Consider the following 288,358-nt stretch of genomic DNA (forward strand, 5'->3'; position numbering starts at 1 on the left):
AGCGGCGACAGTGATCCCTCCCGACCGAGACTCCTGGCGCTCAGCTTACATCACCGAGAAGATGGGGGGAGGTGGCGGTTCGGATCCGAAGCTCACACGGTGGAGGGGGGTGTTTGTTCCATTAGGCGGGCGGTCACCCAGTGGCCGGGAATAGGCTGTCCAGGTTCTCAACGCCCCGCCCGTCCGTCGCAGCGCCGCACCGCAAGAGGGGCCTTTCTACGCAGGCGCTGAGGAGACTACCCGGAAGGGTGTTGGCGGGCAGGCGCGAGGATTTAAAAGGCGTTGGGAGGCAGCCACTCCCAACGCCGACTTTGCGTGTGTTTCGCCTGTGTTCACTTGCCGATGATGGGGCTGTTCGAGGGAATAAACATTGAAGCATTTCGAAGCTGCTGGTAGCGTTTTCTTTTCCTTTGACTGCCGACCCGCAGCGGAGGTCTGACAGTATCAAGACAAGAAACAAATCTAACAACGTTGTTTTCCGACAAAGAGCCCAAGAGCCGTTGCTGGTCTTTTAAGCCTTATGGGAGGGGCCAATTATCTCTTGGCCTTACTCCCGAGTTGTCCCCTTTACTTTAGCTGCTCTTGCCTTCTGGCAGCTCTTCTCATGTGTGCACTAGGAACAGGCTCCTCCTTTTCCTCTGCCTCTCTGCTGTCCGACTCTGGAGGCTCCAGAGTCCGCACATCACTCCCCAATGGCCCTGGCCCCATCTCTGCCTCTGATGCAGAGCCCTCGTCTGGGCCTTCCCCAGCCTTCAGGACTGGCCCATGTTCTTCCTCAGCCATATTACTGTCCGACTCCGCTGCCAGCTCCGCAGGCTGCTGACGGACCACAATAATCAGCTCTGTCAGTTTCCTACAACTAGTTGTAAGCAGAGGTGGTATTCAGCCGGTTCGTACCAGTTCAGGTGAACTGGTAGCGGCGACTGTAGGTGGGCCCGCCCCCCCCCGCCCAGGTGTAATGCCATCCTATTTAGCCACATTTTTGAGGCCAGGGGCATGTGCAGAAGGCGCGAGAGAAAACAAAGCACGTGCAAAAGGCGCATGTGTGAAGCGAGCGTGCGTGTGCACGGTGAACCAGTGGTAAGAATATTGGAAACCCACCACTGATGGTAAGGTAGGGCGTTTGTGGCTAAGCAGCCACGATTTGTGGCCTTCAACAGCCTCTGGTCCCAATAAATTAAATAACAATAGTTTTTGAGTCCAGATGAATCCAACTGGAAAAAAAAGATTGCTAAAAGTTTTGAAACGGTTTCTTCAGAATGGAGATTTTTCCAATGTAGCAAAATCAAAAGGGATTATATTATTTATTCAATAGGGTTTAATTGTAACGATCCCATATTGCATGCTTTTCCTGGGAATGGATCAAAATTATATTCATGACTTTTTAAAAAAAACCACTCGCCCCCTATGCAGCTATCAAAACTCCAAATTTGTAGCTAATTCACCGAGCCTAATACTGACTTTTAATTGACTTGAAAAGGTCCAAAGTTACTTTTATACCAATGCTTTAAAAGGGTAAAGGTAAAGGTTCCCCTCGTACATATCTCCATTTCAAAGCCGAAGAGTCAACGCTGTCCGAAGACGTCTCTGTGGCCATGTGGCCGGCATGACTAAACACCAAAGGCGCATGGAACACTTACCTTCCCACCAAAGTGGTCCCTATTTTTCTATTTGCATTTTTTACGTGCTTTCGAACTGTTAGGTTGGCAGAAGCTGGGACAAGTAACGGGAGCTCACCCCATTACGCAGCACTAGGGATTCGAACTGCTGAACTGCCGACCTTTCAATCGACAAGCTCAGTGTCTTAGCCACTGAGCCACCACATCCCTACCAATGCTATAGCTTCCTATAAAAGCAGGGGTATGGATTAAATCATGGGCTATAAGTAGAAAGATCTCAAAATAAAGGACAGAGGCAAGCAAGCTTTAGAAGTGGCAGGGATTCAATAATCGTTTTGTTTTTTAAGAAATCACAAAAATCTCTTTTTTTTTAAGAGACTAGAATAATCTAAATGCGATTGTCCAGAATCTTATCTTGGTAATCCTTCTATTAAACCATTGAGGAAATCCATATAATTAAAGTATAATGGAGATAAGGGTTAGGGACCAAGCTGTGCAAGTTTCAAAAAGACACAATCCTTAAGTCAGAAGTGTTTCAACTGTCTGCCATGCTGCCAGTTTCTTCTTTTACATTAGGGTCCTTCAACCTTCTGGACATTAGTGGACATTCTCATAAAATTGTGCAGTTTTGTAGATCTGTGGAAGACTTCAAAAATTCTTCAGCCAGGAAGATTTGGTCACTGCAGGATTTTGTCTCTGAATGGTACCTGAGGAAACGCAAGGAAAAATTAATTCATTTTCTGTATGTGACATATGATGATGATGATTTTTTTTGAAGGTGTGAAGATTCTGAAAACTTTCAGGGTTTGCTGATTTTCTGCACCAACTTGCTTCCTGAACATAGATGAGCTGCTAGTATTTGTCTTGCAAATCTGCAAAAGGAAATTGTTCTTTCGCTTGTGTTAGTGGTGCCCAGGCTGAATCAAAATGCGGTTAGCAACCAGCTACTCTGGTCTGGCCTGTGTCACCAAAATCTTTTGAACCTCTGCACAATTGACTAGTATCATTCTTGCTTGTATAATACAGGAATAGAATAGAATAACAGAGTTGGAGGTCTACTAGTCCAACCCCCTGCTTAGGCCGGAAACCCTACACCACTTCAAACAAATGGTTATCCAACATCATTTTAAAAACTTCCAGCATTCACAACTTCTGGAGGCAAGTTGTTCCACTGATTAATTGTTCTCACTGTCAGGAAATTTCTCCTTAGTTCTAAGTTGCTTCTCTCCTTGATTAGTTTCCACCCATGGCTCCTTGTCCTACCCTCAGGTGCTTTGGAGAATAGCTTGACTCTCTCTTTTTTGTGGCAGCCCCTGAGATACCCAAGAACTGTTATCATGTCTCCCCTCGTCCTTCTTTTCATTCAATTAGACATAATTCCTGCAACCGTTCTTCATATGTTTTAGCCTCCAGTCCCTTAATCATCTTTGTTGCTCTTCTCTGCCCTCTTTCTAGAGTCTCCACATCTTTTTACATCGTGGTGACCAAAACTGAACGCACTATTCCAAGTGTGGCCTTACCAAGGCATTATAAAGCAGTATTAGCACTTCACGTGATGGGCCTGATATTTCCATCTACATTTTTTCTTGCTGATCTGCCCATTATATTTAGCATCTCTTTCCCAGTCCTTATTCTTCAAAATGAACTTTTCCACCTTCTGACTCCCAAGATTGCACTCATGCAAAGAGATGATAATTCCCCACAGCACTTACAATAAACAGAGCATGCCGGGACTGAGTTTAATTCAGCCGTACACTGAATTCAATCCCTTTAGGACAATCTGTCCCTGAGCTTGAGGGGGGGGGACCACTGCGTCGTGAGCTGGGATATGGCAGCCATCACCGTGATGACCTTGGACATTTGAGTAGAGGCAGCCTCCTGCGGTGAGGAAATGAGAAGTGGCCTTTGTTCTAACATTTCTGGATTCCCGGGATACTGTAGGTTGATTTGTGCGGAAAAAGGGAGGTGGGAGGGGAGGTTTAATAAGACAAATTGGCTAAGCCACCTGAGATTTGCTGGTGGGACCACCACAAAATGGTGGCTTTGCAATCCACCTTTTGCAACCTTGGGGGGGGGGAGGATGGCCAGTCGAGAGAAAAGAAGGACTAGGGGGTGACATGACAGTGGTATTCCAGTATTTGAGGGGCTGCCACAAAGAAGAGGGCGGTCAGCTTATTTTCCAAAGCACCAGAAGGCAAGACAAGCAGCAATGGATGGAAACATAATACAGTTTATAAGATGGGGGTGATTTACAGTATTTAATACAGTATTTATTCAGGTGCAGTAGAGTTTTGCATGTTTTGTGTCGTTTTTCATGTTTTGTGTCATTTTTCATGTTTCATGCATCCAGTTTTGGTCACCACATTACAAATAAAAAGATGTTGAGGCTTTGGGAAAAGTGCAAAGAAGAGCAACGAAGATGATTAAAAGGCTGGAGAAAAACATATGAAGAATGGCTGAATTGGGTATGTTTAGTCTAGAGAAAAGGTTTAGGGGGTGGACATGATAGCAGGATTCCAGTATCTGAGGGGCTGCCACAAAGAAGAGGGGGTCAATTTATTTTCCAAAGCACCAGAGGGCAAGACAAGAAACAATGGATGGAAACTATTCAAGGAGAGAAGCAACCTGGAATTAAGGAGAAACTTTCTAACAGTGAGGACAATTAACAGTGAGGAACAGCTTGTCACCAGAAGTTGTGGGTGCTTCATCACTGGAGGTTTTTAAGAGACTGGACAGCACCTATCCAAAATGGTATAGGGTCTCCTGCTTGAGCAGTGGGTTGGACTAGAAGACCTCCAAGGTCCCTTCCAGCTCTATTCTGATTGATTGGATAGGAAGAAAGAGTTTCTGGGATTTGGTATGTGGGGTTGTTTCCTTGTTTATTTTATTTATTGTTGTTTGATTTTGAGCATGTTGCTGCTCACTCCAGTCCCTCAGGCGAAAGCTGGATCAGGCATTAAGGAAAAGATAAGCAGAACTGCTGGTAGATTATTTTGAATGTATTAGCATGACTTTTGGGCCTTGGTTCAAATTAATCTCTCGTCCCCAAGGTGTTGCCTGCATCGTCTTGCCAACCGTCTTTGCAAGCAACCGTCTCTGCAAGATTTGAATTATATTTTTTTCTTGCTTCTCAGATGACTTTCACACTTAAATCATGTCAGCTTACTGCTCTGTGCCAAAGTATCTCTGGAAGAGGAGCAACGGCTAATCCTTTCTCTAATTCTGCTCATATTTATTTGCATAGCAGTTGCCCTGAAGTTATGTATTATTATTATTATTTTGACGGCGCAAGTAATTTATCATCAAACGAAATGGCACTTTCCCAGAGAATTCTGAGGGGGAAAAAAAGAAGAAGAAATCTCTACTTGACCTTTTCTGTGATGGTCCTACAGCAGACACCAAAATCTGTCCTAAAATGAGGGATTTTTTTGGGCTAGGGCATCAGTTTCTAGTGGCTTTTGTGGGTAGCAAAGTCTAGAGCCGTGATGGTGAACCTATGGCACATGTGCCAGAGGTGGCATGTAGAACCCTCTCTGTGGGCACACAACCGTCGCCAACTGCTCTTCGGGTTTCCGGCGTGCACATAAGCGCCGGCCAGCTGGTCTTCGAAAATGGCCCTAAAAATGGCAAAAAAACCAGGCTGTTTTTCTGGCCATTTTTGGCCCCAAAAACGGCCTCAAAATGGCCCCCAAAACAGCCTGAAAAAGGCCTGTTTTTGGCTGTTTTTCAGGCCGTTCTCAGGCCATTTTTGGGCCGTTTTTCAGGCTGAAAACAGCAAAAAAATGGTCCCAAAAACGGCCTGAAAAAGTCCTGTTTTTGGCCGTTTTTCAGGCCATTCTCAGGCCATTTTTGGGCTATTTTCAGGCCGTTTTTTCAGGCTGAAAACAGCTGAAAACTGGCCCCAAAAACAGCCTGAAAAAGTCCTGTTTTTGGCCATTTTTCAGGCCATTCTCAGGCGATTTTTCGGGCTGAAAACAACTGAAAGCTGGCCCCAAAAACGGCCTGAAAAAGGCCTGTTTTTGGCTGTTTTTCAGGCCATTCTCAAGCCATTTTTTCGGGCCATTTTCAGCTGAAAAATGGCCAAAAAACAGGCATGTGTGCGCCGGCCAGCTGGTCTTCGGGTTTCCGGTGCTCTGGCCCGCGCACATGCATGTGCATGCATGCATGTTCCGGTTTAGACACACGATGCCGAAAAGGTTCCCCATCACTGGTCTAGAGTGAGATATGAAATGATCCATCGGAAGCAATTCTTGCAGTTTTAAAATTGGGATGAGTACTGTAGAAATTTTCTCAGCTGTGGTTAATATCTACAGTCAATATACTGAACTAAATCAGCAAAATCCAAATCTTTGCACACTGTGGTCATTCCTAAAATGGAAGTGGCTTTTTTCTTTCCTTGCAAAGTCATATAATAACACAGATAATATTTTCCAAAACAAATACCAGGCTTTTTAAGTTCTTTAATCAGTTATATAATAAACTTGCATAACATTTATATGTTAGCTGTATAGAACACTGGAGCATTTTTTTATGATTTTATCAAAGGTTTTAAAACAAAAAACAAAAACTACAAACTAATACGGAGTAAGGAAGAACAGGAAATTAAACTAAAGAAAAACAGCAAAATAAAAATACAAGAAAGGAGGAAAAGATGCACTAGAACATTTCAAGGAAAAACCCAGGTGGTTGTTTTTTTTTTTTATATGACCATTTACATAATAATTACATAAGTTATTTATGTAAGAGAAACGAGATCATTTCAAGGTAGAGTATGGAGGAGGGTGAGACAGCTATCTTGAATTTAAAATTAAGAGCTATAGTACCAGGGTTTTCAAACGTTTTCAGACTGGAAACTCTGGCTCAGTTGTTCCCCTTGATAATTTTCTAAGAAAAGAAAAAGAAAAAAAAGAAAAAACTTAGGACAGGTGTCCTAACTTAGGGGCTGTAAATTTATCAGGAAAGATAAAGGATATCACAAAAACATACCTGCCTGCCAATGGAAATCCATGCTACATCAATCGGAATCAGAATAAAGATAGAAGGGACCTTGGAGGGTCCCTTCTAGTCCAGCCCCCTGCTCAAGCAGGAACCCTATACCGTTTCAGACAAGTGGCTGTCCAATCTCTTCTTAAAAACCGCCAGTGATGAAGCACCTACAACTTCTGGTGGCAAGCTGTTCCACTGGTTAATTGTCCTCACTGTTACAAAGTTTCTCCTTAATTCCAGGTTGCTTCTCTCCTTGAATAGTTTCCATCCATTGTTTCTTGTCTTGCCCTCTGGTGCTTTGGAAAATAAATTGACACCCTCTTTTTTGTGGCAGCCCCTCAAATACTGGAATCCTGCTATCATGTCACCCCCTAGTCCTTTTCTCCAGACTTGTTGTTGTTAGTTGCGAAGTCGTATTCGACCCATCACGACCTCATGGACAACGTTCCTCCAGGCCTTCCTTCCTCTACCATCCTCTGGAGTCCATTGAAGCTCACAGCAACTACTTCAGTGACTCCATCCAGCCCCCTCATTCTCTGCAGTCTCCTTCTTCTTTTGCCCTCAATCTTTCCTAGCATTAGGCTCTTCTCCAGTGAGTCCTTCCTTCTCATTAGGTGACCAAAGTATTTGAGCTTCATCTTCAGGATCTGGCCTTCTAAAGAGCAGTGAGAAGTTGATCTCCTCTAGGACTGACCGGTTTGATCGCCTTGCAGTCCAAGGGACTCGCAGGAGTCTTCTCCAGCACCACAGTTCAAAGGCCTCAATTCTTTGACACTTTGCCATGCATTGCAACTGGGAAAACCATAGCCTTGACTCTAGGCACTTTTGTTGGCAGGGTGATGTCTGCTTTTTAGTATGCTGTCTAGATTTGCCATAGCTTTCCTCCCCAGGAGCAAGCGTCTTTTAATTTCTTGGCTGCAGTCCCCATCTGCGGTGATCTTGGGGCCCAGGAAAATAAAAACTGTCACTACCTCCATTTCTTCCCCATCTATTTGCCAGGAATTGAGAGGGCTGGATGCCATGATTCTCTAGACTAAACATACCCAATTCAACCATTCTTCATATGTTTGCCTCCAGCCTTTTAATCATCTGCGTTGCTCTTCTTTGCACTTTTTCCAAAGCCTCAACATTTTTTTTTTTTTTTGGTAAGTTGGTGACCAAAACTGGATGCACGAAACATGGAAAACTATAACAAAACATGAAAAACTGTACTGCACCTGAATATATACTGACACCGAAATACTGTAAATCATCCCCAACTTGCAACGGTATTATAAAAACTCAAGTTTGCTTTCGAGTGAATCCAAGCACACGCAAGTTGTTTGGGCCCAGAAAGGGCTCCCTTCCGCCATCTTTAATTTCAAATTCTCAGTTACAGTTCTGGCATCTCCTGATACAAACCAGGTTCAGACTTTGAAGGTTTGTCCTTGTTTGGAAGAATTTCTGCTTGCGGGGATGTGCACCGGGAGTGGAGGGGTGTTTCTTTTATTTATTTATTTATTATTTTATTTGTCAAACATGTATAAAGTAACAGATATAAGTATAAAAATGATTATGAACACAGAAAATGAATTCAAATAAATGGGGACAGTAGGCATGTTGATGAGCGAATGCACGCACCTTTTACGGACCCCTTAGGAATGGGGTGAGGTCAACAGTAGACAATCTAAGGTTAAAGTTTTGGGGTTTTGGAGATGTAACCACAGAATCGGGTAGTGCATTCCAGGCATTGACCACTCTGTTGCTGAAGTTACATTTTCTGCAACTGAGTTTGGAACGGTTTACCTATTATTTGCTGGTGTATTGTTGTGGTTGAAGCTGAAGTAGTCATTGACAGGTAGGACGTTGTAGCAGATAATTTTGTGTACTGCGCTTAGGTCAGACCGAAGGCGGCGTAGTTCTAAGTTGTCTCAGCCCAAAATTTCAAGCCTGATGGCATAAGGGATTCTGTTGTGAGCAGAGGAGATGGAGGTGACATCTCACTCCCCCCCTTTTTTTTAAATCAGACAAACCTCCATTCCCTGTTAATCACCTCTGTTCAACTTCCAAGTTGAATTTTATGCCCCATTTTCTACATCCATCCTTTCACAGTGTTTTTCCTCCCTTCCTTTTACACCTACCTTCAGTCAGGCTGGAAAAAGCAATAGCCTTCATACTTTTGTATATACCTGCTTAGTAGGGCTTTCGCCCGCCCCCCCAAGCGGTGTTCTTTTTTATACAAAGTCAGCTTATTGCTCCCACAATCCAGGTCCTCATTTTACCTACCTCGGAAGGATGGAAGGCTGAGTCAACCTTGAGCCTGGTGAGATTAGAACTCGCAGTAATTGCAGGCAGCTGGCAGCTAAGTGCTACTTTAACAGCACTTTAGTCCACTGCTCCACCAAGGCTCCTATTACAGGCTGACTCTGCCCACTGCCAGCAGTTCAATCCTGACCGGCTCAAGGTTGATGCAGCCTTCCAAGGTTGGTAAAATGAGGACCCTGATTGTTGGGGGCAATGTGCTGACTCTATAAACCGCTTAGAGAGGGCTGTAAAGCAGTATATAAGTCTTAAGTGCTATTGCTATTGATTCAACCTTCCATTCTTCTGAGGTTGGTAAACTGAGGACCCAGATTGTTGGGGGCAAGAGGCTGACTCTGTAAAGCTCTTAGGGCTGTAAAGCACTGTGAAGCGGTATATAAGTGCTATTGCTATTGCTAGTGAAGGAATAGCTGGCAGGCACTGTGGCCAAAGCACATTCCTCCTTTGACTCCCTGCATGGCCCTAAATCCAGACAGGAGATGAGGAAAAAGACAGAAGGGGCTGTTTCACATCATGTAACTTAAGGGAAGTGGTGTGCATTTCATGGATCTGACTAGAAGTCAGGCAATGTCATTATCAATCTGCATCTATCTGTTAGGTCTTCATATAAGCTTGAAATGCCTTCGGCTTCCACAGATGCAGCTAAAACAGGAAACGGCTTCCAGTCACAGTTGAGGCCATCATGGAAACAGGACAGGGCAGTCTACGTGGCACATGATAGAAGTCATTCAAAGACCATTTGAGGGCAGGGGAAACTGAGAGCAATGAATTCAGGCGTGAATTGTTGTTTCTATGCTCAGCGTTGTCGGGGTTCTATGCCCAACGTAGGCCGCCTTCAGCAGCCTAATGGTGAAGACACTCGCCTCCCACTCGGAAGGTTGAGAGTTTAATCCTAGGTAGCGGGAGAGGTTTTTCTCCTAGGGCACAAAGAAAAAATATCTGCTGTGAACTCCGCGTAGGCATCAGGAAGGGCATCCGGCCAGTAAACTCTCAGCTCCCTCCAGTCATCCTGATTCTACCCTGAATTAAGGGGTCACAGAGTTGTAAAGAGGGTGTAATGTGGGCCCCCTTCAGTCCAGCTAGACTTGCCCCTGAATGATTGCCCCTAATATAGAAGTAAGATCATTGGGTTGGGCGTAATTCAATGCAGCAACATGTAACGAAGTAGCAATTATGGCTGCAAGTGGCATTAATTGGGTAGCAGAAACGTGAGTGAAATCCTGCATAAATAATTGGATTTATTGATATCAAGAATACGAGCAAATGTTGGAAGTGTGAACAGCAGTTAGACAGTAAAAGAAGGTTGCTCTTCATATGAGCGGGGATGGCACCATTTCCAGCAGATGGCAATGCTTTATTCCCATGTTCAGGATGTTGTCTTTTACTGAATATCTAAATATCTCTCCTTTTCCCTTCATTAATACTTAACCAATCTTCTCATAGAGCTGCAGGAGACATTTCCTTCCCTTGCCGGTATTAGTAAATTGTTGCAGTTAAAGGCGAGCAAAAGTTGTGAAGTTTCCACAAGCATGGAAGCCATGAAAACATTGGGGAGTGGGGGAAGAAAGAGACAAGAGACACCGAAATATATCTAAAGCACATAACCCACTTTGGCTGGTCATAAAAAAGAAAAGGATCGTTAGATCTGCCAGAACATAAGTTAGGAAATCTCCAGGAAATCTCAAGAGTTGAGAAAGGGGAGTTAATTTCCTAGGGAGAAAAAAAAAATTCCATACTGTTGCCAAGAAAATGGTATGGACGTGTTCTTAAATCATCAAAAGATAAGCTCAACGGTTCAAATGGATGTTACGAAGTTCCGTCTAGTTCAGGGGTCTCCAACCTTGGCAACTTTAAGCCTGGAGGACTTCAACTCACAGAATTCCCCAGCCAGCAAAGCTTTGGGGTCTAATTAAAATTGTCTAATTAACATTGTCTTCTTATCTGACATTGGATGGTCATCAAAAGCTAAGATGGACTGGACCTGGATAACATTTGAATGGGGGCCTGCCAGAAGACATTCCAGAGACACTGGCTAAATGGGAAGTCTAAAGAAGTCTAGAAATAGGTAGTGGCAAACCATTTCCATACTACATGTATGTTCCTTTTTTCATTTACATTTTAGCATCCTTTAAAAATATAAATAAACGGGATTTCCAGTAGAGGTATATAGCAAACTGTGGGCAGCTCAGTGAAAGTAGAGTTGATGGCAAAGACCAAGGAACTGGTAAATAGCAATAGCCCTTAGACTTATATACCACTTCACAGTGCTTTACAGCCCTCTCTAAGCGGTTTACAGAGTCAGCCTTTTGCCCCCAACAATCTGGGTCCTCATTTTACCGATCTCAAAAGGATGGAAGGCTGAATCAATAGCAATAGTGTTAAGAATTATATACCGCTTCATAGTGCTTTTACAGCCCTCTCTTGTCCCCAACTCTCTTGTCCTCCTCATTTTACCAACCTCGGAAAGATGGAAGGATGAGTCAACCTTGAGCCGGTAAGACTCGAACTGCTGGCAGCTGGCAGAAGTAGCCTGCTGTACCGCATTCTAACCGCACCACCACGGCTCCAGTTTTTTTGGAACTCTCCAGATAAGGAGAGGATGTGAGATTGCCCACATGTGCTCTGGGTGACTGCTCCTCACGAGGAGATCACAGGGCAGCCATCTTCCACAGATTTGAATACTGGGCGACGTCACGATTCGCCTTGTTGCTGACTATCACGGTGGAGGTTTTTAAATCTTTCTAATCATTTTGGATGGCAATATATAAACAGGGTGGGGTTTTTTTTCTTCCTTTGATTCTGTAACATTTAAAAGAAAATATTGCAGGGTCTAATCTGGGTCAGACTGGAGCAAAGGTTTAGCCTTCCGAGTTTTTGGACTCATGCTGGAGCTCATCCTCAGGGAACTTCTCTCTCACCGTTTTGGGGTGTCCAAAAACTCAGAAGACAAAATCTCTGGTCCCGGTGACCGACCCTGATTGGATTCTGCGACATTATCCTGGGACACGTATATTTGTCTTCATTTATGATTTTTTTAAAAAAAATTGTCCAAATTCTTTCCTTCCCCTGGATAACAATTTTCCAGAAGCATTGGGAAATTATCTCCCCTTTGTGCATGATTTTGGATTTTTGGCTCTCTTCTTTTGGAAATTTCGGTTTCTATGCCTCTTGCCACTCACTGTGGCATGGTCAGTGTGAACACTCAGACACCCTACATAAATACCGTGTTTTCCCCAAAATAAGACCCTGTCTATTTTTTGAACCCCAAAATAAGCGCTTGGCTTTATGTTCAGGGAGGTCTTATTATTTTGGGACACGTGGAGCAAGATGGGATTCCTTTTGCCATCTTACTTGATTTTCAGCTCTGCGTTGAAATATTTTCAGGGAGGGCTTATATTCGGGGGGAGGCTTATTTTAGCGCATGCGCTCAAAAGCCCGATTGGGCTTATTATCAGGGGATGTCTTATTTTCAGGGAAACAGGGTAAGTTAAAGCAGGTCATTATGACCAGGTATTTTCAAGCAACTGTCAAGACATGGCCAATCAAATAAATTCCTGTTCTGACTCCGAGTGACAAAAAGTTGATGTTTCTCATTTTCCACCAAGCCTTAAGATATGGTTGTGTTGAAGGCATCTTAAGAACATTTAAATTCATCACCAAGACTCCAGAATAATTATTGTCACGGGTCCAAGATGGTATAGAGCAGTGTTGGCGAACCTTTTCAGCACAGAGTACCGAAATACGTGGTAACACCGGAAACCGGAAGAGCAGCTGCCCGGCGCACATGCTGTTGTTAAGTGAATCACTGAAGTTGTTAAGTTAGTAACACGGTTGTTAAGTGAATCTGGCTTCCCCCATTGACTTTGCTTGTCAGAAGGTCGCAAAAGGAGACCCCAGGACACTGCAACCGTCATAAATATCAGTCAGTTGCCAACTGTCTCAATTTTGATCACGAGGATTGCTGGAACAGTCACAGATGTGAAAAATTGTCACTTTTTTTCAGTGCCACTTTAACTTTGGATGGTCGCTAAATGAAATGTTGTAAGTTGAGTTCTACCTACACTGTACTGTCCTTAACTTATTATATTTTAACGTTTTCTTATATTATTACATTTTATCTTATTGCGTTTATTTTGTCATGCTTCTTTGATTTGGACTAGCGGTATAGTGATTCTGAATTAGTACTTCTATAGGTTACTTAGACTAAGATAATTCCCCCATGATCTATTTATTGCAATTTCTAAAGTCTTCCCACCATCACTGTGCCAAAATATCAGTACAGGTATTTCTTAATTTACAACAGTATATTTAGTAACTGTTCCAAGTTACAAGGGCACTGAAAAAAGTGACTTATGACCATTTTTCATGCTTACAACCTTTGTAGTAGCCTCACAGTCACGTGATTTACATTAGGATGCTTGACCGCTGGCTCATATTTATGACGGCTGCAGTGTCCCAGAGTTACGTGATCCCGTTTTGCAACGTTCTGACAAGCAAAGTCAATAGGGAAGCCAGATTCACACACTGTACTAATTTAAGAACTGCAGCGATTCACCGAACAAAAGGTGGCAAGGAAAGCCGTAAAATGGGCCAAAACGTAACCAATTTCTCACTTAGCAACATCCATCCTGGGCTCAATTGCATTCGTAAGTCAAGGACTACCTATAATAGGTGCTTTGGCTTTGGGCACAACCCCCAAACATCTGGAACATCTCTTGAACACCATCGGGTAGTGACAACTTCTCAAGTCAGTTGCAAAAGGCAGCTTTGCTCAGCGGGCATGGTTTGTGTAAAACAAAGACCAGGGATTGGCTCTTGTGGTTGCAATGACCATCTATCACACCCACAACCTGTGTGAACCATTAAGGTAAAGGTAAATGTTCCCTTCGCACATATGTGCTAGTTGTTCCCGACTCTAGAGGGTGGTGCTCATCTCCGTTTGAAAGCCGAAGAGCCAGTGCTGTCCGAAGACGTCTCCGTGGTCATGTGGCCGGCATGATTAAATGGCAAAGGCGCACAGAATGCTGTTACCTTCCCAGCAAAGGTGGACCCTATTTTTCTACTTGCATTGTTTATGTGCTCTTGAACTGCTAGGTTGGCAGAAGCTGGTTCAAGTAATGGGAGCTCACCCCATTACGTGGCACTAGGGATTCGAACCGCTGAACTACCAACCTTTTGATTGACAAGCTCAGCGCCTTAGCCACTGAGTCCCTGGGTGAACCATTAGCATGATCCTTAATCTGGCTCACTCCTTGTCCAAAGAATAGGTAGGGAGCCCGCAACTCCCTTGATGCAAGGAGGTATCTAGCTAACTCTGTGGGTTGATGAGTTGCCCAAACCCTAGGAAAACTGTTGCTGACTCAACCTCACCTGCAGTTGATGCAACCGAGAAGCCAAGCCAAGTACAAACCCTCAATCTGGGGACTGATTCTTCTGGCCAGATCCAGCAGGGAGGTGGTTCACTCCAGAAAGGCAAGAATCAACGGATGGAAACTAATCAAAGGAGAGAAGCAACCTGGAATTAAGGGGAAATTTCCTAACAGTGAAGACAATTAACCAGTGGAACAACTTGCCTCCAGAAATCATGGGTGCTCCATCACTGGAGGCTTTTAAGAAGAGACTGGACAACACTTGTGTGGAATGATATATAGGGTCTCCTACAAAGTCCTTTCCAGCTTGATCGGTAAGAACAACAGATCAACAAAGTTGGAAGGGACCTTGGAGGTCTTCTAGTCTGACCCCCTGCTCAAGCAGGAGACTCTATTCAATTCCAGACAAGTGGCTGTCCTGTCTGTTCTTGAAAACCTTTACAGTTTAGCAGCCCAGCAGGGTGGGGGAGAGGGAAACTGGCCATCCCCTCGTGTGGCCCGATTCGGAATGGATCATAGCTTGGTAGTGGGCTCTGGGCCCGGGGTTGGGGACCCCTGGTGTAGGGTCTCCTGCTTGAGCAGGGGGTTGGCCTAGAAGACCTCCAAGCTCCCTTCCAACTCTTACTCTTCTGTTTCCCTGATCCCAAGGTGCTTTTTTTTTTTCTTCAAGAGACAACTGGTTTTTCTTTGAAGACGTTTCGCTTCTCAACCAAACAAGCTTCTTTAGCTCTTCAATTCGTGGAGAGCTTTCTGATAGTGAGAACAATCAACCCGTGGAACAGAAGCTGCCTTCGAAAGTTGTGGGAGCTTCATCACTTGAGACTTTCAAGAAGAGATTGGACTGCCATTTGTCAGAAATGGGGTAGAGCCGTGATGGCGAACCTATGGCATGCGCGCCAGAGGTGGCATGGAGCGCCCTCTCTGTGGGCACGCAAGCCGTCGCACCAGCTCAGCCACGCATGTGCGTGCAGCTCCCGCCAGCCATCGTGTCTCTGCCGCGCATGTGGGGCGGGGCGCATGCAGGGGGCGCACACACAAGCATGGTGGCGGGGCACATGTGGGGGCCGTGTGTGTATGCACGAGGGGCAGGCTGCATGCAGTGGGCCGTGTGCACATGTAGGGGGCAAGTGCATGGCAGGGGGGTGGGACCTACACACATATTGTATTTTGGGGGGTTAAGATACACAGACGCATTTTTGTGTGGAGCCGCTTTGGGCACTCCGTCCGGAAAAGGTTAACCATCACTGATGTAGGGTCTTCCTCCTTGACGGGGGGGGGGGGGGTTGGACTAGATGAAGTCCCTTCCAACTCTGTTAATCTATTTAAAGCTCCCCTCCAAGTCCCAACCAGGCCCGACCCTGCTTAGCTTCATAAGAGCCCAGCTTCGGGTCAGAGGAGATGCCGATTCTGCCAAAGCACCAGCGGCCCGGCTGGGAATGGGGAAAAAAAAAGGGCGGGCGCTTGCAACGAAAGTTAATGCAAGGCGAGCCAAGGCTGGGAGCTGCAGCCGCCTTCCCCCTCGCCTCGCCCGGCTGCTCTTCCAAGCGCTAGGCGGGGGCCGAAGAGGGAAGGAGGGAGGGCGGGCAGGCAGGCGAGGCGGGCCGCCCGCCCCGGTCTCCTCTCCGCCGCGCAATCGGGGACGGGGGGGGGGAGGCGGCCCCAGGCAGCCAGGCGGGGATAAGGCAGTTCCTGCAGCCCAAGCGCAACGGCGGCAGCAGCGGCGGCGGCGGCGGCCCCCGCCCGAGCCCCAGTGCAGCAAAGATGGCTGCGTTCGCCAGGCAACGCCGGAGCTGCTGACCCTCAGGCCCGGCCGGGAGGAGCGCCCACCGCCCGCCCAGAAAAAGAGAGAGAGGGAGGGAGAGAGAGAACGAGAGAGACGGAGGGATGCAGCTGGCCGCCTTCGGCCCACCGCGGAGCCCCGCCGGCCGTTGAAAGAAAAAAGAAAGAAAGAAAAAATAAAACCAACGGCGGCGGCGGCGGCAGCAGCTCCCGGGATAGCCGAAGGCTTCCCTCAGCGAAAGGGGGTCGGGGGCCTTCTCGGGAGGCGAATGGAAGCCCCCGCCGGGCTTCTCCCGCTGAGCCGCCCTGCGCGGCCCGGCAGCTAGGCGGCCCCGGGAGCAACAGTTGCCAAGCTCGCGGCGTAACTTTGTAGCGAGTCGGAGGAGGAAATCCGCCCTGAGGAGAAGGCATTGAAAGGAAGGAAGGAAGGAAGGAAGGAGGGAAGGAAGGCCGGCCCCTTGCCTTCCCCTCGCTGCCTTCCCTGCCTTGGCTCTGGCCGGGCGCGGGTGGGCGAGGGCCGCGTGGGAGCCCCGCGCGGCGCCCATTGTCTGAGGGGCGAAAAGTTGCGGAGCTCCCTGGGCGGGTAGGAGGGGCCTCCTCCTCCTTCTCCTCCCTCCATCGGAGGAAGGAAGGCAGGAAAGGAAAGAAGGAAGGAAGGAAAGAAAAAGAAAGAAAGAAAGGACAGAGGAAGGGAGGAAAGAAAGAAAGGAAAGGAAGACCAGAGATAGGGAGGGAAGGAGGAAGGAAAGAAAGGAGGGAGAAAAAAAGGGAAGGAGAGGAGGGAAAGAAAGAAAGGACAGAAGGAGGGAGGGAGGAAAAAAAGAAAAGCAAGGAGGGAAGAAGGAAGGAAAGAAGGAGGACAGAAGGAGGGAGGGAGGGAGGAAACAAGGAAAGAAAGAACGGAAGAAGGAAGGAAGGAAAAAAAGAAAGGACAAGGAGGGAGGGAGGAAGCAAAGTAGGAAGGAAAGAAAGTGAGAGAGGAAGGAAGGAAGGAAAGAAGGAAAAGAAAAGAAACGAAGCGGGGCCGCCGTTCGCCAGAACAGCAGCTGCAGCCGCCCTCCAGCATCTCCTCCTCCTCCTCCTCCTTGCCGCCGCCGCCGCCGCCGCCATCGCGGGCCGGGGAGTCGCGGAGCTTCGGGCCGGGGAGACTCACGCAGGGCCCCGGCGGTTGCGGCGGCGGCGGCTGCCATGGAGCCCAAGCACAAAGAGCTGCTGGCCCAGTGTCAGCAGAGCCTGGCGCAGGCCATGACCGAGGTGGAGCAGGTGATCGAGCTGCTGGAGGCGGCGGCCGTGCTCAGCCCCCGCGACTTGCACCAGCTGCGGGAGGCCGGCCTGAGGCCGGCCGCCGGGGGAGAAGGCGACGAAGGCGGCGGCGGTGGATCTAGCGAGCCGATCCCGGCCAGCGTGGGCAAGGCCGAGCTGCTCCTCCAGCTGCTGCTAGCCAAGGAGCGGGATCACTTCCAGGACTTGCGGGTGGCGCTGGAGAAGACCCAGCCTCACCTGCTCTCCATCCTCTACCTGAACACCCAGGAGGTGCAGCCGGGAGAGTCGGCAGGTGAGTCGGAGGTGACCCCCCTAACCAGGTGTAGGCTTACCTGTTGGGAAGAAGGGGGGGGTGGGGAGAGGGAGATCCGGGCAGCGTTTATTCAAGCAGGAACACTCCCATCCAGGTAGCCTTCAACTTACAACCCCAACATTGCTCTCTCCCAAGGAGACAGTTAAGTGAGTTTTGCCCCGTCTTAACGACCTTTGTTGTTAAGTGAATCGCGGCAGAGGGTTAAGTTAGTTGGCGAAGGGAATCCGGGCTTCCCACCTTGATTTGGCTCGCCGGAAGGTCGCAAAATGGGGATCGCGTGACCTCGGGATGCCGCCGTAAATGGGAGTCAGCGTCTGAATTTTGCTCCCGCGGCCCTGGGGACGCTGCAGCGGTCGTAAGCGTGAAACACAGTTGTAAGTCTGTGCGTTTGGGGATTGTTATGTGTGTTGGACCTGGTTTTTGGGTGTTAAGTGAATTTCATTCTATGGGTATACTGTGTATACACGTACATTGACAATAAAGTTATTATTATTATTAAGTCGACTTATTACAGCACCGTTGTAATTTTTGCAGTCAATACATGGACGGTTGTAAGTGTACCTGTCATCCGGATTGAACACCTTGCTGGGAAAAGTCCCATGCCTGGATGGAGACTGGTTTCCCCGCCCCCTTCCCCTCCCCCCAAAAAGGCCACTGCAGGTGTGCAAATGGCGAACCAATCCAGAAAGAGTCGGGGGGGGAAGCACACGGTACTTCCGTTCCAATGGTAGCGTCCACAAACTGAAGGGTTGGAGGCACCAGAGGTTGCAAGGTTGAGGTTCTTTTGGCAACACTAAATAGGGGTACCGTATGTATTTGTGGCATCTGGATTCGTGGCAGCTCTGGACGGGGAGAAATCCCTGCGGTTGTGGCTGGGTCAGGCTTTTTTTTTTTTTAATGCCTTTGGAGGCCACCAAGTTGCCTTGGTTGATGGTTGGACAGACGTGAAGGCTTCAGCTGGAAGGACTTTGTCTCTAAGTTTGGCAAAAGTGTTTTTTTAAAAAAAAAAAACAAAAAACAAGATGATGGTTGCACTTCCTAACACTTAGAAATTTGCTAACGGAGGAATTTTGGAGTTTGCAAATGGCTTCACCAAAAGTGAAGAGAGAAACTGCTCAAAAGGGGGTGATTCATCTCGGCTCACACCCCTGCCAAGACTGCCAGAAGCTCTCCTTCTGGCCTTAAGCCTTGCTTTCATTGTGACTTCCACCCCCCCACCCTCAAATTTTCAGAGCAGTAATAATACCAATGTGCAGGGCTTAAAAAAACATTTCGCTTCCATTATCTCAGTAACCGTTGCAAAAGTGCCTTGAGGTAGCTTGTATGAAGTCATAATCCTGACTTCCAAGGATCTGTCTCCTTGCCTAGGACCATCCAATGAATCAATGGGGGAAGTATGATTGGCTGTCTAGATTTATCAGTGAGACTCACTTCCCTGAGTAGGTTTTAGAAATACATTTTGCAAAGAAATACATTTTGGGTTAAGCAGAGAATTCCACTGGACGCTTCCTGAAACTGGATTGCTTAATGACCATTTGACGTTAACACAACACTGAAAAAAGTGACTTAAGGATGATTTTTCACATGGATGACAGTTATAGCATTTCCCTCAGTCACGTCATTTACATTTGGATGCTTGACAACCGATTCACATTTATGACGGTTGAAGTGTCACGTGATCCCCTTTTGAATCCTGACAAAGTTGATGATTCACTTAACCGTTTAACTAATTTAACAACTGCAGGGATTCGCTCCAAGAAAACGTGGCAAGAAAAGTTGTAAAACGGGGCAAAACTCACTTAGCAACATACATTTTTGGGTTCAATTGTAGTCGTTAAGTTGAGGGCTGCTTGTATTTGACACCAAGAGAGGCATCGGTTTTGCCTTTGCAGATGCCCTGAAGTCATATTTGCTAAATTTGTTAACTCCATGGATTTCTCATCTCTCCTAAATGTTGATTCATCCCTGGGCCCAAATTAAAAATGGTGTTATTGCCTTGAAAAATGGCACATGACCACATCTAAACACTCAGCTTGTATTGCCAATGGTGGAAGTTCATGTAATAAAGAAGGGTTGGTCACCGTCACTCTCTGCAGTATAGTTGGCTGAAAAAAAACCCTCAAGGCCATTTCAACTCAACCTAACTTTGTAGAGAGTGCAATTTTCGTGACAACAAGGTGGAAGTCTCCCAAGTTTAGTTTTGTTTGACTACCAAAATGTTTCTCAATCTTCCCACTTGAAGTTGTGTTAATGTCAACTCCCATGCTGTCTGGGACATTCTGGAAGTTGAAATCTGCACATCTTGAAGTGGCCAAGTCCAATAAACATTGGACTCTCCCGTCTAGTTCCTGGTAGTCGCTTATCTAAAGATTTAGAATACATAATAAAGAGAATTGGAAGGGAGCTTGGAAGTCTTCTAGTCCAACTCTCTACTCAAGCAGGAGACCGTATGCCATTCTGGACATGTCTGTCCAAATCTCTTCTTAAAAATTTCCAGTGATGGAGCACCCACAACTTCTGCAGGCAACTTCCACTGGTTAATTGTCCTCACTGTTGGGGCATTGTTCTTTCATTCTAGGTTAGATCTTTCTTTGATAGGTTTCCATCTGTTACTTATTGTCCTACCAACAGGTGCTTTGGAGAATAGGGTGACCTCCTCTTCTTTGTGGCAGCCCCTCAAATACTGGTCGTGTTAGCCTTAGTCCTTCTTTTCTCTAGACTGGCCATTCCCAATTCCTGAAACTGTTCTTCGTATGTTTTAACACATCATATGCTAAAAAAAATTGTTGTTCACTGTGTTTATTTGTTTGTTTATTAAATTTATATGCAGCCCCTCTCACTATCCTAAAGATACTTAAGTCATATTCTACCTAGCTTTTTAAGCTCATCCAGGATCCATTAAATACCATCCCTTTCTGAAAAGATGCTTGGAATATGCCTCTACCTGCTCTTGACATTCCTCTAAAAAGTGCTTGCAGGTTTTTGGTTCCTTATGTTTTGTCTGCAGTTTCATTTCTTTTCTTTTCTTTTTTTTCTAGAAGAGGAGTTGCTTTTATGTGATAATTACTTTTTTTGCCTAGTAACAGCAAGGAGGAGGTAATAATAAATCATAACTATGGAAGTTTCTTTTCCGGAGAGCAAAATGTGGAATAGAAAACGTTTCCATCAATAGCTACAGGTGTGTCTTTTTCAAGACAAGCATTGATGATGGATGGTTGGAAGATAGACATTTCCCTCCTCCGTTTTCTTTGTTCTTTGGGGTTTTCTAATGGGGTGGGGGAGATCGAGAAACATCGTATTAGGGAAAAGAAGGTATTATGTGCAAGGCATGTTGCCACTGCTGTAAGATGTAATGGTGATCATTGATTTTCAAAGTTGGCTTGTCCAATTTAAGGAGGATGTGTAGCTGGTTGTTACAGCTTGTAATCTGTCACTATGGGGATCCTAAACCTGGTGACATCCGTAGGAATCTCAATCTCAACCATATAGGTAGTCCTCGACTTAACAACGGTTCATGTAGTGACCGATCGGTACTGAAAAAAGTGGCTTATGACTATTTTTCCCGTGATCAAAATTCAGATGCTTGGCAACTGGCTCATACTTCTGACCGTTGCTGCATCCCAAGGTCACATTGCTGCAAGTTGCTGCATCCCTTTGGTGACTTTCTGACGAGCAAAGTCAGTGGGGAAGCCAGATTCACTTAACAACGGGATTACTAATTTATCAGCTGCAGAGATTCACTTAGCAACTGTGGCAAGAAAGGTTGTAAAGTGGGGCAAAACCCACTTAACAAATGCCTCACTTTACAACAGACGGTTTGGGCTCGATTGTGGTCTTAAGTCAAGGACTACCTGTAGTTGGATCTGTACTTCAGTGTTACAACCAGAAAGCCTTCTATGTAAGGCTTACATGGCAGTGTCAAACCTCGGGGTTTGCCTTACCGGGGGCGGGGAGATCCTGGTGGTGGTGGGAATGTCCGTGATGCCAGGGGCTGCAGCCATGCTCCGGAGAAGCCCCGTTGGAGCGCCAATCAGCTGTGTGCCTGGCAGCGGCCAGCGCAAAAGAACCGGGACACCCAATGCTCAGCTGTGCAACCAGGATGCCCGACAATCAGCTGTGCAGCCATGCGGAGCCGGGCAAGCAATTTCCGGGCATGGTCTATGCTGGCGGAGGGCGTGGCTTGTCTATATAACCATGCTGGGAGGCGGCTTCTCCTAGCACTGAGCTTAATTCCAGATTGCATCTGTTTCATGCTGTGCTTTCTGGAGTTCATTTGCGTGCCTGAATCCGGCTTAATAAACCCAGTTTATTCACTCGCCCACATGCCTGGGCGAGTTCACAACCAGCTCTTGAGAGACCAGATCATACAGTAGAAGCTGATTAGGTGCGCCAATGATTTCTGGCACCTCTTAGCTCAGTAATTTTCTCTCTCTTCTTTTACTCTCCCCATAAAGTTTCAAAAATCCTGCTCCTGGTACCCATCAGCAGGCATTCTGTAGAAAGCCCTCCACTTCGGCCCTCCACATGTCAATTAAGGTGTAACCGCTACTGAGAAAAACGTGCGAAATTGCCAAACTGATAATGCGTTATCATCCCGTCGCAGCTAATAAGCTTTAAAACGGAGCAGAGGAATGACTCCCTTGTGGCTGGGAAGCTTCCCCTTGTAGCAGCCTCTCAAGAGGGGTTCAGCACGGAAAAGCAATGAAGGAAGGGCCTCCGAAGATCTTTCCAGGGTACTGGCAGAGACCATGTGTGGAAAAAATGTTCTGTTTCAGAAGTACATTCTAAAAAATATAGTTCTGTTTCTGCTTCTGCAAAATATATTGGGGAGAGGGGTTGTTTCTTAATTATTATTTTATTTTGTATAGAATGAGTGGGTTTGTACGCTTGCGGTAGCTTGGGGTTAGACAGTGGGTTCTTGCAGCCAGAGAGTGAACTGCTTTTTTGTATTTCTTTGCATTTTGAAGTCTACAGCAGCGGCCCCCAATTTTTGGGGCACCAGGGACAGGTTCTGTGGAGAGAGGTTTTTCTTTTTCTTTTCTTTTCTTTTCTTTTCTTTTCTTTTCTTTTCTTTTCTTTTCTTTTCTTTTCTTTTCTTTTCTTTTCTTTTCTTTTCTTTTCTTTTCTTTTCTTTTCTTTCCTTTTCTTTCCTTTTCTTTTCTTTTCTTTTCTTTTCTTTTTGATTTATATGCCACTCTTCTCCGGAGACTCAGGGTGGCTTACAATACATTAAGCAATAGCCTTCATACTTTTGTATATTTTATACAAAGTCAGTTTATTGCCCCCACAATCTGGGTCCTTATTTTACCTACCTTAGAAAAGATGGAAGGCTGAGTCAACCTTGATCCTGGTGAGATTTGAACTTGCAGTAAATGCAGGCAGCTGGTGTTAATAACAGTGCTTTAGTCTGCTGCGCCACCAGGGCTCTTGGAGTAGGGGGCTGGTTTCATGTGCTACCTGCATCCCATGGATTGGGCTTCGCTTTCTTTGCACAGCCTGGTTGCTAGCATGTCGCGGCGTGGTGCCCAGGGGTGGGTTTCACTTACCTTTACCACCGGTTCGCCCCGCATGCGCTCGCTCGTTTCATGTGCATGCGCGTTGTCCATGCATTCGCCCGGCCTTCCACACATGTGCTTTGCTCACTCGTGTGCCTTCTGCACATGCACCCGGCCTTGAAAACGTGCCTAAATAGCACGACATGGAGCCGGGGTTGGGTGGCGGGCCCACCCACAATTGCCGCTACCAGTTCGCTTGAACCTGTGTGAACCACCTCTGCTGGTGCTGCTCCACAGACTGGGGCTTGGGGATCCCCAGTCTACAGAATTATAAATCAGTCGCCGATCAATTTCAGACTACCTTGTGAGAGATTACAGGATATAAACATAGTTACAGTCTGGAAGTGTGTTTGTTGGTGATGGTTTGTTTGCCGAGCTTACGGTTTAGCTTCCGAACGTTTCATCACCAGGCTAAGGTGACTTCCTCGGCGGGACTTCGGTTGAAGCGTCTTGTTTCAGTTCTTCACCACTTTCATGGATCTCATGGTGTCGGTGGATCATCTGACCGGCTGGTCATTATGTGTGAAGGTCACCAAGTGACAAGGGCGTTGGTGCCATTGTTGGTTGCTTGCTCGATTGATACGGCTCCTTATGGGTTCGTAGGTTGGCTCGAAATCGATATATTTGTTCATAAATCCATTGGTTGAGTACCAGGCTTCAATAAATTTGCATGTGGTGGCATGGCCAATGATTTTTGTTCTGTTCCAGTCAAACTGGCACTGTTCGGTATCAGTGTGAGTCAAGATTGGGTGTGGAAGTGTCCCTAAAATTAACTAGCGATAGTACTTACCTAAACTCCCTAGATCAGGGATGTCAAACTCATGTTGTCACGGTGGCATCATGTGACACCTCGTGACTTTTTTCCCCTTTGCTGAACTGGGCATGGGCATGGCCAGTGCATGACACATCCGGTCCATGGGCCACGAGTTTGACACCACTGCCTTAGACTTATATACTGCTTAATAGTGCTTCACAGCTCTCGCTAAGCGGTTTACAGAGTTAGCCTATTGCCCCACCCCCAACAATCTGGGTCCTCATTTTACTGACCTCGGAAGGATGGAAGGCTGACTCAATAGCAATAGCACTTAGACTTATATACCACTTCACAGTGCTTTACAGCCCTCTCTAAGCGGTTTTACAGAGACAGCATCTTACCCCCAACAATCTGGGTCCTCATTTTACTGATCTCGGAAGGATGGAAGGCTGACTCAATAGCAATAGTGCTTAGACTTATATACTGCTTTACAGTGCTTTACAGCCCTTGCTAAGCGGTTTATAGAGTTAGCCTATTGCCCACCGCAACAATCTGGGTCCTCATTTTACTGACCTCAGAAGGATGAGTCAACCTTGAGCCAATCAGAATCAAACTCCTGGCAGTGGGCAGAGTCAGCCTGCAATTCTGCCTTCTAACCACTGCGCCTCCGAATCAGTGGTAGATTCCCTAAGAGTAGGCAGATTCCTTTTTATCAACGGTGGTTGCAGTAGTGGGTTTCAATTTAGTTTGCTACTGGTTCGCTTGTGCGCACGCGCACAACGCTTCTGCGCATGCGCATAAGCGGGTGGCCGGAGCCTCCTGCCACTGCCGCTACCAGTTCATCTGAACCTGGGCGAACCAGTAGCAACCCACCACTGGGTGGTTGAATGGTTCAAACCCCAAGCAAGAACAAATGTTATGCCTGTGAACGGTCTTTCCTTCTCTAGCAGAGCATCTGTTTTCTGAGTATCTTCAAATGCTAAACAGTTGTTGCATATGCATTGCATTTCTAGACGAAGAGACCGGTGTCAACTCCAGGTTCATCCCCACCTCCTTCCCCGAGAATAGCATCTAAATACGGGCAACCAGATGCCTCTCTTGCAGTTGTTAAGTCTTCTGTGCGAAGTGCTGTTGCGACGCATTAGGTTAAGCAGTTCAAAAACCTCGGGGCGGAATTGTGCAGCTGAAGTTGCTTCTGTTCCAGAGTTGAACTGAGCCGGAATGGCCTGATGGAATATGACAGTTTATTCTGACAGCTGGTCTTTGAGGTGATAAATTTGATCCTGAGAGATTATTCTGTGCAAGCCAGCCTTTCTCTATGCTGCAGATGTTCCTTCTTGAGACAGGAGAGTGATTAAGGGTTACCTTGGATCCAGTTGACGGCGTGTTTAGTATGATGAGACGATGGATGAGCGCACATTGATTAGGTTTCCGCTGTGAAAATAATAACTGGAGAAGACCTTTGTCAAAATGCCTCCTATTCATCTTAGAAAGTCATTGGGTTTTTTTTCAGTCCACTTCTATAGAACGTAGATTCATAGGGCTGGAGGGGGCCTCGGAGATCTTCTATCTAGTCGAACCCAGCGGTGAAATGCACATACCTTCACTAGCGGTTCGGGAGTGTGAGCACAGAGGGTCAAAAACAGGACATAATGATGTCCCGGCAGGTGGAGAGAGCCTCCCACTGCCGCCGCTACCAGTTCGCGCAAGCCGGATAGATCCGGCGAGATTTCATCGCTGGTCCAACCCTCTGCTCAGAGCAGGAGACCTTATACCATGCTTTTCAAAGGTTGACTCTTCTTGAAAACCTCCAGTGATGCAGCACCCACAATCCAGAAGATCCCATTGATTAATTGTCCTATCCAGGATGGATAAAAATCAATGATTTTTTTTTTAATATTACAAAAAAATCAGATTTTTAAAATTTAAATCAGATTTTTTAAAATTTTTATTAAATTTATTTTAATAAAATACTTTTGGAGAAAAAAATCTATAGTTTTCTATTTAAGATACATTCATAATTTAGTTTATTCGGCATGAAATGGAGCTTAGTTATGTAGCATGAGGTTGCATAGTCTGCAATATTGGGACTGTCGGTGAATCAACAGTGGGTCAGAGGAGGAGCCGCTGCAGGACAGAGATGTCAGTTGCTCTTTAAAAATTGTGATTTAAATCAAGTTCATTTAAATCAAGCCTTTTTACTAGTGATTTAAATCAGGATTTAAATCAAATCCACCCTGTTTCATTTAAATCAAATGCATCCTGGCAGCACCCACAATCCAGAAGATCCCATTGATTAATTGTTCTATCAGAAAATTTCTCCTTAGTTCCAGGTTGGATGTCTCTTTAATATTCTTCCACCCATTCCTTCTTGTCTTGCCCTCTGGTGCTTTGGAGAATAAGTCAATACCCTCTTCTCTTCTCTTCTCTTCTCTTCTCTTCTCTTCTCTTCTCTTCTCTTCTCTTCTCTTCTCTTCTCTTCTCTCCTCTCCTCCCCTCCCCTCCCCTCCCCTCCCCTCCCCTCCCCTCCCCTCCCCTCTCCTCTCTACTTCTCAAGTACGGGAAAACAGCTATCATGTCTTCCCAAATCCTTCTCTTCAATCTAGGGTAGATATACCTAGCTCCCTCAACCCTCAACAATTCTGGAAGGTTGGTCCAGTGTTGTATCTGAACATCTTCTCCCTTTCCTTTCTGGAGCTAAGAACGTATTTTTTTTTTAAATTTGATTTATATGCTGCCCTTCTCCGGAGACTCAGGGCGGCTTACAATGCGTTAAGCAATAGCCTTCATACTTTTGTATATTTTATACAAAGTCAGCTTATTGCCCCCACAAACTGGGTCCTCATTTCACCTACCTTAGAAAGGATGGAAGGCTGAGTCAACCTTGAGCCTTGGATAGATTCGAACCAGCAGTAAATTGCAGGCAGCTGTGTTAATAACAGGGTGCGTAGACCACTGTACTATCAAGGCTCTATTTGTTTCTTTAATTATATTTATATGCTGCCCATCTGACCAGTTAAGGTGGCTCTTGGGCAGCTTACAACATCATTCAATACTCCACTTTGGCAAGAAGGTTTCTAGTTTTGGTTGCACACTCTTTTAAGGGTTAAATTGGTACCAACCACGAGAGCTGCGTGAAGCTTTGAAAAAAGGCTGAAGCCAAACATCACTTCGGTGTAGTTGTTCAAACCCACCCAACCCTTTTGTCTGTGAGGGGAAAAAGAAATGACCATGTTAATTCCCTTTGGTCTGTTTCATATCTCGCATATTCCTGCCCAGAAGCCCCTTTTAGCTTTTCCAAATGACAGGCAAACAGGAAGATGAGGTATTCCATTGTGGCAATACAATTTTGCCTCGCTGGCTGGACCAAAAATATTGTATCACCCGCTGAGCCACGAAGCTCACAGCTAATATGTCTGTCCAGATGAAGGCACTGCAAAACACGATGGATTTTATTTTAAGAATTCCTCTGGGAAGGGTAGCTGCTCCTAATGGAAATCTTTATAACCAAGGTTATGTTGGATTGTCCTTTTAGTAAATGAAAGTGCCTAAGTACTGTATTTTTCAGACTATAAAGCGCTCCGGATTATAAAACACACCTAGCTTTTGGGGAGGAAAACAAGAAAAAAAAATCTGCCTCTGCCTCCCAGCATCCATCCGGTATTCATCTGGCCCGTTTGCCGTGGCCCGTTTGCCATGGCCCGTTTGCCGTGGCCCGTTTGCTGCTGCTGCACATTTGCCACCGCCTGTTTGCCACTGCCACCCATTCAGCACCGCCCGTTTGCCACCGCCACGGCCCGTTTGCCGCTGCCACCATGGCCCATTCTAGAACAGCTGGTTGGCGCCGCCCCCTCCCCCCCTCTGCAATATTCGCTGTATAAGATGCACAGATATTTTCACCCACTTTTTTGGAAGGGAAAGTGTCTTATACTCCAAAAAATACGGTACTTTTTTTCAAAAGGATAGTCTCATTTTTCGCTCCCAACTTTATAAATAAATTATTTTGATTTTTTGTTTTTTTTAAAAAATGCTTTTCACTTTAGAAACAAGGTCATTTTATACTTCTCAAATCATTAGACTGTAAACTAACCTCATTTTTTTAATCGCTGACATTTGGGTGAGTCTTTCCTCCTCCTAGAAAACCAGAATTTCATCACAACTAAATATTTTTTTTAATTATGCTTAGGAATTTTTTTAAAAAAATCCTGGTTTCTTTTCCCTTCAACAAAGAAGTGAAAAATAATTCAACTGTTGTTATCTGTATTCCTGAATTCAATCAATCTGTCCATTGCTTTATGTCAGGTCATTGACCCAACTTGCGTGTCAGCGCAACCAAATTAAAATTAAATTAATTAAAATGTTTGAATTTGGAATTGGACTTTTAAACAGCATTTGGGTGGGGGGGGGGTTAAAAAAAATCTCCTTAGTTTCACATTATCTATTCTAGTTGTATTGTGGTCATAAGAAAGGACTACCTATATTCTATAGTCATTATTATCCACTATATTGGTCAGAAGTTGCTTCTCTTTCTTATGGTGAGGATTCGAGGTCTTCCATACCCTCTACTCAAGATTTTTACTCAGCTCACCATAGGAAGATTTTGCCTGACTAAATCCCATTGCACAGAGTTAGATTGGTATGATGGTTAAGGCACCTGGTTAGAATTTGATGAGCTGTGAGTTCTACTCCTGCTTTTGGCACAGAGACAGTTGGGTGAATTTGGGCCAGGCTCTCTCTCTCAGCCCTTGGAAGCAGGCAATGACAAACTACTTCCAAAAAACTTCATCCAAAAAAACCTGCCAGGACTCTTCCAGACGGACTCAAAACTCCTGATATTGTGATGTATTTATTTTATTCCAGGTGGATTTGATTTAAGTCGATTTAAATCACGATTTAAATCACGATTTAAATCGTGATTTAAATCACGATTTTAAATCACAATTTAAATCACTAGTAAAAAGGCTTGATTTAGATCAACTCAATTTAAATCATAATTTTTAAAGAGCAGCTGTCATCTCTGTCCTGCAGCGGCTCCTCCTCTGACCCGCTGTTGAATCACCGACAGTCCCAATATTGCAGAATATACAGCCTCGTGCTAAGCTCCATTCAATGCTGAATAAACTGAATTATGAATGTATCTTAAATAGAAAACTAGATAATTTTTTATTCCAAAAGCATTTTATTAATAAATTTGATAAAAATAAAAAATCCAATTTAAATTAAAAAATGATTTTTTTAAAAAAAATCATTGATTTTTATCCACCCTGTTTGATTCTTGTATTTCCTTCTTGCTTTTCCTCTTAAGAGCTCGAGATGATATATTTTATCCCAGCAAGAATCCAGCAAAATAAGGTTTTTCTCCTTTTAGGATTTCCTGTTCCTCCTCTTTGACTTGCCTCTCAAAGTCTTTATTTAGGTGCTCTGAAATTGATTATAATATAATAAGTCTTTCTCCCATTCCTACCTTACAGTATGAATGGTATATCTTCATGGCAGACAGGGAGTGGTGGTGGTGGGGAGAATTCAGTGCTCTCTTTAGAGCTTGGTGGTTTTCTTGGAGACGTTTCACGACCCATCTGGGTAACATCATCAGTGCTAGGTAGCTAATGCAATGGGTCAAGAAAAACGCCGAGCTCAGGGAAGCAGCAAGGACCCCACAGTTCAACCCTCAGCTACAGATCGTCTCTTCTAGTGAGAAATGTAGTGGCCAACTCTTCTTTGGGGTTGAAGGTGCAACGCCTTCCCTGCAAACTATGCTAATGTGGAATTCAGACAGAGATGGAAGCCAATCTTGCGTTCACAAAAGGGATGCCAGATTGAGTCACTCATGTTGTACATGTGGCTGCACGTACAGCCATCGAGAACATTCCAGCATTGGAACAGATCAACAGGCCGCAAAAGATCTCAACGGGTGTAGTCCTCGACTTACGACTGCGATGGACCCCCAGATTTCAGTTGCATCAGTTGCAATTCAGATTTCTTCAGTCCCATTTTCCGACCTTTCTTGCCACAGTTGTTTAAGTGCATCACTGTTAAGGTAGAGACACGGTGGTGGTGAAGTCAACCTTGGCTTCCCTGTTGACTTTGTATGTCAGAAGGTCGTAAAAGGGGAACCCTTGACCCTGGGATACTGCAACTGTCATAAATACAAGTCAGTTGCCAAGCATCTGAATATTGACCGCACAACCGAGAGGATGCGACAATGGCCTTAAGTGTGGAAAATGGTCATAGGTCACTTTCCTCAGTGTCGTAACTTTGACTGGTCACTAAGTGAGCTGTTGTAAATTGAGGATTACCTGTATATCCAACACACCTTTTGGCCCTTATTTTTTCCCCCAACTACAGACCTGTGAGGTGGGTTGAGCTGAGGGAGACTATCCCAAGATTTTCTTGGCTATGCTCGTTTTCTGGCCTGATGCTTTAACCACTAGGTATCTTCTTACCAAGGGATGCGGTGGCTCAGTGGCTAAGACGCTGAGCTTGTCGATCGAAAGTTCGGCAGTTCAGAGGTTCGAATCCCTAGTGCCGCGTAATGGGGTGAGCTCCCGTTACTTATCCCAGCTTCTGCCAACCTAGCAGTTCAAAAGCACATAAAAAATGCAAGTAGAAAAATAGGGACCACCTTTGGTGGAAAGGTAACAGTGTTCTGTGCACCTTTGGCATTCAGTCATGCCTGCCACATGACCACGGAGATGTCTTCAGACAGCGCTGGCTCTTTGAAACGGAGATGAGTACTGCCCCCTAGAGTCAGGAATGACTATCACATATGTGCAAGGGGAATCTTTACCTTTATCTTCTTACCGGCAGAAAGCAGGTTAACCAGCCATCCAAAGCTGTTTTGTGAACTTACATTAATTGTATCAGCCAAATAAAAACTGAATCACTGCTTTCCTGCAGATAGTCCTTGAGCTACGACCACAATTGAGTCCAAAATTTACGTTGCTAAGCGAGACAGTTGTTAGGTGTCCCTTTATTCCATTTTTAAGTGAATCGCTGAAGCGGTTGAAGTTAGTAACCCGGTTGCTAAGTGAATCTGGTTTCTGACTTTGCTCGTCAGGAGGTCTCAAAAGGGGATCACATGACCCTGGGACTTTGCAACCGTCATAAATATGAGTCAGCTGCCCAGTGCCTGAAGGTTGATCACGTGACTATCGGGATGCTGCAAAGGTCGTCATTGTGAAAAACGGTCTCAAGTCACTTATTTCCATGCCGTTATAACTTCCAGTGGTCATTAAACAAAACTATTGTAAGTTGAGCACTGTTGTGGTCCGTCAGCAACCTGCAGACCTGGCAGTGGAGTCGGACAGTGATGAGGCTGAGGAAGAACATGGGCCAGTCCTGGAGGCTGGGGTAGGCCCAGATGAGGGCTCTGCGTCGGAGGCAGAGATGGGGCCAGGGCCATCTGGGAGTGACGTGCTGACTCCGGAGCCTCCAGAGGCTGACAGCAGAGAGGCAGAGAAACAGGAGGAGCCTGTTCCTCGTGCACGCATGAGAAGAGCTGCCAGAAGGCAAGAGCAGCTAAAGCAGAGAGGACGACTTGGGAGTAAGGCCAAGAGATGATTGGCCCCTCCCATAAGGCTTAAAAGACCCGCAACGGCTCTTGGGCTCTTTGTCGGAAAACAACGTTGTTAGATTTGTTTTTTGTCTTGCTGCATTTATTTCTTGTTGGCGTCTTCTGCTTCTGAACTTTTGCCAAGAAAAGCCTTTGGCAGGTTGCCTAATTAGACCAAGGTTGGTGATAAGGCTGAAGAACTGTGTTATGAAGAATTTGTTTTGAATTAGTTTGGACTACGCTGAGAACGAGTTAATTCTCAGCTGTTCTAATAAAGTCTATTTGTTTCGAACTGATTGCGTCTGATAATACCTACTTGGGCCTGGGTCACAGCAAGCACTACCTCCATGAAAAACTTCATCCACATAAGAGATCTAGGATCCGAAATAAGCTGTTTCGGTCCAGATTTCCAGCAGAAGATGCACGACGCTTGGGAGAGATGCAGGAAAGATTTCATCACCAGAATGTTCCAGCTTAGAAACGGCTATTGGGAATTCTCAGCAGAAACAAAAGAGATAAATCGCAATAGCAACTTAGACTTACATGCTGCTCCACAGTGCTTTACAGCCCTCTCTAAGCGGTTTACAGAGTTGACCTACTGCCCCCAACCATTTGGGTCCTCATTTTACTGATCTCAGAAGGATGGAAGGCTGAGTTGATAGCAATAGCACTTAAGACTTACATTGTCAGGGTTCCAAGTAACACCCCCAACAAAAGAAAACTCCGAGGCTTGTGTTTCCTCAAAGTTCCATTTTATTAGAGGTGTCATATCGGCACATCTGGGAAAACCCGAATCTGAAAGCTTCCAGATTTTCCCCACCCAAAGGAAAGTCCAAGTCCCTGCCCAACATCCTCATGTCCATCACATGGTCCAATCCAGGCACCGTCCCAACTGGAGATGCCTCCCAGTTCCAGCCATCCAGGTGCAGGGCAAGATGTCCTTGACTCTCTGAGAAAGGAATGTTATTATGACTATATATCACCCCATACAATCCCCCCCCCCAATTTCCCACAGTAGTAAATGTGGCAGGCCTGAAGATCCAATGAAAAAGATGGCTTGCAGGCCTGACATATATATCGCTTCATAGTGCTTTACAGCCCTCTCTTAAGTGGTTTACAGAATCAGCCTGTTGCCCCCCAACAATCTGGGTCCTCGTTTTACCAATCTCGGAAGAATGGAAGGTTGAGTCAACCTTGAGCCGGTGGGAATCGAACTGCTGACAGTGCGCAGAGTTAGCCTGCAATACTGCCTTCTAACCACTGTGCCACCAGGGCTTCGAGAATCTTCGTTTTCTTCTGAACGAAGGGGGAAAAAACCTTGCTTCTTTGACTTTTGTTGAATACTCCAAACACGGTTATAAAACGGATGCTTTGTAGTTTGAAATCAAGTTGCTTTTACTGGTAGCCCTCGACTTTCGGCCACAACGGAGCCCCAAATTTCCGTCACTAAGCAAGACATGTGTTACGTATCCATTTACCCCATATTTACGACCTTTCTCGCCAGCGTGGTTAAACGAATCCCTGCAGCCGGTAAGTTAGAAACCCGGCTGTGAAGTGAATCCGGCTTCCCTATGTTGACTTTGTTCGTCGGTCGTTTGCAAATGGGGATCGTGTGACCCCGTCGTAAATATGAACCAGTTGCCAAGGGCCTGAATTTTTGATCACGTGACCCAGGGGATGCGGCAATGAACTGTTGTAACTTGAGGATTACCTGTATTCCTGCAGGTTTTTTTTTTTCTCCAGCCTATCCAGTACAGACTTGCTGTGCCCTCAGTGGTATTGGTTGAAAGGGGTTGGGGTGATGTAGGAGTGAACGTCGAGATGAAATAAGCATTTAAACACATGGCCAGACAGAGGACGGCTGTTTGCAATTGAACAGCCTGTCAGACTGTCTAGCCAGTTACTGGTGTTTGCTTTCCTCTTTTATTTAAAAAAAATAAATAAATAAAAATAAAAATCTTTCCTATTGAGAAAGGAGAGTGGATCTTGAATCCAACGTGCTATTTGTGGTGCTTGGTTTTGCAGCCTGGCCAACGGAAAGCCGTGCTCGTGTCTGCGTTGCTGAACTTTGCACATGGATGGCTGACCTGAGGATATTGTGTGCATGAAAAGGTTACTAAAATAGCAATGTGTTTTGGCTAGGTGAAGCATCGGTGTGCAGACGCATTGTGTCTATGTTTGTTTCCTCTTGAGTTTGATTTTCGGAGTGCAAACATTTTACTTTGGTACATGTCAGGCGGCTCTGTGTATGCGCTGGTGTATTTTTTGCTGCAGGAACATAAATGCTGTTTATGCAACTAACTCACCACCTGCAGCTTTCCACCCATCCTTACCTGCAAACAACAACAATATCAGCGGAGAACAGAGCGGTTGTTTTGGTTAGGCTTCCAGGTTACAAGCAAGGTAAAGGGAAAACAAACAAACAAACAGATCTGTTATTTCGTGACTGATCAGTGCCTACCGAAAAATTGCACCAGAAGATCGTTGCTAAAAAAAAGAAACAAACGCATGAAAACATTAAGAAAACTCCATGGAAGTGACGTGTTAATTGAACAAATCTTTTTTTGGTTAAACACAATCAACTGTTCTTTGTCCTAAAGCTGGCTGACTGAGAAACCCAGAAAAAAGTTTATTTAATGCAACTAAAAATATATCTACCTCCTGGGGCAAGAGGAGTAGGAGAGACAATCTTGTTGATAGGAGCTTTTAATCTAAATTCCTTTTTTTCCTCACCAATGGCAAAAATAGGACCGTGTTCCCTGTTCTATAGGGATCTATTTAAATGTACAGATAGCCCTCGACATACAACCACAATTGAGCCCCAAATTTCTGTTGCTAAACGAGACAGTTGCTAAGTGAGTTCCACCCCATTTCACGACCTTTCTTGCCAGATTTTGTTAAGTGAATCACTGCAGTGGTTAAGTCAGTAACACGGTTGCTAAGTGAATGTGGCTTTTTCAATTGGCTTGGCTTGCAAGAAGGTCACAGAAAGGGATCACATGATCCCAGGATACTGCAACCATCATAAATAAATGCCAAGCACTCACATTTTGATCATGTGACCACGAGGATGCTGCAATGGCCGTAAGAGTGAAAACGGTCGCAAGTCACATTTTTCAGTGCCGCTGTAACTTCGAGCGGTCACTAAATGAATGATTGTAAGTCAAGGACTAGCTGCAACGAGCCAAAACTCCTAACTTCAAACATAAGCTGGTAGGATACCACCTAGTAATGGAATCGTATCGGGGAGATAGGCAAACAGTGTAATAAATGAATAAAAAGTATATTCCCAAACAACCCTGCAGCTATAAATTTTCTATAAGTTGAGTAGAAAGTAGCTCTCGGCATAGTGTTGGTGAACCTTTTTGGCACCGAGTGCCGAAATGCGAGCGCACGGGGGAGTGCCAGAAACTGGAAGAGCAGATCCCAGTGTGTGAGGCAGTGCTGGAAACAGGAAGAACAGTTCCCCGGCACGCACACGGGAATGCCAGAACGAGCGACAGCTGGCATGCCCAGAGAGATGGCTCCGTGTGCCACTTCCGGCACGCATGCCATAGGTTCGCCATCATGGGCATAGATTGCTACCCTACCTGGGGTGAAAATGCAGAATGATTGATGTTTCCAAAATGTCCAAAACTACTTCCTTCAGTTATAATTCTAAAACATTCCATCTTTTTGCTTTGTAAAGGTAAAGGTAAAGGTTCCCCTCGCACATATGTACTAGTCGTTCCCGACCCTAGGGGGCGGTGCTCATCTCCGTTTCAAAGCCGAAGAGCCAGCGCTGTCCAAAGACGTCTCCGTAGTCATGTGGCCGGCATGACTAAATGCCAAAGGCGCACAGAACACTGTTACCTTCCCACCAAAGGTGGTCCCTGTTTTTCTACTTGCATTTTTTACCTGCTTTCGAACTGCTAGGTTGGCAGAAGCTGGGACAAGTAACGGGAGCTCACCCCGTTACGCAGCACTAGGGATTTGAACCGCTGAACTGCTGACCTTTCGATCGACAAGCTCAGTGTCTTAGCCACTGAGCCACTGCTTTTTAGTGATATACAAAACACTCAAAATAGTTCACATTTATTTCTCCGAAGGCGGCTTCGTTCCATGTTCTGTTATCCCCTCCGTTTCCTGCCCCACCGCCTTTGTCAGTTTGCGGTTTATAGGAATGAGCAAAACGGCTTTTTAATTTTCTTTTCTTTTTTTTAAAGGAGCTCCGTACCATAAAAATATAACAACCTATCAGGCCCACGAAGGCCAGTTTGATGTATTTGGACCGACGTGGCTGTGCCTCTGGGTGGGATTATTATGCTGTCTGGAATGACGGTTCGCTTCGTTTGCGTTCTGAGATGAAAACTGGAGTAAATTGAAGGCCACTACTCTCATCGTGTCTTTTAAGTGGGTTTAACTGATATGGCTTTTTTTTTTTTTTTTGTCTAGGAGTTGTAGTTAGATTACGGTAGTGTGAGGGCTGCGTAGGCGGGAGGCCCCTTAGGGTTTCCTGGCAATAAAACCATATTTAAGATTTGAGTTTAGGCCTGTCTGAACCTTGTACTTCATGGGCAACTTAATTTTCCCTGGATGGCTCCGTCTGTGCTCTTTCACTGCAATTCCTGAACGTGCCTTTTTTAGTGCTAAGCACTTCTCTTAAAGGAAATAAATACTTGTACATGTATTCAGCCCATCCCACATTTGGCTTTCTTAGAGCTGGGGTTTTTTTTTTTTTCCCTCTCTGTTTCCCCAGCCGGCTCTGCCTTACTTAGAATATAATTAATGAAGGAATTTAGGGCAAACACAATTAAATTACAGGCTTGTTCGGCGACAGCCAATGATCGGTTTGAATAGGCTAGCTAGCTGGAGTTTCACATGATAAAACAGTTTGCTATGCCTTGAAGATGTCAGCTAGAACTAAAACGGTAAGGTTTTTGGATCTGTTTTATGATCAAAACGGTAGGAAGAAAGTTAGAGGGCTTGGTTGGTTGGTTGTCGGATTGATTAACTTGGCGAAAGGTGAATCAGGAATGATTTAACTTATAAACTGACTTCCAAACGCAATGTGACCTACTCATAAAGATTTTTCTTGTAGACTTTAAGAAACGAGGACCAATTCAGGAAGTTCCTCCTTTCAAACTCATCTTTTGGTTCAAAAAGGGCTTGGTTCCAGCATGTACATGCTACCTTGTGTGTTGTTGTTGTTGTTGTTTTTGGCAAACCAAGAAGCTCATAAGAATGGCAACTGGTTTGCGTTGTTGTGGCTGTATTGCTCATTGCAACCGAGCACCTTCTATTCTTGCTAAAAAGTTGGCAACGGAAAAAGAATATATAAATATATAACTATACAAATATAAATATATAACTAGCAATCAGCATCTCCCATTGCAAATTAGGACTGCAAGTAGTGTTCCACTTAACAACCGTTCATTTAGTGAACGTTTGATGTTACGACGGCCCTGGGAAAAAGTGACTTACGATCGTTTTTCATCCTTACGACCATGGGAATCTCCGTGGTCACATGATCAAAATTCAGACCCTTGGCAACTTGTTCATATTTATGACAGTTGCGGTGTTCTGGGGTTTCTTGCCCCCCCCCCACTTTCCTCTCCTCTCCCCCCCCCATTACTAAGTTTAAGATACTGGGTGTGACAGACTGAGAAACGATTGGCAATAGGCGGAAGGCCAGGCTGTTTACATAGAACGGAAAAAGCAAGTTTTAAAAAATGGTTCAGAAGATCATTAAGCTTAGCTGTTTGTTTTCCTGAGTCATCGCGTCTGCGGTACTTTGGGTCTACAGCATTATCAAATTACAATTCTCCGTGCGGAGCGAAACCCCCAAGTCAGTATTTTGGAATTTCGACACACTATCCACAAACGATACAAATTTAGCAATGCTAATTTAGAAGAACCACGAGCCCAAGCCCGCCTGAGCATCCCAAAGAGTTATCTGGCAATGGCCAAGGAAGAACCTCTGAAGCAGGATTTGAAAACAATGGTCGTCTTTATAAATTGGCATTCGGGGGCATATGGCATCCAATATTACTGGCAATATATTGACCTTTGCCATTATGACTAGGATAACAGAACCTTTTATACAACAGTGGAGAATTGTGGAGTTTAATTGCAGAAGGATATCCTTTTCTCCGTTATAAATGCTCCTCATTCAGGCTCAGTGAGTGATCTGTAGCTCTACAATCGTAGGAGAGAGCTGGTATTTCATTTCTCCTTTCACCAGGCTTAATCTATAATTGCATAACCTCCCTTGGTAAATCCCCCCACTTCATCTCTTCCCCAGCTTGCCTTAAAAGCAAGTTCCTTTTGGGCTCTTCTTTTCCAGGCATTTCTTAGATGTGCAGCTCATGTCGCGATGCTCAGGTTATTTATCTATTTCTTCGTTTATATGAAACGTGGGTGTCTTATTTTTCCATTGGAAAAAAAATCTCGAACCAAATCTTAAAAACTTCTTTTTTTGCCCCCTCTGTTGAGTGCAGTTGTGCCCTGTGAAATGATAACAAGGATTATACACACACAGGCACAACATTATCTAAAGCGGTACCTATTTGTCTACTCGCATTTGCATGCTTTTTGAAGTGCTAGGTGGGCAGGAGTTGGGACAAGGATTGGGAGGCTCATCCTGTCCCATGCTGCTCGGGTCTCAAACCTACTGGTGACTCCAGCTGCCAAATTCAGCATCCTTAACCACTGAACCAGGTGGCGCAATGGCTCAGAACAGGGGGGAAATCCAGCAGGTTCTGACAGGTTCTGGAGAACCGTTAGCGGAAATTTTGAGTAGTTCAGAGAACCGTTAGCGGAAATTTTGATGGTGCAGCAGACTAAAGTGCTGTTAAGTAACACCAGCTGCCTGCAATTACTGCAAGTTCAAATCTCACCAGGCTCAAGGTTGACTCAGCCTTCCATCCTTCCGAGGAAGGTAAAATGAGGACCCGGATTGTGGGGGCAATAAGCTGACTTTGTATAAAAAAGAACACCACTTAGGGGGGCCCAAAAGCCCTACTAAGCAGGTATATACAAAAGTATGAAGGCTATTGCTTAACGCATTGTAAGCCGCCCTGAGTCTCTGGAGAAGGTCGGCATATAAATTGAACCAATAAATAAATAAATAAATAATAAATTTTGAGCAGTTCGGAGAACCAGCAAATGACACCTCTGACTGGCCCCAGAGTGGGATGGGAATGGAGATTTTGCAATATCCTTCCCCGGAGTCGGGTGGGAATGGGGATTTTGCAGTATCCTTCCCCTGCCACGCCCACCAAGCCTCACCATGCCCATCAAGCCACGCCCACAGAACCGGTAGTAAAAAAAATTGGATTTCACCACTGGCTCAGAACCACAGAAAGAGACACGCTCGGCATCACAAGACAAGATAGAAAGACCTGCACATGGATCAGAGAACAAAATATAGGATGCCATCAAGAGAGTAAAAGAATTGAAATGGAAACGGGCTGGTCACCTAGAAAGAAGAACTGATGGCAGGTGGACCAAGGCAGTGGTAGAACGGGTCCCACTTGATCATAAGCACCCATGAAAGAGACCTGAAACAAGATGGATGGACAACATCAGCAAGTATGGCAGGCAAAAAAAAGCTCGGGACCGTATGGGTTGGAAACATGCAGAAGAAGCTTTCATCCTGCAATGGCTAGACAAGGACTAGAAGGATGATGACATATGTGTGTATATGGGTATATGTATGGATATGTGTGGGTGTGTGTATACACACACACAGACACAGGAAAGTACAAGGTGAAAAAATAAAATGAAACAGAAAGATGGAAAAAAAATAACAACCAGTGTGCATTCCTATTGTGAAATAGTAAAAATTCTACGCCAAGAAACCATGAAAATAAATTTTAGATTGATAGGAATATAAAGTGACATACACATATATGAAATATCACACACACACACACACACACATACATACACAGATATAGATAGACACACACACACTATATATGTGTGTATGTATATATGTGTGTGTGTGTATGTGTGTCTGTATATAGAATAGATAGAATTCTTTATTGGCCAAGTGTGATTGGACATACAAGGAATTTGTCTTTGGTGCATATGGTCTCAGTGTACATAAAAGAAAAAATACATTGGTCAAGAATCATAAGGTACAACACTTAATGATAGTCATAGGGAACAAATAAGCATTAGGAAACAATATCAATATAAATCGTAAGCATACAAGCAACAAAGTTACAGTCATACAGTCATAAGTGGGAGGAGATGGGTGAAGGGAACGATGAGAAGATTAATAGTAATGCAGACTTAGTGAATAGTTTGACAGTGTTGAGGGAATTATTTGTTTAGCAGAGTGATGGCGTTCGGGGAAAAAACTGTCCTTGTGTCTGGTTGTTCTGGTGTGCAGTGCCCTATAGCGTCGTTTTGAGGGTAGAAGTTGAAACAGTTTATGTCCAGGATGCGAAGGGTCTGTAAATATTTTCACAGCCCTCTTTTTGACTCGTGCAGTATACAGGTCCTCAGTGGAAGGCAGGTTGGTAGCAATTGCTTTTTCTGCAGTTCTAATTATCCTCTGAAGTCTGTGTCTCTCTTGTTGGGTTGCAGAGGCAAACCAGACAGTTATGGAGGTGCAGATGACAGACTCAATAATTCCTCTGTAGAACTGGATCAGCAGCTCCTTGGGTAGTTTGAGCTTTCTGAGTTGGCGCAGAAAGAACATTCTTTGTTGTGCTTTTTTGATGACGTTTTTGATGTTAGGTGTCCATTTTAGATTTTGCGATATGGTAGAACCTAGAAATTTGAAGGTCTCTACTGTTGATACTGTGTTGTCTAGTATTGTGAGAGGTGGAAGTATGGAAGGGTTTCTTCTAAAGTCTACCACCATTTCTACGGTTTTGAGTGTCCAGATTGTTCCGGTTGCACCATGAGGCTAGTTGTTCAACCTCCCGTCTGTATGCAGACTCATCATTGTCTCGAATGAGACCGATCACTATTGTGTCATCTGCAAACTTCAGTAGTTTAACAGATGGATCATTTGAGATGCAGTCATTAGTATATAGAGAGAAGAGAAGTGGAGAGAGCACACAGCCTTGTGCCCCTGTGCTAATTGTACAGGTATCTGATGTGATTCTGCTTAGCTTCATCTGCTGCTTCCTGTCTGTTAGGAAGCTTATGTCTGTATATGTATATATATATGTGTGCGTGTGTGTGTATATACACACACAGAGATAGTAGATATAGAGATAGATAGATACACACACTATATATATGTGTGTGTGTGTGTGTTTATATATACATGCATGTGTACACACCTACACACATATTGTGTGTATGTGTCATATTTCATATATTTGTATGCCACTTTACATTCCCATCAATCTCAAATTTCTTTTCATGGTTTCTTGGCACAGAATTTTTACTATTTTACAATAGGAATGCACACTGGTTGTTGTTATTTTTTTTATTATCTTTTTGTTTCATTTTATTTTTTCACCTTGTACTTTCCTTAGAATCAAAGGGCTGGAAGAGACCTTGGAGGTCTTCCAATCTTTTCTTGAAGACCTCAAGCAAGGGAGTACTTACAACTTTTGATGGCCAGCTGTTCCACTGATTAATTGTTCTCACTGTCAGCAAATTTCTGCTTAGTTCTAGGTTGGATCTCTCTCTAATGTTCTTCCACTCATTACTTCTTGTCCTGCCCTCAGGTACTTTGGAGAATAAGTCAACCTTCTCTTCTTTGTGACTGCCCTTCAAGTACTAGAAGACAGTTATCATGTCACCCCCAAATCCTTCTTGTCCTGAGGCTACATATATGTAGTTCCCTTAACTGCTCATCATGCAGTTTAGCCTCCAAACCCTTAATCATCTTTGTCGCTCTTCTCTGCGTTCTTTCTAGAGTTTCAGCATCTGTTTTTATGTCATGGTGAGCAGAACTGGATTCAAGATTTCCAACTGATCCTCTTCCCATGATTGTTTTCCTGTTATTCCTACTACTAGTCGGTATCCCATCTGCTTACTGTATGTTTGAAGTTAATTTTGGTCCATGAAACTTTGCGTTATATTTGTCCATTTTGAAACGCACTCATCCAATTTGGAAATATCCTTTCGGGGAATTTGCTATCCTAAACAATTTAAGGCAGGGGTGAAATCCAGCAGGTTCTGACAGGTTCTGGAGAACCGGTAGCGGAAATTTTGAGCAGTTCGGAGAACCGGCAGCGGAAATTTTGAGTAGTTTGGAGAACCGCCAAATACCACCTCTGGCTGGGGGGTGAGAATGGAGATTTTGCAGTATCCTTCCCCCACCACGTCCACCAAGCCACACCACACCCCCAATCCACGCCCACAGAACCGGTAGTAAAAAAAAAATGGATTTCACCCCTGATTTTAAGGTCATCACAAAATGTGGCTTCTTCATGTCTCGGCTTAAATTGCAGATTATTCCTGGTCTCCAAGATGGGACCCAAGAAAATGGTTAACCCAGGTTTTTTTTTCTAGAAGCGGTACCAAACTTTGGTGTTAGGTAAACCAAAATCCTAAAGTCACCTATTTTGTGGCAAAAATATGTCCCTCAACAATGCAGATAGACCCATCGTGGCTTTAAATAATTATCTGCTGAAATAACCTCACTTAAATATGAATATTATGTATCAGGTTTTATCTATTACGTTGGGTTTTGGGTTAAGGACTGTAATAATAATTAGACTTCATCCATAGCCAAAACTCCTCTGTTAATCACTTCCCGGTGAAAGAATTGGCCATTTATCTTCATTTCTTTGTCTCCTGTTGTTTTATTCAGGTTAAAAAAGACTTGTCCCACGATTGCTAACTGTGCTTGATGTAAGGGTTAATTTAGTTCTTGTTTGGAAAAGATTTTGACATTGTTTACCACATCACCTCTACCCACGCATGTATAGGTGCTCCCAAATAATTGGAGAGAAAATGGACTGAAAGCTGTCAAAAACTGTCTTGATCCTTCTTCAGAGGGATTGTCCTTTCGCAGATCCTATATTTGTTTGTATAGGTAGTCCTCATCTCACGACCATAATTGAGCCCAAAATGTTTGTTGCTCAGCGAGATAGTTGTTAAGCAAATTCACCAATAAAGGAGGATATTTGTAGCTCAGGGTTGACATGAGGGGTTCTTGGTGCTCTCTGAGCTTGCTGGTTTTCTTGTAGATATTTCATGACCAAAACTAGATAACACCATCAGCTTAAGTTAATTTTGCTCCATTTTACAACCTTTCTTGCCATAGTCGTAAGTTGTTAAGTTAGCCATACAGTTGTTACGTGAATCTGACTTCCCCCTTGATTTTGCTTGTCAGAAGGTCGCAAAATGGAATCACATGACCCAGGGACACGTCAACCGTCATAAATACGAGTCAGTTGCCAAATTTTGATCACGTGACTATGGGGATGTTGCAAAGGTCGTAAGTTTGAAAAACGGTCATAAGTCCCTTTTTCCAGGGCCGTTGTAACTTCGAACGGTCACTAAATGAACTGTTATAAGTCAAGGACTACCGGTACATGTATTCTATAATGCTTTCATTAATTTACCTACAGTGGGTAGGCCAATAATTTCTTCAATCACTTTTTAAAAACTAGTGTTTTTAAAAGCCAATGGTTGGACTTATGGTAATTTTTTTAAAAAAATGTGTTAGATGTACACTGCGACCCCACATTAATGATGTCACAACCAGAAATTGGAAACAGTAGCAAGGTTGATTATACTATTTTATACTATTTTCCAGACACATGGAAACAATTGGAACAAGATTGTTGTTTGTTGTTGCTTAATGTTATTGTCTGAAAAGATACATCATCATTGCTTCTCCTTCTCAACAGGCTTGTGACTTAGTTAATTAAGAACTTTAATTTCATTTACCCTGGTGTAAAAAACAACAACAACCAGGAAAACAGCGTTACAGCAAGAATAAACAGTCTTGAGGGTACATAAGAACAAAATCGAATTAAAAGATGGAGGATGGAGATACCATTGAGCAAGGAATAACATTAAAGGAAGATATGGCTGACTTCCCTGATACAGGTAGTTCTCAACTTACAATAGTTCATTTAGTGACCATTCAAAGTTGCGACGGCACTGAAAAAAGGGACTTAACGACTGTTTTTCACACTTATGACCGTTGCAACCTCCCCGTGGTCACGTGATCAAAATTCAGACTCTTGACAAGTGGCTCATATTTATGATGGCTGTAATGTCCCGGGGTCCCCTTTTTGCGACCTTCTGATGAGCAAAGTCTATGGGGAAGCCAGATTCACTTAACCACCGCGTTGCTAACTGAACAACAAAGCTCTTCCGGTTTCTGGCATGAGCGCTCACGCTCCCGTTTGGTGCTGAAAAGGTTCGCCAACACTGTTCTAGTCCATGTGAATGTGATTTATATTCGGGTGCTTGACAACTGACTCACATTATGATGGTTGCAGTGTCCCTTGGACATGTGATCCCCTTTTGTGATCTTCTGACAAACAATATCAAAGGGGAAGTCAGATTCACCTAACAACTGTGTTACTAATTTAACGACCATGGCGATTCACTTAATAAATCTCATTCAATGAATTTCTCACTTAGCAACATAAATTTTGGGGATCACTTATGGTCGTAAAATTGAGGCCTAACTGTACCTCCCCAATGTATTAGATTACAATTCTCATCTGTCTCCATTAAGATTCTGGGAGTTGTAATATCACTGGAGGGGATCTGTTTCAGGGTTGCTGGGCTTCATAGGAAGAGCAAAAACCTGATCTGATACCATCAGGTCACCCCTTCTCAAATCTTTTTGGAAAATTAGAGACTCTGCTGATTTATGAAATCCATGGAGCCTACACTACTTGTCAAGCTTGAAGGTTGAAGTGAGATGGTTGGAAACTTGCTTCTCTTTTATGCGTAGTTGTATAAAAAAATATTTATTTTTATTTATCCATTAAGCTTCTATGCTGCCCATTCCGCCTAGTGTCGACTCTAGGCGGCTTATTATTGCTTCAAAGTGACATGGTAAAAACATTTAAAAGAAGAAATAGGAAGGCTAAATCGTCTCACCTTGTGGGACATGATATTCCATAGGAGGGAAGCCCCAGCAGAAAAGGCTCTTCTCCTGAACCCCGTCAGCCAGAATTCTTTGGCTGCCAGGATCTTCACCGTGACTCTCCTGCTGGTGCCAAGTCGGGTTGGCCAGTCCCATTGGGTTCTGGCTCAATGTAGAATTTACCTCTAACCGTGAAGAATGTAGCCTCTAAGCTGTGACTCTCCTTGACGTTTTAGTCCCAAGCAAACCAGCTGAAATGCTGACATACTGTACAGGTGTGCATCAACTCCATCACTGGATGTTTCTAAGAAGAGTCTAGGCAGTTATCTAAAATGGTATAGGTTCTCCTGCTTATAGATAATTATTATAATAATTATTATAATAATAAATAATAATTATAATAATTATTCTATTGTTGCTAATAAAAAAGTTTCAAAACTTTTAAAACTATAAGGTAAAGGTTCCCCTCGCACAAATGTGCGAGTCGTTCCTGACTCTAGGGGGCGGTGCTTATCTCCATTTCAAAGCCGAAGAGCCAGACCTCTCCGTGGTCATGTGGCCGGCATGACTAACTCCAAAGGTACATGGAACGCTGTTACCTTCCCACCAAAGGTGGTCCCTATTTTTCTACTTGCGTTTTTTACGTGCTTTCGAACTGCTAGGTTGGCAGAAGCTGGGACAAGTAATGGGAGCTCACCCCGTTATACGGCGCTAGGGATTCGAACCGCTGAACTGCCGACCTTTTGATTGACAAGCTCAGCATCTTAGCCACTGAGCCACCGTGTCCCTTAGATTTTTTAAAAAGCTATAAGATGCAGCAAAAAAGTAATAATAATGGGCAAAGGGATGATGATGATGATGATGATGATGATGATGATAATAATAATAATAATAATAATAATAATAATAATAATAATAATGCCAACTCACTAATTAGCCAGTTCCGTGGGGTCTCCAGACCTAATATCATAACCCAGTCTTGAAGTTTCTAACATGACAGTTTTCCCTGTTGGTTAAGGGATCTTGGTTTTTTAAAGGCAAGCAGGGCAGAGCTTGGTGAGTGCCATGGGAATTGTGGTTATATTCTCCTTTTTAATTACTTTGGCTGTTTGCCATTTCCTGATTGTAGTTGTGTTATCCACACAAAGAATTGCAGGGCCAAGATTGGCTGTCTTATAAATTATTTAAACCAATGGAAAAAGCGTTATTTACCAACGAGCTCCCAATTTGGTTATTATAAAAGGCTTGGCGATTAATTTGGTAAGATTCAGAATGCTTTAACAGGGCTGTGTGCGCGGCGATACAGATTTAGATGGGCAACCCAACACCGAAGCATTGGACGATTCTGGTACAGGTAGGCCTCCACTTACAGTATGACCACAATTGAGCCCAACTGTTGTTAAGCGAGACATTTGTTAAGTGAGCTTTGCTCCATTTTATGACTTCTTGCCACGGTTGTTAAGTGAATCATTGCATTTGTTAAGCTAGTCACATGGTTGTTAAGTGAATCTGGCTTCCCCCGTTGACTTTGCTTGTCAGAAGGGTCACCAGAGCAGATCACCTGACTCCGAGACACTACGACCCCGTTGTAAATACGAGTCAGTTGCCAAGCATCTGAATTTTGTTCATGTGGGATGCTGCAACGGTCCTTAAGTGTGAAAAATGGTCAGAGGTCACTTTCTTCAGTGCCTTTGTAACTTTGAACGGTCCCTATATGAACTGTTGTAAGTCAAGGACTCGGTGGACAGTAGTATGCCTACAAGGTTCAATTCTACTCTCATTTTGGATCGCTTATGAGTAACTGTACACCAACCTCTTCATTAGTTGCTAAAGTGACAGCAAGTTTTCTTTTCTTTACTTTTCTTTTTTTCAAACTTAGCCTTCCACTCTGCAGCCAACTAGTTCAACTGCTGTTGTCGCTGCTTGCGTGAGACAAAAGATCTTTGTTGTGTACTTGGATGTCCAAAGTACATTGTCAGCAGATTGCTATGTTCAATTAAAAAAAATAATTTTTTTTGAACCCCTCGCAGGATATCCCTCTCTGACTTAGGTTTCAGAATCTTGCATGGTTTACGGTGGGATAATCATTCGGAAGGAAGCGATCCCAAAGTGCCTTTGGGTCTTGTTCTACCAGAAGATGAATCTGAGCAATATTTCTCCCTTTGCACAGAATTCCTCTGGATTACGCTCTACTTTTGTTTCCATTGTTATTGCTGATGTGAATCACCCAAGCTTGTTCTGTTTACTCTTGGGTTGTTCTTCCAAGCACAATGGGATATATTCATCCCTATAAAAGCTGAAGCTTTTCAGCACGGCCCGTGTTCCACTCTATAAAAATCAAATTAAAAATAAATCAATAAAAACTAGCTTCAACATCGGTTTCAAATAAGGGATGGGTATTTTATTTAACACATCTCTGTTCTTTGAAGCCTGTTAGGATACTTTCAGATACCGGGTTTCATCAGCCTCTCTAGCTTTATAAATTCCCAAGAATGATGAGTGTGTAACTCTAGTGTAGACTTAGTGTTACTTACTGCCTTACTTCTGCTTTAGTGCACAATCAGGATAATATCGTTTGTGCCCTTTTGTTCATCTACAGCAGTAGAATAATTGGTGTTTGAGATTAAGGAGTAAAGGGTCAACGTTTATTTAAATATTTATACGTCTCTCTGCACATGGGTTACATGTGAGATTGAAAGGAATCATGGAAGTACAATAGGTAAAGATTTTGATTCAAATATTAACTTAGCATTAATGTGTATACCAGGGGTGTCCAACCTTGGCAACTTTTAAGAGTTGTGGACTTCCAACTCCCAGAATTCTCCAGCCAGTTCATCATGCTGCCCTCCGGTGCATACGATCTCCTGCTTATTACCTCCCTCTACAGCAGAGTTCGCCCAACCTTTCCAGCTTCGTGGCCTGGTGGGGGAGGGGAATGGAGAGGGGATGTCTCCACGCATGTGGCCGGGAAGCGCACGGGCATGTGCACAGCTCCATTTGCACGCATGGTGGCCACGTGCCCCCACCGCTCGTGCACATGGAGTGCTCCCACTCACCCGCTGCTTGTACAAGTGGTGATGGGCACCTGCGCTCACCCGCCACTTCTGCGGCCCAGTTCCAAATGGCCCATGCTTTAGAGACCTTAGGATAGGATAGGGATAGGGATAGGGATAGGGATAGGGATAGGGATAGGGATAGGGATAGGGATAGGATAGGATAGGATAACAGTTGGAAGAGACCTTGGAGGTCTTCTAGTCCAACTCCCTGCTTAGGCAGGAAACCCTATACCATTTCAGACAAATAGTTGTCCTATCTCTTCTTAAAAACTTCCAGCATTGGAGTATTTACAAGTTCTGGAGGCAAGCTGTTCCACTGGTTAATTGTCCTCACTGTTAGGAAGTTTCTCCTTAATTCCAGGTTGCTTCTCTCTTTGATGAGTTTCCACCCATTGCTTCTTCTCTTGCCCTCAGGTGCTTTGGAGAATAGGTTGACCTCCTCTTCTTTGTGACAGCACCTCAAATACTGAAAGGCTGCTATCATATCACCCCTAGTTTTTCTTTTCATCAAACTAGACATACCCAGTTCCAGCAACCATTCTTTATATGTTTTAGCCTCCAGTCTCCTAATCATCTTTGTTGCTCTTCTCTGCACTCTTTCTAGAGTCTCAACATCTTTTTTATATTATGACAACCAAGATTGGATGCAATACTCCCAAGTGTGGTCTTATCAAGGCATTATAAAGTGGTATGAACACTTCACATGATCTTGATTCACATGATTCTATCCCTCTGTTGATGCAGCCTAAAACTGTGTTGCCTTTTTTTGGCAGCTGCAACAAGCTGCTGGCTCATATTTAAGTGGTTGTCCATTAGGACTCCAAGATCCCTCTCAGTTACTACTATTGAGCAAGGTACCACATATACTGTACCTGTGCATTTTGTTTTTCTTGCCTAAATGTAGAACCTTGCTTTTTTTCACCATTGAATTTCATTTTCTGTGATGTTACAGTAGGTAAAGGTATAGGTTTCTCTGTCCAGTCATTTCTGACTCTAGGGCATGGTGCTCATCTCTGTTTCTTAGCCAAGGAAGCCAGTGTTGTCCAAAGACACTTCCGTGGTCATGTGGCCTATATGACTGTAAACCAAGGCACGCAGAACGCAATTACTTTCTCACCGAAGTGGTACCCAATGTTCATAAATCTCTCTCTGCATTGATTTGGAGAAATTAAATTATGTGCGAAAGATCAAAATAACCGACATGATTTAGGAATCTGCCACAAGCCGAGTTTGACTCTCGACTACCTGGACAGATGCGTTGTTTTGAGAACAGTGCTTGAAGCAATTTGCAAGCTGTCTCCTTCACAGCTCAGTCTAGACTACAGACCTGGGATTCCCACAACGTTTTCCATCCATTTCTGTCCCTGCGCATCTTTTCTGAGATCCCCAAAGGCTAACTAGGGTTTCTCCACTTTCTGTGATGCTAATATGATAAGATACGATATGATATCAACTGTGTTGATAATTTTGGACTATGAGAGAGCGTTCTCAAAGGTGTTTTTTTTTCAAAAAGCAACTGGACTGTTTTTTTCCTTGGAGAAGAAGAAAGTGTTTCGCTTCTCATCCAAGAAGCTTCATCAGTTCTGATGGGGGGGGGAATGAAAGGATAAGTTCTGACAGGAGTGGGTGGAGGGTTGGAAGGATCATATTTCTTTGAAGTCATCTGGTTGTTAGCACTCTTTCTGAGAGCCATTGAGGCTACTTTTTTGGGGGGGGGAGTTATCTGTGCCCTCAGGGTCACCTGAACCACAATGCAAATGGTTGTGGAATCCTCTTGGAAGTGCTGAAAGGGCTGAATGATTGACAGGAGGTGTCTTATCCCTCCCTCTCTGTTGAAATAGGGCTGTTCAATTTTAAAGTAGATGGCCTCTTTGACCCCGCTTTCAAACCAGCGGTCCTCTCTATCCAGAATGTGGACTTTGCTGTCTTCCAAAGAATGGCTTTTGTCTTTCAAATGCAGATGGACAGCTGAATCTTGTCCTGATGGGTTTGTTCTCCCATGTTGTGCCATGCGTTTGGGAAGTGGTTGTTTTGTTTCTCCAAGGTACAGATCTACACCTGTCTGCTTGCACTGTATTCAGGGGTGAGTTCTACTTACCTTTACTACCGGTTCGCAATGGGACCACGCACAGTTGCACTTCTGTGCATGCGCAGAAGCTTCCTGATGACGTCAGGGTCGGTGGGTGGAGCCTCCCGCCAGTTTTACTACCAGTTCTTGCGAACTGGTCTGAACCGGGGGCAACCCACCACTGACTGTATTGCATCTATATATCTATATCTATATATCTGTGGATGGATGGATGGATGGATGGATGGATGGATGGATGGATGGATAGATAATCACATTCTCAGTTTGTGTCTGAGTGTTTTATCCTTGGGGTGGACAAATGCAAATGGACAGCTGAATCTTGTCCTGATGGTCTTGTTCTCCCATGTTGGGCCATGCGTTTGGGAAGTGGTTGTTTTGTTTCTCCAAGTTACAGATCTGCACATGTCTATTTGCACTGTATTGCATCTATATCTATGGATGGATGGATGGATGGATGGACAAACACATTCTCAGTTTGTGTCTGAGTGTTTTATCCTTGGGTTGGACAAATGCAAATGGACAGCTGAATCTTGTCCTGATGGGCTTGTTCTCCCATGTTAGGCCATGCGTTTGGGAAGTGGTTGTTTTGTTTCTCCAAGTTACAGATCTGCACATGTCTATTTGCACTGTATTGCATCTATATCTATGGATGGATGGATGGATGGACGGATGGACAAACACATTCTCAGTTTGTGTCTGAGTGTTTTATCCTTGGGTTGGACAAATGCAAATGGACAGCTGAATCTTGTCCTGATGGGTTTGTTCTCCCATGTTGGGCCATGCGTTTGGGAAGTGGTTGTTTTGTTTCTCCAAGTTACAGATCTGCACATGTCTATTTGCACTGTATTGCATCTATATCTCTGGATGGATGGATGGATGGATGGATGGATGGATGGATGGACGGATGGACAAACACATTCTCAGTTTGTGTCTGAGTGTTTTATCCTTGGGGTGGACAAGCTTCTTCCTTAATGTAATCTTCTTCATCAAGGAAAAAACAGCCCGGTTGCCTTTTGAAAAAGCACCTTTGAGACGACTGTGACCTGGGTGACTCTTCACAGACATGAGATAGCCTTGCTTTCTTGGTCTGCTAAAGGCCAAGTCTTTCTTTGTTGGAGTCCTTCCTCTCTTTTGAAACGAAGACACCCGGTGCTGCACTTTGGAGCTAGCTTATTAAACTATTTGGGGTAACCACCAAGCCCCCCCCGCAAATCTACTGATTCAACAAGGCCTTTTCAACCTCATAATGAGGGGGCAGAAAATTTTGCAGATTGTTCTCGCCCTGCTTCCCTTCCGCTCCTTTTTAATTCCTCCTTCCAGCCAGAGGGAGATAAAATAGCACTGGGAGAGCTTTGGAAATGAGGATTCTCCCCCCCCCTATCGCATCCTTTCCTGCTTCCCTACTCCTCCCCCACCCCCAGGAGACAGCTTAGATCTTTCTTTTGATGATTATTTTATTTGAAGATAATGTCAGTGAAAGTGTTAATTGTTACAGGCAGCTAATGAGAAGGGTAGCCAAAGTGACTGACAACACAAAATGCCCTAGCAGTGTATTTGAAGCTAAAACTGCACTGGGAACTGGAGAGGAAAGCTATAAGAGGGAAAAATTAGTAGCTTTTCCAGTACCTGAATTCAAATTTGTTGATTCTCGAGTTCTTTTTCTTACACTTGGGCCAATTGGTTTTAGGTTCCCTTTGCACGCTTGGTAATATTTTTTTAAAAAAAGGTTATCATGCTTTTCCTTTCAGTATAGCTACTGTAACTTAATATAACAACAAAATATTTTTATGTAATCTGACAGTTCCGATCTCTCTTTAAAAAAAATAAAAATAAAATATAATACACTGAGAAAGCTTTGAAAATGATTTGGAAGACGTATTTAACAGAATGGAATAACAGAATGACAAAGAGTTGGAAGGGACCTTGGAGCAGGGGTGAAATCCTCCCGGTTCAGACCGGATCAGACGATCCGGTAGCGATTGTGGCAGGTGGTTTGGAGAATTGGTAGTAATGGTGGCGCGAGGCTCCCCCCACTGCCAAGGTGTTGTTACTTCCTGGTTTTAACCAGGAAGTAATGTGTTTTTTACCCTCTGCGCATGCGCAGAAGATTTTGCGCATGCACAGAGGGTCTGCACACACACGGTGCGTGCACTTCCGAACTGGTAAGGAAGGTAAGTAGATTTCCACCCTGCCTTGGAGGTCTTCTAGTCGAACTTGTTCAAGCAGGAGGCATTTCATGACCAAACTAGGTCACATCATCAGTGCTAGAAGGGATTGACGTGACAACACTCCCATGAACACTGAAAGGCAAGCCACTAGTGACGTGATGGTGAACCAATGGCACGCGTGCCAGAGGTGACACCCAGAGCCCTCTCTGATGGCACGCGAGCCATCGCCCCAGTTCAGCTCCGTCACGCCTCCTGCCTCCGTCACGCCTCCTGCCAGCCAGATGATCTTCGGGTCTCTGCCATACATGCACGGGGGCCGTGCATGAATGTGTGGCAGGCGGGGCACATGTGTGGGGTATGTGCGCATGTGGGGGGGTGGGTGCATGCGGGGGATGCATGTGCATGCACGGGGTGGGGTGCAGGCAGGGGGCCACATGCACAGGGGTTGTGCACGCATTGCATTTTGGGGGTTTGGGCACACATCAGTGGTGGGTTCCTCCCGGTTCGGTCTGGTTTGGCCGAGCCGGTAGCGGTGACGATATGACGTCACCGAACCATTTCTTCCCCCCGCCCTCCCCTCCCCACCCACCCACATTATTCTTACCTTTTATTTGGTCCCACCCCCAATCTATTGCTGCCTCCTGAGTCCCAGCTGATGACTAGAGGGAAAAAAACTGTTTAAACTCTTGCCGCGGGGCTTCAAAGGGCCGTCCTAGAGCTGATCAGTGTTAAAAGCAAACAAATGACTCGGGTCATAAGTGCGAGGACTGGTCGTAAGTGCGAGGACCTTCCAGAAATGACTGACCAGCTAGCCACGCCCACCTAGTCACATGACCTCCAAGCCACACCCACAAAATAAGCCACGCCCACAGAACCAGTAGTAAAAAAATTAGAACCCACCCCTGGTGCACATGCACGCATTTGCGCACAGGCACTTTGGGCACTCAGTCCGGAAAAGGTTAGCCATCACTGCACTAGTGTATAAATATAGAGCAAACTCTACTCCCTTTAGCACTGATGATGTGACCTAGTTTGGTAATGAAACATCTGCAAGAAAGCCACCAAGTTCAGAGAGCACCAGGGACCCCACAATTGAACCCTGAGCTACAGATATTCTCTTCTGTTGATGGGATATTTACTTCTCTGAATTCTTCTTTTATTTTCTTTTAGTGTTCATCTTATTTAGAGTCAATTGTGAAAAAGCTAGTGCTGACAAGTGAGGTTTTCTACTTAACATGTCATAAAAGTAATATGTTTCAGAAGTTTGAAAGATGATGATGTTAACAGGATTACTTAGTGGGTTAGTAGGCTATGTAAATTAATGTACCATCCATGCCAGTAGGCCTCCTACAGGAATATGTAAACGTTGTTTAAAATTTTAAAGAAGGCATTAAAAAATGAATGCTAAAACCTAGAGAACTGTGACACTAAAAAAGACCTGGAAAAATATATAGGCTTTCATGTTCCCCCAAACCTGTCATAATTAATTCCACAATAATTATTTATTACAATTCTCTGCCAATGGAGAGAAGCATAATTTGTTTTGTCTTTTAATTAAACAACAAACAAGCCAGCTATTTTGAGTTTTGCTAAAAGCCGTGCTTAGAGCAGTAAGGATTGAAAAAATTAAGGGTTGTTTAAACGGACCTGTGAGCTTCTATAGTTGTCCACAGAAAAGCCCCCCTTTTAAAAAAAAAAGATGAGAAGATTGTTATTACATTGCCTTAGAAGGTGCATCAGTTCTGTAGAATGCATTTAGTTGCAGAAGTTATAATCCCATCCTTTTCATTTCCATAGATTTTAAGAACATAAAATAATATGGTTGGAAGGGACCTTGGAGGTCTTCTACTCCAACCCCCTGTTCAAGCAGGAGAGAACCTATATCAGTGATGGCGAACCTTTTTGCCATCACGTGCCAAAAGCGGGGGGAGTGTGGGGGGAGTCGAGTGCACGCGTGCCCATACCCATAATTCAATGCGCCCCACCCCTCCGCGCACACACGCACGTTCCCTCCCGTTTTTGGCACGCGACGGCAAAAAGGTTACCGGTGGGCCTGGAAAGCCCATTTTTCGCCCTCTCCAGGCTCCAGACGTTTTCTTGGAGCCTGGGGAGGGCGAAAACAGCCTCCCACACCATCCCTGGAGGCAGGAAACGCGTGCCATAGGTTCGCCATCATGGCCCTATATCATTCTATACAAATGGCTGTCCAGACTCTTCTTGAAAACCTCCAGTGATGAAACCCCTACAACTTCTGCAGGGAAGCTGTTCCACCGGTGAATTGTCCTCACTGTTAGGAAATGTCTCCTTAGTTCTAGGTTCTTCTCTCTTTGATTAATTTCCATCCATTGATTTTTCTCCCTGTGCCCTTCCTTCCTTCCTTCCTTCCTTCCTTCCTTCCTTCCTTCCTTCCTTCCTTCCTTCCTTCCTTCCTTCTTACCTACCTACCTACCTACCTACCTAGAACATAGAATAATAGAGTTCAAAGGGACCTCAGAGATCTTCTAGTCAAACCCCTTACTCAAGCAGGAGACCCTACACCATTCTGGACAAATAGCTGTCCATACTCTTCTTGAAAACCTCCAGTAATGGAGCACCCACAACTTCCTTCCTCTACCTACCTAGCCACCTAGAACATAGAATAATAGAGTTGGAAGGGACATTGGAGGTCTTCTAGTCCACCAACCTGTTCCAGCAGGAGACCGTATACCATTCCAAACAAATGGCTCTCTAGGCTCTTCTTGAAAACCTCCAGTGATGGAGCGCTGAGTTATTATCAAGTAACTAACTAACAATCTGGTCTCTCCACATGTCAACTTTAGTGAAGTGTGCAAACCAGCGTCTGCATTTCCTGCATCGGATGAGGAGAGCACATCTTTCTCCTTCTGTCCTGGCCACTTTTTACAGAGGCACGATGGAGAGCATTTTTTAACAAACTGCATCCCTGTTTGGTTTGGTGGCCACAGTGCCTCAGATAGAAAGTCCCTACAGAGAGTGGTGAGGACAGCCGAGAAGATTATAGGAAGCTCGCTTCCCGTTATTCAGGAGTTTCAAGTTGAGTCTGTAGCCCCAGAGGCTGATAACACCCAACCCAGACCACTTCACAGAACATTTCGAGTTGAGCTGTTTTGTTCCAAGCTCATTAGCCAAACACAATTCCTCTTTTGCTCATTTCCCTTGCATAGCCCGTGAAAGGAGATACAGAGATAGCTGTGTGTGCATATAAACATGGGCACACAGAAACGGACACCGCACCTATATTTTGTCCTGTCAGATGTAAATGCCTTATTCCCTAATGTGTAAATAATGTATATATGGGATATCAGGGGTTAACTTATTCTTTGACTCTTAATGTATTCATAATTCACCACTCCCACTCTTGGCTCCACCCTTTGTATATATAAGGAGCCACCTTCACCATTTTCTTTGCTTCTATCTGTGAATATTCAGTGAATATAGAATGCCTATTATAATTAAAGAGAAATATATTTAAACCTCTAACTCTTATTATTATTATTGAGTCTGATCCTGAAAATATTGCAACAAGCTGGTAGCAGAGGATGGTTAATTGACTCAATAAATACCTAAAAATGTCTAAGAAAGATAGGCCCAACACCAGGGCCTACAGCAAAGAAATAGAAACTGAACAAGAAATAATCAACGAATCCACAAACGCGATTTCGAGAGAATCCGAAGAATACACCACTGAAGAAGAAGAATTAATAAATGAAAATGATGGCCAGGAGGAAATCGAAATAGAAAATAACGAACTCAGGTCAGAGATATTGAAGTTATTAAAAAGCCAGAAGAATGATGAAAGCCTCATCGCGAACCTCCAAGAAATGCTGAAGAACAGCGGAGCAGCGAGAGAGAAAAACATCGCTAAAGAGAAACCCAAAGACCAAAAAACTGTGAGTGATATGACTACAGAGAATGCCTATTATAATTAAAGAGAAATATATTTAAACCTCTAACTCTTATTATTATTATTGAGTCTGATCCTGAAAATATTGCAACATGTCCTTTTAGATGCATACACACAGAGATGTACATAGGTAAGCAGTGCTCTTGTTGGATGTGGAAGGAGAGAAGATTGAAGAAGAAGATTGACAGGAGAAGAGAAAAGAGAGAGACTCAACTGATCTAACGTGAAATAGATATTAGGTGTGACTGAGATATCAGAATACAGAAAAATACAGTTTAACTGAGTTGGAAGGGACCTTGTAGGTCATCTAATCCAACCCCCCGCCCAAGCAGATCCTACTACACCATTTCTGACAGATGGCAATCCAGTCTCTTGTTGAAAGCTTCCAGTGATGAAGCTCCCACAACTTCCGAAGGCAACTTCTGTTCCACTGGTTGACTGTTCTCACTGTCAGAAAAATTCTCCTTATTCCAGATTGAATCTCTCCTTGCTCAGTTTCCATCCATTATTCCTTGTCTGACCTTCAGGTGCTTTGGAAAATAGCTTGACCCCCTCCTCTCTGTGGCAGCCCTTCAAATATTGGAAGACTGTTCTCATATCTCCCCCTGGTCCTTCTCTTCACTAGACTGGCCATGCCCAATTCCTGCAACCATTTTTCATATGTTTAGCCTCCAGTCCCCTAATCATCCTGGTTGCTCTTCTCTGCACTTTTTCTAGAGCCTCAACATCCTTTTTACACTGTGGTGACCAAAACTATTCTCGATTACATTAGAATCTTAAGGCATGTAGTTTCTTAAGGAAGTTTGGTTCTTAATTAATGCATGAGAAAATGTTGTTAAATGTTCTTGTGAACTCCTGATCAGCTGTTTGGCAGGAAACGTAATCTCTGTTATTGTTTTTTCTTCTCAAGGGTTGCCACTTTCAAGTCAGGGACAACGTGTTCTGCAGAGTCCTCCCCAGATTTTGATAGCGATCTTTCTAATGTCAACTCTGCATTCAAAATTGTTGTGTAGCATTTGTCCCATTTGTGTCCTAGTGTGAAGGATCATGGAGCATTGTGAGCAAAAGGTGACCTGAATCAACAAATAATCTACTCTGTTGAGCCTCCCAAAGATGCTTTTTCAAAAGGCAGTTGGACTTTCTTGGTGTTTTTTTTTTCCCTTGAAGGCTTCTCACTTCTCATCCAAGAAGCGTCTTCGGTTCTTTAAGAACTGAAGAAACCTCTTGAATGAGAAGTGAGACGTTTTCAAGGAAAAACAAACTCCAATTGCCTTTTGAAAAAGCACCTTTGGGATAACCATGACCTGGATGACTTGAGATTCCCCAAGGACAAATTTGGTGACAAATTTTAGATCCTTCAGTAGATTTGTCATCAGAAGAGGGGGAGTGGCCTGTTCTCTGTCCTCTCTTTTTAGCTGCTTGGTGATCCGTATAAATCAAGAAAATTTACAAAAATGCAAATTGACTTACTTGCTCATCAGTAATTTGTAAATACTTATTTTTCATAGTTATTATGTCTGTCAAAGATGAAAGCAAAAAACCATCCACCCAAGATATTACCCTGTTTTCCCCAAAATAAGAGATCGCCTGATAATAAGCCCAATCGGGCTTTTGAGCGCAAGGCAGTAAGGCCAAGCATTTATTTCAGGGTTCAAAAAAAGATGGGGTCTTATTTTCGGGGAAACAGGGTACTTCCTTTAATCCTTGGATTTCCTTCTCCAATTTCCCTGGGAAATTCTGAGGCTGTATCGGTTTTCCTTAGGATTGCAAAAATCTGGTTGAAGAATGTTTTTCAGAGGTCAAAACATTGCACCCAGTGTCAGCTTCCATGGTAACCGTAATTGTCTGAATAATATTTAAGTCTTCGCAAGGAATTGGTCATAGTTAAATGTAATTTTGTGAGGCTATTAATGCTGCTGCAAATAAAGTTAGAAATGTGAATCTGGCCTAATAATACATTGGCTGATGGCTTATATCTGTTTTTTTTTAAAAAATGTATAAAGGACTATAATTGCAAAAGGAAAAAGTAATATAAATTTTAAAAAGGAAAGGGGAGGGAAGGAGAAAGGGGAGAGAAAGGAAAGGAATGGAAAGGAAAGGGGAAGGGAAGGGAAGGGAAAGGAAAGGAAAGGAAAGGAGGAAAGATTTCCAACTTTCATCACAAGAAATATAAACAATTTAAGTAACCACCTCTTAATTTATAGCTTCATGGTCTCTCATCTCATGTCCTATCTCTATAAACAAATCCATAAAGCACCATCATTTCAGTCCCAGTGTTGGCAAAAGGGTTGCCACAAATAACCACTTATATATTTTAACCTTGATCAACTCAATCAACTTTATATTCCTTTCTTTTACTTCAAACAATCTTAATCTTTAGTCCATTCCAATAATGTTATAGAATTTGATCTCAGTGAAAGGTGATTCCTTTATTAAAGGTTAGAAAAAGGTATTATTTAGGCTGCTGGTCTTGATACAATGCCTCTCAGGTCTTGTGAAACACAGACTGAATGGAAATTCTAAATGGAGAATGCCATAATGTTGTACTCAGGAGCATCGAGTGTTGTTTACCAAGAAGTTGTGGTCAGACCTGTCAGTAGACTTATTTACCTGGGAAGCAGGTTCAATCTGACTGGAGCTGGCAGGGAGGAAGCCTTGCAAATTTGAGTAACTTGTTGGTGAGGAGGGAAAATGTTCTGCTGTTCAGTATTCTTCAAGGTTAAAATAGATTTGATTTGATTTCTGACATAAGCCATTTTTATGGGGGAATAGAATTCAGTTATGCTCATTTCCTGAAGTTCCAAAGTTGTAAACCTAGAACAAAGGAGAACTAAAGGAGAAATGTCCTGACAGTTAGAACAATTCGCCAGTGGAACAACTTGTCTCCAGAAATTGTAGGTACTCCAACGCTGGAGGTTTCTAAGAAGAGATTGGACAGGAATGGTATGGGGTTTCCTACCTGAGCAGGGGATTAGACTAGAAGACCTCCAAGGTCTCTTCTCTTCTCTTCTCTTCTCTTCTCTTCTCTTCTCTTCTCTTCTCTTCTCTTCTCTTCTCTCCTCTCCTCTCCTCTCCTCTCCTCTCCTCTCCTCTCCTCTCCTCTCCTCTCCATTCCTCTCCCCTCCCCTCCCCTTCCATTTCATTCCGTCTTTCACTGCTGCAAAATGCAATTCTTAGCTGCTGTAATAGTGGTTTGCACATGTTTCATATATTGACATTCGAATAGACCTGTCCTGAACTAATTACAACAACCAGTGCTTTTTGGCTTTTTAAAACTAGGCGACTTGTTTGAGGTTCATGAAAGAAACAGCAGTCTTTCACTTAATTACTTTTGGTTGAATATGTTAATGTCTTCCCTACATTTCTGAGTCTTAATTTCTCTGCCACCTGTTAATCTCCATATGTCATTTTCCCGCCTTTGTCTGCCACCAGCTGCTCATTTACTAAGTTGCTCTGTGGCTGTAAGTAGACATTGTTAAGGAAAAAAGAGACCCTCTTTTCTTAATACTTTGGTATTTTGTGAAGACATCAGTCAAAAACTGTCTTCTCTTTACCAATCAGAGAGGAAGTTCACAGAGTAGAGCTAGACTAGGGGTGTCAAACTCATTGAGGGCTGCATCAGGGTTGTGTTTGACCTTGGGGGGGAAGGGGACATGGCCAGGGGGGGCATGGCCAGCTCAATGTCATTCATGTTGGGGGCACCTGTGGTGGTCCAAGTGCTCTGCCAGCGAAAATGGGTTCCCGAGCTCCATTTTTGGCTGCAACAGCCTCCTGCAACCTTCCGCCAGCAAAAATGGAGCTCGGAAGGGCTGCAGGCTCCATTTTTTGCTGGCAGAGGCACCATGGGCCCTCTCTAAGTGATTTACAGAGTCAGCCTTTTGCCCACAACAATCTGGGTCCTCATTTTACTGATCTTGGAAGGATGGAAAGCTGAGGCAATAGCAATAGCACTTAGACTTATATACCGCTTCAACAAGACTTCACAGCCCTCTCTAAGTGGTTTACAGAGGTTTACATTCAGCCTATTGCCCCCAACAATCTGGGTCCTCATTTTACTGACTTTGGAAGGACGGAAGGCTGAATGAACCTTGAGCCTGGTGAGATTCGAACTGCCAAATTGCAGGCAACCGGCAGTCAGCAGAAGCAGCCTGCAGTTCTGCATTCTAACCACTGCGCCACCACGGCTCAGGGATCAGATCAAAGAGAAGCACCCCAAACTCTATTTAATTGCCCTTAAATCTCCCCCCCTTTTTTTTCCATTCCCAGGATCAACGTATAGCGTTCTTTCTATAATGCCTTCGGATTCTGAAAGCAGTAGTTCTCTCAGCAGTACTGGTAAGTAAAGAGCTGCCTGTGTTGGAATTTAGCTATTTGGTTTGAATTGATCGTCAGTCTTGAATATACTGTGTTTTTCCAAAAATAAGACATCCTGTGATAATAAGCCCAATCGGGCTTTTGAGCGCATGCACTAAATAAGCTCCCCGAAAATAAGCCCTCCCTGAAAATATTTAAATGCATGCAGAATCAGTCCCTGCCATTTCCTCTGGATAGGGTTAGGGAGACAGAACTGGAAATTAGATAAGACGTCAAAAGGAGACCCATCTTGCTCCACACGCCCCAAAATAATAAGACTTCCCCGAAAATAAGGCCAACTGCTTATTTTGGGGTTCAAAAAAATATAAGACAGGGTCTTATTTTTGGGAAAACACGGTATGTATTTTCTTACTGAAAAATCTATGCTTAAGAACTGTGGCCGCTGCTTGAAAGTTCCAGACCATTTCTGTGTTTGAGAAAAGTTGCCTCTGGATGTTTCTGAAAAGGTTGAATTTCCAACAAGTAGTCCTCTAATTTATGAGCCCAAAATTTTGGTTGCTAAGGTTTTTGTGTGTGTCTTGTGTGGATGTATACCGCTTGTCTGTTTTTCAAGCCTCTGTGTCCTTTTTCATTGCTGCAAACTATTCATAGATCAATTGTTCACCTATAACTTTTTTTTTACTATTCTATTTCTTCATTGCTGCAAACTATTCATAAATCAATTGTTCACCTATAACTTTTTTTTTACTATTCTATTTCTTCATTGCTGCAAACTGTTCATACATCAGCCGTTCACCTACCCTGTTTCCCCGAAAATAAGACCCAATCAGAAAAATAAGTCCTAGCATGATTTTTCAGGATGCTCGTAATATAAGCCCTACCCCCAAAATAAGCCCCAGTTAAGATTTTCAGCCAGATGGGTGCATTTAGTACCGTATTTCCCCCAAAATAAGACCTAACCAGAAAATAAGCCCTAATGCATCTTTTGGAACAAAAATTAATATAAGACCTGGTCTTTTTTTCTGGGAAACACGGTATAACTTTTTTTTTATATAACTATTCTAATTCTTCTTCTTTTAGAATTTTGATCCTATCTGACTTTATAACAGGCAGTTCTTTTTAGCCTGTTTAAAATGCAATGCTAACTTTAAGGGTTTGTGTCTTGCTTTTCATCTGGACCAAAATCCTGATGGTAACCTATGAATCTTCCATTTTGGCTGGAAACTCTTAAGCCAGTAATTCCAGTGCCAGAAACCCTGAGTCCAAAAGGAGCTGGCTTTGACCACACATTTCCTGCTAACAAGAGTGCTTAGGTTTCATTTAATACAGAGTACTTCATGAATTATAGAGTTTCCAGCAAGCTTTATGCTACGCAAGCGTTCTAAAGTAGCACATAAAGCTTAGCCTTCCACGATTAAGTAGGTGCCCACTTGGGTTTTATTTTCGGAATCTGATTTTAATTCTAGGGAGGCTTGGAAAAGTTTACGCTTCTGGAGCAAAGTCCGGAAACGGATCTGTCTGATACTCCTGTGGGAGCGATTCTCACGCAGCTGAAATCTTGCGGCCTGATGCTAAATCAGTCCCGTGATCAAAACAGGGAATAATGGAGACTGTCTACACACACACACACACACACACACACACACACACACACACACACGAAAAGCACTTTCCCTTCACGTGTGGTGAATGAGACCACAGCAAGCATTTGCACTCTGTTTGCAAGATAAATAGAAATTGTGTTCAATATGTAGCAGTCCCTGGATGCTGTTTAGCTTTCCTGCAATAAACGAAAAGTTTCTGGAGTCATGCGAGGCTGTTTTCTTTGTTGCAGGTCAGGCTTGTGTTGTGTCTGTAAGAGATAACATGTTTCAGGCAGTTGAAATCAGCTTTCAATAAATAAAAACATTGCTTCAGCCTAAGCTGCTGAAGAGTGTCTGGCATTAGTTTGCACTGCCAGCCCAGATGGTTTAAATCACGTTTCTGCTGGTCTTTTCATCCCAATAAAACAAGCAGTGCCTTAAAAAAAAAAAAAAGACCTTCTGTTGTTTATTTAAAAGTGAACTTGGTGGAGGTTTAACTGTCAGTCCCTCGTCAAAGATCCTTCTCTCCTTTTCCCAATCAAACACACTCTCTCTCTCTCTCTCTCTTTCTTTCTCTCTCTCTCTCTTTCTTTCTTTCCTTCCTTCCTTCCTTCCCCACTCACTCACTCCATGCCCCTCCCCTTCCTCCTTCCTTCCTTCCTTCCTTCCTTCCTTCCTTCCTTCCTTCCTTCCTTCCTTCCTTCCCTTCTTCCCACCTCTCTCCCTCTTCCTTCCCTTCCCTCCCTTCCCTTCCCTTTCCTTCCTCCTTCCTTCCCTTCTTCCCACCTTCCCTCCCTCCATCCCCCTTCCTTCCCTTCCCTTCCTCCTTCCTTTCGTTCTTCCCACCCACCCTCCCTCCCTTCCCTTCCCCCTTCCTTCCTTCACTTCCCTCCCTTCCCTTCCCTTCCTTCTTCCTTCCCTTCTTCCCACCCTCCCTTCCTCCATCTTCCTTCCTTCCCTTCCCCTTCCTTCCTTCCCTTCCCTCCCTTCCCTTCTTCCTCCCTTCCCTTCTTCCCACCCTCCCTCCCTCCCTCCATCCTCCTTCCTTCTCTCCCTCCCTCCCTCCCTCCCTCTGTCTTCCTTCCTTCCTTCCTTCCTTCCTTCCTTCCTTCCTTCCTTCCTTCCTTCCTTCCTTTCACCTTCCTTCCCAAAAAGTGAAGCATTTCTCTTAAATTTCCTCAGACTACACTGTAAAAAAATTGTGGAATTGTCAGGAGCATTTTTGCGCTCTCTCTCTCTCTCTCTCTCTCTCTCTCTCTCTCTCTCTCATTTCTTAAAGAAGAAAGGGTCATTTGGCACATCCCTGAAAAAAATACATCACTATTATCCAAGAAAGTAAACGGTAAATGCAGTCTGATTCTGATTAGTCATAGTATGAGACATAAGCAGGATCAGATCAGCAGAATAAATAAGTAAAAGAATTTCTCAAAGGCTGTGTAAAATATCTGGGATCTACTCCCACTACCAGATTACCGTCTTCCAGGCTTGCTGTGCTGAATTTGTTCTGCATCATTTACTGCAGAAATGTTGTTAGCCTTTTGACATTTTCTGTAACTTACCAGGAAGTTAACGTTGGGTGGTGTTCAGGATAGTCAGATCATCAACCATTTTAAATTTTAGCAATAAGTTTTTGAAGGGGAGTTATGAGGGTTGGTTGAATGGAGGCAGATATCGGAAAGCGTAAAATGATGATAGCTGTGTGATGGCAATGACAATAGCAATAGCACTTAGACTTATATACCGCTTCACAGTGCTTTACAGCCCTCTCTAAGCGGTTTACAGCCTCTTGCCCCCAACAATCTGGGTTCTCATTTTACCCACCTCGGAAGGACGGAAGGCAACCTTGAGCCTGGTGAGATTCGAACTGCCAAATTGCAGTCAGCCGGCAGTCAGCAGAAGTAGCCTGCAATACTGCACTCTAACCACTGTGCCACCGTGGCTCATGATAGTTGCAACTCATGATAGTTGCAAGTTGCATTCCAGGGAATTGTGATAATAAAGGTCCCTATGGAGTTTACTCTGCTAGTCGTTGCTGACTCTAGGGGACGCTGATCATCTCAGTGACAGCATGCTGGCCACTGAGCCAGTGCTATCGGAATACATTTCCGCGGTCAGATGGCCAGCATGACGTCCCTGAGCACTGTTACCTTCCCACCGAAGTGGTACCTATTTATATACTTGCATTTGCATGCTTTCAAACTGCTGCGTTGGCAGGAGATGGAGCAAGGAACGGGAGCTCACCCTGTCGCGTAAGTGGGAAAAATGTTCCTAAGTCGCTTCTGTTGTAACAGTGACTAAACGAATGTTTGTAAGTCAAGGACTGCCCGTGTCTTCAAGATGCTTCTTCTAACCACCACAACTCCACTTCTGTTTTTGTTTGATCCCAGGCACAACGGGAAAAACGTCATCACCCCCACCCCCATCGGCGGATGTGAGGCAGATGAGCGAAAAAGTGGAGACCATTTTGTTTCAGCTTCGCCAAGTGACCCGCGAGAGAGATGAGCTCCGCAAACGTCTCGCCCTGTCCTCACCCGGGTCAACCTTCGATGACTGCAGGTGAGAGGATTCAGAACAGAATGCAGAGATTTATTTCTCTACTGGGTGTAGAATCTACTTGAATGTTCTGACTCAGCTTCCCAAACATTACAAATCCTCTGTAGTTAAATCAATGATTCCTTTATTAGGAGCGCCAGCAGCCCCAGCAAAAAGTCTCTCTTTCTCTCTCTCTCACACACACACACAGCAGGCTAACAAGTCTGTCTGGCAAGGAGATGGATGGATGGATGGATGGATGACAGACAGACAGACAGACAGATAAAAGTAGGGAGGGAGAGAGAGATGATAGACTTTGTTCCAAAAGACGCATTAGGGCTTATTTTCTGGTTAGGTCTTATTTTGGGGAAAATACGGTACTAAATGCACCCATCTGGCTGACAATCTTAACTGGGGCTTATTTTGGGGGTAGGGCATATATTACGAGCATCCTGAAAAATCATGCTAGGACTTATTTCTCTGGTTGGGTCTTATTTTCAGGGAAACAGGGTAGGTGAGCGACTGATCTATGAACAGTTTGCAACAAAGGTAGACAGGCAGACAGACAGACTGCCTTTATTATTCTTATAAATAACTCAAGGTGGCAAACATATCTAACACACCTTCCTCCTCCTATTCTTCCCCACAACAACAATACTGTGAGGTGAGTTGGGCTGAGAGTCACTGGCCTAAGATCCCCCAGCTGGCTTTCATGCCCAAGGTGGAACTAGAACTCGCCATCTCCTGGTGATTGACACAACGTTACCCAGCTGGCTTTCATGGGTAAGACGGGACTAGAACTCAACAGTCTTCCCCTTTCGAGGCTGGTGCCTTCACCGCTGATTGACTAAGCTCACTAGCATGGATGGAAGTTGGGATTTTTGTGATATTTGAAAGACCATCCATGGGTCGTTTTGGGTTTATTAGAATGTGACTTATTGGTTTTTGTGACCGAAGCAAGATGTGATGCCCGCATGTATCGTCTCTTGAGTGTCTTTTGAACCAACCAGTCCTGTTGAATTCCAGTTTAACTTCTGTGATGTTACTGGATGCAGCTTGTATTACCTTTTTAATACGTTCTTTGTTTAGAAGAGAAAAATAGTCTTAACGATTTGTCTGCAAATATGTGTTAAGGGTAGAAAAAAAACAGTCATTGGGCTCTCGAGCTAAAAAGTACTTTGTAAAGAGGATTTAGTGGTACTTCAGTCCACTTACCGTATTTTTTAGAGCATAAGATGCTCCGGACTATAAGACGCACTCACCTTTTTTGGTGAAGAAAACAAGAAAAAGAATTCTGCCTTTGTCTCCCAGCAGTTTTGCCTCATTGCAGCAAACAGCCTGCCTTACTTTCATTTTCGTTTTCAGCATAGGTTGATTAGCACAAGAAAAAAAAAGAAATCTGCTCCCAGCAATTTACCTCCTTGCAGCAAGCAGCAGAGGTCCACTCAAAACAGCTGAGAGTCGAGAGGCCGATCCAATCAACTTGTGCTAATTAGGCTGTGCTGAAGCTGAAACGAGCTGTTTCTTCTTGCTGCTTGCTGCAAGGAGGAAAACTGTTGGAAGGCAGAGGCCAAAGGGTGGGGGCCAATGGGTGGGCGGGGCTACATTCGGTGTATAAGACGCACCTAAATTTTCACCCTCTTTTAGGGGGGGGGGGAAAGGTGTGTCTTATACTCCGAAAAATACGGTCGTTTCATTTCTAAGTTGAAATGTATTCTTTGGTTGTGTAGCCTATTGTGTCTTATTACAATGATTTGATCTTCAATGGTCATGGATCTTGTTGATTTGGGCAACCTTGTCCTATCCCGCTGTTTACAGTTCTCCCTATTGAAATCTTCACTTGATTTTTCAATATCTGCAAATCCTTACGAAATAGATTTAGATGTTTTGAGGCGGCTTTTATGTCCATCAGGAGAACTTCCACAAAATAAAGAGATTGTTCAGAATGCCTTTGGTTTTATTTGCCCAAGCCTGCTTTTCAAATCAGTGTCTAATAATTTGGAAATGTTCTGGCAGGTGAATATTTAAGCTTTTCCAAGCAGTGTGTCAGGTCCATGTGGATTAGACAACAGGGGAGTTTTCTGAACACCTCTGAAAGTTGTCTCATTTTTTTTTCTGATCCCACCCCCCCTGAGGAGAAAAACCTTCCTCCCTACAATATTTAGGGCCAAGCTGCACATGATCCAGATCTGTAAATTTTGTATGGTACAAAATGGAAGGAGACATGATGCTTCTCACTCTAGATACAATTTATAGTGAGAGCAGAATTGGATGACTATCAGGATGGTGGGCTAGTAGCCTGGCACTCTGACAAATCAGCCATCGAGAGATATTAACAACACCTACAGACTATGCAAAATTAACAACATCTACGGACTATCAAAAAGGGACGCCGTGGCTCAGTGGCTAAGACACTGAGCTTGTCGATCAGAAGGTCGGCAGTTCAGCGGTTCAAATCCCTAGTGCCGCGTAACGGGGTGAGTTCCCGTTACTTGTCTCAGCTTCTGCCAACCTAGCAGTTCGAAAGCACGTTAAAAAAAAATGCAAGTAGAAAAATAGGGACCACTTTGGTGGGAAGGTAACAGCGCTTTGTGCGCCTTTGGCATTTAGTCATGCCGGCCACATGACCATGGAGACCTCTTGGGACAGTGTTGGCTCTTCGGCTTAGAAATGGAGATGAGCACCGCCCCCTAGAATCAGGAACGACTTGCACGCATGTGCGGGGGAACCTTTACTTTTACCTACAGACTATCAACCAGCCCAAAAGAGAACAAAAAGACTCCAGCAGCTCTCCACCAGTAATCAGCACTCAGATCAGTATAGATTAACTCCAAGGTTAACATCAGACCAACAATCCAATAAACAATACCCCAAGCCTTGGTAGCGCAGCAGACTAAAGCACTGTTAAGTAACACCAGCTGCCTGCAATTACTGCAAGTTCAAATCTCACCAGGCTCAAGGTTGACTCAGCCTTCCATCCTTCCGAGGTAGGTAAAATGAGGACCTGGATTGTGGGGGAAATAAGCTGACTTTGTATAAAAAAGAACACCGCTTGGGGGGGCCCGAAAGCCCTACTAAGCAGGTATATACAAAAGTATGAAGGCTATTGCTTAACGCATTGTAAGCCACCCTGAGTCTCCGGAGAAGGGCGGCATATAAATCGAACCAACAAATAAATAAATAAATAATAAATCAAGAAACTGCCAAAGAAGTCAGTAGGAAACAGCCCAACCAATGAATCTCTAAGACTGTCCCCACTTACAGAATGGGACTGTCAGATGTAAATGCCTTATTCTCCAATGTGTAAATAATGTATATATGGAACATCAGAGGTTAACTTATTCTTTGGACTTTAATGTATTCATAACTTACCACTCCCATTCCTAGCTCCACCCCTTGTATATATAAGGAGCCACCCTCACCATTCTCGTAGCTTCTACCTTGAATATTCAGTGAATATAGAATGCCTATCATAATTAAAAAGAAATATATTTAAAGCTCTAACTCCTATTATCTTTATTGAGTCTGATCCTGAAAATATTGCAACAAGCTGGTAGCAGAGGATGGTTAATTGACTCAATAAGTAATTAAAAATGTCCAAGAAAGATAGGCCCAACACCAGGGCCTACAGCAAAGAAATAGAAACTGATCAAGAGATGGTCAACGAATCCACCAATGCGATTTCGAGAGAATCCGAAGAATACACCACTGAAGAAGAAGAACTAATGAGTGAAAATAATGACCAGAAAGAAATCGAAATAGAAAATAACGAACTCAGGTCAGAGATATTAAAGATACTAAAAAGCCAAAAGAATGATGAAAGTCTCATCGCGGACCTCCAGGAGATGCTGAAGAACAGCGGAGCAGCGAGAGAGAAAAACGTCATTAAAGAAAAACCCAAAGATCAAAAAACCGTAAGTGAGATGACTACTGAGAAAATAGTTGTTAAAAAGAAAAGATGTGATCCCGCGCGAAATTTTGAATGGCAGCCATCTTGGTTTCAACGAACTTCAAAAGAGAATGAAGCAGAGCCAATCAAAACGCTCAGTTCAAAATTTCTGGCGCGAAAAACACTATCAGACGAAGAAAGTGAGAAAGAAGTCTCAAACTCTTCAGATGATCCAAAATCAGAAAGTGAAGACGATTTAACAAAATCTCAAGTAAAATCAGCAATGAAAACGCTTTTTGCTGCTTTTGGGCCAAGACTGAAAATTACCAAGACATCTACGAAGAAGCAAGAAATCAAACCGGCGACTCAAGACCTGCACGCTCCCATCCTGACTTCGAAAGCGACGACGCCCGAGCCCAGAGAGCCATGCCGATTTCGCCCTACACCACAGACAAAATCGAATACCAACGCACACAAAAAGAAGAAAAGAACCGTCGCCACCACCAGAACCCCAAAAACCGAGCCAGAGACCGACTCATCTGAGGAGGAGCGGATCGAGAGAGCTGAAAGGGAGAGAACCTTCCACGACGCCACCAAAGAAGAAATGAGCAACGCGCATGTGCGAAACTACGTAGACGACCCAGAAGGACTTGAACTGGCCAGAGAACCGCGCAGACTCATTGCAAGCATCCCAATGCCGTTCTGTAATTTCCTGCACTTGAGAGATCACGGACTGCCCCAGGTTGTAAGTAATGGACAGAATAATGTAGGTAACTTACCCAGTGACTTCCCAAAACTTAGAATTGATGGCATTAATTTACAAGAGTGGTACCAACAGCTTCAGGTTATTTTCATGAAAGAAAATTTACTATTCTTTATAACTAGCCCTCCAAGAAGACCTTGGACTTTAAAAATAGATTGTTTACATCATAGAGCATTTTTCATAATAATATCTAGCGTGTCTCCTGCAATGTATCATAGCATCAAACCAAACCTAACTGTATCAGAAATAATTCAATGCATGTTTAATCTATTTCACAGCGATAGCGTAGCTACAACCACAAGAATGTCTAAGGATTTCTTTTCCTCTAGAGTAAAACCAGGGGTTTCTATAAGTGAGCATTTGATAAATCTAAACAAAATAAGAGCTGAGCTACAATTGAGGGGGGAAGTGATTTCAGATCAAACAATGAAAAGTGTTATTATCAATTCACTTGATCCATCATGGGATAGCTTTATGTCACACTTAGATACCATTAATTTGGGATATTTATCCATAGAAAGTCTATCTAACAAATTGATAGCAGAAGACAATTCAAGAAAAAATCGATCCAGTAACCAAACAGACCACAAACCTTTTAGGAAAGTAGTCTTTCAAGATAAACATAATGAGGCCTTTAGATGCTACAATTGTGGATCCAGGGAACATAGTAGAAGAGACTGCCCCAAAGTCTCAAGAGAGAGACATAGACCAGAATATAGGAGCAAATATAATTACAGACAATCTTCCACAGATAGACACAAATATAGAAGCCCACCAAATTACAAAGAAGGTAGAGGGGGTAGAGAAAATTCAAAAGAGAGGAAATCTGGGTCACTGAATGGGCTAAATAAACAAGACAGCACCAGAACACAGCAGGATGAGAATAACAATTGGCTTATTGATTCTGGTGCAACAAATCACACCACCAACAACAAAAGTATATTATCTTCATTTATAGAAGATAAGTTTGTGATAAAGGTAGCTAATCAAGAAAAGGTTCAAGTACTAGGCAAAGGAAATGTGACCTTGCCTGGTCTAGGGAAAATAGAGGGGGTATTATTAATCCCAGAAATACCTCACAACATACTAAGTGCCATAAAATTAAGCAGAGAATCTGATATCAATATAGTTTTCTCAAAGGGGAAAGCAACTATAGAAAAGAACAAAACAAATGTAGGTACTGTAATGATAAAAGGAGGTCTACCCTATCTGATAACTAAAGAAAGATGTTTACATAACATTGATTCAAATATGGAAGATTGTATTGAAGCAGATGATGAAAATGTCAGTAACAGTGACAATGATGAGTGTAGAATAACTCATGATCACAAAAATACATACAAGGAAAAGAAACCAAAAATAGGTAAACCAATTCATGATGAGTGTGCTCACATCTTACACAGGAAGTTAGGACATGCAAGCTTTCCTGTAGTACAAAAAATGACTGAACACGCAGAAGGTGTCAAAATAAAAAATTGTGAAAATTATTTGGAATGCTCAGTATGTAAGTCCACCAAACTAAAAACCAGTCCCAGACCAAAAAAATCTAACAGATCAACTAACAATATTTTTGATTTGGTACATATGGACTTAGTTGGTCCATTAAGTCCCTCAATTACCTATAGAAAACGTTACTTCCTAACAATAGTGGATGACTACAGCCGATATGGTTTTGTTTACACATTAAAGCACAAGGATGAAACATTTCAGAAATTTAAGGAATTCTACAAACGTATAGAAACACAACATAATATCAGAATAAAGCAAATTATGACAGATAGGGGATGTGAGTTCATGTCTAAAGAATTCTCCCAATGGTTAAAGGATAGAGGAATGTTACATTTCACGTCCAATCCTTTTTCTGCATTTCAAAATGGAGTTGCAGAGAGGAAAAATTCCACACTACAAACCATGATTAGGTGCACATTAGAGGATGCTGGTTTAGGCAAACAATTTTGGTCAGAGGCATTACATTATTCGAATTACACTCAAAATAGAACCTGGTCCAGTATTGTGAATAAGACACCATATGAGGTGATGTACAATAGAAAACCCAAATTATCACACATGCACATATTTGGAGTCACTGCAGACGTACACATACCTAAACAATTGAGGAGAAAGGGAGAAAACGTATCCAGGAGATTAAGATTCATGGGATACGAAACTGGAACCAAAGGGTACAGATTTATTGATAGTAATAACAAATTTATAGTATCCAGAACAGCTGTGTTCCATGAACAGGCCAATTGGTCAAAATTGCACCTTAATGAAATATTTCCTAATAAATGTAAAGATACGATATCTTGCGAGGAAGGAACAACAGAAAATCAAAATATTAACAAAAGTAAGAACAAAACCAAAACTTGGACTAATAGTCAGCATAAAATAAAGACAGACACATTAACAAAAAAGGAAGCTAGATATTTGCATGATAACCATAGCAAGCCTGAAAGAACTATTAGAAACAATAGAAACCAAATACCAAATAAATACAAAGATTACATAATGCATATGAATGGAGAACAAATAACACCTAATACATATGAAGAAGTATTGAAACTTCCACATGAAGAAAGAGAAAAATGGGAACTAGCTATGGAAAAAGAGATGGAAAGTTTACAAGGATTAAATGTATTCACACCTGCGATCGCACCTAAGGATAAAACAATTATAGGTACCAGGTGGATTTATAAAATTAAGAACTTAGAAGGAGGCAATACCTTATACAAGGCTAGACTAGTTGCACAAGGCTATGCACAAAAATATCCAGAAGACTATACTGATACATATTCACCCACAGTGAGAACAGAGAGTGTCAAAACAGCCCTTGTAGTAGCATCTGCACTCAATCTGGACGTATTCCAATATGACATACAGACCGCATACTTACATGCAAAATTAGATAAGGAAATATATGTAAGAGCACCACACAGTCAATACACTAATAAGAACGAAATTTGGTTATTAAATAAGAGTCTGTACGGATTAAAGCAATCCGGCAAAAGATGGTACGATTGCTTGGTAAAAGTACTTAAGACCATGGATTTCAACGCCACCACTGCTGATAACTGTTTCTTTGTAAAAAAGAGTAATGATCATATTGAATTTGTATTAATTTACGTGGACGATATTTTATACATTGGAAAGCATAAAGAGAGCAGGGAAATCTTTGTAAATAAGTTAAATGAACACTTCTCACTGAAATCTCTGGGTAAAGTGAATAAATACCTTGGTGTGCAAATTAACAAAACTAAAAGGGGATTCAAACTTACACAGAAAGATAAAATCATCGAACTCCTAAACAAATGTAACTTAAATAATGCTAAAACCTGTGACACCCCTATGCAAACTGATTTTCTTAGAAACACTGATGAATCTTCCCCTGAGTTTAAAGACAACACATTTTACAGATCAGTTATAGGTTCACTCCTTTATATATCTAATTGGACTAGGCCAGATATTGCTTTACCTCTCAATCTATTGTCAAGATATGTTAGTAAACCAACCTTGTATCATTGGGAAGCTGTCAAAAGAATTCTAAGATATCTGAAGGGTACATTAGATTTTTGTTTAATGTTGGAACCCAATAATGACAGAGAACCAAAAATTACTTGTTATGCTGATGCAGATTGGGCTGGTGATACATCATGCAGAAAGAGTACTTCTGGTTATGTTTTTCTATTGAATGATTGTCCAGTTTACTGGTATACTGGTAAACAAGAACTAGTAGCCACTTCTACTACAGAAGCGGAATATGTTTGTTTGTCCAAGGCTGCAAATAACCTTGTATGGTTCAATGATCTGATCACTGATGTTTGGAAGAAACCCACCTTACCATTTATTATGCATGAAGACAATAAAGCGGCCATTGAAATATCCAGATCCGATGCAATTGGACAAAGGTCCAGGCATATTGATATAAAGTTTAAGCATGTGAGACAACTGTCTCAAGACGGATTCATTAAAGCAATACATTGCGATACTTCTGAACAATTAGCTGACATATTAACAAAACCCTTACCTTCTAAACAACACAAATATTTAACTTCTAAATTATATGTATTATATTGTCCTGAATCAGAATGTAATTGGTGTTGTGTAACGAACCGGCATTTAGAGGGGGATTTGTCAGATGTAAATGCCTTATTCTCCAATGTGTAAATAATGTATATATGGAACATCAGAGGTTAACTTATTCTTTGGACTTTAATGTATTCATAACTTACCACTCCCATTCCTAGCTCCACCCCTTGTATATATAAGGAGCCACCCTCACCATTCTCGTAGCTTCTACCTTGAATATTCAGTGAATATAGAATGCCTATCATAATTAAAAAGAAATATATTTAAAGCTCTAACTCCTATTATCTTTATTGAGTCTGATCCTGAAAATATTGCAACAGGGACAATTCACCTGAACTAACTTGTTACAAGACAACTTGCCATGGCCAAGTCACCATGGGAGAGAACTCGCTGCGAGACAATTCAACAATTCAATTTAATTATTTAAAATATTTTTTAAAAAATATATATTTTAATGTTGGTCGTTCACATTTTATTTTGTCCCTCCTTTGGCATCCTTTGTTTCCTGATTCTATTGGGTGAGTTGACCATGGCGAATTGGCTGCAGCCCCCCCCCCCTCACCAACATTGACAGGGCAAGTCACTAGAATATAAATGGAGAGCAAACTCCACTCCACTTTTGGCACTGATGGTGTTACCTAGTTGGGTCATGAAACGTTTGCAAGAAAACAAGCAAGCTCAGAGAGCACCAAGGACCCCTCATTTCAACCCTGAGCTACAGAGATTCTACTTTATTGTCTGTGGGCTAGATCTGAAAATTGGGGAGGGGGGGAAGCAGTGATTTATCCCTTCCATACTGTTGACCAAATACTCCTAAGAGACTTTAGTTTACGCATGTGACCATCTCTTTGTGGTAGGCCTAACCCCAAACCAAACCACGATTACGAAAGGTTGAAGATACAGTGCATGAAGGCCATGTCGGATCTACAGTCCCTACAGAACCAGCACACCAAAACGCTAAAGAGATGTGAAGAAGCTGCTAAGGAAGCTGATTTCTATCAGTGAGTAAACATACACATCCGTACCGTTTTTTCTTATTTATTTATTTTTTTTTGCATTGAATAGGTTCTCTTAGAATTGGATATTCAGGGGCTTTTAATGCTAGCTTTCTTATCCTCAATCTGTTTGTCTCTAAAATGTCCTAATTTTAACATCGGCGGAGGGAGAATATACAGAGCATTTAATAGCGGATTAAGGATTAGTTTTTTTTTTTAATCTCCCAGATTGCTTCTCTTGCAAAGGGATGGAGTAAAAAGTCTGTCAAAGTGACTTTCCCAGACTTAAAAATGCATGTTTTGATTGCATGTTTGGGGGACATCATTGTTTTCTGTTTCTGAATCTTTTTTTTTTTTTGCCTTGATCCAGATCGGGGTATATATGTCAAAATGTTTCCCTGGGACAGTTAGATACAGTAGTCCTTGAGTTTCAACCATTCTTCTCCTCCTCTCAAAATTGCATTGATATGTCCATGAACACTCAAAAGGTTGAGCTTGATTTCAAACCTTGTTTGAGTTTTGAAGCTAAGCATGTCTTAGCTTCAAAGCAAACTTCTTAGATTAGTGCTTAGAAAAGGCAGAGAATCTTAGGATCATAATTTAGCCTGGATGATGATGATGATTCCTCTTCTTCCTCCTCCTCCTCCTCCTCCTCCTCCTCCTCCTCCTCCTCCTCCTCCTCCTCCTCCTCCTCCTCCTCCTCTTCTTCTTCTTCTTCTTCTTCCTCCTCCTCCTCCTCCTCCTCCTCCTCCTCCTCCTCCTCCTCCTCCTCCTCCTCCTCCTCCTCCTCTTCTTCTTCTTCTTCTTCTTCTTCTTCTTCTTCTTCTTCTTCTTCTTCTTCTTCTTCTTCTTTTCCTCCTTCTCCTCCTCCTTCCCCTTCCTCTTCCCCTCCCCCCCCCAAATTGCATTGGTATTTATTTATTTATTTATTTTATTGGACTTATATGCCGCCCTTTCTCCACAAGGACTCAGGCCGGCTCACAGCAATAAAGCAACAAGTCCAGATTAAAATTCAAACGATAAAAGAATCTAAAATTCCCATTAAAACCCCTTCAGTCCAGGTCAGCCTGGTGAAACAACCATGTTTTAAGGTCACGGCGGAAGGAGCGAAGGTCGGGGGCCACCCGGAGCACCAAAGGGAGCTGATTCCAGAGGGTAGGTGCGCCTACAGAGAAGGCTCACTCTCTAGGGGCCGTCAGCCGACATTGCTTGGCCGATGGGACCCCAAGTAGGCCCTCTCTGTGTGAGCGCACCGGGCGATGGGGAGCTGTTGCTGGCCGCAGGTGATCTGCTAGATAACCCGGGCCTAAGCCATGTAGGGCTTTATAGGTAATCACCAACACCTTGAACCTCAAGGTATATTGATGAACACTCAAAAATTTGAGCTACGTTTGAAAACGTTACTGTTTTTAATGTCCAAATACCACTTCGTGACCCTCAACGTTTCCTCTGTGTTTTAGTAGAGAAGGCCAACAGTGTGATTGAAACTTTAAACTACCTCCTTTAAAAGTCACTTTTAATTTCCAGGCGCAAGGGCTCATTTCATTTGGCCTTACTTGTGTGCCTTTCTCTTCTGGCCAGTACGTTACACAGCCGCCTGCTGAGCGACCAGTCCCAGCTGAAGGAAGACATGGACACCTTAAAGAGGAAAAACAGCCAGTTCGTACGGGAGCACAATCACCTCCAGCAGTTATGTGAGGAAATGAAGAGACTTCACGAGGAGGATCAGAAGGAAATAACAAACCTACGCAGCCAACAACAGCAGGTATTTCTTTCTCTGGTTTTTTTTTTTTTTAAGTACAGCTACTCCTCGACTTACAACAGTTCATTTAGTGACCGTTTGAAGTTACAACGGTACTGGAAAAAGTGACTTATGACTGTTTTTCACACTTACGACCTTTGCGGCATCCCCGTGGTCACGTGACCAGAAATCAGATGCTTGGCAACTGGTTCATATTTATGACAGTGGCCGTGTCCCCTGGGGGGTCACGTCATCCTCTTTTGCGACCTTCTGACAAGCAAAGTCAGTGGAGAAGCCAGATTCATTAACCACTGTCTCACTTAGCAACAGAATTGTTGGGCTCTTTTGTGGTCGTAAGTCGAGGACTGCTGTACTTTCCATAGGAAATTTTTTTGGTTTGTTTTTTTTTCACAATTAAAATATACATTAATGCATTAGAAGCGCTTTTCATTTAATTAGCATACCGGTTGCATTTATTGCTGATGGCTTTTCGGCTATGATTTTTGCAGAATTTAGGCACCGTGATTGAAATTTTTTTCCTAAGGCAGATCTAAGCAATTTAGTGTTTCTATTTATAAACTTTCTGGTTTTTCAGCTTTGCAATCAGCTTGAAGATAATTTATTCCAAAAGCGGTTTTCTGATGTTAATTAGATCTCACTAGGATGTTCTATAGACCATTCGGTCTTTAATCTGCTTGTTTCTACGTTGAATTTGGGTTGTACACCAATGCATGAACCTCTGTCTTCTCAGTCTGTAAAGGAACTCTTAGGATAGGATAGGATAGGATAGGATAGGATAGGATAGGATAGGATAGAATAGAATAGAATAGAATAGAATAGAATAGAATAGAATAGAATAGAATAGAATAGAATAGAATAGAATAGAATTTTTTTATTGGCCAAGTGTGATTGGACACACAAGGAATTATGTCTTTGGTGCATATGCTCTCAGTGTACATAAAAGATACATTAATCAAGAATCATAAGGTACAACACTTAATGAGAGTCATAGGGTACAAATAAGCAATCAGGAACAATATCAGGATTCAGCTTCTGGAAATCCAGCCTGGATTTCTTTCTGTTCAACCTGATTCTCCTGCGTTACTTAGAGGATAACTGATGAATTTCCAACTCCCTTGAATCCTCTTGGCCAAACCAACAAGAAGTTGCCAAGCGGTTAAAATGAGAGAAAACTAACCAAAGTTGTCCTTATCTAGGTAGAACAGTAATTCAAACCGATGAGCTCTTTTTTCTACATTAATTATAACAGAATAACAGAGTTAGAAGGGGCTGTGGAGGTCTTCTAGTCCAACCCACTGCTCGAACAGAAGACTCTACACCAGGGGTGTCAAACTCAAGGCCCGGGGGCTGGATCCGGCCTGCGGGGTGCTTAGATCTGGCCCGCGGGGCTGCCATTGAAACAGCAAAGGACCGCCCCACGGTTCCTCTGCCAGCAAAAATGGAGCTTGCGAGGACCGTGCGTGGCCCTCCCGAACTCCATTTTCGCTGGCAGAGGGTTGCAGGAGGCCATCCCAGCCAAAAATGGAGCTCGGGAGCCCATTTTCGCTGGCAGAGCGCTCAGACCACCACAGGTGCCCCCTCCAGACATGAGTGATGTCATGCTGAACACGCCCACCCACCCCCGCCCTCCCCAAAGTCAAACACAACCCTGATGCGGCCCTCAATGAAATTGAGTTTGACACTCTTGCTCTACACTATCCCAGTCAAATGGTTGTCCAGTCTATTTTTGAAAACCTCCGGTAAAGTGATAAATCTGTGTAGAGATGGACCCAGAGAGTTAGTCGAAACGAACTTGGTATTTCATGCTACGTTCAGACCATTGTCATTATTTTCAGTACAAAGTAATTTTACAAAGTAAATTTTTCAGTAAAGAAACAAAAACCATAAACCACCCCTCCTTTGTATAGTAAGCGCTCCTGCATTGCAACAACTTAAGCGTGCCATGAAAATCTAAATTTAACACAACTCCACTTTATGAAAGGGATTTGTCATTTTTCCTGTTGAGATTGGCAGATGGTCAGTCATAAGAATTGAGCACATCTTCAGATTAGGATGAGTTGTTTTTTTCCCAAGAAGTCATTGCGTTGGCAGAACATCTGTAATCTCGGAGGCTTGTCCTGATGGATTTAGCTCTTTCTCTGGGGGCTCATCCAGCTGTTGTTTATACCATAATTCTTTTGCAACTTTCAATCCATTCCTAAAGATCTCAGTGTCCCTATTTTTCTATTCTGGCAGCCTGAAGTTTCCTGTCGCTTCTATTTTTAGATTTCTAGGTAGTCCAGTTTTTTCCACGCAGTTCCTTTTATTTGTATTTTTTATGACTTCTTGCTGTTGTCCATTTATCTGCTCCTGTTTCTCATTCCTCATCCCTTCATCCTCTAAAACAGGGGTGTTAAACACAAGGTCTGTGGGCCAGATCTGGCCCACGGGGCCATCCTGGAAAATGTAAGGGGCCGGCCCGTGTCACTTTGGCCCAGTCTTATTGTGGTCCGCCAGCAGCCTGCGGAGCTGGCAGCGGAGTCGGACAGTGAGGAGGCTGGGGAGGACAATGGGCCAGTCCTAGAGTCAGGGGAAGGCCCAGACAAGGGCTCTGCGTCGGAGGCAGAGATGGGGCCAGGGCCATCTGGGAGCAATGCGCAGACTCCGGAGCCCCCAGAGGCGGATAGCAGAGAGGCAGAGGAACAAGAGTAGCCTGTTCCTAGTACATGCATGTGAAGAGCTGCCAGAAGGCAGGAGCAGTGAAAGCAAAAAGGATGACTCGGGAGTAAGGCCAGGAGATGATTGGCCACTCCCAGAATGCTTAAAAGAACAGCAAAGGCTCTTGGGATCTTTGTAGGAAAGCAACTTTGCTACATTTGTTTCTTGTCGGCGTCTCCTGCTTCTGAACTTTTGCCAAGAAAAGCCTTTGGCAGGGTGCCAAAGTAGACAAAGGTTGGTGATAAGGCCGAAGGACTGTTTATGAAGAATTTGTTTTGGACTTAATTTGGACTATGCTGAGATTGAAGTGATTCTCAGCTGTTCTAATAAAACATGTTGGTTTAGGACTGATTGTGTCTGGTAATAACTACTTGGGCCTAGGTCACAACAATGTGAAGAGGAAACAGTTTGGGGAGTGGCGTCAAGATGGCCACGCCCACCGAGTTGGCCACGCCCAGTGAGTAGCATCAAGATGGCCACATCCACCCAATCGGCCACCCTCCCTTTCTCTTGAGGTCGACCAGAGCCCTCAATGAAACCCCTGCTATAAATTAACAGCCCTGCATGTAAATTGCACTAAAAGTCATTGATGTATGTAATCAGTAAATACACATGCCACAGCAATATGGTTTGTGTGTGTAAGAATTAAGAAAAACTTCAAAATTCACTAATAACAACAAATAGTCCTTATGACCACAATTGAGCCCAAAATTTCTGTGGCTAAGTGAGACATTTGTTAAGCGAGTTTTGCCCCGTATTACAACTTTTCTCGCCGCGTTTCTTAAGTGAATCACTAAACTAGTAAGCGAATCTGCTTTCCCCCACTGACTTTGCTTGTCAGAAGGTCACAAAAAAAGATCACATGATCCCGGGACACTGCAACTGTCATAAATACGAGTCAGTTGCCAAGCATCTTTATGTAAATCACGTGATCCTGGGGACGTTACCCTGGGGATCGTAAGTGCGAAAAATGGTCATAAGTCACTTTTTAAAGTTGTACCTTTGAAGGGTCACTAATTGAACTGTTGTAAGTCGAGGACTACCTGTATGGTATGGAAGATTCACCAATTGCCCTCTCGTATTTTCTTTGCCTCCTATAAATATTTAATGTGAATCTTGCCGTATTTATCACTCCATAAGACACACCTTTTTGTCTCTCAAAGGTGGGTGGAAACGTCTGTGCGTCTTACGGAGCGAATATTGCTGAAGCCCCTCCCTGCCCCCTACCCTTTGGCCATTTTTTACCACCGTGGCATCCGCCTGCCCTATTTTTTGCCTCCACACATCCTAATTTCAGCCTCTGAGCACCCCATTTTTAACTTCCACGTACCTCGTTTTTGGCCTCCGCGCGCCACATTTTTGGCCTCTATGCACCACATTTTGGGCCTCCGCATGTCCCCTTTTCAGCCTCCAGGTGTTCCACTTTTGGCCTATGCACACCCCGTTTTCAGCCTCCGCGGGGCACGCACAGGTCAAAAACGAGTTCGTCAGGGTTGGGTTCTACTTACCTTTACCACCCGTTCGCAACGGGATCGCATGCGCAGTTCACTGATGACGACATCTAGGATGGTGGGCGAGTCCCTTCATCCCCATAATAGATCTAAGTCCGGCCCACCTTGAACTCGGTTGAACTCTTATCTACCGCCAATTTGCCTTGAAAGTTAGTAGTTCAGATTCTTATATATATATTTATTTATTTAGCGTAGGGCAAATACATGGACTTATAGTAGTTCAAATGTTAAATGTCCAGTCCACCCAGCCATTCAAGGCAAGGGTGGCCTATGTTGAAAAAAAAAACCAGACATTGGGCCGGTGTAAGCTCTTGATGGACATTCGGACACAATGTAGTGGATATTTTGTTGATGAGCACCACAGTCTCACTGAGGGGTAGTGACAAGACCCCACTTAAGCAATGAGCCCTGGCAGACACCATGTTGGGTACGGATCCTGTTCAGAGTTGACCAAAGCTGGTGAGGAAGGTCAAAACCTGGCAACTTTTGTGTAGGGTCATCTATGTATCTGGGCGTTGTGTAGGGTCATGCCTATAACTTGGCGTTCAGCAGCCCATTTGGCTTTCCACTGTGTCTTTATCCGTTGCCCTGTATTTAGAGAGCCAGGAGTTCTGTATTTAGAGAGCCAGGAGTTCTACAAAGATGCCTGGCTGCCAACTCTCGTTAACTGCCAATTCTTCGATCTAGTCTGGCTGCCGATTGTTGCTAGTCGTTGTGTTCACCCTTCCGTGCTATCCAGGGTGCACCACGAGGAGGCAAACTATCATCACACCCGTCTTATATATAAATATAAGAAAAAGATTTATATTTAAGTCTTTTAAAACCTATTTAAAGATGTATGTTTAATAAAACTATTAAAAATATACAAAATAAAATATTTTTATTTTTTAAAAAATATAAACCGAGCTGTGGTGGCACAGTGGTTAAGAATGCAGTATTGCAGGATAATTCTGCAACTGCCAGCAGTTTGATCCTGACCGGCTCAAAGTTGACTCAGCCTTCCATCTTTTCGAAGTCGGTAAAATGAGGACTCAGATTTTGGGGGGCAACAGGCTGACTCTGTACACCGCTTAGAGAGGGCTGTAAAGCACTGCGAAGCAGTATATAAATCTTAAGTGCTATTGCTAAATGTAAAAAAAAAAAGTGTACAAATGTAATATATTTGTTGATGAGTTTATACACCCAGCCAGTAAAATAGCCGCAAGTCATTCTGACTCAGGCATTATTACCAAGCTATAAATTTCTTACCCAGTTCCAGGTGAATAAGAGAATCAGGGTTTTATTTTTTTATGCACATACAAAAGTTTGAATTCTAACTCGGTTCGAGGAAAGAGGGAACACACCAAAACAAAACCCATTCTTAATGGAAAAAAAGATATCTATATAATTTGGAAGATTATGGAAAGGGACAGACGTTCCTCTTATTCTCCTTCCAAAATGAGATTTGCTAGCGTCACTGTGCATACAAGCTCAGCAATTTTTCAAACAGGAAGACACAGGAAGCAATAAATTGGTATTTTCTCATAGCCTGACCCCTTTAGAAGCTGCAGCTGTTGCAGAATTGTGTGGCTCCGTTTTAGCATGGAGGGCTGCCTTAACTATGTGAGGAGGAGGTGGAGAAACAGGAGTGACATAAATAAATGTAGATATAAGGCAAGCAAACAAGTCAGCTTGTTTGTGCTGCTTAACCATTTGCTTCTATAGCCACTTCAAAGAGAAAGGAGCTCAACCAATGCAGGAAATATATACCACATCTGGAAAACAAGCAAGGCAAGGAAAAAGGATACTGTTTAAAAAAAAAAAACCACACCACTTGCCTGAAACTTACACAAGTTCAGGAATGTCTTTCCCAGCCCTGCCCTCCTTCATTTTTGCTCCGTTCAGTCTCAAAATAACCTGCTCTTTAGCCAAATTCAAGCAAGAATGCTTTCCATATACACAATATATCACACAGCAAAGCAAGCATCAACACAGTATAATTTCTAAGGGGTGGGGTGGGGATAAATGTTTACAAATGCTGCAGATCAATTGGTGTATAAAGAAAGAGGAAGTTAGAAATAAAATACCTTCTCTCTCTCTTTCTCTTTCTCTCTCGCTCTCTCTCTTTCTTTTTCCCTCCCTCCCTCCTTCCTTCCTTCCTTTCTTCTTTCTTTCTTTCCTTCCTTTCCTTTTCCTTTCCTTTTTATAAAAAACATTTATAAACAATTGATGAATTATCAGGTCAGATAAATAGATTCTTCCATGATGATTTATTAACTATAATAATTAACAACACTGTGGAGACCTTAGCAAAATAACTTAATCCTCTGTGCCATTGTCTGCCAATGCGACACTTAGCTTGAATCCTGCCATTCCAGCAACCTAATGTTTTTTTAATTAACCTTTTAGAAATCTGATTTCAACATTGAAACAAACTTATTTCCTTCTTGTCTTTGAAGGTTTCGTGAATATTCTAAACCATCGTAGGATTAACAAGTTCTGGTTTTACATGGCGCCAATTCCATGTACCCAACCAATATAATGTACAGGTAGACCTACGACCATAATTGGGCCCCAAATTTCTGTTGTTAAGTGAGTTTTGTCCCATTTTACGACCTTTCTTGCCACAGTTTTTTTTTTATTTGATTTATATGCCGCCCTTCTCCGAAGACTCAGGGTGGCTTACAATGTGCTCAGCAATAGCCTTCATCCTTTTGTATATTTATACAAAGTCAGCTTATTGCCCCCACAACTGGGTCCTCAATTTACCTACCTTAGAAAGGATGGAAGGCTGAGTCAACCTTGAGCCTTGGCGAGATTTGAACCCTGCAGTAATTGCAGGCAGCTGGTCTTAATAACCAGCTTAATAACAGGGTGCCTTAAACCCCTGTACTACCAAGGCTCTTGTTAAGTGAATCACTGCAGTTGATAAGTTAGTAACCTGGTTCTTAAGTGAATCTGGCTTCCCCGTGGACTTTGCTTGTCAGAAGGTCACAAAAGGGGATTGCGTGATCACCCGGGATGTTGCAACCGTCATAAGTATGAACCAATTGGCAAGCATCTGAATTTTGATCACATGATCCCGGGAAGGCTTCAATGGTTGTAACTGTGGTCCTAAGCCACTTTCTTCAGGGCCGTGGGAACTTTGAATGCTTACTAAATGAACTGTTGTTAAAGTCGGGGCTTACCTGTATTGTTCACCTGTTGTAATGCAATAAAACAATCCGTGGGCGTAATTACTGCGGTGTTAGTTACTATCGGTTTTGTTTCCTTAGGATAGGATGCATCTCTTGGTTGCTTTTCAGGAGAACAAGGGAGCAGGCAGTGAAGTAGATCCTTGGATGCTTGGCAGATGCTCTGAAACTTGTTCCAAGAGGCCTACAACGGGGTCGCTTGGAAGGACGGATCCTTTGGCTCAAATTACTTCCTCCAACAGTCATGCCCATTGATTTTTCTATCCGTCTGCCTTTTTTTTTTTTTTTTTTGTCTATGAGCTTCCTGTTTCCATGAGGGTGGCCTTTGGCCTCGCTGAGATTTATTTGCTCTCGCCTTCTTGTCAGGGGGTTGAATGGGGCAACTCCTTCTCCTCTTTTGCCCCTCCGATTTTTTTTAGACTCCTGTTGACCGTTTCTTCTGTACCCTCCTGCCTTTTGTCTGTCTTATGTTGGAAGAAATAACCTTCTGGGTTCATTTCCAAGTGGGAAGAAAGACACTGGAAACATGGAGACTGCTTGGAATGATGGTTTTTAATGGTGGACAGGACCACGTGGTTTGAGATCCTGGGGGGAAAAAAGGGAAGAGATGCTGAGAGTGTCCCAGTTTTATGCCCTCTGTTGGGCTTTTGAATTTGAGCTTGTATTCTGATTGGTTGTCAGACTCCCATGGGGCCATGCAGGGGCAACTCTTTAGGCTGTCCTGAGTCCCAAGCTTGGTTGACTCTTGCTGGGTGATGATGTAATGAAAGGGCTTTGGGCAATTCCTGCTGGCTCTGCCTGAAGGAGGTAGATCTTTGTTGTATAGAATAGACTGGCCCAGGCCTTAATGGCCCATTGACAAAGGTGGGGGGCTGAGTTTCTGCCTCCCTTTTAGGGGAAATATTCTGCCTTTGTAATATGTCCTAAAATAGCTCATTTTCCTAGGAGAGGGGTGAGTGCTAACTTCCTATACTTAAAAGAGCAAAAGTAGTATGGTCTTCTTCGATCAGGCTTGACTTCCGTAGACGCCCGCTCGATTTCCTGGCAAAGGTACAGGAGCAGATTGCAGGTAGCCCTCGGCTGAACAACCGTTCGTTTAGTGACCGTTCATAGTTACACGGCACTGAAAAGAAAAATGTGATTTAGTTTTGCACAGTTATGACTTTTGCAGGATCCCCCCCATGGCCATGCAATTGAAATTCAGATTCTTGGCAACTGGTTCATATGTCAGGGTTCCAATGGATGCCCTAATTAAATCATGATTTTTCAGACAAGCTTCAGTTATTTATTAGGAGCTTCCTGTCGGCACGTTCCCAGTTGAAACCAGCTCTGACCCTACATAATTTATGCTCCAATTATGACCCTGTTTTCCCCCTCCCTCCAGGGTGTGGCCGAGGTCACTCCCCTCCGGCTGCTGTAGGTAAGCCTGGGATACAGCCTTGAGAGAGATAAGCATGGAATGTGCATCTGTCTTTGGCTGCTGTGCCATTTCACCGGTTTCCTATCCCACCTGGCCTATGGCAACTCGAGAGCAGGCCAGGGATGCTTTGTGAGTTGACATCATACTTATGACCTTTGCTGTGATCCCCTTTTGCAACCTTCTGAGAAGCAAAGTCAACAGGGAAGCCAGATTCACTTAGCAACCAGGTTACTAACTTTTATCAACTGCAGCGACTCACTTAACAAATGTCTCACTTAACATTATCAAAAATTCAGCTCAACTCGAAAGTCAAAGACTAATTGTACTTTTCTAGGATTTCTTTTTTAACTCCCCGATCAAAGCTGCAGCCCTGAGGTTCTCTGATAAGACTCCATTCAAGTCTTAAGCAGACCCTACCTAGCTTATCCAAGGTTGGTTGGTTGGATAATGCATCCTGCTGGAACTTTTAAGAGCCAGTTGTTTACCAGCTAACAATCTGAGAATTAACATTTTCTCCCTTCCGTTAGAGCTTGCTTGTTTTCTTGCAGACATTTCATGACCCAACTAAGTAACATCATCAGTGTTAGTAAGGAGTGGCGTTTGCTGACAGTTTATATTCTGGTGTCTTGCACTGTCAGTGTTGGTGGGTTTGGTTTTAAGAGATTCTTTGGTTGGGCTGTTTACTGTTGGCTCTTTGGCACTTTTTTAATTGAGGTATTATTCACTTGATTGTTGGTCTGATGGTAATCTTGGAGTTAATTTATGCTGCTCTGGGTGCTGATTACTGGTGGAAGTCTTCTCCTCTTTTGGGCTGGTTGATTGTCTCTTTTGCATAGTCTATAGATGTTGTTTATGTCTCTGTGTCTATCGATGGCTGATTTGTCAACGTGCCAGGCTTCTAGAAATTCCCCGGCATTTTTGGACTTGGCCTGGTCTAGGATGGTCATATTTTCCCAATTGAAAATCTGTCTATATGTTGTGAAATTAAAGAATTTCCATCATGAAATCTATTTTAAAAACATAATTTTGCAGCCTGCCTATCAATTGCACATAAGCGAGAGCATGGCTTAAGCTATAATGTAATATTAATCCTTAAATTGTGGTAGCCTATAATTTTTAGGTACCAAAATACAACAGGGTGATAATATCAAAAGATTTGGTACATTAATTGTATAACATGGTTAGAAGAGATTATGTAACATGTTCTGGTGAATCTTTTAGTGTTTCTGTGCAGAATCTACATATGTGTGTGCACACACAATCAAGTTTAGGTAATTACTACCACTTATAGTGACAATGAATGTCACTATAAGAGAAAATGTAGAAGAGAAAAGAATTAGATGGGACACCATCAGGCTTGGTCCAATTTTGCCTCGTGTATAAACTTGTGTTACAACTTGGTCCTTGGTTAGAATGCAGTATTGCAGGCTGACTCTGCCCACTGCCAGGAGTTTGATCCTGACTGGTTCAAGGTTGACTCAGCCTTCCATCCTTATGAGGTCGGTAAAATGAGGATCCAGATTCTTTGGTGACAAAAGGTTGACTCAGTAAACTGCTTAGAGAGAGCAGTAAAAGCACTGTGAAGCAGTATATAAGTCTAAATGCTATTGGTCTGCTGAGGAGAGGGCTACTCATGGCTTCAGCAGAAAGTAGTAGCCTATGAAATTTGAATCTAAACCTAAGCTAAAATTCCCTTTAGTCTGCAAGATGTGATGTCCCCTAAGTGATGAAAAACATGATTATTATTCTTTGGAAGCCCTGAAAATTAACTCCAAGGGTAAGGAATGTAAGTAAGCGAAATACAGGTAGTCCTCGACTTACAACCACAATTGAGCCCGAAATTTCTGTTGCTGAGCGAGACACTTGTTAAGTGAATTTTGACTCATTTCTTGCCACAGTTGTTAAGTGAACCACTGCAGTTGATGAATTAGTAACACAATTGTTAAGTGAATCTGGCTTTCCCATTGATTTTGTTTGTCAGAAGGTCACAAAAGGTGATTGCTTGACCCCGGGACACTGCAACTAGGTAACATCATCAGTGCTCGGTCATAAATGTGAAAGACAGTCATAAGTCACTTTTCTCAGTGCCATTCTAACTTTGGTCACTAAATGAATTGTTGTCAATCAAGGACGTGTGTAAAGAGTTTGCAAATAATCAATGCTCCATACACTAGCCAATATTTCCTTAACTTCTTTGATTTCAATGCATATTTAATAGGCTACAGTGGAGTTAATAACCAATGGGCCAGTGGTGGGTTGCTCCCGGTTCGCACCGGTTCACAAGAACCGGTAGTAAAAATTTGTAGTAGTTCGGAGAACTGGTAATAACATTGGCTGGCCACGTCCCTGAACCAGTCCCCGGCCCGGTCGCCGCTCGTTTACCCCGCCCACCTCATCAGAGGCTTTTTTTTTTACTTCTAAAAGCATTTTTTTCTACAACCTCTTCAACCAAAAAAATGCTTTTAAAAGTAAAAAAAAAAAGCCTCTGACGATCGCGCGGCTCAGCTGGGATCGTCAGAGACTTTTAAAAGCATTTTTTCTACACCCTCTTTGAGGTTGTAGAAAAAAAATGCCTTTAAAAGCCTCTGACGATCCCAGCTGAGTTGCCTGATCGTCAGAGGCTTTTAAAAGCATTTTTTTCTGCAACCTCTTAAGGTTGTAGAAAAAATGCTTTTAAAAGTAAAAAAAAAAAAAGTTGGCCATGCCCACCCAGTCACATTACCCCCCCCCCACCAAGCCATGTCCACAAAATAAGCCATGCCCACAGAACCAATAGTAAAACTTTTAAGAACCCACACCTACGGTAGGCCATTTTATGGTTAGCTGATGTGGGTGTCCGTTGTCCTGTTTTAATACTAGTTTGGCCTGTAGAATTCTACCTTTATGCACAAGGATTTTATTGTTGCTTTGGGATGGAGTACAGTCCTGTGAATCCCTCCTTCCTTCTTGCTTGAAGTTAATGGAGCATTCCAGAAAACCAAGGCAAGATCTTGGACATTTACTGGATTGATTGTCTTTACAAAGGTTGCAGAAATTTGGAGGGTTTTCTGCAGTCTGCAGAGGACAGGAAAAGCAATGAATTAGGTAGAACCTCTACTTCCATCCTGCTTTCCTCCACTGTGTTTTCTAGAAACAGTCACTTGTGCCATTCCCACTTCCCACTCCATTTGAATCTTTGTGGTGCCATGATCATTGATTCAGGTCGGTGCAGGAATTCGAAGCTGCGATTTCTCCCTGAGAAGAATGGCTAATATGAAGACATTTCAGGATTATGGTGAAGAAAGTTCTCTTCTCGGTCATAAATGCCCAATTGGAATGGTAACTTTTGAGGGATTGGTATAGTGCCCTTACACCAGCATCAATTCTTGGTGACCACCTAGGAAGACCTTCTCCTTACCGGTCTTTCATCCATCACTGCTGTAATTGACCATCTATTTCCTGCTGGTCATTCTCCTTTTCTATTTTCTTTTCACCATTCCCTGCATTATGAACGCTTCAAAACAGTTGCTTCTTTACATAATATGTCTAAAATACAATATAAACCTAGCCATTTGTTCCTTGGGTGAGATTTTTCAATTGATTGGTTCTATCATTCCTTGGCTATCCTTGGTGGTCTACGAATCTTCTCCAACACCAAAGTTCAAGCCTATCACAGTGGTGAAATTCAAAATTTTTTACTACCGGTTCTGTGAGCGTGGCTTGGTGGGCGTGGCAAGGGAAGGATACTGCAAAATCCCCATTCCCTCCCCATTCCTGGGAGAAAGATATTGAAAAATCTTCATTCCCACCCCACTTTGGGGCCAGCCAGAGGTGATACTTGCCAGTTCTCTGAACTGCTCAAAATTTCCGCTACCGGTTCTCCAGAACCTGTCAGAACCTGCTGAATTTCACCCCTGGCCTATCAGTATGTTTTCTCTCCTGCTTCAAATTTCTCTTCCACTTACCTTTTTTTCTTGAATGTTACAGCACTTTAGTATTTTAAAATTAATGCCTAAGGCATTATGGAAATGTGTTTTTGAAACAATACCTTAAAAAAAAGAAAGAGAACGCTAAACTTTTCACAATGTAATATACGATTGAACCTACCTTTAAATTGCATTGAGACAAGGTATTAATGGTTGTTCAATTTTTACTTAGTTCTGAGATTCAGCCTATTTTCAGAATGGACCAGTAAATCTTTAAGTAAGGTATTTATTTAAATATATATATCATCTTTTAACGACCCCATAATCCCTTGCGGGGTGGAGTCTGAACAACTGAATGGAGCTAGTAGAGTGTTTTAATGGCTGGATGCCCTTCCTGTTGCCAATGTAGAGTTTTATTCTGCAGATATAATCTCAGTGTGCCCAGAGAGAAAAATATCTGTCTCTATCTAGGATCGAATTCACAGCCTCTTGATTGTGAGGCGAGAGCTCCACCTCTAGGCCAACACACTATTCCTTATTTAAATATATACCGTGTTTTCCCGAAAATAAGACCCTGTCTTATATTTTTCTGAACCCTGAAATAAGCGCTTGACCTTATTGCCATGCGCTCAAAAGCCCGATTGGGCTTATTATCAGGGGATGTCTTATTTTGGGGGAAACAGGGTATATATCTATAAATAAAAGCTCACTGGGCTTTCCTGGGCTTAAAATGAGACCAAGACCTGTCTCACTTTTTCCTCTAAAGTTTTGTTAAAAGTGTCTTTTCCCTCATGTAGGTTATGAAGCAGAATGGGTCATCGGAAATCTTGAACAAACTCTACGATACAGCGATGGATAAGCTTGAAGTCGTGAAGAAGGACTACGATGCACTAAGAAAGCGGTACAATGAAAAAATAGCCAGTCACAACAGTGATCTGAGCCGGTTAGAGCAAACGGAAGAAGAAAACAAACGTCTCCAGAAACAGATGGACATGTTGATGAAGCAAAGGGACACGGCGGTCCATTTTCAGCAGCAATGTTCCACTTCTCTGAGAAGGTGAAAATCAAATGGGGGTTTCCTAACTCAGTGCGTCTTCAGTAGAAGCATCTTCACTCAATTCTCTCTTTGGAACTTCCTTGATGGTGCTCACGGTCTTTCTAAGGGCCAACGGAACCGACCTTGTCAGTTTTCTGCTTGTTTGTCCGTTGACATTTAAAGTGTGAGTCTGTGTGGGTACATGGATACAGGTTTTGAGGTGAAAAGTCCACAAGGGTGGACTTTCCTTACCAGTGGTGGGTTTCAAATTTTTTTACTACCGGTTCTGTGGGCGTGACTTGGTGGATGTGGCAGGGGAAGGATACTGTAAAATCTCCATTCCCCTCTGACTCCAGGGGAAGGATACTGTAAAATCTACATTCCCTCCCCAATCCAGAGGACGGTTACTGCAAAATTCCCATTTCCTCCCGATCAGCTGGGACTCGGGAAACAGAGAATAGATGGGGCTGGGGCCAGTCAGAACTTTTATTACCGGTTCTCCGAACTACTCAAAATTTCCACTACCGGTTCTCCAGAACTGGCCAGAACCTGCTGAAACCCACTTCTGGTCCTTACATCCAGAATCAGAATAGAGTTGGAAGGGACCTTGCAGGTCTTCTAATGCAGCCCCCTGTTCAAGCAGGAGATCCTAGACCAGGGGTCTCCAAACTTTGCAACTTTAAGACTTGTGGACTTCAATTCCCATTCTGGAAGCCCACAAGGCTTAAAGTTACCAAGGTTGGAGACCCTTGCCATAGACCATTCCAGACAAGTGGGTGTCCAGTTTCGTCTTCAAAAACCTCCAGTAATGAAGCACCTACAACTTCTCACTGTTAGGAAGTTCATCCTTAATTCCAAGTTGTTTCTCTCTTTGATTAGTTTCCATCCATTGTTTCTTCTCTTGCCTTCTGATGTTTTAAAAAATAAGTTGACCCTCTCCTCTTTGTGGCAGCCCCTCAAATATTAGAATATTGTTATCATGCCCTCCCTCCCCAGTCCTTATTGCTTCTACACTGGCCATGCCCAATTCCTGCAATGGTGCTTCATATGTTGTAGTCTCCAGACTTTTAATCATGTTAGTTGCTCTTCTCTGCACTTTTTCCAAAGTCTCAACCTCTCTTTTTGTAATGTGGGGACCAAAACTGGATGCAGGTATGTGGCCTTACTAAGGCTTTATAAAGCGATAACTAATACTTCACACGATTTTGATTCTATCCATGTCGTCTCCACTCATTCCCGGTCTGCCTCTGAAGAGGTGGAAGTGAGGCTGATTTTTTTTAAAAAGGCACTTTAAAAGATAAACTAAGACACAGCTCAACTCCTCACATCTGCTCACTTTTTATTGGCGTTAAAGTTTAACTCCGCTTACTAATCATATCTGAGGAAAGCAGAGAGCAGTGGGCCACGTTGCTTCTACTATGATCGTTTTAAACGGTTTGTGTTCTGGCTCCTAAGTGGAAAAAAAGACTTTAAAATCCATTTCCTTTCCTGCAAACGATCCCCCTGGCTATTTTTTTTTCAGATTTGAGACCATACAACAAGAACTGACCAAAGCCACAGCCCAGAACAAGGAGCTGCAGAGAGAGATGGAACGGCTGCAGTCAGAAGCCACGAGGTATAAAACGGTGCAGCTGAAGGCCGCCAAGGATGCCGAGAAGTACAAGGAAGAGCGGGACTCGGTTTTCAGCGAGTATCGCCTCATCATGAGCGAGAGGGATCAAGTGATCAAAGAGGTAGATAAACTTCAAACGGAGCTGGAGCTGGCAGAATCGAAACTGAAAAACACATCATCAGAGAAAAAAGTGGCCAGTGAGGAAATGGAAGCATTAAGACAGGTATGGAATCAGAAGAAAGACAATTTTGCGGGTTGAAAGAAATCAAATCATTCTGTTTTTGTTATTGTTTGGTGCAATCCTGTCCGTGGATTTTGCTTGAGCAAGGAGCCTATTCAATTGTTTGCCCGTCGCTCAATTAATTTGAGCAAGGAATACTTGCGAGGTGACTAGACCAGCTCATTTGAGGGAGCTATTAGGATCTCGTTTCACTAGGTTAGCTAGTTCCTTTTGAGGTTGCTAGTTCCTTTTAGCTAGTCCCTTTTGAGGGGACGCGGTGGCTCAGTGGCTAAGACGCTAAGTTTGTCGATCAGAAAGGTCGGCAGTTCAGCGGTTCGAATCCCTAGTGCCGCGTAACAGGGTGAGCTCCCGTTACTGGTCCCAGCTTCTGCCAACCAGCAGTTCGAAAGCACGTAAATAATGCAAGTAGAAAAATAAGGACCACCTTCGGTGGGAAGGTAACAGTGTTCCGTGCGCCTTTGGCATTTAGTCATGCCGGCCACATGACCACGGAGACGTCTTCGGACAGCGCTGGCTCTTCGGCTTTGAAACGGAGATAAGCACCAGCCCCTAGAGTCGGGAACAACTAGCACATATGTGCGAGGGGAACCTTTACCTTTGAGGAATGTTCAACCCAATGGCCCACCAAACAATTATCTATACATAAAAATGGGCCATAGATAAAGTTCTAATGTAGATACCTGCTTGACATTTCAAGGAGCTGGTTACCATGACTGTGAATTCTAGGGCCACCTAAACCCTGAAAACCACCTGGGTGACTTTGGGCCGATCACCAGGAGACGGTGAATTCTAGTCCCTTTAGCCATGAAAACTGACTGGGTGATTTGGGGCCAGTTTCTCTCTCTCTCTCCCTCTCTCTCTCCCTCCCTCCCTCCCTCCCTGTCTGTCAGCCCAACTTGCCTCATAGGTTTGTTGTTTTGGGGAAAATAGGAGGAAGTTGTGTAAAAAGTGCAGGTATGTTGCATATATTCTCCGCCTTGAGTTATTTGTAAAACTAATAAAGACGAATACAAATAAATAAATTAATGGTTGCGCCAGGATTTATTTTTTTTAATAAGTGCCTAGTCTAGTCTATAGGATCTCACATCAAAGTACCGTACTTATTCGGTGTGATCTTGCTTAACTTTTGAGCTTAGTCATCAAGATCAGCCAGATGCTGCCATCTTCTGGGGTTTAAATATAACATCCCCCCCACAAGTTTAGCTCAGTTCTGTTATATATAATAACAGAACAGAATAACAGGCATTCTGTTTCCATATTAGCCAGCCAGATGTCTTTGAAAAGGCTACAAACACGAGTTAGATTTACATCTCCTGATATTCAAAAGGCTGTTGTCTAATTACCAGTAGAGCTATGAATGGATATCACTGGATTTCCATATACCTTGATACTTATCTTCCCTGTAGCTGTCTGAAAAGAGGGCCTTTTAAAATTTTGCAAATCAATAGTTAATGCTATGACAGTCAAATTCCTATACTAACCAAGTGCTTGAGTTGAAAATAGATTTAAAAGAAACTTTAAGTGTTATGAAGAGATTCCCTACAATAGCAGATTAAAAATTTAAGCCAGATACATTGTTTTCTGTTAGCTTAATCATAGATTTATCTTCAAAAAGCTATCAGATTTCATATTAATTTAAGTAGATTTAGATGTTTAAGAGTAATTGTTTCAGAGGATTGACAACACTTGAAGAAACATAATTATGATCCTCTTTAATATGCGTTAGATTAAAATAGAACTTGTCATAGCAACAGTTTAAGCTCCTATTATTTAGTAAAGCAGCTGCGGTCAAAATTACTTCTTATCATCTACAGTATTTTCACTTCATAGATTACAGGTCCCATTGATAACAAATACATAAGTTTTAATTTATATATAATTATATATTTTTAGAAAGCCTAGGTTTACATAAAAAGCATGGTGTAAGATTTAGCTTAAGAAAAAGATTTAGCATAAGAAATTGGCAATGACATTTGGGTGCTTTTCAGTTAAAAGAATTAATGCAAGTTGTTGGATGTTAAGATAATGTCCAATGGATGCAAATAAACTCTATTATTTAAAATAATACCATTTCCCATTGACATTATGGTCAACATTTATTGTCACAAATATGTACCTAAAACAGAGATATAAAAAAGCTCATTTTATATATATATAACATTATATATATATATATATATATATATATATATATATATATATATATATATATATATATAAATTGCAAGCAGCAGATGTTAATAACAGTGCTTTAGTCCACTGTGCTACCAAGGCTCTTATCATCAGTTAGTTAGTTCCTCCCTCCCTCCCTCCCTCCCTCCCTCCCTCCCTCTTTCTTTCTTTCTTTCTTTCTTTCTTTCTTTCTTTCTTTCTCTCTCTCTCTCTCTCTCTCTCTCTCTCTCTCTCTCCCTCTCCCTCCCTCCCTCCCTCCCTCCCTCCCTCCGTCTTTCTTTCTTTCTTTCTTTCTTTCTTTCTTTCTTTCTTTCTTTCTTTCTTTCTTTCTTTCTTTCTTTCTTTCTTTCCTACCAGGACAAGTTCTCTCACTTTTTTTGGCAAGATTTTTCAAAAAGTGGTTTGCCATTTGTCTCTTTCCTAGGGCTGAGAGAAAGTGACTGGTCCAAGGTCACCCAGTTGGCTTTGTGTCTAAAGCAGGGCTAGAACTCCCGGTCTCTCAGTTTCTATCCTGATACCTTTACTACTACACCAAACCAGGTTTCTTCTTTATGTCCCAATAAATGAAATTAGCCCTTTTAAAAAAAAACATGCAGTGGTGGTATCAATCTTCTCGTTGTGTTCCTCACTGTAACTTTTATGATCTCAGGTGCTTAGCAGGAAGAATAACCAAAGGAATAGAAGAAGATGAGGAAGGATCAATAGTTTCTTTATGTCTCTCTTCCTTCCAGAACATTCTACTTCTTCTGTCACCTTTTTACGGTCCTGAGGCAATATTTCTGATTCAGCCCTCACCACCGAAAAAATACTTACCTTTTAAGTTATTAACAAACTCTAGCAAATGTTGGAATTGTAATAAAAAAATGGGCACATTTTATCATATGTGGTAGACTTGTGTTAAAGCCAAAAAAAATTGGGCAAAAACACACAGATGGATAGAAAAGATAATAGGGAAACATGTAGATGCCGAACCTGAACTGTTTTTATTAGGGATGATATCAGAAAAAATTGATAAGAAAAGTATGTATTTAATATTACATGTCTTAACAGCAGCGAGGATTATTTTCGCTCAATATTGGAAAAATGAAGAAACACCGCAAGATGAAGAGATAATTAAGAAGATATTAGATTGTGCAGAAATAGATAGATTTACATTGAAAATCAAATAGAAAGAAGGCACAGAATATTATCAAACATGGAACTTATTTTATCAGTGGTTGGAAAATAGGGGTGGAGTTAAAGAATGGAAATTGTATGGCTAAGCAAATTAAATACCCAGACAACACGATGTTTATTAAGCACTCAGAAATGTAATAAATATTTTTTTTTAAAAAAAACCCTTTATTACATGCCCAGAGTTTAGAGGTGTGATGGTGAACCTATGGCACGTGTTCCAGAGGTGGTACGCAGAGCCCTCTTTCTGCTGGCATGTGTGCCGTCCCTCCAGGTCAGATCTCCGTGGCGTTTCTTTCGTGACCTTCTGTTTCCCTGCAAATGACGAAACAGAAGCTCACAAAAGAAAAAGATCTTGCCTCTTGCTGCGCTGCCAGTGTTGGGGTGCCCTGCCAGCCACCTGGTCTTCAGCTCTCTGCTGTGCATATGTGCATGTCTATCCATGCACGTGTACATGCATGCACATACATGTCTGTGCATGCATGCATTCTCACTCATGCGCAACTTTCAATTTGGGCATGCGCGCGCGCAGTTTGGGCACTCAGTGTTTAAAAGTTTCGCCATCGCTGTCTTTTGATCAACCCCACGTTCAACGTGCGTTCATCATCACGAGAGAGTTTCCTTCTTACCTGACCAACTTACCTGTCAGGATTCCAAGTAATACCCCCAACGAAAGAAAACTCCGAGGCTTGAGTTTCCTCAAAGTTCCATTTTATTAGAGGTGTCATATCGGCACATCTGGGAAAACCCGAATATGAAAGTTTCCAGGCTTTCCCCACCCAAAGGAAAGTTCAAGCACCCACGTGTCCATCACATGGTCCAATCAAGCACCGTCCCAACTGGAGATACTTCCCAGTTCCAGCCCTCCAGGTGCAGGGCAAGATGTCCTTGACTCTCTGAGAAAGGAATGTTATTATGACTATATATCTTCATTCTGCCATACAATCCCCCCCCCCCACGGTAGGAAATGTGGCAGACCTGAAGGCCCAATGCAAAAGATGGCTTCCAAGCTTGACACTTGGTATTTTTCAATTTCTCTGTGTTTTTTTTTTTAAAGCAACTTCACTGAATAGTTGTACATAATTTAAACAAATGCATAAGCATAATATTGCGGTTTTCAGAGGATCACATTACCACATTTAATCTGTTTGCAGGTCACATTTAATCTGTTTGCAAAATACAGCCTTACTAATTAAGGGGGAGGGGGAATGAAATCCTTGGCAATAATAATAATAATAATAATTGCAAATTGTACAAATGCTCCATACAATCCCCCTTCCCTGTTTCCCACAGTAGTAAACGTGGCAGGCCTGAAGTCCTAATGCAAAAGATGGCTTCCAGCCCTGACACTACCAAGGGTTGCTTCCATTTTAGGAGCTGAATTCCGCTCTGGTGGAACGAGACCGAGCCATCTGTGAAAGGAACGAGCTCTTAGAAAAATACTGCCACGAAGTGAAGGACAAGGCAGAGGCCCAGAAGGAGCTGGACCAGGTGTGTAAGGATATTGAGACAGTGAAGGAAGAGAGGGATGTAGCCAGGAAGGAGAGAACGGAAGCCATCATCCAGAGAGACCATCTATTAAGAGAATACTATCAAGCTCGCCAGGTAACAATGTTAATCTTTTAAAAATTGCAATGTTGGGATTCTCTTCCCTTGGAGGTTCCCTTTTTCTATGGCCATCAGTGGGTAATACGCATTTAATTTATATCGGAATCGTGAACTGGTTTATGACTACGACTGAGCCCAAAATTGCTGACAATTATGAATTGCTCAACCATACTAGACAACCGATTGCTGCAGAAAAACTGCCCCAAAGGCAGAGGTAGTCCTTGACTTATGACCATAATTAAGCTCCAGATTTCCACTACTAAGCAAGACGGCTCTTAAGTGCAATTCCCCCTCCCCCAATTTTAACCACCTTTCTTGCCACAGTCGTGAAGTGAAGTTAGTATAGGTAACCCTCGAGTTACAGTTGAGCCCAAAATTTATGCTGCTAAGTGAAGCATTTGTTAAAGTTGAGTTTTGCCCCGTTTTTACGACTTTTCTGGCTATGGTTGTTAAGTGAGTCACTGCAGTCCTTAAGCTAGTAACATGGTTGTTAAGTGAATCTGGCTTCCCCGTCGCCAAAGGGGATCCCATGACCCTGGGACTCTGCAACCGTCATAAATGTGAGTCAGTTGGCCAAGCATCTGGACTTTGATCACGTGATCCTGGGGATGCTTGCAATGGTCGTAAGTATGAAAAACGGTCATAAGTCAATTTTTTTCAATGCTGTTGCAATTTCGAATGGTGACTAAACGAATGGTTGTAAGTCGAGAACTATCTGTACATTGATCTATTCCCTGGCATCCGTAACAGTTTTGGATAATGTCAAAATGATGACACCAAGCTCAAGATCGCACAATGGCTCAGGTTTTTCATGGCATCATGGTGTCTGGATGGAAATATCTGTGTTATGTCATTTTCCTGATTTTAATCATAGCCCGTGTTATCATTTACCCTCCCTCTCCAGCAGGAGGCGCTGGATTAACTCTAACTTTTAATTCCATTAATTAATTGGCTCCAGCTCAGTATACTCGTATTCCTTTGTTAATCAGAGTTTTATCACTGGCATCCGATCAGGATTCCTCTCTCTTTTGATACTGGCATTTTTCAGAATACATAAGGAATTTTCTGAGCATTATTTGGTGGTTTGGGTTTTTTTTTTTCTTTATTTCTTATAATTTCCAAATGTGTTGAACCTGTTTAATGTCAGGGTTCCAAGTAACACCCCCAATGAAAGAAAACTCCGAGGCTTGAAGTTCCTCAAAGTTCCATTTTATTAGAGATGTCATCATATTGGCACATCTGGGAAAACCCGAATCTGAAAGCTTCCAGGTTTTCCCCACCCAACAGAATGTCCAAGTCCCTGCCCAGCACCCACATGTCCATCACATGGTCCAAAGCATCGTCCCAACTGGAGATGCCTCCCAGTTCCATCCGTCCAGGTGCAGGGCAAGATGTCCTTGACTCTCTGAGAAAAGAATGTTGTTATGACTATATATATCACCCCGGCTCCATACAATCCCCCCTCCCAGTTTCCCACAGCATGTGGCAGACCTAAGGCCCAGTGCAAAAGATGGCTTCCAGGCCTGACACGTGGTATTTTTCAATTTCTCTGGGGTTTTTTTTTAAACTTCACTGAATAGTTGTACATAATTTAAACAAATGCATAAAAATAATATTGAGGTCTTCAGAGGATCAACATTACCAATCGAGATTTAATCTGTTTGCAGAATGCAGCCTTACTAATTAAGGGTGGGTGGGTGGGAATGAAATCCTTGGCCATAATAATTGCAAATTGTACAAATGCCAAGCACAATTATTTATTTATTTATTTAAAAAAACCTAATGTTAAATGCATTTGCAAGCAAAGCAAAGCCAAGGAAGTAACAACAGAATGGATTGTAGGGTATCTTTTGGGGTTCTATTGAAACAAACCCAAAACTTCAAATATTTTTAAACAATGTCGTCAGAATGTTTTTAATGTCTTTCTTTTTTTAAAACAAACAAACAAATAAATAAATTCCAGCTTGAGTCCTCTCGTCCTCTGCTTTGTACGCCATGTTGCTTCTGATTCTGTAAACGGAATCCCTTTTTCTACTTTCTTAGATCCAAGATTCGGCCACTTTGGATATAGAAAGAGCGAACAAAGAAATAGAAATGCTTCGGAAGCAGTACGAGGCCATGTCACAGGAGTTAAAAGAAGCCACACAGGAGGCGGAAGTAGCCAAATGCAGGCGAGACTGGGCATTCCAGGAACGGGATAAAATCGTTTCGGAGCGAGAGAGCATAAGGTACGCCCACCATACGCTTGTCGCAAAAAGGGATTTTAACTATGCAGGAAGACTAGATCTGCACTTTTGAAACCATGGGTGGGAGGAAACAGTTTTCATGATTTATGACCACAATTTATTTATTTATTTATTTTTAGAATAGAATTCTTTATTGGCCAAGTGTGATTGGACACACAAGGAATTTGTCTTTGGTGCATACGCTGTCAGTGTACATAAAGAAAAATAAAATACATTCATCAAGAATCATAAGATACAACACTTAGTAATAGTCATAGGTTACTAATAAGCAATCAAATCATACTAGGAAACAAACAAAACAATATAAATTGTAAAGATACAAGCAACAAGGTTATAGCCATAAGTGGGAAGAGATCGGTACTAGGAAGGAGGAGGAGAAGAATAGTAATACAGTCTTGTAAATAATTTGACAGTGTTGTGGGAATTAGTTGTTTAGCAGAGTGATGGCATGGGGGAAAAAACTGTCCTTGTGTCTAGTTGTCCTGGTGTGCAGTGCTCTATAGCGTCGTTTTGAGGGTAGAAGTTGAAATAGTTTATGTCCAGGATGCGAGGGGTCTGTAAATATTTTCACAGCCCTCTTTTTGACTCGTGCAGTATACAGGTCCTCAATGGAAGGCAGGTTGGTAGCCATTGTTTTTCCTGCAGTTCTAATTATCCTCTGAAGTCTGTGTCTGTCTTGTTGGGTTGCAGAACCAAAGCAGACAGTTACAGAGGTGCAGATGACAGAGTCAATAATTCCTCTGTAGAACTGTATCAGTAGCTCCTTGGGCAGTTTGAGCTTTCTGAGTTGGTGCAGAAAGAACATTCTTTGTTGTGCTTTTCTTGATGACGTTTTTGATGTTAGGGCCAATTGAGCCCAACACTTCTGTTGTTAAGTGAGACATTTGTTAAGGGGGCTTTGTCCCGTTTTTATTACCTTTCTTGTCTCCGTTGTCAAGTGAATCACCAGAGTTGATAAGTTAGTCACACCCTCCTGGTTCACTTTGCTTATTAGAAGATCACGTGACCCCAGGGCACTGCAACCGTCATAAATATGAGTCAGTTGCCAAGTGTCTGAATTCTGATCCGGGGAGGATTCTGCAAAAGTCATAAACTGTGAAAAGCGGCCTAAATTATCACACAAGATTATCTTTTTGCGCATGCCCAAGATGGCGGCGCCCGCTAGGACCGCGATTTGAGGATGGGGCGCCGACCTACCTTTTGGGTCCTTTGGGGTCGTTTGGAGGAGCTATGACCCCCAGGACTGGCCGGGGGAGCTCTCTGCCAGCACGGAGAGGGTTTTTTCTCCTCCGTGGCTGAGCAGAGCAGAGAGGACGGCGCGATGTCGGGAGCCGATGCCGGGCCGATCAGCTGGGCGTCGGCGGCGTTTTCCGAGGCTGGAGGCCGTCCAGGCGCCGGGACGCCGCTGCGCAGTGGGTTTTTAAGCCCAGGGGGGTTGCCCGAAGAGTTACAAGACGTGCCGGGCACCCCCGAAGATCTCTGGGATGCCGCCAGACTTTTTAGTCTGGCGACGATGGCGCAGCGGCGATGGCGGTGGAGGCAGCCGGCAGTCGGAGGGCGTTGGCGCCCCCCCCCTTGGAGCTCCTGGAGCTGGAGTCGGAGTTTAGGAGTTGGGGGGGCAATGAACCAACGAGAATTAAATAAGACCGGGAGACTTGCAACCATGGCTGGGGCGGAAAGGACCTGGTTTGACTTTTTTTTCCCAGGCCTCAGGCGGCCTCAAACTGTGGTTGTGCGAGAGGTTGGGGACTTGAAACAACTGCCCCACTTCCGCCTCATTTGTCTCTCCCCAGCGCTCCCTTTTAAGACCGGGCCCACGGGGACCAACTTTAGCCGGTGGGACTCACTTCCGCTATGTTCTCACTACCAGCTGAACCCCCTGACTGTGGAGAGGGCTATGGAAAATTGGAGGTCGGTCCATAGCTGCATCCCTTCGGCTAAGGGGGCTGGACACCAGTTGGCCACCGTGAGAGGGTGGCCTGGTGTTGGGGCCTCCTGAGGGCTGAATCGGGATGTATTCACACATAAGCACTTTACCAGCGGTGGGGACCCAACCATCGGACCAACTGCCGTGAGAGGGCGGTTTTTTGGACCTGATCCCTGGACACTGGTTGTACTGACTCTATTGCTGCCACTTCACCACAAATGGGGGCGGACCAGCTGATCTAATCACCGTGAGAGGGTGGTTGGATCGATTTTCCCCCTTGGATTGCGGTCGTTGTGGAATGTGACTGTGTCCTCTGTTGTGAGGGGACAGTGGACTTGGTCCTGTGAATTATGTGTGAGATTCCCCATTTCCCTACCTTCTTCCCTGTCCTTTTAGGACCCTTAGGATATGGTCATGGCGAGCCACTATGACCAAACTGTACTCATCAGCGGAGCTTCTTGGTCTGCGAGACTCCCCCCTCTCGCAGGCTTGGCCCTCCACTCTATCGAGGGCCTACCTCGATGACGGGCTTTGGAACCCCGAGAGGTGGCATGTCGCAAAGAGGGGGTTGCGGGGTTTTTTAAAATTGTCTATGTCTAATCTTTTAAGGGGTTTGGGGAGGGGGGAGGGGGGTGGTATTGGAATCAGGGGCGTGGGTTTGGGGGATAACCCACCAAGGGGAGGGTCAGGCCCGGCCACGACACGCGGCGGGGCGGGTGGGGGACCCGGGGGCAATGGAGGGGGTCGAGCTTGTTCGGACTGTGTTTTTACCATCAGTACTGTGAGTGGGAGGGGTAGATATGGCGGGAGCAGGGGGCCATATCATGTTAAGGGAGCACGCACCCGCTGTCTCCAAGCGGTAGGGTGCTCCGGCCCCCAAAGCTCCACCCGTTTGCCAGGTTGCACAGATCCTCACGGCCCGGGCCTTCGTCTGATGTTGTGCAACGCCAGGTCCGTAGTAAATAAAGCCCCCCTCATCTGTGATCTTGTTCAGGAGGGGGGAGCGGACCTGGCGGGTATTACGGAGACCTGGTTGGGCCCGGAGGGAGGGGTCCCTCTGGTAGAAATGTGCCCACCAGGCTTCCGCGCATTCCATCAGCCGAGGTCACAAGGGAGGGGCGGGGGAGTAGCGGTTATTATTAGAGAAGGCCTTAGGCCTAGGGAGACCACTGTACCTCAGACAGCTGGTTGTGAGTCCCTCCTTGTGAAGTGGGGCCATGGGGTTCAGATGGGCTTGCTGATCACGTACCTGGCTCCCTGCCGCGTGGCAGCAACCCTGCCTGAGCTACTCAACGTTATTGCTGCGGTGGCGGTTGATACCCCCAGACTTATGGTCATGGGGGATTTCAACCTGCCGTCCGTGGGCGAGACGTCTGAGGTGGCTCAGGAGTTCATGGCTTCCATGACGGCCATGGATCTGACCCAACTAATTCATGGCCCTACGCACACTGGGGGAAACACACTGGACTTGCTTTTTGTCTCTGGACAGTGGTTGAGTGATCTTGAGATAGGGGATATAGTCATCGAGCCCTTGTCATGGTCGGATCACTCTCTCCTTCGCCTTGACCTTCGTACCGCGGCACCCCGCTGCAGGGAGGCGGAACCGATAAGATGGTACCGCCCCAGGCGCCTGATGGAACCTGATAGGTTCCAGACGGAGCTTGGGCCAATTCCTGAGGTTCTGGCTCACGCCTCGACTGGAGACCTAGTGGCCGCCTGGGATAGGGCGGCCGCTGGGGCCCTGGATCGAGTCGTGCCTTTGCGGCCTCTGACCCGGCGCGGATCTCGCCTTGCTCCTTGGTTTACCGAGGAGCTGAGGGAGATGAAGCGCCGGAAAAGACGCCTAGAGAGTAGTTGGAGAGCTAGTCTTTCTGAATCGGACCGGACACTGGTTAGATCCCATATTAGGACTTACCTAGTGGCGATAAAAGCAGCAAAATGTACGCATTTTGCTGCTCTTATTGCGTCATCAGATAATCGCCCGGCCGCCCTGTTTAGGGTGACCCGCTCCCTGCTCCACCAGGAAGCGTGGGAGGACCCCTTGGAGGGAAGAGCCGAGGACTTTGTTCAGTATCTGTATGACAAAATCACTCAGATTCGGGAAGGTCTGGACTCTGACTGGGTAGATCCAGCGAGAGTGACGGAGGCAGGTCTTGAGACTGTTATCTGGGATGAGTTTGATCCTGTGACCCCAGATGACGTGGACAGGATTCTGGGTAGATTGAACGCGACCACATGTTTGTTGGACCCGTGTCCCTCCTGGTTAGTGCTGGCTTCCCGGGAGGTGATGCGAGGCTGGCTCCAGGGGATTATAAATGCTTCATTGGGTGAGGGTGTCTTCCCCGCCGCCCTTAAGGAGGCGGTGGTGAGGCCCCTCCTCAAGAAGCCTTCCCTGGACCCGGCAATATTGGCTAATTATCGTCCAGTCTCCAACCTTCGTTTTGTGGCGAAGGTTGTTGAGAGTGTGGTTGCGGGACAGCTTCCCCAGTACCTGGATGAAGCGTCGTATCTGGATCCGTTCCAGTCGGGTTTCAGGCCTGGATACAGCACGGAAACGGCATTGGTCGCGTTGGTTGATGATCTCTGGAGGGCTCGGGACAGGGGTTGTTCCTCTGTCCTGGTCCTGTTAGATCTCTCAGCGGCTTTTGATACCATCGACCATGGTATCATGCTGCACCGGTTGGAAGAGTTGGGGGTGGGAGGCACCGTACTAAGGTGGTTCTCCTCCTTTCTCTCCGACCGGTCGCAGTCTGTGTTGACAGGGGGGCAGAGGTCGACCCCGAGGCCCCTCATATGTGGGGTGCCGCAGGGATCGGTCCTCTCGCCCCTTTTGTTCAACATTTATGTAAAGCCGCTGGGCGAGATCATCCGTGGTTTTGGGGTGGAGTACCATCAGTACGCTGACGACACCCAGCTGTACATCTCCACCCCGGATCACCCCAACGATGCCCTTGAAGTGATGTCCCAGTGCCTGGAGGCCGTACGGATCTGGATGGGGAGGAACAGGCTCAGGCTCAACCCATCCAAGACCGAGTGGCTGTGGTTTCCGACGTCCCGATATAGTCAGCTAATGCCATCGCTGACTATTGGGGGCGAATCATTGGCCCCCACGGATAGGGCTCGCAACTTGGGCGTCCTCCTGGATTCACGGCTGTCGTTAGAAGAGCATGTGACGGCCGTGTCCGGGAGGATTTTTCATCAGGTTCGCCTGATCCGCCAGTTGCGTCCCTATCTAGATCGGGACTCCCTACACACAGTCACTCATGCCCTCGTTACTTCTCGTCTGGATTACTGCAATGCTCTCTACATGGGGCTCCCCTTGAGGTGCACTCGGAGGCTCCAACTGGCGCAGAGTGCGGCCGCGCGGGTGGTGATGGGAGTGACATGGAGTTCCCATGTGACACCTCTCCTGCGCGAGCTGCACTGGCTCCCGGTGGTCTTCCGAGTGCGCTTCAAGGTTCTGGTTATCACCTTTAAAGCGCTCCATGGCTTAGGACCTGGTTATTTACGGGACCGCCTGCTACCACCAATAGCCTCCCACCGGCCAGTACGCTCCCATAGAGAGGGGCTCCTCCGGGTGCCGTCGGCCAAACAATGTCGGCTGTCGGCCCCTAGGGGGAGAGCCTTCTCTGTGGGGGCACCTACGATTTGGAACGAGCTCCCCCCGGAGATACGTAGGATCCCGGATCTGCGCACCTTCCGCCGCGCACTTAAGACTTTTCTATTTTATCAAGCTGGCCTGGCCTAAATCTTCCCCCTTTTTAAATGTGGAAATTTTAAATTTTTAAATTTTAAATTCGTCTTTTTATAGGGGTATGGGTAAGGCATTTTAAATTGGGGAGCCATCTTAGATTTAATTCTGTTTTAAACGTATTTTAATTGTTTATATTGTATGTTTTTAACTTTGGCTGTGCACCGCCCCGAGTCCTTCGGGAGAGGGGGCGGTATAAAAATCTAATAAATAATAATAATAAAAATAATAAATTCCTTTTTTCAGTGCAGTTATCACTTTGAGCGGTCACTAAAAGAATGGTTGTAAGTCTGAATTCTATCCTAGGGGGAATGGAGGCTTGTGGGGGCTCCTGTGTAACCCTGCAACCCTGTTTCGATTTCTTTGAAGGACTTTGTGCGATAACCTCAGACGGGAAAGAGACCGAGCCGTGAGTGACTTGGCGGAGGCTCTTCGTAATCTGGATGACATGAGGAAGCAGAAGAACGATGCCGGACGTGAATTGAAGGAACTGAAGTGCGTTATAGAAAAACTCTTTGCATGCTCTTATGTCGGGTCTTTCTTTCCCACAGCAACACTTGGAATAGGACAGGATGTTTAATAGTATGTACCGTAGTTTTTGGACTATAAGACGCACTGGAGTGTAAGACACACCAAGATTTTGAAGAGGAAAATGAAAACAAAAATAGTTTTTGGCCTCCACGCATCCGGTTTTTGCCTTCCCTGGCCCCCAGGAGCACTGTGCAGGCCTCCCAAACCCTCTGGGCATCCCTTTTTTGCAAAAAAAAAAAAAAAAAAAAAGTCCTTTTTTGAGAAAAACGGGCCCGTTTTTGGCCTCCCGAACCCCCCACGGGTCCCATTTTTGCCCTCCCCAGACCTCAGGAGCAATCTGTGGCAGCATTGAAGCTTCCGGCCTAATATGCCGCTGACACTCTGGAGGCTTCCCAAACCCTCTGTGCATCCCATTTTTGCAAAAAAAGGACGCGCGCGCGCAGACGGGAGAGGATGTTCGGGAGGCCAAAAATGGCCATATTCGGTCTATAAGACACATAAACATTTCTACTCTCTATTTTTTTTTTGGGGGGGGAGTGTGTTTTATACTCAGAAAAGTATGGTAAATACAAGTAGCCCTAAACTTACTACCACAATTGAGCCCAACTACTCTGTTACTAAATGAGGCAGTCATTGAATGACCTTTGTCCCATTTTACAACTTTTCTTGCCTCAGTTGTTTCAGTGAATCACTGCAGTTGTTAAGTTAGTCATACGGTTGTTAAATGAATCCGGCTTTCCCACTGACTTGGCTTGTCAGAATCCAGCTGGGATGGTTACAAATAGCACTATCAATAGCCCTTATACTTACATACTGCTTCACAGTGCTTTACAGAGTCAGCCTCTTACCCCCAACAATCTGGGTCCTCATTTTACTGACCTCAGAAGGATGGAAGGTTGAGTCAACCTTGAGCCACTCAGGATCGAACTGCTGAACTGCTAGCAGTGGGCAGAGTTAACCTGCAATGCTGCATTCTAACCACTGTGCCACCATGGCTCCTCCGTGGTTAAGTGAACCTGGGACAATGAAATCAGTATAAATATGAGTCAGTTGCCAAGTGCCCAAATTTTAATCATGTGTCCATGGGGATGCTGCAACAGTCTTAAGTGTGAAAAATGGTCAGAAGTAATTTTTTTTCACTGCCATTGTAACCTTGGTCACTAAACAAATGGTTGTCCCAAAGGTGCTTTTTCAAGTGGCAACTGGACTTTCTGGTTTTTCTTTGAAGCTTCTTTGAGCTGAAGAAGCTTCTTGTATGAGGAGCGAAATGTCTTCAAGGAAAAACCAGAAAGTCCAGCTGCCTCTTGAAAAAAGCACCTTTGGGACTGAATGAACGGAGAATCTCCATCGACATTTAAAAAATGGTTGTAAGTCAAGGACTATCTGTATTGTTTAATTTCAAGTGCAATAATTTCACGCATTGTGAGTGTGTGAATGATAGATGGAGAGAGGGAGGTAAGGGGGGAGAGAGAGAGAGAGAGAGAGAGAGAGAACCACATACTTTTGTAATATGCATATGTAATTTGTTATGGGTAAAAAAAACATGTATTAAAACCCGTAAACCCACAAAATGTGGGAAAGAAGGAAAGAATACCGTATTTTTTCGGAGTATTAAATGCACTTTTTTCCCTCCTAAAAGAGGCTGAAAATTTGGGTGCGTCTTATACTCCGAATGTAGCTTTTTCAAAGCTTTTTTTCAGCCCTAACGAGGCGCTAGCTAGTGAAGTGATCTCCGTTTCCCTGCTTTGCTTGCTCCCTCCAACTCTCAGCTGCGAAGTTTTTTTCCAGCCCTAATGAGGCACTAGTGAGTGAAGCGATCTCTGTGGTTTGCCTGCTTTTCTCATTGCTTCTCTCTCCAAAGATCAGTTGTGCTTTAGAAGCTGTTTTTTTATCCCCAAGCAGGGGATAAAAACCAGCAAATTAATGTGCTGAAGCTGACCATACTAAGGACGCTAGCCAGATGAATACCTGGTAGGCAGTTTTTTCCCCCCTTATTTATTTATTTTATTTATTGGTTTGATTTATATGCTGCCCTTTTCCGGAGACTCAGGGCGGCTTACAATGCGTTAAGCAATAGCCTTCATACTTTTCTATATACCTGCTTAGTAGGGCTTTCGCCACCCCCCCCAAGCGGTGTTCCTTTTTATACAAAGTCAGCTTATTGCTCCCACAAACTGGCTTCTCATTTTACCTACCTCGAAAGAATGGAAGGCTGAGTCAACCTTGAGCCTGTTGAGATTTGAACTTGCAGTAATTGCAGGCAGCTGGTGTTACTTAACAGTGCTTTAGTCTGCTACGCCACCAAGGCTCTTTTCTTCCGAAAAAACTAAGCTGCGTCTTATACTCTGGTGCATCTTATACTCCGGTGCGTCTTATACAGTGGTGGGTTCCTCCCGGTTTGGTCCGGTTTGGCCGAGCCGGTAACGGTGACAATATGACGTCACTGAACCGGTTCCCCCCCTGCCCTCCCACCCCCACCCCCCCACGTTATTCTTACCTTTTATTTGGTCCCACCCCCAATCTATTGCTGCCTCCTGAGTCCCAGCTGATGACTAGAGGGAAAAAAACTGTTTAAACTCTTGCCGCGGGGCTTCAAAGGGCCATCCTACAGCTGATCAGTGTGTACAGCTGATCAGTGTTAAAAGCAAACAAATGAGTCGGGTCGTAAGTGCGAGGACCTTCCAGAAATGACTCTGACCAGCTAGCCACGCCCACCTAGTCACATGACCTCCAAGCCACACCCACAAAATAAGCCACGCCCACATAACCGGTAGTAAAAAAAAATTAGAACCCACCCCTGGTCTTATACTCCGAAAAATACAGTAGATCTGTCTGTAGGACTAACTTTGAATTGGAAGGCAAATAAACCACAACACTCCAATCTAAATGGGCTAGGAAAGATTCCTTCTTTGCCCACTTAACAGATTTCTTTCAGGGTAGCATTTTTGGGGGTGGAGGGGGTGGAAATCACCTGCCTATTAAACAGCGATCGGGATGACATTAAATCAGAACGCAAGGAATCCAGCATTGAAATCGGGACGTTCATCCTGTCATCCAGAACATGTAAGGGTGAGAAAGAATAAGATGTCCCTTCGTCTTGATTGTGATGTTCAACTTTCCGCAGAGAGAAGATGGAGAATCAGTTGGAAAAAGAGGCAAGGTTTCGACAGCTGATGGCGCATAGTTCCCACGATTCCGCTATTGATACAGATTCAATGGAGTGGGAAACAGAAGTAGTAGAGTTTGAGAAAGACAGGGTAAGTTGAAGTCCATGGTCACAGGTTGGCAGTAGAGTTCTGTTCCTTGGAACTTTCCAGCAAACAGAGATAGGACGGAAAGCAGCATCTCACATGTGCTCGGATGTCTTTAGTATAAAATCACTACAGCTGATGTGTGTTGCGTTCGTATCTTTTAGGAGGACATGGATTTGAAGGCCCTTGGTTTTGACGTGGCCGAAGGAGTGAACGAACCTTACCTTCCTGGAGACTGTGGAATTTTTGTTACCAAAGTCGATAAAGGAAGTATTGCAGATGGGCGATTAAGGTATACTGTGGGTAGTTAGTCCAAACCTTTGAGTTGAATTGAATACTTTATTTGAATGGAATACTTTTATTTTGGCCAAGTGTGAGTAGACACACAAAGAATTTGTCTCCGGTGAGGAAGCTCTCGGTGTACATGAAAAGCAAGAGAATAATGATAAATCATAATAATCGCTTGTCGTTATAACTTATCATTATCAATATGTGAATCTCTTCATATGTAAATAAATTCATGAAGAACCGCAAGGGTAGCTGGTGGTTACATTTGCACATAAATATGAAGCCGTACTTATCTTTCAATGTCCAAAAGAAATTGAATAGCTAAAATGTTTTGTTGCGTCTTGATTGCCAAAGATGGCAAAATGAAGGGAGAAATTTTAAGATGTGCCAATGTTGGACGAAGATGATGGGCGGTCTGTTGAATCTTGCAAGGGAGAAATGTTTGTTGAAAGAGAATGACTGTCTATCATGGCATGATTCTGCTCATTTTGTGGTAGGGACAATGATGGGATTCAGCCGGTTCAGGCTGGAAGTTAAATTGCTGGCTGGCCCCGCCCTTCCCATCCCGCCCCTTCCAGGAATCCCCAGGTAAGTGCAGGAAAGCCACCTAGGCCCAAAATGGGGCGCGGGGGTGGTGGTGCGTTCCCCCCCCGGCCCATTTTTGCTCCCAGGTGGGTGCAGGAGGCCGAATCTGCTTGTCACACCCCCTGGCCATGGCCACGCCCATCCAGCCGGTCATTAGGTCAGAGAACCACTTGTTAAATTATTTGAATCCCACCGCTGGGTAGGAACATGAAATTCGGGCTTACTTGGAGAAACACCAGGGTGCAGTTAAAAAGAAGGGCTTAAGAAGCAGATATTCTAAAATGAGAAGGTTAAGAGTGAATGAGCACATGACGATTGTGGATTCTGAACTAAGCTGCGTGACCTTTTAACAAAGGTATTGCTTAGCGCATTGTAAGCCGCCCTGAGTCTCCGGAGAAGGGCGGCATATAAATCAAATTAAAAAAAAAAAGGTATGTTTGAGGTGACTTGGTCATGTCGAAGGTCATGCGTTTTGCTCTAATTAATCAGGGTGAATGATTGGCTCCTGAAGATAAATGACGTGGACCTCACCAACAAAGACAGAAAGCAAGTAATAAAAGCAGTCCTTAATGGCGGAGGAATTATCAATATGCTGGTGCGCCGAAGAAAGTCCTTAGGAGGGAAAGTAGTAACTCCACTGCACATCAACCTTTCAGGCCATAAAGGTGAGGCCCTCGTGCTGCTTCAGAGTCAGTGGTTATTTATAGATGCCGTCAGCTAACAAATATGCAGAGATCCAGTCAATATTTCCACTGCATTCTTCATGGATTTGCTACCAAAGTGAATAAGTACGTTGGTATGCTTTCCTGGTTTCAGACTAAAATGCCTGTTATGGAAGATGTTTTCTACTATGTATTAGTGATCGAAAACATCAGATTTCATTTTTGCAACAGCCGTGGTTGTATCACTATGTGCAGTAGCTCTTTGGATACCGACTTTCCTAAATTAGAAGGTAAAGTCTGCTGTCAGTCAAACTCAATTCTTTAGTTGGATTCATGGATTTCAATGTATACAGTATTTTTTTTGGTAGTAATAGGGTATCATTCTGGATAATTTTTTTTTTTAAAAAACCTTCCCAATTTAGCCTGATCCCTGATGTTTCTTGGAGTTTTTCCATCCAAATCCTGACGAAACCAGGCTTTGCTTAGTTCCCAAAGTCACCCAACTGCTGTCAGATGTTGAGAACTCAAAACAAAATTGTGTGTTTTCAGGAGTTACCATTGTAGCCTTACATCAAAGATTTCACCTTTGGGTAAGATAGAAACAAGGTAGATCAGCTGCTCAAATGAGAGATACATACCAAAGGTACTGTATTGGTTAAATTAGAAGAGAAATAAGCAGTTCATTTCTGTAAAGATCCGAGGTGGCACAGTGGTTAAAATACAGTACTGCAGGCTAACTCACTGCTCACTGCCAGCAGTTCGATCCTGACCAGCTCAGGGTTGACTCAACCTTCCATCCTTCCAAGGTTGGTAAAATGAGGACCCAGATTGTTGGGGGCAAGATGCTGACTTTGTAAACCGCTTACTGAGGACTGTAAAAGAACAATGAAGCAGTATATAAGTCTAAGTGCTATTGCTATTGACTCAGCCTTCCATCCTTCCGAGGTCAGTAAAATGAGGACTCAGATGGTTGGGGTCAAGAGGCCAACTCTGTAAACTGCTTAGAGAGGGCTGTAAAGCACTGTGAAGTTGCATATAAGTCTAAATGCTATTGCTATAAAGAAAACATTTTAAACTTTCAGAATTCTGAAAATGTATGCTGAATGATGAATAGATTTGGGTGACTGAGGCTGGTTCAACCAGTTCAGGCTTGGTTTTGCAAGGAAGCAGGTATGAAACAATCACACACACTCTCATCCTTCAAACATGGCTATAGCAAAGACTGATTGGGCATGCCAGTAAGCTTTGTGTGAGAGGATTGCTGAAAATTCACCTTGGCTTCTCCATTTCAGATAGTGGAATTGGTCTGGAAAATGGAATCTTTGTCGCCACCGTAACGAGTGGCAGTCCAGCTGCCAAGGATGGATCCCTCACTGTGGGAGATAGGATCATTGCTGTAAGTTACTTTTCAATCTTTTCAGAGTAGAAATTCAGATCAGACGAGAGGCGAAGGCTATTTGGCCAGAAGCAGAAATAATTTCTTCTAAAGTTACCTGCTAAGTATTAAGTGGTTGGTAAGCAAACATACTGGTTGTAAATTACTTGGTAAATGCTGCAGTCATAATGGCTTGCTATGGGCACAGTTTTGCCAAAAACTGGAAATAGCTGCTGGTTTTTGGAAAAACAGTCATAAAACATGTGGATGTTGCAAACAGCTATAAATGTGGCCGGGTTTCCAGACACCCAAAGTGGAGTTGCATGAGCATGGAAGGGGCCTAACCATCAGAACTTCTGATCCAGGTGGTAAGTCCTATTTTTTGGGTCAGTTGTCATTTTTAATGTTCGCTAAATGGCTGTTTGTAAATCAAGGGCTCTCTGTAGAAAAACTGCAGCACTAAATAGGTTTAGCGGAAAAAAGGAGAGGAGTGGGAAAAGAACAGTAACAGAGTTGGAAGGGACCTTGGAAGTCGTCTAGTCCAACCTCCTGCTCACGTAAGAGCCCTATACTAGGGATTCGAACTGTCAAACTGCCGACCCTTCTGATCGATCAGCTCAGTGTTTTAGCCACTGAGCCACCTAGCCAGACATCCTGGCCCTTTCCATATACAAGGCATGGTCTGAACCTATTTGCAGGTCTCCTTGCCTGTTTTGTTCCTCTCCTTCCAAAACACGTGTGTGTAGGGGAAAGGAGTGGCAGAACCTGGAGGCGGAGTTAAAAGAGGAATCAGCCTAGAACAGTGATGGCTAACCTCTTTGCTGTCGCGTGCCAAAAGCGGGGGGAGCGGGGTGTGTGTGTGTCACATGTGTGTCCACACCCATAATTCATTGTGCATGTGCACGCACCCCCCCCCACTCCCCACGCTTTTGGCATGCAATGACACGGTAGGCCCATTTTTCGCCCTTCCCAGGCTCCCGAGGCTTTCTTGGAGCCTGGGGAGGGCAAAAACGGCCTTCCCCACCCCGTCGGAGGCCCTCCAGAGGCTGGAAATGGCCTGTTTCCCGACTTCCAGTGAGACCGGAAGGCCCGTTTTTCGCCCTCCCCAGGTTCCAGAGGCTTTCTAGGAGTCGGGAGGGTTAAAATGGCTTTCCCCAACCCCCAGAGGCCGGAAACAGCCCGTTTCCCGACTTCTGGTGGGCCCAGAAGGCTTGGAAATCAGCTGGCCGGCGCGCACATGTGCGCTGGAGTTAAGCTAGGGCAATGCTTGTGTGCTCACATATATGGTTCTGTGTGCCATCACGGGTCCTAGAATCTCTACGTAGCCACAATGTGAATTCCATTGACTCTTTTCTAACTCCAAGCAGGTGCTAACAGCTGAAAAGATTCCTGGGCATAATCTGTTAAGAAATAAATCAGTTTTAAGTGTATCTTCCTGTGTGGACCTGGTCTTTCATGCCCGACATTCTAGCTCAGAAAATTGCTCTCGCTTGCCTTACTATTCTAATACTGAAATTTGATGCAAACCATTGCTGTCGTTGTGTGTAATAGTTCCCTTGGTTGCCCAAAGTAGAATTACCTGTCCAAGCCGCTAATAAAGGAATAGACCAGAAAATCTTCTTTCGAAGAACTGGGTGTGGAAAGTGAACCTGGAAGACCAATATTGAATACAGTGAATATTCTAGTATTTTCTTGACGGTTGCATGCTTGATACTCTTCCTTTTCCTGCAGATAAACGGCATTGCACTAGATAATAAGTCACTGACCGAATGTGAAGCTCTTCTGCGAAACTGCAGGGAGTCCCTTACGCTTTCGTTGATGAAGGTGAGTGGGAATAAAGAGTGCATAGTCTCTTGTCGGTGAATAATATTTATTTAATAGGAGAGGATTCCAATCATTGTATCAACCACTTTTGTAGTGGTCTTCTTATATTCCACCATGCACAATCCCCGTTTCTTCTTCGGAAGACAATAATGACATACCAGACACATAACAGTGTCAAACTAGATTTTATTGAGGGCCGCATCAAGGTTGTGTTTTACCTTGGAGGGCAGGGCAGGGTGGGCATGGGCAGGCATGGCCAGCTCAACATCACTCATGTCAGGGGCGCCTATGATGGCCCAAGAGATCTGCCAGCGAAAACAGGCTCCTGAGCTCTTTTTTCGGTTACGGCAGCCTCCTGCAACCCTCTGTCAGGGAAAATGGAGCTTGGGAGGACCGCATGCAGCCTCCCAAGCTCCATTTTTGCTGGCAGAGGTACCACAGGCCAGTCCTTTGCTGTTTCCAGAGCGGCCCTGCAGGCCAGATCTAAGCACCCCGTGGGCCGGATCCGTCCCCCGGGCCTTGAGTTTGACACCCCTGCTCTAAAGCCATCAAAATTTTGGCCATTCATAGATCTTAGAGTAGTGAATTCCACTTCTCTGTGTTTATTTTAAATGTATATACTCTATGGGATTTTACAAGTTTTAGCCCAACACTTCTAGAAGGCTTAGGGTAAGGAATCTATGTTAGCATTTTTTTCCCCCATCCCATAATTAATAAAAAATAATACAAATGACAGAATAAATTCCAAAAATCAATGTATTTTATATGATTGTCAGAATTCAGCTTTTCTGGTAACAGTATAAAGGTACAAAATATTAATGTATTTTAGTGCAGCATACCCACAGCTTGGTAGATTAATATGTAAGTTTGGTACTGCTTTATCGTACAACCATATCTATAAATTCTGTAGCAGTAGCTTGCTAATTTCCTGCTGATGTTGTTTCATCTCACGATTTAACTTTTTATTAGTTTATCAAAGTATAAAATACAAAGAAAAAAATATGGAAAAGTAAGAAGAAAGGGGGGGGGAAGAAGGGATATACCCATGTTTCCCTCAAAATAAGACCGGGTCTTATATTAATTTTTGCTCCAAAAGACACATTAGGGCTTATTTTCTGGTTAGGTCTTATTTTTGGAAAAATACGGTACTAAATGCATTCATCTGGCTGACAAACTTAACGGGGGCTTATTTTGGGGGTAGGGCTTATATTACGAGCATCCTGAAAAATCATGCTAGGACTTATTTTCCAGCTGGGTCTTATTTTCGGGGAAACAGGGTAGTGTAACGGGAGGAAAAAAAAGAAAAAGGCACCAACTTCTGACTTTCTTTAGCACAGTAGAAGGTAACAACATTACAACCACTACTTTTTGTCTTTACACAACAGTATGTACAAGCCATTTCTATAACAATAAGCCCGTCTAGTTTACAAAAACAGAATCAAAGTTTCATTTTTTCCCCCCCATTGCAAACACCAAAAACTGGAAGCAATTTCAAACTAAAGTCAAAATTAAATATAATGTCTTATTTGGATAAAAGAATCCATTTAGCCATCTCTGCTTCTCTTTGCCATGGGGGATTAATATATCATCCATTCTCATATGTTCAAATTTAGTCCATAATATTTTACAAACTCTGGAATATTATTCAGCATGACTTAAAAGAACCAGCAGACATGCATATACGTATATACTCGTGTTGTTTCTTCTCCACCTAGGTTTATCCTCAGAGCTCAAGTTCCTCTTGGAGTGGGCAGAACATATTTGAAAACCTTAAGGATTCGGAGAAGATCTCCAATGGCCGGGTTCACGCATCCGAAGTACAAGTTCAAAATAAAAGAAACTTAAAGCACAACAGTTCAACCCAAACGGATATTTTCAACCCAAACATAATGGATGTCAAGAAGGACCAGAGCGATCAAGAGAACGGTTTATACTGCAGTCTGAAACCGTTCTCCAGTAGTGTTTTACATAGTGACTCCCATCGGAACACGGCCCATGAGTGCCACAGTAATTCGGAACACAGCCTCGAATCCTTTGGTCCAGACGGGTATGGAGACCCAAGTTATGGGATAGTGAACTTGGACAACCAGAGGCTTTCCTTTGATCCCACAGTTGCGGACTGCATTGTTCTGGAGAGCGCGTTAGACAAAGGACCAGGTGGGAAGCACAGTGGTGGCACGTGGCCCAAAGTCGTGGTCAACATAGCTCCGGCAGAAACGGAAAAATTCTCAGTGTACAAAAAGCCCAAACAAAGAAAATCCATCTTTGACCCGGACACTTTCAAAAGACCTCTGACGCCTCCCAAAATGGATTATCTGTCTCCCAATCCAATGTTGGGATTGTCAGCCCAATCTTCAAAACCAGAAGCCATCTCCACTCCTCCAACGCCTCCGACCAGAAGCGATTCCATTAAATTTAAACACAAACAGCAGGCCAGTTCTGCCTCGGAGTCTACCGTGACGATGGGCTCCCCCCCTCCTAGTCCAGCTGCAGTCCAGCCCCCGCTTTCCATTGAACTGAAGCCAGACTCTTGTCTTCTCAAGGGGCGAGGTAGACCTTCAGGACATTACTACAGGGAAGAGGGGGTAGATCCCGGACATTTGCCCTCGAGAAAATCCTGTGAAGAGGACATTGGCTTTCAAAGAGTGGAAGAGCCTGAAATCAAAAGGCCAAGACCCAAATCTGCTCCCGCCTTCAGGCATAAACTAACCCCCGTGCCCATTCCTAATCCATCTCAGCAGGTAGATATGGGAGCTTGAAAAAGGATCCTGGCCAATCCTTCCCCCAGTGATTTTAGGGTTTAAAATCGGGAGTGTCAAACTCGTGTCGTCACGGCGCTAAACCGGGCATGGCCAGCGTGTGACGCATCCGGCCTGCGGGCCGTGAGTTTGACAACCCTGGTTCAAATGATCTTTTCTGACATCAAAGTGTATTGCATCACACAAAAGTTAACTTCTTGTTCAAGGTGTGCCACAATGCTTTTTGAAGAGGATCTAGGATATGGCTAACCTTTTTGCATGCGTTCCATAGGTTTGCCATCACGGATCTAGGACAACTCGCTGCAGCCAACTCACCGTGGCTAACTTGCCACAGCCAGCTCTCTGCAGGCCAACTCTTCATGGAACAAGAGTTGCACCAATATCAAAGGATTGGTGGAATAGAATCATTAAATAAAAGATGCCAAAGGAGGGGCATAATGAAATGTGAAAGACAAAAATACAGTAGTGGCCAAAATTGTGGAAACCTTTTGGGGAAAGTGTATTTTTGAGGTTTGATGGCTAATAACACGACTTTTTATTTTTTGGAGTTTCAAGGTAATCCTATTCCACTGCTGGAGTGGCCTGGGAATAGCCCAGGCCTTCACCCAATTGAAAATCTATGGAGCCAACTAAAGAAACTTATTAGTCAGAAGCAACCCAGCAATAAAACCCAGTTAATAGAAGCAATCATTCAATCTTGGTTTCACATTAGAACAGCTGCAGAACTCAAAGACTTGGTTCACTCTGTGGGAAGAGGTTGTAAGGCTGTAATTCATGCTAAAGGTTACCCAACTAAAGATTAATTGATGTGGTGATAATTTCTGTATATCTCATTTTTTCTATGGTGATAATTTTTGTTTTTTCTACGTGTTTCACTTTTCTTCTTTATACCGTAACTGCTATTCTAATAGCAAATCCTTCCTAAAAGTTACTGCAGTACATTATTGATTCAATTATCTTTCCATTGATATATAATTTTATGGTACTACTCCAAAAAAAGTAGTGTTATTAGTTAGTTTTAGAAAATACACTTTTCCCCACAAGGTTTCCACAATTTTGGCCACTACTGTAATTAAATTGAATTGTTGAATTGTCTCACAGCGTCCTGCGGTGAGTTGGCCACAGTGAATCGTCCTGTGGCAAGTTGGCTGTGACGAGTTGGCCACAGAGTAGGAGTTCTTTTTTCAGCTCATTTATACTAAGTCTTTCTGCTTTTATTTATTTATTTTTAAATTTGTTTTAAAAAAAATTAAGCATTTAAAAATGCTTAAAATTTTAAAAAATGCTTTGTGAATAGGAGCAAAGGAATCTCTACCATTTGCTGGTCTGTGACCCTAATAAAAATTAATTGATTAAAGGAATCTTTATCTCAGGAAAAAAACCAGTTGAGCTTGACATTATTGTTAAGTGTTTGCTGGTGTTTCTCTGTACAGGTAGTCCTCGACTTACGATCGCCGTTGAGCCCAAAATGTCTGTTTCTAAAAGTGAGACAGTTGTTAAATGAATTTTGCCCCATTTTACAACCTTTCTTAACAAACAACACTTAACAACCAACCGATTGTCAAGTGAATCACTGCATTTGTTAAATTAGTAGAATGGCTTTTAAGTGAATCTGGCTTCCTCATGGACATTACTTGCCAGTAGGTCGCAAAAGGGGATCAAATGACCCCCGGACACTGCCACCGTCATAAATACGAGTCAGTTGCCAAGCATCTGAATTTTGAACACATGACTGTGAGGATGCTGCGACGGTTATAAGTGTGAAAAACAGTCACAAGTCACTTTTTTTTCAGCATCCTCGTAACTTTGCACTGTCACTAAATGAACTATTATAAGTCTAGGACCACCCGTAAATGGCATTTACATCCACATTTAAGGTTGTTTGTGAGATGATAAATCATTCAACTCTGCAGCTTGAAGCTTGAGACCTGAATTAAAGCAAAAACTTAGTTATAACTCAGCTCTGTTTAAATTTCCTGGGACTTGCTCCCAATATACTGTATTTTTCGGAGTATAAGACGCACCTACCTTTTTTGGTGAGGAAAAGAAGAAAAAGGAATCTCCCTCTGCCTCTGAGCAATTTTGCCTCCTTGCAGTAAACAGCAAACAGCCTGTTTAACTTTCATTTTCATTTTCAGAATAGCTTGATTAGCACAAGGAAGAAAAAAAAAATCTGCTCCAGCAATTTACCTCTTTGCAGCAAGCAGCAGAGCCCTGCGCAAAACAGCTGAGAGCAAATCAGCTGAGAGTCGGGAGGCCGATCCAATCAACTTGTGCTAATTAGGCTGTGCTAAAGCTGAAAGGAGCTGTTTTGTTTGCAAGGAGGTAACTGCTGGGAGGCAGAGGCCAAAGAGTGGGGGCCAGTGGGTGGGCGGGGCTACATTTGGTGTATAAGACGCACCTAAATTTTCACCCCCTTTGAGGGGGGGGGGGAAAGATGCATCTTATACTCCGAAAAATACAGTTATTTATTTTGAATTGGGATCTAAATCACATATGCCCCAACCAAAAGGACTTGAATTGTTCCTTTAAGCTACATTGTCCATTTGGATAATAGCATTATTTTCTAGACGTTGAATTATTTTTACTTAGGCATTTCCCTCCCCCTGGAATATGGATCAGCAGATAGGTAGATGGAGCATTTACATGTGCCACTTAGCAGTGTAAACACCTGCATCTGGGTTACAGTTTTGCAGCAAAATCACCCAGAGAAATCTATGTGTGATTGTTTCAGACTATTCTGTAGAAAAATCCCACCAAAACACCTATTACTTGAAAACAATATCCAGTAAACCTGAGCCTTCCCCGAGGCCTTCCCGTAACACGATGTTTTTCAGCTGAAAAAAACATTGTCTCACACTGTATATTTAGAAAGCAGATTAACCTGCTCCCATTCTCTTTGTCTGAATGTAGAATGTTCACAGTGTCCCCAGATATTTTATGACAACTCATTGGTTGCAGACTGTTTTCAGTAATCAATCCCTGGGGATTGAAAAATAGCTTTCGGAGTGGAAAGAAAAAATTAAAATATAGCACACTCAAATGTCTACAGAGATTCTTAATCATCCAGGGCATATCTGTCCCAAAAGGCAACTGGACTTTTTGTTTTTTGGGGGTGTGTGTGTGTGTTGTTTTCCTTGAAACCATTTTGCTTCTCATCCAAGAAGCTTCTTCAGTTCTGAACAGAAGGTGTACCTTTTGGAAAGCACCTTTGGGATAGATACCAGATACCCTACAAAGGTATCCAGCCAATATGGCTGCAGAAGGCTGTTTCTATTGCTCCCATATGTAAATAAAACATTCATTTTGTTTGTTTCTCACTATAATTCCACCAATGTTAAGGATTTGAAAGCAAAGCAAGCCCAATTTTCCTTAAAAAAAATTCTCTGAAGGTGGCCAGGGTCAAATGAGAAGGACTGAATGGAAAGGGATAAAGTATGACGATAACAGAAGTCATGAAAATGTTATAAACAAAACCCTGTTTTGTGTATAACAAAAGAGGCAGAAAATTTGACAATCTTCATGCCAGGTTTGATTATAAACACTTCATATATATATGTATACATCAGAGGTGAAATTCAAATTTTTTTACTACCGGTTCTGTGGGCATGGCATAGTGTGGCTTGGTGGGCGTGGCAGAGGAAGGATACTGCAAAATCCCCATTCCCTCCCCACTCCTGAGGAAGGGTACTGCAAAATCTCCATTCCCAGCACACACTGGGACCAGCCAGAGGTGGTATTTGCTGGTTCTCCGAACTACTCAAAATTTCCACTACCAGTTCTCCAGAACCTGCTGGAGTTCACCCCGGTATACATACTTACTTACATACATACATACGTACATACAGACAGACAGACCTGGCATGAAGATTGACAAATGACCATGCTCCACAGTGATGACCATGGCAGCATTGCCATGATTATATGATGAAAATTCAGATAATTGGCAACTGGATCATTTTTATGACGGTCAAAGTATCCCGGAGTCATGTCATCCCCTTTTGCAACCTTCTGACGAGCAAAGTCAATGGGGGAAACCCGATTCACTTAACAGTGACTCACTTAATAACTGCGTTATTCACTTAATAACTGTAGCAATCCACTTAACAACCCTGGCAAGAAAGGTCATAAAACGGGGCAAAACTTGCTGAACAAATATCTCGCTTACCAACAGAAATTCTGGCCTCAATTGTGGCCGTAAGTTGAGAACTACCTACAGTAGTTGTTTGTGAGTAGAAATTGTACCCATGTGTGTTTAAGTATTAAATCTGACCTGGATCCATTTCGCTTGGGAAAAAAAATACAACAGTATTCATTACATTGATATTAATTCTCTGCTCTTACCATTGTAGTATTGAACATAGTAAACCTATTCATTTTTCCCTCTTAACATATCTTCTAATAAGAATATACCATATTTTTCGTAGTATAAGATGCTCCGGACTATAAGACGCACCTACCTTTTTTGGTGAGGAAAACAAGAAAAACGAATCTGCCTCCCAGCAATTTTGCCTCATTGCAGCAAACAGCCTGCTTTACTTTCGTATTTGTTTTCAGCATAGCTTGATTAGCACAAGAAAAAAAAAACTGCTCCCAGCAATTTACCTCCTTGCAGCAAGCAGCAGAGGCCCACGCAAAACAGCTGAGAGCAAAACAGCTGAGAGTCGGGAGGCTGATCCAATCAACTTGTGCTAATTAGGCTGTGCTGAAGCTGAAAGGAGCTGTTTCTTCTTGCTGCTTGCTGCAAGGAGGTAAACTGCTGGGAGGCAAAGGTCAAAGGGTTTTTTTTTAGGGGGGAAAAGGTGCATCTTATACTCAGAAAAATACGGTAATATTAATATTAAGCATAATAATCCTAATAGTCATAATAATAACAATCATCATATTGTTTACATCTCTATCTTAACATATTTTCTAGTTTTCTCTAATCTTCTTTTATTTCCAACTTCCATTTTTATTCTCTATCGATCGATAAAATAATTCCCATATTATATAATATTCAATTTATTGTGAAACGCAACACCCCTTTATAAATTGAGGACCCAGATTGTGGGCAATAAGCTGACTTTGTATAAATATACAAAAGTATGAAGGCTATTGCTTAACGCATTGTAAGCCGCCCTGAGTCTCCGGAGAAGGGCGGCATATAAATCAAATTAAAAAAAAAAATTGAGATTGTGGCAGTCACTCTCATCATGGGTACAGGCTTCTGTTGAAATATTGCCGATAAATATAGAAAGATGCTTTGGATTTTCCTCCCCAGGTACAGAAATACATTCCAGCGAGTGAAGAGCTCCTGTCACCAGAGGTACAAGAATGGCCGACCTATTCACCCAAACGGGCCAGTCGGCATAGCGACGGTTTTGTGTCGGCCTCTTTATACTCCGGAAGCTTGTCGGGAGGTTAGTATCCGCGATTGGCACGCGACGACTCTGTTCATTTCAGACTTTATTCTGTTGCATGACCCCTGCCCATCTACAGATACACCTTGGCTTACAAACTGTTCATGTAGGGACCGGTTTTGTTTTTTTTAAAAGTGACTCCTTGATTTATACAACCATTTGTTTATCCCAAAAGGTGCTTTCTCTAAAGGAAATTGGACTTTGTTTTTCCTTGAAGACGTTTCGCTTCTCATCCGAGAAGCTTCTTCAGTTCAGCTTCTCAAGAACCGAAGAAGCTTCTTGGATGAGAAGCGAAACCTCTTCAAGGGAAAAACAAAGTCCAGTTGCCTTTTGAATAAGCACCTTTGGGATGCTTGGAGGACTGAGAAGCTCCATAAACAACCATTTGTTTAGTTGGAGTTACAACAGCACTGAAAAAGGGAATTATGACCGTGGTAGTATCCCCATGGTCATGTGATGAAAATTCAGTTGTTACGGTAACTGGCATGCATTTATGATGGTTGCAGAGGGTTAGGGGATCCCCTTTGGCGACCTTCTGATGAGCAGAGTCCACGGGGAAGCTCGATTCAACTACCGTAACAACCGAGTTACTAGCTTAACAGCTGCAGTAATTCTCTTTAACAACTTTGACTAGAAAGTTGGTGAAATGAGGGGAAATTCAATTAACAGCTGTCTTATCAATTGAAATTTGGGACTTTATTTTATTCTATTATTTTATCATTTTTATTTCTTTTATTGTATTTATTACTTTCTTTTATTTCTTTTATTATTATTTTATTTTGTTTTGTTTAAAAAATTATTGGCCGCCATCCCAGGGGTGAAATCCAGCAGGTTCTAACAGGTTCTGGAGAACTGGTAGCGGAAATTTTGAGTAGTTCGGAGAACTGGCAAATACAACCTCTGGTTGGCCCCAGAGTGGGGTGGGAATGGAGATTTTGCAATATCCTTCCCCCAGGAGTGGGGTCTGAATGTAGATTTTGCAGTATCGTTCCCCTGCCACACCCACCAAGCCACGCCCACAGAACCGGTAGGGAAAAATTTTGGATTTCACCCGTGCTGCCATTTTACAGCAGGGTAACTCTGGACAGCTGACTGTTCCATAAAAGCTAAAACATAAAAAGTTAAAATCAGTCATTAAAACCAAAGACACATGGGAAGTGTGTGTGTGTGTGGGGGGGGGAGGTGGGATCTATTGTTACTCAATCAACCCCCTCCATTGTGCTGATTCCCCCCAGAGCCACGTCTTTAGGCCCTTAAGAAAAGATAAGTGGGTTGGGGCCAACCTCACATTGGGGAGAAGAGCCAAAGCAGAGAAGGCCCTTCTGGATCCCGCCAGCTGGAATAATCGGACTGATGTGCCTCCTCTGCCAGCACGAGTGATACGAGCCAGTGGGGTGAGACGGTCCCTCAAGTAACTTGGACTCATGCCATAAAGGGCTTTCAAGGGGATCACCAATACTTTGAATTGCACCTGGAAGTTAGGGGATACCTGTATCTTTGGGACAGCTTTTCTGCAGCCATCCGTTAACTATTACGGCTGAGCTACAATACTGCAGAAGTTACTCTTCTAACTTCTCTTTGCTCTTGTAGGTACTGTCCCGAGAAACATTGCGCCATGCTCTGCTGTGACAGCTGTGATGAGAAATCCTATTTACACAGCCTGGAGTCATAGAATTGCCACCAGCAATTGCTCATCGGCAGCCAATCAATATTGCCACCAACACCTGCATCCCAGGTATTTAGATAAGAAGAATCTTGAACCAAAGCACAATCACCTCAGTCGTAGCATTCTTCTTCCAATTATGGTCAGCTGAAAGGTTCAGAGAAGCCTTCAAGGAGGCATCAAGTGTGCTGTCCCACTCACTCACTCACACACACATGTAATGGTGGATTAATGGGTTTATTAATATTCCCCAGCAGTTCCCTTCACTAAAAACCCAGAACTGTCCCAATTGCGTCCAGCCACAAGCAGACCAATGCTAGGCCCCAGAGCAATGGCCAGTGAGTCCACAACGCAGTTAAAAGTTTCCCAAACAAGATAAACCCACCAGGCAAAATTAAATCCACAGTGCAAGAGGGTTCACAAGGCAAGAAAAGTCCAGAATTCAGAAGACACAATCCAAGTCACGACACAGTGTCGATCCAAAGCAAGGCAAGAATCACAACAACTAGAAAACACAACAGCTAGGAAGTGAACACGTTGTTCCCAGCATTGCCTCCATCTGTCTGCTGTGCTAAATAGCTAGCTTCCGGTGCAGCCCATCAAGAGGGACGAGGATGCCTCCATGCGAGTAGTTAGGCTGACCTTCTCTGCTCCTGCCTTTTCTCTGCCCCGCGTGTTCTTGGATCAGGTGCAGCAGGCAGTTCCTCTTCCTCATCACTGCAGCTGGGTTCTTTCTCCACCTGAAGCCTCAGGGCTGTCCTGCTGCAGCCAAATTTCTGTCAGATGTCAGTTTGGAGCCATTGACCAACTCCCCTCCTGAAGTGCCTGGGACTGGTTGATCCTCCTCCCAGTTGACATCTGGAGAGGTGTCTGGGGAAGCATCTGGAGGAATCATCACAATCAAGCCAACTCATTAGGATCGTCCAGAAATTTAGATCCAGAATGAACGTGAAGGAGGGTGCAGCTTAGGTCAAGAACTTTTTAAAGTAGCTGGATCCTTTCCTCAAGTTACCTACATGCCCTCCACAGCTGACCTACACATATATATTTGATTTAAGGTTTGGCCTGAGACTGTATCCTTATGGACAAGAGGCTATCAAAATGACAGCTCACATCCTAATATATTTGTACCTTCTATAACGGGTATCAAACTCAAAGCTCGGGGGTCAGATCCGGCCCACAGTGTGCTTAGATCGGGCCGCCCTGAAAACAGCGGACCAGCCCACAGTGCCACTACCAGCAAAAATGGAGCCAGGGAGGGCTGCAGAGCCCTCCCAAGCTCTGTTTTCACTGGCAGAGGGTTGCAGGAGGCTGTTGCGGCCAAAAACGGCCCGGGGGGCACATGTGGTCTCCCTGTGCTCCGTTTTTGCTGACAGAGGGCTAGCAAAACAACCAAAAAACAAAACAAAAAAGGAGAAATGTTTCTCCTTTTGCATTTGAGCATCCAAGAAGGGACAGGAAAGGAGAAGGAAAAGAGGAAAGACAAATAAAAAGAAGGGAAGATGGGAAGAGAGCAATGAAGGAAAAAGAAGGAAAGAGGGGAAGGAAGAAGAAAGAATGAATAGGGAAGGGGGAAGGAAGGAAGGAAGGAAGGAAGGAAAGGAAGGAAAGGAAGGAAGGAAGGAAGGAAGGAAGGAAGGAAGGAAGGAAGGAAGGAAGGAATGCCCTCAGGCCACCTGGGTCACCACAGGTGCCCCAACATGAATGATATTGAGCTAGCCACGCCCACCCCAGCCATACTGATCTCGGTTCCCCAAGGTCAAATACAACCCTGATGCGGCCCTCAATGAAATCAAGTTTGACACCCTTGTTCTGTAAGGACTCATGGGTGGCCCATCTCATAACACCTCACCTGATAAAATACCTGGGAAACATTCATCTTTTTTTTAATGTACAATTGTTATTGGCTCAATCAGATGTAGTTTCTTTGAATGTAGCTGAATTTTGTTATGCTGCCTGCAAAACTGGCAGGCTTTGACTGCCCTCTGGCAATCCACCACCAATTGTTAAATATTATATTGTCTTTTTAATTTAATTTTGGTTTGTTTTTTTTTTATCATGATTCTTATTTGTCACACTGGTGTGTCATCGTAATAAAATTACTGCAATTTAAGATTTGGTCCCAGACAAAAGCATTGTCAGGTTTCCAAGTGATGAAACCCATTCAAAAAAAATAAATAGGCAAAGTCCATCTTCCAAAACAAATTTCTCTTATTTAGGTAGGCATCAAATTGGCAAAGACTGTTGTAATTCCGGATCTGACACAAACCGGAATGACACCACCTAATATTGAAAATTAGAAACATCCCACAAAAGTCATGTTCCCTAATAAAAGCAAAATCAACATTGGCCGGTAGTCTTCAAACTCCAGCTTCAGCTCTCAGCAACGACAGCCTCCGTTCCCACGGGAAAGAAGATCACCTAGCCAAAACAATGCTCACTATCTGTTCCCTCCTCCCGTCTTAAGAATGTGGCGAGCCCAAGAAACCCCCCTTACAAAACAGAGAGAAAGAAAAGGAATAAATGAGTATAATACAAAGCTAACTAAAATGGCTACACATGTCAATTTCAGGTTCGACAACCATCACACATTTTGCTATGGTTCTGCCTCTCTGCATAGCTCCCCTCCTTCCTTCCTTCCTTCCTTCCTTCCTTCCTTCCTTCCTTCCTTCCTTCCTTCCTTCCTTCCTTCTCTCTCTCTCTCTCTCTCTCTCCCTCCCTCCCTCTCCCTCTCCCTCCCTCCCTCTCCCTCTCCCTCTCCCTCTCCCTTTCCCTCTCCCTCCCTTCCTACCCAGAAATTGATTACTCAGCGATGGACTGGTGAATCCCCCCATTCTACCATTTTTAAAATATATTTCATATCATATTTATGGGACAGAGATGTGTCTTATTCCATTTATGCCCCGTGATGTTGCTGTGGGGTGCCTGTGAGTGAAAATCCAATTTTCTGTATTTCAGTACTCAACACCAAGGACATCTCAGTTTGGATCTGAGTCACAAGCACACCAGTGAGTGCTCTGAAAATACACGCTCCAGATCATCCCACGGTTCAAATTCACTGCCTTCTAGTGCAAGACTGGGTAAGATGTCTGAAAGAAGAAATGGTCTGCTCTGTTTCTGTAGCCTCAGTGCATCGTGGATATGGGCTTCCCTTGAAAGAGGGACATTGTTGGGGACAGGAGAGCTCTTGAAGTGTTCTAGAGAGGGTCTTTTTGGGGGTGGTGAGGCCACCACTTTTCCACCTTCTATCCTCTCCACCTTTTATCCTCTCACAAACGTCAATAAATCTTTCTTTTTATGATCCTGTAATCCCTTAATTTGGGGTGACCGGATGGAGCTGAGAGTTTACTAACCGGATGCCCTTCCTGGTGCCTATGTGAAGTTCACAGCACTTTTTTTTTTCTTTGCACCATAAGAGAGAAATATCTGCCGCTACCTACGATTAAACTCTCAACCTTCCGAGTGGGAGGCGAGCATCTTCACCACTAGGCCCCCATGCCCCTCTCACACAAACCTCAATATGACCCACAAATGTTACGTATTGATTTGATTGATTGGCATTATATCTGATTTATTTAGATTGATTGGCATTGTCCCTATAGACTGGTTAGCATTATATCTTTTTGATAATACACTGGCATCAATGTATAGTTATTAACCTGTGTGTTTGTGCATAGTTAACATGCAGAACTGGTGTGTCTGTAGCTAAGCATAAAACCTACCCAGGTAGGTTTTCTGCTTTGCTACACACAAAACATATAGGGAACAAAGATTCTATTTTAATTGCAAAACAGGGAGGCTTCTAGATGAGAAACTTTAAAAAGGGATAGAAGAGTTGTATATAAGAGGCTTCCAGCCTACCTTTGAGTCCATCCGTAAGGGCAAAATATAATATTTTGTCCACTTGACCATGCAGCAAAGGTCACTTAAAGTTGATGATGAGATCAGCACTTTTTGGAGAGGGGGGCTTCTAAGAGATGAGGAGAGGCTGCCCTCTACTCCTAAATCGATTATTTATTAATTATTTTAAAAAGATGCCCTCCGATCCTGTATTTGATTGAAGTAACTCTATGTTTAAATCGGTGGAGCTATTTTCATAAACTCAAATTTGGCCCAATCCAAATGAGATTTTTTTACTAAGTAAAACTTGCTTCAAAGAGTCTCATTACCAACCTAGCTGGTTCCTTGAAACTTAAATGAATTTATTTCTTTTTTCCTCCCTCATTTTTCATTTCCAAGTAGGTTCCTCCAGCAATTTACAGTATAGAACAGAACGAATAAAAATACCTTTGACACCAAGGTACCCAAGATCCATCATTGGTTCTGACAGAGGTAAGTAATTTTCCCTACTTTCTTCTTTTCCATCTTTTTTTTTAAATGAAGAATCTTACCGTAAGAACAACAGACACACATTTCTACATCTTACAGTCAATTTTCCTTTCATCCCACATCAAAGCTATTCACTAGGATTGTGTAAAATCCCCATGAAAACCCATTAATTCCATCACACTTTTTTTTGTGTGTGTGCCTTAGTTTCTTTCAGCTATTAAATAATACGGAAACTCATCTGAAAAAATGTTGATGGTAACTGTCCCCTCTTTACATACTGTGTTATGGAAGGACAGTTTCCTTCCACCCATCATATATTATGGTTGCAAGCTCATTTCCTGACATCTTGGCACCATATATCAGGAAGAGTATGGAGTTCAGGAAGGGGGAGGGGGAGGGAGGGAGGGAGGGAGGGAGAGAGAGATTGACAGAGATATGCTTTTGGTGGAAATCCAGTCTAAAATGCTCGGAGGTAACCCCTTAGGAACGTGGGAGCTTCTGTCTTATGTTCATGAAATGTAAGTTTGCACCTAATCAATGTGGATCTTCCGTCTGTCGTTTATGCAGGTTCCTTGTCTCATTCCGAATGTAGCAGTCCCAGCTTGGTAACTCCTCCCCAGTCACCCCTTAACTTGGAGACCTCCTCGTTTGCCAGTAGCCAATCACAAAATTCTCTTTCCACCTTGCCCAGGATTTCGGTGAGCCCGGTCTCAATGGGGCAACGTCGAAAAGACAAGTAAGTCATAGTGGAGTTGATGCCAATGCTTCATCTCAAGAGGGAAAGAACTTCGCCTGGTCAAGTTCCATTCCTGGTGACCTCAAATCCGTGCAGTTTTCTTGATAACAATGAGGAAATGGTCTTCCATTGCCTTCTTTGGGAAAGTTTATTTCAGCTTCCCAGTCTTATTTTACATTGTCCACCTTTCCACCCATTCCTGGGTGGCATCTCATACAATCAATATTAACCCATTCCAATCTGGTTTAACTTTAGAACCCAGCAGGTTCAGCTGGCTGTAGCCACCGTCACATATCTTGTAGTGTGTGTGTTTTCTCTTTACGATCTTTGAAATCCCTTTTATCAGGGTGGATAAATGGAGCTGAGCATTTACTGGCCAATTGCCCTTCCTGACGCCTGTGCAGAGTTCGCAGCAGATATTTTCTCTTTGCGCCCTGATAGAGAAACATCTGTCTCTGCCTAGGATTGAACTCTCAACCTTCCGAGTGGGAGGCGAGCCAGCAGATTTTCCCAGCCTCAATCCCCTAATTGGCAAAAGGGCTTAATTTAATTATATGCCTTTAGAGACAAGGAAACTCCAAGCAGGAGTGAATAAGAAACTTAATCTGTAGAGTTAGGAGTGTTTTTATAAATTGTACGGAACGCTGTGTATTTATTATTTCTCACTTTTGCATCCTACATAAGCCAGAATTCGGGCAGAATATAAAACAAATACAGAAATATCCCTCCTGCCCAAATAGTTTATCAACTAACGAGTTCACCGTTCTTAGAACATACATATTGCTCCTAAAATTTATTCATATAATGAATGAACATTCACATTTCTAAATCAAAATTAAATTAAAAATTAAAAATTAAATTAAATGAAAAATTAAATTAAAACTATATTAAATTTAAAAGTAAATTAAAGGCAAGCCGTGCTTTTCAGCCAAACTCCTACTTTGCCTTGAGGCCATTTCTAGGACAAGAATCTGCATTAGAGGCCAGGACAAGAAACAATGAATGGAGACTAATCGAGGAGAGAACCAATCTAGAATTAAGGAGAAACCTCCTAACAGTGAGAACAATTAATCAGGGGAACAGCTTGCCACCAGAAGTTGTGGGTGCTCCATCACTGAAGGTGTTTAAAAACAGATAGGACAACCATTTGTCCTCAAAAGTCCCTTCCAGCACTATTCTCATCGATTGATTGAATCCTTTATGACTACCTGGGGAACTCAAAGGTTCATGATCTCATTCTTCATTGAGAACTTTTCTGGAAGCCTTCCTTTCCACATCTGAACAAGACAGTCCATACTTCGGTTTGGGACCCATTTTATTTAAATATTTACCCTTATTTTTTGGAGTATAAGACACACTCCCCCCCCCGAAAAGAGGGTGAAAATTTGGGTGCGTCTTATACACCAAATGTAGCCCCGCCCACCTGCCAGCCTCTGCCTCACAGCAATTTACTTCCTTGCAGCAAACAGCCTGTTTCAGCTTCAGCACAGCCTGATTAGCACAAGCAGCTGATTGTCGGTTGGATTGGCCTCCCAACCCCCAGCTGTTTCAGGCTGCAGGGATTGCCATTGCCTATTGCCACGCGCCCCCATTTGCTGCAAGCAGGCAAATTGCTGGGAGGCAGAGGCAGATTTTTTTTTTCTTCTGCTAATCAGGCTGTAATGAAAATGAAACTAAAGCAGGCTGTTTGCTGTTTGCTGCAAGGAGGCAAATTGCTGGGAGGCAGAGGCAGAGGCAGATTTTTTTTTTCTTGTTTTCCTCCCCAAAAAAGGTAGGTGCATCTTATAGTCTGGAGCGTCTTATACTCTGAAAAATACAGTAAATACCGTTTGGCTTTGAACAAGTGATCTTCCGTCCAATTTCATAGAGGAGAAGGTGGAGATTGAGTGAGTGAGATAAGACGGGTGGGAATATGGGAAGCCCCCATTTCTAGAAATACATTTTCTCCCCACTTCCCAGGCGCATTAGAAAAATACCTTCCAAATTTAATACAGGTAGTCCTCGATTTACAACAGTTCATTTAGTGACCATTCAAAGTTAGAGTGGCATTGAAAAATGTGACTCACCTGACCATTTTTCACACTTACGATCTTTGCAGCAGCCCTGTGATCATGTGATGAAATTTCAGATGCTTGGTAACGGGTTCATACTTACGACCCTTGCTGTTTCCCGAGGTCCCTTTTGTGAACTTCTGACAAGCCAAATCAATGGGGAAGCCAGATTCACTTAACAATTGGGTGACTAACTTATCAGCCGCAGTGGTTCGCTTAACAATTGTGGCAAGAAAGGTCATAACATGGGGCAAAACTCGCTTAACAAATGTCTCCTTTAAGCTACAAACATTTGGGGCTCAATTGCGGTCATAAGTCAAGGACTACCTCTTTCCTGCTAGTCCCAAATGCTGTGATATGCATTGCCCACCCATCAGGAAAATCCACCTGATTGGAAAATTCCCGCAACTCCAATTGTAGAGCCTGTAGTATTGAGCCAAGTAAGCGCCCAATTGTCAATGTTGATCAATCTCTAGTGATTCTGGAACCTACCCCATGACCCCAAACATGCTCCCCATGAGACCAGTGGATAGTAACTGGATTTACTCTCAACTCTACTTATCCAATCTGTTGGTTGTTTCTTTCTTCTGCTTCATGCCTTTTCCATAGTCCCGTGGTTGCCTTATTTTATCTGTGTCACATGATCTCCTGTGCCTTAGCCCGCCCTGACTTATCAACGAAAGTATTGCTGTCCTGGTTAGCGTCATAGTTTTGTGGCTTTTCCTGCAATTTGGCCAAGAAACCAAACAAGGAATGAGTAGATGATTGTGAATTTGGCGCCTCCCTTCTTAGCTATGGATTGTTAAGGGGGGCACAGCGGCCTATGGTGCGTTACTTAGCAAGAAAGGCTCTTATAAATAGCAGAGCAGTATGCTGGGGTGGGGGTTCCCAACCCACGGGCTGCAGCCCACTACCGGGCCGTGGCCCATTAGAAACTGGGATGTGCGATCGGCTGGCCGGCTCCCTTCTCCCACCCCTGCCGAGCCACCAAGCCGTAAAGGTAGTGACCGCTGATGCTTGGGTCTTGGCATGGAAGGCATGGAAGGTGGTAGCTCTGTCTAGAATTTTCTATGCTTAGTTAAAGAGTCTACATCACTCTGTACCAATAGAAGAGAATATTTGTAGCTGAAGGTGGGAATGTGGGATCTCTGAGCTTGGCTGTTTCCTTGCAGACGTTTTATGACCCAACTAGGTAACATCATCAGTTGTAGAAGGGGGTGGGAGTTTGCTCTGAGTTTACATACAAGTGGCTCGTCCTGTCAGTTTTGGTGGTTGCTTGCTTACCAGACTAATCAGCACGATTAGCATAATCAATCACGCCTAACAACTAGCCTAATTGGCATGATCAATCATGCCTTACCAGCATGTTCCGTCCAGTGAACAGCCTAATTAAGGAGCCAGCAAGAACGCTTCCATCAACACTGACAGTACAAACCATATGGAGAGAGCAATCCCCTCTCCCTTCTAGCACTGATGACGTTAGCTAGTTGGATAAAGAAACGTCAGCAAGAAAACAGCTCACAGAGCACCAAGGACCCCACAGTAACCCAGGTGACTAAGGCCTATGTTTGACATGTTTCATAATACACGTAGTCCTCGACTTACAACAGTTCGTTTAATGACCGTTGAAAGTAACAACGCCATTGGAAAACGTGATTTATGACCATTTTTCCACACTTATGACCGTTGCAGCAGCCCCATGGTCAAGTGAACCAAATTCAGATGCTTGGCAACTGGCTCATAGTTAACAACGGCCACAACGTCTCGAGATCGTGTGATCTCCTTTTCTGATGAGTAAAGTCAAATGAGGAAGCCAGGTTCACTTAACAACCTTGTTACTAACTCAACAACTGCAGTGATTCACTTAACAACTGTGGCAAGCAAGGTCGTAAAATGGGTCAAAGTTCACTTAACAAAGGTCTCACTTAAGGACAGAAATTTGGGGTTCGATTATGATCATAAGTCGAGGACTACCTGTATAAGCCAGTAAGCAGCCTCTCGTGGATGTAGACCGACACGAAGGGCCTATTTCCACACATCAATGTGTAGCATAGCTTTGGCTACTATCTCTCTTCTCTAAGGCCTTTTTCTTTCTTTTTTTTCTTCCTTCCTTTCTTCATCCCTCTTCACCTTTCAGATATTTGTTCCGTAATAGGTCTTTTCTGAGAATTCCTGTGGCTCCTACGCCAAAGTTCTGTTCCCTCAGGAGTTTGAGGTTGGCTTGACATACAGGTTGTCGTTGAGAAGTTTATTCGTGTGCTATTTACATGTTTGGATAGAAACCCTCCCGTCCCCTTCCCCAAAAGGGGGGGAAAAAAACCCCCCAACCCTGCATGGTAATTGCATCGCTACCATGCAAGGCACCGTCGTGAATTAACTGCCGGAGTTTGCTTTACAGCGGCTTCATTTCCATCGACTAACCCTGCCTTTTACTCGCGTGGAAACAGAAACGATTCGGCGTCGCCTTTTCCCTTTTTCATCGCGTGATTCACCCCCATGAACTATGACGATATTTCTATATTTCTATAGAAATAACACTCTAAAGCAGGGGTCCCCAACTCCAGAGCCACAGCCGGGCCGCACGAGAACCGGGCCGCACGAGAGGAGAGCCGATGCGCAGCGCGAGCCGGCACACACGCGCATGTGCGGTGATTCGTCTTGCAGCCGAGCGATTTGCCTGCATGCCGGCTCGCACCTTTCACGGCCCGGTGGGTCTATGACAATTCGTTGCGGCCAGCTTACCGTGACCAACCCACCACAGCCAACTCACTGCAGGGCCTACTAGGACAGTGTTTCTCAACCTTGGAAGCTTGAAGATGGGTGGACTTCAACTCCCAGAATCCCCCAGCCAGCAGCGCGACAAGAGTTACACTCATACCAAAGAAATGGTGGGATAGAATCATTTAAAAAAAAAAAAAAGGATGCATAAGGAAGGACAAAATAAAATGCAAATGGCAAAAATTAAAATATTTTGTAATTTATTTTAAATAATGAAATTATTGTCCTGCGGTGAGTCGTCTAGCGGCAAGCTGGCCATTCCAGCAAGTTCTTCCGCTACAAGTTGGCTGTGGTGAGTTAGCCCACAGCGAGTTTGCCGTAGTAAATTGGCTGTGGCAAGTCGTCCCATTCCCCGGCCTGGTTCCCCTCTGTCCCCCCACCCACCCAGCTGCACCGTCAAGCCGCAAAGTTTGGGGACCACTGCTCTAAAGGGTCCAAAAATGGCTATACATTGATGTAAGCCTTTCCCGCCCCTCCCCCCAGCCAGAATTCATTCCAAAATGGCATATTATATATGCTTATTGACCTATATATATAATATGGGCCACAACATGTTTTCTTTCTGACGTTTTCCACCCTGATTCCATTTATAATTTTAATTTGCCATTCCATGCCTTTCACATTAGCAGCAACCGCATCGATGCTATTCCGTCGAAGACGGTCTGATCCAGCTTCCGTCCCTTGCATGCGAAAGGAATGTCGCCATTTTGAGCCAACGTTTTAAAAGGGGCCACTCTTCCGCTTTTGAAGGGGACGGTGGGCACGGTGCATGCCCTCCGTGTGATATATATATATATATTTTCCTCTCCTGTCTTCCGATGCTCGCTCAAGAGGTGTCCCTGTGCTCTTTTTCTCCCAAAAGACCCTACATGGAAGAACCGCGTCAAGTCAAAGTGCAGAAGGGGGCCGAACCCCTCGGGATCTCCATTGTGTGCGGGGAAAATGGCGGAATATTCGTCTCGAAAGTAACCGGTGGCAGCATTGCCCATCAGGCCGGCCTTGAATACGGCGATCAGTTGCTGGAGGTAAAGCTACGAGCCGATCATGACGACACTGTTTTCCAGTTGGCTGTGTGGTACAGGGGGTTCTCGACTTACGACAGTTCGTTTAGTAACCGTTCAAAGTTACAACATCACTGAAAAATGTGACTGAGGATCATTTTTCACACTTATGACCATCGCAGCCTCCCCGTGGTCATGTGATCAAAATTCAGATGCTTGGCCACTGGTTCATATTTATGTCCGTGTTCTGGGGTGGGTGGGGGGTCGCGTGATTCCCTTTTGCGACCTCCTGACGAGCATCATCAATGGAGGAGCCAGGTTTGCCTAACTTAACAACCGCAGTTACTCACTTAACAACTGTGGCAAGAAAGGTCGTAAAATTGGGCAAAACTCACTGAACAAATGCCTCTGTTAACAACAGAAATTCTGGGCTTGATTGCGGTCGTAAGTCAAGGACTACTTGCATTTGTGTGGTCTCACTAACATTGGGACAGCTTTTGTTAAAAATATTGCTCCCTCGAGTTCTTAAAATACATTGTGGTCGTAAGTCGAGGAGTACCTGTAGAAAAAGCAAATACCTTCAAATAACCAGATTTATTGGCATTTTAACTAGTTTTTATTGACATTGTTCTGTCACCTACTTTCATCTCTAAGGATGGGTTGTTTTAACATGTTGTTGGTAGACACCGATGGGTCCAAATACACCGCCCTTGTCCTTTAAGTATGTTTCTCTTGTGTGTTCTCACCTGCACTTGTTTTTGCAGTGTGTTACACACACACACACACACACACACACACACACACAATTTATATTTGCTGATAACGAAATAAAGGAAGACTAGTATAGATCTATTTCAACTATTTAGCTCTCATCAGCAAGCCATACCCTTACTCTGATTCGAACTATATACACACGCGCACATACATATACATATAAATATTAAAAAAATAGTAAATATTTCCTATTTATGGGATGCGATGGCTCAGTGGCTAAGATGCTGAGCTTGTCGATCAAAAGGTCAGCAGTTCAGTGGTTCGAATCCCTAGTGCCACATAACGGGGTGAACTCCCATTACTTGTCCCAGCTTCTGCCAACCTAGCAGTTCGAAAGCAGGTAAAAAATGCAAATAGAAAAATAGGGACCACCTTTGGTGGGAAGGTAACAGCGTTCCGTGAGCCTTTGGCGTTTAGTCATGCCGGCTACATGACCATGGAGAACGTCTTCGGACAGCGCTGGCTCTTTGGCTTTGAAACGGAGATGAGCACCGCCCCCTAGAGTCGGGAACGACGAGCACATATGTGCGAGGGGAACCTTTACATTTACCTTTTAGTATTAATGTTATTGTGATGAATACTATTGTCAACACTTTGATTGATTGCCTAAGAACAATTGTACCTAGCAACACACTGTTTGATAGAAATTGAATGAAATTTTTTAAAAAATGATATATATATGAAAAAGGAATATTTATGAATGATTTTTTTTTTGTGGTTCTCTTATCTTCTCCCAGTTTAATGGCATCAACCTGCGGAACGCCACAGAACAACAAGCTCGGCTGATCATTGGGCAGCAGTGCGACACCATAACTATTTTGGCACAGTACAACCCCCACATGTTCCAGCTGGGCAATCATTCACGATCAAGGTAAGCTTCTCCACGATGGTCATGTGAAGCAGTGGTGGTATTCAGCCAGTTCTATCTGATTTGGACAAACCGGTAGCGGTGGCTGCAGGAGGCTCTGCCCATCCGCCCATCCTTTTTTGACCCTCTGCACATGCACGGAAGGCCTTTCTTCTTCCCAGGGATAGATCTGAAGCAGAGACCAAGACACTGTTACCATGAAGCACCAGTTGATTTATTTGATAGATTATAGGAGGGTTCCCCAACCTTTCTGGCTTTATGGCCCGACCTGGAGCGGTGGGGAAGGGGGGATGGTTTTGTGTGAGTGGTGTTGTGGCTCAGTTGCCTGAGCCTGGGCTATCGACAGATGCGGACTCTGAGAGTGAGGGAGAGGAGTTGGCAAGGTCTCCCTCTCCAGGACCGTCCTCTCTGGCAATGCCTCCGGAGGACACCGAAGGCCAAGAGATAGGCCCAGAGCCAAGCACGTCCCCGCAGCCACAGGTGGACAGCGATGAAGGAGATAAGTGCTGGCTGGACCCTCGGCAGTGGCGCAGGGAGAAGCGTGCGCAGCAGAGGGGAAGGTGTGCCAGAGATTAGCTGAGTCACTGGACCACACCCCACAGGGTATAAATGTGGGTATGATGGCCGGTTCAGTTTGTGACGAGCAAAAACTAGAAATAATCCATGATCTCTGCGTCACCGGACTTCTGCCTGCCTTGTCGGACTGCATTTGGACTAATCCTTGTATTGCTGAAACTTTGCCTGCTTTATTGGAATGCTTGCAGTCTAATCTTTGTTTTGTGTGAGTAAAGTCTGAATTGGCAGCTAGCCACTGGGTTGCTGCCAGCTTTATCTTCAAAGATTTTGTCATGTGGCTTATTAACTCGGGGCCGTCTGTGGGGGGGGTGTGGAACGGGGACAGAACAAGTGGTGGGTAAGTGTACGCATGCACACAGCTCCATTTGCTCGAGCGGTGGGCACGTGCACCCACCACTCTCGCAAAAGAAGTATACGTACTCGCTGCTCGTGCAAGTTGTGATGTGTATGTGTGTATGCTCGCCTGCCACTTCCACATCCAGGTTCTGAATGGCTCAAGGCCCAGTTAGTGGGTCACAGCTCTGGGGGTTGGGGATCCCTTGATTATAGTAACCTAGGCAGGATGAGAAAGCCTAAAAGAGAGATGGAGTCATGAGCCCCTCTTGATAGACTTCTGCGAAAGATCCTTTTGATTTTATTGGTTAACAAACTAGATATTCTGACCTAGGCTTCCTTAGAAATTAAACAGCACAAACTTAGTCGCGGCAAACCTCTTTAATTCATATGACTGAAAATTATTTTCATTTACAGTCCGCAAGGCTTGATAAACAGTCTTTCAGAGGAAGGTTATCAAAACCCACCTATCTCACGTGGAACGCTGCCAAAGAGCTAATTTCCAGACGCAGGGCAAGGCCAAACTTGGCACAGAGTCACAAATAGAATTTTCAAATCTTGAATCGGCCAGATGAACTAATTGCTTCCTGCAAAAGCTCACATCCTGTTCGCTTCTCTTTTATGTTTTATGGGAGGTGCCAGTCATCTCCAAGCCTTACTCCCAAGTCGACCCTGTTTTCTTAATTGTTCCTGTCTCCTGGCAACTCTGTGCATGTGCACACTGGGAACAGGCTGTTCTGCCTTGCTGATGTCAGACTCCAGAGACTTCGGAGGCAGCAAAGAACTACCAGATGGCCTTGGCCCCCTCTCTGCCTCCAACTCAGAGCCATCGTCCGAGCCTTCCCCAGACTCCAGGACTGGCCCACGTTCCTCCCCAACCTCCTCACTGTCTGAATCTGCTGCCAGCTCTGCTGTTCGCTGGCGGGCCACAACACTAGATAACAGAGAGCCAAAGAAATATAATCTTCAATGTGAAGGATAACATTAATCTTACAGATCGGATTAATTGATATACATTTTGAATGGGTAATGTCAAGCGCTAAAGACCAGGTCCACACCTAAAAGTCCAATTAACTGATTTATGCAACAGGAATCTTTTCAGCTAAGGGTTAGCACTGCTTGGAGTTAAATAATGGAAATCAAGGGGGTTTGGACTTAGTCTGCTTGTGACTATGTAGGGATTCTAGGCTGATTCCTCTTTTAATTCCACCCACAGCTTCTGCCCTATCTTCTACTACAGGTTATAATGGATGGAGAGGATGAGGTGTATTAATTTATTTCTTGGATTGAACAGAGAGGTCTAATAAATGCATCTGAAATCATTATTTTATTACAATGTCTGTCTAAAGTCCTCGAGTTCTCAAGCCGACTGGTTGGCTTTGTCATTCTTTGCTGGATTTTTATTTCTTGCACTTTCTTTTAACTTACTATGTTCTATGCACCCGATTGCTTTCTAGCTGAACTGAGGACATTGTGTTGGGAAGCGAGATATGGGTAGATCATGGTTTCCTGCTCACTGTTAGGAAGTTTCTCCTTAGTTCCAGGTTGCTTCTTTCCTTGGTTAGTTCCCATCGATTGCTTTCTTCTCCTACCCTCTGGCGCTGAGATCTCAAGGATTATCTAGTTCCCAAAACTTGTACCAGTCCTCGAAAAATGTCGCATTCTAATCCCTTTTAATTCATTTCTTTCCTTTAAGCTCCCGTCTGGAACCGGTGAGTAGTCATTCCACTCCACAAGGCAGTGGAGCTCCAACTCCTGACAGCCATTCCATAATCGATACTGTGAGCGAACAGGATGAAGGGACCATGACTCCTCCGTCCAAGGACACCACTCCAACCACCAGTCCCCGCAATTCAGTTAGGTAAGCTACTTCCCGGCTCAAGAACAGATGGTGCTTATTTCAGCAGGAACTCCTTGGTGAACAGACATCTAGGAGATCCTTCCCCAGTGGTAGATCCATCCTGTGCTTGTGACTAAGTAGCCTCTGAGAGATCCTTGGTGCTCTCTAAGCTTGATTGTTTTCTTGCAGATGTTTCATTACCTAAACTAGGTACTGTCCAGAGGTGGTATTCAAACAGTTCTGACTAGTTCTGGCGAACAGGTAGTGGAAATTTTGAGTAACTGGCAATTACCACTTCTGGCTGGCCCCGCCCCCAATCTATTCGCTGCCTCCCCAGTCCCAGCTGATCAAGTCCCAGTTGATCGGCTGGATCTTCTCTTGTTGCCCTGCACAGGAGAACAGAGCTGGAAAGTAGATTAGTGGGGTGGGGAGGGAATGGGGATTTTACAGTATCCTTCTGCTGGAGTGGGGTGGGAATGGAGATTTTACAGTATCCTTCCCCTGGAGTGGGGTGGAAATGGAGATTTTACAGTATCCTTCCCCTGGAGTGGGGTGGGAATGGAGATTTTGCAGTATCCTTCCCCTGCCACACCCACCAAGCCACGCCCACAGAACCAGTAGTAAAAAAATTTGAATCCCACCACTGGTACCATTGTCAAGCTTTCAAAAAGAAACTGTCAGAAATGGTGTAGGGTTGGACTAGATGACCTACAAGGTCCCTTCCAACTCTGTCAACCTGTTCATCAGTGTGCTGATGATGAAGTTACCTAGTTTGGATCATGAAATGTCTTCAAGAAAACAGCCAAGCTCAGAGAGCACCAAGGACCTCTCGTTTCAACCCTGAGCTACAAATATTTTCTTTAGTTGGTGCTGGTACAGCTAGTCCTCAACTTAAGACCACAACTGAGCCCAAAGTTTATGTTGTTAAGTGAGAAATTGTTGTTAAGTGAGTTTTGGCCCATTTTGCGACTTTTCTTGCCACTATAATAATAATAAGAGGTCTTATTATTTTGGGGCACGTGGAATAAGATGGGGCTCCGCTTGCCATCTTATCTGATTTCCAACTCTGCGTTTAAATATTTTTGGGGAGGGTTTATTTTCAGGGGGAGGCTTATTTTAGTGCATGCACTCAAAAGCCCAATTGGGCTTATTATCAGGAGATGTCTTATTTTCGGGAAAACAGGTCATCTATCTATCTATCTATCTATCTATCTATCTATCTATCTATCTATCATCATCAATCTATCTATCATCAATCTAACTATCATCAATCTAACTATCTAAATCAATCGATCTCTCTCTCTCTCTCCCTCCCTCCCTCCCTCCCTCCCTCCCTCCCTCTCTCTCTCTCTCTCTCCTGTGATAGAAATAGGTGTTGAATTTTTTAAAAATAAAACAACAAAACATTTTTATAAATATTCTGGCCAAGGGATAAGGGCAAGAGAAAGAGTTGAGTTTCCACATGGATCCTGACATCCAAGTGTTGAGTTCATTCCTGTCCTGGGACTCTCAAGCCCAATGCTGGAACGTCCTTTTATCTTTATCCTTCTCCCCCCAGGAAAGATTAGGGGAGCCATGGAGGGTTAGTTTGACTGATAGGCCTTCTCTCTTCTTTGTCTCTTGTTCAAAGGAGTTCTGTTGACACGATTAAAAGGACACCTGAACCTAGAACGGTTAACATCAAGAAATTTCAAGCGGAGCTCGGAATCCAAATTGGTGGTGGGAACATGCATGGAATATTTGTCTCTGACCTAGAAGATGAGAGTCCAGCCAAAGGATCTGAAGGTCTAATGCCAGGAGATCTAATACTGGAGGTAACACTGTCAATATTAAAAGAAGAGGGACCAAGAGAGACAAAAGAAGTTCCATAAAACAAGAGTGATGATGTGAACTACTAGGTCACATAAAACTAATTTTGAGGTTGTTGTATTTTTTAACCACAGTTTTGAACTATTTCTGCGGTATCTTAAAAGGTTGAATTGTGGCAACCGGACCAAAGTTTATTAAAACTGAGGCGTTTCTTTACTCATCCAAGCAACTTCTTCAGTCAGAATGAAAATTTGGGTAGGCAGAGTCAATGTTGGTCCAGTTGCCATTAAACCTTTTGAGATACTTTTGGCCTGGATGATTGAATTTTCATTTACTATTTCTGAACTTGTTTTCTGAGTTTTGAAGGACTTCAGGAACTGCTTTAGAGCACAAGTGATGATGTCCTGTCTCAGAAGCCACAAGATGTCATCACACAGATAACCCAAATTGTCTATATTCCCTCAGTGGTGACAGAACGGTTGCCTGATGACATCATCACTTGTGCAATATCACTCATACCCCATCATCTCCATATGGCCACAGAGAGCCCATCTATATAAATAAAAGCCAAACACCACTCACTCATCACAAAATCTCCAGAATCGTAAAGCCTATAAACTTGAAATTTGGCACGTATGTTCTTCTTAGCTTCTAGGTGCTTGCTAAGAAAGGATTCGTGGAAATGACCATCAGATCATTAGTATTTCATATACAGTATTATATTCACACGCTCTGATGCTAAGGAGTTAGACATTCTACTCCCCCTCCCCACCTGAAAGGAACTCTGTCCCAACTGCCAGTTGTCTTATATTAACATGCTCTGATGCTACCCCTTCGCTAAACAGGGTGTGGGCGTGGCTAGCGCATGACTCATCTGGCCTGCGGACTGGGACATTCTACTCCCTCTCTGTTCCAACTGCCAGTTGCCTTATAGTAACACGCTCTGATGCTATGGAGTTACACATTCCACGTTAAGTTTCAGGTTTTAAGTGTCAATTTATCAAGCCCGAGCACATAGTTTCATAGTGAAGCACGGGCGTCCAGCTAGTATCTGATATAAAATAAAATTTAAAAGTAGGTCATTTTTAGACCGTTGGAAAATCCATGACTGTATGTCTTATTGTCTGTGTGGAAGTTTATGCTTCTATCTGGGATTCATCACAAGTTTATTTCATTAACTTATTTCATCAAACTGCAAGGAAGATCAATTTCAGGTTATAAGGTGTTAGATAATACAGCTTTAGCTAACCTGAAATGGGAACAGAAGCTCTCATTCCCCCTTGTAGATGTAACCAGAGAAATGTAAGAAACACATTGAGATCAAGAGAAGTCAAACTCTTGTAATATAGACAGTCCTCAATTTACAAGAGTTAACTTTGAGAAGAAAAATTGTAAAGAGGGAAAAACTCATTTAACAAATGTCTTGCTTTTGAACTGAAATTTCAGGCTCAACTGTGGTTGTAAGCCAAGGACTACCTGTATTACTTTTGGTTAAGGGTGCATAGTTTATTTATTTATTTAAAATAATGCATTTGGTTTATTTCCTATGAGCTGTAGATCAGTCCATATCTATTTCTCCTCTTTGCTGATTCCAGCAAAGTTTTATTCAGCTGAGTTTTCCAACACTGCTTTGACGGAAGGGAAAAAAAACCAACCCTTTGTAGGAACCTGGATTTTGAATAAAGTAGTAACTCTTTCAGTTCCCTAATTTGCTCATTTAAATAATTCCTTTGTATTGGCTTTCATGGAGGTGGAATCTCTGAATGGAGGATGGAAGTTGAGCGAGCAAATTGGAGTGGACAAAACAGTTGCTCAGTTCTGTCTTATTCCCAAAGCAGTTAGTTCTTCACTCAGGCTTTCTCCATTCTCCTGATGTGTTTTTTTTTTTAAAAAAAGAAATAGCAATTCATCAGAAAAAGAATCTTTTGACTCACCATCTGATCCATAATTGCTCTTCCATAAAATATCAGTGAACATACTTGAGATATATGAAGCTCGGTGAGAAACTATGTGCTTGAGATCAGACTTGGTGACATTTTGGATCACCTAATAAGATTAGTGTTAAATACCAATTTTGGCCGGTGATGAAATTCATCAACAACACTTAAACACATGGTTATTGTTTTATTTTAATTTTTTTTTTTACAGTATGGGTCCGTTGACATGCGAAATAAAACAGCAGAGGAAGCTTACCTTGAAATGCTCAAGCCAGGTGACACCATTAGAATAAAAGCTCAGTACAGAATTGAAGAATTCAACAGGCTGAAAGATTTACCCGGAGATGGTTTCTATGTCAGGTACTTAAAAATCTCATCTGGTATTTTCATCAACTGTTATGGGCTGGTTAGGGACACAAACTTTTCTTCCTGGTTTAGTGCAGGAAACCGAATTGCCAAATTGCTACCACAACTTAATTGGAGTATTTGCACATGTAATGACCTTCGTGCTATAATAGGAAGGTGATACCACTTAGACCACAGCTCAGTGACTGACTCAAATAATATTAAATATTTGAGATGATTAAATCGAACTGCACTGGTGGGAATTTCAGATTTTATTGTCCACTGTTATGTCTGTTTCCTGAATTACCTGCGAAGTGCAGAACTTAGCAATAAAGATTGGACAAGAATTTAATTTAATTAAATTAATTAATTAATTAATTCAATTTATATGCCGCCCCTCTCCGAAGACTCAGGGCGGCTCACAATACATTTTAAAAAATCATTATAAAAACATTTAAAAATTAAAAACATTAAAAACATTAAAAACCCATTTTTAGAAGACCTCCAAGTTCCCTTCCAACTCTGTTATTCTATTCTATTCTATTCTATTCTATTCTATTCTATTCTATTCTATTCTATTCTATTCTATTCTATTCTATTCTATTCTATTCTATTCTACTCTACTCTACTCTACTCTACTCTACTCTACTCTACTCTACTCTACTCTACTCTGCTTTACTATTTCTATTTCATCTGTAAAAATGATCATGTGCCAATTATGAAACGTTGGTAGGAATACTGAATTGAAAAAGTAATTGAAAATGAGCAGGTTAAAATATTGTGGGATTTACAAATACAAACCAATAAAGTCATAACATACCAAATTCAACTATGATATCGTTTCCCCCCTCAAGTGGCCCAAAGTAAATCTTTGTCTAAATCGCACATGTCTGTATGTTGTTTTTTTTTAATTATTTATATTTATCCATTTATATCATCATTATTTCCAATTCTTATTCTCTATCCATTGGTAAAATAAATCCCATATCAAATAGTATTGTCTATCTTCCTGCTCTCTTATTTCAAATGTCAATTTACTCATTTCAGCACATTCCATCATTTTCTTAATAATTTCTTCATCATTAGGTAGCTTTTCTCCTTTCCAGTTTTTAGCAAATACAATTCTAGCTGCTGTCTAGAGATTCACAATTAAATATTGCAGTTCTTTATTATATGTCTCCGGTATAATCCCTAATAAAAATATCTCTGGTTTAAAGTCGATATGTCTCTTTATCATTTTTTCAACCACGTGTGTATTTCAGTCCAATATCTCCTTCTGCGCATGTCCACCACATGTGATAATAGAATCCTGGGGTCTGATGACATTTCCAACATTTCTCCGATTTATTCTGGAACATTCTGGCTATTCTCGACGGGGATAGGTGCCACCTGTAAAACATCTTATACAAATTCTCCTTATATGCTGTAGACATTGTCATTTTATAATTATGTGACCACAATTTTTGCCATTTCTCTAAATCAATACCATAGCCAAAATTCTTCCCTCATGCTATCATTGATTCTTTAACTTGTTCTTCTTCCAATTTAACCTCTAGTAAATAACCATGTAGCTTTTTAATTACATGATCATCAGAACCCATCAAAATCTTGTCTAAATTAGTCAATACATTATAAAAACCTTCTTGTTTAAGATCTTCTCGATATCTAGAGAGTATTTGCCTGTATGAAAACCAATCCATCTTATAACCTTGATCTTCTATATCTTGCTTTGATTTAAGTTCACCCTTTTCATCCAATAATTCCTTATATCTTATAATTTGTTTCCCTTTAAACGCCACTGGCACACGTCTGTATGTTGAAGGACACTTTCGTTTCTCCAAGTTGGCAGAGATGGCTATTGGGATGCCTGCCAAACAGGAGGTCTTCAGTTTTTGTCCTGTAACATCTGGAGCAGTCTAAAAAAAGATAGATGGTCATCTGTTTGTCTCTTTCCTTAACAGGGCACTCTATGACCGCCTAGCAGAAGTTGAGCAGGACTTGAGTTTCAAAAAAGATGACATTTTGTATGTCGATGACACTCTGCCCCAAGGAAACTTTGGCTGTTGGATGGCCTGGCAGCTGGATGAAAATGCTCAGAAGCTGGAAAGAGGACAGATCCCCAGCAAATACATGTAATTCCATCCTAGAGATTTCAATGGGATTTGGGGCATTGCTCGAATCAAGCTACTTGAAAGTCGTAAAAATAAATTTAAGCCTTCTATGCTTTATGACTTGGTTAGGAGAAGCCCATCTCTAGAGAAAGAGGTGGAAAAGAAAGAGGCAAGAAAAGTACTATAATGGGACAAAATTCACATGTCAGGGTCCAAGTAACACCCTGAACGAAAGAAAACTCCGAGGCTTGAGTTTCCCTCAAAGTTCCATTTTATTAGAGATGTCATATTGGCACATCTGGGAAAACCCGAATCTGAAAGTTTCCAGGTTTTCCCCACCCAAAGGAAAGTCCAAGTCCCTGCCCAGCACCCACATGTCCATCACATGGTCCAATCCAAGCACTGTCCCAACTGGAGATGCCTCCCAATCACACCCTCCAGGTGCAGGGCATGATGTCCTTGACTCTCTGAGAAAGGAATGTTATTATGACTATATATATCACCCTGGCTCCATACAATCCCCCGTCCCAGTTGTGGCAAGCCTGAAAATCCAACGAAAAAGATGGCTTCCAGGCCTGACATCACATCTGTTTCACTTAGGGAAATAATGGGACAAAATTCACATCTGTCTCATTTAGGAAAATAAAATTTTGGGCTCAATTGTTGTCGTATGTCGAGGGCTACCCATATTCAGAAGGATGCCTCTTACAAATTCTGTAGAGATACTTGGTCATCCAGGGTTGTCCCAAAGGTGCTTTTAAAAGAGGCAACTCGACTTTCTTGTTTTGTTTTGTTTTTTAATATGTTTCGCTTCTCATCTAAGAAGCTTCTTCAGCTATGACAGGTTAATGGAAAATGGAAGGATTTTTCAAGGAATATAAATCCTTCCATTCCCCACTATCCTGTCACAGCTGAAGAAGCTTCTTGGATGAGAAGCGAAATGTCTTCAAAAGAAAAAACAAAGTCCAGTTGTCTCCTTAAAAAAGCACCGGCTCTGTTTTCTTGAGGATTTCCCCCCCCCCCTGTCCCAATCCTTTCACCTCTTCCTGCCTGACTCTCCCAACCATTCCTTTATAGAATGGAGCAGGAATTCTACAGGAGACACAGCATGTCCGAAGCCAAAGATGACAACAGCTCCTCGAAGGCATCCTCGGCTGCGGCCCGCCGATCCTTCTTCCGAAGGAAACACAAACACAAGCGCAGCGGCTCCAAAGACGGAAAAGATTTGCTGGCCCTTGACACCATTAGCACAGACTCCATTCCTTTCTTGGACGGCAAGTGGCGATCGCACTCGGTTAAAACGGGGCAGAACCAATGGTGGAATTCAAATTTTTTTTTACTACCGGTTCTGTGGGTGTTGCTTGGGCGTGGTGTGGCTTGGTGGGTGTCACGGGAAAGATACTGCAAAATCTCCATTCCCACGGCACTCCTGGAGGAAGGATATTGCAAAATCCCCATTCCCTCCCCACTCTTGGGGGAAGGATATTGCAAAATCCCCATTCCCTCCCCACTCCTGGGGGAAGGATATTGCAAAATCCCCATTCCCTCCCCACTCCTGGGGGAAGGATATTGCAAAATCTCCGATTCTCTGAAGTACTCAAAATTTCCGCTACCAATTCGTCAGAATCTGCTGGATTTCACCCCTGGGCAGAACCCTCTGTGGGACTTTCCTATGCAAGCTTTGTGCGTCGCAAACAGGAGGCTGCGGAAGGGATAAGGCAGAGCTACAGTTCTGGTGGGCTGTGTGTGTGTGTGTGGTGTCTGTCTTTTTAACATGTCCAGTTAGGGTCCGTAACTGAATTTCATTCTTAAAGAGAGTTGTTCCATCCCGTAATGTTTTAAATAAGAGATTTGTGTAGGCCACAAGCCTTTATTCTAGTGACTTTTCTACAAAGTGATCTTTCTTTTTGCATCTGGCCTCTTTCATAACACTTCAGTTCCGTAGTCTCTGCAAAACAGCTTAAATTTGCCTTAGCAAATTTGGTGTCTTAGAAATAACAGGATTCATTTCACTTCCCCAAAGCATTTGCCTGATGGGAGATGCTTTTAATCTCCAGCACTTGCAGGCAGATAGTCCTTGACTTACAGCAGTTCACTTAGTGACCATTCAAAGTTATCACGGCACAAAAAAAAAAGTGACCGATGACTATTTTTCACACTTACGACCATCACGCTTACGACCCTCATGGTCACGTGATTTAAATTTGGGTGCTCGACAGCTGACTCGTGTTTATGGCGGTTTGCAGCGTCCCAGGGGTCACACGATTCCCTTCGGTGACCTTCTGACAAGCCAGCTTCACTTAACAACCGTGTGACTAACTTAACCACAGCAGTGAATCGCTTAACAAATGTGGCAAGAAAAGTCATAAAATGGGACAAAACCCGCTTAACAAATGTCTCGCTTAGCCACATAAATTCTCGGCTCAATTGTGGTCGTAAATTGAGGATTATCCGTATGGCATATGCAGAAGGAAAATAGATAAGGGAAAATCAGGGGAAGTAAGGCGGTTCGGGTCCTTTGTTTCAAAATAAGACTGCGCGAAACTTGTGGAACAGTTTGGAAGAGATGCTTTGCTCTCCTTTCAGACCAAGTAGGGCTGTAGTAGAAAGACGACACCAAATTCTTGTGTTTTTGGGATTCAAAACAGGGCAGTGGCTTGAGTCTCCATGCCAGTCTTAAATTTTCTTGATGTTTTGCAACCAAGTTATTGAAGTCCGACTTCCAATCACTATACAGTAGTCGCCAAAATTGTGGAAACCTTTTGGGAAAAGTGTATTTTCTAAAACTAGCTAATAACAACATATTCTTTTGGAGTAGTACCATAAAATTATATATCAACGGAAAGATAATTGAATCAAGAATGTAATGCAATAACTTTTATGAAGGATTTGCTATTAGAACAGCAGTTACAGTATAAAGAAGAAAAGAAACACATAGAAAAAATGAGATATACAAAAATAATCACCATCTCAGTTAATACTTAGTTGGGTAACCTTTAGCATGAATTACGGCCTTACAACGTCTTCCCACGGAGTGAACCAAGTCTTTGAGTTCTGCAGCTGTTATCGTGTGAAACCAAGATGGAATGATGGCTTCTATTAACTGGGTTTTATTACTAGGTCGCTTCTGACTTACAAGTTTCTTTAGCCGACTCCATAGATTTTCAATTGGGTTAAGGTCTGGGCTATTCCCAGGCCATTCCAGCAGTGGAATAGGATTATCTTGAAACTCCAAAACAAGTGGTGTTATTAGCCATCAAACCTCAAAAATACACTTTTCCCAAAAGGTTTCCACAATTTTGGCCACTACTGTTATTTATAGAAATGCTGCCAGTTAAGACAAATGTTAAGTCTTCACTGTTGGTGGTTCAAAGATGTTCTTCAAGACAGATCAGTAAACATGTAAAAACGTAAACACAACCTCCAGTCTGCTTCCTTTGTGCACCTGGCATATCAGAAGGGTAAAGCACATACCTTGAGAGAGAAGGCCCTTCTTCCCACCATGTTTTGGTAATAGCAACAATATCATAATTGCCCTCATGTTCTAGTACTTCAGCTTTGTTTGTTCCCTAAACTATGAGCATTTGTGTGTAGGCATTTGAGTCCTTTATGGTTGACCCTAGTTGAGTGGTGCAGTGGCCTAGAGGTGGAGCTCTCGCCTCACAATCAGGAGGCTGTGAGTTCGATCCTAGGTAGAGGCAGATAGTTCTCTGAGAATATATCTGCTGAATCTAACCCCGCATTGGCAATAGGAAGGGCATCTGGCCAGTAATCAGTCAACTCCATTCAGTTGCCCAGACTCCACCCCACAAGGGATTATGAGGTCATTAAAAGGAGATGATGGTTGACCCTAGTTATGTCTCCTATGTTACATCTGAGTTTTTCTTCCTTCCTGTTCTGACCTAGCCTTAGCAGAAGCAAGAAACAAATTCTTTGTCATGAAAAACCCTTCTTTATTTATCTCCTGTGAATTAATGGTATTTACGCATCGAAAAGTCCAGGCAATAGTCCTGCAATGAGTTAACTGCAGTAACAGACCTTATCAGTTCCTTGCGATAATTGCCAGGCCATGAACTCCCAGCCAGAAGGCTGCAAATTAAGTTCTGGCAAGCAGTCTTTGTTGCATGAAACACAATGAGCAAAATCTTCAGAAATATGAACTGTTGTCTCCTGCCACAACCACTCCCATTTCCTTCTATTTATTCCCCAGCTAGGGAGAGCCGTTCAGCGTCCATATGTGCTTTTGCTTCCTGAGTCGACTCCTTGTCCTCCGTTGTTCTCCTAACAGCTCTGCATATACGTGCATCTGGAACAGGCCCCAGCTGTTCTTCCTCCTCACTCATAGCATCTTCCAAAGGCAGATGCCTCTCTGGTGGCTAGGGAATGTTGGACGGCCCTGGCTCTATCTCTTTGTCCGATGCTGAGCATCCATCAGAACCTTCCCCAGGCCCCAGAACTGGCCCAAGTTCTTCCCTGACCTCCTCATCGTCCAAGTCTGCCACCAGCTCCGCTGGCGGGCCACAACACTTCCCATCACTTTCTATCTCATTGGTTGTCTTAAGGTTTGTGCTTGGAATTAAGCCCTAAAGATTGCTCACACTTTTCGCGCTTTTTTTTTTTTTTTAGTTTAAAGCTCTTCTGATAAGTTGAGCCAGTCGTTTTCCCGAATACATTCTTCCCGGTTCTTGTGAGGTGTAGCCCATCCTTTGCCATTCATTCCTCACAGCCATTTGTGTTGTGTGTGTTTCTTTTGCTATACGAGCAATTTCCCCCATCAGTATCTGGGGTGTCTCTTCCCGAGTGTGCAGAACAGTGGATGGATCGGCCACCTCAACCAAGCTTGGCACAAAATGGGCTTGTGACCACCTTCTTGGAAGATGACCTCAGACCACATTGTTGTTTCTCCTATGGTGGTGCTTTCTATAGGATTAAAAAGGCTTGCAGGAACCTCTGAAATGCACCACAAATGTGTTTTTCTGGAGAGTCTTTCCTAAAAAAGGAACCACTCATCCCACTTCACAGGTTGGCACCGGCCTCTAAAGCAGTCTTCAGCATCTTTCAGGTGGATGAACTTCAACACCCAGAATTCCCCAGTTGAAATGGCCATTGTTGAGAATTCTGAGCGTTGAAGCATTTGGAAGTGTTGTGGTCCCTCACACGTGGCCTGGAATGAGATATTGGACCTGGGGAGGGCGGGTTTAGATGAATCAAAAGCTGGAAATTAAGATTGCCAGGAGAAATATCAACAACCTCAGATATGCAGATGATACCATTTTAATGGCAGAAAGTGAAAGGAACCTCATCCAGAGCCTCTTGATGTGGGTGAAGGAGGAGAGTGCAAAAGTTGGCTTGAAACTCAACATTAAGAAAAGTAAGATCATGGCATCCATCCCTCTCAATTCCTGGCAAATAGATGGGGAAGAAATGGAGGTAGTGACAAATTTTATTTTCCTGGGCTCCAAGATCACTGCACATGGGGACTACAGCCAAGAAGTTAAAAATTGCTTGCTCCTGGGGAGGAAAGCCATGGCAAAGTTAGACAGCATACTAAAAAGCAGAGAAATCGCCCTGCCAACAAAAGTGTGTATAGTCAAGGCTATGGTTTTCCCAGTTGCAATGTATGGCCGTGAGAGTTGGACCATAAGGAAGGCTGAGTGCCAAAGAATTGAGGCCTTTGAACTATGGTGCTGGAGAAGACTCCTGCGAGTCCCAGGACTCTCCTAGCATGGGGTCAAACACTTATGGTGCCTCTTTATATGGCAGGCTTTGGAGTGGATAATGGTACCGTTCAATGAGAATGCCTTTAGTCACAGAGTCTTCCAATCGCCTCCAAACGTCTCAAGAGAATGGTGCCTGTGTTTGGTTGTCATGGGAAACAACTCTAAAAGAACACGCGGAGACACCTCTCAGAAGATACTGCTTTCATTTCCTTTAGTATCACAAAACCTTTGAGGCTTATTTTTTGTTTTGGAAAAAAGAATATGCTGGAATTTTTTATTTGCTTTACAGTACTTGTAGCCCACCCCAGTCTTGAAGCACTCTGGGTAGCCGTCCTACATCAAAACAAACACACAAATTGATATTACACTTCAGTCACAGTCTTTGTTCCAAGTATGACTCAAAGTGTGAATGAGAATATCTTGCGTGCAGATGGGGAAAAGCTCCTGATGAGTTGGGAAGAACCAATTTGGTCTGGTGGTTAAGTTGCTGGCCTAGACACCAGGAGACTGTGAGTTCTAGATCTGCCTTAAGCATGAAACCAACTGGGTGACTTTGGGCCACAGTCACAGTCACTCTCAGCTCAACCCACCTGAACAGAGTTATTGTTGTGGTGAAAAATAAGCGGATGAAGGAGTATTAGGATTGTGTTCGCCATCTTGAGTTGCAAGGGTGTGATAAAAATCGAGTAAAGGAGTAAGTAAACCGATTGCGCCCAGAGAGTACAATTGGTGGCCTCTTGTGTTTTTATCATACTGAGTGGGAGACAGGCACTCTAACAATGCTTGTTTTGACTCTGTTATAGTAAGTAATGTTTACTATAAGTAAGTAAATGTTTTATAACAAATGGAAGAAACGTAAGGCTGACCCAATATTCAGCAGAAATCAAAAGATCTGGCAGTCAATAAAATCGCCAAAGTCAAATTAATTTCAATGTCATCCTGATAGTAAGAACAATTAATCATTGGAACGGCTCCCCCCACCCACCCAAAAAAGTTGTGGGTGTTCCATGACTGGAGGCTTTTAGGAAGAGATTGAATAGCCATTTATGCAAAATGCATATAAGGTCTCCTGCTTAAGCAGGGGGTTGGACTAGAAGACCTCCAAAGTTCCTTCCATTATTCTATTCTGTCCTATCCTGTCCTACCCTACCCTACCCTATCTATCTTATTTTGCATTCTGTTCTATTCTGTTGTGTTCTACTCTGCTCTGCTCTGCTCTGCTCTGCTCTGCTCTGCTCTGCTCTACTCTACTCTACTCTACTCTACTCTACTCTACTCTACTCTATGTCAGGGTTCCAAGTAACACCCCCAATGAAAGAAAACCCTAAGGTTAGAAATTCCTCAAAGTTCCATTTTATTAGAGATGGCATATTGGCACATCTGGAAAAACCCGAATCTGAAAGCTTCCAGGTTTTCCCCACCCAAAGGAAAGTCCAGGTCCCTTCCCCTGCACCCACATGTCCATCACATGGCCCAATCAATGCACCATCCCAACTGGAGATGCCTCCCAGTCACGCCACTCCAGGTGCACGGCAGAATGTCCTTGACTCTCAGAGAAAAGAATGTTATTATGGCTAGATGTCTTCCCAACTCTATATAATCCCCCTTCCAGTTTCCCACAGAACTAAATGTGGCAGCCCTGAAGATTCAAAGAAAAGATGGCTTCCAGGGCTGACACTCCACTCTACTCCACTCCTTCCTTATTCTATTCCATTTCATTCCATTCTGCCAGACGAGAAGATCGCCAGCTTTTTGATATTCACAATGTTATTTTTTTCTGCAGATAGTTCAACTTCAAGTCTTTTTTTTTTTTTTGCCTTAGCCAAGAAACACAATTGTACAATTAATTGATGAAGATAATATATAGTTCCCTGAACCATTTTGTAATTATCCCTTTTCATGCTTCCTGTTTGGGGGGGGGGCGGAGTTTTCAGTTCAGCTGTTGAATTTTTGCGTGTCTTCTTTCTTTGCAGATGCTGTAAGCTTGGCGTATCAACGAGTCCAAAAGGTAGATTGCACATCTCCTAGACCGGTGCTTATCCTTGGACCATTACCTGATGCTGTGAAAGATATGTTGGTCAAAGAATCACCAGGGAAATTTTGCAGGTGTCCTCTTGGTAAGTCCATTGCATGGAAGGGTTTCCTAAGAAAGATGAGGTAGGAGAAGAGCAGGGAGAGCTAGGGGGCCAGAGTTAAATGTGCCATCAGCTTAGAGTCCTTACATTGCCACAAACAATCCAAGTTCAGCTCCTATTGAATTTTATTGATCCTTACCTGGTGGCAATTTAGTGCCGAACTTTTAGTTGATCAGATTCTAGCTAGGTGACTCAGTGGCTAAGACACTGAGCTTGTCGATCAGAAAGGTCAGCAGTTCAGCAGTTTGAATCCCTAGTACAGGTGGGGGCAGGGGGTTGGACTAGATGACCTCCAAGGTCCCTTCCAACTCTGTTACTGTTATCTGTATGGTCCTGGTTTCCTTCACGCCTACACATAACATCTGTTTATGGAAGCAGCTTCCTAAGAATAGTCGAAAAGCAATTTTCATTAAAGCTATTTATGTGACCAGGGTGCCAGCTGCTTTTATTTATGGTTTGTCCCATTATCCGAACTTGCAAACTAGGAAGCAAAAAACGAGTAGGCAACCATCTTACCAAGTAGTCCTTCTTCAAAAGTTGATCGCTTGATCGTCTCTCAAAGGACTTTCTGGATTATTATTATTATTATTATTTTAAAAAGAAAAGATTCTTCAGCATGAAATGATTTCTCCGTTCGCTTTTGCGTCTCCTCTTTTGCTGCCTTAGGCAACTCTTACATTTCTGTCCATCTGAACTTGTTGATTGACTTCAGCTTTAAAAATAGTTGCAAATTTGGGCAAAGGAAAGGAAAGGAAACCAGGTTGGAAGCCAACCTCCTCCTGTATTCAGGTGTTGGAAACCTAGTCTGTCCATGCAACAAGATTAAATTATTCTTAATTTAAATTTTCAGGGATTTATGGTAAGGGAATATTTTAAAAGGGAGTCTCTTTCCACCTTCATGCCTCAGTGACCTGCCACCATATTCATGATGGGAGAAATAGAGAGAGAGAGAAGGAGAGCCAGTGTAGTGGTTCTATTCAGCCGGTTATATCCGGTTCGAGCAAATCGGTAGTGGCGGCTGTGGGAGGCTCAGCCCACCCTCCCAGACGTCATCATGTCCCGTTTTTGACGCTCTGCACTGCGCGAAGGCTCTGTGTGCACTTACTTTTGCGAACCGATAGCGAAGGTAAGTGAATACCAGCCCTGGTCTAGTGGTTAATACACCAGGCTAGGAACTGGGTGATTGTGAGTTCTAGTCCAGCCTTAGCTATGAAAGCCATCTGGGTGACTTTGGGGCAGTCACACTCTCTCAATCCAACTCTGCTCACATGGTTATTGTTGCGAAGAAATTAGGAAGGTGTCTTGGGTATGTTTGAGCTATTTGTAAAAATGATAAAAAGTGGGATACAAATAAATAACATATTCCCATTTAATTTTGCTGCATGTATCAACCTGATCATGCCAAAATAATAATAATAATAATAATAATAATAATAATAATAATAATAATAGAAAAAGTTACTTTCTTCAGATTCTGCCTTTTGATCTAATCTGTGTTATCAACGCATATTACAGTTTCTTTATGTGTTTAAAAAAAAACAATTACAACTAATTCTCAGCTTAATTGCTTGCGAGAGGTTGCTTTTCCGAAGGTTTAGCACCAGCACTGAAGTGTTTAACCAGATGTATTTTTAAAACATTTCCAGTGTATCATGTGCTTTGCCATCCTTTGGAGTTGTCTGGTTCACTTCTAGAGTGCTCTGTTTGCCGCCCACAATCAACAGATCCAGCATTGAATAGATTAAGATAATAACAGGTCTCTTTCTTTTCTCATTCTTATATACACAATACACACACAGACACACACACACACACACACTTACATACTTTCTCCCTTTACCAATGGAGTATTCCCCCTTCTTTGCCACGTTATATATTTCACTCTGATAACCGTTTTGCGGTGGCCTAGAAGTAGAACTCTCACCTTACGATCAGGAGACTGTGAGTTCGATCCTTGGTAGCGGCAGATTTTTCTCTCTCTGGGCGCAAAGAGAAAATATCTACTGCAAACCCCGCATAGGCATCAGGAAGGGCATCCAGCCAGCAAACGCTCAGTTCCGTTCAGTCCCGGCGACTCCACTCCGATGCAAGGGCTTACAGAAAAACTGTTTTGCTATGAAAAATTTGCATGTATTCCTTGATGATCCCAAATAGCCTTTTCCCAGATCCATGCCACTAATAATTGCACCAGTGAAACCTGGGTCAGGGGAGAAAAAAAAAATACATTTCTGTTAAATCAATGCATTTTGGCTGAAACCGAATAAACCGTTGTTTGTTTTTGTTTTCCAAACAGAGGTGATGAAAGCTTCTCAACAAGCCATTGAACGGGGTGTGAAAGACTGTCTATTCATAGATTACAAACGTAGGAGTGGGCATTTTGACGTGACAACTGTGGCTTCCATTAAGGAAATAACTGAGAAGGTGCTTTTCTTTTCTTTCCCTCAAGTCTTTGCCTCTTGATCAGAGGGGTCAAACTCGATTTCGTTGAGGGCCGCATCAGGGTTGTGTTTGACCGGGGGGGAGGGGGGGCAGAATGGACGTGGCCAGGGTGGGCGTGGCCAGCTCGACGTCACTCGTGTCGGGGGCGCCTGTGATGGCCCAAGCGCTCTGCCAACAAAAATGGGCTTCTGAGCTCTGTTTTCGGCTGTGACGGCCTCCTGCAACCCTCTGCCAGCGAAAACGGAGCTTGGGAGGGCCGCAGAGGCACCGCGGGCCAGTCTTTTGCTGTTTCCAGGGCAGCCCTGTGGGCCAGATCTAGCTCCCCGGGCCTTGAGTTTGACACCCCTGCTCTTGATGGAAAAAGGAACACAATTGTACATTTTCAAGTTTAACCCTGTAGGTTTCCGGAATAAGAAACTGGGAAATTGCCCCAATCATTTTGAAATAGGATAGGGTCGGAAGCTTCTAGAAACCAAACAAAAGCCGTTCCTTCCTTCTCAACTATATCAAAACGCCATTGTTTTAAAAATGGTACAGACACTTCGGGCTAAACCTCTGCTGGTTTTAATCACGGTTTTTTGAACAAGCCAGAATCAACCGGCCTTGCAGGTTGAGCCAAGGAACAATGGTCTATTTGACCGCTTCTTGGCTTGTTCTCCTTCCTTATTTTAGAACTTGTTGACTCCGTCTATAAAAATAGTTACAGACTTGAGAAAGGCACAGCGCAGACGAAGCAGGAAACCACAGCCCATGTATCTTCCTTCTCTAATTGGGCGAACCACAGGAGAATTGTGGCTTCGGATTGTGAAAACAAAACCATTGACTTGGTCACTGACTTTGCTTGCAACAACATGTTCAACTAGAAAGAGCCCTAACCAGATGAGCTCTGTGTCAGAAATTAGCGGACTGATAAGATTCATTTCTATTATTAGAGCAAGCTAGAGGCTCAGAAGACAAGCTAATGAGTTCTACGTGAATCAAAACTCAGCTTTAAAAAAAAAACATTTGTAATAACTAGGCAATGTGTGCAGAACAAAATAAGAGAGGTAAACATCTTCAAGAATTCAACAAAAGGCTGGACAGTCATTTGTCCGGAACGGTGTAGGGTCTCCTGCTTGAGTAGAGGGTTGAACTAGAAGACCTTCAAAGTCCCTTCCATTGTTCTGTTCTGCGTTCTGTTCTGTTCTGTTCTGTTCTACTCTACTCTACTCTACTCTACTCCACTCCACTCCACTCCACTCTCTACTCTACTCTATTCCATTCTCTACTCTGTTCTACTCTATTCCATTCTCTACTCCACTCCACTCCACTCCACTCACTCCATATTCTACTCAATTCCATTCTCTACTTTACTCCACTCCACTCCACTCCACTCCACTCCACTCCACTCCACTCCACTCCACTCCACTCCACTCTTTCAAGAGTTCCAAGGTCCTTCCCAACACTTTCATTCTGTGCTATATGTTCTATCATGATAGAATGGCTACGTCAGTTCAGATGTGGTCCAATCACAACTTAGATTATGGGTGAATCTGTTTCTTTACTTTACGTCATCTTCCCATCAGAATAGAACAGAATAACAGAGTTGGAAGGGACCTTAGAGATCTTCTAGTCCAGCCCCCTGCTCAAGCAGGAGACCCTATTTCATTTCAGACAAGTGACTGTCCAGTCTCTTCTTAAAAACCTCCAGTGACAAAGCACCCACAACTTCTGGAGGCAAGTCATTCCACTGATTGTTTTCACTTATTGGGAAATTTCTCCTTAGTTCTAAGTTACTTCTCTCTTTGTTCTTTTGTCCTTTTATTACCATAGACAGTTTTCAACTGGCTCACTGTTAAAGTGAGCATAGGTTCTGATGTAAAGCCAGATCCATCCCTCTGGTTATGATGTTGATATAAATAGATACCCATTGCTACTGGAAAACAATTCAAACAGTTGACATTGTTTGGCCAACGGCCAAACAATATTGACTGGCGGCCCCCAGGGGGAGAGCCTTCTCTGTGGGGGCACCTACTATCTGGAATGAGCTCCCCCCGGAGATATGGAGGATCCCGGATCTACGCACCTTCTGCCGCGCTCTCAAGACCTTTTGATTCCATCAGGCTGGCCTGCCCTAACTGTTTCCCTTTTTTCCCTTTTTAAAATGTAAATTTTAATTCGTTTTTAATTTATTGGGGTGTTTTAAATCTGTCTTCGGCCAAATTGTTTAATTCGATTTTATTCAGTTTTAAATTTTGTATTTATGTTTTTTATCCTGTGGCTGTTCATCGCCCTGAGTCCTTCGGGAGTAGGGCGGTATACAAATCAAATAAAACTAAAACCACTTTGGTGTAGTAACTAAGGGCCAGGGCTAGGAATAGAAATCTGGGGTTCTCATCCTTCTAAGCATAGAAACTTGTGGGATCTTCACCCTCTCTCAGCTCAATTCACTTCACAGGTTGACTGTTGTGGGGAGAGTAGATCTCAGGAGCATTAGGTTCCTATGGCCCCTTGAGTTGACCAAAAGTGAAGATGGGATGAAAGCAAGGGTGAAATCCAGCTGGTTCTGACAGGTTCTGGAGAACCGGTAGCGGAAATTTTGAGCAGTTTGGAGAACCGGCAGATACTACCTCTGGCTGGCCCCAGAGTGGGGTGGGAATGGAGATTTTGCAATATCCTTCCCCTGCCATGCCCACCAAGCCATGCCCACAGAACTGGTAGTAAAAAAAAATTGGATTTCACCACTGGATAAAAGTCTAATTATACATTTAAAAAATAAATTGAAATATCACTACTTTGTCCCTTCTACTTTATTCCTAAGAAATATGATAGACTAGGACTACAATAATATTAGATCAAAGTTATGAATATCAGGCTGCAGGAACAGGAACAACAACAACAACAATAATAATATTCATATTGGCTGTTATTATTTTAATTATTAATTATATTATTATTCTCTCTCTTATTCATTAAACATGAAACTTGTTCAACTGAACATTTAGATATTTGTGATTCGTTCTTAAATGTTCAGTTGCCTGAGTTTCATGTTTAATGAATAAAAGAATAATAATAATAATATAATTAATAATTAAAATAATAACAGCCAATACGAATATTGGAGTTCCTTTAAATTGATACTAATGGAGTGAAACAAAAAAACCCAACTAATAATGTTACATATATAATTGCAGTAAATGAAGGTGGAGGACGAGGAGGAAATGACCCCCCCAAAATCTGCAAAATTTCCAGACCAGATCCATAAATCATTATACTTAGTAATTGATGTTAGAACCAGAAAATTGATGCTGTCCTTTTTCACACTTGGGATAAAGGCACAAGTTGGTGGATACAGAGAATATTTACTGTCGATGAGCTGGGGCAGAAATGAGTTAGGAACTGCTAGTGAGAGAAAAGAGGAGTCAGTAGTTCTGGGATCCAGGAATAGGCAGGCAAAGAGAAGAGAGGAGAGGGAGGGGGAGGGGAAAGGAGGGGAGAGGAGAGGGAGGGGGAGGGGAAAGGAGAGGAGGGGAAAGAGGAGGGGAGAGAGGAGAGAAGGGGATTGGGAGAAGAGGGGAGGGGAAAGGAGAGGAGAGAAAGGGGAGAGGGAGAAGAAAGGAAGGGAGGGGAAAGGAGAGGAAAGGAAGGGAGAGAGGAGAGGGAGACGGGAGAGGGAGTGGGAGAGGAGAGGAATGGAGGGGAAAGGAGGGGAGAGGAGAGGGAGAAGAGGGGAGGGGAGGAGAGAAAGGGGAGAGGGAGAGGAAAGGAAGGGAGGGGAAAGGAGAGGAAAGGAAGGGAGAGAGGAGAAGGAGATGGGAGAGGGATGGGAGAGGAGAGGAATGGAGGGGAAAGGCGGGGAGAGAGAGGAGAGGGAGATAAGGGGAGGGAGAGGGAGGGGAGGAAAGAAAGGGGAGAGGGAGAGGAAAGGAAGGGAGGGAAAAGGAGAGGAAAGGAAGGGAGAGAGGAGAAGGAGAGGAGGGGAGAGAAGAGAGGAGGGAGGGGAGGAAGAGGAAAGGGAGAGAGGAGAGGGAGCAATAGGTAAGTTGGTTTTGGATTTACCGTAGAGCAATAGGCAACCTTCTGTTGAGCCAACCCTCTGCTCCAATATGGGACTCATTATACAGATCAGCCCTTGCAGAATTCTTCGTTAAGACTGCTGAACGGACATCATCGTAGCGCCTTGAATAACCAACCCGAGGCCTGTCTTGTTCCTTTCTTAGGATTGTCACTGTCTCTTGGACATCGCACCTCACGCCATCGAGCGGCTGCACAGCATTCACATCTACCCAATAGTCATCTTCGTTCGCTACAAAAATGCCAAGCAGATCAAGTAAGTGCAAAGTATGGCGTCGTACAGTTTATCTTTCTCCTTCTCCTCACCAATCCTCAGTTTTTTGTTGTTGTTTTTTAAACCGATTAAGACTCTTGCTTGCATTCCAGTGCAGTGTGTAGGGTTGTTCCTAACAATTCCTTCTGCTAAGCTTCACTTGAAGCCAACTGAATTAAGCTGAGCGTTCGTGTTCATTGTGTATCGCATGTCATAAGAAACATGCCTAATCAATCATAAACCTTTGCCAGAATGAACGAAACTGCAGGTGCCCATTAGGACAGGTAATTCTTGACACGAACCCAGTTAAGATAAAATATTGCTCATCAATGTTGCTTTTAAAAGAAAGAAAAAAGCCTCTGACGATCAGACAACTCAGCTGGGATTGTCAGAGCCTTTTGAAAGCATTTTTTAAAAACAACCTCTTCGGCCGAAGAGGTTGTAGAAAAAATGCTTTTAAAAGTAAAAAAAAAACAAAAACCGCAAACGCACGCAAACACTCACATTTTCGGTTCTGCACTAGGCGAGCCGGTTGTTAAATTATGTGAAACCCACCTCTGGATCGCTCCTCATCAGTGCTTCGTCTTTGGTGTCCATGTCTTGATTCATGTTGCGTATACATCCAAGAGGAGAAAACTGGCTTGAGCCCAGGAAGGGCAAGCCAGGATGAATTAAGTTCCAGCAAACTTGACCTTTTGCACGCTTTGGCTGTGCTGCTAAGGTCCAGAAGCTAGCAAAATCCCGATAGAGCATGCAGATTTGGGGAGCAAAGATTTAAGTGTTTGTTTGTTTGTTTGTTTGTTTGTTTGTTTGTTTGTTTGTTTGTTCGTTCCTTCCTTCCTTCCTTCCTTCATTCATTCATTCATTCATTCATTCGATTTATATGCCGCCTTTCTCCGGAGACTCAGGGCAGCTTACAATGCGTTAAGCAATAGCCTTCATACTTTTGTATATACTTGCTTAGTAGGACTTTTGGCCCCCCATAAGCGGTGTTCTTTTTTTATACAAAGTCAGCTTATTGCCCCCACAATCCGGGTCCTCATTTTACCTACCTCGGAAGGATGGAAGGCTGAGTCAACCTTGAGCCTGGTGAGATTTGAACTTGCAGTAATTGCAGGCAGCTGGCAGCTAAGTGCTACTTAACAGTGCTTTAGTCCATTGCTCCACCAGGCTCTATGTTTTCTAATAACACTTGTTAAAAAAAGAAGAGGGTTTAGCACAGTGGTGAAATGTAAAATTTGTTACTAACGCTTCTGTGGGTGTGACTTGGTGGGGGGGTGTAATATGAGTGGGCATGGCCAACTTTTTTTTGTTTTTTTAAACTTTTAAAACCATTTTCCTCTTCGGCTGAAGAGGTTATAAAAAAATGCTTTTAAAGCCTCTGACAATCCCAGCTGACTTGCCTGATTGGCAGAGGCTTTCTTTCTTTTAAAAAAAGCCTCTGATGATCCCAGCTGAGTCTTGCGATCATCAGGGGCTTTTTTTTTTTACTTCTAAAAGTATTTTTTCGGCCAAAGAGGTGGTAAAAAAAATGCTTTTAAAAATAAAAAAAAAGCCTCTAATGATTGTGCGGCTCAGCTGGGCAATGGGCAGGGATTTTTGCTACTGGTTCTCCGAACCACCCGCCTCCATCGCTACCGGATCGGGCGATCCGGTCCGAACCGGGAGCATTTCACCCCTGGTTTAGCAGTTAGGAACTATAGACATAATATATTGTTTATGAACTAGGGGTGGATAAAGTCAGGATGGGACAAGTCGCCATGGCCAACTTGGCATGGCCAACTCAACTACAGCCAACTTACTGCAGGACAACTCACCATGGGACAACTCAGTCCAACAATGCAATTTAACGATTTCAAATAATTAAACATTATTTTAATTTTTGTCAATCACATTTCATTTTCTCCCTCCTTCGGCTTCCTTTCTTTAATGATTTTATCCCACCGTTTCTTTGATATTAGTGTAACTCTTGTCCTGTGGTGAGTTGTCGTAGACCCGATACAGGTAGTCCTCAGCTTACAACCATTGGTTTAGTGGCCATTCAAAGCTACAACCACACTGAAATAAGTGACTTCTGATCATTTTTCACTCTTACGACCGTTGCAGCATCCCCATGGTCACCTGATAAGAATTCAGACCCTTGGCAACCGGCATGTATTTGTGACGGTTGCAATGCCCCTGTGGTCTCATTTTGTGACCCTCAGACAAGCCAAGTCAATGAGGAAGCCAGATTCGCTTAACGACCATGTTCCTATCTTCACAACTGCAGTGATTCACTTAACGACTGGGGCAAGAAAGGTTGTAAAATGGGGCAAAACTCATCTAGCAACCGTCTTGCTTAGCAACAGAAAGTTTGGGCGCAATTGTGGTCGTAAGTCGAGGCCTACCGGTGCCCTGCCAATGAGAGCAGATTGCTTGGCCGTTGAAAAGTCCTTGTTGTTCCTTCCGTGGGCACTAGAGGGCGCTCTCCTCACATCCTTGCATCAGCTGTTGCTGTAAATCTGTTGGGCTCCCTATGGTCTTTCATGGGTCTGTTCTATCTCATTGAATAGGAGAGCGATGGATATGTCCGTATTTGTGTCTTCCAGAGAGCAAAAAGATCCCGTCTTCTTGAAAGACAAGGTGACGCAGAAACATTCCAAAGAGCAATTTGAGACGGCTCAGAAGATAGAACAGGAATATAGCAAGTATTTCACAGGTTGGTATTTAAGAAAACAAGACGCTGCGGAACGAAGCAGAGTGTTCCGTTGCTCCTCCTCGGCCAAAAAGGGGGTAGGAACCAAGAGGCTTTTCAGGGAGTTGCACTTCACGTCGTCGGTTTCCTTTGAAAAATTACAATGAAATCGGCAGGAAAGACAAACCACTTCTGTCCCATGGAGCAACTTTCTTCTTCTTCTTCTTCTTCTTCTTCTTCTTCTTCTTCTTCTTCTTCTTCTTCTTCTTCTTCTTCTTCTTCTTCTTCTTCTTCTTCTTCTTCTTCTTCTTCTTCTTCTTCTTCTTCTCCTCCTCCTCCTCCTCCTCCTCCTCCTCCTCCTCCTCCTCCTCCTCCTGCTCTTCTTCTCCTCTTCCTCCTCTTCCTTCTCCTTCTTTTCCTCCTTCTTTTTCTCCTCCTCCTCTTCATTTCTTCTCGTCCTTCTTTCTCTTCCTCCTCCTCCTCTTTTTCATCTTCTCCTCCTCCTCTTCTTCCTTCTTCTTCTTCTTCTCCTCTTCCTTCTTCTCCTCTTCATCTTCTTCCCCTCCTCTTCTTCTTCTTCTTCCTCCTCCTCCTCTTCTTCTTTTCTTTTTCTTCTTCTTCTTTTCCTCCTTCTCCTCCTTCTCCTCCTCCTTCTTCCTCAAAAACAGTCCAGTTGCCTTTTTTAAAAAAGTACCTTTGGGTATTCAATTGCCATTGTACCCATCTTTACCCCCTGACCGAGTTGGTTCTACAGTATGTCTCTCTGTGAATGAAGAATTTATTTATTATTTATTTTTTTTATTTTTTCGATTTGTATACCGCCCTACTCCCGAAGGACTCAGGGCGGTGAACAGCCAAACAATAAAATAACATAGACATAAAAAATTTAAAAACCAGATAAAATCAAATTAAATTATTTTGGCCCAGACAGATTAAAACACCCCAATAATTTAAAAACAGATTAAAATTTACATATTTAAAAGGGAAGAGATTAGGCCAAGCCCGCCTGCTGGAATAAAAAGGTCTTCACAGCGCGGCGGAAGGTGCGCAGATCCGGGATCCTCCATATCTCCAGGGGGAGCTCATTCCAGACGGTAGGTGCCCCCACAGAGAAGGCTCTCCCCCTAGGGGTCGCCAGCCGACATTGTTTGGCTGACGGCACCCAGAGGAGTCCCTCTCTATGAGAGCGTACTGGCCGGTGGGAGGCTATTGGTGGTAGTAGGCGGTCCCGTAGATAACCAGGTCCTAAGCCATGGAGCGCTTTAAAGGTGGTAACCAAAACCTTGAAGCGCACCCGGAAGACCACCGGGAGCCAGTGCAGCTCGCGCAGGAGAGGTGTCACATGGGAGCGCCACGTCGCTCCCATTACCACCCGCGCGGCCGCACTCTGCGCCAGTTGGAGCCTCCGGGTGCTCCTCAAGGGGAGCCCCATGTAGAGAGCATTACAATAGTCCAGGCGGGAGGTGACGAGGGCATGAGTGACCGTGCGTAACGAGTCCCGATCCAGAAAGGGACGCAACTGGCGAATCAGGCGAACCTGATGAAAAATCCTCCCGGTCACGGCCGTCAAGTGCTCTTCTAAAGACAGCCGTGAATCCAGGAGGACGCCCAAGTTGCGAGCCCTCTCCGTGGGGGCCAATGATTCGCCCCCAATAGTCAGTGATGGCGTCAACTGCCTATATCGGGACGTCGGAAACCACAGCCACTCGGTCTTGGATGGGTTGAGCCTGAGCCTGTTCCTCCCCATCCAGATCCGTACGGCCTCCAGGCACCGGGACATCACTTCAAGGGCATCGTTGGGGTGATCCGGGGTGGAGATGTACAGCTGGGTGTCGTCAGCGTACTGATGGTACTCCACCCCGAAACCATGGATGATCTCGCCCAGCGGCAACTGAACAGGAGAGGCGAGAGGACCGACCCTTGCGGCACCCCACATATGAGGGGCCTCGGGGTCGACCTCTGTCCCCCTGTCAACACAGACTGCGACCGGTCAGAGAGAAAGGAGGAGAACCACCGCAACACAGTGCCTCCCACCCCCAACTCTTCCAACCGGTGCAGCATGATACCATGGTCGATGGTATCAAAAGCCGCTGAGAGATCTAACAGGACCAGGACAGAGGAGCACCCCCTGTCCCGAGCCCTCCAGAGATCATCAACCAACGCGACCAATGCCGTTTCCGTGCTGTACCCGGGCCTGAAGCCCGACTGGAACGGATCCAGATACGTCGTTTCATCCAGGTGCTGGGGGAGCTGTTGCGCAACCACACTCTCAACAACCTTCGCCACAAAACGAAGGTTGGAGACCGGACGATAATTTACCAACATTGCCGGGTCCAGGGGAGGCTTCTTGAGGAGAGGCCTCACCACCGCCTCTTTCAAGGCGGCAGGAAAGACACCCTCACCCAACGAAGCATTTATAATCCCCTGGAACCAGCCTCGTGTCACCTCCCGAGAAGCCAGCACTAACCAGGAGGGACATGGGTCCAATAAACAGGTGGTCGCGTTCAGTCTACCCAGAATCCTGTCCACGTCCTCAGGGGTCACAGGATCAAACTCATCCCAGATAACATTCTCAAGACCTGCCCCAGTCCCTCCCCCTGAGACTACCCAGTCGGAGTCCAGATCTTCCCGAATCTGAGTGATTTTGTCATACAGATACTGAACAAAATCCTCGGCTCTACCCTCCAAGGGGTCCTCCCACGCTTCCTGGTGGAGCAGGGAGCGGGTCACCCTAAACAGGGCGGCCGGGCGATTATCTGATGACGCAATAAGAGCAGCAAAATAGTTACATTTCGCTGCTTTTATTGCCACTAGGTAATTCCTAATATGAGATCTTACCAGTGTCCGGTCAGATTCAGAAATTTAGCTGCGGGGGGGGGGGGAGACGGACTTGTTATATAAGGGAATGACAAATATTCAGTAATGTTTTTATAGGAGACATTTCAGTTAATGTTTTCTAGTTTGAAATGAAGTTCATAACCTCCAAGAAAATGGTCAGACAGAACTTTTGAGTGGAGGAGATGCTAGGTCTCAGGTGAACAGCGTAACATCGGCAGAAGTCATGTAAATAAATCATGAAGTTTCAATCATCCAGGCCAAAAGTATAAGTTGCTTATGTAACCAATAAGTTAACGTATTGTTTTATTGCTTGTAGAAATACGCTGATATGGGATGGCAAAAAATGTTTTATTAAGAACATTCTGAACTGCGGGTTAAATAGCATTTTACTGTGTGGTCAGATCTTACCATAAATTACATAACTTATCATTCACAAAGGCAATTTAGCCTAAGACTGAAGTGTAAAGCACTATTTCTACTTTGCAATCCCATCTCATTTCTGCAATTTAACTCATTGTTCCTTCCAGGTTTTATATCTGGAATTTGCAGGTCTCTTTTGTTATTTCTTCAGAAGAACAAGCTGCCAAAATATCTTTTTTTTTTTTTAAAGTTAACCCTTAACATTGCAAGTCGTAACAGCAGAGCAGAATGCAAATGAAAGAAAAGCACAGGTAGCGCTCGATTTACAACAGTTCACTTAATGACCATTCAAAGTTACGACGGCACTGAAAAAGTTATGACTTACGACCATTTTTCACACTTACGGCCCTTTGCAGCATCCCCAGGGTCACATGATTTATATACGGATGCTTGATAACTGACTCACATTTATGACGGTTGCAGTGTCCCCGGGGCAGGCGGGGTTTGTCACATGATCCCCTTTTGCGACCTTCCGACAAGCATGGAGGAAATCAGATTCACTTAACAACCAGGTTACTAATTTAAGAACTGCATCAATTCACTTAACAAATGTGGCGAGAAAAGTTTGCAATACGGAGCAAACCTCACTTAATAAACGTTAAACACTTAGCAACATAAATTTTCTTCTCGGTTATGGTTGTAAGTTGAGGACTACCCATAATTAGCTTTCAGGCACACCCTGCATAGTGTACCAACTACCATGTTTTCCCGAAAATAAGACCCTGTATTTTATTTTTTTTGAACCCCGAAATAAGCGCTTGGCCTTATTTTCGGGGAGGTCTTATTATTTTGGGGCGTGTGGAGCAAGATGGGGCTCCTCTTGCCATCTTACCTGATTTCCAGCTCTGCATTTAAATATTTTCAGGGAGGGCTTATTTTCAGTGGGAGCTTATTTTAGCACATGCACTCAAAAGCCCAATTGGGCTTATTATCAGGGGATGTCTTATTTTTGGGGAAACAGGATATGCGTACATATTTTTTTAAATGGACCTTTGGAAATAGCACATCTGAAATGTTTCCTTAACTTTCCTCCCGGTATCTCCTTGTGCAATAAATGACTATTGAAAATGCCATCAGATAAATGTACTTCGTTAAAGAAACTGTTGAAATCTTTTTATGTATTTTATTATATATATACCTTTTATGTTTTTCCTGTATGTCAATTAACAGTATTTTGTTGCTACAGCCATCCTCTCTTGTATATTGCTCCCTTGCCAAAGCGAGAGTTTGCTGTTCTGTAACCGCATCCTTCAAACCCTATTTAAATTTAATGTGCAAATTTTATCACTCGCTGTTGCTAAAAATAGCTCCCAGGAAGCTCAGTGAGAAAAAATAAAAGTGGTCTTAGGGAGTTTTCATTGTGGAACTTGGTTATTATTATTATTTTTGCTTGTGCTTTTTATTTATTTAAATTTGGCTGTATGCATAGCTGTCCACCATTTAACTTTTTTTTTTCCTTTTTATCTGCCTGCCCTTTTTTTTCTTCTTCTTCTTTCTCATGCCATGTTTTGATCTCTGGGGGAGTTAATTAAGCCATTCAGATAACTTTAAAAATAAGGTCGCAGAGGCTTGCTTAAGAAATGTTCTATTAAAAACCCAGGAGTCGGAGTGGCTGATTTAGGAAGGTGCTGATGAGGTGCTTAGAATATGATGCTTATACGCTCAGTTACACGGAATTAAAACGTTGCATAAGACGTTCTTGCTCGATCTGATTTTAGCTGATTCATTTTTTTCAGGGTGTGGACAAGCAAATCTGTGCTTTGAATGCTTCACCGGTTACCACCATAGGAAAACTATAAAACAAAAATAAAATACGATGGAAGATTAAATAGATAAAAAGAAAATACAGTGATAAAATACTTAGAATCACAGAGCTGGAAGGAACCATGGAGGTCTTCTAGTCCAACCCCCTGCCCAGAGAGAGAGGGGGGGAGGGAGGGAGAGGGAGAGGGAGAGAGAGAGAGATTGACAGGGAGCTTGAGAAGGGAGTGAGAGATTGACAGAGAGATTGACAGAGAGAAAGATGGACAGTGTGTGTGTGTGTGAGAGAGAGAGAGAGAGAGAGAGAGAGAGATTGAGAAGTGAGAGAGAGATACTGAGATTGAGAGACAGAGAGATATTGAGAGAGACACAGTGAAAGAGAGATTGAGAGAGAGATTGAGACTGAAAGAGAGACAGATTGAGAAGGGAGTGAGAGATTGACACAGAGAGAGAGAGATTGAGAGAGAGTCAGAGAGAGAAAGTGTGTGTGAGAGAGATTGAGAAGGAAGTGAGAGAGAGAGACTGAAATTGAGAGATTGAGGAGGGGAGATTGAAAGAGAGAGAGAGAATCAGAGAGATTGAGATTGAGAGAGGGAGAGATTGAGAGAGAGATTGAGTCTGAAAGAGATTGAGAAGGGAGTGATATTGAGATTGAGGGGAGAGATTGAGAGAGACAGTGAAAGAAAGAGATTGAGAGAGAGATTGAGACTGAAAGAGAGACAGATTGAGAAGGGAATGAAAGATTGACAGAGAGAGAGATTGAGAGAGAGTGGGGGAGAGATTGAGAGAAAGATGCTTTTGGTGGAAATCAAGTGGAAAATGCTTGGAGGTAACCCCATAGGAATGTGGGAACAACTTGTTACAGAAGAGACATTTTGGACTCCATCGTGAGTCAAGGCCTAGCGCTTGTGCGCTTCTCCTGGTTGGCAAATAAAGACGGATGACTTGTCTTCTTCTCTCCTCAGGCGTCGTCCAAGGAGGACCCCTTTCCGTCATTTGCACTCAAATCATGACCACAGTGGATCAAGAGCAGAACAAAGTCCTGTGGATTCCTGCTGGGCCCCCCTAGATCGATGCCATGAAAAATACTGTTAACTTTTGCAACAGATTGTACCTAAGCAGCTGACAGGGGGATGTCCATTTGTTGTAGTTACCTATGCGGTAGGTTCGAAAGCATCACGAGCAACGTTATCCGCGAGGCGTGTTTGGAAAGGAGTGATGCATTACTGACAGCAGAATTCTTCTCATTTTTGTCTCGGCGTGGACGATCAAATCCAAGAGTCCTTTTTTCAGAAAAGAAAAAAAGAAAAAAAAAAACCCCGAAGACACTGCGAGAAAAATGGAAAGAAATCCTTTAGATTACGTTTACAAAACCTTTTGCCCTTCTCCCCAAGATTTTGGGTTTGTGTTTACTTGAATTTTTTTTAAAAAATAATAATTTCTTTTGAGGTTCTCCGCTGCCCTCCCTTTAACCCACCCTCCCAGGCACCCCCATGACAACGGTGTGAGAAGGACTCTCTTCTTGAAGTGTGGATCCTTCAAGAGCAGCCATTTTATGTCAGGATGACATGCATGGATTTTGAGGGCTTCCCCCCACAGGTACTTGACAGGGGGAAAAAAATTCCTCCATGGGTCAGGCCACTGTGTGTCTCTGTCTGTCTGTCTCTGTGTACGTGTATACGTCCCGTGTTCTTTGTCCAAAGTTACTGGTTTATTTTATGCATGAATTTTGCTATTTAAATATCATGATGTACCCAGTGTGCTCCTTGTCTCTTTTTAAGAATTGAGTTCGTACCTCGCGTTAAAACCATAAATCAAAAGGGGTTATAATTTAGGGCTAGACTGTTTATGTTACTAGGTGTAGATAGTTTACACAACGGGGATGGACACTGACATTGGTGAAAGTTGGAGTAAAATAGCCATAGGGATTTTTTTTTATTTAATTAGAAACACAGTTCAGTTTTAGGGACCTGAAAGCTTCTAGTTTCGTCTATGACTGTTAGTTTTACCACTGTTGGGGGAAAAAAAAAACAGGTGTATGTTTTTTTTTTTAATTCGTTAGAATTCATATTTCCTGCCTGTATCGATCTCTACTGTATATTGCCTTTTCATCTTCCCTTTCTCTTTTTTTAAAAAAAATTAGGACTTTCTTTCCCCACCCCACCCCCAACCGTCATTTTATTATATTTTTTTTCCTTCATGAAATAATTGCATGTCGTGTTTTGTAGGTACTGTACCTTGATTGCTAAAGTTTTCTTTAGAGCTGCATTTGCGGCGAACGTTCCTAACATTTCATTAGATAGGGGAGAAAAAAAAAATTTTTTTTTTTTTTTGTTCTGTGGGCTTGCCTTCCAGTTTTGAGGGGGGTTTCTTTTCCCTTTTTTATTTGCATTAATTTTTTTTAAAAAGGGATTTTTCTTGCACAATGACTCGAAAGCAGCACTTGGTTGGAAATTATACCTTCTGTTTTACAGATACTGTTTTGTAGTTCTGAATACCAGAGAGAAAGGAACAACAAAAAAAAGAAAAATGTAGAAAGGTTATATAATACACGCGGAGTGGAAATATTGTTTATAAGTTGAGGGACAGCAGTTCTATTTTCTTTTTTTTAAAAGGAGAGAGGCTTGAGACGGACTACGGTACGATGAAAGGAACCAATACTGTTCCAGCAGTAACTTTTCTGTACTAAAAATGTCACTTTATATCAAAACAAAAATAAAAGAAACTTAAGTATTGTGTTAAATAAAGGTCAATTTCTATAATTTGAAGGGTACGGGTATTTGTTGCTCCCTTACAGTTGAGTCTCTTTTTTATTTTATTTCAGTGTATTTATTAAATTTATGTGCCCCTCATCTCGCTGTCCCAGCAACTATGGGCAGTTTATGATTTATGTAGCCACATATCTCCGCATAAAGTAACACAATAACAGATGACCAACAAGGTTCTCAGTCAAAACACAATATCAGCAATAAGCAGAAAACCCATTTGTTTCATAAAAGGTAAAGGTTCCCCTCGCACATATGTGCTAGTTGTTCCCGACTCTAGGGAGTGGTGCTCATCTCCGTTTCAAAGCCGAGGAGCCAGCTCTGTCTGAAGACGTTTCCATGGTCATGTGGCCGGCATGACTAACCGCCAAAGGTGCACGGAACACTGTTACCTTCCCACCAAAGTGGTCCCTATTTTTCTACTTGCACTTTTTACATGCTTTCAAAGGTTGGCAGAAGCTGGGACAAGTAACGGGAGCTCACCCTGTTACGCGGCACTAGGGATTCGAACCGCTGAACTGCCGACCTTTCGATTGACAAGCTCAGCATCTTAGCCACTGAGCCACCGTGCCCTTTACATTTGTTTCATAGGAAGCAAAAAAGAAAGTTCTGGAATCAGAACTGGCTCAGGTAAGGAAAATACTTTCCTAAAGTTTGAGGAATCTTAGAACAACAAAACTGAGTTTTGAAAAAAGGACCAGATAAGTTAATGTCGGGTGTGAAGAATCAGGACCACACAGCTTAAGCTCCAGCTAAGCTGATTTATTACTCATGTTTATACACAAGAATCTATTCAACGAACGGTCAGCCCTAATTTGACGCTAGATAAGAGTCAACAGAATTCAAGAGAGGTTGGGCTTGGATCGCTTGTGGGAACACAATAATTCCAGGCTGATTACTCTCTTGACTCCACCCTCAGGTTCTGTCTTTCCTCCTCCTACATTTGGGCTGCAATTCTTTTTCTCTTTATTACAAATGGGTAAGTTTGATGCAAGATGACTCGGTTGTCGGTCTACATTTTTTTTTTCCCGATCCTGTGTGCTACTGCTAAGAACCTGCAAATCGAGTAGGACTGCTAGCCTGTAATTGTTCTTCAGAAGTGTTGTTTGATCTTTGCTGGAGAATCCTAAAGTCTGGTATCGTTTCTGGGTTTTGTTTTGTTTTTAAATGAGGCATCCTGGGCAGGACTGGGAAACAAGGCACGACACTTGCAAGCGATTGTGCTTCGTAGGAAGACGTTAGAGGAATACACACACACACACACACCATCCATCATCCAAATCATTTTGGAAGGTTTTGCCTCTCTAGCAGTGGTGGGTTTTTACTTACCTTTGCTACCGGTTCGCTCGCACATGCGCAGAGCATATTTGATGACTTCCGGGCGCGTGAGCGAAGCCTTCCACCGCCGCTACAACCGGTTCTTCTGAACCGGTGTGAACCGGGAGCAACCCACCACTGCTCTGAAGGCGCATTCCCATGGAGAGTCTGAACAAACTAACAACTAACAAACTAACAAAGAAATAAAGCAGGCATTCCCTGCTCTTCACTTCTAGGAACTTGCAATCCCAGTGCGAGCCTCATTGCTTTGACCCATTAGATGGCAGACTTTTCAATATCTGTACAAGCATATTGTTGCACAGACCGGCTTTTGAACAAAAAGTTTGCTTCCAAAGATTTCTACTTGTGAATCTTTCCCTTTGTCAAGACAATATTTCCATATACATATAATACACACACAAATCTATCTATCTACCGTGTTTCCCCCAAAATAAGACCTTGTCTTATATTTTTTTGTACCCCGAAATAAGCGCTTGGCCTTATTTTTGGGGAGGTCTTATTATTTTGGGGCACGTGGAGCAAGACGGGTCTCCTCATGCCATTTTACCTGATTTCCAGCTCTATCTCCCTAACCCTAACCAGAAGAAATGGTGGGGACCAGCAGCGCATGCACTTAAATATTTTGGGGAGGGCTTATTTTTGGGGGAGGGCTTATTATCCAGGGAGATCCTATTTTCGGGGAAACACGGTATCTATCTATCTATCTATCTATCTATCTATCTATCTATCTATCTATCTCTATCTATCTATCTATCTATCTATCTATCTATCTATCTATCTATCATCTATCTAATTATATCTATAATCTATAATCTATATCATCTATCTAATTATCTCTATCTATCTATCTATCTTGCTGTTTTTCATCTAGTGATCTAAAACAATATACAAACACAACAAAAATCCTAATATGTCTAGGCCCAGTATATTTGGATTCGAAAAATCTAAACTATGATAGATGGTAGCGAAGGGATAGAGAAAACTTTATGGCCATCTACTGGTAGCTTGGCCTTTTCTCTCTCTCTCCCCCTCCCCCTCCCTCCCCGCTCCCCTCTCTCAGAGAGAGAGAGAGAGGAGCAGTTTTTGACTGAACTCAATTGTGAGCTGTCAGAATTGTTCATTGAAGTTGATGGTTGAGTTACCGTGGGAAAGAGATCTTCAAGCAGAAATGAGTTGAAAATTCAGGTTAAGACTTAAGGGACAGAGGGTTTTATGGGATTACCATTAATTCAGCACAGTAGTTTTAATTAGCATGGCAAACTCTCAAGTACACCCACTTTCTCCCTTTTAACTCTTCTGGAGAGGAGGGGAAAAAACGAAGAGGAGGAAGGAGAGGACGTCAAGGTTGGATCCAATGGTGATGGCCAGGGGTGCCTTTTATCAGGTTCGCCTGATCCGCCAGTTGCGTCCCTTTCTGGATCAGGACGCCTTGCGCATGGTCACTCATGCCCTCGTCACCTCCCGTATGGACTACTGTAATGCTCTCTACATGGGGCTCCCCTTGAAAAGCACTCGGAGGCTCCAACTGGTCCAGAACGTAGCCGCGCAGGTGATTATGGGCGCACTCGTTACGCCCATGTAACACCTCTCCTACGCGACCTGCACTGGCTCCCGGTGGTCTTCCCGGTGCGATTCAAGGTGTTAGTTATCACCAGGGCCGGATTTAGATGAAAAGAGGCCCTAGGCTATTCCACTTATGAGGCCCTTTCACCTATAGTGAAAGTGTAATTTTAATTTTGCTAACAATTTGAATGTAGGGAATGTAGGCCCCTCTTGATCTTGAGGCCCTAGGCTGAAGCCTAGTTAGCCTATAGGAAAATCCGGCCCTGGTTATCACCTTTAAAGCGCTCCATGGCTTAGGACCTGGGTACCTACGAGACCGTCTTTTGCCACCAATAGCCTCCCACCGACCAGTTCATTCTCACAGGGAGGGACTACTCAGGGTACCGTCAGTCAAATTATGTCGACTGGCAACTCCCAGGGGGAGGGCCTTCTCTGTGGGGGCTCCAACCCTTTGGAATGAATTGCCCCCGGAGATACGGAATATCCCTGATCTCCGTGCTTTCTGCCGTGCCCTCAAGACCCTGATGTTCCAACAGGCGGGGCTAAACATACGAACATATGAATGATTTTTTAAATGTTATCTAATTCTGGGTTTTATTTAATTGACCAAACTAAGTAATAATTTTAATTAGCAATTTTATGATGTTTGTGTGTCTATATTTTTCTTGACTGTACACCGCCTTGAGTCCTATGGGAGAAAGGCGGTATAGAAATATAATAATAAATAAATAAATAAATAAATAAATTAGGGAATACATGGAGAAAGACAGCTGAGGTGACCATTCATTTGGAGGAAGTCCAAAGTCGAGCAGGAACTGAGCAGATAAAAATCCTGATTTGAATGACTGAAAGGAGAGAAGGCACTGGGGGGGCTTTACAGAGAAAGAAAATTATTGTGGCTGGGTGGATTAAATAAAAGATGATTTAGTCAAGAGGAAGGGATCGTTATGACTATAGGAGCTGTATTTTTCCTTCAAAATATAGAAAACAAGTATATCTGGGGAAAGGCAACACTCGACTGTTTTCTACATCATTTGTTTAAAAAAAATAAAGCAACCTCATTACAGACAGTCCTCGACGTACAACAGTTCATTTAGTGACTGTTCAAAATGATGGTTGCAGTGTCCTCGGGGGGGGGGGGTGTCACGCGATCCCCCTCTTGCGACCTTCTAACAAGCAAAGTCAAGGGGGAAGCCAGATTCGCTTAACAACCGGGTTACTAACTTTTAACAACTGCGGTGATTCACTTAACAACGGTGCCCAGAAAGATCGTGAAACGGGGCAGAATCGGCTTAACAAACGTCACACTTAACAACAGAAATTTTGGGCTCGACTGCAATCGTAAGCCGAGGACTACCTGTATCAGCAGGGTAACAACAGTTGTACAGCAGTAACCCCGTTTGGCCCTCTCAGATTACTCTGAGATTGAAGGGCTCCTAATCTCCTTGCTTCAGGGGACTTCTTGGTGAGAAAAATCAGCAGAAATCTTTCTGCCTCCTCTTCAAGTTTCTTCGTCCAGAAAAAGGTCCATCTGCAACTTCGCTATGCACCACAGACACCAAAAACAAAGGAAATTCTGAGTCTTCTTCTGTTTGTTGGCCTTCATGGACCCAACAAAGTGGGTTCAGTCATGTTGTTCATCTTTAAAAATAAAGTTGTAGACAGTTGGCCAAAGATGTTCTCCTGAGATCCTGGTTAGAATAGGCGATGTTGAATAAACTTGGACTTCTTGATGGGAAAACTCAGCAGAAATCTTTTGGTGTCACCTTCAAGTTTCTTCCTCCAGACAAAGGTCCATCTGCAAGTTTCTTCCATCAGAAAAAAGGTCCATCTGTAACTTTCCTATGCACCAAAACTAACGTTTTTATTTTTATTTTTTAGACAAACAAACATTTAATGCATCAGTTATTCCTTCCCTGTGACATCTCGGTGTTATCTTCCACAGTTGTTCTTCTTCTTCTATGAGTTTCTTCTGTCTTGATCTTTATCCAGTCCATTATACCAATTCATCACTAAAACAATATTCTAATCATCACATTTTTAAACATAGTTATAAAGTTAATCATTTATATGTCTCTTCCAACCAGTGAGAAAAATAGTTCCATATCTTAAAATATTCTGACTCTTCCTTATCCTTAATCATCAAAATTAATCTATTCATTTCTGCACAATTTTAAGATTTTTTTTATTACTTCTTCTTCCGAAGGTATTTTCTCTACTTTCCAATTCTGAGCATAAACAATCCTTGCAGCTGTTATTACATGTATAATCAAATAAATATTTTCCTTACTAATTTCTTCAGGAAGGATACCCAGTAGGAACAAGCACCAAAACTAAAGTTAAAGGAAATTCTGCTGTTGTTTCCTTTTGTGGGCCAAGCACAGTGGGTTCAGTCATGTCTTTTGTCTTTAAAAAAATTGCCAAAGATGTTCTCCTGAGATCCTGATTAGAATAGGTGATGTTGAATAAACGTGGACTTCTTTATGGGAAATCTTTCTGCCTCCTCTTCAAGTTTCTTCCTCCAGAAAAATGTCAATCTGTAACTTTGCTATGCGCCACAGACACCAAAGCATACTAAAAAGTGGTAGGATTCAAATAATTTAACAACCGGTTCTCTGCCCTAATGATTTCTTCCAACAACTAGTTCACCAAACTCCTCAGAATGTTAACAACCGGTTCTCCCGAAGTGGTGCGAACTGGCTGAATCCCACCGCTGAATGTATGGCAGTAAAAGTTGGTCCATAAGGAAGGCTGAGTGCCAAGGAATTGAGGCCTTTGAACTCTGGTGCTGGAGAAGACTCCTGCGAGTCCCTTGGACTGCAAGGCGAAGAAACGGGTCAGTCCTAGAGGAGATCAACCCTGAATGCTCTTTAGGAGGCCAGATCCTGAAGATGAAACTCAAATATTTTGGCCACCTAATGAGAAGGAAGGACTCACTAGAGAAGAACCTAATGCTGGGAACGACTGAGGGCAAAAGAAGAAGGGGATAACAGAGAATGAGGTGGCTGGATGGAGTCACTGAAGCAGTTGGGGTGATCTTAGATGGATGGTAGAGGACAGGAAGGCCTGGAGGAACCTTTTCCATGGGGTCACGATGGGTTGGACTTCGCAACTAAAACAACAACAATAGACACCAAAAACAAAGTTCCTTCGTGGACCAAACCGAGTGGGTTCAGTCATGTCTTTCATTTTTTTAAAAAAAAGTTGTAGACAGGTTGCCAAAGATGTTCTCCCGAGATCCTGGTTAGACTAGGCTTGCCTTGTCTCCAATTTCATCAGATGGTTCAAGAGAGGCTCATCATTAAGAGATAAATCTGTTTTGACTTCGCTTTTGCGATTCAGCGCTGACATTTTTTTTTTCCTCTGAAGCCGTCCTCATTTCAGGCATGACTCTATCCCTAATTATTAAATCTTAAAGCAATTATTAATAGTTCTTGCGTTTTGGCACCCTCCTGTGAATGCCAGCATCTCAGCTTCACGAAAGAGCACAAATATGCTACACGGAGGGTACAAGCTGGTGTCACGTTGCTTGTAGACGTTTATCGTATTTACAAATCTCATTAGACAGCACAGCATTAAAAGGCCCAGGAGGTTTTAACACACAAGTACACACATTCATATCCATTGTCATCTTTAAGGGGGAAAGAGCTAAAAAAACAAATAAACATGAAATGGGAGCTAGGGCTCAGAGGGAGGGGGAAGGGAGAGATGGAAAAAGAAAGAGGGAATGGGAAAACAAAATGAGATGGATAAAGAGGTGATAAGGGAAGGGATTGGGGTATGGCCAGTCTAGTGAAAAGAAAGTCTAGGGGTGACATGACAGCAGTCTTCCAGAATTTGAGGGGCTGCCACAAAGAAGAGGGGGACCAGTCTATTTTCCAAAGTACCAGAAGGCAGGACAAAGGAACAACAGATGGAAGCTACTCAAGGAGAGAAACAACCTGGAATTAAGGAGAAACTTCCTAACAGTGAGGATAATTAAGCTTGCCTCCAGAAGTTGTGGATGCTTAATCACAGGAAGCTTTTAAGCTTTTAAGAAGAGACTGGACAGCTACAGAATGAGGATCAGAGACCAAGAGAAAGTCTCTTTCAGGATAAGCACAACTCTTCTCACCCACATCCAACCTTGATAGCTTTTCAACATTAGCCAAGGTCATAAAATAAACAAAATGGTACAAATCTTTAACGGAACATTTTTGGTCGTAGGGTCCTTACAGTTTTCAGCAGCAATCATGAGACAAACGGAGAAACTAGAGATTTCTTGTATGTCTGAGCTAGGAGGATGTGCACGGGTCTGAATGCATATATGCATCCCTCAAGATTACATATTAATGTGGTACAGTAGATCAGTGGTGGGATTCAAATAATTTAACAACCGGTTCTCTGCCCTAATGACCAGCTGGGTGGGCGTGGCCATGATGGGTGTGGCCATGGGGTGTGACAGGTGGCACTTGGCCTCCTGCACCCCTCTGGAAGCAAAAATGGGCCGTGGGGGGGGACACGCCGCCCCCCCTGTGCCCCATTTTGGGCCTAGTAGGCCTCCCTACAGCCTCCTGGGAGCAAAAATGGGCCACGGGGGGCCGTGCCACATACCCCCTCACCCCATTTTGGGCCTAGTAGGCCTCCCTGCACTTAGCTGGGAGCCAAAATGTGGGGGCATGTGGGGACTCCAGGGAAGGGCGGGGCCAGCCAACAATTTAACTACCGGTTCACCCAATCTGGCCCGAACCATCTGAATCCCACCACTGTGGTAGATCCATTATTTGGATACCTAGCTTCAAATCTGGACTGTCTAAAGCAGGGATGGGGGAACAATGGACCCTTTATGACTTGTGGACTTCAACTCCCAGAATTCCTGAGCCAGCATGGGTTAGGGTAAGGTTAGAGTTAGGGTTAGGGTTGAGCATGGTTGTCTCAGGAATTCTGGGAGTTGAAGTCCACAAATCATCAAAGGGCCATCATTCCCCACCTCTGGTCTAAAGGCTTGTTTCTCGGGTAGTAGACTTTTATTCGCCTTCCCAGGTTCCGAGAATCCCAAATTTCCTTTAGACCGGAGTCCAATGCCTGCCTCAAAATATAAAGATTGGATATGATCGTGCAGACAGCAACAGGGAGGGACAGGACAAAGCAAAATTAACTTCATTAACTCAAACCCAAACAAAAGGAATCACACACAATGGGCACAAATCGACCACATGATGTCTCAGCAGAAGGAATACATGTCATCATAGCCAACGACAATGATAAAGACAACAATTGTACCGCGAAGACTCTACAGAAAAGGGCATTTGAATGGAATGGATTTTCCCAGCATGAATGCCAATGAGACTCAAACAGAGATATTCGCTGGGAGGAGGGAGCACGCTTAAGCCTATCTCGTTTTCTTGCAAATGGAAGAATCCCCCCCCCGGCTTCTAATGCACTGAGTGGCTTAATTGGGTACCCAGGAAGTTTTTTTGAGAAACAAGATTGTGCCAAGGACAGGAAGGAGGGAATCCCAGGGTTTAGCTAGCAGCCTGGAACCGAAAGGAAATTGCAGTGACCAAACGACAGTTGCGTTGTAGAAAGCTTTTCTAATGATAGCAATTAGGTTCCGAGGCTGTGAAGCATCGCTAAATGTGTGCAGGAAGTGCAGCCCTCACATTTGGGTGGAAAATTAATGAGCGAGGGGATGTTGGGGGGGGGGAAGCCGAGATAAAATATAAAGACATGAGCTGCTTTGACTTGAGTTTGGGCTCTGGGCTCACGTCTTTAATTAGAAGCCGGGCAGCTGGATAAGAAATGTAGAGGTGCTTTCTAAGGCCTGGCATGAATAGCTCAAGTGTAGCCAGAAAAATGAAGGTCTCCAAATTACACCCACTTGTGATTTCATAGCCTTTGAGTGATCACGTTAATGTTATGGGTAGCCTTGTTCTGAGGCGGATGTTAAAAATTTGAGGAAATGGCAAGAATTGGGTTCTGAGGCTTGAGAGGGGTATGATGAGGATGAGGATGAGGATGAGGATAGGATAGGATAGGATAGGATAGGATAGGATAGGATAGGATAGAATAGAATAGAATAGAATAGAATAGAATAGAATAGAATAGAATAGAATAGAATAGAATAGAATAGAATAGAATAGAATAGAATAGAATAAGTTGGAAGGGATTTTGGAGGTCTTCTAGTCCAACCCCGTGCTTAGGCAGGAAACCCTACACCACTTCAGACAAATGGTTATCCAACTCTTAAAAACTTCCAGTGTTGGAGCATTCACATCTTCTGGAGGCAAGTTGTTCCACTGACTAATTGTTCTAACTGTCAGGAAATTTCTCCTTCATTCTAGGTTGCTTCTTTCCTTGATTAGTTTCCACCCATTGCTTCTTGTCCTGCCTTCTGGTGCTTTGGAGAATAGCTTGACTCCCTCTTCTTTGTGGCAGCCCCTGAGATATCGGAACACTGTTATCATGATGATGTTATTCATTCAGTCTTGTCCACTCTTTGACGATTCTATGGGCCAGATCTCTCCACATCTTCCAATCTCACACTACTTCTTTGAGTCTTTCTATGCTCTGGCCGGTGTGGATTAGAATCGAGATCATGCGAAGTCTTAATACCAATTTATAATGCCTTGGTAAGGCCACACTTAGAACATTGCATCCAGTTTTGGTTGCCACGATATAACAAAGAAGTTGATACTCTAGAAAGGGTGCAGAGAAGAGCAACAAAGATGATTAGGGGACTGGAGGCTAAAACCAGGGGTGAAATCCAGCAGGTTCTGACAGGTTCTGGAGAACCAGTAGCGGAAATTTTGAGTAGTTTGGAGAACCAGCAAATGCCACCTCTGGTTGGTCCCAGAGCGGGGTGGGAATGGAGATTTTGCAATATCCTTCCCCCTGGAGTGGGGTGAGAATGAAGATTTTGCAGTATCCTTCCCCTGCCATGCCCATCAAGCCACACCCACCAAGCCACACCACGCCCACCAAGCCACACCCACAGAACCAGTAGTAAAATAATTTGAATCCCACCACTGAACCTATGGTACAGATATCTCTAACCCTGCTCCTGACCAGTAGGGCCATTAAGCTGAAATTTGAAAATAAATAAAAATATGGAACTTTATTATATACTGTATGTTGACAGCACCGAGAATGTTCTCTGTGCAAAAAATGAAAAAGACAACACTAATCCTCACAATGGAAAGAATGGCTGGAAAACCTGATGAGGGCCAGCAGAGAGGGCCAAATTAACTGCTTTAATCAAAGACATCATCCATCCAATTTCGTTTCTGCTTGGAAACAAATCTTCTAGATTTTGTGCTTGAGACAGAACAGAACACAATGAAACCCTTGACTTTGGGATTTGCTGATTAGATAGGTTTGTTGGCATTGAAGTGGCCAGTATATACTAAGTATGCAAAAGTAAAAAAAAGTTGAGGCTTTAATATTATTTACTTTATTCTATTGCACTGAAAAGAGTTGGAAGTTAAAGATTTCCCCCCCTTTTTTTCTCCCTTTCCTCCCCCCTTCCTCTCTTCCTCCTTTCCTCTTCCTTCCCTGCTATCTTTATTTTCACTTGTATTTTATAACTTGATAAGTTTAATAAAAAATAATTAAAGATACTAAGGCTCTTGGTATGGGCTAAATGATAACGATGTTCTATCATCATAGATTTTTTTAAAGCTGCCTTCTGCTGCAAGATGGATGGTAGCTAGCAGAAATCTTAGCTCCATCCTGGGGACTCTTAGTCTAGCTGTTTGGCACCTACAAGCTCACTACCATCGAAAACAAAATTTCCTCAAAGAATCCTTTAACAAGATTTCAAATCTTAGTTAAAAATGTCAGTTACTGGATCATTATCAATTTGAAGCTTATCTTCAACTAGTTAAGGCAGAAATCTTTTTCCTTTCCTTTCCTTCCTTTCCCTTTCTCATTCCCTTCCTTTTTTTCCCTTCCCTTCCTCATTTCCTTCCTTTTTCTTCCCCTTTCTTTTCTCATTCTTTTTTCTTCTCCTTTCCTTTCTCATTCCCTTCCTTTTTCTTTCCCTTCCCTTCCTTTTTCTTTCCCTTTCCCTTTCATATCCTTCCTTTCCTTTCCCTTCCTTTTCTCATTCCTTTCCTTTTTCTTCCCCTTTTCTTGCTCATTCCCTTTTTTCTTCCCCTTTTCTTCCTCATTCCCTTTTTTCTTCCCCTTTCCTTTCTCATTCCTTTCCTTTTTCTTCCCCTTTCCTTTACTTTCTCATTCCCTTCCTTTTTCTTCCCCTTTCCTTTCCTTTCCTTCCCTTCCCTTCCCTTTCTCATTCCCTTCCTTTTTCTTCCCCTTTTCTTTCTCATTCCCTTTTTTCTTCCCCTTTTCTTTCTCATTCCCCTTTTTCTTCCCCTTTCCTTTCCTTTCTCATTCCTTTCCCTTTTCTTCCCCTTTCCTTTACTTTCTCATTCCCTTCCTTTTTCTTCCCCTTTCCTTTCCTTCCCTTCCCTTTCTCATTCCCTTCCTTTTTCTTCCCCTTTTCTTTCTCATTCCCTTTTTTCTTCCCCTTTTCTTCCTCATTCCCTTTTTTCTTCCCCTTTCCTTTCCTTTCTCATTCTCTTCCTTTCCTTGTTTTCTTTCTTGGATGAGGAATCAACTGCTGACCAGGATCTTTCTCCTGGGCTTTTAATATGGATTACACGGGGGAAATCATGATGCCAGATCAAAGCCTTTTCATTATTTCATTCATATTAACCATTATCAGTACACTAGGGATGGCTTAATTGGCAGTTTTCTAGAATCTTCTGGGGAATCTAGCAGGCTTTCTAGAGCCTTCATCTTAAGCAGGACATTCCCAAGTGGGCTGGGGTTCGAGAAGATGCTAAAATCACACACACACAAATCATAATTCAGTTTAATTCTACCCACATTTACACTGCATGAATCAAACTGGTAGGTCTCTACCTGGTCTGGTGAAGCGTGTTGTCTCAATGCTAGTTCTGGGTGAGACCTATGAACTTTTTAAAAATAGGAATCGAGCAAAGGTGCTTTTTCAAAAGGCACTGGACTTTGTTTTTCTTTGAAGATGCTTCTCTTCTCATCCAAGAAGCTTCTTTAGTTGACTGAATGGTGGAGGGTGGAAGGAAGGATGGAAAGGTGAAAGATAGAATTCCTTCTGTACCTCCACCATTCATTCATTCAGAACTGAAGAAGCTTCTTGGATGAGAAGAGAAACCTCTTCAAGCCAAAGCAAAGTCCAGTTGCCTTTTGAAAAAGCACCTTTGGGACAACCATGACTTGGATGACTGAGAATCTCCATAGACAGACCAAAGCAGGGGTGCTATTCAGCAGGTTCTGACAGGTTCTGCAGAACCGGTAGTGGACATTTTGAGCAGTTCAGAGAACCGGCAGCAGAAATTTTGAGTAGTTTGGAGAACAGGCAAATACCCCCTCTGGCTGGCCCCAGAGTGGGGTGGGAATGGAGATTTTGCAATTTCCTTCTCCCAGGAGTGGGGAGGGAATGGAGATTTTGCAATATCCTTCCCCTGGAGTTGGGTGGGAATGGAGATTTTGCAGTATCCTTCCCCTTCCATACCCACCAAGCCACACCCACAGAACCGGTAATAAAAAAAATTGAATTTCACCACTGGATCAAAGCAATGTTAGATGGCTGCAGCTCTGCTCAAAATCCTTTTGGCTCCCCTAGATATTCATCTTGAAAAGAAACTAGCTAATATATAGGTAGAGATAGAGATAGAGATAGAGATAGATAGGTAGATAGATAGATAGATAGATAGATAGATAGATAGATAGATAGATAGATAATAGATAGATAGATAGATAGATAGATAGATAGATAGATAGATAGATAGATATTAGGGCAGATTTGTTAACACCTATTAAGCAATTGAGCTTCCATACTATTAACTTCGGAATTCTAGCTTTTAAGGACAAACAAGCAGGAAAAAGCTGCTATTTTTATGTCTTGATGCATGAATCATCTAGACCTTGGCCACAGCTGGAGACAAAACTATTGATTTAAAATATAAGCTTTACACGGATGTGTTGTTGAACTCAGTAGATTTCAGAAGGGCTAACGAGATTCTTCATCCCGTTTCCCCCCAATAATTTCTCTCCTGGCCAGGAAAAGTATAAAGTTGGCGTTCTTCATTTTTTTAAAACTGGCTACCTCTCTGTAGTTCTTGGCTCACCCATAAATTAATAACTGTATTTGGAAAGAATTTACTGTTATCCAAAACCTAGGCAACGGTACACTAGTCCTCTGTGTTGACTGGTGCTTTGTGATGGAAAAAAAACAACCACCCCTGACTAATATGAACGCAGAGTTTGTCACTGAATTCTTTCCTTTTATAGTCATACCTTTATGAAGATAAACTTGAGATTCAGCCAGTTTGAGGGGGTGAGATCTCGTGAATTTCCAGCATACTTTCATAACGGCATACTTTGATATTTTGCTGAACTCCGTGGCAGCTTTTTTTTTTTTTTTTTTTTTTTTTTTGCCATTTAAGGAATAGTTGGACTCTTCCTTTTCATTCCCTCAAAACAGTCCATTTCTGGGGCCCTGATGAGTTGCGGTGTTGATTAGAACGGAAAAAAACCCTCAAGATTTTGTTTGCCTAATGAACAACCTAACTCAAATACTTTGGCCACCTAATGAGAAGGAAGGACTCCCTGGAGAAGAGCCTCATGCTGGGAAAGATTGAGGGCCAAAGAAGAAGGGGACGGCAGAGAACGGGGTGGCTGGATGGAGTCACTGAAGCAGTTGGCGTGAGCTTAAATGGACTCCAGAGGATGGTAGAGGACAGGAAGGCCTGGAGGAACGTTGTCCATGGGGTCGCGATGGGTCGGACACGACATCAACAACAACAATGAGCAACGTGTTGAAGTTGAAGCTCAGACTTTTAACCTGAGTCTTCCTCCCCTTGGGACACTCCAGTCTCTCATTGTCTCAGCAGGAACATTTTTTCTGTAGTTTACAGGACAGATTTGCTGAAAATATTACTTTAGATCGCCAGGTCCTGACCTTAAGAACTTGACCAGTTACTTGGGCAATGTAATATCTATCTATCTATCTATCTATCTATCTATCTATCTATCTATCTATCTATCTATCTATCATCTATCATCTATCTAGTAAGAATTACAAAGTGGGTGACCATCACCTTTACAAAGAAAGGTGATGGTCACCCTCATGGATGACTTTAAAAGGAGAACTGAATGCATTCAGAAAGACAGGTCTACCAAGAGCTATTATTGGTCTTGTGATTCATTGGTGCCTATAAGTTGCAAGCAACAACACCTATTCTTTCCCTAGACAACATACTTGCCTTTGTCTGCAGAATTCGGGGTGGGTGGGTGGGTGTTGACTTAAGTTTCCTTCCTTCCTTCCTTCCTTCCTTCCTTCCTTCCTTCCTTCCTTCCTTCCTTCCTTCCTTCCTGTCTCCCTACCTTCTTTCCTCTCTCTCTCTCTCTCTCTCCTCTTCCTTCCTTCCTCACTCTTTCTTCTTCCTTCCTTCCTCCCTTCTTTCCTCCCTCTCTCTTTCTCCTTCCTTCCTCCCTTCCTCCCTCCCTTCCTCCCTTTCTTGCTCTTTCTCCTTCCTTCCTTCCTTCCTTCCTTCCTTCCTTCCTTTCTTCCTTCCTTCCTGTCTCCCTACCTTTTTTCCTCTCTCTCTTTCCCCTTCCTTCCTCCTTCCTTCCTTCCTTCCTTCCTTCCTTCCTTCCTTCCTTCCTTCCTTCCTTCCTTCTTCTCTCCCTACCTTCTTTCCTCTCTATCTCTCTCCTCTTCCTTCCTTCCTTATTCTTTCTCCTTCCTTCCTTCCTTCCTTCTTTCCTTCCTTCCTTCCTTCCTTCCTTCCTTCCTTCCTTCTTACCAGGAAAGAAAACTAACTCCATCTTGTTTTAAAAATGGAGAAGAAACTGAGAAATTAATTGTGGTGCTCATTATCACAAGCCCTGGTGATGGCCACTAAATTGGATAGTTTTCAAGGTGACAAAAACTCACAGTTAGATAGTTTTCAAGATTATATAAACTCATGGACAAGAGTCTATCAAATGTTCTTAGTCTTGAGATGTGATATTATGTGCAGCATGAGGTCAACTTGCCTGCAAAGATCAGGTGCTGGAGAAGAAGAGTGGAAATATATATATATATATATATTTCACTTTCCTGCTTGGAAGACCTTCAGATGCATCTGGTTGGACATCGGGAATAAATAATGTTTGTCCTGATTCAGCACAGCTGTCTATCACATTAGCCAGAAGACATCTTTATAAAGATGAGTTATATTTCGCTTCGCACTCAAGACCCTATTGTTCCGCCAGGCTGGGTTAGCAATATAATTTTAAATTGGATGTTTTAAATTTTTGGGATTTTAAATTAAGCCAAATTTATTTAATATTTTTAACTTATTTTAAATGGATGTTTATTCTGTTTTTAATTAGGCTGTACACCGCCCTGAGTCCTTCGGGAGAAGGGCGGTATAGAAATAAAATAATAATAATAATAATAATAATAATAATAATAATAATAATAATAATAATAATTATTATTATTATTATTATTATTATTATTATTTTCTATATAATTTTTGCTGAGTGCTGCTCTTTAGAAGAAATAACAGGAGAAACATAATCAGAATCAGAATAAAACTGGAAGGGACCTTGGAGGTCCTCTAGTCTGACCCATTGTTCAAGCAGGAGACTCTATATCATTTGAGACAGGTGGTTGTCCAGTCTTTTCTTAAAAACCTCCAGTGATGGAGTGACCCACAACTTCTGGAGCCAAACTGTTCCACTGATTAATTGTTCTCACTGTCAGGAAATTTCTCCTTAATTCCAGGTTGCTTCTCTCCTTGAATAGTTTCCATCCATTGTTTCTTGCCTTGCCTTTTGATGCTTTAGAAAATAAGCTGACCCCCTTAATAGTGGGTTCCAAATCCCGTCGCTACCAGTTCGCTCATGGGTGCTCGCGCTTGCGTGCAACGCTTCTGCGCATGTGCAGAGACGTCCAGGCAGGTGGGCGGAGCCTCCCGCTGCCGCCGCTACCAGTTTGCCCGATCCGGGGCAAACCAGTAGCAGCCCACCACTGGACCCCATCCTCTTTCTGGCAGCCCCTCAAATACTGGAAGTCTGATATCATGTCACCCCCAATCCTTCTTTTCTGTAGACTAGCCATACCCAGTTCCTACAACTGTTCTTCATGTTTTTGTCTCCAGGCCTTTAATATCCTAGTTGATCTTCTCTGCCCCTTTTCCAAAGTCTCAACATCTTTTTTGTAACGTGGTGACCAAAACTGGATGCAGTATTCCAGTTGTATTTGGTCTTACTATGGCTTTATAAAGCGGCAGTAAAAGTCTATCTTCTGAGATGCAAACAAAATAATTGTGCTATCTAGATTTGCATAATTATCCATTATTTTATATTGGAAGCAGGAGACCAGAAGACAAATCGAAGCTACAGAAAAGCATGCTTCATAAAAATATTACTTGCTAAGTGATTTTTGGCCATATTCAAGCAACCATCTTTTTGATTGTCTGTGGAAGGATTCAAATTAGTGTTGCAAACTGCCTATTCTGTTGGAAAGATAGTTTTATCTCACTCTATTGCTTTCCTACCATGTAGGAAGAAGTTGCATTAACAGAGGGATACAATCAAGATCAAGGGAGGTACTAATATCACTCTATAAAGCCATAGTAAGACCACACCTAGAGTACTGCATCCAGTTTTGGTCACCACACTATAAAAAAGACTTTGAGACTCTAGAAAAAGTGCAGAGAAGAGCAACCAGGATGATGAGGGGACTGGAGCCTAAAACATATGATGAATGGTTGCAGGAACTGGGCATGGCTAGTCTAGTGAAGAGAAGGACCAGGGGAGACATGATAGCAGTCTTCCAATATTTGAGGGGCTGCCACAGAGAGGAGGGGGTCAAGCTGTTTTCCAAAGCATCTGAAGGTCAGACAAGGAATAATGGATGGAAACTGATCAAGGAGAGATTCAACCTAGAAATGAGGATGAACTTTCTGACGGTGAGAACAATCAACCAGTGGAACAGAAGTTGGCTTTGGAAGTTGTGGGAGCTTCATTACTTGAGACTTTCAAGAAGAGACTGGACTGCCATTTGTCAGAAATGGTGTAGGGTCTCTTGCTTGGGTGGGGGTTTGGACTAGATGACCTAGAAGGTCCCTTCCAACTCTGTTAATCTGTTAAAAAAAATATGTTAAAAAAAAAAAAGAAAGTATATCAAGAAGGAGTTAGTAAACAATGCTTAAAGTAGGCCTGAAGATTTTTTTCTTTTCTTTTCAGTGCCCAGATACCTTTCATTTGGCTTTGGTGTCTCATTGAAATTAGGAGCAAAGTGATAAAAATGCAAATCTGTTGCTTGATTGGTCGAAATCAAATGCATAGGTTTTAGAATAGGTGGCACCTGGCTCAACAATAGTAGTACCTGTGAGAAGGATCTAAGGTCCTAATGGACCACCACTTAAATAAGAGCCAGCCAGGTGCTGCAGCTGCCAAAAAAGCCAATAAAGTCCTAGACTGCATCAACAGAGGGATAATTTCAAGATCACGACAAGTGATATTACCATTTTGGAATACTGCATCCAGTTCTGGTCACCATGATACCAAAAATAATAATAATAATAATAATAATGTTGAAACTCTGGAAGGAATGCAACAAAAATGATTAGGGGGCTGGAGCAGTGGTGGGTTCTTCCCGGTTCGGCCCGGTTCCACTGAGCCGGTAGTGGTGACAATATGACATCACCGAACCGGATCTGCCCCCCCGCCCCCCTCCGCGTTATTCTTACCTTTTATTTGGCTTCACCCCCAATCTATTGCTGCCTCCTGAGTCCCAGCTGATCGGCTAGAAGGAAAAAAATTGTTTAAACTCTTGCCGCAGGACTTCAAAGGGCCGCCCTACAGCTGATCAGTGGTAAAAGGCAGTTTGGTGGTAGACCGGTGTCTCCAAAAACAAATGGGTAGACCAGTGCCTCCAAAAACAAATGAGTAGACCAATGCCTCCAACAATAAATGGGTAGACCGGTGCCTCCAAAAACAAATGAGTAGACCAGTACAGCTCTGCAAGCAGTTAAAAGACCAGTACCTCTGCTAAATCCTAAAGAATTGTCACATGACCATCAAGCCATGCCCACAAAATAAGCCACGCCCACAGAACCGGTAGTAAAAAATTTTAGAACCCACCCCTGGGCTGGAGGCTAAAACATACAAAGAAGTGTTGCAAGGATGGGTTATGCCTAGTTTAACAAAGAGAAGGACTAGTGGTGACAAGATAGTGGTGTTTAAATATTTGAGGGGATGCCACAAAGAAGAGGGGGTCAACCCTGAAAGCAGGACAAGAAGCAACGGATGGGAACTAATCAAGGAGAGAAGTAACCTGGAATTAAGGAGAAACATCCTAACGGCGAGTCTGTAGAAATTCACAGTCATCCAGGTCATGGTTGTCCCAAAGGTGCTTTTTCAGGAGGCAACTGGACTTCCTTTTTTTTTTCCCTTTGAAGATGCTTCTCCTCCAAGAAGCTTCTCCTCCAAGAAGCTTCTTCAGCTCTTCTTGGATGAGAAGCGAAACGTCTTCAAAGAAAAAGCAAGGAAGTCCAGTTGCCTCCTGAAAAAGCACCTTTGGGTTTCCTAACAGTGAGGACAATTAACTTGAGGGACGGTTTGCCTTTAGAAGTTGTGGGTGCTCCATCACTGGAGGCTTTTAAGAAGAGATGGGATAGCAATATGTCTGGAATAAGACAAGGTCTCCTGCTCAAGCAAGGGATTGGACTTGAGGACCTCCAAGGTCCTTCCAACTCTGTTATACTGAGTTTTTTTTTTAAAATATACAAATAGGGAAGGTGCAAAGGACATATCTTTGAAGCCTCTTCACCCACCATTTCTAAAGTGAAGAGAAGCAACCATGTTGTTGTTTTAGTTTGCTTCTTCTTTGCGGCCCTCTTCAACGGCCTCTCTTCAGAAGCTGAAGGATGCTTTCCACAGATGTACAACCTCTGCTGAGCAGTGATGGTTTCACATTTTGTTACCACCGGTTCGCCGTACGTGCACACACTTGTTTCGTGCTTGGGCACACCTTCCACGCATGTGGCTGTTCTGTCCCAGCTACGGACCCCAAAGAACGCAGCACACACAAAGTCCGTTCAAACCTTAGTTTACTAAATAAACCAGTTTTTTACAACAATGGCTGTTAATTAACTGCATTAACAGCCGCCAAGAATTCCAAGAATAATACTGAAAGCTTACTGTGGTTGGCAGAATGCCCAGAAGCAATTTGCAGGAAGCTGATAAGATAAGCAAGATAAGACATGAAGGTATGTGAACGGAGTTGTTCCCTGCAAATTGCTTCAGTCAGTGTTCCTCCTTAAATAGGCTAAAGGAGTGGCCAATTAGCCTCAAGCCTTACTCTCGAGGAGACCTCCTCCTGAGGAGCCACTCCTTCCTTTTGGCAGCTCTGTGCGCCCGTGCATCGAGAAGAGGCTCTTCCTTTTCATCCTCTTCACTTAAGGGAGCTTCTGGAGGTTCTGAAGGCCCTGGCTGAATCCCCGCCTCTGGCACCACATCTTCTCCAGCCTCCTCATTGACTCGAGTGCTAGCTGCCCAGGCCGCTGACGGGCCACAACAACGTCCGGCGTTCTGTGTATGCACTTTGCTCACATGCGCACCTTCTGCGTATGCAGCCAGCCTCAAAAATGTATCTAAATAGAATGGCATAGAATTGTGGGTGTGGGCGGGCCGCCACAATTTCTGCTACCGGTTCGCCTGAACTGGTCAGAACTGGCCTGAACCGGCTGAACACTACCTCTGCTGCTGTGCAGAGATTTGCACCTACAGGCCAACACAGGGAGTCAAGGCTCTCATCCAGGAAAGATGGAGGGGGAAAAAATGCACTGCCTCTTTCCCCTGACAAACTAAACTACATCGCTTGCCTGGTGGAAAATTCCTCAAGGCAAATGTAAGTGGCTTTGTGCTGGCATATGATAAACTGCAGCTGGGAAGATATGGAAAACACACCTTTCTCTGCAGCGTAATCCTCTGATTAAGTCAGAGTCCTTGAAAGAGCCCAACGTGTATTCAGAATAATTCCACCCTTTCCAGTGGTGAAATCCAAATTTTTTTACTACCGGTTCTGTAGGCGTGGCTTGGTGGGCGTGGTAGGGGAAGGATATTGCAAAATCTCCATTCCCACCAGGGGTGGGTTCTAAATTTTTTTACTACCTGTTCTGTGGGCGTGGCTTATTTTGTGAGTGTGGCTTGATGGTCATGTGACAATTCTTTAGGATTTAGCAGAGGTACTGATCTACCAGGCTTTTAATTGCTTGCAGAGCTGTACCGGTCTACCCATTAATTTTTGCAGGCACTGATCTACTCATGTATTTTTGCAGGCACTGATCTACTCATGTATTTTTGCAGGCACTGGTCTACTCATTTGTTTTCTTTTAACACTGATCAGCTGTAAGGTGGCCCTTTGAAGCCCCGCGGCAAGAGTTTAAACAGTTTTTTTCCCTCTAGCCATCAGCTGGGACTCAGGAGGCAGCAATAGATTGGGGGTGGGGCCAAATAAAAGGTGAGAATAACGCAGGGGGTGGGTGGATGGTGGGTGGGTGGGCACGGAGGGGCAGGGGGGCAGAACTGGTTCAGTGACATCATATCATCACCGCTACCGGCTCGGGAGAACCGGGCCGAACCGGGAGGAACCCACCACTGATTTCCACCCCACTCTGGGACCAGCCAGAGGTGGTATTTGCCGGTTCTCCAAACTACTCAAAATTTCCGCTATCCGTTCTCCGAAATGCTTAAAATTTCCGCTACCGGTTCTCCAGAACCTGTCAGAAACTGCTGGATTTCACCCCTGACCCTTTCATAAACGTCCAGAGTGGAGTTAAGGAAGAAGCTGACCCAAGGGAAATATAGGAATCGAGATGTACCCCTCCCAAAAAGGGCCTCCCAATTACGGTATCTTGCTATTTTCATCCTCAATTAAATGTGCTTACATGCATGCATCCTTCCATCCATCTTGCCATGCCTTTCCTTTTTTTTTTTTAACAGAGGACAGATCGATTACAAATGTCATGGCCCGAGTCAGTTCAAGGTTGTCTTTTTGAAATTCCACCATTATCGTATTTTTAGCAATGGTGACATTAATCAGCTCACCTTGCAGCTTTCTCGTGTTGCAGCTAATTAGCGCTGCAATGATTAAGTCTCTGGGTGTGTTGTGGAGAAGAACTTCTATTTTGGGAGGAAGGTTGAGTATCTAGGCTCCAGTCTGCCTCATCATAACTCTAGCAGTTGGGCGCCATTCTCCAGCTGAGATCTTCTTAACTGCTCGGTTTCTCCTAATTGCAGAAGGACTTTTGTTCTGCATTCAGAACATTTCATCCAATTCTTGCTCGAGTCAATTCCCGAGATGAGGGAGCAGAATTGTACAAATCAAGTTGCTGCTACTATGAGTTTTCAACTTTGGGTCCAAAGTCTATAATCTTAAGAGTTCATGGTCATGCCTATTGTCAGAAGAAAAATCCAATCTGATTCGAAGTCGGGAGTAAAAAAAAAAAACAACCCAATGGAGACTGGCTGGTTGGAAAGAAGGTCTCTATTTATTTGGATGCCAGAAACTTTAGTGAGGGCAGCATGTTTCTGGGGTGGCTGACAAAATGGCTGAGTGAGTGGGTGGATTTTTATAGGGTTCTGGGGTTTAGTGATTGAGATGCTCCAGGGGGGTTGTGCAGTGTAGTGAGCCTTCTGTCTTTTACTATTTCAATGATGGTGGGTTAATCCTATTATGTCCTAAAGATCATGTCCTGTCCTTGGAATTTTGAGGTGGGGAGATGTACATTCTTAATCTCATCAATTCCAGCATGGGGGAGCAGGGCTGAAGGTTTTTTGTTTATGAATAGACTGTCCTGAATTTCTTAATGGGCACAAAATATCCATCTCTAAAGACTCCAGGGTTCGGCTTGAGGCAGGCAGTTTGAGTTTTCCTATAGCAGGAACACTGGGACAGATTTCCTGCCTCTCGCTGTGCAACAACTGGTTTTTTCCTGAATTAAGGCAATGTCTTCAAATCAGTAACCTTTAATTATGGTTTTTGTTTACCCCTCAAAGCTCCTGTAGTGAAGAATCAAAAAGTAAGTCAGTCATATCTGATTCTCGGGCACAATGCTCACCTCTGTTTTCTGGCCAAGGGAGCCAGCATTGTCTGAAGACATTTCCCGTGGTCATGTGGCCAGTATGGATATCCACCAAAGGCACACGGAGCACTGTTACCTTCTCACCAAAGTGGTACCTATTTATCTACTTGCATTTGCATCAGTGGTGGGTTTCACTTACCTTTGCTAGTGGTTCGCCCATGTGCGTGCACTTCACTTGCATGTGCGCCACTTCTGCGCATGCGTAGAGCGTATTTGATGATGTCCGGGTAAGTGGGCAGAGCCTACCACCACTGCTGCTACTGGTTCGCCCGAACTGGGATGAACCGGTAGCAACCCACCACTGATTTGCATGCTTTTGAACTGCTAGATGGGCAGGAGCTGGAGCAAGGAATGGGAGTTCACCCATTGCACGGCGCTTGGGTCTCGAACCCAGACTGTCAACTCTCCAGCTGACAAGCTCCGTGTCTTTAATGGCTGAGCCACTGTGTCTAAAGACCACCGTTTCTTCTATCCCTAAGACTCTGCTGTCACTTATTTTTTCTATTCTACTAGTCAATTCCCCCCCTCCCCCGCAGCTATTAACAATCCCTAGAAAACCTTGGCTGATCCTCAAAATACCTGGACTGTACTTAGATAGAAGACCTACAGGAAGCGTCTGAGCTGCAGAATGGATTCAGAAGTTTTAAAAGAGATCTCTGAAGAAAGCAAGCCTCCAGCACTTCCACTTTGTTGTCAAGGAAACAAGAGCGTATTTGTGAAGTCCCCAGGAATAAAATCAGAACGTGGATTCTTCATCTTTCTGTTCTCAGCTTTCTTGAGATAGGAGGTCATTTGTGTCCCATTTTTCCAGAAATCTGGATCTGCGCTGCCGTTTTCTGCTGCAGGCTGATCAGTTGGGCCAATGGTAAATGTTGGGGGGTGACTAGAGAGGTGGGGCTATTCACATCTGCCACAGAAATTGAGTAATGGTGGCAAAAAGGTAGCCACTCCTAGGAGATGACCAGGCTAAGGGAGGGAGAGTCAAACTTGTCATCAGTCTCGAGTCCTTTCATGCCCACAAGAGATCTAAGTCCAACCTCACCTTGAATTCCGTTGACTCAATTTGCCTTGACCATTATAGTTCAGATCCTCCTAGAGAGTGTTAGCATGAAATCAACCTGTATTTATTTAAACAGTCTGGACTCCTGATTTCCTGTGCTTGGCAGTGCCCTTTTCTCAGAAGCAATAAGAAAAGTGTTTATTTATTTATTAAATGTATATGTTGCCCATCTCAGTATCGAGTGACTCCGGATGGCTTACCCAGATTTTACCACTGACAACCAGGATTTTTCAAAACTTCCCAGCCTAGTCTACTATTTCTTGAGTCTTCACCATCCAATTTTTAATCAGGTTGTATCAGGGATGGGATTCATATAATTTACCTACCAGTTCGCCCAGCATCGAAAATGTGAGCCTGCATGCATGCTCGCTCGTTTTGCTCACATGCGCCACCTCCGTGCATGTGCAAGGCCTTCCACGCATGTGCTTTGCTCACATGCGTGACTTCCATGCATGCACATCAGTGGTGTGTTGTTCCCGGTTCTGTATGGTTCTTGAGAACCAGTAGTAAAAGCAGCGGGAGGCTCCGCCCACCCGCCTGGACATCATAAGGTACGATCTGCGCATGCACAGAAGCTTCTGTGCATGTGCAGAAGTGCACACTCTCCTGTTGCGAACCAGTAGTAAAGGTAAGTAGAACCTACCCTGATGTACACTGCTTGAAAACTTGGCCAAATAGGATGGCTTAGCTACTACCGGTTCTCCCGAACCTGTCCAAACTGGCTGAATACCACCTCTGGGTTGTATCAAGACAAATTTTCATTTTGGGATGACAGAGAAAAGTAAGAAAAGAAAACTCTTTTTTGGGGATGAGATGGGTATCTCTCAGTCTTACTGACAGAGAAGAGTGGATACATTATTCATTTCGGTCAAGTGTTGTGTTATCCAATCCAACAAGCTGTGATGGTTTCCCATCCTAACCGGGAAAAAAATAATAATTTTATCTTAAACCTCAGGCAGATATCTGGCAGATATAATTCATATAACCTCAGGCAGATATAATTCATGTTAGTCTTGTGCAGATGTCAGCAACCTGCGGCTCCGCAGCCACATGTGGCTCTTTGGGCCCTCTGCTGTGGCTCCATGTCAAGTGATCCCACCATTGGCTTGTCCTGCCTCTCCCCCTCCTCTCCCAGTCACTCCTTGCCTGGCCTGAGAACGTAAGGGTGATGGTGGGGGATGGAGAAGCGGCCAGGGCAGAGACAGAGAGATACAGAGGGAGTGGGAGAGAGGGGGGGAGGGAGGGAGAGAGGGAGAGAGAGAGAGAGAGAGAGATCAAAAGGGTTTTGTGATTCCTGGTGTTTTTTAACAACTAGTTCTCTGTTCTAATGACTGGCTGGGTAGGCGTGGCTAGGGGGGGTCATGTGGCTGGTGGAAGTGAGTGACATCAAGTTGGCCACACCCACCCAGGTTTTGTGGCTCCCGGTGCTTTCTTTTCTGTGGGAAATGGGTCCAAGTGGCTCTTTGAATATTTAAGGTTGCAGACCCCTGGTCTTGTGGAACAAAAGAAGGCAAGTATATACCTATTTAATTTACGATGATGATCTTTTTTTTTTTGATGTCCTATTCTAGCCCACATGCCACCTAAGGACTACAAAGTTCTAACCTTAGACACAATCGGCCAGGTTCTCTTACTTTTAGAGATAACGATACCAAGCTAATGCAATTGCATTGTTCTTGGTGATTTTTTAAATGATTCAAACATCCTGTTTCCACCCCTCGCTGTAATTATTAGGAATTTGGAGTTTCTTTGAATTTATTAGAAGCTGACATTTTCACAAAATTGGAAATAGCATCCTCGGATGATTTGTTGAAGTGGAATGGAGCTCCAAATGCATTTCCCAACCAAAGGGACCAATGTTTTAGATGACTGAACTGAATAAATTGGCTAACGAAGTAACCCTAATGCATGAAGTGAACATTTTCTAGCATTCAGAATAATTACTTAAATTGCTTGTAAAGAGAATTGTCTGATGGCACAAAAATTGCTGACATAATCTCTCCCCCATTCTAATCAAATAAACTGTGGTTTCTAACTAGGACAAATAGAAATTTTTTAAAAAAGAGATTGGACAGTCATTTGTCCAGAATGGTATAGGACCGTGATGGCGAACCTATGGCACGTGCGCCACAGGTGGCACGCGGAGCCATATCAATGGGCACGCGAGCTCAGCTCCGGCGTGCATGCGTGCACTGGCCAACTGATTTTTGGACCTTCTGGCCCCACTGGAAGTCAGCAAATGGGCCATTTCCGGCCTCCAGAGGGCCTCCAAGAGTGGGGAAGGCTGTTTTGCCCTCCCCAGGCTCCTAGAAAGACTCTGGAGCCTGGAGAGGGCAAAAAGAGGGCCCACTGGGCCATCACATGCCAAAAATGGGGGGAGCGCAGAGGTATTACACACGTATGCGCAGGGGATGGGGCACATAGAATTATGGGTGTGGGCGCATGCGTGTGTGACTCCCCCGCGTTACTCCCACTTTTGGCACGCGATGGCAAAAAGGTTAGCCATCACTGGTATAGGATCTCCTGCTTGAGCAAGGGGATGGACTAGAAGACCTCCAAGGTCTCTTTCCACTCTGTTATTCCATTGGTGTAGTGGCAGCATTAACCTGAAATAAAACCATAACCGCAAATGGGATAAAGGCAACATGAATCTCGTTAAATGCAAACCGAGTAATAAAATGAAGGGCGATTTTTGAGACGCTCCATAGACGTTACGCTGGCATTGTTTGCTTACGAGAAATTCACATAAAACAAGAACACGTCAGTTTGGTATAACAAAAAGAAGTTAGGTGAAGAATACAAAGCAGTGACAACGAAGAAAAATGGAATCGTAATTCATTTTAAATCACCTTCCCTGGGCAAAGCTAGAAGATAAGGAAGAATTCTAATCCTAAAACTTAGAAAAGAAGTCCCAAAGGTGAATTTTCAAGAGGCAACTGGACTTTCTGGTTTTCCTTTGAAGACGTTTCGCTTCTCATCCAAGAAGCTTCTTCAGCTTCTTGGAAGTCCAGGAAAAGCACCTTTGGGACAACCATGATTTGAATGACTGAGAATCTCCATAGTCATTAAGAAAAGAAGGTACAAGAATCCATCTAGGCCCTAAATTGAGACAAGGAACAACTCTATGAAAATTCCTTCTCTATGCTAATAGAAATCGATGGATTAATATGTGCTGCATTAAGGTTTTCACAACTTTTATTAAGGAGTCTAGATCTGTACAATGAGATATGCAGACCACAACCCAATTCTCTCTGCTGGCTTTTCAATAACTAAAAATATAATGCAAGCGTGTTCAATTTCTCCTTTTTTAAAATTTGTAATTGCCTTGGAAGTCCTAGCAAACAAGATCTGAAAATAAATAAATTATCAGGATCAAACTTCAAGGAGAGACATGGCATATGAAATGCTATTCAGATGATGTAGTATTAACAGTTAAGAAACCACCGAGCTCCATGTGACAGTTAATCCAATCAATGAAAGATTTTGGCTGCCTTTCCACATATAACATTAATTAAAGCTAAGATACTAAAAATGGTATTTAACCTTTGAAGAAGATGATAACATGGGGAGTGGGGAAACAAGTTGACTGTGAGTTCGCAAAAGACTCGGTGAAATATCTAGGACTACCCATGAACGGAGAGAATAAAGATATGTTTCAAAATCATGACCACAAATTAAGGAAAGAACTGCAACAAAACCTTGAAAAGGTGGAAAAGTTGTAAAACTTTCTTGGCCAGGTTTCATTGCAACACTAACCATGATGCCAGCTGAGAAGAATTTTCCATTTTAGATAGCACCGATTCTAATCTCAGATAAAAATTTTCTGGACTGGCAAAGAACAATTAACAGGTTTATATGTATCAGAGTTTCTTGCAAAAATCAAATCCAGAAGCACACACAGATAACTGAATCAGCTGGTTTCATTAACATCTTTATATTCATAATAACACAAAAAATATATTTACAATACCAACAGTTGATTCTTCCGCTCAGAACAGCAGACATGTACACACAGAGTACAGCAGTTAACACATACTGGTTCCAGTTTCTCTTTCTTTGCACAGAATCAAAAGCTGCAGACTAAGACACGCCCTGGCTTCAGTCTGTCTCAGCTCCCAATTGGCTGACTTAGTTGCTATGCCTATTCATTGGCTGACCTTGTTACCATGTCTTCCCAGTCATGAATATTCTGACAATATGGAACTGAAATAATTAAAAAAAGAGAATAGAATTTAAAATCTTGCAAGACTTAAAAAAATAAAATAAACAGGTGGACTAGCATTTCCTAATCTCAGACTGTATTATATAGAACAGGTTGCCTATTGGATAACATTTCTGAATGGCAAAACATCCATTATAAAATTGTATATCTAGCCAATAGATTTCATAGGTACGTATGATACAAAAGGGTAGACTCTGAAGAGACATATTATAAGACAAAGTTTGCTAAAAATATGAACAAGGATAAATAATTCCATTAGAACCAGCATCAAATGTTTTTGGCATTTGTCACCTGAAAGACAAAAATGTTTAAAGATAAATCAGCTAAATGTTGGAAATGCCATCAGACACCGGGATCGTATTACCATATGTGGTGGACGTGTGTAGAAGAAAAAAAAAATACTGGACAAGAATTCGTATGTGGTTGGAGAAGATGACATAGCAGCACATTGACTTAAAACCTGAGATATTCCTACTGGGGATTTTACCAGGGAATTATAGTAAAGAAATTGTATACCTGATTATTCATGTAATAACTGTGGCTAGAATTGTATTTGCACAGAATTGGAAAGGTGAAGAGATTCCTACAGGTGAAAATGTGATTAAGAAAGTATTGGAATGTGCAGAAATGAATACCGTGTTTCCCCGAAAATAAGACCCTGTCTTATTTTTTTTGAACCCCAAAATAAGAGCTCGGCCTAATTTTGGGGGACGTCTTATTATTTTGGGGAGCATGGAACAAGATGGGGCTCCTCTTGCCATCTTACCTGATTTCCAGCTCTGTGTTTAAATATTTTCGGGGAGGGCTTATTTTCAGGGAAACAGGATAGATTTAACACTTGCAATTAGAGGGAAGGAAGAATCTGATTATTATAATATATGGGATTTATTTTTATCAATGGTTGGAGAATAAATATGAAAGTAATGTATAGTAAAGTTAAATAAGTTAAGAAGAGAAATGTTATGACAAAAGATATGCTAACTATTAAGTATTAATATTAAACTAAGAGTAGATATAAATAATGAATATGGTGCTAAGCTTCAACTGTTATGACACAAAAAAATTGTACCCAGACGACACACTGTTTAATGAATGATGGAATGTTTTGTACTAAAAGAAAATGAAAAGTTTATTTTAAAAAATGTTTTTGACAACGAGGATAATTACAGCAAAAAAAAAAACCCCAACAACTTAATTTCATCTGGCATTATTACGAATCCAGATATTATGTATTTGGATTCATTAAATACACTAAAGAAATAACAAGGATTGCCAATGAAGGAAAGAGCTTGTCATGCTTCTTATATCTCTAATTAACTGGAAGAATAAAAATGATCTTTAAAATGAAGGAGGTGCTCGAAATGCTATCTTTGAAACCCTTACATGAAAGCAAGATTGCTTGCTAGCATGTATATAAAAAATATTATTGAAATACAAGAATATAGAAGAACATAGAAGAAATCGAAAGTTGAATGATAAAATGGAGGCAAAACTTCAAAGCAATCATAAAGGATCGATGTGGGGAGTTATGGAAAAAATATCAACATAGACTTACAGAAAAATGGAGTTGGAAGGGACTTTTGAGGTCTTTTAGTCCAACCCCCTTGTTCTGTCCCCGTTCCACTCACGCACCCCCACAGACGGCCCTGAGTTAATAAGCCACACGACAAAATTCTTTGAAAATAAAGCTGGCAGCAACCCAGTGGCTAGCTGCCAATTCAGACTTTACTCACACAAAACAAAGATTAGACTGCCAGCATTCTGATACAACAGGCAGAGTTTTCAACAATACAAGGATTAATCCAAATGCAGTCTGATAAAGCAGGCAAAGTCCAGTAACACAGAGATCATGGATTATTTCTAGTTTTTGCTCGTCACAAACTGAACCTGCCACCACACCCACATTTATACCCTGTGGGATGTGGTCCAGTGACTCAGCTAATCTCTGGCACGCCTTCCCCTCTGCTGCATACGCTTCTCCCTGCGCCTCTGGTGAGGGTCCAGCCAGCACTTATCTCCTTCGTCGCTGTCCACCTGTGGCTGCGGGGACGTGCTTGGCTCTGAGCCTATCTCTTGGCCTTCGGTGTCCTCCGGAGGCATTGCCAGAGAGGAGGGTCCTGGAGAGGGAGGCCTTGCCAACTCCTCTTCCTCACTCTCAGAGTCTGCATCTGTCGATAGCCCAGGCTCAGGCAACAGAGCCACAACACCCCTGCACAAACAGGAGACCCTATAACTGTTGACTCGTAAACGCACCTCTACATGCAGCTTCACAACAGAAATGAAGGGAGGGGGGAGGGGAATGCTTGGAATGAATTGGGAGCTGGAAGGGAGGTGAGGAATGTATGCGAGCCGTTTGCAGCCTGAGAAAATCCTGACACTTCAAGGCCGTGTGATTGGGAACTGTTTTCCCCAAACAAAAGAAATGTGCTGGATTGGCGGACAGTTGTTAAGTATATTTTGCCCCGTTTTAATGACTTTTCTTGTCACAGTTGTTAAGTGAATCACTGCAGTTGTTAAGTTAGTTAGTAGCATGGTTGTACAGTAAATCTAGTTTCCCCATTGACTTGGCTTCTCAGAAGGTCTCAAAAAGTGATCACGCGATGCTGCAACCGCCATAAATACATGCCAGTTGCCAAGTGTTTGAATTTCGATCATATGACCATGGGGATGCCGCAACGGTCGTAAGTGTGGAAAACGGTCGTAACTGTCACTGCGTTATTTTATTTGCCAGCTGAACTCATCATTTCTGGACTGTCAGACTCTCCGTAGCTTGCCAACTTCTTATCAGTAAGCTACGTGTTTCCGTATCCATCCACATTCCTTCACTTGCTTCCCACTCTTTCCTTTGTTCTCTTTCCAGAAAGGTCCGGCTGAGATAGCCGGCAAGATTTATTTTCAAAAATGTAACAATTTATCTTTCTTAGTTAGTGAGGTGTTCTATTTTCTTTATAACAAATAAATGAGTTTTATTAGAGAACTTTTCTTTGCGTTTCTTTTTCAGAATATTGCAAACAAGGAGGAGCCTCGATCCATCTCCTCTAATTAAACCAGGGTGATTTGTCCCAGAGCCAAACATGGGATTAATAAATGCCCTGACAGTAACTCCCTTTTTTCAGTGCTGTTGTAACTCCAAACGGTCACTAAACAAATGGTTGTTTATGGAACTTCTCAATCCTCCAAGCATCCCAAAGGTGCTTATTCAAAAGGCAACTGGACTTTGTTTTTCCTTGAAGAGGTTTTGCTTCTCATCCAAGAAGCTTCTTCGGTTCTTGAGAAGCTGAGCTGAAGAAGGTTCTCGGATGAGAAGCAAAACGTCTTCAAGGAAAAACAAAGTCCAATTTCTTTTAGAGAAAGCACCTTTTGGGATGAACAAATGGTTGTATAAATCAAGGATTACCTGTAAAATTCTTTAGGATTCAGAACCCCTCAGGGCTACCTATGGCAGTGGTAGTGAACCTTTTACTCACCGAGTGCCGAACAGGTCCGTGCTTCATGTGCTTTGCGCTCACGCGTGCCATCCATGCTAACACGCGGCTCCTCCCCATGCACTGGGCACACAACCGTATCATCTGTGCATGTGCACAGCTCTCACGCGAGTCCCCACCATGCGCTGCAAGCGCAAACATACCATCTGCATATGCTCACAGCTTTCATGCATGCGTTGTGTGCTGCACGTGAAATTGCACCATCTGTGCATGCGGACAGCTTTGCACAAGCCCCCACTGTGCGCTGCACACACAAACACATCATCTGTGCATGTGCATAGCTTTCACACATGTGCCGTGTGCTGTGCGCACAATCGCACCATCTGTGCATGCACACAGCTTTGTGCAAGCCCCCACTGTGCACTGCGCATGCAATTGCACCATCTGTGCATGTGCACAGCGTTGTGTGAGTCCCCACCATGCGCTGCGACTGCAAACTCACCCTCTGCGTATCTGCACAGCTTTCACACATGCACCGTGTGCTGCATGCGCAATCGCACCATCTGTGCATGCGCACAGCTTTGTGCAAGCCCCCACCATGCACTGCACACACAAACACACCATCTGTGCATGGGCATAGCTTTCGCGCATGTGCCGTGTGCTGTGCGCACAATCCAGTGGTGGGTTTCAAAATTTTTTACTACCAGTTCTGTGGGCGTAGCTTGGTGAGCGTGGCAGGGGAAGGATACTGTAAAATCTCCATTCCCTCCCGATCAGCTGGGATTTGAGAGGCAGAGAATAAATGGGGGCCAGTCAGAATTTTTACTACCGGTTCTCCGAACTACTCAAAATTTCCGCTACCGGTTCTCCAGAATTGGTCAGAACCTGCTGAAACCCACCTCTGGCACAATTGCACCATCTGTGCATGCACTAGCTGGGGCGCGCGCACATGCGCAGCTGCAGGTGAGTCGGGTGACAGCTCGCATGCCCGGAAAAATGGCTCTGCATGCCACTTCTGGCACGCGTGCCATCGGTTCGCCATCACGGACCTATGGTCTGACTTCTCCTCCTTTCCACAGCTTCACTCCAATCCCACACAAGTGAAGTCACTCCATGCACCTCCCGAAGTGAACTGAAGCCCATGTAATTCATTTTGCGCTGCGTTACAGGACTATTCTCTTCTTCTAGCGACGTTTTGCTTTTAAATAGCTACGTTGCCAAAGAGTGTGACGGTGTGATTCACCATCTAAATGTAGGGACTTCCAGATGGCTCACGTTGCTATCAGCCGAAAGATGCTTAGAACAATTCACTCCCCACCACCACTCTAATCTGACAATTTTTGATGGCAACCAAAGAGAGAAAGGATCCGGAAATGTAAGCGATTGCTGGATGTTTCTTTCTATAAATTCTAAAAAAAGGAGCAGGGAATCGTACAGCCCCATTGCTTAGGTTTCATCTTCTATCCTGCTCCTAATTCTTGGATGTGTGATGAATTTAATACTGTCCTTAACAATTCACAAACCTCAAGAATCTCAGTATGTGAAGTGAGCATCCGGGAGTGTCTAATTACGCCCTCTTGCCGACTATGCCTTCCGGTTAAATTCTTTGAGGTAGACTGTGGCTTTTGAAAGCAGCTTTTTTTTTACTGGTTTCTTCACTTAGATCATTCTCCCTCTCCCTCTTTCTTTCAGTCTTTTTCTCTCTTTCTCTCTCTTTCGATTTCTGTCTCGCTTTCTCTCTCCTTCTCTCTCCCTCTCTCCCCTTCTCCCTTTCCCTCTCTCTTATTTATTTTGTCTGTTTCTTTCTCTTTCTTCGTCTCTTTCTCTCTCTTTTACTTTCTCCCTCTCTCTCTTTCCTTCAGTCAGTCTTTTTCTCTCCTTCTCTCTCTCTCTCTTGATTCTTGTCTCTCTGTCTCTCTCCTTCTTCTCCCTCTCTCCCCTTCTCCCTTTCCCCTCTCTCTTACTTCCTTTGTCTGTCTCTTTCTCTCTTTCTTTGACTCTTTCTCTCTCTTTTACTTTCTCCCTCTCTCTCTTTCCTTCAGTCATTTTTCTCTCCTCTCTCTCTCTTTTGATTTCTTTCTCTCTGTATGTCTCCTTCTCCCCCACTCTCTCTCCCCTTCTCCCTTTCCGCCTCTCTCTTACTTACTTTGCCTGTCTCTTGTGGAGACATCAAATGATGACCACTTTTACCGGCCCACAATAGAAAGCGTCCTCACTCAGTGCATGACAGTGTGGTATGCTGGCTTGATAGCCGCGGATAGAAAGACATTAACAGAGGGTGATGAGCACAGCACAAAACATCGTGGGCTGTCCCCTGATACCACTAGATGACATCGCTAGGCCTCGCTGCCTTAGAAGAGTGAGGAAAATCCTCAGGGACGACTCACACCCTGGTCAGCCCTTCTTTATTCTCCTTCCATTGGAAAGGAGATATAGAAGCATAGGCAGCCGCACAAACAGACTGAAGAAGAGTTTTTATCCGTGGGCTGTCAGACTCCTGAATGAAAAATAACTACAACAACATACATAGTACAATTGACTTGTGGACATGCAGTAAGTTCACATGGGGCAATAGGATTGGGTCAGGGATGAAATCTAAAATTTGTTACTACGGGTTCTGTGGGCGTGGCTTGGTGGGGGGGGTAATGTGACTGGGTGGGCATGGCCAATATTTTTTTTTTTTTTACTTTTAAAACCATTTCGGCGAAGAGGTTGTAAAAAAAATGCTTTCAAAAGTCTCTGACCATCCCATCTGAGTTGCCTGATCGGCAGAGACTTTTTTTCTTTTAAATGCCTCTGACGATCAGGCAATTCAGCTTGGATCGTCAAAGGCATTTAAAAGAAAAAAAGGGGGGGGGTTTCTTTTAAAAGCCTTTGATGATCCCAGCTGAGCCGCGTGATCATCAGAGGCTTTTTTTTTTTTTAACTTTTAAAAGCATTTTTTCGGCCAAAGAGGTTGTAGAAAAAATGCTTTTAAAAGTAAAAAAAAAAGCCTCTGATGATTGTGCAGCTCAGCTGGGCATGGGGGGGGCGGGGCGGGGCAGGGATTTTTGCTACCGGTTCTCCGAACCACCCACCTCCATCGCTACCGGATTGGGCGATCCGGTCCGAACCGGGAGCATTTCACTCCTGGATTGGGTGATTGTTAGCAGGAGTCACTGGGATATGGATTTTTGTTTTGTCTTTCACTGTGAGTTGTATTGTGTTGGGGGCAGTGGTAGGTTGGTCCTGGTTCGGTCCGGTTCTATAGAACCAGTAATAAAACCGGTGGGAGGCTCTGCCCACCAGCTACGACGTCATCATGGGTGATCTGTGTGCGCTCCAGTTGCGAACCGGTAGTAAAGGTAAGTAGAACCCACCTCCGATTGGGGGGGAGGGGTGCATGAAGGGAGGCTCAACCAATCTCATTGTACATGTGTTGTACTCTGACAATAAAGGTTTTGATTGTTTGTCAGAAGGATCACGAATGGTCAGGCCACAAAAAGGAACTTGAAGAGACTCTGAGAAACTGGGAGAAAAATTCCAAGAAGGAAATATCTCCCTCCATGTTTTTGCTGAGAAATTACATTGATTGGTCAGGACCACTGAGCCAGCTTTGATCGAGCAAGGAAAGAGAGTGTTAGTTCTTGGAGAAGTAACCATTAAGGAATCCCAGAGTTAATCTGAAAAGTTGGGGGGGAAAAAACCCCAGCATCTGAGAAAAAAAGCAATGGCAAAACATGTCCATACTCTTGTGGAAAAACCTATTAAAAAACATCCTTCTCAGCTGCATTTGAACTGAAGAAGGTCTTAACTTCTACTGCCCAATAGGAATAAGGACATTATTTCCAAAGGTATCTCTTTAGTAACATGGGCTAGAAATTTTATAAAATACACACACACACACACACACACACACACACACACACACACACTTAGTTATTCGGGTTTTCTCCCGCGTAAAATTGGAGGTTTCTTGGCAACGTTTCGACGAAGTCTCATTCGTCATCTTCAGGCTGGTGTCTTCGGCTTTGTGCTTCTAGGAGCAGTGTTTTATATATATATATATATGGATTTTTCATCATCTTGGGAGAAGCATAGGAGGCCTCCTCCTCCCCCTCAATAAAAGAATTTTCTGCTCTATGTCAGGCCTGGAAGCCATCTTTGGCATTGGGCTTTCAGGCCTGCCATTTACTGCTGTGGGAAACTGGGAGGGGGGATTGTATGGAGCATGGGTGATATGTAGTCATAATAACATTCTTTTCTCTGAGAGTCAAGGACATCTTGTCCTGCACCTGGAGGGCTGGAACTAGGAGGCATCTCCAGTTGGGACGGTGCATTGATTGGACTATGTGATGGACATGTGGATGCTGGGCAGGGACTTGAACTTTCCTTTGGGTGAGGAAAACCTGGAAGCTTTCAGATGCGGCTTTTCCGAGATGTGCCAATGTGACATCTCTAACAAAATGGAACTTTGAGGAACTTCAAGCCTCGGAGTCTTCTTTTGTTGGGGGTGTTACTTGGAACCCTGACACTCTACTCATTCTGTGATGTTTGTCTATTCTTTCTTGTATTCAAATGCTACTGTCCCAAAGATTCTTTGTTCCAAAAGGCTGTCTAGACATTCCTGATATTGTTTCTTTGAAAGCATTTTGCTTCTCATCCAAGAAGCTTCTTCGGTTCTAATTTCTTGGATGAGAAACAAAACGTTTTCAAAGAAAGAAAATCAAGAATGTCCAGTTGCCTTTTTTTTGGGGTGGAGAAGCACCTTTGGGATAATCCTGATCTGGATGATTGAGAATCTCCATAGACATTTGCTAATGCTATGGTTCCTCATCTATTAGAGAACTTCAAAGAAAAGCAAAGCCTGAACTTATATTGATTTTCTTCAACTTTAGTAAGTTAGTCGAGGCAATCAATTTTATTGAACAGTTCTTCCTCACCTTCTTTCGATGGGCATCATCATCATGAACAACAACATAGCTAATCTACCAGCCCCACAACAATTCCTTTGTCTCTTATTTTAAATGTGAAATTATAGTATCAGCCCTAACAGTCTGTAGACTGAGAATCTCTATACATTTTAGCTGTACAATTTGGGATGAACCACCCTTTGAATGGGGTGGGAGTAGGAATGGATTTCCAGAGGAAAAATTGCAGACTACAGGAACCAGGAGCACTTACTCAGGTGACCCTGAGGACACAGGTAAACCTCCAAGTGCTTCAAGGATCCTCTAAAAGGATACAAAGGACCAGCTCTGTCTGCAAGGAATATAAATCCTTCCGTTCTCCACTATCCCATCAGAGCTGACAAAGCTTCTTGGATGAGAAGCGAAATGTCTTCTAAAGAAAAAACAAGAAAGTCCACTTGCCTCCTGGAAAAAACACCTTTGAGATTACCCTTCTTCCTTTGTGAAGGAACACTGTTCCCTTTCAGAAATGCTTGCTCATTGAAATGACCAAATGGATTCCCAGAGCGTTGGGTGCCTTCACGCTTTTCCGTAACCCATTCTTTGGATTAATTAAGGAAAACGACTTTTCTTGTCAACATTCCCAGATCCCTAAGAGCATTTTGCTAACGGTTGTTTGTGTAGTGACTCAGCGATGATGGTTCAAAAGAATCAATGTTGCATGCTAGGCAGATCCGTTTCTTTTCCCCGTGAGCTCAGCAAGTAATATCGCCAGGGAGGAGAGCCAGAAAGGAAAGTAGAGCTCTCAATTTTATTTTATTTTTTTCTATTTGATGGAGGATTCTTTTCCTGCCATTTTGCCAGCTCATACTCACCAGGGCTTCGCTGCGGTTCTTCAGGAGCCCTGAATGGACCTTTGGACATCCGTAACATCCACCTACAGTGAACGGGAAGAGGTGTCGGTGACTATCCTTCTCAAAACACAAACAGGGCTGAGAAAATCCTCCCAACGTATTTAAGGGCCTAGCATCATATTTAAGGGCCTAGCACAGTAATGGCTAACCTTTTTGCCATCGCATGCCAAAAGCAAGGGTCGTGCGGGGTGTGTGTGTGTGTGTGTTACGCACATGCATACCAACACCCGTAATTCAATGCGCCTCCCCGCAAATGCAAATGCGACCCCCCATGCTCCCCCCACTTTTGGCACGTGATGGCACAGTGGGCCCGGTAGGCCCATTTTTCGCCCTTCCCAGGCTCCAGAGTCTTCCTTGGAGCCTGGGGAGGGCAAAAATGGCCTTCCCCACCCCCTGGAGGCCCTCCGGAGGCTGGAAACGGCCCATTTCTTTACTTACGGTGGGCCCAGAAGGCCCAAAAATCAGCTGGCTGGTGCACACATGCATGCTGGAGCTGAGCTAGGGCAACGCTCGCATGCCCACAGATATGGCTCCGCGGGCATTGGCGACGAATGTGTCTGGAGACCACACCCTATACACACACCACAGTAGTTATCATTCAGGATATTGCTATGAGAAAATCTCACTTTATGAGATTTGGGAGGGACATCCTACTGTTGGAAGTAAAACCTGATCTGGTTCTTATTCCAAACCAGGAGAAAGACAGCGGAGAAATGAATTGGAGGCAGGCTGCAATTGGAAAAGAGGTCTCCATTTATTTGGTAGCCAGAAACAACAGTGACAGCAGCATGTTTCTGGGGTGGCTGACAAATTGGGGTTGAGAGTGGATGGGCTTTTATACAATTTTGGGGGCTTTGTGATTGAGATGTCTGTTCATGCCTAATATTTTAATGACCGTTGCCAGATTCCTATGGGGTCATGACTGGCTTCACAAGCAGAAGGGGAAATGGAAATCCAGGTGTTTTGTTTAATCTTGTCAGTTTCAGCTTCTTGCCTATTGTTCTGCTTATGCAGAACTGCTGACTGCCTTTTGCTTATGAATATAGTGGTCTAGCTTTACAAAATATCAGTTCATAAATCCTAACTTCTTGAGGCTTCTGCCTGAGGCTGTTTTCCTATAGCAGAAAGACTGGGGGCTGCTTTCGGCCTTTGTTAAGAAGATTTTTCTCCTCTTCTCCTTTAGGGGGAATATTCTATCCTGCCTCTTTTAATATTCTGTAGAATATTTTGTTCTGGGGAAGGGCGGGGGGCTTCCCACATTACTAAAAAAAAGGGGAGGGAATCTTGATATGGGAGGGCTTAGTCATTCCTTGCTATGAGGTTCAGAGATTTATGTGCTTCCATAAATGCACTTTTCCGGAACAAAGAGGAACCAAGTAGCTGCACTCAAGAAAACACAGAAGCAGCAAGGTTGCTCCTTAAGCATGTAGGTTGTGCAGAAAATAAACACGGTAAAAGAAAGAAAGAGAGATTCAGAAAGGAGGAATCTAGCTTGCACATGGAGTAATGAAGCAGGGTTACAATATTAAGAAAAAGATTTGGGCGAATAGGTAGTAAAAAATGCTTTAAAAAAATTTAAAAAGAGGTTCCGACGATCATCTTTGACAATCAGCTATGCCGTGTGATCATTGGAATCTTTTAAAAACTTTTTAAAATCACTTTTTTTATTAACAATTCGGGCAAACCGGTAGCATTTTTTACTAACGGTTCGGGCGAACCGGCCTGAACCAGTAGCATTTCACCCCTGTTCTAACTCTCTGGAGTGCTGTCCTATCTGCCTTACTGTGCAATTGGCATAGGTGCAGTAAGTTAAAATACTCTCTATGGTGCAGCGGTAGAAGGTCACCAGCACAATCCCAAATTTTCCTTATCACCTCTTCGTCTTTTGGTATGACATCATTTTTCCAATTTTGTGCATATGTTATCCTAGCTGCAGTTATAATATGTAGAATTAGACACTGTATTTCTTTATTATAATTTCTTGTATCTATGCCCAATAAAAAATAATTCTGGTTTCCAATCTATACTATGTTCAGTTATCTCTTCAAGACACTTTTTAATTTTAGTCCAGTTCTTTTTTGCTGTTGCACAAGTCCACCATAGATGATAATATGTCCCGAATGATTTCTTACATTTCCAACAAATTGGTGATGTGCTTGGGAATATCTTAGCAAGTCTCGCTGGCGGAAGATGCCATCTATAAAACATCTTGTACTGGTTTTCCTTATAAACTGCTGACATAGTCAATTTCAAATTTATTTCCCAAAGTTTTCTCCAAGTCTATGCTGTATCCAATTTTTTTTGGCCATCTTATCATTGTTTCTTCAACCACTTCCTCTTCCATTTTATATCTCAATAAATATTTATATATTTTCCTAATCAACTTTTCTTCCGTATCTTGCAAAATCCTGCCTAAGAGGCCCCAGGTCAGATCCTCTTTTATGATAACACCCAGAAACTTAGAGAGCCTTGGTAGTACAGTGGTTTAATGCACCCTGTTATTAACACAGCTGCCTGCAATTTCTGCAGGTTCGAATCTTACCAGGCTCAAGGTTGACTCAGCCTTCCATCCTTTCTAGATGAGGACCCAGTTTGTGGGGGCAATAAGCTGACTTTGTATAAACATACAAAAGTATGAAGGCTATTGCTTAACGCATTGTAAGCCACCCTGAGTCTCCGGAGAAGGGCGGCATATAAATCAAATTAAAAAAAAAAAAAATTGGCCACTTGCTCCACTCGGTCTCCATTGATAAGCAAGGGCTGATCTATTCCTTTTATAGTCCACTATAAGCTCCTTGGTCTTATTGGTGTTAAGGACCAAGTTATTGTCTCCACACCACGAAAGCAACCGGTCCACCTCATCTCGATAAGCAGATTCATCCCCCCCTCCCAGAGATGAGTCCCACTACTCATCTACTGCAGGTCTTTTCTTGAATCATCCATTTGTACTGCTATAGATGACCTTTAAAAGAGGGGTAGTAGAAATACCAAATGCCAAAATACCGTCTTGGGTTTTTCTTACCCATCACACAGATATAATTTTTTCCCGCAATCACCTTTTTTCCACTTGGAATCTGCATCTGAGGGATCTATCTCCCAGCCAGGAGTGGCGCAGAGGGTAGATGCACTTCTATTCAACTGAATCTGGGCCTTATTGTACCCCCGTTGCTCAATATAATCAGCTAATGGCACCAGCCTACAGAGCAGGAAGTGTTGTGACCCAGGCCCAAGTAATTATTACCAGACACAATCAGTCCTAAATAAACATATTTTATTAGAACAGCTGAGAATTACTTCATTTTCAGCTTAGTCCAAATTAAGTCCAAAACAAATCCTTCATAAACAGTCCTTCGGCATTATCACAAACCTTTGTCTTCTTTGGCACCCTGCCAAAGGCTTTTCTTAGCAAGAACCCCATGAAGTTTAGAAACAGGAGACAAGAAACAATTGTAGCAACGTTGCTTTCCTACAAAGAACCCAAGAGCCATTGCTGCTCTTTTAAGCCTTATGGGAAGGGCCAATCATCTCCTGGCCTTACTCCTGAGTCATCCCTTTTGCTTTAGCTGCTCTTGCCTTCTGGCAGCTCTTCGCATGTGTGCACTAGGAAGAGGCTCTCCCTGTTCCTCTGCCTCTCTGCTGTCTGCCTCTGGAGGCTCCGGCGTCCACGCATCACTTCCAGATGGTCCTGGCCCCATCTCTGCCTCCGACACAGCCCTCGTCTGGGCCTTCCCCTGACCTCAGGACTGACCCATTGTCCTCCCCAGCCTCCTCACTGTCCAACTCCACTGCCAGCTCCGCAGGCTGCTGGCGGACCACAACAGAAGGAAGAAAAGTATATTTTTTGATAATGCATTTGATAGAGTAAAGGCAAGAACTCCTTGGCTTTCCGAAGGGTTTATATGAAAATAACTAAAAGCACTGATATTTCTATTCATGTATAGCCATCTGCATTTAGCAATGAAACAGAAAGATCTGAGTGTGAGAAAGCTCTTGAAAATAAAAATAAAACTGTGTTTTGAGGCGTCCTGCCAGATACGTTACCTCTTAAGATCTCTAATGCAAGCATGCCGAATTCACATGAAGTGGCTAATGGACTCTTTTCTAGCACACAGTTCTCCAGAATATTTGATATGAAGTGTGCTTAAGACAATTCACAAAGCTTGTTCCGTCTGTGAGCTGAGACAGTTGAAACAGCAATCATTACGAAGATCAAGTGCCAAGCTCTTGACAGCTGACTTCCGCTGAAAGCAAGACGAGTCCAGAATTTCCTTTAAGATATTGAAATGGAACAGAAAAAGGTAGAAAAACCTTCACAACTTGTTAAGGTGCTGGCTTTTCTCTCCCTTTTTCTCTCTTTCTCTCTCTCTTTTCTCTATTACTCAAGACTTCCCCCTGAACTAGAAAAAGGCTGTTTGATTTCATGATATGGTTGTGGAATATTTTTGATTTCACGGTACAGTTGGCTAATATTTTTGAAGTCTGTTAAGCTCTGAGCATACTATTATATGAAGACTTCCTTCCTTGGTATAACTGGTAGTGTCATGTTATATATGCCAAAAGCTGGTAAAGGCTATAATTCACAGATAAGTCTTCTGCGTTGCGCTCTCTCTCTCTCTCTCTCCCTCTCTCTCTCTCTCTCTCTCTCTCTCTCTCTCTCTCCCTCTCTCTCTCTCTCCCTCTCTCTCTCTCTCTCTCTCTCTCCCCTTCCCTCCCTCCCTCCCTCTTTGAAAATTTGGGCTAGCTTCCTATTACATCAAGGTATCAGGGTTCTGACGGATGCCCTAATTTAATCATGAGCCTCGAGCCAAGCTTCAAAAGAAATCCAGTTCCCAAGTGAAGCCAGCTCTGACCCTATGTAATTTATGCCCCAATTATGATCCTGTTTCCCCCCTCCCCCCAGGGTATGTCATCAATCACATTTGCTGACAGAGCAATTTCGCAGGTTGTAGAAGTCACTCCCCTCTGGCTGCTGTGGGTAACCCTGGGATACAGCCTTGAGAGGGATAAGCATGGAATGTACATCTGTCTTTGGCTGCTGTGCCGTTTCGCCGGTTTCCCATCCCCTCTGGCCTATGGCAACTCAAGAGCTGGCCAGGGATGCTTTGCGAGTGGACACCAGATGTATCCTGAGTGGGGATTTTTAAAAATGTCAAAATGGCCTGCAATTAATCAGTCAAAACCACAAGCATTTTTACACACATCTTAATTTGTTGACATCCACTGCATGATGCCTCACTAGTATTTTTTTAACCATCTGTTGAAAATTCACCTCTTTATCCAAACCTTCCCAGCGTACGTATTATAAGAGCGCCCATATGTTTGCATGTGCCCCATCGCTATAATCCTCTTTGAAAACTGAATACTGTTTACATTTTAATGCAGTCTTTCAATGTATTTGTTATTTTTTTAAACTTGCCTTTACAATTCAGATTTTTCTAATTGATTGGCTGTTGGATGATTATGGGGTGAGAGTGTAAAAGAAATCAAAACCACATTATTATTAACAGAATAGCAAAGTTGGAAGGGACCTTGGAGGTCTTCTGGTCCAACTCCCTGCTCAATCAAGAGACCTTATTTATCATTCCAGAAAAATGGCTGTCCTATCTCTTCTTAAAAACGTTAAGTGTTGGAGCACCCACGACTTCTGGAGGCAAGTTGTTCCACTCGTTAATTGTTCTAACTGTCAAGAAATTTCTCTTTAATTTCAGGTTGTTTCTCTCCTTGATTAGTTTCCATCCTTTGCTTCCTGTCCTGTGTTCAGATGCTTTGGAGAATAGCTTGATACCAGTGGTGAAATCCAATTTTTTTTTACTACCGGTTCTGTGGGCGTGGCTTGGTGGGCCTGGCAGTGGAAGAATACTGCAAAATCTCCATTCTCTCCCCACTCCAGGGGAAGGATACCACAAAATCCTCATTCCCTCCCCATTACTGGGGGAAGGATATTGCAAAATCTCCATTCCCACCCCACTCTGAGGCCAGCCAAAGGTAGTATTTGCCGGTTCTCTCAACTGCTCAAAATTTCCGCTACTGGTTCTCCAGAACCTGCTGGATTTCACCCCTGGTTGGCACCCTCTTCCTTGTGGCAGCCCTTCAAATATTGGAAGACTGCTATCATGTCACCCCTAGTCCTTCTTTTCATTAAATTAGACATACCCAATTTCTGTAATCCTTCTTCATATATTTTAGCCTTCTGTGTCATCTGCAAATATTAATCTCTCCTCCCGATGGCATTTTATGTCTTTTTTTGCCACAATACCAATGATAATGACTTTTACGTCAATGTATTACCCTTCTATCTTTATTGTGAGTTTCCAGTGCTCTGTGGGCTCTCCAGAGCAAGCCTTGGTGTCACAGCATAAACTGGGTAGATACATTTGATGTTCAGCAAGTAGACCTTTGTGTGATGTAGTCCTAGCATTTGATTGGTTGAAGGAAGTACAGAAACCTCTGCCTGGTTTATTTCTTTTCTTTTCTTTCTTTCTTTATTTTGTCAAGTACGTATTAGATAATATATATAAGTATAAGCATGAATTGAATACATAAAATGAATACAATTAAAGGGAACATTAGGACAGGGACCGTAGGCACGCTGGTGCACTTATACACGCCCCTTACAGACCTCTTAGGAATGGGGTAAGGTCTACAGTAGACAGTTTAAGGTTAAAATTTTGGGGGTTTTGGGATGAAACTACAGAGTCAGGTAGTGCATTCCAGGCATTGACCACTCTGTTGCTGAAGTCATATTTTCTGCAATCGAGTTTGGAGCAGTTCACTTTAGGTTTGTATCTGTTGTGTGCTTGTGTATTGTTGTTGTTGAAGCTGAAGTAGTCATTGACAGGCAGGACATTGTAGCAGATGATTTTATGAGCTATGCTTAGGTCAGACTGAAGGCGGCGTAGTTCTAAATTTTCTAAGCCCAAAATTTCAAGCCTGGTGGCATAAGGTATTTTGTTGCGAGCAGAGGAGTGGAGGACTCTTCTGGTGAAATATTTCTGGACACGTTCAACTGATTTAATGTCCGATATGCAGTGTGGGTTCAAGACAGATGAGCTGTATTCAAGAATTGGTCTTGCAAATGTTTTGTATGCTCTGGTTAGTAGTGTAATATTACCGGAGAAGAAGCTATGCAAGATTAGGTGTACAACTCTTAATGTCTTTTTGGCGATGTTGTTACAGTGGGCTCTGGCACTTAGATAATTAGATATGAGTACTCCAAGGTCCTTGAGAGAGTGAGGGTCATCTACAAGGTCATGTCCACTCAGCTTGTGTTCTGATTCTTTTTGCCAATGTGTAAGACAGAGCACTTGTTCACCAAATCTGTAATGGAAATTTCAGAAGACCAGGCCTAAATAGACAGGCAAAGCCCAAGGAGAATGACATTACTCACTATAGAAGGGGCATCTGTAAGAGGAGCCCCCCAAAATGAGTCTCCAGAGAAGGGCATCATATAAATTAAATTTAAAAAAAAGATGGCCGATGCTACTCTATGATCCACCCATTTCAGATGAGTGGCATGCCAAAAAAAAATGGTGCAGGGTTTTGATCCCATGGTTGGACTTGACAATTTCAATCAATCAATCAATCAATCAATCAATCAATCAATCAATTTTTACTTCTCCCCTCCTTTTGTGAATAGCTCCACACCATGGCATGTTTTTCTTTCATTTTCAAAAGACTATTGTCAGGGGAATAGTGTTTGAGCTTGTCTGTAGTTATAGATAGTCATGTTTAGCAGCATCAGGATCTGTTCTGGACCTGCTGGTACTACATAAAGGGAATACCGTATTTTTCAGAGTATAAGACGCACCAGAGTATAAGACACACCTTAGTTTTTGAGGAGGAAAATAAGAAAAAAGCTGATTGGCAGGTGGATCGGCCTTCCGAAATACCCCCAATCAGCTGTTCCCAGAGGTGAATTTTAGCAACAGGTTCCTTGGTTGTGAGCTCTGTGCCTTGCTTTTTTTTTTTTTTTTTTTTTTGCTTTTTTTTTCTGCCTCTGAAACTTCTGAAACTCTGTTTCAGAAAAAAACTTTTTTTCCTGCCGCTGAAAGCCTCCAAAACAGCTTCAGAAAAAAAAGCCTCTGAAGCTCTGTTTGGGGGCTTCTTTTCTGAAGCTTCATTTCTGATGCTTTTTTCAGCCTCTGAAATCTCTGTTTGTGAGGCTGGGCGGGGCTACATTTAGAGTATAGTTAAGATTTTCACCCTCTTTTTTGGGGGAAAAAGGTGCATCTTATACTCTGAAAAATACGGTAAGTCATTCTACCAGCCCTGCAGTGACACAGCCAGATCAGTTACCTAACTTCAAGGCCCAAAGACAGCATGATGTTCAGGTTTTTATATCTACAATGGAAAAAAAAAAATCTAAGAATATTTACCGAGTCCAGGGTTACAATGAGCCTCTTTTTCTTATTATTTGCACTGGGGGCTCTGATGGCGCAGTGATTAGAATGCAGTAATGCAGGCTGATTTTGCCCACAGTTTGGAATTCGATCCTGACGGGCTCAAGGTTGACTCAGTCTTCCATCCTAAGGGACAATTTTGGGCCTGGTGGCTCAGCAGACTGATAGCATTGTGATTAACACCAGCTGTCTGCAATTACTGTAAGTTCGAATCTCACCAGGCTCAAGGTTGACTCAGCCTTCCATCCTTTCTAAGGTAGGTAAATTGAGGACCCGGTTTGTGGGGGCAATAAGCTGACTTTGTATAAATATACAAAAGTATGAAGGCTATTGCTTAACGCATTGTAAGCCGCCCTGAGTCTCCGGAGAAGGGTGGCATATAAATCAAATTAAAAAAAAAAATCTTGAAATGATATCAATCCCTAAGGATACCGCCATAATTTGGATCCTAACAATGCCCTTGCTACAGGCCACTCCAGCCGTGGTGGCGCAGTGGTCAGAATGCAGTACTGCAGGCTAATTCTGCCCACTGCCGTCTGCCAGCAGTTCGGCAGTTCGATCCTGCCCGACTCAAGGTTGATTCAGCTTTTCATCCTTCCGAGGTCGGTCAAATGAGGACCCAGATTGTTTGGAGCAAGAGGCTGACTCTGTAAACTGCTTAGAGAGCACTGTAAAGCACTGTGAAGTCGTACAGTGCTGTAAGTGTAGTTCTACATTGCTATTGCTGTTGCTGTTGCAAACCTCTTTCAACCTCTGAGTATGCCCCACAAATTACAAATGGAATTTACCTCTGCTTTACTGTGCATGTGGTTAACATTGCAAACATACTTTTGAATTAAGTTGCATCCATAAAACAGATTTTAAAAAAAGCACACCCTATACGATGAAAATTTGTGCCTGTTCTTTTATGGCTTGCTGTACCAATCCTCTATGAAAGCAGGGGAAATAAAACAGCTCAATTTGTTTTCAGCCAGTCCACAGTATCTCTTCTCTGAAAATGATAAGATAGATATCTCTGGCTGCGTTATTATTTTGCATAACTCTGCGTACAATTGTCAAGGGACGCATGCATAATACCAAAATCTTATCTCGGACTGTTGGAAATTTCACTCAGCCATATGCCTGCCTTTGTAAGGATGACTCCTTTTCTTGAACTATCACAGAAACATGGTAAGCTTCCTTTAAAAGTCATAGAATCATACAGATGCAAGGAACCCTGGAGATCTTTTAGTCAAACCCCCTTCCCAAGCAGCATTGGGTTTCACATTTTGTTACCACCGGTTCGCCCCCCATGCGCACGCTCGCTTCACGCATCTGCGCACCTTCCACGCATGAACTTTGCTCACACGTGCACCTCCTGTGATGCACCCAGCCTCAAAAATGTGCCTAAATAGGACGGCATAGCGCTGGGGCAGGCCCACCCGCGATCTCCGCTACCAATTCACACAAACTGGTACAAACCGGCTGAATACCACCTCTGTTCCCAAGGCAAGACTCCCTTACTCCATCCTGGACAAATGGCTGTCCAATCACTTAGAACAGGGGTCAGCAACCTGTGGCTCTGGAGCCACATGTGGCTCTTTCACCCCTCTGTTGCGGCTCCCTGTCACTCAAAATATGCATCACAACCGCCAATGTGCGATACCCGCCGGCACGTGATTTATTGAGCTTTTCGACTCCTGATAGGCCAACCATGGATAAATCCAAGAAAAGAAAAGTTTCAGAAGAAAACAGAATGTTTAATTCAACTACGTATGCTTGTTTTGTGGCCGCTCAAGGAATAGTCAGGCTCGGGAAAGGTTTTGTGGCTCCCGATGTTTTCTTTTCTGTGGGAAACGGGTCCAAATGGCTCTTTGAGTGTTTAAGGTTGCAGACTCCTGACTTATAACATAGAACTTGAAAACCTCCATTGTTCTTCCTGTCTGGAAATTCCTCCTTATTTCCAGTTGGATTTTCCTCTGAGGAGCTTCCGCCCATCGATTCTTGTCCTGCCCTCAGGTGCTATCGAGAGTAAATCAGCAGCCTGTTCCCTAGACAGCCCTTAAAGTATTGGAAGACACTATCTTTCTCTTTGTTAGGCTAAACATACCTAGTCCCCTTAGCCATTCGTCGTACAGTTGCTTGGTTGCCTGCCTGAAAGAGGGCTTATAGTTGGGAAAATCTACTTGGTTACTATAGGAAAAAGAACAGAAGCTGTTCTGACCTGTGCTAGGAACACTGAAGCATCATCGTAACACCCCCACCATTTCCCATGAATCACATAAGGTCTAATCAACGGACCCCTTGTGGTGGGTGAACCTTTTCAAAGAACTTGGGAAAAGCAGGATGTTAATCCCACTTTTATTTGTTAAGAAAAAGAGATCTCTTTTTCTGATTCACTTCTGCACAATGTTTGCGTGACACTGAAGGAGGGGCTACGGAAGAAGGAGAGCATAAGCTACGGTGCAAATTCCCCGCCTATGCTTATGGCAATGCTCGTCACCCCAGGATATCTCAGCCTGGTTAGGAAGTTGGTTCACAGACTGTTCCAAAGTTAATTGTTGCACATCTATTCATTTCATGCTGTTCAACGCTCAGCAGCAGAGACAATTTCCTTCCTAAAGTTAATACTTCCAATAACGTTTTCTTCCTCCCTCTTTTGAAACCCAAACATTTATTAAGCAAACCTAACAATGACAAACAGCCTCGATTACCTGCTGCCTTTTAGTTCTGCTAAAAGCTAAATCACCTTGTGAATTGTTTTCCCTCTCGCTAATCACTGATTAATTGTTTTCCACGTGGAAGTTGGGATTTAATTGGATATATGTTCCTTGGCATTATACAACCTAGTATGCCAGCAAGTAAGACAATCACAGGGACGCAAGGGACTTTGAAGGTCATCTAGTCCAGTTCCGGTTTGCATGCGCAAGAGTATCTGTGACAGAGGTGGGTTTCAGCAGGTTCTGACCAGTTCTGAAGAACCAGTAGTAGAAATTTTGAGTAGTTTGGAGAACTGGTAAATACCACCTCTGGCTGGCCCCACCCCCATCTATTCTCTGCTTCCCAAGTCCCATCTGATTGGGAGGGAATGGGGATTTTGCAGGATCCTTCCCCTGGAGTGGGGTGGGAATGGAGATTTTACAGTATCCTTTCTCTGCCACGCCCACCAAGCCACACCCACAGAACCGGTAGTAAAAATTTTTGAAACCCACCACTGGTCTGTGATGACGTCCAGGCAGGTGAGCGGAGCCTCCTGTCACTGCCGCCACTACCGGTTTACCCGAACCGGGTAGAACCGGTAGGATACCAACACTGGAGCCAAGCTGTTCCAGAACTATCTACTACTATCTGCTACAATTTCACCATGGTAATATAGGAAACAAGCAGGAGTAATGTTTAATTACTGCTGCTTATTTTTCAGATATAATTCTACACGCTTTGGAACAAATTCATTTTTAATTACAACTCCCTCATCATCCGGGCTGTTTACAGGAAGCCATAATGTGATTTTGGCTTAGTATGTTGTATAAAACTAACTGATTCTGGCTTGATCAACCAATCATGATTAAAAATGCCTTAGTTTAGTGCAATGTGCTTAAACCCAGACTTTGTGTTTTAAGGAAGAAGAATATTTCTAGTTTTATTCTTTAATTACATTCATATTCCTATTGCTTTTTTGGCTTTTATTTTGGCAGGTAAATGGAATGATAACTTGTAAAGTCTTCCAGAAAGACATATACTTTATTTGGTGTAGAGTTTTTCTGGAGATGTTCCAAGACCAAAATTCTACTTTTGAAAAAATGCTTTGTGAGCAATATGTGAAGAGCGAAAATGATTTGAGTCTCTTAAGCCAAAAAGAAAAGAAATACAAGAATAAAAATACAAAGAAATACGAAGGGTGACATGATAGCAGTGTCCCAATATTTGAGGGGCTGCCACAAAGAAGAGGGGGGGTCAACCTATTCTCCAAAGCACTAGAGGGCAGGACAAGAAACAGTGGATGGAAACTAATCAAGGAGACAAGCAACCTGGAACTAAGGAGAAACTTCCTAGCAGTGAGAACAATTAACTAGTTGGAATGGCTTCCCTTCAGAAGTTGTGGGTGCTCCATCACTGGAGGATTTTAAGAAGAGACTGGACAGACATTTGTCTGAAATGGTGTAGGGTCTCCTGCTTGAGCAGGAGGTTCAACTAGAAGACCTCCAAAATCCCTTCCAACTCTGTTATTCTGCTACTTACGACTGTAAAGAGCAGATACAATGGTGGTTTTCCCCCAGTTTGGACCGGTTCTATAGAACCGGTAGTAAAACCGGTGGGAGGCTCCGCCCACTGATCTTGATGTCAACAGAAGCAAGGCGCGTGTGTGAGTGAAGTGAGCACATGCGCGATCCCGTTGCAAACCGGTAGTAAAGGTAAGTAGAACCCACCCCTGAGCAGATAGTACAAAATTTGCTTGTTTAGGTGTGCAAATTTCACAGAAGTCTTCAACAAGTAAAATCTAATTATGGTCTCACTCTAAAGAGATTGTATCATTCTAGGATACCATTATTTTCAATCCAATATTTACAATACTTTTCACAATTCAACCTGAGCTTTTTTTTTTTGCTGAGTCAATGTATTCAGCATACTAATGAGATTCTACTGTACAGAAAAATTGGGGACATGCTTAGACAACATCAGCCACCCATTTAATTTATTGAATTTGGTTTCCAGCCAAGCTTTGGCTCTGCAAAGGCTAATGAAACAATTATGCCGAAAGAAGGCTAATGGAAAAGCATTCTATGTGGAATGTTGGTTTTTAATCCCATCTCATGTCCTAGTCCATCCTTCTAAGTGTTGTGGCCCGCCAGTGGCCTGCGCGGATCATGGCTGATCCCGATGATGAGGAGGCTGGTGTGGTGTCGCACCAGCAGCCTGCGCAGCCGGCGCTCGCGTCAGACAGCGAGGAGGCTGAAGAGGATGTGGTGCCAGAGGCAGAGACTCAGCCAGGGCCTTCAGAACCTCCAGAGGCTCCTTCAAGTGGAGAGAGCGAAGTGGAGGAGCCTCTCCTCAATGTTCGAGCACGCAGGACTGCCAAAAGGCAGGAGTGACTACTCAGAAGGAGGAGGTCTACTCGAGAGTAGGGCTTGAGGATAATTGGCCACTCCCTTAGCCTATTTAAGTCGCATGCAGCTAGTGCGTTCTTGCTGGAAACAATTCGTATTATTATCAGAGTATTTTGATTTATCATATCTTGTTTTCTGGGCTGGTTGCCAACCTTTGCCGGTCTTGTTTATTCTTGCTACTTAATAAATTTGATAAGGACCGTTGGTGTGTGTCATTATCCTCGGAAATCCGGAGCTGGGGCAGAACACTAATACATATGTTTACTTGAGTGCAATCACCACAAGATGGAGCTGGGGAACAATCCCATCACATGACAATTATGTAGAGGTAACCTGTCAACTCACAAAGCATCCCTGGCCTGCTCTCGAGTTGCCATAGGCAAGAGGGATAGGAAACTGGCGAAGCAGCATGGCAGCCAAAAACAAAAGCATATGCCAGACATATCTCTCTTAAGGCTGTCTCCTAGGATTACCCACAGCGGCCGGAGGAGAGTGATCTTTACAGCCCATGAAATTGCTCCGTTGGTGAATGTGACTGATGACACACCCTGGGGAGGGGGTAAACAGGGTCAAGATGGACCGTAAATTATCTGGAGTCAGAGTTGGCTTCACTTGGAACGTGCCGACATGAAGCTCCTAATAAGTACCTGGATTTCTTTTGAAGCTTGGCTCAAGGTTCATGATTTAATTAGGACATCCATCAGAACCCTGACACTAACCCATGTAGATGGCAAAGTTCTACATGATTATCAGGAGGTAGGATAAAATCAAGGTTGTTTCTAATCTGGTACCTATTGGTCATCTGGATATTTTTCACTCAATATAGGTAAGTCCTAAATTTTGTTGGAACTAGTAATGCCAAATCTGAAAATACTAGCATGTTCCAGATACATTCCTTGATGACTCCTTCTCCTTTTCCTTCTCCTTCCTTCCTTCCTTTTTTAAAAATACTTTTGAAATCAGTCAGTTAGTAGATGTTGGTATGCTTTAAAATAGCCTCCTAACCAGTAGCAGCATCTTCATCCATAGTCATGAAAAGTGGGAGAGGACCATCTTTTGAAGCTAGTCTGCTTTCTGGCAAACAGATTATTTTGATTAGTCATGCCCCATTGTGGTTATTGTGGCATTTTATGGGAGTCATCTTGTGAGAGGATTTGAGGTAGGCTCTAAAAATTCTACATTCTGTGGTTTCCAACTATGAAACTACGAAAAGCATTCAAACTTTTATTCTGTCATTCCATCCAGTAGATGTATGGAGTTGCTGAATTATTCAGGTATTTGCAACTTGGTCTCATGTTGGATTTATTCGGAATGAGATGGTACTTCCAACTCTAGGAGCAGATGTTAGATCCAGTCTGTTCCTTTCAAATACTTTATGGCTTCATGACATGAGTAATTTGGCCACAGCTGTTCCAGGACAAGGGAGTCCCATTAAAACATTCCCATTAAAATAAACTAAAATTATTTCCAGGACATTGAACAAGGTCCACGTCTAGAGAGCCATTAGACAGAAAAGGTTCTCCATTGAAAGAAAAGTAACTCAAAATCATGAGGAGAGAAGAAAGTGGGGAGCAAACTCTTTCATTTTGTCTGAAGCCAAAAAGATTTTAGACCATAATCTTTCTCTCTCTTTTTTTTTTTTTTTTTTACATTAAGACAGCATCATACTTTATAGGCTCATAGATGTTAAGGGTTGGAAGAACCTTAGACATCAGCTCCCTGCCCAGGGCAAGAATCCACAATTCCAGCATCTCAAGATATGGTCACGCTGTCTGTCAACTTGCAAAGCATCCCTGGCCTGCTCTCAAGTTGCTATGGGGGGGGGGGAAATGGGAAACTGGCGAAGCAGCACAGCAGCCAAAAACAAAACCACATTCCAGACATATCTCTCTCAAGGCTGTCTCCCAGGGTTACCCACAGCGACTGGAGGGGAGTGATCTCTACAACCTGTGAAATTGCTCCGTTGGCGAACATGACTGATGACACACTCTGGGGAGAGGGAGGGAAACAGGGTCATAATTGGGCCATAAATTACATGGGGTCAGAGTTGGCTTCACTTGGAATGTGCCGACATGAAGCTCCTAATAATAACTGGATTTCTTTTGAAGCTTGGCTCAAGGGTCATGATTTAATTAGGGCATCTGTCGGAACCCTGACACTGACACTACTTAAATCCCTACAGTGAAGAAGAGCCCGCCCACCCACCCCAGACACTCCGAACACTTCTTATAATATTGGTAATCACATCATACTGAAATCTAGTCCCTTGTAATTTAAATATCCTGCCTTTTGAACCATTCTGCCTATCTTCTAGATTAGTGGTTCTCAACCTGTGGTCTGATGTCCTCAAAGGGGGTCCCTGAAGCCTTGAAGAAATGTTATGATTTAAACATTGAGTGAAGTCTTGGATATTCATGGCCACCAAAGATATTTAAAAGAGGTCCGCAGTGAAGAAAAGGTTGAGAACCCACTATTCTAGATGAAGCCTTTCAGATACTTGAAGATAAGCCTTTGGCTTTGATCAACATGGGTCCCCATGGGTTCTCCTTGGGCTCTTTTCCTTGGGAAGAAGGTTGAAATGATGCAAAAGGAGAGTTGAGAAGCACTATCTTCTCCCCATCATCTGATATATCTCCTAGCAATGGATCCATCTCTTCTTTTTGCTTCCTTTTAATCTGAGGTAGCCTTTCTATCGCTTTTACTATCTCTTTCAGGTCTAATTGTCCTTTGGGCTCCCGCTTTCCTGACATTCTTTTTGGAGAAATTAGCTGGTACGTCTTCTCAGATTATCACCCATTTCCTGAATATGTTCCTTTCAACTCGTAACTCTTGTCTTTCCAAGTCATCAGCATGAATGACATCCCAATGTCCATTCTCCTTAGAACAGTGAGAGATGGTACGTCTAGAGTTATGATTGGACACATTCCAGTGGTGGGTTTCAAAATTTTTTACTACTGGTTCTGTGGGTGTGGCTTGGTGGGTGTGGCAGGGGAATGATACTGTAAAATCTCCATTTCCACCCCACTCCAGGGGTAGGTTACTGTCTGTTCTGTAGGGCTATATACTGTGCACTGTCTGTTCTGTAGGGATATATACAGAATTTCTAACACCCAACAATCTGGATCCTCATTTTATGGACTTCAGAAAGCTGGAAGGCTGAGTCAACCTGGAGCTGGTCAAGATCAAACTATGCTGTGGGCAGAGTTTGCCTACAACACTGCATTTTTACCTGATGCAGTATTACCCCATGTAGACACCTTACTTTGAAATATAAATAATTTATTTATTTATTTATTTATTTATTTATATTTAAATAAATAAATAAACTTTATTATCATACCCAAAGACCAGGTCCCACACACATAATCCCCAAACACACTCCCACCCACCACAATTCCCCATCCCTAAACCACCCAAACATCCACACAACAGACCAAGTAATACTGTCCAACAGCTCATTGATGGTGGCCCATTAGTTCATTGTTGAATGCAATTATAGCTCTGGGATAAAAACTATTCAGATAACGTGTGGTCCGAGTTTTAATTGTTCTGTATTTTTTGTGCCAGGAGGCAACAGTCCAAAAAGATTGTAAGCAGGATGGGAAGAGTCTCTGAGAATGTTATGCAACTTCTTCAAACAGCGAGATTTGAAGATGTCGTCCAGGGCTGGTAGCTGGAGTCCGATAATATTCTGGGCAGTTTTAATGATTCTCTGTAGAGCCTTTTTGTCGGCTACAGAGCTGCTCCCATACCATGCAAGAATGCCGTATGTCAGGACGCTCTCAATGACGCTGCGATAGTAGGACGGAAGTAGATGCTGAGATAGATTTATCTTCCTGAGCTTTCTCAGGAAGTACAGCCTCTTCTGTGCCTTCTTCACAAGCATGTTAGCATTCATAGTCCATGAGAGGTCCTCCGATATATAAGTGCCCAGAAATTTAAAACTACCCAATATATATATGTTCTGAAATTTCTTGCAATCAACCAGCAAGTGCAAAACTATTTTCGTTTATCACCACGGCTCCTATTTCCTACAAACAAGGGGATGGATCAAAGCCCAGGAGGCAGAAATGGGGCTGAGGCTGAACCATGGAGTGTGGGAAAAATGCTGTAGAGTTGCAGCTTTTTAAAATATTGCAAAATAAAAGACTAATCTTGCAATAGTTTGGCTTATCTGCAGCTGAGCTAGAAATAAATCAGTTCTGCTATGCAGCATTGATAACACTGTGGCATCACGGAGATGAAGAGCTGCAGAAATTGGTGCACAATCCTTGTGTTTGGTACTCATAGTGTGTCGAGGACAAAATTCCGGAATCTTGAAGATTAATTCATTCATTATGGCCTATAGCTTTTGTGGATGGAAGTTTATTTCCATCAAGGGAGTGCTATCAAGATGGTAGATTATGCCGGGACGTCTTTTTGAAACATTTCAAGAATGAAGTTTTATGAAAGTTAAGTGTGAAACTGCTGCCTCAAATTGAAAAATGGGTTATTCTGAGCATTTTAGAAGTGCCTGGAGTGCAAAACAAAGCTTTGAATGTTCTCCCGAGGTTTAGAGGATGCACAAAGGGGATGCCATTTTACATACAAGTTAGCAGCTTTGCACTTGTGGCCCATTACAAGAAATTTCACAAGAGAAATGTTTCAAAACGAGATGCTTTGATTGTGTCTTAGTGCTTAGTCCTGGAAACAGTCAGTTTCTTTTCTTTTTAATTTTTATTTCTTATACACATAATGTAAATGTACTTTCTCTTATACATAATTGATCACACATATGCATATTTTTCTTAAAGAAAGCATAAAAATAAAGCATTTTAATTACATTTGGGGTTGCTTTTCTACTCTTTCTTTTCCCTCCTTTCACAACAAACTTTCTTCTCCTTCTTCTTCCTTTCCCTTCCCTCCCTCCTCTCCTCTCCTACTTTCTCCCTCCTCCTCTCCTTCCTCTTTCCTACTTCCCCTTCCTATCGCCCACTCCTCCCCTCTTTTCCCCCTTTCTCACCTTCTCTCCTACTCCTGTCCCGTCCTTTCTTCCTCTCCTTTCCCCCTTCTTCCATTCCTCCCTCTCCCTCTCCTCTTCTTATCCTCTACTCCTCTCTCCTTTCTTTCTCCTTTGTTGTAGAATATTTTTCTTGTTTGGTATCCGAGCAACTCCAATATTCTAATAATATATACTTTCTTTTGATTTCTTTTCAATTTTACTCAATCTGTCACTTTTATCATCATAATTGTACATTTATCCTTATAATCTTCTTTCTTTTCCCCCCTCCCATCCCCCTTTTCCATTTACTCTGGTGTCCTCTGTGTTTCTATTTCTTTTTTCCCTCTCCCTCGTTTAGCTTTCTATTTATCTAAATCGTTTATCTATCATCTTTTATTCATATTTCTTTTCTAACCATACATAAAATCTTCTCCATGTCTTGAAATAAACTGATTCCTTTTATCTTTTATTCTTAGAGTTAATCTGTTCATTTCTGCACAGTCTAAAAACTTTTTTATTACTTCACCATCTGACAGGATTTTTTCTGTCTTCCAATTTTGCACAAATACAATTCAGTTTCGAAAACAATCAGTTTCAAAAAATGTAGTCTACACCAGTTACATTATAGATTAAAAATACAAAGAACCCTTATAGGTAGTGCTCAACTGTTATAAATTCTGCTTACATATGCCACTACAGAGCAAACAAAAAGTACAGTCACCATGTGCTTTACTGCTCAACAACTATTTTTAAAAAACTGTAACAGGAAACAGAAAACTCTACTTAGAACAAAAGAGCATAGAGCATATAGCGTAGATCCAAACTTGTAAACACTGCCATCTATTGACTGAATACTACTGTAGTTGTTGCATGAAATACACTCCAACAATGAATTCCAGTATCAACTTATGACAGTTTATGACAACTTATCAACAGTTTGACAACTGTTTGAAGTTATGATGGCATTGAAAGAAGTGACTTATTACCAGTCCTTGCACTTTTGACCATTGAGTGTACATGGTCATGTGATCAAAATGTTGACCTTTGGCTACAGGCTCACATTTATGACCATTGCAATGTCGCAGGGTCATGTGATTGACATTTGCGACCTTCTCAGGGGCCTTCTGACAAGAAAAAGGGGGAAGTGCAATTCACTTAATGGCCAAGCAGTATAATTCATAAAACTGAGCACGCCTCAATGAGCACATTCCTTGGCAATGGAACTTTCAGTTCCAAATGTGGTCATAGGTTGAGGAGTAGCAATACAATAATTAAGTCATCATGAAAGTGAAGATATCCTTTCGCCCATAACTATGCCATATTCTTATTAATGTTTGGAATTTCTGAAGACTTTGAATTTTGCAAAATTTCAGGAAGACTTTAAGCTTTTTCTAAATTATCAGAAATGCCATTTTTGGAACCGGCTAGAAAAATCCACAATGGCCACCAGGTTTCTGTTTGCGATATATCACACTGTACAGATAGTCCTTGATTTAAGTTAGCCCAAAATTTCTGCTGCTAAGTCAGACATTTGCTAAGTGAGTTTTGCCCTGTCCTTGTCACAGTTGTTAAGTTAGTAACACGGTTGTTAAGTGAATCTGGCTTCCCCACTGACTTTGCTTCTCAGAAGGTCCCAAAAAGGGATCACCTGACCCCGAGGACACTGCAACCATCATGGGGTCAGTTGCCAAGCTCCAAATTTTGATCATGTGACCATGGGGATGCTTCAATTTTGGTAGAGCCTTCGTAGTACAGTGGTCTAAAGCACCCGGTTATTAATACCAGCTGCCTGCAATTACTGCAGGTTCGAATCTCGCCAGGCTCAAGGTTGACTCAGCCTTCCATCCTTTCTAAGGTAGGTAAATTGAGGACCCAGTTGTGGGGCAATAAGCTGACTTTGTATAAATATACAAAAAAGGATGAAGGCTATTGCTTAGCACATTGTAAGCTGCCCTGAGTCTCCGGAGAAGGGCGGCATATAAATCAAATTAAAAAAAAAAAAACAGTCGTAAGTGTGAAAAACGGTCCTAAGTCACTTTTTTCCCATGCCACTGTAACTTTGAGTGGTCACTAAACAAACTGTTGTAAGTCGAGGACTATCTGTACACCGTACGGCACTGTGGTTCACCTCAAGCAAGTGCTGCACACCATAAGAGCGATGCAGTTTCCTTGGAGGAAGGATTTCAAATGATTTCACTATCACTTTTGAATTTTTTCCTGCGTTTGAAAAATCAGAAGGAAGCTAAGAAAGGATAGCAATAGCAATAGCACTTATATACCTCTTCACAGTGCTTTACAGCCCTCTCTAAGCAGTTTACAGAGTCAGCATAATTGCCCCCAACAATCTGGGTCCTCGTTTTACCCACCTCGGAAGGAGGGAAGGCCGAGTCAACCTTGAGCCTGGTGAGATTCGATCTGCCAAACTGCTGGCAGTTGGTGATCAGCAGAAGTAACCTGCAGTACTGCATTCTAACCACCATGCCACCGAGGCTCAGGATTGAGCAGGATGTTGCCTTACACATTAACAGAGGGATAGAATCAAGATCAAGTGAGGTATACCACTCTATAAAGCCTTAGTAAGACCTCACCTAGAGTACTGCATCCAGTTTTGGTCAACACACTATAAAAAAGATGTTGAGACTCTAGAAAAAGTGCAGAGAAGAGCAACCAGGATGATTAGGGGACTGGAGACTAAAACATGCGATGAACAGTTGCAGGAACTGGGCATGGCTAGTCTAGTGAAGACAAGGACCAGGGGAGACATGAGAGCAGTCTTCCAATATTTGAGGGGCTTCCACAGAGAGGAGAGGGTGGGGGTCAAGCTATTTTCCAAGGCACCTGAAGGCCAGACAAGGAATAATGGATGGAAACTGACCAAGGAGAGATTCAACCTAGAAATAAGGAGAATTTTTCTGACAACGAGAACCATCAACCAATGGAACAGAAGTTGCCTTCAGAAGTTATGGCAGCTTCATCGGACTGCCATTTGTCGGAAATGGTGTAGGGTCTCCTGCTTGGGTAGGGGGTTGGACTAGATGGCCTACAAGGTCCCTTCCAACTCTGTTAATCTAATCTAAGGCCCAGTTTTATGGCTTGTCCTGGTTTTTACAAGCGCCAACGGAGTATAAGAGAAATTTTAGAAAATCTCCGTTCACCCTCTATGAATCCAGCATGATTAGGGGACTTGAGGATTAAACATATGATGAACAGTTTCAAGAACTGGGTATATCTAATATAATGAAAAGGAGGACGAGGGGTGACATGATAGCAGTCTTCCAATATTTGAGGGGCTGCCACAAAGAAGAGGGAGTCAAGCTATTCTCCAAAGCATTTGAAAGCAGGACAAGAAGCAATGGATGAAAGATCTTTAAAGTGAGATCTAACCCAGAATTAAGAAGAAATTTCCTGACTGTGAGAAAAATTAATCAGTGGAATGGATTACATCTAGAAGTTGTGGGCACTTCATCGCTGGAGGTTTTCAAGAAAAGATTGGACAGCCTTTGTTTGAAATAGTATAGGGTCTCCTGCTTAAGCAGGAGGTTGGACTAGAAGACCTCCAGAGTCGCTTCCAACTTTGTTATTCTGTTATAAAGTTCCTTGCAAATAGTGCACTTGTTGTTGACTTGTTGAAATGAAACACATTTTCCCTCGAAGGTTTGTACGTTGTAGTTTATGCTTTAGCATAAGTGGCAAATGAGCAGTTTTCTACCACTTGCATATATAAGTAGCTTATCTATGAGCAAAAGCAATTGCATGCAAAGTTGCAAAAATATTTCAATTCACATAAAAGTACTTATCCTCCGTGATGGGGATGAGAAGATCCCTCTGGCTAAGACAATTAAAAGTGGGATGCTCATCAGAATTTGAATGAAAGCATCTATCAAGTTATGGTCCATAGTAATGTAATTCTACTTAATGGACAGAACTGCCCTACTATTCGGGCAGATTGATGTTGTCAGCTGAAATAACAAACATTGCTTGCTTTGAAGAAGACAGCTCTAGGATCATAATTCTTGGTTGGAAAAGCAAGTTCTAAGCAATCAATTGTGCTCTTCTGAAATTAGCTTGCTGTCTGTTACCAAAACAGCAGTAAAATTCAAGTGTCAGCTCTGTTGGCTTTCTTAGATAACCCCTAAACGCCTTCTATAATTCTATAATCTTCTTTTTTTTGCAGAAAAATGGCTGCCTGATGCACATGGATTTTCTTTTGCAAAATGTAGGTGTTCCTTGTTTTCTTTTCAAACTGCTTTCTCTTTTTCTTCTAAGAGAAAAAAAAACTCTTTAATTATTTCTCTTTTTGGCAATTGAAAGCCTGCAGCCTTATCATTTCAACCCAGATATTGATTTGATTCCCTTAAAATCTGAGACATTTTAATTTAATTTCTGATCTACACTATAACAATCCAGACTTAATATGTGTCTTACGGGATGAGAGCCATCTGAAAACGTGAAGCAAAATATGTACTAATTTGCTTCCTGGTTTTGACATTTTATGGAAGTTACAAACAAGAAAAGAGTCATAAAAAAAAAAAAACTTCAGTAAAGACTTTAAAACTGCTTTAAAACTGAACTCTATAATTAGTTTCTGGAACAAACCTGATGGAATTTAATTGGGTTTCTAAATAAAAAAAGGCTGAGACATGTTTTAAGAATTAATTTTTGAATTCTAATCATTTAGCTACAACTTATCTGTGGCATCCTTGGTGCTCTCTGAGTTTGGTTATTTTATTGCAGATGTTTTATTACCCCACTAGGTAACATCATCAGTGCTAGAAGGGAGTGGGACTTGCCCTGTCAGTGTTGGTAGAGGTGGTCTTGGTTAGGTTGCTATAGCTTGTTTGTCTGAGTTGGCAGTTCCTTGATTAGGATATTACTTGCTTCTTGATTGTAAATCTAATGTTAAACTTGGTGTCAATCTCTGCTCATCTGGGTGTTGATTGCTTTGTTTTCTTTCTGGCTTTTTAATTATCTCTTTTGAATGGTATGTAGATGTTGCTTATCTCTCTGTACCTGTTGATGGCCAATTGTCTGACTACCAATCTTCCTTCCAAGGAGATTTAGTGACCATTTTGGATTTTCTATCTCGTTCCAAAATAGTATTCCAGATAATTTAGGAAAACCTAAGGCCTTCCTGGAAGGAAAAAACATCCCCGAAATATGAAACATGGTAACAGAATAACAGAGTTGGAAGGGACCTTGGAGGTCTTCTAGTCCAACCTCCTGCTCAGGCAGAAGATCCTATACAATTTGAGACAAATGGTTGTCCAATCTCTTCTTAAAAATCCAGTGTTGGAGCACCCACATTTTCTGAAGGAAAATTGTTCCACTGGTTATCATAATTGTTCTCACTGTTAGGAAATTTCCCTTAGTTCCAGGTTGCTTCTCTCCTCGGTTAGTTTCCATCCATTACTTTCTATCCTGCCTTTAGGTGCTTTAGACAATAGATTGACCCCTTTTCTTTGTGGCAGCCCCTCAGATATTGGAAGGGAACACTGCTATCATGAAACCCCTAGCCCTTCTTTTCACGGTAGCAGAATCCCAATTTGTATTTAATCAAGGCAAACTAAAGGTAGCACTATTTTCTCTCCTTCTATCTACAATGTCACTCTTGTCTTGTCCTCAGACCCTGAATGAACCATCCTCAAGTCTTCTTTAGACATACCTGTGCAAATACAGCATTTCTTCACCCATCCTTTTTTCTGACGCCACTCAAGGTGACCAAAATTAGGCAGACAAACCAATTTGGAGGAAACACATCAAGGGTTGAAGTCCATCCAGGGATGAAATCCAGCAGGTTCTGACAGGTTCTGGAGAACTGGTAGCAGAAATTTTGAGTAGTTTGGAGAACCGGCAAATTCCACCTCTGGCTGGCCTCAGAATGGGGTGGGAATGGAGAATTTGCAATACCCTTCCCCCAGGAGTGGGGAGGGAATGGGGATTTTGCAGTATCCTTCTCCTGGAGTGGGGTGGGAATGGAGATTTTGCAGTATCCTTCCCCCAGGAGTGGGGAAGGAATGGGGATTTTGCAGTATCCTTCCCCTGGAGTGGGGTGGGAATGGAGATTTTGCAGTATCCTTCCCCTGCCATGCCCACCAAGCCATGCCCACCAAGCCATGCCCATCAAACCACACCATGCCCACCAAGCCACGCCCACAGAACCGGTAGTTAAAAAATTTGGATTTCACCACTGAGTCCATCCCATTCCTGTTGCACTGTTCTGATTGGTGGATGGCAGCTAAGCTAGCAGAATCAATCAATCAATTAGAATAGAGCTGGAGGGGACCATGGTTGTCGTCTAGTCCTCTTCAACAAGGAGACCCCTATCCCGTTCTAGACAAGGGGCTGTCCATTTTTTTAAAAAAAACAAACCTCAAGTGATGAAAGCACCCGCAACTTCTGGTGGGAAGACATTCCACAAGTTGATTGTCCTCACTGTTAGGAAGTTTCTCCTTAATTCCAGGTTGTATGGCCTTAGTTCCCAATCCGGACAAAGCGATTGGGAGAGAAGCTAGAAGAGATAGGATGGATAGAGAGAGAAGCTAGAAGAGAAGCTAAACAGTGATAGGATGGCAACAGAGATAGCAATTGTTATGCGGATGTTGCTATGCAATAACTCAAAGACAGATGGATAGCACCAATTCATAGTGGAGGGGAAAAGCTATGTGGTATGACGGTAAATGTGTACAAAAAACACGCTTAGTTTATTGCACTGACAGACTGCTCTCAAGGCTGATCCAGATACACGTCTAAATATTTAGCCCGTTGTGATAGAATTAGAACCATGAAAGGCCGGGCTGAAATAGTGAAGTACTCGCATCGCACTCTAAAATAAGTATTATTTTTACTCCCTCTGCAAATTCAACGACAAAGTTTACACGAATCAGAAATGTTTTCAAGAGGCTTAGCACTCTGTTTGAGGGCGATGAAGTCAATAGAAGACGTTCTGGCACCTTTTTTGGAGGTATTATTTACGGGTTATGGAGAGGCACAGCAGAAGAAATCCATATTCTATTTTTATTTTAATTTCTGAACATGCAATTCTTTTCAGAGTGTTTGTCAAAACTAGGACAAGCTATAAAATGCCTTCTTTCGGATCAATGGCCGCCTCTCTCTCTCTCTCTCTCTCTCTCTCCCTCTCTCCCTCTCTCTCTCCCCCTCTCTCTCTCCCTCCCTCCTTCTCTCTCTCTCTCTCTCTCTCTCTCTCTCTCTCTCACACACACACACACACACACACACACACACACACACACACACACACACATCTATCAATTGAGCATCAAGTAGAAACTTACAAATAGAACGAACCTCAACTTGCTTCATTTATTTATCTATTTTTAAAGTTATGAGGCCATCTCACTCCATCAAGTGACTGGGCAACTTACAGTAAAACAAATTAAAACTAAAGTGATATTAAATATTAACAAAGTTCTCCATGCAAAATAAAAATCCCTATGAATAGAGGAAAAGAGTAACTACGCTATTAAAAAACCCCATAATCTCTCTCTCTCTCTCTCTCTCTTTTCCATCATACAATGTTTCTCATTCCTTCCAAAAGACAAACATGTAACTCAGTGGTGGGTTGCTTCCGGTTCGGTCCGGTTCTTGCGAACCGGTAGTAATGGCGGCTGGAGGCTCAGCCCACCTGCCCAGACGTCATCATGAACGATTTGCGCATGTGCAGAAGCTTCTGCACATGTACACATGTGTGTTTCCATTGCGAACCGGTAGCGGAGGTAAGTAGAACCCACCCCGATGTAACTCTTTCATTGTGTATTTTCTTTCATTTCTGTTCTTTCTAAAAAATAGAACAGAAAACAGAGAATCATAGGCCTGGAAGGGACCTTGGAGGTCTTCTAGTCCAGCTTCCTGCTCTGGCAGGAGACCCTATACCAGTGATGGTTAACCTTTTTGGCGCCGAGTGCCCAAAGCATGTGCACAAGTGCAGAAATATACGCATGCATGTCAGAACCCCCAAAATGCAATGCGAGAGCCCCGTGCGCATGTGGGCCACCCCCGTGCATCCAGCCCACCCAGGGATGGGTTCTAAATTTTTTTTACTACCGGTTCTGTGGGCATGGCTTATTTTGTGGGTGTGGCTTGGAGGTCATGTGACTAGGTGGGCGTGGCTAGCTGGTCAGAGTCATTTCTGGAAGGTCCTTGCACTTACGACCAGTCCTCGCACTTATGACCTGACTCATTTGTTTGCGTTTAACACTGATCAGCTGTAGGACGGCCCTTTGAAGCCCCGCGGCAAGAGTTTAAACAGTTTTTTTCCCTCTAGTCATCAGCTGGGACTCAGGAGGCAGCAATAGATTGGGGGTGGGACCAAATAAAAGGTAAGAATAACGTGGGTGGGTGGGGGTGTGGGAGGGGAGAACCGGTTCGGTGACATCATATCGTCATCGCTACTGGCTCGGCCGAACCGGACCGAACCGGGAGGAACCCACCACTGAGGCCACCCCAGCGCATATGCCCTGCCCCTGTGTATGCACCCTGCTCCTCTCCGCACTCCGTTTTGGCTTCCAGGTTGATGCAGGAGCCTTTCCAGGTCCAAAACGGGGCATGGGGACCCTGTGCCCTGTTTTGGGCCTGGAAAGCCTCCTGCACCAACCTGGAAGCCAAAACAGGGTGTGGGGGCACCGCATGAGGCCACCAGTGCCCCGTTTTGGGCCTGGAAAGCCTCCTGCACCAACCTGCACCCCTTGTGCATACACCCTGCCCCCGTGCATGCGCCCCCCCCACATCTGCGGCAGAGACCCAAAGACCAGCTGGCCAGCAGGAGGCATGCGCACATGCACAGTGGAGCTGGGGTGACGCAGAGAGGCCCAGCTCCACTGGGCCCGCAGAGAGGGCCCGCAGAGAGGGCTCTACATATCACCTGTGCCATAGGTTTGCCACCACACCTATACCATTCCAGGCAAATGGCTGTCCAAACTCTTCCTGAAAACCTCCAGTGATGGGGCACCGACAACTTCTGAAGGCAAAGTGTTCCGCTGATTAATTTCTCCTTAGATCTAGGTTGGATTTCTCTTTGATGATCTTCTATCCGTTACTTCTTGTCCTGCCCTGGCATATTTTGGAGAATAAATCGATCCCCTTTTCTCTGTGACAGCCCTTCAAGTATTGGAAGATTGCTATCCTATTGCCTCTAGTCTTCTCTTCATTATTCAGGCTGGCCAAGCCCCCTGCTCATCTCCCTTTTTTGGGGGGGGGGATGAAAATTTATGTCAGCTCAAAATTGGGGGGAAATGGTTTTAAAAGGGAAATGGGAAAAACTGTCCCAATAGTTGGAGGAAGTAAAATGGATGCCTTTAGCTCTGTCGTCCCTTGGACTGCAAGGCGATCAAAGCAGTCAGTCCTAGAAAAGATTAACCCTGACTGCCCTTTAGAAGGCCAGATCCTGAAGAGGAAACTCAAATACTTTGGCCATCTAATGAGAAGGAAGGACTCACTGGAGAAGAGCCTAATGCTGGGAAAGATTGAGGGCAAAAGAAGAAAGGGACAACAGAGAATGAGGTGGCTGGATGGAATCACTGAAGCAGTAGGCATGAGCTTAAATGGACTCCGGGTATTGGTAGAGGACAGGAAGGCCTGGAGGAACATTGTCTATGGGGTCGTGATGGGTCGGACATGACTTTGCAATTAACAACAACAACAACAAGCTCTGTAAACCTTATGATATCATTTTCCTCTCTTAGGGTCCCTGGGAAATTGTTTGGCCGTGTCTCTTCCAGTCAAAACCGCTGGGCCATGAGAGGTATGTGGTAGGTTGCTGGGGTCTACAAGTTATAGGTTGCAACTTCTACTTTACGGAGGGGGTACGGGGAAGGCCCTGTGGTCTGATGGATGAAGCCCTCATCCCATCCCATTACAATGAAATCATTGCAAATCCATTTCCATGCCTCAAGTGGACTTACTCCATCTTGGGTATATGTTGTCTCCGAATACCTGCTGAGAATTGGAAGCTCCCAGGCATAGATTGTTGAAGGAAGATGACTTTGTTGGAGATGTCGATCGTTTTGAGTGCTGCTGCCAAATGGAAAGAGGAGATGGCTGACAACTTGTCACTCCGACCATCAGCCACATCTTCTGCCAAGGAAGCTCAAGATGGACTGACACCAACTCTGATGTACACGTTGTTGATATGACCTTCTGCCTTTGGCCTAGGACAGGGGTCGACAACCTTAAACACTCAAAGAGCCACAAAGGTTCTAACAAGAAGCCCCTGTTCAAGCCTGGAGCTGACTGGAAGTCAGGTTCCCCCATCATAGTCTCCTCCTAGTGCGGCATCCTTTTTCCTCTGCTGACCGGAAGTCCGGTCCCCCACTGTTGGATTGGGGCAAATGAGGAGACGGGAGCCAGGATACAAGCAACAGCTCTTTATTGTGCAGACTGGTGACCCCCAGGGGGAGGGCCTTCTCTGTGGGGGCACCTACCCTCTGGAATCAATTGCCTCCAGAGATAAGGAGAATCCAAGACCTCAGTGCCTTCCGCCGTGCCCTTAAAACCTTCCTTTTCCAGCAAGCCGGGCTGGCCTAATTTTTTAAGTGTTTTTAAGTGTTTTGTTTATCGTTTTTAATTAATGGGGCCAAATTTATATATACTTTTAATTGTATTTTAATATTTGTATTTGATGTTTTTACTTGGCTGTTCACCGCCCTGAGTCCTCAGGGAGAAGGGCGGTATACAAATTCAAAAATAAAATAAAATAAAATAAATTAATTATGTACAGAATCCAGTAGCCTACTGTCTGACAGCTCTCCTTATATAGGGACCTGTCAGGCATTTTAGCCAATCCGCTTTAAGTATTTTCCCGCTTCTTTTTCCCTCCAAATTTACATAGCTAGAACATAACACCCACCATAGAGTCTCCTCCTAGTGCGGCATCCTTTTTCCTCTACCTGTCCTAACCGAAAGTCCTATCAATTGTGGAGCTAACCAGTAACAGGGAGCCACAGCAGAGGGATGAAAGAGCCACATGCGGCTCCAGAGCCACGGGTTGCTGACCCCTGGCCTAGGACTTCAGTTCCAGAGCAGAGGCTGTGTTGGGTAGCTGTATACCCTTCACCTTTCTCCATTGGGGCCCAATTGAAAATGCTGGATGGTATCTTGGAGACCTTTTTGTGAAGCAATGCCAGAGTTCTCTGGCATCTCAACGAAGGACAGTTGCACATACCTGTCTGTGCCTGTCAGAGGCTATTCCACTCAGTCGTCTGCTGATCAACAGTTGTTTCTGGGGTGGCATAGAAAAAGATCAGGAGAAAAAGCCTCTTAGATCCCAAGTTTCTTTTTCCTGAGGCAATTAAATCCTCATCTCCTTTAAATAAGGCATAGCAGAAACTTCACCTTGAATGGAAGCCCCCAAAAACAAGTCTTGAGAGAGCTAGCTCTAGCTTTCTCTGACTTGCTCAACAAAAGCAAGTGGCTGAATGAATGAAAGTAATTTTTTTTAAAAAATGCTATTCTTATACTTCAGTAAGGATAAGTGTGAAATTGCCCAGCTGTGCAGCAAGAGATTATTAAATGAAAGCTAGCAGACTGTTATGCAGAACAAAATTAATGCCACTAAATCCAATTCTATGCATATAGCAGTAGCAACAGCACTTAGATTTATATACAGCTTCACAGTGCTTTACAGCCCTCTCTAAGTACCTTACAGTGTCAGCCTATTGTCTCCAACAATCTGGGTTCTCATTTTATCGACCTCAGAAGGATGGAAGGCTGAGTCAACCTTGAGCCGGTCAGTATCAAACTGCTGGCAGTCGGCAGAATTAGCCTGCAATACTGTATTCTAACCACTGCGCCACCACAACTCCTAAATAAACATATACACACAATCCACATAATTATACAATACACAATACACACAATTTCTACTGGGGTATGGCAGTGGCTGAGTCAACTCATTCGAAGGAGGAAGGAGGAGGAACATAAAGAAAAGTAAAGCTTTAGAGTAAGGAGATAAGGCAAAAATATTGAGCACTGGATGAATCTCATTGAAATGTATCATGCACAGAATCTCAGCCTGAGTGGTTTTTCTTGTGTGTTTTGACTCCTATCGAGAAAAGAAAATATTGGATTCCCCTTAATGGAAAACACTTAGATTTTAGACACGACGTTTTTACATCCACCGGGTAATTTCCAATTTGTTGGTTCATTTTTATTGAGCCAACTAAGGCAACATTTTGATTGGCTAACTCAATTTAAGAAAAAGCAATATGGATTTGTTTGTGAAACGTGAAGAAGCGGTACGGTTGGGAAGGCTGACTTTCGCATCAATTGTTCGATTTCACAGCAAATGCCCTAGTAAATGTGGAATATTGCTTTTCAGTGCCGTACGATTAAAAAGAGGTTACAATGCCTTGTAACCTCTTTTCAAAGCGATAAATCGGTCAATTGGAAATAAATTAATGAGTTTTGCCTGCCAATATGAATATAATGGATTATTCCTAATACGTATTTGGTATAAAGCCTTTTGTATTCTATTTGAAATAAACAAATATCAAGGGGACCAGGGGTGAAATCCAGCAGGTTCTGGAGAACCGGTAGTGGAAATTTTGAGTAGTTTGGAGAACCAGCAAATACCACCTCTGGCTGGCCCCAGAGTGGGGTGGGAATGGAGATTTTGCAATACCCTTCCCCCAGGAGTGGGGAGGGAATGGGGATTTTGCAGTATCCTTACCCTGCCACGCCCACCAAGTCACGTCCGCAACCCACGCCCACAGAACCGGTTGTAAGAAAAATTGAATTTCACCACTGAAAGGGACCATATAAGGATGACATTTCCTCTTCCCCTCCTTCTGCCTTTCAAATGCTCATCTTTTTCTTTTTCATCTCTTTTCCCCTTCCGGTTCCCTTTCCTCATTTTCTAAGACACCACTGATCTCACAATAAAGATTCTTTCTCTTTGCCTCTTTACTATCACAATCTTAGTATTTCAGAATTCAGCACATCTCATTGTAGCTATTAAAAAGCAATACAGGTACTCCTTGCTTATGACCGCAATAGAGCCTACGCTCATTTCTGTTGTTAAGTGAGGCATTGGTTTAGTGGGTTTTGCTCCATTTTATGACCTTTCTTGCCCCAGTTGTTAAGTGAATCACTGAAGTTGTGAAGTTAGTAACCCGGTTGTAAAGCGAACCTGGCTTCCCCATTGATTTTGCTCGTCAGAAGGTCGCAAAAGGGGGATTGTGTGATCCCAGGGCATTCCAACGGTTGTAAATACGAATCGTTTGCCAAGCATCTGAATTCTGATCAGGTGACCAAGAGAAGGCTGCAAAGGTTGTAACTGTGAAAAATGGTCATAAGTCACTTTATTCAGTACCATTGTAAATTCGAAAAGTCATTAAATGAACTGTTGTAAGTAAAGGACTACCTACAGTAGTGGCCAAAATTGTGGGAACCGTTTGGGAAAAGTGTATTTTTGAGGTTTGATGGCTAATAATACCACTTTTTTGGGGGGGGGAGTTTCAAGATAATCCTATTCCACTACTGGAATGGCTTGGGAATAGCCCAGACCTTAACTCAATTGAAAATCTATGGGACCAACTAAAGAAACGACCCAGCAATAAAACCCAGTTAATAGAAGCCATCATTCAATCTTGGTTTCACATGATAACAGCTGCAAAACTGAAAGACTTGGTTCACTCCATGGGAAGAAGTTGTAAGGCCATAATTCATGCTAAAGGTTACCCAACTAAGTATTAACTGATGTGGTGATAATTTTTGTATATCTTGTTTTTTCTATGATGATAATTTTTGTATATCTTGTTTTTTCTACGTGTTTCACTTTTCTTCTTTATACTGTAGCTGCTATTCTAATAGCAAATCCTTCATAAAAGTTATTGCATTACATTCTTGATTAAATTATCTTTCCACTGATATATAATTTTATGGTACTACTCCAAATAAAGTGGTGTTATTAGCCAGTTTTAGAAAATACACTTTTCCCAAAAGGTTTCCACAATTTTGGACACTACTGTATATATTGGCCAGTGTAATGAAAATTGTATTGACCTTTCAAGAGAGTATCCTTCACCATTATAAATGCTCTTTGCTGTCAGTTTTTCTCTTCTTGTTACTTCTTCCATCTTTCCCAGCAACATGGACTACTCAAAATTGATAGGTCTTGACCTCATTTGTCCAAAATATGAAGTGATGCTCTATGGAGTTGCTTCTCTGGGTCTTCATGGACAAATAAATAGTAATGTTGATAATGATAATAAACGGGAGAATGATGAAAAGGTCATAGTAGACATAGCACTACCTAAAGACAGAAGAACCAAAGAGAAGGAACTGGAGAAGATTACAAATAGAAACACCTGCAAATAGAAATAGAATGACTGTGGCAAAGGATGGCAAGCTTTCCATCCTTCCAAGGTGGGTAAAATGAGGACCCAGACTGTTGGGACCAATAGGCTGACTCTGTAAACTGCTTAGAGAGGGCTGTAAAGAGCCTTGGTGGCGCAGTGGACTAAGTGCTGTTAAAGTAGTACTTAGCTGCCAGCTGCCTGCAATTACTGCAAGTTCAAATCTCACCAGGCTCAAGGTTGACTCAGACTTCCATCCTTTCGAGGTAGGTAAAATGAGGACCCGGATTGTGGGGGCAATAAGCTGACTTTGTATAAAAAAGAACACTGTTTGGGGGGGGGGGGCGAAAGCCCTAGTAAGCAGGTATATACAAAAGTATGAAGGCTGTTGCTTAACGCATTGTAAGCCGCCCTGAGTCTCCGGAAAAGGGTGGCATATAAATCGAACTAATAAATAAATAAATAAATAAATAAATAAATAAATAAATAAATAAATAAATAAATAAATAAATAAACAAACAAACAAACAAACAAACAAACAAACAAACAAACAAACAAACAAACAAACAAATAAATAAATAAAAGCACTGTGAAGCGGTATATAAGTCTAAGTGCTATTGACTCAGTCTTCCATCCTTCTGAGGTCGGTCAAATGAGGACCCAGATTGTTGGGGGGCAAGAGGCTGACTCAGTAAATTGCTTAGAGTGGGCAATAAAGCACTGTGAAGTGGCATATAAATCTAAGCGCTATTGCTATTACCATATTTTCCAGTGTATAAGACGACTGGGCGTATAAGATGACCCCCGACTTTTCTTGTTAAAATATAGGGTTTGGGCTATTCTCGCCATATAAAACTACCCCTCTTCCAACGCACACCAAATAAAAATTAAAAAACATCAACTGGCTCACCCACAATGTAAAAGCAGCTGTGCTAGACCCAAAATGGCCCCTGCAACAAGCAGGAACCTCACATAGCCACAAAAAGCCCAAAAACCCAACTTTCACACTTTACACACACAAAATTCCACATACAGCTTTGTGAGATTTTGTGTGTTTGTGTAGTTAGAGTGAAACACTACAGAAACACACTAAATCTCAGAAAGCTGCACAAATATTATTTTATTTTATTTTTATTTTTATATGAAAGCTAAATTTAAAACTTTCTAAACTTTAAATGGCTAGGTCTAAAAAAGAACAACTAAAAAAAAAACCCCAATGAACTATTTTTTTTAAAGATCCCAAAGGGGAAAAAAACTTACCCAATAGAACAGGGGTCTCCAACCTTGGCAACTTTAAGACTTGTAGACTTCAACTCCCAGAGTTCCTCAGCCAGCTTTGCTTTGCTGGCTGAGGAATTCTGGGAGTTGAAGTCCACAACTCCCTGCCTGCTTGATTGCAGGCAGGGAGTGGCTTGCTGATGGAATGGATTCAGAAAAGCGAAGCAAGGCAAGCGTTGCGACTAGCAGCTAAGGTAAGCAAGCTGGAGGGGGAAAACTTTTTTCCTTTTACATGGCTCTGGCGATCCCAGCTGAGTTGCCTGATTAGCAGGCAACTCAGCTGAGATCGTCAGAGCTTGGAACGCCAGAGCCATTTAAGGCTCATCAGAGCCATTCGGGCTGGTCTGCCTGGTTACAGGAGAACGACACCCGGCGTATAAGATGACCCCCAACTTTTGAGAAGATTTTCATGTGTTAAAAAGTGGTCTTATACGCCGGAAAATACGGTACTAAAAGAAAGCAAAGGTAGAAGCAATAGTAATAGGCGTCTTGGGTGCAATCCCAAAACAACTGGAACACCATTAGAACACCATCGGCATTGACAAATTCAACTCCCAGTCAATTGCAAAAGGCAGCTTTACTTAGGACAGATGACATTTTGCAATTATACTTTTAATACCATCAACCCCAATGTCATCAAAATCCTTCTGCGCATGCTCAGAAGCTTCTGCACTTGTGCAGAAGAGCGCGTGCGGCCCCGCCGTGAACCGGTAGTAAAGGTAAGTAGAATCCACCCCTACTTAGAAATTGATAATTTGTAGAAATATTATTCTGGGCCCAATTTTGTCTTTGTGGCATTTTAGATTCCAACACTGAGGAGAAAACTTTTTAACTGTTTAGGAACCAATTTTCTCAACCTGATGCCTTGGCTAAAATTCCATGCACTGATATATGACAGGTAAGGAAGGTACTAAGTCAGACGATGAGAACTGGCTCAAACTGGTGAAGTATTGACCAGTTATCATTCTTAATAAATGATCAGGTTTTTCATTGCAATCAGGCTTTTCAGAAAATTCATGGCTGGTTCATTTATTTTCTTAATGCTGCTATTATTATTATTATTATTATTATTATTATTATTATTATTATTATTATTATTATTAAAAGAGGGCTTGAGATACAGGAATCCTCTCAAAATCAATCCACATATTGCTATTTATTATAAAGACCCATTAGTGCAGATAATATGTCCTCATGGCATAGCAACAGGAAAACCCCATCCTGCACAATTTAAATCTAAAATTGGAGCAGGATGAGGCAGAGTACAAGAAGAGGGGGAAATAGAAGCAAATAAGCAAGAATGTGTGTTCAGTTCAGCTACCCAGGCTTAGGTTTAATTTTAGCAAAGGATGAAGTTTTTAAACGTCGATGCCAAGAGTCAACATCACGTAGGTGTCTTTGGACTAAATTCCAGATATATGAGGCAGCAGGCAAACCCCCTTCCCCCCCTCCCCAGAACTCTGAAAGAGTAGATGGCATTCAGATGTACCCACACAAATATGAAGAGCAGATGTGAGTGGGTTGTGGTCTATCTGTACCCCTGCCTTCAATTATCCCATGATTCTACGTGGTATGGAGGTGTGCCATGAAGGGTGATATTAGCCTTTTTTTTCTCCAGAGGGATGTGTTTGAAGACGGATCTTCACTGCCGGTGGTGTCACAACATTGAGAATGAAAATTCCATGTTCTTTTCTCGGCTGCTGCAAATGTTAGCGAAACAAATTTTCCTCACAGTCAACTGCGATTCTCATGGGGCTGCCCTGACTTCATGCTTGAAAAGTAGTAGTAGTAGTAGTAATAGTAGTAGTAATAGTGGGGGTGGTAGTAGTAGTACAGGGGTGAAATCCAGCAGGTTCTGACAGGATCTGGAGAACCGGTAGCGGAAATTTTGAGTAGTTCAGAGAACCGGAAAATACAACTCAGGCTAGCCCCAGAGTGGGGTGGGAATGGAGATTTTGCAGTATCCTTCCCCTGCCATGCCCACCAAGCCACGCTCACCAAGCCACACCCACAGAACTGGTAGTAAAAAAATTTGGATTTTACCACTGTAGCAGGGGTGAAATCCAGCAGGTTCTGACAGGTTCTGGAGAATCGGTAGCAGAAATTTTGAGTAGTTTGGAGAACCGGCAAATACCGGCTGGCTCCAGAGTGGAGATTTTGCAATATCCTTCCCCCAGGAGTGGGAAGGGAATGGAGATTTTGCAGTATCCTTCCCCTGGAGTGGGGTGGGAATGGAGATTTTGCAGTATCCTTCCCCTGCTATGCCCACCAAGTCACACCACACCCACCAAGCCACACCCACAGAACCGGTAGTAAAAAAATTTGGATTTCACCACTGCACTGTAGTAATAGTAGTAGTAGTAGTAGTAGTAGTAGTAGTAGTAGTAGTAGTAATTCTCCCAGAGTAGTTCGTTTATTTAAAAGAAACATTTATGGCTAGGGACCTTTAAAAAAGGAAGAGTTTGGCATGCCTAGCTTATCAAAGAGAAGAATTTATGAGCCGTGGTGGCGCAGAGATTAGAGTGCAGTACTGCAGGCTACTTCTGCTGACTGCCAGCTGCCTGCAATTTGGCAGTTCAAATCTCACCAGGCTCAAGGTTGACCCATCCTTCCATCCTTGCAGTGGCCTCTTGAAAAAGCACCTTTGGGACAACCATGACCTGGATGACAGAGAATCTCCATAGACATATTAAAGGGGGACCTGGTGGCCAAGCAGAATAACCGAGTTAAAAAGGACCTTGGAGGTCTTCTAGCCAATTCCTGGCTCAGGCTAGAAACCCTGTATCCCTAACCTTTTACTCACTGAGTACCAAATAGGTACACGCTTTGCTTACATGAGGCTCCCCCCGTGCGCTGCATGCACAACCGGACATCTGAGCATACATGTGACTTTCACGCTGCTCCCCCTGTGCGCTATGCATGCATTTGCACCATCTGCGCATGTGTGTGGCTTTCATGTGCACAATGCACATGGGTGAATGCCATCGCATTCACGCGCTACGCACAGCTACTCGCACACATATGTGCAAACACGTGCGCGTGCACAGGAGAGCTCCAAAGACCAGCTGGATCTCCAGAATTGCACACATGCGCACCGGAGGCCCGAACACCAGCTGTGGCGCGTGTGCTTGCACAGCTGCAGGTGAGTTGGGTGGCAGCTCACGTGCCCAGAAAGATTGCTCTGCATGCCACCTTGGGCATGCGTGTCATAGGTTCACCATCACGGCCTTATACCATTTCCGACAAATGATTGTCTAATCTCTTCTTAGAAACCTCCAGTGTTGGAGTATGAAGGGGAGGAAATCACTCAAGATTCAGACTGTCAGCTGCCAAAATCCAGAGAGCGCAAGCTGGCAGGAAAGGGTTCGAGATTTCTGTATCTCTTTATTACAATCTACAGGTTGTCTGAGGGTTTTTTTTTGCAACTGTGCCTTCTCAGTAGACCTATCTGCAATGATTGATTGATTGATTGATTGAATGAATGAATGAATGAATGAATGAATGAATGAATGAATGAATGAGAAAGGAAGGGAGGAAGGAAGGGAAAGAGAGAGAGAAATCAAGAGAAAGAAGGAAAGAAAGAAAGAAGAGGAAAAAAGAAAGAAAGAAAGAAGAGAAAGAAAGAAGAAAAAGAGATAAATAAAGGAAGGAAGGAAGGTAAAAAGAGAGAAAGAAAGAAAGAGAAAAAGAAAGAAGAGAAAGAGAGAAATTGAGAAAAGAAGGGAGGGAGGGAGGAAGGAAGGAAAGAAGGAAGGAAGGAAGGAGGGAAAAAAGAGAGAGAAAGATTATTCATCCAGGAGGCTGATGGTATGCTTGTTTTGCACGAGCTAAACTATACGTGTTGATATAAACTATATTGCATAAAGCAACATCAGCATCCACTGATTTTGTGCTGGGCATTGCAACTTTTCCTTGATTACGTACGTCAGTGCTTTCCTTCCCACTCATGCATATAATAAAGGACATCAGCATCAAGGCCAAATATTGCAGTAGGGCATCTCTAGTTGAAGTTTAGATTCTCTTTGGCTCTTTGTCACCTTCTTCTAACCTTAATTTGGCCCTGTATTTAATCACCCTAAATCCTGTCCATAGGGTTGATTTGCTTGTAAGATAGCTGCAGATCAGCTGATTGGCTCACATCAAATAACCAGCTAAGACAGGGGTGTCAAACTCAATTTCATTGAGGGCTGCATCAGGATTGTGTTTGACCTTGGGAAGCCGAGGGGGGCGTGGCCAAGGGGGTTTGGCCAGCTCGACGTTACTCGTGTCAGCGCCTGTGGGGGCTCGAGCATTCTGCCAGTAAAAACAGGTTCCTGAGCTCCATTTCCGACTGCGACGGCCTCCTGCAACTCTCTGCCAGTGAAAACAGAGTTTGGGTGGGCCGTTTTCGCTGGCAGAAGCACTGCGGGCCAGTCCTTTGCGGTTTCCAGAACAGCCCCGCAGACCAGATCTACCGTGTTTTCCTGAAAATAAGATCTCCCCTGAAAATAAATCCTCCCTTGAAAATAAGCCCTCACCCAAAAATAAGCCCTTCCCCAAAAATAAGCCCTCCCCCAAAAATATTTAACCACAGGCGCAGCCAGTCCCCACCATTTCCTCTGGAAAGGGTTAGGGAGACAGAGCTGGAAGGTAAGATGGCAAGAGGATCCCCATCTTGCTCCATGCGCCCCAAAATAATAAGACCTCCCCAAAAATAAAGCCAAGGGCTTATTTTGGGGTTCAAAAAATATAACGCAGGGTCTTATTTTTGGGGAAACACGGGTAAGTAACCCATGTGCCGGATCTGGCCCTTGGACCTTGAGTTTGACACCCCTGAGCTAAGATAAGATATCATGGAAGCCTACATGGCTCAGGACCAGGCTGATCTGTCCCCATCCACACACACACACAAACACAGCCAGCCGAGGGTTAAGGAAGCACTTGGCACACACCCAAGTCTTTATCTCCAACTTGGCAGCGATATACACACCGTCTGCCAAGTGCTTTTATTTCCACAGAAACAGAAAGATAATATACTCTGCGTACAAGAGTCCAACAGAAAATAATATTCCTCTCCGCAGTTTCGGACGATGCTTTAGTGACTATCCAAGATTTATTTTTGTTCGTCACAGGGATCACTGGCCACCATCCTCTATTATATAGTCTCTGGGGTGTGGTCCAGTGACTCAGTTCTAATCCCTAGCATGCCTCCTGAGCTGCTGCAATCGTTTATCACGCCTTCGGAGGCGTGCGTCCAGGAACGACGGCTCTCCTTCCTCGCTCTCATCTGAGACACCTGGCTCCTGGCTAATCTCCTCTCCCTCGGCCGGCACCTGAGACAGTGCCAGAGGGGAGGGGCCTGGAGAGGGAGGCCTGGCTGACTCCTCTTCCTCATGCTCGGAGCTTTTTTCCTCCAATGGGATAGGCTCAGAGGCCACAACACTGGCTATCTTCAAGACCGCCTTCTACCGCATAGCTCCCAGCGACCAGTAAGATCCCACAGAGTTGGTCTCCTCCGGTCCCGTCAACTAAACAATGCCGGCTGGTGGGCCCGTGGGGGAGAGCCTTCTCTGTGGCTGCCCCAGCTCTCTGGAACCAGTTACCTCCTGAGGTCCGGACCATCCCCACCCTTCCAAAAAGCGGTGAAGACCTGGCTTTTCCAGCAGGCCTGGGGCTGTTGATCTCACTCTTGTGATCTGGCGAGATCCGGCCATGAATGGTGTGAATGAGTTTTTAATGTTTTTAATGTTTTTAATTTTTAAATGTTTTTATGATTTTTTAAAATGTATTGTGAGCCGCCCTGAGTCTTCGGAGAGGGGCAGCATATAAATTGAATTAATTAAATTAAATTAAATCTACCGTGTTTCCCCGAAAATAAGCCCTCCCCCAAAAATAAGCCCTCCCCCAAAAATATTTAACCGCATGTGCAGCCAGTCCCCGCCATTTCCTCTGGAAAGGGTTAGGGAGACAGAGCTGGAAGGTAAGATGGCAAGAGGATCCCCATCTTGCTCCATGCGCCCCAAAATAATAAGACCTCCCCAAAAATAAGGCCAAATGCTTATTTTGGGGTTCAAAAAAATATAACGCAGGGTCTTATTTTCCGGGAAACACGGGTTAGTAACCAGTGTGCCGGATCCGGCCCTTGGACCTTGAGTTTGACACCCCTGAGCTAAGATAAGATCTCCTGGAAGCCAGTGATTTATGTGATTCCCCTACTTTTTTTTTTTAATCTTCAGTTTAATTCTGCTAATGATATGAAATAATTTCAGTACTAAAACAGAGATAGGAAGCTTGGAAAGTATAAACTGAACAACTCAGACATTTGGACGATATTCTTGGAATTTTCATTCTTTTTTCAACACCTCCCTCAAAAAATAATTAAAAAATAATAAAATAAAATAAAATACAAAATGCAATGCAATGCAATGCAATGCAATATAATAAAATAAAACCTCTAAGGTCTCTTCCAGCTCTATTCTGATTGATTGATTGATTGATTGATTGATTGAATTCTGCTGCATGTTATAGAAGAGATATAGGAAAGAGATGCACAGAGGATAAAGGATCTAGGGTGAACCAATGAGATTATGCTCGCCATGAATTTCCAAACCACAATACAAGAGAAGGAAGGATGAGTAACCTGCATGAATTAATAACTCTATTTTTAATCCATATGTACCCCTACAATGATGATGTGTAGCCCAGGAAGTGTTGCTGTTATGCAGGATTCCCAGCTTCTCCTTTTGGCTCACAATTTCAGTCTCACACCCACAAAACAGTGCTTCTTGCCATTGTGAGAATATCCAGTAGACATTCTCTAGTCCATTTCCCCAGATTATGGCTTAGTAGACACTATCCAAGAACTGAACAGTATGCCCCATTTTATTATTTTTTCTGTAACCCAGCTAGATTTTGGATAACACATGCCAGGTCTGCTACCTGATTCACAATTCTATTTTTGGTGAAGTTAGATTTGTTGCAGTGATCAAAACGACTATGCCTGGGATTGGTTTCCCAATAAGATTGAGGGGAACGGCTATATTAAGGATTAGGTATCCAAGGTCACATTTCCTGGAATGGCTTGTGCCCCAAACTTCCCTTGCCCATCTCTGCTGCTGTCCTCCCTCCATATCTGTTCCCCTTAGCTACCAAGTTCTCCTCTGGTGGTCCTCCATTGCTTGCCCATTTCTGCTGCTATTCTCCCTGCTATTTTCCCTCCATCTGTGTTCTTCTTAGCTACCAAGTTCTCCTCCATTCTACTTAGCTACCAAGTTCTCCTCTGGTGGTCCTCCATTGCTTGCCCATTTCTGCTGCTATTCTCCCTGCTATTTTCCCTCCATCTGTGTTCTTCTTAGCTACCAAGTTCTCCTCCATTCCTCTTAGCTACCAAGTTCTCCTCTGGTGGTCCTCCTTCCCTTGCCCACCTCTGCTGCTGTCCTCCCTCCATATCTGTTCCCCTTAGCTACCAAGTTCTCCTCTGGTGGTCCTCCATTGCTTGCCCATTTCTGCTGCTATTCTCCCTGCTATTCTCCCTCCATCTCTGTTCTTCTTAGCTACCAAGTTCTCCCCCATTCTTCTTAGCTACCAAGTTCTCCTCTGGTGGTCCTCCTTCCCTTGCCCACCTCTGCTGCTGTCCTCCCCCAATCTGTGTTCCTCTTAGCTACCAAGTTCTCCTCTGGTGGTCTTCTTCCAGGACCACCAGACAGAAGTTCCTAATTGAAACCCTACACCTTCATCTACAACCAAAATTAATTCCTGGTTCAAAGCTCGTTCCTTCCCAGTCAACAGTCTATCTCTTCTGCCTTCCTCCATCTATCTCTATTACTTTCTCCCCTTCCAATTCCCCATTTGGGTGTCTGGGTTAGGGGGATTTGGAAGCAGAACCCACCCTTCTTCTGTCTCCAACATTTGGGATCTAACTTTGACACAGTTCACAGTTTAGCAATCACACTGTATAACTTTCCTCTATCTCCCTTCTTGCTTTCCTCTTCAATTTTCCTTTTTAAAAAAATATTATTTTTTTTTGTTATGTGAAAGGTCAGAAGACTCTCCATTAATATATAATGTTGCTTGGAGTGATTCTCCTTGATTGTACTTTTCCACAACTAGAGTGGAAAATTTCAAGAGTTGTTTTCCATAGGATCCTCTCCACTGGTTCTCAAAACGCAACCCAATCTTTTGCTGAATGTCACTTAGCTTGTGGTGTCAGTGTAACACAATCTAGCTGCTTCCATCCTCAATCTTACATGGGTGTTTAGGCTGTCCTGGAAAAGCGAACGGTCAGTACGCATTTTAAATGATCCAGTAGCAAAGGAACTGTTATTAAGCAGCTGTTTACTTGAGTGAAGTGTGTAGAATTTCAGCAATGCATAAATAGATCTGATGTTTGTCCTCTTGTAGTGACAGCAGAGTTTAGAAACAAACACAGCACAGTCTGCTTCTTCTGATACCAAGATAATTAAACCCTAGTAGATCATCCTATTCACTAAATGATCTCAAACTCTATTAGGAGATCCCTTCCAGAAGATAGCTGAGTGTTTAGTGAACTTCTACGATAACCGATTGGGTTATCAGGTTATCAGATGAATTGTTAGCAATCACAAAAAACAGATCTGCAAGATGATCTGGTTTAGGGTTTCCTGGCGGAGCAGGAGGTCAGACTAGTAGACCTCCAAGGTCCCTCCCAACTCTGTTATTCTGCATTCTGTATCTGTCCCCAGCCTAGGCCTTCAGGTCTTCCAACATCCCTTGCCACCATTGTTGGTTGTCTTCTCCTCTTTCTTTCCACCTTTCCCAGCAGAATGGCTTTCTCAAGAGAGCTACCATAAGTCTTTTCATCGTACAGTAGTGGCCAAAATTGTGGAAACCTTTTGGGAAAAGTGTACGTTTGAGGTTTGATGGCTAATAACACCACTTTTTTTTTTTTTTGGAGTTTCAAGATAATCAAATTCAACTGCTGGAATGGCCCAGACCTTAACCCAGTGGTTCTCAACCTGTGGATCGCGACCCCTTTGGGGGGTTGAGTGACCCTTTCACAGGGGTCGCCTAAGACCATCGGAAAACACATATTTTCAATGGTTTTAGGAATAATTTTATGGTTGGGGGTCACCACAACATGAGGAACTGTATTAAAGAGTCGTGGCATTAGGAAGGTTGAGAACCACTGCCTTAACCCAATTGAAAATCTCTGGAGCCAACTAAAGAAACTTGTTAGTCAGAAGCGATCCAGCAGTAAAACCCAGTTAATAGAAGCCATCATTCAATCTTGGTTTCACATTATAACAGCTGCAGAACTAAAAGACTTGGTTCGCTCCATGGGAAGACGTTGTAAGGCCGAAATTCATGCAAAAGGTTACCCAACTATGTATTAACTGACATGGTGATAATTTTTATATATCTCGTTTTTTCGACGTGTTTCACTTGTCTTCTTCATTCTGTAACTGCTGTTCTAATAGCAAATCCTTCATAAAAGTTATTGCATTACATTCTTTTTTTTTTAATAAAAAAGTTTTTATTTTCTAATCAGACAAGTATACAATATAAACAGTCATTCAAACTATCATCAAGAAAAAGAAAAAAAAATCAATCCTTGGTAATCTCAATCTTCAACCCCTCCTCACCACCCCCCCACCCCCGACTTCCCAGAACAGAAAACAGGGCATAGGTTTCACCAAACATTCGCTAAAATAAACTAACTAACTGCAAGATTTAATAACTCCCAAGACCCCTTAACTCCCCTTTTACAATTTCATCAACCTCCCTTTTTATAAACTCACAATAGCGTATAATCCAATAACTCTAAGAGTTTTAAAACCATTAACAAATATTAAACATTCAAACCTTAAAAATTCTCTTAATATATCAGTAAAGTATTCAATTGATTTACAAAAACATTTTCCCCCTCCTACTTTTCTCAAAGTTCAGATATTTTAAAATCTCATAACAAAAAATAAACCTTAGATATTAGTAGTTAAATTTCTTCATTTTTTAAGTTACCCCTCAGTAATTATAACACCTAAAACATAATCATTTTTTACCATGAATAGAACAACTCTAAGAATTTTAAAGCCATTAACAAATATTAAACATTCAAACCTTAAAAATTCTCTTAATATATCAGTAAAATATTCAATTCATTTGCAAAAACATTTTTCCCCTCCTACTTTTCTCAAAGTTCAGATATTTTAAAATCTCATAACCAAAAATAAACCTTAGATATTCAGTAGTTAAATTTCTACATTTTTTAAGTTCCTAAATTTTCCCCCTTCATTATTCCTCCCTCCAGCTTTTAGAATTTTGAAAGATAATCATCAACATAATTAACCATTGATACATCAACTAGAAAACCAAAAAGGGTTAATCTTACATTCAACCATTAATGCATCATATTTAAAATCAATATTTAACTTTATGCTTTTTCCCCCTCAGTAGTTATAACACCTAAAACGTAATCATTTTTAACCATGAGTAGAACAACTGCAAAGCCAAAAGAAAAGGTTAGTCTTCCATTCTTGCTTTCTTTTTATATTTTTTCCAGTCTTTCTGCAACCCTCCTACTTCTATTTTGAGGAGGCTTTTCATTTTGATCTGAGGTTGATGTAGCTGCAAAGATTGTCCCCTTTTTAAGAAAATTTCCTCTGATTTAGAGCCCCCAAATCGCCTCTTCTTGCTTATATAAATCAGTTCATTCCTTCGTCTATAGGACCAAAGTTTGTCAAGAGTTTGTGAAAAAAAGTTCAGTTGTTTCTTTTCAATTAAATGTATAAATGCCACTGGCAAATCTCCTTCATCTTCTGAAACTTCGAAAGTCTGGTCATTTACTGCTTTTTTCCAAACCAAGTCATAATTTTGAAAGATTCTATCAATTTTTTCAAAAAGAACAGAGAATAAACTCGAAAATTCTTGAAAAGATTCTTCCACCTTCTCTGCTACAATCAGAATATCTCCTGAATTGTCATCATGCTCCATTCTTGTTTTTGTCTCCTCGGTCATTTCTGTTGTTATCCCTTTAAGAATTGCTATTTGATTACTTATAGCTGCAGTGTGATTATTCATGGCTTCTTTTATAAATTCTGTAAATTCTGCATCAAAATCCTTATAGCTCTGTAAATCAGACAACTGTTCCATTTCTGACACCTCTGAATAGCTTCCAGCACTTTCAGGATCTTCTTTCTTAGAAGCCATTTTATTTTAAAAAGATTTCCTTTCTTCCCACAACCATAAAATCATAAAGTCAGAGCCATCCTTTTAAGCAGCTTTCAGCAATTTCTTTATAAATCACCAAACGAAATAGTCTTTTCCCAAACAGCTCTTCAAAATCTATTCCAGCAACTTAAAGCCAGTCTCTGAGCACTTAGCGAAGACTTTCCTTTCTAACTTTCACTTTTAAAATCGCAACAAAGAAACGCCATTTTTACTTCCAGCTCAGCAAGTTCAATTAGAAACATTGTATCCCCGGAGTTAAGTATTATACTTGCAAAAAGCTTGTCCTCCTGCTTCTGTTCCGCCTGCTTTTTTGAAATCATTTAATCTTCTGTTTGACAGCAGAAATTGGACGCAACACCTAGCTCTGTAAAAAAAAACAGAGTCCCCCCGGATCCGGAGCTTCAGTGGGCTGAACGGGGAGCTCTCACCCTCCTAACCCCTGGAATTAATCCAGGGGTTTCCGGGGAGCTCTACCCTCACCCACCTGCTCTCCTCCCCTTCTTTTCCCGAAGGGGAGATTTTCAAGCCGTTTGACAGCTGATTAACGCTGTCAGAACGGCTCAACGGGATCGCGGGGGCGGCGGTCTAAAAAGACCGTCAATGGTGCTGCGGAGCCAACCCGGAAGTCACATTCTTGATTAAATTATCTTTCCATTGATATATAATTTTATGGTACTACTCCCCCCCCTCAAAAAAAGTGGTGCTATTAGCTACTTTTAGAAAATGTATTTATTTTATTTTATTTATTTATTTTATTTTATTTCTATACCGCCCTATTCCCGAAGGACTCAGGGCGGTGCACAGCCAAACAATAAAACACATACATACAAAATTTAAAAGTAGAATAAAATCAAATTAAATAATTTTGGCCCCGACAAATTTAAAACCCCAAACTTTTAAAACCAATTTAGAATTGAATGTATAAAATACTAAAAGATATTTAAAAATTAAAAATCCTTTATAAAAGAGGGAGAAAATTAGGCCAGGCCCGCCTGGTGAAATAGTAAGATCTTTAAAGTGCGGCGGAAGCTGCGCAGATCCGGGATCCTCCGTATCTCTGGGGGGAGCTAGTTCCAGACAGTAGGTGCCCCCACAGAGAAGGCCCTCCCCCTGGGGGCCACCAGTCGGCATTGTTTGGCTGACGGCACCTGGAGGAGCCCCTCTCTATGGGAGCGTACCGGCCGGTGGGAGGCTATTGGTGGTAGTAGGCGGTCCCGCAAGTATCCAGGTGCTAAGCCTTTTGAGAAAATCCACTTTTCTCAAAAGGTTTCCACAATTTTGGCCACTATTGTATGTCCAAAATACAAAAATTTGAGGCCTAATCATTTGTGGCTGGAGTGAGATCTTTAAGAACCTCTGATGTGAGGGAGGGACAATTTTTCTCATGTGGAGGGCAGGATTCTTTCAACAGTTCAGCAAGGACCAAATGGTTTTTTTTTTTTCTCTTAGCACTATGACTTGTGTGATAGCCTCCCTCTTTTTCCATCAGATGCCTTCTTTTAGGTGAACTGCAGTCCATTGGAAAGACTGTTTGTGTTGGCTTTGGGTAAGTTGCTTTCAGCACTGAGGCCACAGGAACAAGACTGTTCTGCCCGGAGGTGGGCTTCACATAATTTTACCACTGGTTCGCCACACACATGCTTGCTTCGCTCGCGCTCACCTTTTGCACATGCATGTGGCCTTCCATGCATGCGTATTGCTCACACGCACAGCTTGCACGCATGCATGCAACTGTTGTGGTTCACCAACAGCCTGCGGAGCTGGCAGCGGAGTCGGACAGCGACGAGGCTGAGGAAGAACGTGGGCCAGTCCTGAAGGTTGGGGTAGGCCCAGATGAGGGCTCTGCGTCGGAGGCAGAGATGGGGCCAGGGCCATCTGGGACTGATGTGCAGACTCCGGAGCCTCCAGAGGCTGACAGCAGAGAGACAGAGGAACAGGAGGAGCCTGTTCCTAGTGCACGCATGAGAAGAGCTGCCAGAAGGCAAGAGCAGCTAAAGCAAAGAGGACGACTCGGGAGTAGGGCCAAGAGATGATTGGCCCCTCTCATAAGACTTAAAAGACCAGCAATGGCTCTTGGGCTCTTTGTTGGAAAACAACGTTGATATTCTTGCTGCACTTATCTCTGGTCGGCGTCTTCTGCTTTTGAACTTTTGCCAAGAGAAGCCTTTGACATTTTGCCTAATTATACCAAGGTTGGTGATTAGGCTGAAGAATTTGTGTTATGAAGAGTTTGTTTTAATTTAGTTTGGAACTGTTTGCATCAAATACTATTTATTTGGGCCTGGGTCACAACAGCAACTTAGAAAACATGGCTAAATAAAACGGCATAGTGCCAGGCGGGGGAACAGCCCCACCCACAGGTCATCACTACCAGTTCACCCGAACTGGTCCAAACTGGCTGAATACCACCACTGGTTCTACCCTAATCTGCTGGATGATCTTTTTCTGTACAGTTCAGGCCATGCTTGGTATGGTAAGGGAAAGAACATGGAAGTATTAGGCCAGGCTACCTACATCTCATCAGCCCGTCTCACTCAATCTGGCAGGGAAGGTCTGTTGCCATCAGTCAAAGAATTTTGACTGGCAGGTGTCTAGGAAGAGAGACTGTTCTGATTCTCCCCTTGCTTTGTGGAACATCCTGCCCCCAAAGGTGAGGAAAGCCCCCAATCTCTTGACCTTCTGCAAAGGGGACAGAACATGGCTGTGCAGCTTTGTGTGTGGGGGACACAAATGGCCCATAAAATCGTGGGGCCGGCTGGCCAGCCTCGTGAGAACCCCTCCTCTCCCCCTGTATTAACAACCGCTCATCTTCCCCTCAATTTGGAATTCTTCATCTTTTGAAATGTTTATAATGTTGTTCTTAGACATTTAAAACTTTTAAATCTTAAATGAATTCTGATTTTAATGTCAATTTTTTTTCTTGATTACTTTGCACACTGCCCAGACACCCTTTCTGAGGGAAATAGTGTGATTAAATGTAAATATTTACATGTCTATATAAATATGAAATGTAAGTATAGAACTATAAATTTATATGAAATATAAACAAATAAATAAAAGTGTTTAGCTGTTGTTTTCCGAGATATTTTCCTATTAAGCAGTATAATCAGAGGTGGTATTCAGCCGGTTCGGACTGATTTGGCGGGAGGAGAGAAAAAAATCATTTCTCTGTAACCTTAGACCTGTGTTTGAAAGAGGTTAATGAAGTACTGTATGGTTGAAAGTCACTGTAATTGCTTTCCATTTTTTTGTATTTCTTTTTGTATTAGAAACATTTCAGTGCAATGGTTCATGCAGTCCATTTTTAAGAGCGGTTTGGCAAAAAATGAAGATTCTTGATGGAAGTTTTGACCTTGCCACCTAAGTGGCTCTCAGAAACCGGGGGGAAATAGATTGAGAAAGTCATCAGAAGTGCTTAAAGAAATGGCAAATTGGAAAGCCTGAATGGTTGATAACGTATTCTATTCCACAGCTTAAATGCTTTTAAAACACAATTTACACTAATGTTAGCCTACACATAATCGCTTAAAAGTCAAGGAAAAGTTTTCTTAGTACGGATTCCAACTCTGGGGCGAAAATCTTGGAGTGAAATGAATCTGTGACTCTATCTAGAACCAAGATAGCACAGAAAGAGCCGAGGTGGCGCAGTGGTTAGAGTGCTGTACTGCAGCTACTTCAGCTGACTGCTAGTTCAGCAGATCAGCGGATCAAATCTCACCCGCTCAAGGTTGACTCAGCCTTCCATCCTTCCGAGGTGGGTAAAATGAGGACCCAGACTGTTGGGGGCAATATGCTATTTAGTATACCGTCTTTGGTGTAAGCTGCCCAGAGTCCTCGGAGAGTGGGGGCATAGAAATATGACTAATAAAAATAAATAAAAATAAAAAATAAACTGTGATGGAGAACCTATGGCACACGTGCCCGAGGTGGCACACAGAGCCATCTTTCTGGGCATGCGAACTCTCGACCAACTCGCCTGCAGATGCACATGTGTGTGCACCCCAGCTGGTGTTCGAGCTTCCGGTGCACATGCGTGTAATTCAGGGGAGCCAGCTGGTCTTTGGAGCTGTCCTGCGCATGCGTGCGTGCTTGCGTAGATGACATTCATGCGTGTGCATTGCACGCACAAAACCCATGCACATGTGCAGATGGTGTGATTGCACGCACAGCGCACAGGGGAGCCATGCAAAACCTGCGCACATGCACAGATGGTGTGATTGTGCACACAGCACATGGGGGGAACCTCATGAAAGCCGTGCGCATGCACAGATGGTGTGGTTGTGCATGCAGTGCATGAGGGAGGAGCCGCGCCTTAGAGTGAATAGCATGCATGCATGTAAGTCACGTGAAGCTCATACCTGTTTAGCATTCAGTGGGTAAAAGGTTTGCCACCACTGATCTAGAACATAAAATCCTGAAGAAATGCTATATGTACCTGCTTGTTTTTATTTTATAAATAACTCGTTATTGAAACCAAACCAGCCAGCAGCCTGCCTTGGTTACAGTTGATATGAAAGGAAGTCTTCCAATGAGAAAATAACTAACAAGCTGTTGACAATGCTGGATATTTTTTCAATCATGGTTGAAAAATGCAGATCGGAAGGCTGAAGGAAGAACTGTCCCTTCCATTGGGTGGAGCCTTGCATGGAGAAGACTTGGAGATGAAATCAAGAGAAGAAGACTTGGAAGTTGATGGCCCAGGGTTCTTTAGTGCTGAAGTTGCAAGTGTAGATAGAGTGCCGCAGATTGTCGGGTGACAAGAGTTGAGCTGAACATTTTACAGTTGAGAAAATGCACAATTGATCTTATGAAGAGCATTCCATCTCACTCAAAGAAAAGCGGTGCGCTCTTAACTCACATGACCAGAGGAAGAGTTTGCATCAGTTGCACTGGGTAGAGGTAGGCAAGACACTTTTAGTAGAAATCCATTGAATGTAATCCTAAATTGCATTAACAGAGGGATTCAATCAAGATCAAGTGAGGTACTAATACCACTCTATAAAGCCTTAGTAAGACCACACCTAGAATACTGCGTCCAGTTTTGGTAACCACACTATAAAAAAGATGTTGAGACTCTAGAAAAAGTGCAGAGAAGAGCAACCAGGATGATTAGGGGACTGGAGGCTAAAACATACGACGAACGGTTGCAGGAACTGGGCATGGCTAATCTAGTGAAGAGAAGGACCAGAGGTGAGTTGATAGCAGTCTTCCAACATTTGAGGGGCTGCCACAGAGAGGAGGGCGTCAAGCTATTTTCCAAAGCACCCAAAGGCCAGACAAGGAATAATGGATGGAAACTGATCAAGGAGAGATTCAACCTAGAAATAAGGAGAAATTTTCTGACCATGAGAGCAATCAACCAATGGAACAGAAGTTGCCTTCAGAAGTTGTGGGAGCTTCACCACTGGAAGCTTTCAAGAGACTGGACTGCCATTTTGTCAGAAATGGTGTAGGATCTCCTGCTTGGAGATGGACTGGGGGGGTTGGACTAGATGACCTACAAGGTCTGTTTCAACTCTGTTAATCTGAAATACCTTGCTTGGGTAAAATAAGGATGCTTCAGTGTTGGTACCCTGCCAGTTAGAAATAGCAGCCACCCAGCAAGTGGTGGTTGACATAAGAAGCTGTGTGCCGCTTCTAATCTGCAACTTAAGCCACACATATCACGGTAGAACTATCCTTGAAAGCTGCCATCAAACTTCATTCTAAATTTGTTGTTATTGTTGTTCAGTCACAGCACATGTCCTCTGCTGTCCCCTTCTCCTTTTCCCTTCAACATCCAGGGTCTTTTCCCTTGAGTCCTCTTCTTCTCATTTGGTGGCCAAAGTATTTGAGCTTCAGCTTCAGTATCTGTCCTTCCAAAGGACACTCAGTCTATGTTAATCATCTCCATCTCCATTTCCTTCCTTCACCTCTCAGCTGCACCTCTATTTTCTCTGTAAGGGACCATCATGAAACAATAACAATCCCTAAGGACACCGCCATAATTTGGACCAGGGGTGAAATCTACTTACTTTCCTTACCTGTTCGGAAGTGCACACTTTGCTTGTCGTGTGCGCATATCACATGCATGTGCAGACCCTCTGTGCATGCGCAAAACCTTCTGTGCATGCACAGAGGGTAAAAATCACATTACTTCTTGGTTAAAACCAGGAAGTAATGACAATCGGGTGGGTGGGCGGAGCCCCACGCCACCATCACTACTGGTTCTCTGAACCAGTTGATACCATCGCTCCCGGATTGCCCGATCCAGTCCGAACCAGGAGCATTTCACCCCTGCTTTGGACCCTAACAATGCCCTTGCTACAGACAGCTACAGCCGTGGTGGCGCAGTGGTTAGAATGCAGCACAGCAGGCTAATTCTGCTGACTGCCGGCTGCCAGCAGTTCGGCAGTTCGATTCTCACCGGTTCAAAGTTGACTCAGCCTTCCATCCTTTCCGAGATCATAAAACAAGGACCCAGATTATTGGGGGCAATAGGTTGATTCTGTAAACTGCTAAGAGAGGGATGTAAAAGCAGTGTGAAGCAGTATATAAGTTTAAGTGCTGTTGCTGTTGCTATTGACTCGGTCTTCCATCCTTCCAAGGTCGGTAAAATGAGGATCCAGATTGTTGGGGGCAATAGGCTGACTTTGTAAACTGCTTAGAGAGGGCTGTCAAGCACTGTGAAGCGGTTTATAAGTCTAAGTGCTACTGCTATTGCTACAGCCCTAGGAAAATTTGAAAGAAGAGACGAGGACAATACTTGTTAGGAAAAAAGCACACTTCCTGGCAAAGCAATCATGCCATGTCCACAAATCCTGCAAGGTGCTGAATTATCGAAGAGTTTTAAAGTTGTTAAACTTCGCTTGTTCACCTATTGTGTCCCATTTGGAATTTCCGCAGGCTGGAGGCGGAGAAATGGTGGTTGGCACCCTCTTTACAGAAATAGCTTCTTACCACGACGACTGTTGGAAAAGTTGGTGGGACCGAAAAGGAAACGGGAGAAATATTAGAGGTAGTGATTTTAGTGTACAAGTGGAACTGGTTGGTTGGGTCTGTTGTGTAATGCGATGAAATGTGATTCCTTGCTGAGATTTTAGAATATAAAATGCCATAACAGCCACCAACTCTCTGCATCAGCTGTCAACCCCACAGAGCTCAAGGCGTCTCTTTGGCACTCTTCACAAACAGTACAACAAAGCAGTGTATCGCATAGTACCACAAATATATTTCAACCCCCAAATTAGGACCATACCATTATGATAGCTGGACCATAAGAAAGGCTGAGCACCGAAGAATTGAGGCCTTTGAACTCTGGTGCTGGAGAAGACTCCTGTGAGTCCCTTGGACTGCAAGGCGATCAAACTGGTCAGTCCTAGAGGAGATCAACCCTGACTGCTCTCTAGAAGGCCAGATCCTGAAGATGAAACTCAAATATTTTGGCCACCTAATGAGAAGGAAGGACTCACTGGAGAAGAGCCTAATGCTGGGAATGATTGAGGGCAAAAGAAGAACGGGACGGCAGAGAATGAGGTGGCTGGATGGAGGCACTGAAGCAGTCGGTGTGAGCTTAAAATGGACTCTAGAGGATGGTAGAGGACTGGAAGGCCTGGAGGAGTGTTGTCCATGGGGTTGCGATGGGTCGGACACGATTTTGCAACTAACAACAATAACAACAACCATTATGATATTCCCTAACTGCATTCACTCTGGATATTTTGCTTGTTTCAATAGAAAACTATTGAATAGTTTAATTCACCCATGCTGGAAATATCACAAGCACCCCACAGATAGTCCTCAACTTACGACCACAATTGAGCCCAAAATTTCTGTTGCTAGGTGAGACATTTGTTAAGTGAGCTTCACTCTCGCAGGGATTCGAATCCAGAAATTGTGATTTGTAATCCTGAAGCTTCATGCTTCAGCACAGGGTACACAATTGTGCCATGTTCAATCAATCGCAGTTAACAAAATCACGGCATAGCATGAGGGTTAACAAAATCATAGTGTACCATGATCGGTGATGTCCCAGCAGGGTGTCTTCCTGGTTACTTTACTAATCTGAAGATATACGGATATACTCACACCATATAGCAAAGGCAGAGTATCATATCAGTGATGGGTTTCAAATTTTTTTACTACCGGTTCTGTGGGTGTGGCTTGGTGGGCGTGGCATGGCCTGGTGGGCGTGGTAGGGGAAGGTCACTCAAAATCCCCATTTCCTCCTGATCAGCTGGGACTCGGGAGGCAGAGAATAGATGGGGGCGGGGCCAATCAGAATTTTTACTACTGGTTCTCCGGACTACTCAAACTTTCCGCTACCGGTTCTTTAGAACTGGTCAGAACCTGCTGAAACCCACCTCAGTATCATATGATGAATCTACATGTCCTTGCAAGGAAAACATGCGCTGTATCCAATAAAGGTGTTTGTGAGCAGTTGAGTGCTAAGTAGTTTTAACTTCCCGTGACACTTCCTACTAAATATAGAATGCCCACAGGGCTGAAGAGGGAAGTAAGGAAAATGGGACAGGAAGGAATGTAATAGGGCCAATTTTAATCTTTCAATTTTTTTATTAGTTTATCAAAATAAAGATAAAACTAGGAACTTTTTTTTAAAGGCTTAAAGGACAAAGAACCTGAAAATAAATGTGGAACTTTGATGTTCTATTTGCTTGCAACAGCAAGAATGTACACACAGATGGAAAGCTCCTCTAATTCCCACAGTGGAGGATTGGTTGCAAAAGCTGATGGAGTTAGCAGAAACGCCGAATTGACCGCTTTAATTAAAGAAAAGAATATAACCAACTTTGTTTTTCACTTGGAACCCGCTTCTGGGCTTTGTGTTTGAGGTGGGGAGGTGGGGGGGAAACCAAAACTTTGATTTTGGGTTTTGCTGATTAGATAAGTTTGTTGTTGGAGAAATGGCCAGTGTACAGTATCATGCAAAAGTAAAAAAAAAAAAAAGGCTGTATGCTATTATTTTATTTATATATAAGAGCTGCCAGAAGGCAAGAGCAGCTAAAGCCAAAAGGACGACTCAGGAGTAAGGCCAAGAGATGATTGGCCCCTCCCATAAGGCTTAAAAGACCAGCAAGAGTTCTTGGGCTCTTTATCGGAAAACAACATTGATAGGTTTGTTTCTTGTCTTGCTGCATTTATTTCTTGTTGGCGTCTTCTGCTTCTGAACTTTTGCCAAGAAAAGCCTTTGGCAGGTTGCCAAAGTAGACCAAGGTTGGTGATAAGGCTGAAGAATTGTGTTATAAAGAATTTGTTTTGAATTAGTTTGGACTACGCTGAGAATGAGTTAATTCTCAGCTATTCTAATAAAGGCTGTTCGTTTAGAACTGATTGCGTCTGATAATACCTACTTGGGCCTGGGTCACAATACATTCAAAGTTATGACTTCACTGAAGAAATAGCAATTATGATGGGTCCTTGTAGTTCTGGCCATTGAGATATCTCACCAGTCACATGATCATGATTTCCGATGTTCCCTGCTGGCTTCCCACAAGTAAAGTCAATGGGGAAGCCATCAGGAAGTCAAAACTCACAACCACATCCTTGATTAATGATCATGTGGTCTTTGCTTAACCATGGTAACTGATGGAATTTTCACTGCCATTGCTAAGTGACCCAGTCATGTAACATTGTACTTCATGACTTAGTGATGGATTCCGGTTCCAAATCCTGTCATAACCCAAGGACATTGCCTTTGTTCATAAAAATTCCATTGTTATAATGACTATCTTTTGATATCTTTTGACAATCACATTCTTATTGTAGCCACTATTTACTGAAATTTATTTTTCTGCCAAATCCAGTGGGCTCCTTAAGTTGGTAGCTTCCTATTTTGTAGGGATAAATGTTGCAATGTGCAAAGAAATGCTTCTTCATCCATCTGAATGCATAGGTGTTTAATTTCACAGAGACTAAAATCTCAAACTCTAAAATTTAAGGACTAAAGACTTGGCGCAATCTGTGATTTGTGATTGTGTCAGTGGTGGGTTTCAAATTTTTTTACTACCGGTTCTGTGGGTATGGCTTGGTGGGCGTGGTGTTGCTTGGTGGGTGTGGCAGGGGAAGGATACTGTAAAATCTCCATTCCCACCCCACTCCAGGGGAAGATTATTGCAAAATCCCCATTTCCTCCCAATCAGCTGGGACTTGGGAGGCAGAGAATAGATGGGGGCAGGACCAGTCAGCATTTTTATTACCGGTTCTCCGAACTACTCAAAATCTCCACTACTGGTTCTCCAGAACTGGTCAGAACCAGCTGAAACCCACCTCTGGATTGTGTCCTTGCAATATTGTCAAGATAGTGAATGTCAAGAGTTGCACACAGTTTTAGATACTTCGCTGAATATGCTTGTATAAAACTAAATCTCAATTATTCAATTTCTTACTAAACTTATTCTAGGTGAAACAGGGAAATTTCCAGTTATTTTACTGGTTCCAGCAATGCTGAATGCTTTTGTACCAATTTAATGTTACGACCAAACAGCCAGCCTGGAATGGTAGTTTAAATATAATCTTATTGTCGTATAAAGTAATATTTTTATATTTGAATTCTGAGGCTCACATGAGAAGAGTTATGTTCCTCAATTGCTGGAGAAGATATGTATAACATTAAAGCAAATTCTGCTGGGCTTTAAAATAATCACAGAGAAATGATTTTACTCTTTGTTGGGCATTTTGTTGAAGCTGATTGTAGTGCTTTGTGGTGTAAGATTTTATGTGTCCAGAAACTTCATATGGGAAAACATTGGGCTGTTATCAAGTATATTGGCCTCTTGTGTGTTTTCATGACAGATTTCATAGGATTTTTCACCTGTAATTTTTGTGGCACACAAATACTCCTGTAGTAATTTAAATGGCTGTTAATAATTATTTGGCTAGAGCTCAATTCAGTGGCTTCTGAGTTTTTTGAAAGCCACAATGTACTCATCTGTCTTCTTCTCAGAAGAAGCTTTACATAATTCTGCCAGATATGTTTCTGAGAGAACAGATTTATTGGGGAAAGATTTAGGGCCACGCCTAACTCTCTCACTAGAATCAAGAGACAGAAGTTTTCAACTCTGCAACCCAGTGTAGGAAGTTAGCACCCAGCCCCCTCCTAGGAAAATGAGATATTTTAGGAAATATTAAAAAGGGCAGAATATTTCCCCTAAAAGGAAGGCAGAAATTCAGTCCCCCCCACCCTTGTCAATGGGCCATTAAGACCTGGGCCAGCCTATTCTACATAACTAAGATCTATCTCTTTCAAGCAGAGCCATAGTAGGAATTGCCTAAAGCCCTTTCATTATATCATCACCCAGCAAGGCTCAACCAAGCCTGGGACACAGACAACCTACAAAGTTACCCCTGCATGGCCCCATGGGAGTCTGACAACTAATCAGAATACAAGCTCAAATTCAAAGCCCAACAGAGGGTATAAATCTCTCTCTCACACACACCCATGTGCCTTTTTGCCCAGGACCTCAAAACCATGTGGTCCTGCCCACCATTAAACCATCTTTTCAAGCAGTCTCCGTGTTCCCAGTGTCTTTCTTCCCACTTGGAACTGAACCCAGATGGACATTTCTTCCAATAGTTTTCAACTCTGCAACCCAGGAAAAAACCTGAGTTGATCTTTCCAGACCAGCATGAATCCAATGGGATTCTGCCCCACTGGATTATTTTATCCAGTCCACCAAGCTTCAGCAATTATGAGTTTTCTGTGCATGGCACTTGTATATAACAAGTTAAGCTAATAATGTATATATGTTGTGTGTGTGTGTGTGTGTGTGTGTGTGCACAGTTTGTGCATATATTTATTTTTCTTTTTTGTCTCTTTTGCATAGTATGTAGCTGTTGTTGATAGCTATGTGTCTGTTGATGGCGAATTTGTCAGAGTGCCAAAAACCCTAGTTTTTGCAGTTATAGTCATCCCCGTTAAAAGTGTCTTTCAATAATATGTCGCTTTAGAAGATGACAGATTAATTTAATGTAATTTAATAATTGAATTTAATTACATAATGATAAAAAAATGTTTGCATTTATTTGCTTTACAGAGCCAAACTGAAGAGTAAAACCAAGAAAACAAATAATTACATTCATAAAGGCTAAAGGACAGCTTTCTGAAATAAAGCACTGTCCTTTATAATAAAGGAAGTACAGTCACTGAAGTCACAATAGATATGATGATTGTTATTAAACTTGTACAATCGATTGCCACAATAACGTACCTTATTTTCGGCCTTTCTGAAGGAAAATAAAAGCCACTACTTTTAAAAAAAACAACCCACAAATCTAGCACAGGGGCAGGTTCTACACCTGCACAAAGCATATCCAAAACTATTATTTTCGGCATGTGCTAAGCATGTCCTGCAGGGTATTATTGGTTACATGTTTAAGGTAATTATTTTAGTCATGTATGCAAAGCATCCTTTGCAAATGTAGCCTGTTTCTTAGTAAAATGAGATATATTTTGGCACCTCTGGACAGAACTGGGGATCTTTTTTTCAAGTAGGCTGGTTGAAGGTGGTTTGTTTAATATAAAATGGACCCCTGACTCCACAGGGAAGGGCCAGAATAAAGAGACCCCACACCCCTAAATAAGGCATTCTGTTTGAGCTACAGATGGACCATATAGAGCTTTACTCCTTGTTGCTATGGGTTTTGCAACCCAACAAATGATATGTGTAAAGATAAAATAAAATTGTTCCTCTGTTTAGTTCTAAAACCCCCAAAATATTCTTATTTTATCTCGTTTTTTTCTGAAAAACAGTGAGGTCTCACAATGTTATCATGAAGCTGATTCTGAGAGCTGATGTCCTAAAAAATCCTTCAATGTTCTTGGATGGAGAATCTGTCTCTGTCTCTGTCTCTGTCTCTCTCTCCGGCATCTATCTACCATGTTTTCCCGAAAATAAGACCCGTCTTATTTTTTTTTGAACCCTAAAATAAGCACTTGGCCTTATTGCCATGCGCTCAAAAGCCTGATTGGGCTTATTATCAGAGGATGTCTTATTTTGGGGAAAACATGGTATATCTATATATCTATATATACTGGCATCTATCTTTCTATCTATCTATCTATCTATCTATCTATCTATCTATCTATCTATCTATATCTATATCTATATCTATATCTATATCATATCTATCTATCTATCTATCTATCTATCTATCTATCTATCTATCTATCATCTATCTATTTATCATCTATCCATCCATCCATCCATCCATCCATCCATCCTCCCTCCCTCCCTCCCTCTCTCTCTCTCTCATCTATCTATCTATCTATCTATCTATCTATCTATCTATCTATCTATCTATCTATCTATCTATCATACGGTCTCTCTCCCTCTCCCTCTCCCCCTCCCTCCCTCCCTCCCTCCCTCCCTCCCTCCCTCTCTCTCTCTCTCTCTCTCTCTCTCTCTCTCTCTCTCTCTGTCTCTCTCTCTCTCTTGAAAGCTGCCCTAAAACACAGTTCAGTAAAAACCTTTTGCTGTAGATTTTCTAAACCTGAAGCCCTTTGGATCATCATAAATATTTCCACAAGACTGGATTAATTTTTATTTCATGAAGACACTTTTGTCGAACTGCTAACCTTCACACACCTTGCACTGAAGAGATCATTAATGTCAAACATGGGAGTCAAATAGTCCATTAGTCCGAAAAGACTGACACATCAAAGCATCCTCCTTATCATTTACAAGGAAAGGTCAATACACCTGCACTGACTTTTATCATAAAAATATTTAGATGGATACTTTTAAGATACTTTTTTTTATTTATTTGGCAAACTTGGTTTGCCAAATAAATAAATAAAAAAAGATGGATACAATTGTATCAAATCAAAGCAAGGTATTATCTAAATCAGTTTTCCTTGGTCTGATTAGTTTGGCCAAAGTGTGAAGAAATTAGACTGTTTGTAATGTTTGTAATGTCCACGGGACATATAAAGGAACAAAAATGACTACAGTATTTCACTGGGAAGTGCTCTGCTTTATCTAGCCATTTATATAATTTCATAGTTGAGAAGAACCTTTTTTTGAGAATGGACAGGACTGATATGAATAGATGTTAGGACTACATTTGTGAAGAAATATCAGCAGAATGATCTTTGGGCTTAATGACACACAATGGCACCAATATATTATGGGCAATCTTTGTCCTTCAATGTCCTATATAATTTATGATGATCCGAAGGGCTATTAAAAGGTAGAAATGATTTAATCAACACAGGGCTTTGAAAACTAAAGTTGTTTTTGGGGGTTACTTGTTGACTGCTTTTTTTATACAGTAAATATAAGGTAGGTTCACTTGATTGATTGATTGATAAATAGATTTTCCCTTCAGTGTCATCTTTCAATACAACACAGTATTGTTATTAAATATAGAAAGGAAAGTTTATAATTACTTGAAGACCTGTTATGTAAGGGGGGGTGGGGGAGGTTAGAGGATATGCCAGATATTTCAGATATATTTTTGAGCGTGCAACTAGGAGAAATATTTTATGTTTAATTTTAATGATATATTTGTCATTTGTTATTTTTTTGTACACACATTTTTATTGCTATTTTTTGGGCATTGTTTGCAGTTGATGCTTTTTTTTTTCTTCTCCTCCTCCTCTTCCTCTTCCTCCCCCCCCCTCTATTTTGTATTTTAACTTTGGAGATAAATGTTTTAAAAATTGACAAAAAAAAAAAAGGTAGAAATTCCTTGGTGCTACATTCAATAGCAAGCAGGTTTAAGGAGTCAGCTATGTCAATATACTCTTGTGATTTTGTAGAAATTTCTGTTGCTATATCCAGAGCAACATTTCTTTTCTTTTTTTTTTTTTAAAAAAAGCAAAAATTGCAAGACTGATTTTCTGGGGGTTCCTCCGACAGTGAAAGTAGTGCAGAGAAGGCCATGCCAGAAACTGAACTAATAGAGGATGCAAACAAGTTCATGATAGCTCATAGGGAATACAGAATATAGAGTAATAGAGTTGGAAGAGATCTTGGAGGTCTTCTAATCCAACCTCCTCCTCTATCAGGTGACCCTATACCATTTCATGCAAGTGGCCATCCAATCTCTTCTTAAAAACCATCAGTGATGAAGCACCCACAACTTCTGGAGGCAAACTGTTCCACTGATTAATTGTTCTCACCGTTAGGAAATTTCTCCTTAGTTCCAAGTTGCTTCTCTCCTTCATCAGTTTCCATCCATTGTTTCTTGTCTTGCCATCTCCCACCTGTAGGAGATGACCAGACTGAGCCCGAAGGAGGAGTCAAATGCATCATCAGTCATGAGTCCCTTCACACCCACAAGAGATTTAAGTCCAGCCCACCCTGAATTCCTTCTACTATTATCTCCCGCTAATTTTCCCTTGGCCATTAGTAGTTCAGATTTTTGTAGAGAGCTTAAGTGTACAATAAATATTTATATCCTTTTGAAATGTCTGGATCTCCTGATTTTCCTGGCTCTTGACACCAACACTACTTGTTGGTGTCAAGCAGCTACCCCAAAACAGGTTGTCCAATTATACACAAGGTAGTTGGCAAGAACACTTTAAACCTTCATCCTTACTTGATCAGCAGGATGTCTGGCACTTGGATACTGGCAAGTCTTCTAAATAGCCCAAGCATCAACAAGTGGCTTTCCGTGAGTCTAGAGCGATCTTTATAAAACCCTCCCTTTGTATATTGGATCCCAGGATATAATAATCAATGTGAAGAATCTGATCAATTCTAGTCCAATAAACTAATAAATAGCTGTGGTGACTCTTGGGAAACTACTAAGGTAGGTTCCATCTGGTTAAACCAGGGATCAGCAACCTGCAGCTCTGGAGCCGCAAGTGGCTCTTTCACCCCTCTGCTGCGGCTCCCTGTCACTCAAAATATGTGTCACAACCGCCAGTGTGCAACACCCGCCGGTACATGATTTATTGAGCTTTTCAACCCCTGGTAGGCCAGCCATGGATAAATCCAAGAAAATAAAAGTTTCAGAAGAAAACAGAACATTTAGTTTAACTACACATGCTAGTTTTGTGGCCGCTCAAGAAATAGTCAGGCATGGGAAGGGTTTTGTGGCTCCCAGTGTTTTTTTTGTTTTGTTTTTTTCTGTGGGAAACGGGTCCAAATGGCTCTTTGAGTGTTTAAGGTTGCAGACCCCTGGGTTAAACAAGAGTGATACAAAAGGGTAATTGATCAGGGCAAATTTAATTGGTACAGCACTATTTTGCTTTCTGTCCCTGATTTGGGATGATGAATCCTTCATCTGGGTAACTGCCAGTGGCCATTTTCAAATCTCACCTTCGGTTTATTATTCTGACATGATCTTCTGTTTTACGTTCTTTCTCCTCCTTTGGACTTTTAATATTTCCCATATAATCTCATTCACACATCCCATTTATTGAACAGGTATGCAGTGTCAGGAGCAGTCCAGATGTTATGGTGGCAGGTGTTATTGTGTCCCCAAAGAACACAAAGAGAAATAGCCATACTTTTACTAGTGATCAAATATCACTAAAGTACCAAACGAACGATGAGTACCGGGACAAAATTGTTTTGCATCAAAATGTGTTGAGTACCAAATTTGTTGAGTTTCAAAGCAGCTGAGCTCTAAACTGTAGTTTAGAATAGAATAAAGTATTCTAACAGAAAAGGATAGGGCAGGATAGAACCAAACAGCCACCTAGATTTGCTTGGCAGAGAGAGAAATGACACGCAAATTTAATAAACAGTTTGTGAGCTGCTCAGAGATGTTCAAGATAGGTGGCCAAACACGTCTCTTAAAATAAAAATAAAAATAAAAATAAAAATAAAAGCAAAGTAAAGTAAAGTAAAGTAAAGTAAAGTAAAGTAAAGTAAAGTAAAGTAAAGTAAAGTAAAAAGCAAAGCAAAGCAAAGTTAAATAAAATAAAATAAAATATAAAATCAGCAAATAAATAATGGCTTTGGATATGCTTCATGTACAAAATCTTGCCCCTGGGGGAAAGAAATGCCCAAACAAGTAATGAACACCTATTGCAGGATGTGTTTTGCATATGTATGGACTCCCGTATGGACTACTGTAATGCTCTCTACATGGGGCTCCCCTTGAAAAGCACCCGGAGGCCCCAACTGGTCCAGAATGTAGCCGCGTGGTGATTATGGGCGCAGCTCATTGCGCCCATGTAACACCTCTCCTACGCGAGCTGCACTGGCTCCCGGTGGTCTTCCGGGTGCGATTCAAGGTGTTAGTTATCACCTTTAAAGCGCTCCATGGCTTAGGACCTGGGTACCTACGAGACCGTCTTTTGCCACCAATAGCCTCCCACCGACCAGTTCGTTCTCACAGGGAGGGACTACTCAGGGTACCGTCAGTCAAATTATGCCGACTGGCGACTCCCAGGGGGAGGGCCTTCTCTGTGGGGGCTCCAACCCTTTGAAATGAACTGCCCCCTGAGATACGGAATATCCCTGATCTCCGTGCTTTCTGCCGTGCCCTCAAGACCCTGATGTTCCAACAGGCAGGGCTAAACATATGAACATGTGAATGTTTTTAAAATGTTATCTAATTTTAGGTTCTTTTTAATTGGGCCAAACTATTTTATAATAATAATTTTAATTAGCAATTTTATGATGTTTATGTATCTATATTTTTTCTTGACTGTACACCGCCTTGAGTCCTACGGGAGAAAGGCGGTATAGAAATATAATAAATAAATAATAAATAAGTATGTCTGTAGTTTTCCTGAGGGTGTGTCTCTGCTCAGTTATATACCTACAGCTAAACCTTTGCACATAGGAATTTAAAGTATTTGACTAGCTTTTTATTTTCAATCACAAAGACACAAAATAGGTTGTATTGCTATGATCGTTTTTTTCATGCTTGCGGGCGACTTGGAGGTGGTTTGTGTGTGTTGGTGCACAATCTCCGGGTTAAACTTTGCGAAAATAGGTGTCTTTTAACATTCGGACAGGCAAGCTGTGGCTTAAAAAGTTCTTAGGCCTGCATCTGAGGGGCTGATTTTAAAATAAAAGCTTATTGAGGTTTTCTGTATTGCTGAAGTCAGAGTTTGCTCTTTGATAGAGACAAGCCCTAGATTATTAAAAGGTCAATGCAATCAGGTGGAGGGTGATATTAATGATTAATGTTGGGACTGGTAAGTAACCTTTTCAGTGGCATCAGGTAACCATCATATCTGGTAGGGAATCCATGACCAGCAGACATCTTTCCTGGTGGCATTAAAGGTAAAGGTTCCCCTTGCACATATGTGCTAGTCATTCCCGACTCTAGGGGGCGGTGCTCATCTCCGTTTCAAAGCCGAAGAGCCAGCGCTGTCCGAAGATGTCTCGGTGGTCATGTGGCCGGCATGACTCAATGCCAAAGGCGCACAGAACTCTGTTCCCTTCCCACCAAAGGTGGTCCCTATTTTTCTACTTGCGTTTTTTTACTTGCTTTCGAACTGCTAAATTGGCAGAAGCTGGGACAAGTAACGGGAGCTCACCCCCGTTACGCAGCAGTAGGGATTCGAACCGCTGAACTGCCGACCTTTCGATCAACAAGCTCAGCATCTTAGCCACTGAGCCACCGGGTCTCTAAATAAAGGTCTAGTTAGCATCAATTTTTCCATTCCCACCAAAAACCATAATGACCATTTTTTTAAAAATGTAAACTATTTCTACTCTATTTATCTAGCATATTTGTTTTCACTTTGAAGGTATCCATCTGAAGTTCTTCAGTGCCTCATTTCTTCTATCTGCCTGTACTAAATTGCTGGCATCAAGCAACATGGTTCTTTTATGGTGCATTCCTTTTCCATTTTTTTTTTAAAAAAACCCTGATTTCTGTGCTGCTCTCGTTTAAAGCAACTTACAACCTATGAGTTATTTACAATCTGCTTGAGTAACATTATACCAGCCAAAAGGAAGGGTAAATACCCCAGGAAACTGTTCCTACTATATATATATATATAATTCTCCTACCGCTTCTACCTCTTCACCAAATGCATTCTCCAGATTCTAAATATTTTACAATTTTTTAAAAAAATCTGGTGGCAGTAAAGATTCTCGAAGAATATTATAGTATAATAATCAATGGTGAAATTCATTTTTTTTTTAACTATCAGTTCTGTGGACGTGGCTTGGTGGATGTGGTATGGCTTGGTGGGTGTGGCTTAGTGGGTATGGCAGGGGAAGGATACTGCAAAATCTCCATTCCTACCCCACTCCAGGGGAAGAATATTGCAAAATGTCCATTCTCACCCCACTCTGGGGCCAGAGGTGGTATTTGCCGTTTCTCTAAACTATTCAAAATTTCTGCTACTGGTTCTCCAGAACCTGTCAGAACCTGCTGAATTTCACCCCTGATAATAATATACTATAGGTATATTATTTACCTCCAGTTCCTTCCCCCCCCCCTCAGATTCAAGTAGGGATGTCTCTTATTATCCGATATCTCATGACCACACTGAGTGCAATCGTTATTAAATGGAGCTAGAATTATTAAAATGCCAAAGTACAATTGAGGGATAGCTTAAACCAAAAGCCTAATACATATATTAAATATAAAGCCATATTTTCTTGCTCAGTGGCTAACTGCTGCAATTTAGAGAGCTGAAAGTAGCTATTGTAGAGAGAACCAATTTTGCTGATAAGTTATTGGTTCATACTTTATCTCCCTGCATTCCTCTTTTATTGACTCTCGCTTCTAATAAAGTAGGCCATTAACTGGGACAATGAATGGAAGCCATTACAGAAATCCTGAACTGTTTGACTGGTTCTCCTTGTCTCAGGGTTGGGTAGTGGTTAATTAGTTGGAATCTTATGGGTATTTAAAACATTGTTAGTATATACATATGTATACTATATATTTTTGATATATTTTGATAGATTGAAATTTTGATATCTATCTGTCTATCTATCTATCTATCTATCTATCTATCTATCTATCTATCATCTATCTATCTATCTATCTATCTATCTATCTATCTATCTATCTCCTTGGGCCAATCACTAGGAGAGGGAGAATTCTAGTCCCATCTTAGTCATTAAAGCCAACTGGGTGACCTTGGGCCAATCACTAGGAGAGGGTGAGTTCTAGTCCCGCCTTAGCCATGAAAGCCAACTGGGTGACTTGGACCAATCACTAGGAGAGGGTGAGTTCTAGTCCCGCCTTAGCCATGAAAGCCAACTGGGTGACTTTGGGCCAATCACTAGGAGAGGGTGAGTTCTAGTCCCGCCTTAGCCATGAAAGCCAACTGGGTGACTTGGACCAATCACTAGGAGAGGGTGAGTTCTAGTCCCACCTTAGCCATGAAAGCCAACTGGGTGACTTGGACCAATCACTAGGAGAGGGTGAGTTCTAGTCCCGCCTTAGCCATGAAAGCCAACTGGGTGACCTTGGGCCAATCACTAGGAGAGGGTGAGTTCTAGTCCCGCCTTAGCCATGAAAGCCAACTGGGTGACTTGGACCAATCACTAGGAGAGGGTGAGTTCTAGTCCCGCCTTAGCCATGAAAGCCAACTGGGTGACTTTGGGCCAATCACTAGGAGAGGGTGAGTTCTAGTCCCACCTTAGCCATGAAAGCCAACTGGGTGACTTGGACCAATCACTAGGAGAGGGTGAGTTCTAGTCCCGCCTTAGCCATGAAAGCCAACTGGGTGACTTTGGGCCAATCACTAGGAAAGGGTGAGTTCTAGTCCCGCCTTAGCCATGAAAGCCAACTGGGTGACTTTGGGTCAGTCCCTCTCTCTCTCTCAGCCCAACCCACCTCACAAGGTTGTTGTTGTGGGGAAAATAGGAGAAGGAAGATGTGTTGGATATGTTCACTGCCTTGTATTATCTGTAAAAAAAATAATAAAGTCGGGATACAAATAAACAATTAAAATAAAACAAGTGAAGTCCCAAAGTTTGAAAACACTATAATCTGTGTTGAGCCTTTGGAATGAATCGGGTTACATTAAAATGAAGCACTTTTTGTTAGTTTTTTTTTTTTTAAAAGGTGAAGTTTTTCAGTTTCTGATTAATTCTTTTTTGTTTTAGACTATTTACAGTGCTCAAGTTCACCTTGGTGGGATAGAGCAGGAGTCCCCAATGTCAGAATGCCTGCCACTCACGCAAATTTATCTATCTATCTATCTATCTATCTATCTATCTATCTATCTATCTATCTATCTATCTATTGGTTCGATTTATATGCCGCCCTTCTCCGGAGACTCAGGACAGCTTACAATGCATTAAGCAATAGCCTTCATACTTTTGTATATACCTGCTTAGTAGGGCTTTCGCCCCCACCCCAAGCGGTGTTCTTTTTTTTATATACAAAGTCAGCTTATTGCCCCCACAATCCGGGTCCTCATTTTACCTACCTCGGAAGGATGGAAGGCTGAGTCAACCTTGAGCCTGGTGAGATTTGAACTTGCAGTAATTGCAGGCAGCTGGCAGCTAAGTGCTATTTAACAGCACTTTAGTCCGCTGCACCACCAAGGCTCTTTACAAATGGAGCTGCACACACGAACTTGTGCACCAGCCACTCACACAAAACCATTTTCTCTCCTCCTTCCCTCCTTCCCTCCCCTCTTCTCTGTCGGTCTCCAAAGACGGAACACTTGGGGACCCCCATGATAGAGTCAGAACAATTCTTTAAATAAACAACTAAACAAATAGCCCTTGCTGTGGTTTTCTCCAGTCTTTGGATAGCTCACAGCATTTAAATAAAAAAACAACTGAACTGGAATCTGTCTCATGTAATATTTTCCCCAAGTCTCAAATGTCAATTAGACAAGAAACTTTCACTTTGTGTTTTGAGCATCAGGGCTTGCGGGGGTCACCTGTCTGTAGCCACAGGCGTATGCTTTGGATGTGGTTGCTCCTAAAATTCCCAGCTACAAGGAGTGTTGAATGGTAAATACTAAAGGTTTTGTTTGTCTTTCTCAGTTTCTCCTGTCTATGCTGCTCTCAGGGGCTGCCACAAAAAGGAGTCAGGCTATTCTCCAAAGCACCTGAGGGTAGGACAAGAAGCAATGGGTGGAAACTAATCAAGGAGAGAAGCAATTTAGGAGAAATTTCCTGAGAACAATTAATAAGTGGAACAACTTGCCTCCAGAAGCTGTGATGCTCCAACACTAGAAGTTTTTAAGAAGAGATTGGATAGCCATTTGTCTGAAGTGGTGTAGGGTTTCCTGCCTAAGCAGGGAGTTGGACTAGAAGATCTCCAAGGTCCCTTCCAACTCTGTTATTCTATTCTATTCTATTCTATTCTATTCTGTTCTGTTCTGCTCTGTTCTGTTCTGTTCTGTTCTGTTCTGTTCTGTTCTATTCTATTCTATTCTATTCTATTCTATTCTATTCTATTCTATTCCTGTGTTTCCCCGAAAATAAGACCCTGTCTTATATTTTTTTGAACCCTGAAAAAAGTGGTTGGCCTTATTTTCAGGGAGGTCTTATTATTTTGGGGCGCGTGGAGCAAGACTGGGCTCCTCTTGCCATCTTACCTGATTTCCAGCTCTGTCTCCCAGACAGAGGAAATGGCAGGGACCGGCTGCTCATGGTTTTAAATATTTTGGGGGGGGGTATTTTCAGAGAGGGCATAATTTGGGGAGGGCTTATTTGAGTGAATGTGCTCAAAAGCCCGATTGGGTTTATTATCTGGGGAGGTCTTATTTTCGGGGAAACACGGTATTCTATTCTATTCCTATTATTTCTTATTCTATTCTATTCCATATTCTATTCTATTCTAATTTCTATTTCTATTCTATTCCTTCTATTCCTATTATTTCTTATTCTATTCCTTCTATTCTGTTCTATTCCTTCTATTCCTATTATTTCTTATTCTATTCCATATTCTATTCTATTCCTTGTATTCCTATTATTTCCTATTATTTCCTATTATTTCCTATTCTATTCTATTCTATTCTATTCTATTCTATTCTATTCTATTCTATTCTATTCCATTCCATTCCATTCCATTCCATTCCATTCCATTCCATTCCATTCCATTCCATTCACAGGCTGCTCCTCTCCCTTTGCTGTTTTTCTGTCTTCCAGGGAATGATTTCAGAGCCAAGCTTGACTCTATGGGATTTCATAAACACATCCTCATCCCTGTCCTTTTCCTGGCAAAATGAGGCAGATGTTGCCCTCCAGATGCGCCCTACAGCTGCCCTTCCCTTCCTGCTCACAACTACAAAGTCAACCAAGCCTTGTGTTCAGCAGTCCTTGAGTAATGCTGCCTGTTTCACCCCAAAGAAGCTTAACCAAAATTAAGAAACTAAACTGGAAAACTGGATTAGGGTCTTCAATAGGGCTGAATTTCTGGGTTTGGAGGTTTTTGAGGTTGCTTGTGGACACGATGGGAATGTGAGTGAGGGTGTTTCAACGTGTCCATTTTCTGTTTTTGGTTTTCTTTTTCTTTCTTTCTCCAGTTGTTGGATTTTTTTTAATGTAATGAAAGCCTCTCAGAAACCGGTGGCGACAGATTCTCCTTGTGTCGGGGATTAATCTTGAAAAAAAATCAGGACGAGCTGGAAAAAAAAAAAAAGACAAGGAGATTCTGCGCCGATTTTTGGCATCCAGCCGCCCTCTTTGGTCCCGGGGAAAAATTTATCCCAGGATAAATGTGGGCTTCCCTAAATTATGGGGCTGAAACTCCCCGGTGCTTTCATCGGCTTTCTCTTCCTCTCTCTTCCTCTCCCCCCCGCCTGTTTCATTCCCAATCAGCGCCAAGAAGAAGATTAAGGGATTCTCTCCCCCCCCCCCACCACACCGCCTCCCCGCTTTCTTCCAATTCGGTGCCAATTCTGGAGCCAGGCGACCCACACATCCGAAACGTTTCCTGGTGGGCGATCCGCTGGAAAAGGGAAAAAACACCGCCAGCCCCGACCGCCGCCTGCCTGCCTTCTCCTCCGCTGCCCGCCAAGCACCTGTTTCTGCAACTCAGCGCTGCCAATCGCTGGCTCGCTTGCTCTCCCTCTCTTTTGCACGGAACAACAACAACAACAACAAACACGACCCTGGGCTCTGCGTGGAGACTTCAAGATGGGTCAGAACGAGGAGGAAGAGGAGGAGGACGTGGAAGAGGAGGGAGAGTAGTAGGAGGAGAAAGAGAAAGAGGAGGAGGAGGAAGAAGCGGAGGAAGAGGAGGAGGAGGAGGAGGAGGAGGAAGTGGAGGAAGAGTAGGAGGATAAAGAGGAAGAGTAGGAGGAGGAAGTGGAAGAGGAAGAAGAGTAGTAGTAGAAGGAGGAAGAGGAGGAAGAAGAGGAGGAAGAGTAGGAAGAGGAAGAAATGGAGGAAGGAGGAGAAGGAGGAAGAGGAGAAATGGAGGAAGAGGAGGAGGAGGAAGAGGAGGAGGAAGAAGTAGAGGAAGAGTATTAGTAGGAGGAGAAGGAAGAGGAGGAGGAAGAAGTGCAGGAGAGGAGAAGGAAGAAGAGGAAGAAGAGGAGGAGGAAGAGGGGAAGAGGAAAAAAGAAGGAAGAGTAGTAGTAGTACTAGGAGGAGGAAGAGGAGGAGGAAGAACAAGAGAAAGAAGAGTAGTAGTAGTACTAGGAGGAGGAAGAGGAGTAGTAGTAGAAGGAGGAAGAGGAGGAAGAAGAGGAGGAGGAGGAAGAAAGAGAAGAAGGCACAGCCGAGCGCTAAAACGCCCCAGCGCTTGCCCCGCGTCTGTTTATCGCCGTATCCCCAGGCTCGCCGCTCCGACCCCGGGGGAAGAGCTGGGGGTGGGGAAGGGAAGAGGCTGGCAAGGCACAGCAAGGGGAGGCTGCGGGCGAGAGTGGCGGCGGGCACAAACCTCCGGCTCCCACCGCCGGACCTCGGGCCCTCCGATTTAGGCACGCAAGTCACCGACAGCCGCCGAGCGCAGCAGAGACGCTGGGAAAAACACCGGTGGAGCCGGAGCCGATTCGCGGCGGCGGCAAGCGGCGGGGGCACACACGCACATATATATAAATACACGCGCACACACACACACACACACGCGGGCGCGCGCCAGGAGTGACTGACAGCCCGTGCGTCACGCCGTCCGCCAACCGGCATAACCCGCGCGGGGTTCTGAGCCCTCCCCCCTGCCTGCTCCGCGGCCCCCGCCTTGCCCCCCCCCCATCCTCACCCCGCTCCAACCCCCCCCCTCACCCGGAGCCTGGCTAAGCGGGCAGAAACGCAAGCCGCCCGCCCGCCCGGATCCGCTTTTCCCCTCCGCCCACAGGGACGGACCATAACCAGAGCCCGGCCGGCCGGCTTTTCGCTGCTTCTTCTTCTCTTCCTCCTCCTCCTCCTCCTCCTCCACGTCCTCCCTCCCGCCGCCCGGGGCCACCTGCGAAAGCAGCCGCCGCTGCCGCGCGCGTGCGGCTGGGACGGACCCTCCTTCCCTCTCTCCGTCTCCTCTCCCCTCCCCCCCCCCACACGCCCGCTTCAGCCGCCCGTCTCCTCACAGCCGCCTCCGTCAGGCAAAGCCAGGCGAGGCGAGGCGAGGCGCAGCAACCAGGGAGAGCGCCTCGGCGGGAGAAGCGCGGCAGCCCCCCACTCGGAGGAAAGCTGAGGCGGCGGCTGAGGCGAAGGAGGAGGAGAAGGAGGAGGCTTGCCTTGAGCGAGCGGCCAAGTTCGCCACCCTCGCCCACTGACTGACTGACTGACTGACGGACGGACAAGGAGGCGGCGCAGGAGAGGAGTGGGAGGGGGGGAGTGAAAGATATGAGGGCCGGCTGAGGCGGCGGGCGCGCTTTTTTTTTTTTTTTTGGGCCCCTCCCCGCTTCATTCGGGTGGGAGGGGCCGCGCGCGGGGAGGGGAGGGGAGGGGGGGTGAAAAAAAAAAAAAAGAGAGAGAGAGAAGGCAGGACGCCCCGGCGGCGGCGGCGGCTGCGCTGGGCTTGAGCGGCATCATGGCCGGGGATGGGCTTCGTAGCCGGGGCTGGCGACGGCATCGGTCTCGGCATCGGCCAGAGCAGCTTCCCGGAGCGCCGGCGGCGCGCCCTGCTCGGTGCTAGCCATGGCAAATGGCAGCGGCGGTGGAGGCGGCGGAGGCGGCGGCGGCGGCGGCGGCTCCAGCAGCTACTACTCGGGCGGCGGCGGCGGCGGTGGCGGCGGCGGCAGCGGCAACATTAGGATGAGCAGCCCCGTCGGCGGCACCCTCAACACGGCCTCGTCGTCGGCGCCCGCCCGGGCGTCCAACGCTCTCATCATCCCCATCACCATGGAAGTGCCCTGCGACAGCGGGCAGCGCATGTGGTGGGCCTTCCTGGCTTCCTCCATGGTCACCTTCTTCGGGGGTCTCTTTATCATCCTGCTCTGGAGGACCCTCAAGTACCTGTGGACCGTCTGCTGCCACTGCGGGGGCAAAGAGAAGGTAAGCCCACACAATACACACACACACACACACACACACACACACACACACACACACACACACACACACACACACCAACTTGGCGCCTCCGGCTGCTGGAAATCCCAATTTCGCTGGAAAACTACTAAAAGGGGGGGGGGATATTTTGTAGCTCGGGGTTGACAGGAGGGTGGGGGAGACTCCTTCAGGTGCTCTCTGAGCTGGCTGGTTTTTCTCTAGCAGACCTCTCGTGACCCAGCGAGGTAACGCCATCCGTTGCTAGTGATGCTACTGACTAGCCCTGAGGGTTGCGTTACCTACTTTAGGTCAGGAAATCTCTTGCAGGGGAAACGAGCAAACTCGGAGAGCGAGACAGGGACAGGGATCCCTCTGTGGACCGAAAATAATCCGTCACAAATGTGTTTTTGTGTTTTTTTTTTCCTTCAAGAGGCAACTGGACTTCCTTGTTTTTCTTTGAAGACGTTGGGCTTCTCATCATCCAAGTAGCTGCTTCGGCTCTGATTCTATGGAGATTTTCAGTCATCCAGGTCAGGGTAGTCCTGAAGGTGCTCTTTTTAAGAGGCACTTTCTGTTTTTTTCTTTGTAGGCGTTTGGCTTCTCAACCAAGCAGCTTCTTCAGCTCTGGCTGGATGGTGGGGAAGAGCTTGGATGAGAAGGGAAAGTTCAAGGAAAAACCAGAAAGTGCCTCTTGAAAAAAAGCACCTTTGAGACAACCTGGATGACTGAGAATCTCCCTAGACATATTGGAGATTAACCAATCAGAGCTACCAATGGACTTCTATCCATTAGTTAGTTATTAGTTATTAGTTACCAACTAATGCAGGTAGTCCTTGATTTACAGCAGTTCATTTAGTTGATAGTACAAAGTTACAGCGGCACTGAACGGACTTATGACCATTTTTCACACTTACGACCTTTGCAGCATCCCCATGGTCATGTGATCAAAATTCGAATGCTTGTCAAGTGGTTCATATTTATGATGGTTGCAGTGTTCATGGGGTCATGGGATCACTTTTTGGGACCTTCTGACATGCACAGTCAATGGGGAAGCCAGATTCAATTAACAATCCTGTTACTAATTTGAACAAGTGCAGTGATTCACTTAACAACAGGAATGTTGGGCTCAATTGTGGTTGTAAGTCAAGGACTACCTGTACACTTACATTTTTCTATAACGTTTCCTGTTATAGAAAAATAGAAGAGCGTTTAAGCATCTTAGAAGTAGTTCATTTTAGTTCCCAGAAATCTATTCAGTAAGAATGTAATGTTGATACTTCAAAAGGGAAACAAAGGCATGTTACAGATAATTAAAAATAAATAAATCACAATTTATTTATTTATTTATTTATTTATTTATTTATTTATTTATTTATTTTGATTTGATTTGTATGCCGCCCTATCTCCATAGGACTCAGGGTGGCTCACAACAATTAAAATCAAACCAGATAAAAACATATTAAAATACAAATTAAACGTATGTTAAAATTCATTAAAACAATTGCTGTAAATCTTTAATTGCAACATGCTATCCAGAAAAGTAGACAGAAGTTTTAGAAGGTTAAGGTGGCTTGGTTCCCCAGCCAGCCAGCCTTCCAATTCTTGCTCTGCTTTTAGTGCCTTTATATTTCCTTCGGTTTTAGCTCAGACCACCTTCCTCAGGGGTTCTCCCCCCTCTCTGTATGCAGAGTATTGCCCTGTGAGGTAGGTTGGCCTGAGTCCTTAGTAATTCTGGGCTTGCTGGTGGAGAAGGATGGGGCAGCATTTGGAAGTGGGGTCACCAAACGGCAAGGCTGAGCTTGCTTCCTTTTTTGCAGGCAGGCGAGAAACTTGGAGATATGAAATGTGTCCCAGATTGTCCCTTGGGGTGGCACTGAATGCTGTTCAACTTGCAAAGAAACTTGCAAGGGGCAATTTGTCTCGCTGATCCTGGACATGCTAATGTTTGCTCAGAAATAATAAGATGGATTGAGTCAGAGGCTTGGGTCATCTCTATGAATATTTGGGAGTTGATTGTTTGAAGGATTCAACATGCCATGTCATCCGAAATCCAAATCTTACCGAGTTCTGTAGGACTTTGTAGTGTTTAGAATTACAGCCTTAGTCCCAAATAAAATCCACTTTTCTTCTTGCTGATAATTTTTCAGCTCTTTCTAAAACTGCTGTGGTTCATCTCTGTCTTGTGTGTCTCCATGAGATACTGTTCTTCTTTGACTGGAAAAGTTTAAGCATTTTTTGTATTAAGGAACAAATTTGTCTATCTGAATTAAGATGACTGTAGGTGGGTCCCTGAATGGAGCCTTACAACCATCTGTTCAGTAACTCCTTTCCCTTCCTTGTTTGTCGGTGCCAATTTGAGGACACTGTGATCCTGAAAAGCCAGATTCCAAGGGAAGTTGTTTAAAATGGCAGTTGTGTATGGACATACACAGCGGCTTCCTTTGAATGAAATGTTGGGGGGTGAAGAATACATGATTGGCAGGGGATCTTCTGTCTTATCCATCAGTGCCTTCCCCCATCTACTGAAAACCCACAACAGAAAGAAATACAGCTTCTAATAAATAAAAGGACTTCACAATTAATTTGTTCTTGCTTTTACCCTGTCAAATCCATCTTATCCAGCAACAGATTTATAACCTGCAACAGTTGAATGAATGAATAATAAAAAAATAGCATAACAAATAAATTAATACACTCAGCAGCAGCCCCCTCCCCAATTAATACAGACTCCAAATAAGGATCTTCTAGTTCACTCAGACCAACATAGAATTAAAAATGTTGACTATAATTTGGAAGGAAAAAGAGAAGTGAAAATGTTACCATTTGCAACAGTTTCTATGTATGAAAGAGATACTTGAAAGATACAACATACAAAAACAATCGCAGCTATTATTTCAAACATGGTATGGGACTCTTCTCCCTTAATATTTGAATATCCTTCAGTGTAAAAATTTGACTTAGTTCACTTTTCACTTGATTTCTTCAATTAATACGCTCCTCTCCCTCATTCTGACCCAGTTCCTTTTTTTCATTCCAAAGAAAGATTTGAATAAAATCTTCCTTCGGTTGATTAGACTTCAGATTGAAGCATTCAGATTGAAGACCTCCCTTTCCTGCCTGTAATCAGTTCTAGCTGAGACTGTAATTGTGGAATGTTTTCAGAAGTGCTGGAAAAGCAAGCAAAATTTAGGTTGACATTGATAACTCTTGTTCAGATGCCTACTGAAAAATGACAGAGAAAAGAGAAAACCAAACAGATCACGTTGAGGCCAACACTTTGAGCTTTTCAAGCCTCTCCATGTTTCATCCAATCAATCCATAATTTTTATCTGGAATTGTAATGTTCTGAAAATATTTCCTGGGCAGAATTCATGTGAGGTGGCCTTCCAGTAGAGGAAGCCACATGGAAATAAACAGGAACGGTATCAATGACTTCATTGAGGTTTGGAGTTTAAGTGTGCTCATTGATTGACTTAAGCTGGAGATGCTGAGTCTTTGCATGCTTAATTTATAAGCTTCGTCATAACTTTCAGTGGTGGTTATTATGGTGCATTTTATATCTGGAATACTGTCTGGTTCTTTTTCTTCTTCTTCTTCCTTTTTTTTTTTTGCAATATTTTTAAAAGGAGCTAGTAGAGTTAGGGAAGGTCCAAGAAAATTCAGCTAGAATGATGAAGGGGTTGAAGTCATTCCAATGGGAAAAGGCTGGAATGCCTGAGACTCTTTAATTTTGAGAGGACGATTGAGAAGAGGACATGATTAATATCTATAAAATCATGCGTGATATGGAAAAAGTGATTAGGGATCAAGCTTTTCTGAAGACTACGATCCTAGGAAGCTGGCTGGAAGGAGTTTTAAAGTTGCAGGAAGAAAAAGGAAGTGCTTATTTATGTACACATAAGTAACTACTTTAATGAATAAGTATTACATTCATTACAAGGTACAGTGATTGAGGTTAACATGGATAGCTTTATATTGGGATTAAATATGTTCATGTAAACCAGGCCTTTCTAGAGTTGTCAGTGTTGAGAATCAGTGTTGGCTCTTGGTCAGAGTCGCCATGCTCCCAGATGGCAGCTGCTGGCAAACAGTGGTGGGGCAGGATATATTCCCTTCTGCTGCTTTTGAGCATTCCAGAAACTTCTAATTGGCCACTATAAGAAGCAAAGTATTAGACTAAGGAGAGTCTTGAGCTGAAGTTCACTTAGTGCTGATCTGGACAGTTGTGTTTATGAAAACAGAATGTCATTCTTGAGTCATTAAATGAATAGCTCTAATCAACATTTACAGATTAACAGAGTTGGAAGGGACCTTGTAGGTCATCTAGTCCAACCCCTTGCCCAAGCAGGAGACCCTACACCATTTCTGACAAATGGCAGTCCAATCTCTTCTCGAAAGCCTCCAGTGATGAAGCTCCCACAACTTCCGAAGGCAACTTCTGTTCCACGGGTTGATTGTTCTCACTGTCGGAAATTTTCTCCTTATTTCTAGGTGTTTAATAAATTTGTTTAGTAAATTTCCATGAAACTGAAGGATAACGAGGCACGTAACACAAAATGTCCTTACCTGGGAGTAAACGTTACTGAAAACACTGTGGGGCTTATTTCCAAATAGACATACCAAAGACAGTTGTTTTTTCCTGGATCAGAGTATATGTCCACCAGCCTTTGTATGATCATTATTGATGATCCCGTTGATTTTGATAGGATTGAAGTGATCTCCTTCTGTGAACAATGGGAGTGTCTATTTCTTCCATGATACATAAAGACTTTAGATCTCTTATTTCAATAAGGCAGGCCCATATTCTCTAATTGTACTTAAGTTAAGTCAAGTTGAACTTGATTTCAGATTTTTTTTTTTGGTATGATGTGGAAGTGGTTTACTACTGTTGACTTCTGGGACCTTATTTTGACTTCCTAGTCCAGCTTCAACTTTAGAATTCCCTTATTGAAGTAGTTTAGTTTAGTTTATTGTCATTGCACATGGTACAACGAAATTAAATGCCGTCTTCAGTGTACATTATTACTATAAAAATAAAAACACAAACATACATCTTTACGTTCTATTTAATTGAAATTGAAAACCTGATATTGGACTGTACCGTAGAATTGAATATGGTTATTGCCCTGGGATAGAAGCTGTTTTTCAGCCTATTTGTCCTTGTTTTTATTATCCTGTACCGTCTGCCAGATGGTAATAGTTCAAAAAAGTAACCTAACCTTATCTTGTTTCCTACCCAGGCAAGGTCACCCAGAGCTGCCATTCACTTTCTTGTGTGTGTGTAGAAGCAAAACATTTCTGAACTGTGAACCAGTGAGCCTGCTACTCTAGTTGATGCCCCATACTTCTCTTTCCCCCTAGTTTTGGATTTCTGCTTCTCAGTATAGAGGCAAAAAACAAGCCACTAACTACATAAAGCTATCTCAGATCAGTTGGGAGTGTGATAGCTCAGCAGTTAAAGACACTGGAGAGCTGATAGCGCCAGTTGGAGACCTGAGCACTGTGCAATGGGATGAGCTCCCGTTCCTTGCCCCAGCTCTTGCCAACCTAGCACTTCAAAAGCATGCAAATGTGAGTAGATAAATAGGTACCATTTCAGTAAGAAGATATCAGCATTCCATGACCCTTTGGCATATAGCCATGCTGGCCGCAAAAGAAGGACTAGGGGTGACATGATAGCAGCCTTCTAATATCTGAGGGGCTGCCACAAAGAAGAAGGGCTTCACCTTATTTTCCAACCTGAAGGCAGGATAAGAAACAATGGATGGAAACTAATCAAGGAGAGAAGCAACCTGGAATTCAGGAAAAACTTCCTAACAGTGAGAACAATTAATCAGTGGAACAACTTACCTCCAGAAGTTGTGAATGCGCCAACGCTGGAAGTTTTAAAGAAAAGATTGGATAACCAATGGTATAGGGTTTCCCTGCCTAAGCAGGGGGTTGGACTAGAAGACCTCCAAGGGTCCCTTCCAACTCTGTTATACTAAGAGCAGTTTTATTCTGCATGACCACGGAAATTGTCTTCCAACAATGCTGGTTCCCTAAGCGAAGAAACTGAAATGAGCACTGTGCCCTAAAGCCAGCCATGACTAGACAGGGAAACCTTTATCTTTACCTTTAGTTCAATAAACTTACAATAGTTGAAGTAGATCACATCTGGTTTAGTTAAAAAAAAAACCAGTATGCAAACAAATGCTTGGGCTATGTTTCTTGTTTTCCCAGTAAGATTTAGCTGGGATGATGATGACCCTTGAAAAAGAAAATATAACTTGTTTCCTAAGATACTCAGTTGCTAGGTTTCTGTTGGTTTTGCTGATCATGTTCCTTATGCATTGACTATACTCTCCTAATTGGTCCTGAATTATGGCATTATTTTACTTGGAGAGCAGGTGCACGTGTGAGATCACTGCTTGGTGTGTGTGTGTGTGTGAAATGAAGCTTTTGTTCGTGACTGCTTGTTAAGGAGGAACCAGGGTGTACCACTGCGGATAAAGGAGTACAATTTTTCCTATGCTTTTTTGTAGGTGGGGGTGGAGTGAGGTGAGAAGGGACTGAGAACTCAATGTCCGTTAGCCTCCGTTCAGTCCTGGAACATGTGGGTCTAACCAAAATACACCAAAAGATTGAAAAGACACATTGTAAGAAGAATTATGTGGTTTGCGAAGAGAAACAGCTCAACCCTTCTGGGAAATTCTTATGTTTTTAGTATGACTCTTTTTATATTCTGTGCTTCACATCTGACCTGATAAAACAAGTCTAAAGAAGTCCAGCTTCTTGCTAATTCTTTTCTGGTCGGTTGGTTGGACCTTAAACAGATAATGCTTCTCTGTGCTTTTTGGATTCTTGAGGAGGACTGTGGATGTCACTGGCAATTTCCTTTCCCCTAAATACTCCTGACTGTTTAATAGTGTTATTCTACTGGCGTGTGGTCTATCTGTTATCATTGCTTGGTACTGTTTTGGCCACATAGGAAGTGTATGATTGTGGTTAACCTGCCATTCAGCTTTGCAGTCTTAAGAAACAGAATGCTGAATACTTTTTATATTTTTTTTGATTTGCAAGAATGCTTTTTCGCAAAACAAAATATAGTGTTAATGCTGTCCATGTGGCACCTGACAGGCAATCAACGACCCTTCAAAATAGGCCAGCAGATGGATATTTTCCCTTTCCCTTTTTTTTTTTTTTACCTTTTCTAGATTGTGAATGGAAGACTAGATCTGTTCCAGCTATTCCTGGCACAAAGATACACATAAAACACACACCAGCCTTTTAAATATATATGGTTGCTAGGCACCTGTCATGATATGACATTCAGCAATTGGATCTCCTGCTTCTTCGGAGATATGCCATCACCTAGCTTACAGTGTGGATTTTTTTTAAGAAAAAAAAAATGGAAGCAAAGGGAAAAGATGATAGAAATAACACAATGAAATAATATCCTAGAAATAATGAGAGTATCCCCCAAATGATGAGATCACTGAAGAAAGCTAAGCCACATTGAAATAACTGGGCAACTGTATGGGTTCAACTGCATGGGTTGCATTTCTATATTTATTTCCCATTCTCATTTTGGGGTGGCTAGGTAAGAGGAGGCCAAAGTCAACATGACATGCCTATAGAGGCAAGGGCATTTTTAAAGCAATATTTCCCTTTGGGAAACTGAAAAGATAGCCAGAATAAATTGTGAGGAATTCTTCTAGGGGAATCCTTATGAGGTTCATGTGTTTTTCTTCTCTTCACCAACAATAATACAAGATGGCAGGGATGATGCTCCAGTCAAAAGGGGATTCTTAAGGTGATATATATACACTCCCATATTGTGGGAGAAGGAGTGGCAGCACCTGGGGGCGGAGTCAAAAGAGGGATCAGCCTAGAATCCCTACGTAGTCACAAACGAACTAAGTCCAACTCCCCTTGAGTGCTATTGACCTTTATCTAACTCTTAGCAAGGGCTGACCATTAGTTGAGAAGATTCCTGTGCATAGACTTTCAGCTACAAATCAGCTTAATTGAACCTTTGCACATAGACCTGGTCTTTTGTGACTGACACATATGAAGCCAAAACAAAGTTCCTGTGACAAAATGATATATGTGTTTTTCATATGTTTAGAATAGAATAGAATTCTTTATTGGTCAAGTGTGTTTGGACACACAAGGAATTTGTCTTGGTGCATACGCTGTCTGAGTACATAAAAGAAAAGATACGTTCGTCAAGAATCATAAGGTACAACACTTAATGATAGTCATAGGGAAACAGCCAATATAAATCTTAAGGATACCAGCAACAAGGTTACAGTCATACAGTCATAAGTGGGAGGAGATGGGTGATAGGAACGATGAGAAGATTAATAGTAATAGTAATGCAGATTTAGTAACTAGTTTGACAGTGTTGAGGGAATTATTTGTTTAGCAGAGTGATGGTGTTCAGGAAAAAACTGTCCTTGTGTCTAATTGTTCTAGTGTGCAGTGCTCTATAGCTACCCTCATAGCTCCTATGAGGGTAGGAGTTGAAACAGTTTATGTCCAGGATGTGAGGGGGTCTGTAAATATTTCACAGCCCTCTTTTTGACTCGTTCAGTATACAGGTCCTCAGTGGAGGCAGGTTGGTAGCCATTGCTTTTTCTGCAGTTCTAATTATCCTCTGAAGTCTGTGTCTGTCTTGTTACATTCAGATAATGCTGGTTATGCTCTGACAGTCCTGAACAGGCTCAATCTGAAGGAAGTCTGAGATCAGTCAGAGAGATCAGATATAATTCTACAAAATGGAGATGTGGTTCATTCATCGCTCCCTGGGCTTTCTGAGAACACTGTTCCCGATAGCTGCTCTAAACCCAGTTATCTTAGAGTTGGTCTGTGACTCATGGCTCCTGCTGACCCAGAAGATGGAAGTTCTGGTTTGAGGGAGCCTCCTCACATGACTGCAATCACAGTGGTTCCCCTATGGACTAGGAAGCCATTGGAAAGAGTGTCTCCATGCTGTGATCACCACAAGGCATGATTACTGCTATGCATTCTCCATATTCTGAGCCTTTGAAGTAGGCTCAGAAGCTCTAATTGGTCCAGAATACAGTGACCAAGCTGTTGGCTGGTGAAACTGGTTAATGAAGAATTACTGTAATTTTGAGATCTAGCTGGCAAAAGTCAGAGGGTGGTTAATATTTATAAAGCTGTCTGGCATGGCCCACAGTAGATTAGGAGCTACCTTGTAAAGGTGGGATTCCATTCTCTAGGACGCCTTTCTCTGGAAGATTGTTTGACCCTGGTATTCTTTTCATGCCGACAGACCCGCCTCCCCTAAATAAAGTCATCAGTGAGCCTTTGTCCCTTGTCCCGTGGTGGACAGCCACTCAGCTTATCATTGATGGTTATGTTTATGTAGTTATGTTTGTGGTGTGCCTTTCAGAGTTTACACAGATCAGAGCGGCCTGTGAAAAGGTAGAAATAAACACGTCTTATCTATCCTTCTATCTCAAAGGTTTCAATTTTGCTATGACTGTTTCTGGAGTATGTCATAAATTATCTCAGAATAAATGTGAAATGAAGCATCCTGCCTATTCCATAATAAAGGGCACATATTTCATTTGATCAGTGTTGTAATATGTTAATGCATTTGTTGGAGAAAACGTTCTAATCCAGACAGTTATGTAGAACAGGAATTACTACTAGATGTTTCCCAGATAGTATAAATGAAATTCACAAGATGAATGTACCAGATGAGTGCACCAAACTCCTAATGCTGCTAAATAAAGATGCTCAATTTAGGGGATAACCTTGGTCGACCAGCCTGTTTTGGTAGCCTGCAATGTTGGGTAAACTCAGCTAGCTTGGTTTAGTCGATCATTGGGCTAAGCCCAATTCATTCAGTAACTCCAATTGAAGTATATTGTAAATACATTGTTTACTTTTGTTTGCTTGCTTTCAACATAACACAGACAGCAATTGACGTTACCCCTTGGCTGGCTAGTTGCTTAACCATCACAGATCTGTTGTCATTGAACTGTCCCCATCTATCTGCATTTTATTAATTTTTTTAATTCTCTTTTCTGCTGTTGAGCCATGCTAGTTTCTGACTTATGTCAAAATCACCTAACATTGTTTGATACACCATTTTTTCCCCTCTCTTTTCTTCTTCCTGATGGTCTCATCTACTTATCCTTGGGAAATCAGCTCTTTTTTTCTTGCTCTGATGTCATGGAAGAAGAAGAAGAAAGAGGGAGGGAGGGAGGGAGGGAGAAAATGGTTTATTTCCAGGAATGAATGGCACAAAGAGGAAATGACTAGATTTAGAGGGGCTCATTCCCTGCAGTATGTGGGAGCGATAACAAGTAGGTGACAAAGCACATCAGCTGATGTGCCTTGCCCTTCAGCTCTTAACTTCTGCATGAAGGCTCTTTAGAGGAATAATGTTATGCAAACAAATTAAGCTCCAAGGCCAGGCAAGAAGAGACTGTATTACGGAAGATTGGATATTTATTTATTAAGAACATTTGTATGGCCGCCCAGTTCACTCACAATTTGCAAAAATAAGATTCCGATTACAAAACCCAATAAATCCCCATTCCGCTGGTGACAACAATCACACCAAGTATTTGATGGGCTCCATATTTCCCTGTGGTTCCCAGGGCTTTTGGCAAAGCCACATATTCAAGGCCTTGCAAAAGAGGGTCAACATAAGGAACTAATCTTGTTTCCACAGGGATGATGCTTCACAGGGAGAGAGGCACTATGGAGAAGACCACCTCTTCATGGTCCAATCAGATGGAGCTCCTTAAGAGGGGGTACCTGTAACATACCCTGCCTACCCACTCTGGTGGGTTGGGTAGCTATAAACTGGGAAAAGACGGCACTTCAAATATTGTAGGAGAAGGGCTGGCAGAACCTGAGGGTGGAGTCAAAAGGGATCAGCCTAGAATCCCTACATAGCATCAAGCAAACTAAATCCAATCTCCCCTGAATTCCATTGACCCGTATCGAACTCCAAGCAGGGGCTAACTGTTAATTAAGAATATCCTGTACATAGGCATAAGTGCCAATACATCAGTTTAATCGGACCTTCATGTGTATGGACTTGATTTTTTGCACCTGACAAATATCCATATGGAAGAAAGGGGTGGATTATAATACACACCTTTTTCAGTACTGGGTTAGTTTAGCTCTCTTTTCTCCCAATGAATCCTGCAGACTACAAGTTTGGCAACTGGGAAGATATTTTTTTCTGAGAGTTCTCAAGTTCTTCATCCTTTCATAGAA

The 288,358-nt window shown here is 43.2% G+C and overlaps 2 protein-coding genes across 28 annotated transcripts in view; both read left to right on the plus strand.

The window, feature by feature from the left end:
- Positions 1–16,006: 16,006 nt before the first annotated feature.
- DLG5 (discs large MAGUK scaffold protein 5) lies at positions 16,007–169,017 on the plus strand. 4 transcript variants are annotated; one of them, XM_060694127.2, is made up of 34 exons: positions 16,007–17,609; positions 60,005–60,073; positions 64,023–64,191; positions 73,763–73,906; positions 75,482–75,665; positions 89,166–89,425; positions 90,927–91,239; positions 95,977–96,207; positions 98,254–98,438; positions 104,504–104,629; positions 107,790–107,922; positions 108,081–108,208; positions 109,279–109,454; positions 110,744–110,847; positions 112,558–112,650; positions 114,366–115,391; positions 120,673–120,811; positions 122,402–122,546; positions 125,433–125,554; positions 126,714–126,806; positions 127,371–127,539; positions 131,728–131,805; positions 133,231–133,393; positions 134,881–135,014; positions 137,617–137,781; positions 139,391–139,574; positions 141,718–141,866; positions 143,813–143,983; positions 145,040–145,236; positions 151,656–151,799; positions 154,111–154,238; positions 158,456–158,565; positions 161,151–161,260; positions 167,221–169,017. In XM_060694127.2, exons 1-34 carry the CDS (start codon positions 17,243–17,245, stop codon positions 167,322–167,324), a joined length of 6,213 nt encoding a protein of 2,070 aa, XP_060550110.2. In that variant the 5' UTR covers positions 16,007–17,242; the 3' UTR covers positions 167,325–169,017. The 4 variants fall into 4 exon arrangements, with proteins under 4 accessions (XP_060550110.2, XP_034279892.2, XP_034279893.2 ...); XM_034424001.3 differs by having other exon boundaries at positions 126,717–126,806; XM_034424002.3 differs by lacking the exon at positions 131,728–131,805.
- Positions 169,018–276,199: 107,182 nt separating this feature from the next.
- KCNMA1 (potassium calcium-activated channel subfamily M alpha 1) overlaps positions 276,200–288,358 on the plus strand; it is a 640,154-nt gene continuing 627,995 nt past the window's right edge. For all 24 annotated transcript variants that reach the window (XM_087871898.1, XM_087871899.1, XM_087871900.1 and 21 more), the window contains exon 1: positions 276,200–277,111. In XM_087871898.1, the coding sequence (XP_087728024.1) occupies positions 276,755–277,111 (357 nt within the window). In that variant the 5' untranslated portion in view covers positions 276,200–276,754. The remainder of the gene's footprint in view (positions 277,112–288,358) is intronic.

This window comes from Pantherophis guttatus, chromosome 6 (assembly GCF_059756535.1).
Source record: "Pantherophis guttatus breed Tessera chromosome 6, ASM5975653v1, whole genome shotgun sequence".
NCBI lineage: Eukaryota > Metazoa > Chordata > Lepidosauria > Squamata > Colubridae > Pantherophis > Pantherophis guttatus.

Bases quoted from the DNA above. Each gene is read 5' to 3' on its own strand.
- DLG5 (XM_060694127.2), top strand. From the start codon at position 17,243: ATGGAGCCCAAGCACAAAGAGCTGCTGGCCCAGTGTCAGCAGAGCCTG. The intron at 131,806-133,230 runs GTTGGCTTGACA...TTCTCCCAAAAG, and splicing joins TGTTCCCTCAGGAGTTTGAG to ACCCTACATGGAAGAACCGC. The intron at 139,575-141,717 runs GTAACACTGTCA...TTTTTTTTACAG, and splicing joins CAGGAGATCTAATACTGGAG to TATGGGTCCGTTGACATGCG.